At 43.5% G+C, this 288,358-nt stretch overlaps 1 protein-coding gene across 2 annotated transcripts; it reads left to right on the top strand.

Moving 5' to 3' along the window:
- The first annotated feature begins 156,728 nt into the window (after positions 1-156,728).
- Positions 156,729-277,037, top strand: LOC126354537 (leucine-rich repeat-containing protein 51-like). 2 transcript variants are annotated; one of them, XM_050004267.1, is made up of 5 exons: positions 156,729-156,808; positions 227,970-228,096; positions 243,455-243,558; positions 266,858-267,106; positions 275,916-277,037. In XM_050004267.1, the coding sequence occupies exons 4-5, from the start codon at positions 266,888-266,890 to the stop codon at positions 276,225-276,227; spliced, it is 531 nt and encodes a 176-aa protein (XP_049860224.1). In that variant the 5' UTR covers positions 156,729-156,808; positions 227,970-228,096; positions 243,455-243,558; positions 266,858-266,887; the 3' UTR covers positions 276,228-277,037. The 2 variants fall into 2 exon arrangements, with proteins under 2 accessions (XP_049860224.1, XP_049860225.1); XM_050004268.1 differs by lacking the exons at positions 156,729-156,808; positions 227,970-228,096; positions 243,455-243,558 and adding an exon at positions 243,712-243,763 and having other exon boundaries at positions 266,873-267,106.
- Positions 277,038-288,358: the final 11,321 nt, after the last annotated feature.

The raw sequence follows: 288,358 nt of genomic DNA, 5'->3' as shown, positions 1-288,358 counted from the left end.
ACGACATCTTCTTTCACCACCTACAAGGGTTCCATCATATTAAAGCTTAAATCAATGAAACCTGATGGATCAGTAAATTTTAGTAGCGACTACACTAGGTGAAAACTATTCCAACACATACCTGTTGAAACATCAGTCTTCATGAGAAATGCAATAGAAAGTTGCAGTCCTTGCAATGTCTTCACATTAACGATTAATACACTGTCTTTTCATAACCACTTGTTGTTGACAGGAAAAGAACTGTCTACCACTTTTTGAAATTTTTTTTATATTAAGTTACTCAGCATTACCTTGACAGAGACGATCATATAGACCTGTTTTCCGTTGCCAGAGTTGTTTTGTCACATAGTATAGAGTTTCTAATTGTTTGCACGATTCCGCGTTGTCATATTTATAGCATTATTTGTTTTCATCGGTATACATGCGACAGTATGCGCTACTGTTATGTTCCAAAACGCCCCGCATAAAAACGACTTTTTTCCAGGGCTCACACCTCGGGTTCCATTGGTGATAGAAATTTCGAGTCAAGTGTTTTAGCTAGCCCTTGCGCTAGGCCCCATTTGTATACAGAACAGAAGGATCGTCTTACTATAACTATCCTACAGTACAGGGTCCATTTTTAAAAAATGGTTCAAGTGGCTCTAAGCACTATGGGACTTAACATCTGAGGTCATCAGTCCGCTAGAACTTAGAACTACCTAAACCTAACTAACCTAAGGACAGCACACACAACCATGCACGAGGCACGATTCGAACCTGCGGCCGTGACAGCAGTGCGGTTCCGGACTGACACGATTAGAACCGCTCGGCCACAACGGCCGGCCGCAATTTTTAAAATAAACCACTTTTGCGATCTTAGGTAAATGGAGCAAATCGACTGGTTCTTTTTGATTTAGCTGTCGTCTACGGTTTGCGTTAAGGGACTTATGGAGACACCATTCAGTTCAGAAGCACTTCCAGAGAAAACCTTAAAAAACGTTTTCACCATATTTTCGCCGTCAGCAGCGGGCATCTAAATAAAACTAACAGCAAAAAATTGCTTAATGTTTAACGTTCATTCTCTAGGCCGTTATCTAGAAGTACCATACTCCCGTTTTCAAAAATCTTTATCCGTTATAGACAAAAAAAATGGCTCTGAGCACTATGGGACTTAACTTCGGAGGTCATCAGTCCCCTAGAACTTAGTACTACTTAAACCTAACTAACCTAAGGACATCACACACATCCATGCGCGAGGCAGGATTCGAACCTGCGACCGTAGCGGTCGCTTGGTTCGAGACTGTAGCGCCTAGAACCGCTCGGCCACTACGGCCGGCCTTTATAGACACCCCAAAGACATAGTTGTTGGGTGCCATAACCGAGAAGCAGATTCCAAGACGGCTATACATGGCAAATGGCTGAAAAAGAAATGGTTCAAATGGCTCTGAGCACTATGGGACTCAACTGCTGAGGTCATAAGTCCCCTAGAACTTAGAACTACTTAAACCTAACTAACCTAAGGACAACACACACATCCATGCCCGAGGCAGGATTCGATACTGCGACCGTAGCGGTCACGCGGTTCCAGACTGTAGCGCCAGAACCGCTCGGCCACCAGCGGCCGGCCAATGGCTGAAAGTTTTCACTATATTTCTAAGATCCCAGTATCGAACAACCTCAAAAATATTCTTGTTATTATGAAACGTCCTCTTTGAACAATTATACAAGACTGTGCTTAAGCTTCACAATATTTTTTTATTTTTAGCGCAACGCAATCTGACTTTCAAAAATCCCTACGAAAGAATGGCCCTGACTAACACTAACCTATACGTTTCACATATCACTTACCTCACAAAAATCTTGGTTACTGGAACTACTGCAATACAGCGAGCACCACTACTGCCAGCTAAATAAAAGATTCAAACTAGCGGAAGGCACTAACTACTGATAAGTATAGTTAGCAAATGAAAGATTTTGATACAGAACAAACAATGTATTTACCTTAATAGTCATAATATATATATCAGTTCATGACATCCAGTCTTACAAATTTCAAAACTCCACCATCTCTCTCCCCACGTCCACCACTCCGGCGGCTCACCTCCAACTGCGCAACGCTACGCGCTGTTCGCATCCAGCTGCCCAACGCTACAATGGCGAGTATTACAACAATGCCAACCAGCCACAGACTGCACACAGCACAGCCAGTGATTTTCATACGGAGCGCTACGTGGAGTTACCAATAAGAAAACCTAAACAGCCTACTTACATTATGTTTATCCGTTTCCGAGATACGGAAGTTCGAACTTACCCTACTTACACACGTAAATCACGCACGTAAAATCCTGCGGTAGGCGAAAACGTAGTTAGTGAAGTGACGTAGCATGGAGGAATAGTCTGTAACGTACCTCTGTTATCACCAGAATGGATCTTAGGACCCAGTATTGTAGTACTGACGCACGTCCCAAATTTGTATGCACGTAAAATTCGATCTGACGTGTAAAATTATTGGTGTTGCGTTACTTCAATGTTACATAAGCAAACTATCTACATTTTACTGACCCATTCTCACATGAGTGACATGCTATGATGTAGAAAGGAAAAGAAGGGAACCAGGAAAAAAAATGCTCCTACACTACCACTAAAAAGACCAATACGTTCCTGTTTACACAACCGACTGAAAACTGTGGTAGCAGTTGCCTGATTCAACCTTCCTCAGTACCTTAAAAACCTTTCCAAAAAAATTTAGCATGCAAACATATAAGCGCTTTTATGCCGAGGAGACAGTTGGAGGAGGAAAGATACTAAAATGTAATAAATACTGAAAGATAAAAGACAGTAGTTATGTAAACAAAAAGCGAAAGAGACAATGATAGTGTGAGAAAAAGAGAGGAACACAGTGGTTGAGGAACGTAGTCAACAGTGACAAAACAGTGCTACGAAAAGAGTGAAGGAGACGGTGGCCGTGACAGAAGAATAAAGAGAAAGTGGAAGTGAGTGACAGCAAATAATTATGGGATACCGAGTCTGTGAAAATGACAACAAGGAAGAGAGAGATAGTGACAGTAAGAAGATACCAGTAGTGGGAAGAAATGAATGATATAGTAGCTGCAAGAAAGAGCAAGAGGGAGACTGTCTCAGTGAGAAGAGACAGCAGTAGGAGGACAGAACAAAGAAGACTGTGGCTGTGAGACAGTAGACAGTGACACTGAGATATAAAGAGGCGATGACCGTGAGTTGGGTTGAATGAGTAAGTGAGAATGGGTAAAGTGTTACGTTTATCCTTCTCTATCACCACCTAAAGTTTGTAACATCATAACAGAATAGTTTTTCCCTATGTTGTGATTTCATCGTCCCTCATGTGAGCAGGGAGAGGGGAGGAGCGGAGGGGGGGGGGGGGGGGGAGCAGTCAGCGACACAACCAACCCGCTCTTTAGCCAATCTACATTATTTTCTAACGTAGACGCTAATCATTAAAATTACGTTAGAAGATGACGTTAGTGGAAGAAAGTAAGAACTAATGCTGTCTTCATGAGTAGTTTAAGAACAGTGATAAAACTGTGGACTGACAACACAATTACAAATACTTGAAGAACGCTAAACACCTGGAATACGATAGAAGAGAATGAAACTAAACTCCTCACGAACAGACCATGAAGGCCCAACGGTACCGACAAGCCACCGTGTCATCCTCAGCCCATATGCGTCACTAGATATAGATGTGGAGGCTCATGTGGTCAGCACACGGCTCTCCCGGCCGTATGTCAGTTCCCGAGACCGGAATCGCTACTTCTCAATCAAGTAGCTGCTCAGTTTTCCTCACTAGGGCTGAGTGCACCCCGATTGCCAACAGCACTCAGTAGACCGGATGGTCAATCATCCAGATCGACAGCGCCTAACTTCGGTGATCTGACGGGAACCGATGTTACCCCTGCGGCAAGGCCGTTGGCACGATATAAAAACGGATCACTATACGCTTTCACTAAGACTAAGGACTTTCCCTGGGTTGGTAGGTTGTTGATGAAAATAAAGGTGGTTTGTAGAGGGAGACAGGAGAGTGATGGTGATGAGAACTGAGGACAAATAAGAGATGGTGGTGGGACAGTGGTGGCTGTAGCGAACAGGCAGAGAGGGGTAGCTGCTATTGTGGCATGTAAATGTGAATGGAAAAGCGGATGGGGGAGACAGGGAAGAGGAAAAGGAGGAGGTGTACTATGGGGAGAGGCCGAGGAGCCCTTGGCGAGGTGAATAGGGTGGGGTGGACTCAGAGTTGGTAAGATAGGTACGTGGGGGTTGGAACACTTGCACCTAGTGACATTTGCACGGAGTGACATTCGCACGGGGCCTGGGACTGTTGCCAGGCTAACGGGCTTTTCACAGGTATAGGTACACTAGGAAGTCTACAGTCTAGTGTAGGTGATCTTGAGAGGTGGCTGGCGATCACATCACAGCACTGACGAACGGTGTATCGCTTCAAGGTAGCTCATTAACACGTTCCGTGACAAATTTATTTTTATGACTGTTGTGTTAATGAGAACTGAAAGTGAAAGTCAACATCTCTTTCAATATTTGATGATGCAAAGAACGGGGGCAGCTAAATAGGAGACATGGTATTTCTTACGACTGTTGCACCCGTATGATGACTGCCGTTTTAAGACGAAATTTAAACTGATAAATTTATATTTCGTTACCATTTTATTTGAGCGTTAAACGCAAAAACACGGATTATCAATGAATATTATACTTTTCACTAAAGGATGAATGTCTCGTACCACCGTGAAGACAAGCTGTTATGCTGAAGTCCACCAGTGAGCTTCTGTGGGTGGATTTGGTTCTCTTCATTGCGAGAAAAAAGGTGCAGGTACATGTAGATCTAAACATCCACATAATCGTAGTTGCTGACTGGTAATGTCGAGAATATTTACATTGGGGAAACAGAAGTCTGCGAGACTAATTTAGCTGTGAAACTAATCACGCTAACTTCACACTGTAGGTGTGTAAGTTCTAACTGTAGCCCAGTTTCCACAGAGACAGCATACCATGGAAATCAGTGAAACTGCATGACCTTTTGCAAGCTGAAAAGCAGTATGGTAACTTGGGCTAGTTGCAAATTCATTCGTTGAGCATTGCTCTTGAAAACAGAAACGTATTTTCATAGTGAAAATGTTGGAAAAGTTATTAAGACGTTTCTTTCTCTGCTCCCCTATGATGAATACTGTCTTCAGTTACATCGCTTAAAATCGTTTATTTTTTAAATTTATTTTATTTCATTCATTTCTTTCGTCATCGGCTTCTCGCTGTTCATCTCCAAAATGACAATAATCTTTTGCATATAATCTGCTGTAATGTTGTTGAAAACTGAGTTTTATAGTTGTGTTCAAAGTTTTGAAGCACATTAATAGACACCAATGCATACGATAAGCATATAGACTAGGCATCCTGCACCGATAGTGTGACGCTGATGTGTCTGACCGCTCTGAAGATCCTAATACGACTATCATGCTGCTTTTCATCTCTTTGAAAACAGCTACTCTCCGTTTTAAGGGGAAACTCCACCTAAAACCTCGATTTTCTTTTTAAACAATTATTGGCTAGCTCACATCATTAGAGTTTTTTCTCTTGGTCCCAAAACAAATAGGTTGTATTCGAATTACAACACACGTCTAAAAAGTTTTGAAACACGGATTGTGTAAGGCGCTACGTCACACCGAAAGATACCAAAGAAAATTTTTGATTTTTGTCACTATCAAACAGAACTATCTTTACTCCGAACTTAGCGTAAACTAAAACTGGTAAAAACAAGTTGCAAGATTTCCAGAAAAACTGAAGCGAAACCGCTGGCAGTCAGTCGCTGAAAAACATGTGCTTTTCCTGTTAACTCTGTAAATATAAATTTAGAGAATCCACTGAAGTCCTGTTCAGTCCAATCAACAAGCTCCAAGGAAACAGGCATTGGCTGCACCTTTTCAAGAAGTCTGAGAGGAGATTTTTATTCAGAAAATTCAAGAAAATGGCTGCCTTCATCTTGAAATTACAAGAAGAATCCTCATATAAGCAGGAAGGGGAAACGTTACGGTGCCGTTGAATTTTAATGGATATGTTTCTTGTAGTAACATTCATTTCTTGATAAAATGCTAAAACCATTTTACCATAAGTTTGTTTTTCTACGTTTAGTGCCAACATTTTTTATAACAATTTTAACCAGGCTGAATAAAATTTTTAAAAGAAGTAGTTTGATGTGTTTGCATACTTCTATGCATTAATATTATCGAAAATGTAATTTGTTTGATTTATCATCACATTTATGTACCTTTAACAAATGAGAATTTTAGGAAATTTTAGGATGAAATTTGAAATAAACACACGAAACAAATTATTAAAGTTTCTCATAAAATGAATACACAGAACTGTTGAACTATGTCTTGTGAATGTACCTACGAAGTCTGGTATGTGATAATTGTGGTGTGAGTATCAAAAGTTGTTTTCAAGAATACTATTAAAATAATATTAAAACTTCGAAACTCGGAAACCAATGAAGTTACGGTCAAAAAACTTCTTTACGTAATAGAAACGATTTTAAAATTTGGTTGCTATCGGCAAAGTAGAAGGAAAGTTAAATTTTTGGGAGGAATCTCCCCTTAAGCTTTACACCTTATATACTAAATGTTGGTATCTAAGGCTGCGCCGAACCTATTTATGGTCATTCCTCTGGGAGTAGTACATCGTTTGCACTTCTGCGCTACCAGTCGGTCTCAATTTACTGTGAGCGCTCTTATTCACCTAGCCGCATCTTCAACAGACCTGCTGCAGATTGCGACATGGGTTACTAGGAATTAGTTTTCAACATATGCTGGAAGGTTTCCAAACTGCTAATCATAAGAAAGTCTTATGATAATTTATTTTCTCTTCATCAGTTTCATACTGGTTTGCTCATCTTCTACCGGAGGGTGATAATACGGATTTAACTACATATCATCTGCCTGCGATTCCACCGCAGAGATTTTGTATTCGGTGTTCGCCCATACAAATTTTTAATCTAAGAACCTCTCAAGACGAATCCTGCGAGTATTCCCCAGAAAAGGGTTGGCCTTTGAGATAGTCTTGTTAATCTTCATTAGGCAATACTTCATAAATTTCAAGAGACATTTAGCCAACTTTGCAACTTTCCAGCCGACAGCACGAAGAGGTAGTCTCCTACAGTTTCCCCATTAAATTTATTTAGAATATTTACAAAACTGCCAATAATTACATTCAACTGATTTTCAACGTTTACAAATTTTTTAATGGATCTGACGTTTTCTTCATCATTATAACTTCTGCGCTAGGCCATAAAAGTCAAAAATAATTTTAAGTTTCCATCAGTTTGGAGTTTCATTAAAGCCTTGTCAGCCGTTTCGTCAGTCTTCATTGTTGGCTCTTTTTTGTTTCTCTTTTCCCATCAAAGTTTAAAATGAATCGGTCAAGCTGGCGGCCGCGGTACTCTGCATCTTCTCGAAGATTTGTCACTAAGAGTGAACAATGGAATGAACTTTTGACATTATTGTATTTGTGCTTCGGTTCCATCCATGTGAGACGTTATAAGTGTGATTGCGCCTTCCACTGCAATTTCACATCTGTCTTAGCATATGATCGTTGTCGAGCCACTGGTCCAAGAAATAGCCATAAAAGCCCTAAAGCTTTTGGTTTTCAAGCGTGCTGTCCTGCATATACAGCCAACCATCGTCCAGCATTTGCAGGGAAGATGTGTCACAGCAGCCACAAATATTGATTAAAAAAATAATTGCAACCAGTAAACTCTGTTCCAGAAAACAGTTAGCAGCTTGGGTGACGGCAAGTTTGAAGTCCATCAGCAGAGATGCAGGGTCCCATCTAAGCACGTTAGTTTTAATAGCTTTAAAAAATGTTCATGCATTTCTCGCTTTTTATTTGATAGCAAAGCGTAAACAACTGGAATGATATTTGTTTTCTCCCAAGAACTATTAAGCCATACGAGGAGTATAAACAATTGTACAAATTGCTTGCTCGATCTCCTGATCGTTTCGCCCAGAAGGAATGAGTCATAGTTCGATAAACACTATTTTCTCTTTTCGCTGGCAAACACCAGTATTCTGTCATTCGGTCGCTGTTATCATCCGCAAGTAAAAAATTAGTACCACCGCTAATCAGTAAATTGTTTTCTTGGAAGAATATCCGTCCAGAGTCGTTAGGATCTTGTGTAGTTTCCATATATTTTCATCTAACGCAATGTAACGATTGTTTCACACTTCTGTGTGTTGATAACGATGTTACTAAGTCGTGGCTTCGATTGGGGAGCTTTCCTACTTTATCAAAGTAAACTGACTTCTTTGTGCTGACAAAATGTATTCGCACTTCATTTGCTGCTTCATCTGGAATACAAATGTAGCTATCTTCCCCTAAAACTTATTTTCTGTGGATAGTCTTCCTCTACATTTATTCTTTCCAAAGTTTACCAATCTCATTAAATCATTTCTTGTTTGTTTGATATAGAGATGCTCGTCGTAAATCAGCAAAAGCTTCCCTTTTGTGGCCTCTTGAACTCAGTTATCTCAGCACTAAAACACGGAACACTACTTGCCAGTCAGAAATCAACTGCAGTACTGAACTCTGGGATAAAACCACGCGCAGTGTGAACTGTTGTGGGGACAGGGAACTTTGTGCAGGGCATGGGCCTTGGCCTTCTCCAGAATACGTCACAGGTAGCGGCGGACAGGCTGGTGTATCTTCCTTCCGGAACACCCTGTCCATAAGCTACAAAGTCCTGGGCTCCGCACAAGTGTCAACACGTTCTCTCTCTGTACAAGTATCACCCCGTGCAAGTGTCACAAACTCGGGTACATGTGCGCAGCGGAGCTCGTGGTAACGGGAGAGGGAGACGGTTGAAATTTCTTTGGGAGAGGGCGTGAAAGGTGGAGGGATGTGTAGTTTGAGTCGCGGCAGCACACTAGGGTTAGAAGGAGAGGAGACGCAGTACAATTATTGGAGTCGAGTTTGCAGACGGTCACGAATTTATTTCTTTTTTTTATTTTCTTTATTGAATTTCGATTCCCCCATCCCAGAGGGATGGGCAGGCAGCAGCGTAATATGCCTCTCTGCAGCCTACAGAAGAGTTAACAACATAATAAGTAGATAACAAACAATAAAACCAGGCGATAAAACGGTGACTGTTTAAAACTGTAACATGGCGAAATGTTGCGGAAGGAGGTAAAAATAGAAAAAGAAAGGGTTGGTGATGCTGATTAAAATACATGTTAATTAGACACACACAATTAAAAACATAGTGACAGTCTGGTGTCTGTTCGCAAGAGTTAAAAAACACACCTAACGACAGTATGGGGTCTGTTCGCAGCACTTAAAAAAGGGGACACCCAACACTGAAAACTTATTTAAACACTGGACTATAGAGTAGACACAAAGGCAGATGGGAAGGACCTAGACAGATAAGGGGGAAAAGGGGGAGAGGAGAGGGAAAGCAAACGGAGGGAGCCAATGGAGGGAGAGGACACATAAAAGGGGGGGGCAGGGTGGACACGAGAAGAAATGGGGAAGGGAGAGGAAGGGAAAGCAAAAGAACTCAGGGGAGAGAATGGAGTCAAAGAGAGAGGGTAGGCGAGGAAAAACAGTATGGAAGGGGGGGCAGAGTGAGCCCAGGTAAAGGACAGAGGGAGGGAGTGGGAGAGGAGAGGATCAGAGTTGATAGGAGGGATAAAGGGCATCATCCAGGAAGGGGAATTGATGGAAGTCACCTTGGGAAAGGAGGTGAAGAGTGTAGAGGTGGAGGGTAGGGGAGACACAACAGTGAAGGCGAGGCAGTGGGCAGGCGTTGGAGAGGAGAGAAGCAACCCCAGGGAATGGGGGGAATCAAGTTGGCAGGAGCTGTAGAGGAATCGGATATGTTCGAGGAAAAGCAGCAGCAGCTAGGGGAAAGGAATCAGGTCATAAAGGAACTGCGTGGGGGAAGGGGGGCGTATACAGAAAGCGATGCGGAGTGCGTGGCACTCGAGGATCTGGAAGGACTGATGGAATTTGGGGGGGGGGGGGGGGGGGGATATCCATGTGGGATGGGTTGCATCAAGGATTTGTAGGTGTGGAGGATGGTAGAGGGGTTACCCCCATGTCTGACTAGAGAGGAGTTTAAGGAGACAGAGGTGGTTGTGGGCTTTGGATTGGATAGAGAGGAGATGAGAGATCCAGTTGGGGTGATGGTCAATGGTGAGTCCAAGGTAGGTGAGGATGGGGGAGGGGCGGACAGGACGGGAGCAGGTGGTAAGGAAAAAATGAAGGAACCGGAAGGAGCGAGTGGTACGATCTACGATTATTGCCCGGGTCTTGGAAGGACTGATTTTAAGGAGCCACTGGTTACACCATGTGATCACAGAATCACCCTGCATAATCATATAAATTGGAGTTACGTGATCGCTTCTGTTTGTACATCCCGGTTGATCTCAGGAACTACTGAAGACTGTTGATCCGGTTTTCAGTCATAGATCTGTCGATCCATGAGGAAGCTTTGAGTATATAATTTATAAATATTTCGTTGGAATTGGCTGAACTATGACGAATAACACCCGCTGCCCCTGCGAAAACGATGCCCTAACGATCCAACGACGAATGGCAGAACATCTCTGCGCGGAGCGATTTAGCCACAGCCAAAAGATCGCATGCTGACGCTCCTCCTGCTTAGATGTACCGTCGACAGGCGGCAGATTTTAGGTGCGATGCATTCATGAGCTTTTTGCAGAACGAAACAGACATGCATACCATCTTCTTGGCTTCCTAAATATACATTTCGAAAACAGACGACTGTTACTGAATGTCAGTCTCTACTTCACTGAGATCGCTAGTTACAATTTTCGCAGTCATGATTCATTGGACGTTCTTCGAAGAATGGGGAGTGACTTACTTAACATCGAAATATCGTAAGTAACCCGTTGAGAACGGCTGCTAATTCAAAATATGTGGTTTTTAATTTTTTATGGACAAAGTGAAACGCTATCCAGAAAACTACTTCAGTGAGGAATGCAACTTTCATTCGTTTACATGCAGTGTTTTTCCAGGCGTGCAGCAAATGACTCTTCTTTGTGCTTTCTGCTTTCCTTCATTCAAACCGAGATGCTGACATGATTCTTTGTGTGGCAGGGCGAAAAAGTCTGCCACTTGTAAGAAAGATCTGCTGCAACGAGTCTCAACAATGAATCACTGCGTACTACAGTTTACAAGGGAAGTGCTGTCACGGGCTACACATCCAGACAAGGTGCGTTCTTTTCTTTCCTTCTCCATTTCCTTTTCTTTAATGCCGTCGGGCGTGACCATTCAGGCTGTCTCCGATACATGAAGTGGTACAAATTAAACACACTTATCACCACACAAACACACACATACGCCCATGATTCGCATAGAATATTTAGATTGATTCTAAACATATAAATTACAACATGACGCACCCCAACTAGAACAATGACAACTCAAAACTGCATTGCTTGAGAAAACTCGACTTCACGAATTAATTCTGTGAAACTTATAGTGAAATTGTAGAAGTTTCATTTAAATTTGAAGTAAGTATTGTTGACAGGAAATTCCATAATACGATTCGATCACATGCATTTTTCAGTGACAAGCTAAACATCGTCGTTTTTTATTTCTGACTCGTTTATTGCCATAGTGCGATATTACGTGCAAAGTGATTGAACCCCGGCCGTGTTTTCTTCTGTCTGTATGTGAAACCTAAACCCAAGAGCCGCTCTAGGGATTGTTAATACTGTTTCCAATTACATGTAACGCTGATTTACGAGGAAGGTTTGAGTATATACACTCCTGGAAATTGAAATAAGATCACCGTGAATTCATTGTCCCAGGAAGGGGAAACTTTATTGACACATTCCTGGGGTCAGATACATCACATGATCACACTCACAGAACCACAGGCACATAGACACAGGCAACAGAGCATGCACAATGTCGGCACTAGTACAGTGTATATCCACCTTTCGCAGCAATGCAGGCTGCTATTCTCCCATGGAGACGATCGTAGAGATGCTGGATGTAGTCCTGTGGAACGGCTTGCCATGCCATTTCCACCTGGCGCCTCAGTTGGACCAGCGTTCGTGCTGGACGTGCAGACCGCGTGAGACGACGCTTCATCCAGTCCCAAACATGCTCCATGGGGGACAGATCCGGAGATCTTGCTGGCCAGGGTAGTTGACTTACACCTTCTAGAACACGTTGGGTGGCACGGGATACATGCGGACGTGCATTGTCCTGTTGGAACAGCAAGTTCCCTTGCCGGTCTAGGAATGGTAGAACGATGGGTTCGATGACGGTTTGGATGTACCGTGCACTATTCAGTGTCCCCTCGACGATCACCAGAGGTGTACGGCCAGTGTAGGAGATCGCTCCCCACACCATGATGCCGGGTGTTGGCCCTGTGTGCCTCGGTCGTATGCAGTCCTGATTGTGGCGCTCACCTGCACGGCGCCAAACACGCATACGACCATCATTGGCACCAAGGCAGAAGCGACTCTCATCGCTGAAGACAACACGTCTCCATTCGTCCCTCCATTCACGCCTGTCGCGACACCACTGGAGGCGGGCTGCACGATGTTGGGGCGTGAGCGGAAGACGGCCTAACGGTGTGCGGGACCGTAGCCCAGCTTCATGGAGACAGTTGCGAATGGTCCTCGCCGATACCCCAGGAGCAACAGTGTCCCTAATTTGCTGGGAAGTGGCGGTGCGGTCCCCTACGGCACTGCGTAGGATCCTATGGTCTTGGCGTGCATCCGTGCGTCGCTGCGGTCCGGTCCCAGGTCGACGGGCACGTGCACCTTCCGCCGACCACTGGCGACAACATCGATGTACTGTGGAGACCTCACGCCCCACGTGTTGAGCAATTCGGCGGTACGCCCTCGCTTAAAGTCCGTCAACTGCACATACGGTTCACGTCCACGCTGTCGCTGCATGCTACCAGTGTTAAAGACTGCGATGGAGCTCCGTATGCCACGGCAAACTGGCTGACACTGACGGCGGCGGTGCACAAATGCTGCGCAGCTAGCGCCATTCGACGGCCAACACCGCGGTTCCTGGTGTGTCCGCTGTGCCGTGCGTGTGATCATTGCTTGTACAGCCCTCTCGCAGTGTCCGGAGCAAGTATGGTGGGTCTGACACACCGGTGTCAATGTGTTCTTTTTTCCATTTCCAGGAGTGTAATTTAATACTGATACACCAGACAACTCGTCCAGCCGTAGATACCCGGTGCTACCTGCGCGAAGTCGAGGCGTGTCTCTAGTTACATCATATTTACAATTATTGCACTAAAATCAGAGAACCTGCAACATATATGTACTAACAGATAAGAGCAGTGAAGGTATGCAAGGCGGTTAGATTTATATGGCTTTATTCAGTAGGGTGTACAAATACACACGGCTACATTAGCCTAATGAGAGGGGCTGTAGTCCACTGCTGTTGGCTGACGGCTTATTGATAATCTGCACTATAATACATTCCGTACACCTAGCTGTTAGTTCCCTACTGCAACAAATGTATCAGGCAGAAATTACTGGAATGTAAAATCGTTGAGAAAACTGGATTCAATTGTTAATGTAACTGGTTTTTTAAAGGGAATGAACGAAGGGTACCACAACGAACGAGAGCTTCTTACGAATCAGTCAACAGACTAGCGAAATTTTAAAAAATGCCATTGTGGTAAGAGTTAAGGTGCGGATTTCAACTGAAAATAGTTTCTCAATAAAATGAAGGGTACGTTGTGCTGATGATGCTATTGTTAGAACCTCAGATGCTCCGTTGGCTAACTTACTCTGAGATGACAGAAGTCATGGGATAGTGATAAGCACACATACAAATGGCGGCAGTATCGCTCACATAAGGTATGTAAGAGCAGTAGTACACCATGCTCCCCGTCAGTGTCTCTACACTCCAAATCAAATGGTTCAAATGGCTCTGAGCACTATGGGACTTAACACCTGAGGTCATCAGTCCCCTAGACTTAGAACTACTTAAACCTAACTAACCTAAGGACATCTCACACATCCATGCCCGAGGCAGGGTTCGAACCTGCGACCGTAGCGGTAACGCGGTTCCAGACTGAAGCGCCTACAACTGCTCGGCCACAGCGGCCGGCCTCTGCACTGCCTCCTGCCTTGTCTTCCCTCTTTATCTCCCGTGCCACCTGCCTCCTGCCTCTTGGTGCACCCCCTGATGCCCCTATTCTTTTCATCCCGCCCCCTCCCATGCTGCACCTCGCACTCTCCTCCTTTTCTATCCTCTCAGGCCTCTCCCTCAGCAGCTCCCTCCTGGCAGTTTTATTCTTCATCATATGTGCTTCATCTCTCCAAGTGGGTTTAAAGTGTCTTGTTCTGGATTGTTTTTAATACTGTCGCCAATTTTTAACCTGTGCATGTGACTTAGTGTCTTTTTTGTGGTCTACAAATCGCTAACTGTATTTTTTAACTTTATGTCGACTTTTTTAATTGTCCACCCATCAACGTCTCCATATCAGTGCGTTTTTACCTCCATTACGTCCCCTTACCCTGTTTTTATGTCCCTCTTTTTTATCGCCTTTATATGTATAATTTTCTTTTTGTATTAGCTGTCAGGTCACTCTGCTGAAGAGCGACGGATTGTGCCGCTGACAGCCCTCCCCTGCCCATATGGGGCAAGGGAATGAAATCACAATAAAGAAATAAAGCAGAGCTGTCATTTGTACTCAGGTAATCCATGTGGAAAGGTTTACGACGTGATTAGGGCCGCACATTGGGAATTAACAGACTTTGAACGCGAAGTGGTAGTTGGAGCTAGACGTATCGTTAGAGAACTCAATATTCTGCGATCCACAGCCTCAACAGTGAGCCGAGAATACTATATTTAAGGCACTACCTCTCCCCATGGACAATGCAGTGGCCAACGGAGTAACTTAACGCCCAAGAGCAGCGGCTTTGTGTAAGTAGTCGGTGCTAGCAGACAAGCAACACTGTGTGGAATAACCGCAGAAATTAATGCGGAACGTACGCCGAACATATCGGTTAGGATAGTGCCTCGAAATTTAGCGTTAATGAACTATAGGAGCAGACGACTGGCGTAAGTGCCTTTGCTAACACCACGACATCGCCTGTGGCGCCTCTCCTGGACTCGTGACCGTATCCGGTTCGACCCTAGACGACTGGAAACCCGGTACCTGTTCAGATGAGTCCCAACTCCAGTTGCTAAGCACTGACGGTAGGGTTCCAGTGTCGCTGAGACCCCACGAAGTCGTGCACCCAAGTTGTCAACTAGGTACTTTGCAAGCTCGTTGTGGCTCCATAATGGTGCTGGCTGTGTTTACATGGAATATACTGGGTCCTCTGGTTCAACTGGACCGATTTTCGACTGGAAATGGTTATGTTCACCTATGTGTGGACCATATGCAGCCATTCATGGACATCATGTCCCCAAACAATGACTAAACTTTTACGGATGACACAACTGCTCGCAACTGATTTGTAGAACATTCCGAACAATTCGAGCGAATGGTTTGGCCACCCAGATCGCCCGAAGTGAATGATATGGAACATTTATATTCCACAGTTTTCTGACCTTTCGTCAGAAACAACCTCCTTTTGCGTACTTCTACAAAGTAAATATTTTTCACTATGAAACGTTTCGCTTTTTGTTTAATAGTCGCCTTCAGAAGATGTGATGAACTGATGATCATATAGTTTCATTATCGTACAAGTCTTTATTTATAGTTTTAAAACATTCAGTGATTTGATTTTTATAATCATTGATACGGCACTCATTGTAATTTCTCTTTCACAAATACAGTAAATTTTCTGCTTTTATGTCACATGAACGCTTATCGAAAATCGTGCTTTAGAGAGGTTTGTTTACATTCACGTGGTATTTTTAATGACCTTATGACAATGGAATATTAGGAACGATCAGCTTGGCAATAGGGACAATTTAAATTGACGTCAAATTGTCGTTAGAGATGAATCTTATACAGGGCGATTCCATAATGTTACAGACTTTCAGGGATGATTGAGAAGGGTAAATGTAACAATTTGAGATAAGGGGCTCTAGTCCGGAAACGACCGTGTCGAAAATTATAAGCGAAAATCGTTCTGGTGACTCAGACAGAGGAATATACATACTGGTAATGTTGCAAAGATTGTAGGGTAGGTGACTTTCAGAGGTAGTAGAAGGAACTAAAACAAGAAAAATATGTCCATTTAACAAGAGCTCTAAAATGCCTACGCTAATAGCTATGAGCAATTGTTTATCTTCGCTACTGCAAAACACATCTCCTCTAATGACCAAGTGGCCATATCTCTTAAGGTGTACATTTTAGAGCTCATATTTACTAGACCTTTATTTCTTGCTCGGTCCATACTACCTGCTTCAATAATATGGAAATCAAAGAGCTTGCTGTAGTAGAGATGAAAACGTGCTCATACCTCTTAAATTAAGCGTCTTACAGCCAACGATTATTAGACATTTTTTTCTTGTTTCGGTCCATGTAACCACCTCTGAAAGTTGACTACCATATAGCCCCGGCAGCAACAGTAACGCTACACGTATTCCACTGCCAGAGGTATCAGAACGATTTTCGCTTTTAGCTTTCAACAGTGGTCCTTTCCGGACCAATGTCTCTCACCTCAAACTGATTCATTTTACCTTCTCTGACAGCATTGAAGGTTTGTAATATCATTACGAAATCATAGTGCAAGCCGCTCTTGAGGAAGTTACCTGTAATTACCCGGCAAAATATGAAATATATACGAAGTGAAACTCTCACATATTAGGCGTCATAGTCGGCATTTTCAGGAAGGGTGCGTTAGTGTCTACACTCAGCAATGACTCAACTTGTCTGAGGCAGACGTAATTCGCACAATATAAGCCAGGGCTGAACGCCGTACGGAACTTTTTAACACGCAGCTGGCAGCCGAGTTTGTAGTTCTGCTGTTTCTCCTACAGGTGCCACTAGCATCCAAGAAGTGATGCCGCTGAGTTGTCGGTAGCTACTGTAGATGGCGCATCGATCAAGCCATCCAGTACTTAAACCCGGGGGCGGCTAATAATAATTCTTCTACTATTGGTAGTACGATCTCCTCAGTATTGACATAAGCCATTGTTATTGTGTCTAATAATTTCAGCAATCGTATATTAAGCTTCCTTGATGGATACTTAAAGAACTAAGAATGTATATCAACGGAACCGTTCCGCACATATGTTTATAGCTACCATTTTCGTCAATTTACTTGTTTGATCAGCCTTTTGGATTCAGAGGTCAGTGAAGTTGCAAATTCACCCTTCTCGGTAACGTGATCTTTTTTGCCTGTAAAGAAACACGTATTACACGTAATTTTTGGAGACGTCCTTGTTCGTCTTCTTAATGTCGTCTGCTTGCTAAAGCTACTTTCCCTTTATAAGGAGCTATATGTCCATCTTGAGATATTTCAATAGTTAAAGGTATGTATCTCGTCTGTCTTTAATGATTTTTGCAATGTCTCCTTTCCATATTCAGTTTTTCAATCCCAATTCTTTCCTTTTAATATAACCTCTAGAGCCGTCTTAAAAACACAATTCTAACATTCCTCCATTCTTGATTCTTTTTTCCAAGTTCATGATCACGTAAAGCATCTTTTCCCGGTGGACAAGATTCCTTAGACTTCCATTGCGTCTTAACCGTTATTATTTATCAACGGGAAGAGATACTTGTCAATATATTATTTCTATATATGCTATTTTACGCTCTAACTTCAGCGATATTTTTGCGGAGGTGTGGTAAAGTAACACAACATAGCCATGTATATGTCTGAAATAAGTACTGAAAATTCTTGATTTGCTGAAACTGTATTCAGCCACCTCGCTTTTGAATGTATAATATGGACATCATTTGTTCCAATACTATTCTGCAGACGTATAATACCCAGCAATTCATTGATAATATTTTGGAGGTCTAAGAGCTAGATCTTAATACGATAGTGCGAATCGTACCTTAGTATTGCTGATCCGCCAGTAAACTACATAAAGATCGAAGATGTGATGTTTGACTTTTGCTCCGTTGGTAGCGATACGCGACAGAGACCCAAAGATAAACTCAATGCCGTGCATTATGTAATGGCTACTTTTAAAATTTCGATAAACGGACTTAAGTACATAGCGAAAATGGGCCTATGTGATTAAACCAGATCCAGTAATTTAGATACCTTCCGTCTTCAACTACATAACACATGAGCCGGCGGCCTCTTTCAGGTCTTTCTGCTCATTTTTTATCTTATTTGCATACTGAATTTGCATACGAAACTATCTTGCTTTATTTCCTTTACGATTAAGTTTTTACTTGTGACCTTTTCAGCGGTATTACGCGCAGTTTACATGTATGGTTACGGGTAGTTTGTAGCAATATGGGTTACCCTTCTCTCTGTACCTAACCGAACATTTCCCGTTAAATGCTTCTGGTCTTGACCAGCGGAACTCCTTCTCGTTCGGGTGAGAACAGAAGGAAATTTCACATGGTTTGGGGGAGCCGCCGGTCACTCAGAAGGCAGCTCCTACTCTAACAGACCTCACGGACAGTTGGGCGAGCCTTTCAGGAATTATCCTCCTGGCTCAGCCTCCGCAGACAAAGAACGGCGGAATGGAAGGCTGCTGTCCCCTAATTCAGAACAGGAAACCACTGGTGGAAGTGGTGAGAACTCTTTTACTAAACTGTGGGTGGAGTGCTCAGATGTCCACCTGCCGCTATCCTGCTGTGTGTGGTCTCCAGTCACGTTCCCTCAAACAAAGTAATCAGCCACTCGTGCGTCTGCAAATTTCCAAACTTTGTCCTTCCCGTGGGAGCTCTGTGCAAAGTCCAGCAAAGTTTCCAGAATTTCCGACAAACAAGTCTGTACATGGGAACTGGGCGACACTCGTTTCCCATTTTCTTAAGCACGTATCTCATTGGCTGATACGTCTTCAACTTCCGGATCCCTGATTGGAAGAGCACTTACGCTCTATCTGGATTGGTAAGAAAGTATTGTGTGGGGTGCATTTTCGAGGTCTGAAGGAAGGCTACCAAAAACTGAGAGAAGCATTCGTAGACGTATTCGAATTCGTATGGGAATTCTGATTCGAACTTCTTCCTGGTGAGGCTCTGCGCTCGTACGTGTTTTTCGTGTCTTCGGCCCTTCTTCGAAGTTTCGCTTTGAACTTAGGCGCATCTGCAGTGGGTCATGAGGGAGATGGTGAGATCCGGGATTCGCAATCTCAACACATCTGCTCAACCCAGCAACAGTTACCACAGGTCGCAGTTTTGCGCACCCCTTCTTGTCGACAACCACCTCAGTAGCACTCGCAGTAGGATTGCATTTGCAATGCACCGTCCCAACTTCCGGAATCGCATTGCATTGAGGGAACGGGACTTCATTCATAGTTTCTGCTTTTTAGTCTTCTTAACATGATCTATTCGCTTCACGCACTGCTGTGAAAGTTTTCCTGGAATGTAATTTTTGCTTCAAAGGGGAGTTTATTCTTGGCTACTCATGATTGTTTCGTTATCGAGTTAACTCATTGGAGCTCACCAGGCTAGTGATGTTTCTTTCTGATTCTTTTTTATTCACTGATGTGTTGTATGCTTTATTCGAATTCATAACTCTTTTGCGTAATTTTATAGTTTTACGATCGCGGTTGAAAGCGTAACTCGTGTCCTTTGTATGTCTAGGCACCATCTTAGCCGTAATGTCCAGCACATGCTGGTGGCGAATCTACAACCATTCATTTTCTTATCACATTTCTATTTTAATTACGCAAATTCATTCTCAAATTACTTTATAAGCTCGACGTTTATGTGTCACTAGCAAGTTTTACACACTGTTTCAATAAATATTATTTTACCAAATTAAATTCTATCATTCAGCAACCATTAAAGTAAATTATACACTTGAAATGCTCGAGCCCTCCAGCCATAAGCAATAGACGAGGCTCCCGACGAATTCCGGAACTTATCAAATAACGTTTTCCGATGTGCGCGGCAGTTGATTTTTAAAGTAACCTATTAGCTTCATGGGGTTAATCTATCGTTGTGTGCCATAGATTCGGCATCAGTCTAATCCGGATGCCCACGGAGCAACTGATAAGCAAGAGGTCGTGTGCACAACACAACCGACTTCTGGCACGTTTGCTCACACACGTTTTTGAGGAAATCTAGTCTATACCTGAGTACAGGGCTTTTAGGGTACGCAAAGTAAAGAAAGACAAGTATCTACAAAGCTGTTGAACATCTTTGTAGTGTGGTGTAGAAACATATGCGGGTGTTTGTTTTAACTTGAGACAACTATGTGACTCGAAAACAATGCATCATATGAAAAAAAAATTCTAGGTGAGAAGTTAATATTGGTAAAGGGAACATTTATCTGTGCAACAACTAGCCACCACCTGACGACCCCTCCTTCGTGGGAGGGATAACTGAAGAGCCAAAAAAAACCTGGTAACCTGCCTAACATCGTGTAGGGGCAGGGCCCCCGCATACCCGCAGAAGTGCCGTAACACGACGTGGCACGGACTCGACCAATGTCTGAAGTAGTGGCGAAGGGAAGTGACACCATGAATCCTGCGCGACTATCCATAAATCCGTAACAGTACGAGGGGGTGAAGATCTCTTCTGAACAGCACGTCGCAAGGCAACCCAGATATAATGTTCACGCCTGGGGAGTTTGGTGGGCACCGGAAGCGTCTAAGCTCAGATGAGTGTTTCTGGAGCTACTCTGTAGCAATTCAGGACGTGTGGGCTGTCGCATTGTCTTGCTGCAATTGCCGAAGTCCGTCGGAGTCCACAATGGACATGGATGCATGCATGTGATCAGACAGGATACTTGCGTACGGGTCGCCTGGCAGTGTCTTATCCAGACGTATAAGGGTCCCATATCACTCCAACTGCACACGCCCCACACTATTTCAGAGCTTCCACTAGCTTGAACAGTCCCCTGCTGACATGCAGGTTCCATGGATTCATGACGTTGTCTCCATACCCGTACACGTCCATCTGCTCGATACAGTTTGAAACGAGATTCGTCCAACCAGGCAACATGTTTTCAGCCATCAACAGTGCAATGTTGGTGCTGACAGGCCCAGGAAAGGCGTAAAGCTTTGTGTCGTGCAGTCATCAAGGGTGCCTTCGGCTCCGAAAGCCCATATCGATGATGTTGCGTTGAACAATTCGCACACTGACTCTTGTTGATGGCCCACCATTGAAATCTGCAGCAATTTGCGGAAGGGTTGCACTCCTGTCACATTGAACAATTCTCTTGAGTCGTCGTTGGTCCTGTTCTTGCAGGATCATTTTCCGGCCGCAGAGATGTCCCAGATCTGAAGTTTTACCGGATTCCTTATATTCAATGTACACTCGTGAAATGGACGTACAGGAAAATCTCCACATCATCGCTACCTCGGATGTGCTGTGTCCCATCAACACCACGTTCAGACTCACTTAAATCTTGATAAACTGCCTTTGTAGCAGCAGTAACCGATCTAACAACTGTGCCAACCACATGTTCTCTTATATAAGTGTTGTCCGCAGCTCGTGGTTGTGCGGTAGCGGTAGCGTTCTCGCTTCCCACGCCCGGGATCCCGCGTTAGATTCCCGGCGGGGTCAGGGATTTTCTCTGCTAGTAATGACTGGGTGTTGTGTGATGTCCTTAGGTTAATTAGGTTTAAGTAATTCTAAGTTGTAGAAGACTGATGGCCATAGATGTTAATTCCCATAGTGCTCAGAGCCATTTTATATAGGTGTTGCCGACTGCAGCGCCGTCTTCTGCCAATTTACGCACCTACCTTTGTATTTGAATACGCGTGCCTACATCAGTTTCAGTGTATTTTGAAATGGAAACCCACCATTTTTATTGGATGTTTCGATTCTACGCCAGAAAAATGAGTACGGTTCACTCCATTTGTGGTAGATTGGGCTGAAATCGACAAATATCACGTGTGCCTGCTTTTGAAATTAAAAACTAATGCATTTGAGGCTACATTTCATTTATTGTGTAAATGTAGACCTTTGTGTTCTAACGGTTGATATTTATGTTCACATATTGCTATAGTGCTGCAAATTTGATTGTAAAGTACATCATGATTAGCCGTTTGAACGTATGGTTGGAAACTGCGTTTATCGTGATCCAGGAACAACGACGTGGATGTAATAGTTTTCAGTTGCCAACGGGATGCTTGATTTCGGCGAGTCCCTTGCCTCTCGCTATTGGGGTCCCGCATTTCTGTGAGTATTCATGGCAGGTGCACCTCTACATCTACATCTACATCCATACTCCGCAAGCCACCTGACGGTGTGTGGCGGAGGGTACCCTGAGTACCTCTATCGGTTCTCGCTTCTATTCCAGTCTCGTATTGTACGTGGAAAGAAGGATTGTCGGTATGCTTCTGTGTGGGCTCTAATCTCTCTGATTTTATCCTCATGGTCTCTTCGCGAGATATACGTAGGAGGGAGCAATATACTGCTTGACTCTTCGGTGAAGGTATGTTCTCGAAATTTTAACAAAAGCCCGTACCGAGCTACTGAGCGTCTCTCCTGCAGAGTCTTCCACTGGAGTTTATCTATCATTTCCGTAACGCTTTCGCAATTACTAAATGATCCTGTAACGAAGCGCGCTGCTCTCCGTTGGATCTTCTCTATCTCTTCTATCAACCCTACCTGGTGCGGATCCCACACTGCTGAGCAGTATTCAAGAATTGGGCGAACAAGCGTACTGTAACCTACTTCCTTTGTTGTCGGATTGCATTTCCTTAGGATTCTTCCAATGAATCTCAGTCTGGCATCTGCTTTACCGACGATCAACTTTATATGATCATTCCATTTTAAATCACTCCTAATGCGTACTCCCAGATAATTTATGGAATTAACTGCTTCCAGTTGCTGACCTGCTATTTTATAGCTAAATGATAAGGGACCTATCTTTCTATGTATTCGCATCACATTGCACTTGTCTACATTGAGATTCAATTGCCATTCCGTGCACCATGCGTCAATTCGCTGCAGATCCTCCTGCATTTCAGTACAATTTTCCATTGTTGAAACCTCTCGATACACCACAGCATCATCTGCAAAAAGCCTCAGTGAACTTCGGATGTCATCCACCAGGTCATTCATGTATATTGTGAATAGCAACGGTCCTATGACACTCCCCTGCGGCACACCTGAAATCACTCTTACTTCGGAAGACTTCTCTCCATTGAGAATGACATACTGCGTTCTGTTATCTAGGAACTCCTCAATCCAATCACACAATTGATCTGATAGTCCGTATGCTCTTACTTTGTTCATTAAACGACTGTGGGGAACTGTGTCAAACGCCTTGCGGAAGTCAAGAAACACGGCATCTACCTGTGAACCCGTGTCTAAGGCCCTCTGAGTCTCGTGGACGAATAGCGCGAGCTGGGTTTCACACGACCGTCTTTTTCGAAACCCATGCTGATTCCTACAGAGTAGATTTCTAGTCTCCAGAAAATACATTATACTCGAACATAATACGTGTTCCAAAATTCTACAACTGATCGACGTTAGAGATATAGGTCTATAGTTCTGCACATCTGTTCGACGTCCCTTCTTGAAAACGGGGATGACCTGTGCCCTTATCCAATCCTTTGGAACGCTTCGCTCTTCTAGAGACCTACGGTACACCGCTGCAAGAAGGGGGGCAAGTTCCTTCGCGTACTCTGTGTAAAATCGAACTGGTATCCCATCAGGACCAGCGGCCTTTCCTCTTTTGAGCGATTTTAATTATTTCTCTATCCCTCTGTCGTCTACTTCGATATCTACCATTTTGTCAACTGTGTGACAATCTAGAGAAGGAAGCACAGTGCAGTCTTCCTCTGTGAAACAGCTTTGGAAGAAGACATTTAGTATTTCGGCCTTTAGTCTGTCATCCTCTGTTTCAGTACCATTTTGGTCACAGAGTGTCTGGACATTTTGTTTTGATCCACCTACCGCTTTGACATAGGACCAAAATTTCTTAGGATTTTCTGCCAAGTCAGTACATAGAACTTTACTTTCGAATTCATTGAAAGCCTCTCGCATAGCTCTCCTCACACAACATTTCGCTTCCACCTGTCACTATCACTTCATGGATATTTTACATTACTACGATAGTTGCGGTTTGTAATCCGCTAGTGTGAGAGTTACGGCGGTTGGATGGAAAGCAGTCACCCTGATGGCGGAGTTCGAGAGCGGCCACCGGACTCCAGCATTCCGATGGTTTGGTGACTCACCACACTCCAGCCCGTAGGGAACAAGAAACTACGTTATCACACAAGTAGTTTATTTTCCAGAAATGTTATTATCTTACATTTTATTCGTACTGACCAATCACATCTGCAACACTTAAGTAAAATTTGAACACCCATACCAACCGTTTGAATATAAAGGTTTACGTTTACATCGTAAATGAAATGTAGAATATACTGCATCAGGTCTTAATAGCAAGAAACAGGCACACATGATATTTATCGATTACATCGCCCTCTGTCACAAATGGGAAACAATGGTTTGAATTTACCGTGGTTTTTTTTAACCTATAATCGGAATATCCAACAAAACTTGGGGTTTTTCATTTGACAATTCAAAATTGGTTCCGCCGACGCAGGTGGAAAGATGGAGAGAGGGGGTGGGGGTGGGGTTTATGGTTAGCTTTTCACGTAAAACATTTTCTTCGTACGACGCGTCGTTTTCGAAATATTTAGTTGTCTAAAGTTAAAACAAACACCCCAGTACATTTAACGTAGTAACAGTACCAAATTCTGTAGCTTAAGAGGAAGATCGAACCTGTCCCTGGAGGTTACGTGTGTAATGATGCGACTACAGCACATTGCCTGGGCTACAAGTGTAAAGGGTGAGAGGGTGAATTGTACAAAACGATTGGCATTCATAAGAAACATAGAGGCAATAACTTCCTTTAGCATTGTTGAATACAGCTCTCACCCTCTCTTCTGCAAGACAAGCGGGCAGCAAATGTGATAGTAACTCGTCGATACCACAAAGTATTCGAGACTCTTCCCAACAGAATGCAATGGATAAGGAATATCGTCATTCCTTTGTGTATCCGCTCAACCTAGTGGTCAGTGAGGAGAGACTCTGCAAACTATTGGAGTGATTGCCACTGCCAGCCGTATGAAGATGTGATATTTGATAGGTGAGGCTGTTCTGCTAAATCTACACTATCCTCTGGTAATCACCGTGAAACGCGTGTTAGAGGGCACTTTTTATTGTACTGCGTATTCGCATCTCTTCCTGTTCCATTCACAGATGCATAATTGGAAGACTAATCTGTTTAGTTACTCTATTGCAAATAATAGCTGCAAAATTTGGTTTATGATAGCCAGGTGCGATCTATGTTCACAACGCTCTGACGGTAAATGTTTGGCCTATGAAAGCTGTCGTCACTGCTTATGAACGTAATAAGAAAAAAAAGAATTAAATGAGCGTATGGCACCGTTGGCCGGGAGGCCCGTATCCGGGGAAGTTCGGCCGCCAAGTGCAAGTCTTATTTCAGTCGACGCTACATTGGGCGACCAGCGCGCCAGTGATGAGGATGAAGACAACACAACACTCAGTCCCCGAGAGAAGAAAATCTCAAACCTTGCCGGGAATCGAACCTGGAGCTGCTTCCATATGAGGCTAGCACGTTACCACCCAGCTTTTTTAAAATCTCATTTTGTTCGTTTTAGTTCGTTGCATCTACTCGGGGCGGACGTCGCAAGACAGCCGTTTCAGTTCGTCGTTGATCCATTAACTCAGTTTTTTTTTTATTACAGAGGGTAGCTAACCCTCTGACCGAACAGGGTGAGCTACCGTGCCGACTATAAGCAGGCGGACTGTGTATGTAATAATTAATTTTGATAGCAAAGACAAGCCTTTTTGACGGATGTGGCTGCTTATTACGCTGTGATCTCAAGATTATGGCAACGATTCCAGCACACAGGAAACGTGTCCAGACGCTACAGTACGGGACGTACACAGTGTACAGCACCACAAGAAGACCGATATGTCACCATCGGTGCCCTGCTCGGGAGCTTACCGCAGCCACTGGAACAGTTGTCTGAAGACACACAGTCTACAGACGACTGGACACACATGTTTTATTCGCCTGCAAGGTGCGTTCCACTGACCCCTGGTCACAGGAGAGCCCGTGAAGCCTGATGTCAAGAACAGAGTACATGGTCACTGGAACAGTGGTCCCAGGTTATGTTCACGGACGAGTCCTGGTATAGTCTGAACAGTGATTCTGGCGTGAACCAGGAACCAGATACCAACTCCTTAATGTCCTTGAAAGGGACCTGTATGGAGGCCGTGGTTTGAGGGTGTGGGCTGGGATTATGATTGGTGCACGTACACCCCTGCATGTCTTTGACAGAGGAACTGTAACGGGTTAGGTGTATCGGGAAGTCATGTTGCACCAGTATGTCGGCCTTTTCAGGGGTGCAGTGGGTCCCACCTTCCTCCTGATGGATGATAACGCAGGGCCCCACCGAGCTGCCATCGTGGAGGAGTACCTTGAAACAGAAGATATCAGGCGAATGGAGTGGCCTGCCTGTTCTCCAGACCTAAACTCCATCGGTCGACATATCGCTGCACGTCTTCAAACCCCTACGACACTTCAGGAGCTCCGACAGGCACTGGTGCAAGAATGGGAGGCTATACCCAAGCAGCTGCTCGACCACCTGATCCAAAGTATGCCAACCCGTTGTGCGACCTGTGTACGTGTGCATTATGATCATATCCATACTGATGTCGGGGCACATGCGCAGGAAACAGTGGCGTTCTGAAGCACGTGTTTCGGGGGGGGGGGGGGGGGGGGGGGAACTTACAGACCACCAATACCGTGGACTTACAGATCTGTGACGCGTGTGTTGCCTACGTACCTATACTATTAGCGGCAGGTTTGTGTAGTGCCACGTTGTGTGGCATCACATTCTGCAATTATCCTTAATTTATGAGCATGAATGTAGTACACAATGCTGTAAACTGTATTCATATTCCACATTTAGAGTTTTCTTTTTAGTACAGTGAAGGGACCACATCGTAATCACGAACATAACATAACACAGCTCCTCTGTACTTCACTGTTCATACCACACATGATGAAGGGCTACGGTATCCAAGGATTCACTGAAACCAAACGCTTCCATCGGAATGCCACAGGGAACAGCGTGATTCATTACTCTAAATCACTCGTTTCCAGTCATCCATTGTCGACTGGCGTCGCTCTTTGCACCACCTCACGCGTCGCTTAGTTCAGACTACGGAAATATGTTGCTTATGAGGAACTGCTCGACCATTACACCCAATTCTTTCATTAACTTCCTACACACAGTCATTGGGCTAACACGCTGGAATGCTGGTACCACTTTGGAACTCACGTGAACGTCGAAACTCACTTGTAATTCCTTCCGCTACTTTCATGCGATTTTGTACAACCACCCCCCTCCCCGCAATGCCCGGTGGTCCTTGTCGATCGGTATATTAAGTCTGCCTGGCCTTGGTTATCTATAGTTATTCCTTCAAGTTTCCGCCTCAGAGCCACGTCGCTAACAGTCAAAGCGAGAAGCTTTAAAGGTTTTAAATGTCCCTGATGAATTTGTTACTCGGTTGACATCCAATGATCAGTCCACTTTCGAAGTAACTGAGCCGTCTGACAACACATTACTCCGCACTCATTCTACACTGGCGGGTCCGCCCCTCGTGAAATCTAGCGTCCAGGCACTTTTGATCAGATAGTGTACATCGCAAGCAGTTTAGTGGCAGATTTAATAATAAACTATTTGAAAAGCTGGTTTTACATAGTATTGACATTTCTTGCTGTATTTTAAAGTTAATTAAAGCGTACGTACAGTGATGAGTCTTGTAATATACTACAACATTACTACGCACCGCTCCCGTGGGGATCGCGAACACAAGATTAGACTGTTTACAGCATGCACAGTGGTGTATAAGCAGTCATGATTGCTGTGTACCATACGCGAATGAAACGGTTCGAAGTCCCCTCAGCCATGCACTTCGACATGGTTTGCAGAAAATGGATGTAAACGCAGAGAAAAGTTACAAAATCATCTTTCTTCTTCCTGTCGAAAAAATGTATCCATACTGGGTACCGCTGTATTACAGGATGTAAATTGTTTAATTCCCCTCTATGCTTTTTAAATGATAGATATTTAGCAGATATTATATATAGCGAAACTGGTATAGGCACGCGCATTCAAATACACTGGAATGTAAACTGGTGGAATACGGCGCTGCGGTCGGCAACGCCTATATAAGACAACAAGTGTCTAGCTCAGTTGTTAGATCGGTTACTGCTGCTAAAATGGCAGCTTATCGAGATTTAAGTGAGTTTGAACGTGGTGTTGTTAGTCGGTGCACGAGCGCATCTCCGAGTTAGCGATGAACTTGAGATTTTCCCGTACGACCATTTCACGAGTGTACCATGACTATCAGGAACCCGGTATAACATCAAATATCCGACATCGCTGCGGTCGGAAAAAGACCAAGCAAGAACGGGACCAACGACGACTGAAGAGAATCGTTCAACGTGACAGAAGTGCAACCCTTCCGCAAATTGCTGCAGATTTCAGTGCTGGGCAATCAAGTGTCACCATGCGAAACATTCAACGAATCATCATCGATATCGGCTTTCGGAGCCGAAGGCCCTCTCATGTACGCTTGATGACTGCATGGCACAAAGCTTTACACCTCGCCTGGGCCCGTCAGCGCCGATATTGGACTGTTGATGACTGGAAACATGTTGCTTGGTCGGACGAGTCTCGTTTCAAATTTTATCGAGCGGATGCACGTTTACAGGTAGCGGGATAAACTCATGAATCCATGGACTCTGCATGTCAGCAGCAGACTATTGAAGCTGGTGGAGGCTATGTTATGCTGTGGGGCGTGTGAAGTTGCAGTGATATGGGACCCCTGATATGTCTAGATACGACTCTGACAGATGACACGTACGTAAGCATCCTGCATGACCTCCTGCATCCATTCATGATCATTGTGGATTCCGACGGACTAGGACAATTCCAGCAGGACAATGCGAGACCCCACACGTCCAGAATTGCTACAGAGTTTTAACACACCAAATTCTCCATGCATGAACATTATGGAGCATATCTGGGATACCTTCCAATGTGCTGTTAAGAAGAGATCTACTCCCCTCGTATTCTTAGTGATTTATGGACGGCTCTGCAGCCTTCATGCTGTCGTTTCCCTGCAGCACTACTTCAGACATTAGTCGAGTCCTTGACACGTCGTGTTGCAGCACTTCTGCGTGCTCGCGAGGGGCCTACACGATATTAGGCAAATTTACCAGCTTCTTAGGCTCTTCAGTGTGTATTCTTACTTCCTCCAGTGAGAGACAAAATATGAAAGAAGAATAAAGTTTAACGTCCTGTCGAGAAGGAGAGGACGACCGGATGGGGAAGTAAATCAGCCATGGGCTTGCAAAAGAACGATCCCGGCATTTGCATAGAGTAATTTGAAGAAACCACGGAAAACTTTGATCTGGATGACTGGGAGGGGATATGTACCGCAGTCCATCCGCGTGCAGGTAGTGAGTGCTAACTACTACGTAAGCTCCTTACACAGCTCTTTACAGACACGAACAATACTTACTTCACCGGTAATGACCAGATGCTCCGATCTGAGAGCCGTAATTTCACATTCTTACGCAGTTGAGCAGTTTTGCCCTAAAAAATACACGGCCTAACAAAAACAGTGAAACACGCAGAAGACAAAAAAAGACATCAATGTGATTTCGGACACATATACACACACCATCAGCTGGTATGTAAATGCTTAGAGTCGCAATTCTCTGTTTCAGGTTGAACGGCCATCAGATTGCATTGGATTTGTTCGTTTTTAGTGTCATTACCAGACTTGGCAGGGTACATAAGGGGCGTGAACAGTATCAGAAGCTGAGTGATCACTGCGAAGGACACAGAGATGTCGCATACTCGCGAACTCAGCACCTGACACTATTTTAAAGTGACTTCGTTGTGGGTCTCCACTTGGCCGGTTAGTCGAATCGTTCAGTGTCCGGATTGTTGTGTTGCAGCATTTCTGCGTGATCGCCGGGGCCCTACATGATATTAGGCAGGTGTGCCAGTTTTTTTTTTTTTTGTGTCTCTTCAGAATGTTCAGTGTTAGACTGCATGAGAACGTGATGGCAAACATACTCGTCATCAACGCTCCTGTCGACCACGCCTGACCATCACATGGAGGGTCACTGTGTTGTTCATCAAGCGCGTCGTAACCCCTTCACATCTGCGGCTGTCGTCCGAGAAGAACAAGTAATGGACTCGCTGTAACATTCTGTGTCATCCCGCACCACTCATCTGCGACAAGCTGCCGCCAGCCTAAGTAATTACCATGCCATGTGTATGTTGTCGTTAATGCCACAACACAGACGGCTGCGTTAGCGGTGGTGCCTTGACCTGCTGATTAATGACATCGCATTGCGTTCGGCGATGAATTGCTGTTCTATATTACCTTGCATGACTCTCACCAATGAGTATGGAGACGACGTGGTGAAGGTCTGATTCTTCCAATGTTTTGGAGAGGCACAGCTGTGTTACTCTTGCAATAATGGTATGGTGAGCGATCGGGTAGGACTTCAGCTCGAGGATGGTAGTGACTGAGGGAACTCTGACGGCACAACAGTACGCCATGCACATCTTGCATCCTCCATGTGTTACCCTCTCATGCAACAGCATTGTCGTCCGATTTTTTAATAGAACAACACTCGTCCACGCGTGACACGTGTCCCTATGTGTTTGCTTGCTGCACTCGGTCAAGTCATCGGAGAATGATGCCCTCTCTCGAGTTATTTGTACCGGAGGGGCACTGGCCTGGACGCCACCCCTCCAAGGGCAGCTAATGGGACACTCGCGTGAGCGAGAGTGGGAGACAGTTGTGAATGGACACTCGGGAGGGCGGCTGTCGTAGGTGATGATGATGTTGATGATGTTGGTGTTTGGTTTGTGGGACGCTCAACTGCTCCTTATCAGCGCCTGTGATTGTGTTACACTAGGCACCAATTACAAATTGTAGTAACAGAAAGACAGGATAAGAGACAGAATGTTATATGTGTTTCAAAATGTTCTTTTTTACCCTTTAGCAAGGCTTGTATCCTTTTGGAAAGAAATTAATTTTTCTTTGGCGACCATTATTTTCGGACGCTACACTCGGCTGAGTCACTGGAGAGTGTTGCCCTCTCTTGAGTTATTTGTACCTGAGGCGCATTGGCCTGGACGCCATCCCTCCAAGGGCAGCTAATGGGCACTCGCCACGGCTATAGTCAGAGGCAGTTGTCAATGGGCACTCCGTTGGGCGGCTGTCGTAAGTGATGACGATGATTGGTTTGTGGGGCGCTTAACTGCGCTGTTACCAGCGCCTGTACAAATTCCCAACCTTTGCTCAGTCCAATGTCGCCACTTTCATGAATGATGATGAAATGATGAGGACAACACAGATACCCAGTCCTGTCCTAGGTCGGGGCCCATGCGCCTCGTATGCTAAAAGGCGAATATGTATATTTTCTTTGTGTGTGATTGTTGCCTATAGTAAGTTCTTCTCTGCATATCTTGTCATTCATTGCAATCCGAATGAACCATAATAATAATACAGTCTTTTAAATTCCTAGTCCTCCATTAAAATTGATGATTCAAATATGCGTCTGCAGACGCTAACACTATGAAATGTGTGGGTGATGTTGAGGTACACGACTTCGTCATTAAACCGTATGCTGATGGTATATCAAGAGGTTTTGTGCTCCATAATATCACGCTTCTGCATGCATCGCGTTGCCCTCACAGAAGACATAGAGAAAATATATCGACAAGTTCTGGTAGCGGATGAACATCGCACTTGCCAAAGAATATTGTGGGGTAGTGGAAGATCTGCACCACTGCAGGAATACCAATTAAAGACAGTCACGTATGGGCCTGTCGTTACCTCGCTTCGAACTCTGTGGGACTCTCTTGCTTTCACGACTAATGCAGCAAGTTTTTCGAGCTCTGGGTATAAACATCGAGCGAACTTGCCTCTGGACTGCTTCAGACATTTTGCTGGTATGGCTCGCGGCTCCACACACGTGGTGGAAGACGTTCGTGTTGAACCATGTTTCCGAAATACCACAGCTGCGGTACGGAGCCATGTACCTACATCGCAAAACTCAACTGATGTGACCTCGCGAGGAGTGTCTCCTGCAAACTTGGAAGAAAACAGCCTGTGGTGTGAAGGACCAGCCTGGCGCAAAGAAGACGTAACTTCATGGCCTGTATTAGACGCCTCTAGCAGTTATGCATCTCAGGAGTTGCCAGAAGAAAGAGCCAAAGTCCTCTGACACATCGGCAGAGTAATCCAAGACGATCTCATCTATCGATACTGTATCAAATTAACTAATAACTGCAAAACTACAAGGGAAACAAGAGTAACTGCTGACTTGTCTCGCAGTGAACTACAGGATCCTTTGCTACAGTACGTAAGAATAACACAAGAAACCATATATGCAACAGAAATCTACCAACTAGAGACTAACAAGCTAGTAGAAAAGAATAGCAAGGTCAAATCATCTTATCATCGACGACAAGAGATTACTACATGTTGGCGGCAGGCTACGAAGTGCTATTCTGTCGTATGAGAAGAGGCATCAATTGATACTGCCACCACATCATCATCTCACAAGACTAATAGTGAAAAGTGAACATCGTCGTCTTTCCTACGCTGGGTGTCAAGTATTGCTTACATTTCTCAGGAAGCAATATTGGGTACCTAACAGACGAAATACAGTTCGGCGTGTTCTGCATCAGTGCTTACTTGTCAGTGACTAAAGGCAAAGCCTGCACATCAGCTGATCAGAGTTTTACGACGCCCACTTGTAAAGCTGTGAGTCGGCCTGTGTGGCCGAGCGGTTTTAGGCGCTTCATTCTGGAACCGCGCGACCGCTAAGGTCGCAGGTTCGAATCCTGCTTCGGGCATGAATGTGTGTAATGTCCTTAGATTAGTTAGGTTTAAGTAGTGCTAAGTTGTAGCGGACTGATGACCTCCGATGTTAAGTCCCATAGTGCTCAGAGCCATTTGAACCATTTTTTGTAAAGCTGCAAGGCCTTTCTTCGACTGCGGGGCTGACTATATCGGACCGGTCTACGTGAAAACTCCCTCTCGTCGATCCAAATTAAAGGAAAAGTGTATGTTGTTCTGTTTGTGTGTCTGGCAACACGAGCTGGAGGTAGCTGGCAGGCAACATGACTACTGAAGGATTCCTGTCGGCCCCTAGAAGCTTCGTGTCACAATGGGGTGGATGCGAAAACGTGTACAGTGACAATGGCACAAACTTTGTCACAGGTAGTCAGGAACTCCGTGAATTACAAGGAGCTGTGAGCAGTCATTATCGGCAGACACAGGTGAAAAGCTTCAAGCATGAAGAAGGCATGGACTGGCACTTCATTTCTCCAGCGTCACCACACTTTGGCAGAATATGGGAAGCAAGAGTGAAGTCCTCAAGTACCATTTGCAGCAAACGATGGGAGCCTTATGTCCAACGTTTGAAGAGTTAACAGCTCTGACTTGTCAAATTGTGGCTTGCTTCAACTCTCGTCCTCTGACACCGCTATCCTGCGATCTTTTGACCTCAAGGCCTCATCCCAGGCCGTTTCCTGATTGGAACTGCTATCGCCTCAGCGAGATCAAGGTACAGCCAAACTGAGCTTGCTCACGGGGCGGGAACTACTGCAGCAAGGGTTCCATATCTTTTGGCGGCGTTGGTCATCTGACTACTTACATCGTTTACAGCAGCGGGCTAAGTGAACGGTCCTAAGTCAGAATGTGCAACCTGGTGCATTAGTCGTAGTAAGGGAAGATTACCTGCCAACCTTATGGTGAAAGCTGGCCATGATTGAATGAGTACACCCTGGGTGCGATGGAATATTGAGAGTGGCCATCATTCGTACACCGCAACGGGTTTTCAAGGGATCAATCTGTAAGCTATATCCTTACCGAGTGAAGTGATACAGAAATGAACAGTGTATTTGCGTTTTTTTTTTAACTCTCTTGAGTTATTTGTACCTGAGGCGCATTGGACTGGACGCCACCCCTCCAAGAGCGGCTAACGGGACACTTCGCCAGGGCGAGAGTGGGAGACAATTGTGAATGGACACTCGGTCGGACAGCTGTCGTATGTGGGAGCCCACACTTCTCGTATGCTAAAAGGCGAATATGTATATTTTCTTGTGTGTGATTGTTGTCAATAATGAGAGCTTCTCTACATATGGTGCCTCTCACTGGAATCCAAATGGACAGTCCTTTAAATTGCTGCTCGTCTGGTAAAATTGAAGATTCAAATTGCCGTCTGCGGACGCTAACACCATGAAATATCTGCATGATATTGAGGTACTCGCGTGGGCAGCAAGATCACAACAGCGCCCCTGTGCCAGTGTCCGGTATACCAAGGATCAGTTGCGCCAGTTGTGGGCCAGCGTACCTCAGGAAGGGACGCAACGGATTTATGGTATCATTAATAACACAACCGGTACGTGCATGCAGGTCATAGGGGGGTGCAAGGCGGATCTCATAAGTTCAATGGAAACAATATATTTGCATGGTTGTCGCACTGGAATTGCGACGGAAGTCGCTCCAGTGGTTTGTTTTCACTTACACTTGCGTCACTATTACGCTGGATAACACAGTGCTTTCTTATAGCTGTTAGTTCACAAACTTGATGATTGAGGCAGTGTGCTCTTCCAGTGTGACAGCAGAAAGCTCAGATTTCGACAACAGCACTACTACCGTCCGGCTGCCTAGAGGTCACGTTTTTATCGATGTTCCTTCATATGTCGAAAGTGCGATTGATGTCATTTACTCAGGTAACTGTATCTGATTTAGCCTTGCAGTTATTTATTTATATAGCACAATAATGAATCAGAAGGTGTGGCAGACACTTAACTTGCTATCAGGCCAAAGCTTCAACTTACGAACTGCAAGCCTGCATGGCCCAGAGACGCCCAAGAAGAGATCATACATCATGACAGCTCGACGCATCACGGCAGAACATCCAGCTTCAACAATCCTCCGGAAGCAGCGAGGAGCTGAGCCTCAGGACCAGGAAGGATTTTCTGAGACCCTGATACCCATCTCCAATCTCTGCACTTTGGAGGGGCATGCAGCACAGCCTCTGTAAATTCTGAGTTGTGCACGGGTTAACAAACCAGATAAATGAGGAAATCAATTTTTGCTTTGGAGCAGTGTGGTCTAATGCTATGCAGTGTTGCATAACACCATGTAATCCAGAATTACACATTGAGCTGACATAACTCATAGGACACCTCTTAATATTGCGTGGGATCTTCTTCGCCCAGCCAGCAACTCATTACGTCATGGACTCAGCAAGTGGTTGGAAGTCCTCTGCATAACTTCTGAGCCTCTGTAGCCGTCCACAATTGCAAAAGTGTTGCTGGTGCAGGATTTTGTGCATGAACTGATCTCTCGATTATCTCCCACAATGTTCAATGGGAGGCCAAATCATTCGTTCGAATTGTCCTATATGTTCTTCAACCCGATCGCGAACAGTTGTAGATGGTAACATGATACAATGTCACCCATAAAAATTCCGTCGTTGTTCAAGAACATGAAAGCCATGAATGGCTGTAAATGATCTCCAAGTAGCCGAATTTGACCATTTCCAGTCAATCATCGGTTCAGGTCGATCAGACCATTCATCCCATTCCTCTTAAACACAGCCCACGCCATTACGGAGTCACCACATGCTTGCACAGTGCGTTGTTGACAACCTGGGCCCTTGGCTGTGGGATGTGCGCCACACTCCAACCCTATCTTAGGAGCTTACTAACTGAAATCGGGACTCATCTGACCAGACCACGGTTTTCCGGACCTCTAGAGTCCAACCGATATGGTCACGAGGCCCGGGGAGGTGCTGCAGTTGATGTGCTGTTAGCAAACCACTCGAATAGGTAGTCTGCAGCCATAGCCCATTAATGCCGAATTTCGCCGCACTGCCCAATCGAATACGTTCGTCGTACAGACCACATTGATTTCTTTCACGCAGTATTGCATGTCTGTTAGCACCGACAACTCAACGCAAACACCGCCGCATTGTCATTAAGTATAGGCCGTTGGCCACAGCGTTGTCCATGGCATGAGGTAATGCCTGAAGTCTGGAATTCTCGGGACACGCTTGACACTGTGGGCCTCGGAATATTGAATTCTCTAACGATTTTCGAAATGGAAAGTCCCATGCGTCTAGCTCCAACTACCATTCCGCTTTCAGAGTCTGTTACTTCCTGCCGTGTGGCCATATTCACGTTTAAAACATTTTCACATGAATCACCTTAGCAAAAATTACAGCTTCGCCAATGCATTATCCTTTTATACATTGCGCTCGCAGAACTGAGACCATCGGTACACATGCATATCGCGGTCCCATGACTTTTGTCACCCAGGTTCAAATCCCGATCCGACACACATTTTCACTCGTCGCCGCTGATTTGGCAGAAATTCCCGAGGCAGCTGACATAAGAAATCCCGTTCCTTTCCTTTCCTTTCTACCCTCCCCCGCCCCCTCCTCCACATCACTGCACATAGTATGTATCACAGCTGCCAATTCCGTGTAACGTCTGTTCTTTCGGACATGGCGTTTGGTTTCACCTGAAATGCTATCTTCACCTGTCTTTCTTCTGTCATGTGGGCTACATGGTCTTATAGTGGAACCTTTTGCTCTTCAGCTTCTGTAATATTGTTGGTTGTTGCATAATGAGGTAAATTCCCTTATTCATCTTCTTTCTCCATTCTCCCTTACCTAAATTGGTCCTCATTTCTTCGTCATTACCCTTCTTTCAAATATTAATAGTTCTTCCTTTTCGAATTTTGTCATGCTGAAACTTTCTGAACCGTACCTGACAGCCGGGTATATCATTGTGTTATAGATTCTCTTCTTAGTATTCTCTGATATTGATTATGATCTGAGAGGCTCGTTGAGGGAATACAAGCATTCCATTCATTGTTTCCTTGATGTTCATTTCTATGCTGTTGTCGCTGGTAAACCAAGATCCCAGATATCTGAACCGGTTAATTCTCTTGAAACTCGTGCTATCTATCTTAAGGAATTCTTCCTGCTTTTGTCTTCTTGCTAATTGCGGGAATTCCGTTTTGTCTTGATTCTCCTTTAGCCCAACCTTCCGTGCGTAGTTGCCTATCTTCTGGTACATTTCTCTCAAGTCATGGATTGCTCCACTAAGTAGTACTATATCACCTGCATATACGAGACAATTGAAACTACCAGCGTTGTGTACTCCAGCCCACTCTTGTTGCCTGCATTCCCTTATTTAAAGAATGGTTCAAATGGCTCTGAGCACTATGGGACTCAACTGCTGTGGTCATTAGTCCCCTAGAGCTTAGAACTACTTAAACCTAACTAACCTAAGGACATCACACACATCCACGCCCGAGGCAGGATTCGAACCTGCGACCGTAGCAGTCGCACGGTTCCGGACTGCGCGATTCCCTTATTACTTTCTCTAAGATGACATTGAACAGAATGCATGAGAGAGCATCCACTGGTTTGAGACCTGTCTCAGTTTGTATAGGCCGGAGATCGGCAACAGGCGGACCGCGGTCTGTATACGGACCGCGGAAGGTCGAACCTCAGACCGCCAAATATTCTTAAATGCAGTCCGACGTCCAACTAAGTATCGCGGCGCCTCGTTCGCACTAGGCTAGTAATTTAGTCGAGTACTGAGTAATTTAGTAACTAAACGTGTCTGAAAAACAAAAATTTAGTCGAGTAGATTAGCAAATCATTTAGTCGAGTCGATCCATTTCGTTCTATTTTTCTCGGCAATTAGCGCCTCCCACCACGCGTCACAGCTCACTCGTTCATTTGTTAAACAAGTCCGAACCTGTCGTTTTAGTCAATGAGAGCACAGTGGGCGGTCGGCCTTTACTTCGTTTCGTCAATCGCATGCAGGCCGCAGAGCAATTATTCATTTGTTTTACAATTTGTCGTGTGAAAAACCTTTTCGTACATACATACCTACATTAATAATGGGTCCTAAATAACGAAAAGTGGACACTGAAAATAGGAAATATTTGACAGAATGAACTGTATTGTTTTACGCTGCCTGATAGGCCTCAAGCGGTTCCAGTTTGCTTAATATGTAATAAAACTGTCGCTGTTATTAAAAGTAGTAATTTAAAGCGGCACTATGAAACAACTCATCAGCAATTCCTCAAAAACTTTCCTCTTGGCAGTGAGACTCGTAAAGAAAAACTGCAGGTAATATAATTCTAATAGACAATGTATAAATGTGATATGTATAACTGCTTTGTAAACTTATCACCATAAAATTTAAATTTAAATTACAGGAATATCTTACTTCTTATGAAAAAAGCACGAAATTGCTGGTTCGCTGCGTGAGTGAGTAAGAAGAATCGGCAGATGCATCGTTCGTGTGTGCTGGACACTTAGTAAACACCAAAAACCATTTTCAGATTCTGAAATAATGAAAGAATGTATGTTGGAAGTAGCCTTGGCACTTTTTGAAGAAAAAAAAGGGTGTTGTCCCTGCAATTCAAAGTATTCCAATGCAAGAACTAATACAAGAAGAACGGAAATTTTAGCTACTGATATTAAAAGCACTCTGCTTGAACTTTTGGAAAAGGCACCATGCTACGCCATTGCACTTGACGAATCATGTGACACTGTTGATGATGAACAAATATATATTTTCGTGAGATTTTTCGACATTGAAAATAAGATATTCAGTGAAGAAGTGCTCGCAATGTTGCCTTTGAAAGGTAACACTCGAGGAGAAGAATTATTCAAAGCTATTGACGAATTTTTTAATCACTCCAACATTCGTTATGATAAAATAGTGTCGTTTTCAACAGACGGCGCCCCAGCGATGATTGGCAAAGGAAAAGGTGTAGTAAAGAAAATCAGGGATCAGAATCCAGGTCTAATATCGTATCACTGTATAATTCATCAGACTGCCCTTTGTGGAAAACTCAGTGTTACACTGAAAGAAGTAATGGACAGCGTGGGGCAGTTAATTCATTTTATGAGATCTCATTCTTCTCTTCCACACCGAAAGTTCAAGAAGTTTCTTTCAGAATTTGATGCAGCGCATTCTGACTTCTTGCAATACAACAATGTTCGTTGGCTAAGTAAAGGTCAAGTTGTTGAACGTTTGTGGCTAATAAAGGAAAAAGTAACCTCCTTCTAGCAAATCTTGGATACGCAGGGAGCAAAGAAGCACTTAGAGTTCATAATAAACGAGCGCAGTATGTTAGTTGTGGCTTTTCTGAAATATTTAAATGCGCTCAACATAGAATTATAAGGGAATGGGAAATTAATATGTGATCTGATACAAAGCGTGTCTGCTTTTCGTCGTTAGCTGGATATTTATGAAACAGATATTGCAAGGCATGAATTTATTCATTTCCCAACAATTCTTGAGTATAAAAAAGAGGACTCTGAAGAAGTCATTGCAGTGTTTGTAAGATTTCTGTCCGATCTAAGGGACGAATTTTCTACAAGATTTAAAGACTTTGCAGAAATTGGAAATCTGTCTCAATTCCTAAAATTTCCTTATGAAGTTGATGCATCGGCAGAATGGACTGATATGGCTGCTAAGTTGTTCAGTGGTTCAAAGTCTTCACTTCAAGTAGAGATAATCGACTTGCAAGAAGATATTTCCTTGCAAATGTATAAAACTGTATCCACCGAAGAATTTTGAGGTAAACATGTTTCAGAAAAATACGAAAATTGTAAGAATGTAGCTATCAATCTGGCCTCTATGTTTGGTTCGACTTATATATGCGAATCGTCGTTCACGAAAATGAATGTCTCCAAGAACACATTTTTTAATTATTTATTCCACAAAAACAGTAACAAAAATGGCTACAATGAAATGGCATAAATTAGGTGACAGATAATTGCATCCATAAATTACAGCATTCTAAGAATGAGGAATCATGTTAAGTCTTTAGCAGTAGCACAATTCAGCACCTTCACTGTCACCGTCAACCGGTCAAGGTTGACGGACGCCCACCTCGAAGACATACTTCGCATTTGCTTCACCTCTCGTACACCGAACTTTAAAAAACTGGCTCAAGACCGTCGATGTAATTTCTCACATTTAATATATTACAATATTAACTGAGAACTGCTTGTTTTACTTGGTTTACCCTTTTTTTGGAAACTAACTCGAAAACAAAATAAAAACAGTACCTTTTAATTATTAGTTTTTTCTGCACCTCCATAAAAATTTTTACACCGCATCCGGACCCCACTTAAAACTACTTGCCGACCGCTGGTGTAGGCTATACCCATGGATGCTGTCGTGTGCACGTTGAAAACAGACGAATAGCCTATAGATATCTTTACCATATCCCAAGCGTTTTTCAAACAATTGTCTGAAAATGCTATCTATTGTCCATCAAGTTAGTCGAAAGACAATTCGGTATTCGTGCACGTTATTCTCTATGAATAGTTGTAATTTCCTGATGATAATGATAGACTGCTTGTAAGTTACATTCAAGAAGGTGATGCCTCTGTAATTACTACATTCCTTTCTGTTTTGTTTCTTGTATAGCTGGCATATTAAGACCACTTTCTATTCTTCTGAAAATGTCTCATTCTTCCTTATACGAGCGCTCTAAGGCGTTGCAGTCAGGGACAATGCGGCTGGTCCCGGCGGAGGTTCGAGTCCTCCCTCGGGCAGGGGTGTGTGTGTTTGTTTTTAGGATAATTAAGTTAAGTAGTGTGTACTCTTAGGGACTGATGATCTTAGCAGTTAAGTCCCATAAGATTTCACACACATTTGAACATTTTTTTCTTCCTTATCAACCGTATCAGTTAATATATTTCTAAGTGCAAGCTCTCACCTCCCTATTTGACTAATTCACCTGTTATCCTGTCCTCCCATTGGACCTTGTTGTTTCCGAGTTTCAAGGTTCACATCTTCTTCAGCCACTTTCCAGTCTTCTTCGTCTTTCCTTACCTCTGTTGTGTGTGCAGATAGCATTTAATCCGGGTGTGGAAGATTCAAGAGTTCTGAAAAGCATTCTCTACATCTTTCTACATTTTTTTCTTTTTTTTTTTCATTTATCAAGCTACCGTTCTTAGCTCTAATGAAACAGGTTGGGCTGTAAAATTCACGTGTGCAATATTTGGTGCATTGGAAAAATTGCCTTGAATTCTTGTTGCGGCTCTCTGTCTCAACTTGTTCTAATAAACTGGTTAGATACATTGTCTTCCATGATCTCAGGATTCGCCTTGTCTCCTTTCTGTGTAAAGAGGTCTTTGTTGCGAAACACAAACCTGCCTCAGACACGGATGGATACAATGTTAAAACGAAAAGTGCGAAGGAAAAACAGCCTACGACTTGGAAATGTAAACTTCGGGCTTAATAGAACAGGAATCATCTAGACTATGATCTCAGAAATTAAGCTAAATAAACTGGACTTGATGGCAGTACAAGAGATAAGTAACTGGGTGAGGGTACTCGCACAGAAGATGGATATGTATTATTTTATGGAGAGTGTGTAGATAAGAGAATTCTGGCACTGGTTTTGCATTTCATGATAAGGTAGCAAATTGGGTCAAAGAATTCAACGACTTACTTCGAACACGAGAAAATACGTAAGCGAACGTGGTGCTCACCGGATGGAACAACTACCAACCAGACTTGGTGCACCAGCACTATAGCCATAGAGTCATGGATATCTGGTCGTATACAAAGGAGCCGGCTGTGCATTAGACCACTTCCTCGTTGTGTGCAAACTTAAACAGATGTTCACCCACTTGTATAGGCAGAAGAAAATGACACTGGTACCTGCTTTGAACGTCGGTAAACTGCGAAAAAGAGCAATTAAAGAACAACATGCTATAGAAAACCCAGAAGCAAGGGAGAACATAGAGAAAACGTGGTAAGAAATAAAGGCCACGCTACTAAGTATAGGGGAAGATACGTTGGGAAAAAGAAGAGAATGAAGAAGAGAGGATGGTTCAACGAAATGTGCCAGAAGGCTATAGAAAAGAGAAAGAAGAGACGAAGGAGGAGTGGCTGGCTGACACGGAGAATGAGTATTATTCACTACCATGATATTCTTTGTTAATGACGCACGGAGTTCAGACGTTGTTGCTGCATAAAATAAAAGACTTCGCGCAACTAAAAATTAGTCCGGCCACGGGCACAAACGTTAACCTCGTAACTTTCTGTTAGTCAGCAAATTAATTTCGTACGAGGATCCTGAGATTCTTGGCGCTCCTCAAAGACGAAATGCATCTTTTTATATTTGGCAGCATTTTGAGAATTAGAATGGTCAGCTTCATCTGTAACAAACTTAAGAAACAAAAGAAGATTATGGCGTAACTATCACAGATAGTTGGACTGAAAAGTGCACGCAGACCAGTACGTGTCCACACATAATCGTCCTCCTATGCAAATATTCGGACTAAAATTTCTGGGACAGCTTGTTTGTTTTCTCATCAGAAAACTCGAAAAACAACTCAATGGAATGAAGCAAAGTTTTCCTTCTAGCAATCTTGTAAGTCAAGCTGTACACAGACGCAGAAAATAAACGCGAGCATCTCACGAAATTTGAATCTTTTTCATGTCAGTCATTTACCTTTCTGCGGATGATGGAAGTGAGAGCGTGGTCGCTGTCATCTGCTGCACGTAATTAGGTTTCCAGTGAATGCTACAGCAATCTGCAGCCCTTGCAAAGTGAGTTCTCCATTTGTTAGTGTAATGGTGTTTGAGAAGCAGCTGTACAAATTTCGTGGAAGTTTAAATTGCTCGCTTACTAATACCATCTCAGAGTACGACGTGATTTTGCTGCAAAAGTGAGGAACATCAACAATAACGTCCCGTCTACGCGGCGGTCATCTAAAGATTGGGCTGGGATGGATGAAGGAAATCGGTCGTGACTTTATGTAGGGAACGAACCAATTAAACTTGTTCTTTATGTATTTGTTGAAGTTTATCGACATCACAGGCAAGCAGTTCAAAAGCAGTCAGCAAAACTGAGTGTTTCAGGTGTTCCAATAATACGAGTTGCTTCTTGTTTTCCCCACTTTAGAGGTGTAAAATGTTTCGCTTGGGCCGCTGAGAATACTTAGGAAACTTGCTTCTTTAAATTTTAAATTCCCCACTATTCTGTTGGAGTGTAATGGAAAGAATAGCATTTTCAGTATACTAACTTAGTTGAAGTACAGACACTGTGTAATACCCCCATATCGATTGAACAGAAAAGGAGACACACTTCTGTTTTACCTCTTGTTGCCTCTGGACGCCTTTTCCATTGCAGGTGGGGTAATCATTTTGTAATGCGTAAATATCGTAAAATATATTTAACTTAACTCAGTCAATTGTTCTACTAATTTAATGAACATTAATCTCCACTATATTAAATAATTGTCCAATTTTCTTATTATAGCTTTAGATTGTCTGTGGGACTGTCGCCGTACGCCGGTAACAAAGAGATGCCTTTGGTCAGCAGAAATTGTCAAAGCTGTTATGCAAATTGCACGGCCAAAATATCTAGGAACCTCGTCTTCTCGAATATTTAGTTCGGGGATTCCAAAGCCCGATGCCTTCAAATTATTCTGCCATTATTTCACTTTTAAATAACGGCATCCCTTTGTTAAACAGGCAATGGCACAACTGCTAATATTTTCTTAATAAGACTACAGTTCTTCCGGCTATCCCCAAGCACTTACACCTTTGCGTAAGTAAGATGCTTCTTTATAACTGATCCTCCCATATGCGCTAAATTTTATTGCAATCACTATTTCTGAAATCCAACACCCAGCCACTAAACCTTTCACGGGATCGTCGGGTAAAATTCACTGCCCTCCTTTCATGTCATCCTTCTTAGTCAAAGTACAGATATAAACAGACGAAATACGTGAGAGAGGAAGTTATAACAGATAACTGTGGCAATTCAGTTATGAGATATTTGTCTGTTTCGATGTACTTCCTTTTCACACTCATCTTCGGATAAGGCATGCAGAGTTAGATAGTCATGTCGTAGCGAGATGCTAATTAGTGGTGCTTCCTTGTTGCAGCAGTATGGGCGGTATTTGTGTAAATATCGACCTGGCAGCTTCTGTTTTCGTTGTCATACGAGTATATGCTAGTATTCTAGTAGTGTACATGATTTATACACCACAAGCTGGATTCTGGAGGATTTCCTGTGGCGGTGTGCAAGCTTTACTCACACATAAAGTATACATATTTCACGCATATTTGTACACATATTTCATCTGCTCCAATGACGAATTTCGCTCTGCAGCTTACTCTGAATCGTGAGGGAACTATCTGATTTTCCGCTATTTTATAAAGTCAGACTCCAGAGAAGACGCTAAATGTATCTGTGGTATTCAGCCCTGTGTTTGGCTCCGAAACACGCTGGCAAAATTACAAATTAGAGGCAGGTTCCTCTCCATAGTCTTAAAGTATTCCAGGTCAATTAAGTAGAGTAAAGAAATACCAACAGGTCGTTTTCGAACGTTTCCACATGTCACCCCTGCTTATCCCCACTCCCAGCTGTGGGGTAGCAGGGGTATCTTACTCCCACAGTATTTTTGTACGAACAATGGAGGATTAACTTTTTATTTTCAAGTGGAAATCCCCATTTTTATTGCCAGTACCGATTCTACGAAAAAATACCTAAGGTTTACCAAAAATAATTTCTTTCCCATTCTGGGTAGATGTGTGTGTTTTAAGTTGCGAAAACTAAATATCTCGAAAAATACGCATCGTATGGGAAAAATGTTCCAGATGAAAAGCTAATTCCTAATGAGGGCATCTTTCAGTGCTAAAAAAACTGGTCACCCTCTAACGTCCCATCCCACTTTTTATTTTCATATGGGTACCTCCTTTTTATTGCTAATTCTGATTCTGCGCCAAAAAATACAAAGGTTTTATTTTAACATTTCTTTTCCATTCGTGTTAAATGGCGCTGCAATAGGAGCGAGAGTTATGGCGGTTGAACGGAAGAACACACCGAAGTCAGTCATCCTGATGGTAAGATTCGAGGGGACTCACCAAAATCAAGTATCCTGATGGTGTGGGGACTCACCGAAGGAACGGAGCACCACGTTACGTTATAAACGAAGCTTATTTGCAAGACTTTTTAATGTCTAAACATATAAATTTTACTATACAGTAAAATTTGCAAAACTAAATTAAATTTTTAACAATAATATCAGTTGTTTAGAACAATAAAGGTTACACTCTTATCTAAAACGAGAAGCAGGTCCTTAATTGGAAAAACTGGGAAATCTGAGTTACGTTGATTACAGCGCCATATAACCAAGAATGGAAAAAGTGCCTTTGATAAACCAAAGGTATTTTTTGGGTAGAACTCGAATCTGCAATAAAAGTGGGAGTTTCCCTTTCAGTACAGGCGGCTGCCCCCCTTGAAGACGTTCCCTTTTAATCTACAACATTTTTTTCGATACATTTAGTTGTTCCAGGTTGAAAGAAACGCCCTATATATCGAAGCCATGCTTTTCTGTCACCCCCTTTCACCCCCGTCCTCAGGCATAGAAGTGCTAGGCGTGTCTTACTGTCGTAGTAATTTTTTCCCAAATAGCAAGTGACACCGTGTGCCAAGTTTGGTAGAAATTTTATTTGTAGATTCTTCCGTTACATTTTGGTAGAACAATTCCGTATGTAAGGCTGAATAACAAGTACACTGTTTCTCTTCTACTGATTTTTGTTTATTTCAATCTAGTTTTTGGTTTATTGGACCATCTACATGAAACGAAGGTAGCCCAATAACCCATAAACTAGTGCCAAATAAACAAAAATTAGTAGAACAAAAACTGTGTACTTGTTAGTCAAGCTTAAATTTGGTAGAAATTGCTTCAGGCTATACAGTATGCTGATATGTGACTGTCTTTGCGCTCCCTAACCCCCTCCCCCCTCTAGGAGTGGAAACTACGTATTCGATACCAATATCGAATATTTTTACACATCAGTGCTGTTGACCTTCACCCTCCAACTCTATGGGTGGTAGGGTTATATTATCCCTACAGTAGCTTTACGTAAATGATGATCACGTATATAAACTTTTCTAGACGTTCCTCAGTTGCGCTTGTATCTACCCCACTTTTCGTCCGTGTCCTATGCGAGGTACATGGATCTTACCCCCGTAGTGGTTCTTTACAGGTAATATGTTACATGACACCAATTTTGGTTGAGATCGATCCATCGGTTTAGGAGGACATAAGGGACGTACATACATATATACACAGAACGTTTTTATAAATAGATCTAAATAGTGCTTAATTATGTGGGCTGTTGCGTCTGTAGTTTCCTGCGAGCGGATCAGGATGGAAGCTAGACGCTAATACCGGTAATGATGTAGCTCGTCCAACTCGAAGCCCTGGTGCTGGAAAACAAGCTGGAAATTCTTTGCAAATAAGGAAACTCTGTGGGATAAGGGAAGTATACTTCTAATGAGATAACTGAGACGAAATACGAGGTAGGATAAAACCACTTTCGAACCCTAAGAGGCACCAACACATTGAATGTAAGTTGTGGAATCCTGCATGTACCCTGTGCAGATAAGTGCCACGAGAATCTCAGTCCCGTCCCGAGGGCAGAGTAACTCAGGTCCAGCGTCTGAGGCAACTGTCGAAAGAATCTCCTAGCAACACCAGCGGCCCTGCTTATATCGGCTCGTCTGATGCAATCACGCGCATCTCCCGTGTCCTGTCGTCCTTCCAGAACATTCTGTCGTAGCTGGTCACGGAGCTCCAGCGTCCCTTGCCACAAAAACGCAACCTATCCTGCTTTCCTACATGTTCATCTTATGGAATCTTATGCATTTCTACTCACATCCGTGACCCTTTATCAACAGGCCGACAGGCAATGAAAATGGAAGGTGTCAGGAGGATGTCAACACAAATACCACCTACACTGCTGCAAGAAGAGACTTTCAGCAACCTGTAACACGTTGTGAATATTAAGGTGAAACTTCTGCCTGCCTCATTTGAAGAGGATCTTGAAAAGGCAGGAAATCAATGGAAATGAATAAACTGCCAGAAAAAAATTAGTGCACGTCGACCGCCAACAGATAGCGTGCAGTGGCATAGCTACCGGAGTGCCGCATGTGTCTACCGTTTAATAAGGTATGCTCACGGCAAGAGGGCTCAATAAGGTGCAAACTTGTGAAGCAAGCAGGCACCCATGCCACGGAGGTGCACTAAGCTAGTTTGAAAGAGGTCAAATTGTGCTCTTCCGTGTGTCAGGGTGGTCCTTGCAGAGAATTGCCACACAAGTTGGACGTGTTGCGTCGGTTGTGCAACGATGCCGGTATTGCTGGTCAGGTGAACGGCAGCAAAATAATCCATGACGGACAGTGCAAAGATGACATAAAAAGGAGACTAGCACTGGGGAAAAAGGGCATCCCTCGCCAAGAGAAGTGTGCTAGTATCAAACATAGGCCTTAATTTAAGGCAGAAATTTCTGAGAATGTAGGTTTGGAGCACAGCACTGTATGGTAGTGAAACATGGCCTGTGGGAAAACCGGAAGGAAGAGAATTGAAATGAATTGAAGCTTCTGAGATGAGGTGTTAGATACAAATGTTGAAAAAGGTGGACTGAGGAGGTAAGGAATTGAGGACACTCTACGCAGAATCAGTGAGGAAAGGAATTTATAGAAAACAGTGGCAAGTAGGGATGTAGGCCATCTGTTAGACATCAGGGAATAACTTCCTTGGCACTAGGGGGAACTGTAGAGGAAGATGGAGTTTAAAATACATCCAGCAAGTAATTGAAGACATAGATCGCAAGTGCTACTCAGAGATGTAGAGGTTGGCACAGGAGAGGAATTTGTGGTGGGCCGCATCAAACCAGTCGGAAGACTGATGACTCAAAAGGGAATAACTAGTGCTAGTAGAAGATAACCCTGCCGTGCACCTTACTTAGTTTGCAAAGTATATGCCAACCAGCATGGATTCCAAAAACATTGTTTATGTGAAACCCAATTCTCTTTTTTCGTACATGACATATGGAGAACTTTGGATCAAGGCAGTATTTCTCGATTTCCAAGAAGCATTTGACTTAGTAGAACAGCTATATTTATTGTCAAAAATACTACGATATAAATTCTTCATTTGTGTGGCCATAGTGTTGCGAAGGTATTGTATAGAATTGGGAAGAAGAGAAATTTGTGACAGAACTTGAAGAAGAAGGGATCGGTTGGTAGGACATGTTCAGAGGCATCAAGGGATCACACATTTAGCATTGGAGGGCAGCGTGGAGGGTAAAATTCGTAGAGGGAGACCAAGAGATGAATACACCAAGCAGATTCAGAAGGATGTAGGTTGTAGCAGGTACTGGGAGATGAAGAAGCTTGCACAGGATAGAGTAGCATGGAGGGCTGCATCAAACCAGTCTCTGAACTGAAGACCGCAACAACAACAACAACAACAAGAACAACAACAACAGATGAGTTCCTGGACGTCAACAAAGCACAGATCTTCGTATTGTAAGAATGGCAGTGGCAGACCGTACAGCTACCACAGCACAGATAAGAGGGCTTGTGAGCCCAGACGTGTCAGCACGAACTGTTGTGAACCGATTATTAGCAGTGGGACTGTGGGGATGCACGCCTCTAGCCCGTCTTCCACTCACACCACAGCATCGACATGCACGGCTCGACTCGTGCCGTCAGAGGATCACTTGGAAGATGGGAGGGTTTGGCGTCGTCTTCAGCAACAAAAGTAGATTCTGCCTGCATGCAACTGATGGTCGTTTGTATGACGTAGGCCTGGTGAGTCCAGTCTGGCAGAGCGCATTTGCCCAAGACACACTGGCCCCATCACTGGCTTTATCGTCTTTGGTGTTATAAGCTACAATTCTCGTTCACCTTTAGTGTTTCTGGAGAGAACGGTAACCAGCGGTCAGTGCGTACAGAATGTTGTTCGCCCTGTTCTTTTGCCGTTCTTGCAACATGAAAGTGATTTGTTGTTCCAACAGGATAATGCAAGCCCACACAGTGCTCGTGAAGCTCAACATACTCTGCAAATCGTGCAGCAACTTCCCTGGCCGGCCCGAGTGCCGTGCAGCTCTAGGCGCTACAGACTGGAACCGAACGACTGCTACGGTTGCAGGTTCGAATCCTGCCTCGGGTATGGATGTGTGTTACCTTTAAGTAGTTCTAAGTTCTAGGCGACTGATGACCTCAGAAGTTAAGTCGCATAGTGCTCAGAGCCATTTGAATCAACTTCCCTGGCCAGCACGGTCTCTGGACTCGTCTCCAGTCGTGCATGTTTAGGATATGATGAGACGAGAAGCAACTCGTGCGACCCGTCAACCAACAACTCTTACACAACTACGTGAACAGTTGGCGTGGCATAACGTATTCCAGGACAGTATTCGCCATCTGTACAGTCGAGTTGAACCCAGAGTCAGCACCTGCGCACTGATGTGGATTTTTCAGCGTGGGTCGATACCTGGTACCTCAGAACAGCTTGTGCTATTGATCTGTAAACGTAATCACTTCATGCACTCCATATGCATTGTTGCAACAATAAATCTCGAGTGAACTGTAAATCTCTGAAAGGGTTTAATTTTTTTCTGCCAGTGTATTTCATTAGTCACTGCTTGCACTTATCTGTATTTATATTTCAGTTATCTGTAATCACAGTACTCTAAAACATACATGATGGATAAGCTTAATCTTACACTGTTATGGTTTCAATCAGTGCCTTGTTTGTCAAAGGTTGTTATTACTGATTTTGTTCAAACCGAGTCTAAAACATTCAAAATATCTATGAATCTCAGACAAGATGGTATTTCACCTTCATTGTTCCGCTCTGTACATTCGTTCATGATTTGGTGTAAGTAGGCTGTTTAGGTTTTTTTATTGGTAACGCCGCCGCCACGTAACGCTCTGTATGAAAATCACTGGCTGTGTCGTGTGCAGTCTGTGGCTGGTTTGCATTGTTGTCTGCCATTGTAGTGTTGGGCAGCAGCAGCTGGATGCTAACAGCGCGTAGCGTTGCGCAGTTGGAGGTGAGCCGCCAGCAGTGATGGATATGGGGAGAGAGATGGCGGAGTTTTGAAATTTGTAAGACTGGATGTCATGAACTGCTATATATATTATGACTATTAAGGTGGCGCTCGCTGTATTGCAGTAGCTTGAGTAACGAAGATTTTTGTAAGGTAAGTGATTTGTGAAACGTATAGGTTAATGTTAGTCAGGGCCATTCTCTTGTAGGGATTACTGAAAGTCAGATTGCGTTGCGCTAAAAAAAATATTGTGTGTCAGTTTAAGAGATGAACTATCCCCACTCCTTTTCAACTGCGTCTTGGAAAAAGTCATTGGAGAGGGGAGAAAGTTGTTAGGCCAAGAAGAAACAAATGAAGAGCGGTTCAGACTTGGTCCTAAGAACAAAGGTGTGTACATTGATTGCCTGGCCTAAGTAATTAATGCCAGGATGAGAAAGTTACCCCAAGCACTCCAACTGACAAAGAATACCTATAGCAAAAAGTCTACGAGTATAGGGGCCAAGTTCCGACATTATAATACAGTGGTAAGACCTGAGGGCGTATACGCGTCCGAAACTTTGACCATGAATGGACAAGGTCAAGCTGAGTGTCTGGAAAAGCGAGAGCGTAGGATATTAAGAAAATCCTAGGTAATAGTTGATGGATAATGGCGGCCGGCCAAGGTGGCCGACCGGTTCTAGGCGCTTCAGTCTGGAACCGTGCGACTGCTACGGCCACAGGTTCGAATCCTGCCTCAGGCATGGATGTGTGTGATGTCTTTAGGTTAGTCAGGTTTAAGTAGTTCTAAGTTCTAGGGGACTGATGACCTCAGAAGTTAAGTCCCATACTGCTCAGAGCCATTTGGTATCTCAGAAAGAGAAATTCCTGACAGGAACAAATTTAGAAGATTGGTGAACAACTATCAAGGTTTTAAAATGGCACCAACGTCCAAAAGACCGAGAGGACCATTTTCCGAAGAGCATAAACGGGCACTACTTGGTGAGCTCAGAAGATATTGGCAGGAAGTCAAAGATGGAACAAGAACAAGACATAGACAGCAAAATGAATTTGGTTGTTACCAAGCAGTCCATAGAGGCTCAACTCGATAGTAAAAAAAAAAGATTTTTTCACTGCAATTAGTGATAATTTTAACGAATATTTTAGGATGTTGATGTGTCTACAGTTTTTAATGCTTTATCCTCTCTCCTTGCTTATGAAGACTGATTAGAGAATTGTTTCAAATTGAGGAATCTTTTTACACCGTTGACATTCTTCAAATAGCTTTGCAATTTCTTGTTTTAATTTTTTGCTCTAGCTTTAATGACTGTCGACGAACAGTCGCTATTGTTTTCCACAGTGACGTCAAGGTTCCTTCACGTTGTTTAGCTGTTCAATCCTCGCACTACACATATTTCCACCCACCGTACTATCTTTTTCAATTGGCTGCGCTATGGGTTTTCTCCATATGCAAATTAATTCATCAGAGACCTTTCTGCTTCTTGAAATATCAGTACTGTTGGATGAAGCACTGAAAACTTATGTAGCAAAAATTCATTCTTAGTTATGCCAAATCTATTTATATTGTGCTTGAGAAGATTTTATGTTTCTCGATGCCACATTTAAAATTTTCCATTTTTCAAATGAAGCACGACGAACAGTGACCTTGGCTTTTGTTGAGAGTTTCACTGTTCTGTGACGTTCAGAATGGGCTTTGAGCAAGTCTGGTGAACAAAACCATACTACAGTTTTACTTTGTTTCTTATTTGTCTGCAAATTTAAATAGTTTAACAACATTCTGGCCACAACATTTGGCCTGCTATCGTACAGCATAGTCTACTGACGTGAACTAGTATTTCCAAGGTATAGCGCACATCTGTCACGTCAGACACTGCGGTAGCCGTATTGAATGCCTACAGTGGAGGGTCTCACAAGGTTCCGTAAGCAACAGTCGAATGTGCCTCTCTTCGAGTCTGCCAAGAAGTATGAAACAACTCACATGTTAAGGCTCTAAGGCCGGTATATTACACTATCAAATTTCTTTGTCCAATATCTTTGTCAAAGATATTTGATGATTTAATAGGGACTTTGTCAAATGTCGTCCAATATTTGATCAAATCTAGGGCCTCACTGTACATTTGATCAAAGAAATCGCTTGTCGTTCATTGCAACGTGACATGTTACCACATGGAGCGCTAGCATCGCTGCTGCGTTCTGTCGTCTGTAGTGTTTTTATAAACATTACGGTAAATACAATTTGTGTGTGCCGACAACTACAAAATTAATAGAGATGTATGAAGCTGATGAGGCGCTTTACAATGTGAGGCACCCTGAATGCAAAAATAGATTAAGAAGCTTGGAGACCTGACCTGACCTGACCTAACCTAAGCTAACCTAACATAACCCTCTCCTGTAGCAAGGAATCGGAGTGTTACAGTGAGCCTGTCTTCTGAAGATGTAGCAGTTCTTAAGTGAATATTGTGCTATGAGGATACACTTCACTGAGCACATACAGAAATGCATGCTCATTCCTTCTTAAGTAATTGATGTACGACTTGACGTCTTCCACTGTAAGCTCACATAACAAGTTTTGTTGAATGCTTTTATCGTGTTTATCATGTCGTCGTAAAACCCACGGCTTGAAGATTTACCCCAAAATATTATCCCATATGGCATTATGGAATGAAAGTAGGCAAAGTATGCAAGCTTTTTCATTTTTATGTTGCCTATGTCTGCTAACACTCGAATTGCAAATACAAATTTGTTAAGACGTTTCAGCAGTTCTGTGGTGTGCTCCTCCCAACTGAATTTATTATCAAGTTGTAATCCCAGGAATTTAAGACTGTCAACCTCGTATGTATGGATCCTTTTTTCCCCCACTTCTTTTCCGCATGTGCACACAATGCAATTGCGGTGCGTGCAACTGCTGCAGCTAATAACAAGTTGTTGTCAGCCATCTTGAACTTTGACGAAAAATTTGATGACAGTATAATACCCATTCTAGCGCTACGTCAAAGATCTTTGTCAAATATATTTGACGGAATATTTGACCACATCTTTGATCCAAGAAATTTAATAGTTAAATACCGGCCTAAGCGGAGAGAACCAGCTGGAAACAGTTAAGCAAATACGACAGACAATACTCGACTACTGTCAATAACGACTCTGCAGCTATAGGCTAAATAAAGTTAAGTTGATTTTTGCGAATGAAACCCACTAGATTACTTGACACATTTGTTTCAGCACTGCGTCTACTCACGTCAACATATTAAAACACAGGACTAAGCTCTCATGTTTGATGTGACAATGGCAGTAACCCCAACATTGTGATAAAGAAAAATATGTTGAGTGATGCAGAGGAGCCGCCCGCTATGGTCGGGAGGTTCTAGGCACTTCAGTCCCGAACCACGCGGCTGCTACGCTTGCAGTTTCGAATCCTGCCTTGGGCATGGATGTGTGTGATGTTGTAGGGAAGCAGCCTACTTACGCCGTATAAAATTCACATCAGTCTTTCCATTGTGTGCAGCCAGTCCGCTGTAACTAGCTCTGACGTCATAAATGTTGCGCAATACTTTAAAAATGAAGTAAATAACCTGAAACGTTTCTAACATGTCAGGAGTAATACTAAATCAATATGTGTTGAATATCAGTTCAATAACTTTAACCATTTTCGAAATTTGAATGTTTTCTGTAAAAATCATTGGCACAACAGAAAAGAACTAGAAACTTAAAAATTCATATTTAGATTCATTTTTCATAATAATTTAGTAGAAACAGTATTCTGGATCTCACAAATTAAAATTTTTAGTTGAAATTCATGATTTTCTGATTTTTGTCTGAGAAATTAAGGAAGCAAGATAGATTAAGTAGGCGAACAAATAAGGCTAAGATGCTTAAATTTAGGTAGAAGGGAGATCTGCTATAATCATACAGATGTGAGAAGAACTGAATAACTATAAAACTATAGCGATAGCGTATCTCCAAAAGGCAAGTTCAGAGCGCGTCTACTGCGTATAGTGTAGTTAAATTAATTCTCTCCCCCAAAATATTTGACTTGGCCACGTCAAACTTTTATTATGATTACTTACCTGTGTACTGATTGCACATTTAAATTGAGAGCTTCATCGGCCATCAGCAAAGGAAGCAATGATTTATTCGATAACTTAAAGTGGTGTATTACTAGCCCAGCGGCTAGTCGGGAGAGCGGATTTGATCAGGCGTTCCTTTAGCCATCCGCACCGCGGCTTTATATGCAAGAACTCTGCGTGAGAAAGGAAGGCCCCAGTTCTCTCCAGACGCTGATTAGCGCACCACCTGTGCCGGGAGTCGCGTCGCGTCGGTATCATTGCTATAAAACAGCATCGGATGCCGTAATAAGTTACTAGGGATACGCATAACCATGAAATCGTTTTCGAGTGAAGTGTTAATTCTGGGATGACTTTAATGATCTATCTTCAGTTTGCGTATGTCGTATTTTCACGTGCCGCCGTGGGACAGACATTCTACCATTATTTAGCGTGGCGTTTGATGAACATTATCATCAAATTATGGCGAGCATTCACTTAAACATTTAATTTGAACAATTATAGTTGCATCAGTGCGTTAGACTTTGAACTGCTCTGGTAGTTGGATTGTGTGGGGTTCTTTTTGGTGACTTTCAGAATATAGTGAACATTTTAGAGAAAATGGTTTTTGATTATGAATCCCAGACAATGTCCTAATTCCTCAGAGCTATAAGCTGTAGCTATAAATGTATTTCTCAGATGAAGTGGGCACTAGGAATTCTAATTACTGGCTTCACGTTTTGCTAATCACTTTCTGGTTGCCAATATTGTAGTTAGAGACCCAGTGCTGAGCATGGCAAACAGCATAAATAATAGGAAAACATTAATAAACACAAATATTCCACCAGCCGCCCCACATATGTTGCTAATCGGCCGGGAAAAACAAAACATTTATAACAATTAATTCCACCCGTCGCCCCACAATGTCCTTAGGTTCGTTAGGTTTAAGTAGTTCTAAGTTCTAGGGGAGTGATGTCCTCAGATGTTAAGTCCCATAGTATTCAAAGCCATTTGAACCATGTTTTTTATGCAGAGGGTTTTATTGCCAAAAACCCACGATGTTCGCTGTCCCGTTTACAGAATTTATTTCGTTTACTAGCACATCTTAAATCCTGCTGTTTTCTGTGTAAATACAGCTAAAAGCTCCAAGCTAAGGCTTTACAGTGCAGTCTGGACATCTCACACAATTTTAATACGCATGATGCAACCATTTAGTCATCCCTTGAAATGGAGGACAGATCTCTATTTACATCTAGTGCTGCCCTCTGTTCCAGAGACGTAACTAGGGACAAACTTGCCTCTTTCTGGGGATCCCGAGGATAATGGGCCACTGGTGCCCGAAATAAAGAAATGGATAAAACAAGAGGAAAAATTAAAATAAAAAATAGTAAAATCAGTCAGTCAAGTGAATTATTTCTCTACGTCAAAATAATCGAACTTGATTTTGAAAATCCTTCATAAATAAAGACATGCAAATCATTTACCTCCTTTACCCAGGTCTAATATCATCTCCATTAGAACTCTAACATCCACAGGTTGTCCCAGGATGAATGGTCAGTATTCAGAGATATGACAGGAACGATGATTCGAAGCAAAAAAGTAAACATGGGCTCTAAAGTGCGTATCTCACAAGCTATGAACACTTGTTCAGCAGAAGAGCTGTGTTGCACAGCAGCTCTTAAGGTATGCATTTTAGAGCCCATGTTTCCTAGACTTTTTTGCTTCGAATGATAGTTCCTGTCATTTTCCTGCATATTGACTGTTCCTCCTAGAACATATTGTAGAAAGAAAGGGACGAGATACGACGTACAGCGAGAGAGTTGTTCGCAACACACTTAGCATGAATGAAAACTGTAATATACTCTGTACCATAGACACAGGCTGCCAGTTTGAAAAGAGTTGTCCTAAAAAACGAATCCGCAAGAATAGATTAAATGATGCAACATTCTTGGCTAAAAATACAAGCCGAATGTCATACATAATTAATAATCGTGAAGTGGGTTGGCGATTAATGGGTTAAATCACATTACAAATTGAATTGCAAAATTCTATGCAAAATCACATAATCAAATTGTTTGTACTCTCAAAGAAGCAAGGCAAATTACTGTTTATGGTTCCATCGACGACGACGTCATTAGGGACGGATCATAATCTCGAAATAGGGAAGAATCGATTAAGAGAAACCACGAGAGGCATAAATCTTGGTGGTCGCAAGAAGACTAGGGCAGCTGTTTCACCGACTATGAATCCAACGTGTTACCACCGCGTATATCTTCAAGAGAAAATACGTAATTCGAGAGAAAACAAAATAACTATCTGGAACATGATACAAAGTGGGGCAAGATAGAGAAGATAGGGAAATGAGAGGATTTTTAAGGTTAATTACAAACTGAGCAAACAGTCTCAAAATTTTGGACACTTGCTATAGTTATTTTATGCAAGCGGCAAATAAGTGTAGTCTGAAAGCTTTCTTAGTGGACAGTACCCAATAAAAACATTACAATACAAGTATATTTCAACTCCTGTTATTTAACATACGCAGTTTTGTTAAACACAGAAGATAATTTTCGATAACACAACTTCCCAACATAATAATGTTCGCAGCCATATTCTTGCTGTCATAGCAGACTTCAGTCTGAAGACTGGTTTGATGCAGCTCTCCATCCTCGTCCATCCCGTGTGGGTTTCTTCATCTCTCTATAAATACTGCGGTTCACATCCATCTGAACATGCTTATTATATTCGAGCCTTCGTCTCCCACTACAATTTCTAACCCCACAGTTCCCTCTCTTACCAAACTGCACTCCTCAATCCCTCATGATTTGTCCTGATAACCGAATACTTTTTTCAGTCAGTTTATACCACAAATTTCTCTTTTCCCCAGTTCTCTTCAGTACCTGCTCGTTAGTTATTCATTCTACCAATCGAACATTTAGCGTTCTTCCATAGCACCACATTTCTCAAGCTTCTGATTTCACCTTGTCTGGACTGTTTATCGTCCACATTTCACTTCCTTAAAATTCTACACTCAAAACAAATACCATCAGAACAAGTTTTTAATACTATTTATATTTAATGCCAACAAATTATCCTTTTTAAGAAATGCTTTTCTTTATAGTGCCAGCCGACATTTTATACTGAGGTGACATAAGTCATGGGATACCATCTAATCTTTGACACACACCTCCCTAAAATAGTGTCGGACCTCCTATTACCCAGCGTAGTGCAGCAGTTCAACATGGCATGGATTCAAAAAGCCGTTGGAAGTCCCCTGCAGAAATAGTGAGCCATGCTAGCTCTATAGCAGACCATAACTGCGAGAGTGTTGTCGATTTTGCGCACGGTATGACTTTTCAGTAATTTCCGAAAAATGTTCGATGGGATACATGTCAGACGATCCGGGTAACCAAAACATACGCTAGAGTGGTCCAGAATGATCTCAAAAACAATCGCGAGCAATTGTGGCCCGGTGACACGGCGCAATAATCACCCGTAAAAATTCCATTGTTGTTAGACTGCTAACGGTCTCCCAGTAGCCGATCATAACCATTTCCTGTCAGTGATCGATACGATTGGACCATAGGACCCAGTCAGTTCCATGTAAATACATCCCACAGCATTATGGAGCCACTACCAGCTTGCACAGTGACTTGTTGACAAATTGTCTCCATAGCTTCGTGGAGCCTGCTCCACATTCGAACCCTACCATCAGCTCTTAAAAACTGACATCGGGATTCATCTGATCAGGCCACGGTTTTCCAGTCGTCTAGCGTCCAATCGATACGGTGACGAGCCCATGAGAGGCGCTGCAGGTGATGTCATGCTATTAGCAAAGGCCAGTATTACACTATCAAATTTCTTTTTCCCATATCTTTGTCAAATATCTTTGTCAAAGAAATTTGATGGCGTAATAGGGAACTTTGTCAAATATTTGATCAAATCTAGGGCCTCGCTGTAGATTTGATGAAAGAAGTCACTTGTCTTGTGTTCACTGCAATATGACATGTTACCACGTGGTGCGCTAGCATGAGTGCAGCGTTCTGTCATCTGTAGTGTTTTTATACACATTGCTGGTAAATTCAATTGGTATGTACTGACAACTACAAAATTAATAGAGATGTATGAAGCTGATGAGGAGCTTTACAACGTGAGGCACCCTGAAAACAAAAATAGATTGGAGACGTGACCTAACCTAACCTAACCTAATCTAACTCTCTCCTGCAGCAAGGAATCGGAGTGTTACAGTGAGCCTGTCTTTTGCAAATATAGCAGTTTTTAAGTGAGTATTGTGATTTGTGATATGAGGATACACTTCACTGAGCATGTACTGAAATGTATGCTCATCCATTCTTAAGTAATTGATGTACGACTTGATGTCCTCCACTATAAGCTCACGTAACATGTTTTGTAGAATGCTATTATCGTGTCATCGGCTTCACCCAGGTACGTTTCCGTTTTTTTTCCCCCACTTCTCTTCCGCATGTGCACACAGTGCAATTGTGGTACATGCAACTGCTGCGGTTAATAACAAGTTGTTGTTGTCAGCCATCTTGAACTTTGACGAAAAATATGATGACAGTGTAATACCCCTTTTTAGAACCACGTCAAAGACCGTTGTCAAATATATTTGACGAATATTTCGTCACATCTTTGATCAAATCTTTGTCAAATAAATCTGATAGTGTCATACCGGCCAAAGACACTCTTATCAGTCGTCCGCAGCGATTGCCTAGTAATGCCAAAGTTCGCCGCAATGCCCAACTGGATATGTTCGTCGTAAATTCCACCTTGATTTCTGCGGTTCTTACCGGCCAAAGACGCTCTTGTCGGTCGCCCGCTGCGATTGCCTAGTAATGCCAAACTTCGCCGCAATGTCCAACTGGATATGTTCGTCGTACATTCCACCTTGATTTCTGCGGTTCTTTTCTTTTCTTTTTTTTTCTTTTTTAAACACAGTGTTGCTTGTCTGTTAGCACTGACAACCCTACGCAAACGCCGCTGCTTTCGGTCGTTGTTTGTGGAGAGAGATAATGCCTGGAATTCGGTATTCCCGGGACCCAGCTGACAAAGTGGATCGTGGAATACTGAATTCCCTAAGGATTTACGATTTGGAATGTCCCAAGCGTCTAGCTTAGGGTGACCAAACGTCCCGGAAAACCGGGACTGTCCCGGTTTTCATCTCTGTGTTCTGGTGTCCCGAAAATTTGTTTCGGGACGCTCAAAAGCCCCGGAATTCAGTTTTTAAATACACTCCTGGAAATGGAAAAAAGAACACATTGACACCGGTGTGTCAGACCCACCATACTTGCTCCGGACACTGCGAGAGGGCTGTACAAGCAATGATCACACGCACGCCACAGCGGACACACCAGGAACCGCGGTGTTGGCCGTCGAATGGCACTAGCTGTGCAGCTTTTGTGCACCGCCGCCGTCAGTGTCAGCCAGTTTGCCGTGGCATACGGAGCTCCATCGCAGTCTTTAACACTGGTAGCATGCTGCGACAGCGTGGACGTGAACCGTATGTGCAGTTGACGGACTTTGAGCGAGGGCGTATAGTGGGCATGCGGGAGGCTGGGTGGACGTACCGCCGAATTGCTCAACACGTGGGGCTTGAGGTCTCCACAGTACATCGATGTTGTCGCCAGTGGTCGGCGTAAGGTGCACGTGCCCGTCGACCTGGGACCGGACCGCAGCGACGCACGGATACACGCCAAGACCGTAGGATCCTACGCAGTGCCGTAGGGGACCGCACCGCCACTTCCCAGCAAATTAGGGACACTGTTGCTCCTGGGGTATCGGCGAGGACCATTCGCAACCGTCTCCATGAAGCTGGGCTACGGTCCCGCACACCGTTAAGCCGTCTTCCGCTCACGCCCCAACATCGTGCAGCCCGCCTCCAGTGGTGTCGCGACAGGCGTGAACGGAGGGACGAATGGAGACGTATCGTCTTCAGCGATGAGAGTCGCTTCTGCCTTGGTGCCAATGATGGTCGTATGCGTGTTTGGCGCCGTGCAGGTGAGCGCCACAATCAGGACTGCATACGACTGAGGCACACAGGGCCAACACCCGGCATCATGGTGTGGGGAGCGATCTCCTACACTGGCCGTACACCTGTGGTTATCGTCGAGGGGACACTGAATAGTGCATGGTACATCCAAACCGTCATCGAACCCATCGCTCTACCATTCCTAGACCGGCAAGGGAACTTGCTGTTCCAACAGGACAATGCACGTCCGCATGTATCGCGTGCCACCCAACGTGCTCTAGAAGGTGTAAGTCAACTACCCTAGCCAGCAAGATCTCCGGATCTGCCCCCATTGAGCATGTTTGGGACTGGATGAAGCGTCGTCTCACGCGGTCTGCACGTCCAGCACGAACGCTGGTCCAACTGAGGCGCCAGGTGGAAATGGCATGGCAAGCCGTTCCACAGGACTACATCCAGCATCTCTACGATCGTCTCCATGGGAGAATAGCAGCCTGCATTGCTGCGAAAGGTGGATATACACTGTACTAGTGCCTACATTGTGCATGCTCTGTTGCCTGTGTCTATGTGCCTGTGGTTCTGTCAGTGTGATCATGTGATGTATCTGACCCCAGGAATGTATCAATAAAGTTTCCCCTTCCTGGGACAATGAATTCACGGTGTTCTTATTTCAATTTCCAGGAGTGTACATTTATTGAAACTTTCTCAAATTTTTGGGAAATCCACACAAGAAATTAATATATTTCAGCTCACTTGTCTAAAACCTCCAATGTCCCATACTAGTAATCACAGTATCAGTATTGATACACTCAAGCAATAATTTACTTTGAGTAGTACTTTGGCCAACAAGTAGTAAGTTGTATTATTGTAACAGAGCTATGCAACCGTCCGATTGTCACGCCACTTACTCACACACTCATTGTCAGAACAGTGTTGTAGTTGATGTTTTGTCAGTCAAACTGCAATAGTTTTTTCTCATATTAGTGGTATTATATCAGTGACTGTTATTCCAAGGAATAGAATTTCATTAAGAAAGGTCGTTTTGGTTACGAAGCAGAGCGTTCTGTATGTAACTGTTTTATTAGTATAAGTCATGGTGGACGTTCCGACATAGTTGATCACATCAGGTCAAAGAAACACATTAACAGATACAGTGCACCAAGCTGCAGTAAAACTCTACAAAATTATTTTGTGAAACATCAGTCAAGTGAAAAGACGAAAGTTCAAGCAGCTAGCCCACCACACGGTAAAATATCACCAAACTTATAGATCTAGTGATTGTACTAATAAGCTTAACAGCATTATGTTTGATGATTCTTCCATTGCAAAAAAGTTTCGTTCAGCAAGTACTAAAGTGTCAGTCTTAGTGAAGGAAGTTATTGCTCCCCAGAGTGTAAAGGAAAGCCTTGAATACATCAAAGTTTTTCTTTCTACGGGGTATCCACTGATGCCATCAATCATAAGGCCACTAAAATATTTCCGTTTGTTGTTCAGTTTTTCGATATTAATCAGGGAATTCAGACCAAACTTTTGAAGGTGAGTTCCCGACTTAATGAGACGTCTGACAAAATTTCAAGATTTTGTTTGAATACTATCGAAATGTTTGATCTTGAGAAAAATAAATGTGTGGCATTTTGTGGAGACAACGCCAACACAAACTTTGGTGGTTTAAAAAGACAAGGCAAATGCAACGTATTTATCAAATTAAAGGCAACATTGCATGAAAACATTGAAGGCATAGGGTGCCCTTCAAATGTTTTACACAATAGCGTGCAGACATCTGCTGACAGTCTAAGCTGTGATGTTGAAACTATCGTCATGAAGTTATACTCACACTTTTTCGTATATGCTGTTAGAACAGAGAGGCTTAAGGAGTTCTGTGATTATGTGGGAACTGAATATATGAATGTAATGTGTCACTCGAAAACTCGCTGGTTATCACTGTTTCCAGCAGTTGAAAGAGTAATCCGCCTGTTTGAACCGTTAAAAGATTTTTCCTAAATGAAGACAAAGCCCTCAAAATATTGGTTCAGTTTTTCAGTAGCCCTTTAAGTGAAGCCTACTTATGGTTCATTCACTGTTAATTTAGCACTTTGCAGCATGGGATAAAGGAAATTGAGGGAAGCACGAAGTGTAATAGAGGTAAATGATGTTTTGCAAAATATTCTGGAAATTGTTACTAAGAAGAGAGAACAGCAGTTCATTTCTTTTAATGTCAAATCCGTCCTTAAAAAAGCAGAAGTATCAGAAGCAGCGGAAAGGATTTTTAGAGAAGAAGTTAACAAGTTTTATGAAACTTGTGTAGAATATCTCAGCAAGTGGAGCGCCTCATATTTACCCTCATCGCCGGTGTTTGATTGGATATTACTGAAGAGAGTGCCAAAATGGAAAAATGTTGAAGAGACTGTTTCTTATTTGAAGAGTAAATAGATTGAAATCGATGATTCCATTCTCTTTGATCAGCTCGGCATACTGACAAATTTTGTTGAAGAAAATCTTCACAAGTGCAATGATGAAAAAAAAGTACAATTGGAATGTCATGTGAAGTGGGTGAGTTTTTTTAAAAGCTGTGACTGTCTTCAGCATTACTCTGGGTTGGTAATAACTGCAAGGTATTTATTTGCAATCCCAGCCCATAATTCCAATGTGGAAAGAATATTTTCGTTCATGTATATCCAGTGGACTGATGAAAGAAACAGAATGGAGGTGGACTCTCTTGAGGACAGTCCTGCAGATCCTGTAAATTAAAAAATGGATTGTGCCGAGTTTTTTCACTGTGTCTCAAAGAACAAAGACATGATCAAGAAGGCTGGAGGCAGTGAGAAATACCCTTTTCTCCAAGAACAGTCAATTCCATCTACAAGTGCTCAGTAATATTAAAGCTCATGTTAATATTAATTGATTAAAAGTTGAATGGCTGTAAAATTTTGTAAAATCGTAATACATCTCTTTATTACTGTACACGTTTATTAAATGTCATTAACTATACAGATAATCTAGATTATATCAATCTTTTGTATCCTATTATTAGTTATAATAATCGGGATAACAAAATGTATAAAAAAACCTTAATATTTAAAATTAAGAAACCTGGGTACATGTGGAATGAGGTGTCCGTTGGCACCTGGGTGAATGTGTCCCGGTTTTCACCGAAACTAATTTGGTCGCCCTAGTCTAGCTCCAACCACCATTCCGCGTTCAAAATCTTTTAATTCCCGACGTGCGGCCACAATCACGTCGGAAACCTGTTCGCGTGAATTACCTGAGTACAAATGACGGCTCGCCAATGCACTGCCCTTTTATACCCTGTGTACGCGATACTACCGCCATCTGTATATGTCTATCCCATAACATTTGTCACTTCGTTGTATATCCTGTCTTCATCTGCCATCGTCAGTTATTTTACTACCCATTATAGGAAAACTCATCTGCTACTTTAAGTGACTCATTTCCAATCTAATTCCATGAACATCGCTTGATTTAATTTCACTACATTTCAGTACTCTTGTTTTACTTTTGTTCATATTGCTTTATCACCTCTTTTTAAGACACTATCCACTATATTCAACATTCCTTCCAAGTCCTTTGCTGTCTCTGATAGAATTACATTGTCATTCGCAAATTTCAAAGTTTTTTTTTATTTCCTCTCTTTGAACTTAAATTCCTTTCCAAATTTCTTCTTGTTTTCCTCAACTGCTTGCTCAGGTTACAGATCGAGGAACATCGGGGAACGGCTACAATCCTATCCCACTTGGTCCACGGCTACTGCTTCCCTTTCACGTCCTTCAACTCTTCTATCTGCAATGTGGTTTCTTTCAAGTTGCTAGTTAACATTTCTCTCATTGTATTTTATCCTTGCCTCATTCACAATTTCAAAAGTGTAGTGCAGCCAACAGTGTCAAACGTTTTCTCTATATCTACGAACACTGTTTACGTATGTTTGCTGTTCTTTAACCTGTCTACTACTACGCGACGTAGAGTCATTATTGCCTCAAGTTGCTCCTACATTCTCCAGAATCCAAACTGATCTTCCAGGATATCAGATTTAAATAATTCGTAACAGTATTTAACAACCCAGACTTACAGTATTACACTGAGAATTTTGTGGTATTCACATATGTCAGGGCCTGCCTTTTTGGAATTTGAATGTCACATCTTCTTGAAGTCTGAGGGTACTTCGCCTATCTCATGTATCTCACACATCAGATGACTCTCCCAACAATCTCAATATTCTGAAGGAATGTTTTATTCTCCAGGGTCCTCATTTCGAGTTAGATCTTTCAGTGTTCTGTCAAATTCTTCCCTAATATCTTTTCTCCCTCTCTGTTTCATTTACTTCCTTTTTCCCTTCTATAATACTGCCTTGAAGTACATTGTCCTTGTTTAGACCTTCTATACGTTCCTTCCACGTTTCTGTTTTCCTTTCTTGGCTTAACAGTGGCTTGCCTTCTGCCCTCTTGACATTCGTATAGCTGCTGCTCTTTGTGCAGAGTATCACTTGCTCGCCGAAGTTGCAAACGAGAGAAAGCAATATACCAGCAGCTCGGATTGCAGCGTTCTCTACCGATTCAACATTAGGGAGGCGAGAAGTATACGTAGGCCCACTGTACTATAATTGAGGATATGAACTGCACTGGCACGAAGATGATAAGGCTGAACCACCTTATTTAATTATAGAAACAATTTCAAAATACATCTTAGGCCATTTGGGTTACACCTAATACTTAAATGGCAATTTAGTTTTTTTGACAAAAATACTGCTTAATACAAGAAATCCGTCAAGGCCGCATAAGAAACTCATACAAAAATGCATCATTTCTTATGATAACTGCATGGAAAAGGTGAGTTTCAAGACGTTGTGATGATATGCTGAACTTGTCGAACAGCATTTACACGAGGGAATGGCACTTGGCATTGTAATTTCGTAGCAGAATGTATTATCCGTGGTTCAAAAAATGGCTCTCAGCACTATGGGACTTAACATCTATGGTCATCGGTCCCATAGAACTTAGAACTACTTAAACCTAAGTAACCTAAGGACATCACACAACACCCAGTCATCACGAGGCAGAGAAAATCCCTGACCCCGTATTATCCGTGGTATTCCGATTTTGCTGTAACCATAAAAATTATAAAATTTCTGTCAATCTGGCACAAACTGCCTCTGTCAGACTATGATAGACAGTAGTGTGGATGACTAGTTTTAAAAATCAAACTACCCTGAATACAATTGGTGTGTCAAGATCTTCTTATTCGTTAAACAATTATGCCTGTGAGAATTTGTTACGCATTCGCACAAAGGGTCAATTGATTGGACGCCGGTGTTTTTGAATGTCGAGAATTGACAGAAATCGGATTGAAGGTGACAGCTTACCTTGTGACTGCCATCGTTGCCCTGTGCTCTTACTGCAATTCACGGTTTTCTTAAGACTGTGCTGAATGGGGACGGAAACATTCATGTAGCTCGCCATTTGACTCGTCTCGAACTGTTGCTAAGTAACGGCGTGGCCAACTGCTGGGATCTCTGTATTGTTGGGAACTGCGTTACGTGGCGACATGTTGTTTATTCTAAGACTGGTGTGGCCAATGTTTCGATTCGACGGGCCGTGGCCTGTCACGAGTGGCACAGCGCTCAGCTTAGCTACGTATCGTATTTTGCATATCGTAAGATGCACTTTTTTCGTCGAAAAATTCAGGTGCGTCTTATACTCTAAATTAATACAAAAATGTTCAGTATTTGATTTAAAATTCCCGTCAGTCTTAAAAATGGCCATATATTCGCTGCCACGGGAAACCTCTCTCTGTCTGGCAACACTGTATTCATCTAGCAGTGCATCGCTGCGACAAACATGAGTTTTCGGGATTCACAAACTTGCTAACGCTGTCACCCTCCCGTCCCACCACAACACAGAACACTGTCTAGCCTATGATGCGTCATTACAGTCTACGGTGCCAGCGAACTTGAACTGAAAGTGATTTGTGTTATCAGTCACAGTACAGTAACTTTGTTAGTAGCTTATCTCGTAATGGTAAAAAAATAAAAGGTTTTCATATGGTGCGGTGTGTAAATTGAAAGTAATAGCTTATGCAGAAGAACATGGAAACAGAGCAGCTGAGCGACATTTCGGCCTTCCACTAACATAAAAAAAAACGCTTCGCAATTGGCGCGCTAGTAAAGAAAGACTGTAAAGAATGAAGAAGACTAAATGTGCAGAGGACTGAATGCAAAATGGCCAAAACTAGGAGATTACATATTGAAAAGGATTCAAGGACACTGTCAAAATGGCACTGGAATTAACATAAGAAATGATTAAAATACACGCTTGTAAGCTAACGGTACAGTCGAACTTAAGAGACTTTAAGGGTGGAATTGCTTGGTGTACAGGTTTATGAAGCATCACAGACTTAGTACGCGAACCAAAATCAAATTATGTAAGAAAGTGCCACAAGAGTACGAAGAGAAAATATTATCTTTCCATCACTTTATTATCCAACACCGAATGACAACCAGGATGGAACTAAGCCAAATAGCGAATATGGACGAAACTCCTCTGACATTTGATGTACCGAGTAATAGAAATGTTGCCATGAAAGGTGTTGAACTATAAAAACAAGAAAAAAGCACTATACTGTTGTCCTTTCATGTTGTTCTGGCGGCAGTAGTCCTAATCCGATGATCATTTTCAAGCTCAAAACAGTGCCAAAACCTTCTGAAATACCGCCAGGGGTTTTTCACGTACTGACAAGGTTTGGATGGACGAGGTTGGTATGAAATTATAGATTAACAGAGTGTGGGAGAGAAGAAAAAGTGCTTTATTGTAGACGAGTTCTTTTCTTGTGCTAGATCAGTTTATGAGCCATTTGAAAAATTCTGGGAAAGAAGAGACAGGGAAATATAGAGCTTACTGTTTTCCGGGAGGACGTACTTCACGACTGCAACCTCTTGATGTGTCGATAAATAAATCATTTAAAGTGTATATGAGAGAGGAATAGAACAAACCGACGATGGATGAAATTCACCGTGAATTTATGCCAAAGGAGCTTTAAAACGACCTATAATCAAACAAGTGTGCCAGTGAATAAAACAGTCGTGGTCTACAGTGAGAGAAAACACTATTCTTAACTCTTTCAAGTAGTGCGGCATAAGTGACGCTGTGGATGGCAGTGAAGACCATATCGTATATAAAAGTGACTGACAAGGATGACGACGAAGGGGAACAAGAAGAAGAAAATTCAGACGACGATTTTCGGGGATTTTAAAGGTCAGTTCGGTTTTATAAACTAAGACTTTAAAAGTGTGGCTTTGCAATCTAATACCAGAAATGGTGAAAACGTTATTTTTTATTTTAAAAAATGTTTAAAACTTAAGGCTCGTTTTATACTCCGTAGCGTCTTGTAGTTAATAAAATATGGTATCCCAGCCCCAACCCCTACCCCAACACCATGCAAAGCTGTCTGTACGGTAGGAGGGGGGAAAGGGGGGGAAACAGAGAACGCAACGCATTTCACAGCAAATTTTCAGTACTATTCAATTATTTTTGGCGCGCTGAAGACATAATTTTTATATGGTACAAACTGTCGGCATACGGACAGACGCACACAGTTTCAAAGATTTTCGCAGTTGAGTAGCCACATATACGTGACTTATTTACACTCCTGGAAATGGAAAAAAGAACACATTGATACCGGTGTGTGAGACCCACCATACTTGCTCCGGACACTGCGAGAGGGCTGTACAAGCAATGATCACACGCACGCCACAGCGGACACACCAGGAACCGCGGTGTTGGCCGTCGAATGGCGCTAGCTGCGCAGCATTTGTGCACCGCCGCCGTCAGTGTCAGCCAGTTTGCCGTGGCATACGGAGCTCCATCGCAGTCTTTAACACTGGTAGCATGCCGCGACAGCGTGGACGTGAACCGTATGTGCAGTTGACGGACTTTGAGCGAGGGCGTATAGTGGGTATGCGGGAGGCCGGGTAGACGTACCGCCCAATTGCTCAACACGTGGGGCGTGAGGTCTCCACTGTACATCGATGTTGTCGCCAGTGGTCGGCGAAAGGTGCACGTGCCCGTCGACCTGGGACCGGACCGCAGCGACGCACGGATGCACGCCAAGACCGTAGGATCCTACGCAGTGCCGTAGGGAACCGCACCGCCACTTCCCAGCAAATTAGGGACACTGTAGCTCCTGGGGTATCGCCGAGGACCATTCGCAACCGTCTCCATGAAGCTGGGCTACGGTCCCGCACACCGTTATGCCGGCTTCCGCTCACGCCACAACATCGTGCAGCCCGCCTCCAGTGGTGTCGCGACAGGCGTGAATGGAGGGACGAATGGAGACGTGTCGTCTTCAGCGATGAGAGTCGCTTCTGCCTTGGTGCCAATGATGGTCGTATGCGTGTTTGGCGCCGTGCAGGTGAGCGCCACAATCAGGACTGCATACGACCGAGGCACACAGGGCCAACACCCGGCATCATGGTGTGGGGAGCGATCTCCTACACTGGCCGTACACCTCTGGTGATCGTCGAGGGGACACTGAATAGTGCACGGTACATCCAAACCGTCATCGAACCCATCGCTCTACCATTCCTAGACCGGCAAGGGAACTTGCTGTTCCAACAGGACAATGCACGTCCGCATGTATCCCGTGCCACCCAACGTGCTCTAGAATGTGTAAGTCAACTACCCTGGCCAGCAAGATCTCCGGATCTGTCCCCCATTGAGCATGTTTGGGACTGGATGAAGCGTCGTCTCACGCGGTCTGGACGTCCAGCACGAACGCTGGTCCAACTGAGGCGCCAGGTGGAAATGGCATGGCAAGCCGTTCCACAGGACTACATCCAGCATCTCTACGATCGTCTCCATGGGAGAATAGCAGCCTGCATTGCTGCGAAGGTGGATATACACTGTACTAGTGCCGACATTGTGCATGCTCTGTTGCCTGTGTCTATGTGCCTGTGGTTCTGTCAGTGTGATCATGTGATGTATCTGACCCCAGGAATGTATCAATAAAGTTTCCCCTTCCTGGGACAATGAATTCATGGTGTTCTTATTTAAATTTGCAGGAGCGTACATTTAGTGAAACTTTCTCAAATTTTTGGGAAATCCACACAAGAAATTAATATATTTCAGCTCACTTGTCTAGAACCTCCAATGTCCCATACTAGTAATCACAGTATCAGTATTGATACACTCAAGCAATAATTTACTTTGAGTAGTACTTTGGCCAACAAGTAGTAAGTTGTATTATTGTAACAGAGCTATGCAACCGTCCGATTGTCGTCCGATTCACGTGCTGTATGCCTGCAAATTTCGCACAACTTGATTCCTGATGTAGTGAACAGTTAATCGCATCTGTCGATCGTTGTAATTCTTTGTTCTTTCATTGTCAACTAAATCGTTAAATTCCTTGTGCATGGTAATGTAATACTGTTTCTTAGCAAATTTGCAGTACCCGCGCTTAGTATATACTGCGAATGCTCATCTCTCTCTTCTGTCAGTCCTATTCATTGTTAAAGGCTTATGACGGCAGATCGCTAGACTGCCTCTTTTTGTGGAAACATCCACAGGGCCCGTGAACGTCCTTCGTCCCACAAACGAACAGCGAAGGGCAAACAGTGCTGACACCACGATTCTGGCGAAATGAGGGGAGCTGTGCCGACCGAAAAATGCCAGACCGCGCTACTAAACGTAATGTCACGCTGCACCCGGCACTTCCTGGAAGGAACGACTGGAGTCTCGGTCCGCCCCTGAGCGCACACTAGGCCCGCGTCTAGTTTGGCCGCCCTGGCTGGCTCTGCTCAAAGAAGATTCGAGGAAAGTAATTACTGCACAATTACGGAAACCGTCCCGGGATAACAGCAGGAGCGTAAGTAGGATGGAACGATCTGGGCAATGACACTGACGGTAAGGTACTAAGGTACCTCCAGAGAGAGAGAAAACCGTAGAATAAAAACAATAAACACTCAAAGAGGGAGGTCAAGTTGTAAAAATTTATAAAAATCGAACAGTCAAGACAGGTTTTAGCTATGTTAAAATAATCAATTATTGTTTTCGAAATAATTCTAAGAATCATTTATTCCCTCTACCCAGATCAAAGATCAATTTCGAACATCAACTAACTTAAGGTACCAGGTGTAGAAGTACGAACCCGGGATTTGGTTGCAATAATTACACGTCTGTTGTTAGAAACTGATAAACAACATTTTATTCAAAATTATCTCCATTGCTATTTATACATTTGTAGCTCAGCCACGCCAAAAGAAAAACAGTTCTTCTTTTGAATCGAACCAGTCAGCGAGCCATTTACGTACATTTTCATACGAATTGAAGCGTTGTTCAGCGAGAGCGTGTCCCAGTAATGCAAATAGACGATAATCGGACGGACCCAGGTCTGGAGAATAAGCACGCATGCCCTAGTATTTCCCAATTGAACGACTCGATCGTTTCCCTGGCCCGTTTTGCTGTGTGTCCTGGGGCGTTATCATGGATCAATATGACTGTGTTGCCTTTTCCCCTATTCCGGTCGCTTTTCACGTAATGCTCGATTGAAATGGATCATTATCTGTTGGTAGCAATCAGCGTTAACGGTTTGACCAGGTTTTAGCACCTCATAATAGATGACACCCTTCTGCTCCCACCAAACACAGAGCATTGTCTTCTTTCCAAACCGATTTGGTCTTGCAGTGGATGTCGATGGTTTGTCTGGATTCACCCATAATTTACGACGCTTAGGATTCTCAAAATATATACATTTTTCATCGCCTGTCACTATTCGATGGAGAAACGACTTTCTTTTGTATCTGGCGAGCAGCATTTCACAAGTGGTCTTTCGCATTGCTTGCTGTCTTTCATTCAGTTCATGTGGAAACCATTTTGCCACTTTTTGGACCTTTCCCATAGCTTTCAACCTAAGAGAAACGGCTTTCTGAGTCAAATTCAGTTGTTCCGCGAGTTCCTGTTGAGTCTGAGTGTCGTCTTCATCCAATAAGGCCTGCAATTCGTTGTCTTCGAACTTTTTCAGTGGTTCCCCACGCTCGTCGTTTCTCATATCAAAATCACCACATTCGATTTTTTTTAACTACTCGAAACACTGTGTTTTCCCAAGAACATGTTCTCCGAAAGCTTCGACAAGTATTTGATGCGATCCTGCAGCAGTTTTCTTCAAATTATAACAGAAAACCAATGCTGTCCGCAATCGCAGTTCGTAGGCACAAATTTGACATATTTATGGGTTTCAAACAAATACCGATGTATGGAACTTGGGTTGCTGTGCGTTGATATTCGTCGTCAGCCGTTACAGGAAGCAGATGGCGCTGCAGTGGAGGTTTCACGGGCCCTACACTGACGCCTAGCACTATCTATAGGGAAAGTTCGGTTTTTGTACTTCTACACCTGGTATAGAACGAAAGCGGTAAGAAATGAGAAAGTGTTCAGTTCAGCCTATACCGAAGCACTCGCCACGAATGGTGCAAAGAATGGTTTGTAAAAAGGAAGAAAGTCGCAATTTGAAACTAATCCTTAAAAATGCTGTAGAGACAAACTAATAAAAAGCAGCCCTGTATTACGAAGCACTAAGAGAACAGCCGGCCGTGGTTGGCCGAGCGGTTCTAGGCGCTACAGTCTGCAACCGCAAGACCGCTACGGTCGCAGGTTCGAATCCTGCCTCGTTCATGGATGTGTGTGATGTCCTTAGGTTAGTTAGGTTTAAGTAGTTCTACGTTCTAGGGGACTAATGACCTTAGACGTTAAGTCCCATAGCGCTCAGAGCCATTTGAACCATTTGAACTAAGAGAACATCTAGCAATTTCGGGTCTCATTCTTGCTACAGTAGTGAGAAACGATAAGTGAGCGATATTTTGTTGGGTTAGTAATGGAGATGGATGGGTACAGGCATGCAGGAGGAGAGGTCCTCCCTTTAGTGGTTCAAAAAATGGATCAAATGGCTCTGAGCACTATGCGACTTAACTTCTGAGGTCATCAGTCGCTTGAACTTAGAACTAATTAAACCTAACTAACCTAAGGACATCACACACACCCATGCTCGAGGCAGGATTCGAACCTGCGACCGTAGCGGTCGCTCGGTTGCAGACTGTAGCGCCTAGAACCGCACGGCCACTTCGGCCGGCCCTTTAGTGGTTGCCTGGGCCGTTGTGACGGCGGTTACGCCCGTACTCTCTTCATAATATACGAGTACACTACATTCCATTAAAATAATACGTACCGAAATGCATACGACACAGGCTTCACCAAAGGTCGGGTGCTAATGCCAAAGCAAAAGGTTATGGGTGAGGGGGCTATGATTTGTACAGAGCAGAGTGATTAAGACTTCACCCTGCGTGTGTCAACAGAAGAGGAAACGCCACGTAAGCTACAGTGGGCTTCATAGACCGCAGGTTCTTGTTCCTCACCTCCAGCTACTCTTCTTTCTAATGACACTTGGCCTTCTGACTCAATAGCGAGTTCACAGCTTGCAGGGGAATGGCGCACTATTCAACTCCGTCATCCCAGCAGGTCTCCTTGGCTGCTAAGTCAGCTTGCTCGTTTCCCTTTACTCCCACGTGCCCAGGTACCAAGTACAATACCTTGCTGTTACAGTATAAAAAGAGTATTTTGTATATTTTGAAAAAATCTTTCTGCTGGCTGCTTTTGTTGGAGGGCTTGTAGAGCACTAAGGGACTCGGATCAGATGGGAGACATGGTCCCTTGATCTCGTCTTATCTCCTCCGCCGCCTTCAAAATCGCTTTCCAATTATGCGAGATAGGCACTAAACACAATTGCTAGAAAAAATCTGAAGTCATTATAAGGAAAAACTGTTGTGCAACGAAGATATTCTTTCTGTTTTGACCTATCTATGTACAAAATCTTAAAATTGTGGTGCCCATCTGCAATGCTATTTGACATATATCTAAATATCACATTCTGAATGCTTTTCTTTTTAAAAAAATATCAGTCAGACTTAAACACCTCTGAGCCTCTGAAGAAGGCAAGGTAGGTGATTTACACAACTCTTGGCGTATAACATTAGTATTCACAAAGCCCGTTTGTTTGGATTCTAAATGGCTTCGTTGCTCGCAGACGACTAGCTAAAAGTCGCCCCAGGGCTGGGTGAGTAATGATATGACATGCGGGTGCCTGGGTCACGGAATACATTTTGTACGCATGTCGCGCCATGAGTAGTAGCTGACTAGTCGGAAGTGGTGGCTCGCCAGTTTGTGTGCAGAGACTTGGAATGGGTCTCGTTCTAAACTCACGTGTGGCCAACCAAGTCCTCTCATGGTGGACTGAATCTAGTTCCTTAAAGCATGATGGTCCAGCAGACCAGCACACCGTACAACCATAACCAAACCGATGGAGCAGAAATGGTCGGTCTGCTCGCCATATCTTGTGTGCAACACATTCTAAAATGTTGAGGCATTCGGCAGACTGAATTTTAAGTCCCTTTAAGTATGATAACCACGTAAGCTTCCGATCGAAATAAAGATGTTGATAAGTCACCGACTCTGAAAGATTAAAAGGACACCAAGAGAACTTAAAAACAAGACACACACACATTTTTCTTGTGAAAACTTAAAACCAGATTGTTGTGCGTATTCTTCCGGTTACTTAATCGTCATGTGTAGCTGGCCTGTATTTGCTGCAGGACAGGTTGATGAAAAAAAGAAATCTGAAAAGCCGAACACAAATAAAGAGCACTTCACAGGACTCCTTACTGTGGACGTAATGCTGTCTATAGCTTTTAAAAATAGGTCACAATTAAAACACTACCTTGAGGGAGATCGCTTTCTTCTATGAAAATATTCGATAAAACATCATTATTTGGGCATCTAAAACAACTTGGGAAGAGGAAGGACCGTATAAAAACAGAAGGACGTCCCAGATAGCCCCATGCATGTAGTTTTACGATGATATTATGCCTCAAAGTAGTATTATAGGCCACCTCAAGGTCGAAAAAACACCAGTTAAGTGCTGGTTATGTAGGAAAGCTTGCTGCATACTTCTGTCCAACATGTTCAGTTTATTGACGGTAGAGTGATCCTTCCTGAAGCCACACTGAAGCTGGTAGCTATGTAGATTTTCAAATCTAGACAAAGTGTTTGGCACACTGTTGGTGAAGGCAACAATACGATAAGTAGCTGAGTATTTGCAGTGCTTCCCAACTTTAAGAAATGGACTCAAAATAGGTTCCTCCCATTCGCCAGGAGCGCACAAAAAAATGGCTCTGAGCACTATGGGACTTAACATCTGAGGTCATCAGTTCCCTAGAACTTAGAACTACTTAAACCTTACTAACGTAAGGACATCACACACATCCATGCCCGAGGCAGGATTCGAACCTGCAACCGTAGCGGTCGCGCTGTTGCAGACTCAAGCGCCTAGAACCCCTCGGCCAAACCTGCCGCCCAGGAGCGCACAAGCATAGATCGATGGCAGGGAACTATCGTCTGCCAGTGGAGAATTGCGTGCCTTTTCCGTGTTCAGATGACAGATATTTTCTGACAGAAAGAGGTTCTCAACAGCTCTACCGTGGGAACACTGTGGTGAAGCCCCATAGGACAAGGTGTTACTTAAAGTATCCACAAAGGAGAAACAGTCGTAGCCGTTGCTAAAAGGTAACAGTTTCTTTAGTCATCGTTCTTCTGACTGCGCTAATATCTTCATCTCAGAATAGTACTTACACACAATGAAATTGTGGTAGGTGTTCCGTGTACTTCTTCCCTTTCAACGTTGCCCTTTGCAGTGAACCCCCAGTACCATAGATGCCTTAATACATTTCCTATCATATTCTCTTTTCTTATTGTAAGTGTTTTATGCAGCTATATCTTTTTTTGTAAAAACTTCACATAGACTTTCTTCTCATTTTTTTATCATTCAATTTACACTGGCTGACAATTAAAAGTGAAGCACCCAGAAGACGTGGTCGGATGTCAATGTAACTTCGTACACGTACATACCATCGGCTAGTATGTGAATGGTTAGAGTTGCAATTCTCTGTGACATATAGAACGGCTATCAGAGCGGATTAATGTTATATTGTTTAGTGTAGTTAGCACTGGCGGCAGAAGACTTCCAGCTTAAGTCACCTTCATTCTGCCAACGACCGTGTCGAAGAGGGCGGCGGAGCGAACAGAGGTTCCGGGCACTCTTGCCCTTCGGCAGGGAAATTACCCCTAAAGGCGGAAGAATCAGCAATGACCAAAGGCATGAGGATGCAGAACGCAATGTAAACCACTGCATTAAATACACGTAATGTGTATCCACCGGACATGTGGCCTGTTATTGAAAAACTCTTATGATGATCTCCTCATCGGTAAAATATTCCGGACTATACGATTTAAGTTCTCGGAGACTACAGATACTTCAGTAAGGAATAGCTCAGTAGGCAGTGCAGTTGAAGAGGAACGGATATCTCTACAAAGGGCAATCACAGAAACTGGAAAGAAAAACATAGGTACAAAGAAGGTAAGTGCGAATAAACCGTGAATAACAGAAGAAATATCATCGACGAAAGAACGAAGTGCAAAACTGTTCAGGGACATTCAGGAATACAGAAATACAATCCACTTAGGAATGAAATAAACAGAATGTGCAGGGAAACTAAATCGAAATGGCTACATCAAAAATGTGAAGAAATCGAAAAAGATATAAGTGTCTGAGGACTGACTCAGCATATAGAAAATTCCAAACAACCTTCGGTGGAGTGAAAAGCAGGAGTGGAAACATTAGGAGTGCCATTAAAATTCGACTGATAAATGCAGTGGAGAGAGAGGATACGTGGAAGGCCTCTACGAGGGCGAACACTCGTTTGATGACGCGATAGAAGCAGAAACAGGATTCGATAAAGAAGAAATAGGGGATCCAGTATTAGCATCAGAATTCAAAGGAACTTTGGAAGATTTAAGATTGAAAAGGGCAGTAGGGATAGATAACGATCCATCAGAATTTTTGAAGTTGTTGGGGGAGGGGTAACAAGACAACTATTCGCGTTGGTGTGTAGAGTGTATGACTCTGGTGATATACCATCGACATTTGGAAAAACATACTCCACACAATTCCGAAGATTGCAAAAGTCAATAAGTGCAAGTGCTGACAATAATAATATACGGAAAAATTGAAAAGAAAACTGAAGATGTATTAGATAACGAGCAGAGTCGCTTTAGGAAAGGGGAAGGCACCAGAGAGGCAATTCTGACTTTGGTGTTGATAATAGAAGCAAGACTGATGAAAAATCAAGACACGTTCATGGGCTCTGTCGACCTGTAAAAAGCGTTTGACAATGTTCAAATGGTTAAAACGGCTCTGAGCGCTATGGGACTTAACTTCTGAGGTCATCAGTTCCCTATAACTTAGAACTACTTAAACCAAACTAACCTAACGACAGCCCGCATCTCGTGGTCGTGCGGTAGCGTTCTCGCTTCCCACGCCCGGGTTCCCGGGTTCGATTCCCGGCGGGGTCAGGGATTTTCTCTGCCTCGTGATGGCTGGGTGTTGTGTGATGTCCTTAGGTTAGTTAGGTTTAAGTAGTTCTAAGTTCTAGGGGACTGATGACCATAGATATTAAGTCCCATAGTGCTCAGAGCCATTTCAACCATTAACCTAAGGGCATCACACACATCCATGCCTGAGGCAGGATTCGAACCTGCGACCGTAGCGGTTGCGCGGTTCCACAATGTAGCGCCTAGAACCGCTCGGTCACTCCGGCCGGCGTTTCACAATGTCAAATAGTGCAAGATGTTTGAAATTTTGAGAAAAATGGGGGTAAGCTACACGAAAAGACGGATAATATACAATATGTACAACAACCTTGAGGGAACAATAGGAGTGGAAGATCAAGAACTAAGTGCTCGGATTAAAAAGAGTGTAAGACAGGAATGTAGTCTTTCGCTCTTACTGTTCAGTCTGTACATCGAAGACGGAATGACGAAAATAAAGAAAGGTTCAATAGTGGAATTAAAATTAAAGGTGGAAGGATATCAATGATAAGATTCGCTGATGACATTGCTGTCCGCTGTGAAAGTGGAGAAGAACTGCAGGTTTTGCTGAATGGAATGGACAGCCTAATGAATACAGAATATGAACTAAAGTAAGTCGAAGAAAGTCGAAAGTCATGAGGAATAGCAGAAATGAGAACAACAAGAAACTTAACATCAGGATTGGTGATCTCGAAGTAGGTGAAGTTAACGAATTCTGCTACCTATGTAGCAAAATAACTCATGACGATCGGAGCTGGAAGGGCATAAAAAGTAGACTAGCACTGACAAAACGGCATTCATGGGTAAGAGAAGTTTGCTAGTATCAAATAGAGGCTTTAATTTGAGGACGAAATTTCTGAGAATGTACGTCTGGAGCACAGCATTGTATGATGATGAAACATGGACTGCGGGAAAACTGGAAAAGAAGATATTCGAAGTATTTGTTTATTCGGCTGGTTGATCTGGGGGATGGGACCAAACAGTGAGGTCAACAGTGAGGTCATCGGTCCCATCGGATTAGGGAAGGATGGAGAAGGAAGTTGTATGTCCCCTTTCAAAGGAACCATCCCGACATTTACCTGAAGCGATGAAGCATTTGAGATGTGGTGATGGAGGAAAAAAAAGCACTCCGTCTTCAGGCCAGAATTGGCCCATCGGGACCACCCGACAGCCGTGTCATCCTCAGTTGAGGATGCGAACAGGAGGGGCGTGTGGTCAGCAGACCGCTCTCCCAGTCGGTATGATTGTTTTCTTTGACCGGAGCCGCTACTATTCGGTCGAGTAGCTCCTCAATTGGCATCACGAGGCTGAGTGCACCCCGAAAAAAATGGCAACAGCGCATGGTGGCTGGATGGTCACCCATCAAAGTGCCGGCCATCCCCGACAGCGCTTAACTTCGGTGATCTCACGGGAACCGGTGTTCCCACTGCGGCAAGGCCGTGGTGCTGGAGAAGAGTGTTGAAAATTAGGTGAACTGATAACATAAGAAATAAGGTTCTCCAGAGAACAGGCGAGGAAAGGAATGTATGGAGAACTCTGACAAGAAGAAGGGACAGGATGGGACGACATCTGTTGAGATATCACTTCCATTGTACTAGAGGGAGCTGTACAGGATAAGAACTGTAGAGAGAAAGATGTATTGGAATATATGCAGTAAATAATTGAGAAGGTAGACTGCAAGTGCTGTTCTGAGGTGAAGAGGTTGGCACAAGAGAGGAAGTCATGGCGGTACTCAACAAACCAGTCAGAAGACCGATTACCCAAAAAAAAAAGGCAGGTCTAGAAGAATATGTAATGTGCATGAACAGCATCACACGTTGAGTAATCAGTGTGAAGGACACGAAGATTCCACGTACTTCAATGACATATCTGAAAAAGTTGGCCTCATTGTCCGTCTCCATTTGACCAGCTCTTCATATCGCGCAATATCCAGAGTTTTGGGGCCATTCGGGTGTGACAGTCGCCTGATGCTGAAACATATAGGAACGTGAAGGCAGACATACTCGTCTTCAATGTTCCGGTCTGATTATCACATGAGAGGATTACCGTACTCTGCAATAAGCACATCGTAACCCCTGCACATCAGCGCCTCCCGACTGAGAACAGGTAATGGGCAACCAGCAGCTTTGTGTGCCATCCAGCTCCATTGATCAAGTACCAGCAGCAGCCGGTCTAGGAAACCGGTGCTCCATGCGGTGGCTACCGTCAATGCCACAACAAAAACGGTCGTGTTTGGAGCTGTGCCCCGTCGGGCAAGCAAGAGCTGTTGATAAACTGCATCACACTGTGTTCAATGATGAATCGCGATTCTGCAGGCCCTGTATTACCATCGTCGGCGAATATGGTGGCGACTAGGGAGAGGTCCCACTCTTCCAATAGAGAGGCACAGCGATGTTACATCTAGTGTCATAGCGTGAGGAGCCAGGACTTAGGGTCGCGGCTGGGAGCGGCACTGTGGTACGTCATGGCCATACTGCGTCCGCTCGTGTTACCTCTCATGCTATAGTTCGTGGTGCTATTTTCCGACAGTAAAATGCTGTTCCACACATGGAATGTTTCTCTATGAACTGTCTTCGCGATCTTGAGGTACAACCGTGGCCAGCAAGATCTCCAGATCTGTCTCACATGTGTCGGACCAACTCTGACGTCACCTCCATCTCAGTATCCAGAATATCAAGCATCAGCAACAACAGTTCTGGATCAGATTGCCCCTTGACAAATATCTTATGACACCCTTCCGAACGCATCCAGGCCAGATGGGATGCAACGCCGTACTGATAAGTTGGCTCATAATGTCAAGTTCTTTGTAAAATTTAACACGATTTTGTAATCGCTGAAACAACATCACTTACCCTCTCAACCAATAAAGTTTCATTTCGATTCCTTGTCCCGTTCTGCGTGCTTCATGATTTTTTTTCGTGCAGTGTATTTTTCAGCATCCTTCTGTGGCACCACATCTCAAATGCTTCGAATGTCTTTTTATTCCATTTTCCCACAACCAAGGATCAAATTCCGTGAAATGCTATGCTCCAGACATACATTGATAAAAGTTTCTTTCTCATTTACACGTATACGTGCTTGACAGGCTGTTCCGTTGCTGCTAGTTTTCATAAACAAAAAGACAGTGTTACCAGCCACTAAACGTTAACGTTTTTGTCTACAACGCATTTGGGAGGTTTCGTTCCATCAACTGGCCTCAGTTCTGATGTTTAGTCCAGGAGACTGTCCGTGGGAAACAAATGATCTGTAGCCCTGTGCATCTACGTAGTTCACTTTTTCCCACATCGCTGCATTTGACCTCGAGACATTCACTGTCTACAAACGTTTCCAAAAAATTTCAGATCAACACCAATACTGCCACAAGATGATGGAGCATAGTCTCCGAAATGCATCATAAATTTAACAAAATTAATATTTATTGACAGGGTACATTCTCCAGAATGAGATTTTCATTCTGCAGCGGAGTGTGCGCTGATATGAAACGTCCTGACAGATTAAAACTGTGTACCGGACCGAGACTAGAACTGGAGACCTTTGTCTTTCGCTGGCAAGTGCTCTACGAACCTTTTTTTTTTCGATATAGTTCGTTGCGTTTGGTCTGGGCAGACGTCACAAGACGTCCGTTCAAGTTGATCGTTGATTCCTTGACTCAGTTACAGAGAGCACGCAGTCCTCTGACCGAACACGCTGAGCTACCGCGCCGGCACCAACTGAGCTAACCAAGCTTCTGTGAAGTTTGGAAGGTAGGAGACGAAGTACTGCTAGAACTGAAGATGTGAGGAGGGACAGTGAGTCGTGCTTGGGTAGCTCAGTTGGTGCCGGCGCGATAGCTCAGCGTGTTCGGTCAGAGGAATGCGTGCTCTCTGTAATTAAAAAGAAACTGAGTCAAGGAATCAACGATCAGCTTGAACGGAAGTCTTGTGACGTCTGCCCAGACCAAACGCAATGAACTATATCGAACAAAAAAAAAAAAAAAAAAAAAAAAAAATGGTAGAGCACTTGTCCGCGAAAGGCAAAGGTCCCGAGTTCGAGAGTTTTAATCTGTCAGAAAGGTTTTATTTATATTTTCTTCCTCAATATAAACTAGGTGAATCCTCCTAGCAAGTAAGTCTCTCTTTTATACGTGATAGTCCGCTTCTTATGTCCTGCTTGGTTCATCCAACATGCTTTATTTTGCTTCCAAAGTAGCACAATTCCCTTACGGTCTCTATTACGTCGACTCCAGTTCTGATATGAAGTTTATCGTTAACTTCGTTGCTGTTACTTTCGACCTTTTTTGTATGCTTTCGGTCCGTAATCCGTGCTGAATAGACTGTCCTTTCCATTCAACATGTGCTACAACTCTTCCTCATTAATACAAAGAATAATAATGTTATCAGCAAACCGTATCACAGATATCCTTTCATCTTTAAATTTAATCCCATTTCTGAATCCTTCTTTCATTGTTTCTTTGAAATGTTGGTAGAGAGCACAGGAGAAGGACTGCATTCCAACCTTAAAACCTTTTTTATCCGATAACACCTCTCACGGTCTTCCATTCTCCTCCTTTACGAGCATTAGCGTGCTGACAGAAATTTTTAGCAGGTATGCGGTGACAGGAGTGGTTAGATGTGTACGCCCCATGTGCCCGGTCTTCCGCAACACGGCAGATGGCGACGTTTGCGCAGCTGCTGCCGCGGTAGCTGGCGCAGTTGACTCAGGTGCTGCTGCGGCGCTGAGCGGCGCTGGGCTGCTGGCACGGCGACGCCGCCGCCGGCAGTTCCGACGCCGCCTCCTGCCCGCCGTGTTGGTGCCGCCCCCGGCGTCCGCCGCCCCTCGGGCCGGGCCGGCAAGCTGTGCCCCGCTCACACCCAGTTTGTTCGCTCGGCTCGAGCTGCGGCGACCGCACTCCTCCGCACGTCTTGGATGGACTGCACCAACGTGACAACGAGTTCTGACATGGTCCACTGAGCCTCATCAGTGTACGAGAGCGTGTGGGTAAATTTTACTTTTTTGGTCTGAATTTAATTGTTATTGGGACTGTCAGCTACTAGGTAAGTGCTTCATGTAAAGGCAACTTAACTGCCACCATCCCATTTCTCGGTATGTCAATTCGTTGTTTTTGTTGTCGTGATATTTAGTCAGAAGATGTGTTTTACGCCGCTCTAAACGCTAGTCTATTTTATACAAGCCTCTTCTTCATACTGCTGCAAACTACATCCATTTCAAACTGCTAACTGTATGTATTCTTTGGTCTCCCTCCACAGTTTTTGTCCCACCCTCCTCCATCCTTCCTTCAGTACCAACTGATCCCTTCTTTTATTCAGATTGCTGGCCGCTGTGGCCAAGCGGTTCTAGTCGCTTCAGTATGGAACCGCGCTGCTGCTACGGTCGCAGATTCGAATCTTGCCTCGAGCATGGATTTGTGTGATGTCCTTACATTAGTTAGGTTTAAGTAGTTCTAAGTCTAGGGGACTGATGACCTCATATGTTAAGTCCCATAGTGCTTAGAGTCATTTTATTCAGAGTGCGCCACAAAAATCTTTTCTCGTTACTTCAGATGGGTAGCTTTTCATTACGTATCATCTAAACATCTACTTAACAACATTCTTCTACAGCACCGCATTTCTAAACCTTCTGTGTTCTTTTTTTCTTAACCGTTTATCGCCCACGTTTCATTCGCACAGTGCTACACCCCAGACAAATACCTTCAGAGAACGTTTCTTAACATTTAAATTTCTTAGGTTGGTGCATAAGTTCGTAGTGTTTCTGTTTTTGCATGTTGGTATTCCAGTTGCTATGGTTTTACTTATCGATGGCCAGTTTGTGTTTGTAGTTTACTGTTGTTGATGGTGGTGGTAAGTTCCTGCGGGACCATACTGCTGAGGTCATCGGTCCCTAGTCTTACACACTAGTAATCTAGCTTAAACTTCTAAGTACTGTAAGGTTCTATGTACTGACTTGGCAGAAAATCCTAAGAAACATTGGGCTTATGTCAAAGCGGTAAGTGGATCAAAACAAAATGTCCAGACACTCTGTGACCAAAATGGTACTGAAACAGACTATGACAGACTGAAGGCCGAAACACTAAATGTCTTTTTTCCAAAGCTGTTTCACAGATGAAGACTGCACTGCAGTTCCTTCCCCAGATTATCGCACAGATGACAAAATGGTAGATATCAAAATAGACAACAGAGGGATAGAGAAATAATTAAAATCGCTCAAAAGAGAAAAGGCCGCTGGACCTGATGGGATACCAGTTCGATTTTACACAAAGTATTCGAAGGATCTTGCCCCCCTTCTTGCAGCGGTGTACCGTACGTCTGTAGAAGAGCGTAGCGTTCCAAAGCGTTGGAAAAGGGCACAGGTCATCTCCGTTTTCAAGAAGGGACGTCGAACAGATTTGCAGAACTATAGACCTATATCTCTAAAGTCGATCAGTTGTAGAATTTTGGAACACGTATTACGTTCGAGTATAATGACTTTTCTGGAGACTAGAAATTTACTCTGTAGGAATCAGCATGGGTTTCGAAAAAGACGATCGTGTGAAACCCAGCTCGCGCTAATCGTCCACGAGACTCAGAGGGCCCTAGACACGGTTTCCCAGGTAGATGCCTGTTTCTTGACTTCCGCAAGGCGTTCGATACAGTTCCCCACAGTCGTTTGATGAACATAGTAAGAGCATATGGACTATTAGACCAATTGTGTGACTGGATTAAAAAGATCCTAGATAACAAAACGCAGCATGTCATTCTCAATGGAGAGAAGTCTTCCAAAGTAAGAGTGATTTCAGGTGTGCCGCAGGGGAGTGTCGTAGGACCGTTTCTATTCACAATATACATAAATGGTCTTGTGGATGACATCGGAAGTTCACTGAGGCTTTTTGCGGATGATGCTGTGGTATATCTAGAGGTTGTAACAATGGAAAATTGTATTGAAATGCAGGAGGATCTGCAGCGAATTGACGCATGGTGCAGGGAATGGCAATCGAATCTCAATGTTGACAAATGTAATGTGCTGCGAATACATAGAATGAAAGATCCCTTATCATTTAGCTACAATATAGCAGGTCAGCAACTGGAAGCAGTTAATTCCGTAAATTATCTGGGAGTAGGCATTAGGAGTCATTTGAAATGGAATGATCACAAAGTTGATCGTCGGTAAAGCAGATGCCAGACAGACTCATTGGAAGAATCCTAAGGAAATGCAATCCGAAAACAAAGGAAGTAGGTTACAGTACACTTTTTCGCCCACTGCTTGAATATTGCTCACCAGTGTGGGATCCGTACCAGATAGGGTTGATAGAAGAGATAGAGGAGATCCAACGGAGAGCAGCGCGCTTCGTTACAGGATCATTTAGTAATCGCGAAAGCGTTACGGAGATGATAGATAAACTGCAGTGGAAGACTCTGCAGGAGAAACGCTCAGAAGCTCAGTAGCTCGGTAGTTTCTAGATCATACCTTCACCGAGGAGTCAAGCAGTATATTGCTCCCTCCTACGTATATGTCGCGAAGAGACCATGGGGATAAAAACAGAGAGATTGGAGCCCACACAGAGGCATACCGACAATCTTTCTTTCTACGAACAATACGAGACTGGAATAGAAGGGAGAACCGATAGAGGTACTCAAGGTACCGTCCGACCACACACCGTCAGGTGACTTGCGGAGTATGGATGTAGATGTAGAACTAACTTACGCTAAGGACAACACACGCACCCATGCGCGAGGGAGGACTCGAACCTCCGGAGAGGGGGTGAGGGGAGGGAGCTGCGCGAACCGTGACAAGGCGCCTTTCACCGCGCGGCTTGCTGTTGCTATTTAAATTTTCGTATCGTCATTTTGTCATTTGGGGATTTGAGTGCAGCTCTGCTCTCAGACATATTTTTCTTTTCCAGTTCATTTGTGGTGTGACAGCTGCGGAGGAAGTCAGAAACATTTACGCCGTGTATGGTGGTAATGTCACTGGAGAGAGCACGGCAAGAAAATGGTTTTCTCTTTTTAAGGAGGATCTTCTTGACGTTAGTGACTGTCCACATTCAGGAATCCCTTCGCGAATTGATGAATTGATGAAGATCGTTTAAACGCATTAATCCACGATGATCCTTTTTAGCGAACTCTAGTATTGGCAAATGTGATGAACTGTGATCATTCCACCACTGTGCGACTTTTGCATGTAGTGGGGAAGGTTCAAAAATCGGGTGTATGGGTACTGAATTCTCTAAGACGAATGCCCATACGTGCATCTCTCCTTGCTTCTCATCAATGGAACAACACTTACCGTTCCTATCCTGTATCGTTATTGGTGACGAGAAATTGTATCTTCATGCTGACGTAGGGCAAAGGAAGGAATAAGTGACCCCGAACAAAGCAGAACACCCGTACAAAAACCTGCAGTCATCCACAGAAGGTAATGTTATGCATCTGGTGGAACAGCCACGGTGTGGCGTGCTACGAATCGCTTCGCGGAGTGTAACCATCACTGTTGACATATACTGTCAACAACTGAGACGTCTTGCAGACGTAGTTCTAGAATAATGACAGGGAGACTGCTTGAAGTCCGCCAGCATTCTGCTAGACAGACAAAAAATACTGTACTGCAAGTGAATTGGGAAGTCATTTCGCCCCCCCTCCCCCTTATTCAACTGACGTTGCGCTCTCAGATTTTCACTTTCCGCTCCCTATCGAACAGCCTTCAAGGAACGTCCTTTCCGATGAAAATGCGCCCGAACATGGCTCGACGAGTTCTTCGCCTCAAAAGCATGAGATTTCTAGAGTCGTGGAATCGAAAAGGTACTCACCATTGAATTAGTGTTGTAAATACTGAAGAGCAATATATTATTGACGACTGAAGTCTTTGTTTTTCAGAAATGCTTTTCTTGGTATTTCCCGACTCTGTGTTATATTCTCGCTACTTTGGTCATGGTCAGCTATTTTGCTGCCCAAATAGCAGAACTCATCTACTAATTTTACTGTCTCTTTTCCTAATCCAATCTATTCCAAAAGTTTCCCTAATTTTTGTTGATGTTCTCCTTACAACTTCTTTTCAAGTCACTATCCATTTAGTTCAACTGCTCTTCCAAGTCCTTGGCCGTCTCTGACAGAATCACAATGTCATCAACAAACCTCGAAATTTTAATTTGCCGTGCGGTTCTAGGCGCTACAGTCTGGAACCGAGCGACCGCTAAGGTCGCAGGTTCGAATCCTGCCTCGGGAATGTATGTGTATGATGTCCTTAGGTTAGTTAGGTTTAATTAGTTCTAAGTTCTAGGCGACTGATGACCTCAGAAGTTAAGTCGCATAGTGCTCAGAGCCATTTGAACCATTTTTGAACCAGTTTTAATTTATTCCCAATGAACTTTAATTCTCTTTCCAAATTTCTCGTTAATTTCCTTTGTCTCTTTCTCAACGAAGAAACTGGATATCTGTTAACAGATATGACATAAAATTGGTCTAATAACTTGGTCTAAGGCATAGAAGCCGAAATCTAGATAGTGCAGAAGATGAATGTTATACTAATACACAGTCGGAAGGCTGTTTACTCTTTTAAAAACTGTTGCGTGACTGTGGCTCAAAACCATCGAAAATTTTTTGCTATAAATGTACTGTTGCCTTTCTTCAATCTAAAATATGTTATAGAGTCAGTATAGCCTCAAGTGTTATTAAACTTATTTAGAACCTAAAGTGATATTTCCAGAGGTCGGCTTCCATAAGCTTTTCTATTCTTCTGTAAATAATTCGTGTCAGTATTGTCCAACCATGCCATTAAACTGATAGTTTGGTAATACTGACCTCTGTCGGCACCTGCTTGGTTTGAACAGGTACGATTCCGGTTTTCTTGACGCCTATGGCTATTTCTCCTCCGTCGTTTATTTCGTGAACTAGGTAGAATGGGTTACAATGATTCATTCTTACAAGGGTCTCAGCAATTCTGAAGGAATGTCGTCTACTCCCTCTGCCTTGTTTCGACTTAGCTCTTTCAGTGCTCTGTCAAATTCTTCTCGCAGCATCCTATCTCCTATCTTGTTCTACTTCCGTTTCTACAACACTGTCTTCAAGTTCGTTTTGTTTGTCTAGCCCTTCTATATACGTCATCTACCTTTCGGTCTTCCCCTCTTTGGTTAGTATTGCCTTGTCGTCACATAGGTACTTATGTCTTCTCAAACCATACCTGTAATTTTCGTGTTAGTGGCGTCTATCTTTCCACATTCATGCATGCTTTTACAGCTTTGTATTTCTCCTCTAACCTGTTTTTCCATTCTGACGTTTCGGTCAGTATCATCTATATGTGTCTGTATTCCCATTTACCTGCTTCATTTACTGCCTTTCTGTACTTCCTCGTTCAGTCACTGAACTTTAGTCTCCTGTGTTATCGAAGTATCTCTAAGGGACCTTATCTTTTTATCTATATGACCCTCGACTGCCTTTACAGTTTGATCTCTCTAACTTACCGATTCGTCTTCCATTTATTCCTTTCCCTCACTTTCAAAAAAAATTTTTACTCGTAACAGCCTCTTATCCTTTCGTTTTATCCAGATACCATCTCTTGAATTTCCTACCTTTCTACAACAATTTTAGTTTTAATATGCAGTTCTTAGTTAATACACACACCAAAAAATGTTTTGCATCACCCCGGTTCCCAGAACTCCTAAAGATAAACGTTGACTGTGTGTATTGTATCACAGACACAGTTCCTTTGAATATTCAGAGACGTCACTAAACCCACCCATAGACGTAAACAACAATGCATGAACAGCGTCTATTAGACGAAGGGGTCCGACAGCCGATCAATTACAGTCATTCCATCAAGAAGAAGGTAAAAATCTCGTATTGTCTGTAGTTCAACCATGCCTAGAAGGTCAATACCGCGATTCGATGGCGTCCGCATTGTTTCTTTCTGCCAGGAGGGGCTCTCAACAAGCGAAGTGTCCAGGCGTCTCGGAATGAATCAAAGCGATGTTGTTCGGATGTGGAAGAGATACAGAGATCGGAACTGTCGATGACATGCCTCGCTCAGGCCGTCCAAGGGCTACAATTGCAGTGGATGACCGCTACCTACGGATTATGGCTCGGAGGAACCCTGACAGCAACGGCACCATGTTGAATAACGCTTTTCGTGCAGCCACAGGACGTCGTGTTACGACTCAAACAGTGCACAATAGGCTGCATGATGCGCAACTTCACTCCCGACGTCCACGGAGAGATCCATGTTTGCAACTACGACACCATGCCGAATGGACCGCTCAGGATTGGAGTCACGTTCTCTTCACCTATGAGTGTCGCATATGACTTCAACCAGACAATGGTCGGAGACGTGTTTGGAGGCAACCCGGTCAGGCTGATCAGGCTGAACGCCTTAGACACACTGTCCAGAGAGGGCAGCGTGGTGGAGGTTCCCTGCTGTTTTGGGGGGGGGGGGGGGGCATTATGTGGGGCCGATGTACACCGCTGGTGGTCATGGAAGGCGCCGTAACGGCTGTACGATACGTGAATGCCATCCTCCAACCGATAGTGCAACCACATCGGCAGCATATTGACGAGGCATTCGTCTTCATGGACGTCAATTTGCGCCCCCATTGTGCACATCTTATGAATGACTCCCTTCAGAATAAAGACATCGCTCGTGGCCAGCATGTTCTCCAGACATGAACTCTATCGAACATGCCTGGGATAGATTTAAAAGGGCTGTTTATGGGCGACGTGACCCACGAACCACTCTGAGGGATCTACGCCGAATCGCCGTCGAGGAGTGGGACAATATGGACCAACAGTGCCTTGATGAACTTGTGGATCGTATGCCACGACGAAAACAGACATGCATCAATGCAAAAGGACATGCTGCTGGGTATTAGAGGTACCGATGTGTACAGAAATCTGGACCACCACCTCTGAAGGTCTAGTTGTATGGTGGCACAACATGCAATGTGTGGTTTTCATAAGCAATAAAAAGGGCGGAAATGATGTATATGTTGATCTTTATTCCAATTTTCTGTACAGGTACTGGTACTCTCGGAAGCAAGGTGATGGAAAACTTTTTTTTTATGTGTGTAAATTACGCTCTCGTTTCACATCTTCGCCTGCGAAAGTGTTGCAGTTTAAAAACTGGTTTCAAAATTTCTTTTTCACCATTATATAATCTATCTGAAACCTTCCGGTGTCTTCAGGTCTCTTCCACCCACACAATCTTCTTTCATGGTTCTTAAACGAAGTGTTAGCAATAATTTTCGTATAATACCTGTAGAAGAGCTTCACAATATTCTTTGCCTCTGCCTCTCTTTCCAAACGCAGGTTTCTCTAACTTACATCACCCAAACTATGTCTCATTCAAAAAAGAAGTTCAAATGGTTGTGAATTCTTAAGGGACCAAACTGCTGAGGTCATCGGTCCCTAAGACTACACGCTACTTAACCTAACTTAAACTAACTTAACGCTAAGGACACACACACACCCATGCCCGAGGCAGGACTCGAACCTCCGACGGGGACAGCCGCCCGGACCGTGGCAAGACGCCTGAAGACCGCGCGGCTATCTCTCATTCTAACTTAGTTTTATCACATTAGAGATTACGGAGTTTTCTGCTGCAATAAATACAGCGTCGCTATTGATATCTAGCATATCGTTTCAGAATATTCCGTTCTGAGTTTAATGTTTCACTGGTTTTTGTTTTATAAGTCAAACTTTCAGTTCCAAGTACATTGAATTACATCATTTCCGTGGTGTTACCCTGAACGCTTCTGCAGTTAACAAATACGAAGGACCGCCAGTAAGTAATATACGCTTTTTTTCCTGCCAGTTTCTGTTGAAAAAATGTGGAATTTTTTACGGGACATCTGGAATATTCTCGCTTCAGCCCCTATAGTTTCATGAAGTTATGGTAGATGGCGGCGCTATACGTAGTCTTCAAAATGGCGTCTGTATTGGAGGCGAGTTCCAGGCAGGGAGGTGTCATTGACTTTCTTTTGGCGGGAAACCAGAGCATCACAGGTATCCATAGGCGTGTGCAGAATGTGCACGGAGATTTAGCACAGAACAAATGCATGGTGAGTGGCTGAGTGAAACGTCTGTCATCGTCGTAACAAGGTCGCGTGAACCTGTTCCATCTCCCACGTGCCGTCCGGTCGCATACAGTGGTGCTGCAGTGGTGGAAAGTGCGGACACTCATTCGAGGTGATCGACAGATCACAATCAGACACCCCGCCGCTCAACTGGACGACTCTGTTGGTAGTGCTGACACACTCGTCTACCAGTTGCGGTACTCAAAGGTGTGTATCCTCTGGGTTCCTCGCTGCCTAATAGAAGGCCATACAGGCCATCTATATGGATTTGCTTGTGCGTTATAGGCTGATCGTGACAATTTTTTGTCGAACATAAAACATGGGTCCATCACTTCGAAACTTAAACATAACGGCAGTCAATCGAGTGGCACCGCATCACCTCTCTTCTGAAGAAAAATTTCAAAGCTGCGCCGTTAGCCGGTAGTCATGGAACAGTCTTCTGGGACCCTGAAGGGGTTATTCTTTTTTATATTCTCCCTCATGGTGCAATGATCAACTCGGAACAGTATTGTGCCACCATGAGGAAATTGAAGAAACGACTTCAGTGTGTTCGTCGAATGCAAACGGACTTCTCTCTCTACATGACAATGCAAGGCCTCACACAAGTCTGCGCACCCGAGAGGAGCTCACAAAACTTCATTGGGATGACCTTCCTCATCCACCCTACAGGCCGCGTCTCGCACTTTTCTGACTTTCATGTGTGTGGCTCAATGGTTCAATGAAGGAAGCACTTCGCGGGAAGCAGTATGTGGATGAAGTGGAGTTATTCATGCAGCAAGACGTCCTTTGAAAGGAGATTATGTTGAAAAATAGGATTTTGTAGCCAAAAGCCGGCCGCTGTGGCCGAGCGATTCTATGCGCTTCAATCCAGAAACACGCTGCTGCTACGGTCGCAGGTTCGAATCCTGCCTCGGGCATAGATGTGTGTGATGTCAGGTTAGTTAGGTTTACGTAGTTCTAAGTCTAGGGGACTGATGACCTCAGATGTTAAGTCCCATAGTGCTTAGAGCCATTGAACCATTTTTTGTTGCCAAAAGAGTGGAAATAATATGGGATCCCGAATAAAAGCAACATGCTTTTAGAAAAAAGCTCCTCACATTTAGTTTCAATGTTGTTTTTCTGAACTGTAATGACGTTTATTCTTCTTTATAGCAACTACAGGTGTCCCTTATATGTCTGCATGCTGTATTACGTCTGTCTGCTTGTTATGGGAGGAAATATGTAATCTAAAATACCCCAGTGTGCACGCCACACACATTCTGTCAAACGAGTACCTGCCTCTGGAGTATACCGCATGCCTGAGCAATAATAATGGGCTGTGTGGTTCTTCGTCGAATTGTACTGATCAGAAAATCTCTAACCGAGATTGTTGCAGAATTGATGGAGCTCCTGGTTTAAGCCGACAACTCAGTCCACACCAGAGGGCTACAGTCGCACCTGGGGAAGAGGCTACAAATCACCATCTCTGCTTTCATCCTACGAGCGATGCTAGCGGCCTTCGCCACTTCAGTTATTCGCCGAAAGGAACGACGATGCGACATGCATCACTGATGCCGAAATAGGTCACCGGTTGCAGCCGGCTCCACCAAGTACATTGAATGGATGCTAGCAGAACCTCAAGCAAGAATACAGGTTCCACACTTGGTTTCCTTCTCGGCGTAGTTGTTATTTCCTTGAATGGCTCCATCATCCACCTGTCATTGGTGCTCCCTCAACAATTAAAATCTGCAGCTGCTCCACCAAGCGAGGTGATTCCTATTGCCTCAGTCATAACCTCAGCAACAGGCAACACTTTATAGTGCACGGAGGTAGCCATAGGGTCAGCACGTACGTACGCCCTGCGTCTGTCTACACATACGCGCCTCCACCGCTATCACTCATTCACTCCCGGATGATGGAACTAGCCAAATAAAGCACTTCAGAAGGCGCAACTGCGTCAGGTTTAGCGCGCAACGTCGGTGACACGAGAGGTGCAGCAAGCCAGAAACCCCATTGGCGCCGAAGCCCGTATGGTTGATTGCTGGGCTTTCTGGGCGTGGTATTGAATGAATTGAACCTATTAACTGACCTCCAAAATCATAAAACCTCGCTCCACTTGAATTTTATTTCAGGGAACACGTAAAGACTCGTACGCATCAAACCCCATAAACAGTGAGGAACTCGTACGCGTCTAATTATTGCGCTGTTGGAGAGCTGGAGATCAATAACGTGGAACGTTTGTTAACTCCAGTTGTCTGTAACTCAGCGTCAAAATAATTGCTCATAAATTTAGTATTTATTATATTTCAGACATACTAACTAAGACGATTATGGAAGTTAAAATGTAATGTAAAGTCATACGGTGTAGTTTATAACAATCAGGACACCCTTTTCTTCCGGGTGGACCCACTGAGGTTCAGAGCCACGACATGTTAATTTACTTAAAATAATCGTTTAGACTCGATCTAACTCTTATACAAAATATGTTAAATTTCACTTGTAATAATGAATGAAAGAAGGTGACACATCACGTACCTTTTGAAACTGGCTATAGAAATGTCGTAACGGACATCTGAACAGCACAATTTACGTCTCAAATAAAACTCTTATAGTTGCAAGCTGCTGTGAGGAGCATCAATCGTTTCTTGCCCTTTGCGTCCTAGACCTTAACAATTCACTGAAAGAATTTTTTGAATTTTTTCATTCATTGCTCTGTAATCACTAATAATTGTGTTTATTTCTATAACATTATTGATCAATTTCGTTATCGAGCCGATGGTCCTGTTACAATACATTGGCTCTGAGCACTATGCGACTTAACTTCTGAGGTCATCAGTCGTCTAGAACTTAGAACTAATTAAACATAACTAACCTAAAGACATCACACACATCCATGCCCGAGGCAGGATTCGAACCTGAAACCGTAGCGGTCGCTCGGCTCCAGACTGTAGCGCCCAGAACCGCACGCCATTCCGGCCGGCTACAATACATTGATGACATAATCAGTACGATTATGCTATCACGTTATTATACGCTTTTATGGACCCGTCTTTGGTAGAGTCACAGTCCTTGGTACAGACAGGAAGACATTTTCTTGCTCCATTTTGAATATACCTGTTTCTAGATTAAGTATCTAACTCGTTGATAAACGTAAAGTGCTATGTGATCGAATTGTTTTCACATATAAAGTACACATGGTTTTCCATCACCCGGAGAAACGCTGGCAAAAGCCTCTTCCTTTATTTGCGTTACCTGGTTTTGCTATCTTCTTCAGTTCATGACGGCGCAAGGTTCCTCATTAAGCGTAACGGAATAACTTCCCTAGTTAAAGTCCATTGCTTCCAAGAAACAAAAGTGAAAGTATGAAGGATGTTTGAATGGCAGCGCGATAAGGCACGAGCTTGCAAGAGCTAGATACTCATTTTACACGCATGGCATCAGTTCCTCTCTAGATTACTTTTTTAATTTCTGTATATTTCTGAAGTATTGTAACTCTTCCATTATTCACTTAATTTCCTTTCAATATCATCACGCAGAATTTTATTGTGATGTTTTAAAACATCGTCAAGCAGTGCTAGCTTTTGTTCGCAACGGATAATTATTGCGTATTATGTGTGTACACGAGTGTGTGTGTGTGTGTGTGTGTGTGTGTGTGTGTGTGTGTGTGTGTGTGTGTGTGTGTGTTTGTGTGTGCTAGAGGGTAACTTTATATTTTGCTGTGGATTAAATATAGTTTGCGGAAAAAAGGTCAGTTATTTATTAGTCATAGTGGCAGTTCTACTGATAATAGTACTGGTAGTAGCATATCAGTGTACTTCTTTGTAATTCGTTTCCAGAGACGCAAAACAGTTACTTCAGTGAATTTGTCTCATACACATCTGCAATTCCGGCTCCAAGAAATGCCATTGACCCATTATTTTTAAACGCTCCAGCCCGATGTAGTGTTAGAATATTTTATTCAACATATTTTCGTAAGCCTACGCAAATGGAGCATCTGCAGCCAAACAACCTTGCTTTGAAGTGGTTGCTTTTCACAGTAAAATTCTTGCAGCTGCCAGAATTCCGTTATACACCAAGTGTTTATACCAAAAATAAATACAGCACACTCTAACTGCATAGATATGGTTTGATATTCGAAGATGCAGGTACAGAAATTGTTCTATTTGGTTAACATTCATATGTGATGGCAAGGTTCTAAAAAGCGGCCTCTTTTGCTTGTCAATTTCTTCTATTTCGTACCAAACTGGGGACAATAATAATCCTGTGTGGTTTAACAGCTTGGTGCAAGCGTTTTAATTGGAAGCCATTTAGGCTATATGCGTGTCTCTAACATAAACCGAAATCACAACCGCGAAAAGGCGACCCACCGTTTAATGTGGAATCCGGACCATTTGTCGTTCCTGTCGAATCTTCACATCATTGAGAGGTGAAGACTAGCTTAAAACGAAGATTGACATATTCCGTGATCCGACCAGGATTCGAAGCCGCATCCTTTCAGTTTCGAAACAAGCGCTTTAGCACTAGCCCGGAATCAAGAAGATTCAAAATGGTTCAAATGGCTCTAAGCACTATGGGACTCAACATCTGGGGTCATCAGTCTCCTAGACTTAGAACTACGTAAACCAAGCTAACCTAAGGACATCATACACATCCATGCCAGAGGCAGGATTCGAACCTGCGACCGTGGCAAATCAAGAAGGTAATGAACCCTAGTTCGTGTAATATTTATCTAACAAATCAGTGTCCTGAGGGAAAGTTTGCTATGTATATAATAACATTCTTCAGAAACTTTATTAATATCTGTGGATAGTTAGAGCCTAATCAGCATCATGACATGCTGCAGTCTCATACAAGTTTGTATGTTAAAGTATACTTCAATGCTAACATTGTAAAGTATTTATGTTCCCAAATCTGGAAGTAGATCTTGATATCAATATTTTGGTGCTTATTTTAGAGTGTACATTATCGATAATTTTCTCCCATTTTATTTGCCTATTAACCACAAAACCGAATTTATTTATGGCTTCATTAGAACTCAGAGCCTATGGCTTCAGTACAACTCAGAGCCTAAGTTTAAGAAAGAAATCATTCGCCTCTCCTTGTTTGCATGGACTTCTATATACACTCCTGGAAATTGAAATAAGAACACCATGAATTCATTGTCCCAGGAAGGTTAAACTTTATTGACACATTCCTGGGGTCAGATACATCACATGATCACACTGACAGAACCACAGACACATAGACACAGGCAACAGAGCATGCACAATGTCGGCACTAGTACAGTGTATATCCACCTTTCGCAGCAATGCAGGCTGCTATTCTCCCATGGACACAATCGTAGAGATGCTGGATGTAGTCCTGTGGAACGGCTTGCCATGCCATTTCCACCTGGCGCCTCAGTTGGACCAGCGTTCGTGCTGGACGTGCAGACCGCGTTAGACGACGCTTCATCCAGTCCCAAACATGCTCAATGGGGGACAGATCCGGAGATCTTGATGGACAGGGTAGTTGACTTACACTTTCTAGAGCACGTTGGGTGGCACGGGATACATGCGGACGTGCATTGTCCTGTTGGAACAGCAAGTTCCCTTGCCGGTCTAGGAATGGTAGAACGATGGGTTCGATGACGGTTTGGATGTACCGTGCACTATTCAGTGTCCCCTCGACGATCACCAGAGGTGTACGGCCAGTGTAGGAGATCGCTCCCCACACCATGATGCCGGGTGTTGGCCCTGTGTGCCTCGGTCGTATGCAGTCCTGATTGTGGCGCTCACCTGCACGGCGCCAAACACGCATACGACCATAATTGGCACCAAGGCACAAGCGACTCTCATCGCTGAAGACGACACATCTCCATTCGTCCCTCCATTCACGCCTGTCGCGACACCACTGGAGGCGGGCTGCACGATGTTGGGGCGTGAGCGGAATACGGCCTAACGGTGTGCGGGACCGTAGCCCAGCTTCATGGAGACGGTTGCGAATGGTCCTCGCCGATACCCCAGGAGCAACAGTGTCCCTAATTTGCTGGGAAGTGGCGGTGCGGTCCCTTACGGCACTGCGTAGGATCCTACGGTCGTGGCGTGCATCCGTGCGTCGCTGCGGTCCGGTCCCAGGTCGACGGGCACGTGCACCTTCCGCCGACCACTGGCGACAACATCGATGTACTGTGGAGACCTCACGCCCCACGTGTTGAGCAATTCGGCGGTACGTCCACCCGGCCTCCCACATACCCACTATACGCCCTCGCTCAAAGTCCGTCAACTGCACATACGGTTCACGTCCACGCTGTCGCGGCATGCTACCAATGTTAAAAGACTGCGATGGAGCTCCGTATGCCACGGCAAACTGGCTGACACTGACGGCGGCGGTGCACAAATGCTGCGCAGCTAGCGCCATTCGACGGCCAACACCGCGGTTCCTGGTGTGTCCGCTGTGGCGTGCGTGTGATCATTGCTTGTACAGCCCTCTCGCAGTGTCCGGAGCAAGTATGGTGCGTCTGACACACCGGTGTCAATGTGTTCTTTTTTCCATTTCCAGGAGTGTACGTTCTTTCATTTGCGTTTTCAGTTAAATTATTGGTACAGATGCATTTATTAGCACCTGCCAAAGGGAGGAAAATACTTCGACGCATTCCCGTTGCGAGATGAGCCATTCAGCTTCGGAATTATGTCCTCTTTGTTCGCTTTCTGTACACAGAGGCGAGGCAGTTTGGATTCCTGACAGAAGTTACCGGGCCGCGGACGAGACGAGTGGCAGCGGAGAGTCGCTGGTCCGTGAGTATGGCGTACTGCTGCCGTGCGCACTTGTATGGCGATTTTGAATGAGACATGGTCCAGTTCTGAGTTAGCAATCGCTGTAACGATTAGCCTCTATCGTGAGGAGCAGTGCGGGATTCGTTAAGTGGTAGTTTTTCTACATATTTACGTAGATTCAAATGCAACTGGACTTGTTCTTTAAGCTGCCACGATACACTTCATGTATCGTGTGCCAAATTAACTTCCGTGATTTTTTTCGGTGCGAGTAAACAGTCGGCTTCGATTTCCCTGTGAAGCCTTCTTTGTGAGTGTGAATGTTTGTATATGGGAAATTCAGTGTCTACGCTGCATTTCTTAACCAAACCGATCCTTGCTGAATAACGATGACCGGTATGTTATTACAGTCGATTTGTAAGGAATCATACTTTTAGGTCTTTATTTGTCTTCCATGTTTAAAGCAATTTCGGAGTACGCTCCAATTTTGTGAACAAAAGTTTTAATACTTGTTCTGTACATAAAACTGCCTTTTCCTGCTGCTAGTAGGGTTTTGGAGCATGTACTGTATTCAAACATTATGAATCACCTCGAAGGGAACGAGCTATTGATACGTAATCAGCATGGTTTCAGAAAACATCGTTCTTGTGAAACGCAGCTAGCTCTTTATTCGCACGAAGTAATGGCCGCTATCGACAGAGGATCTCAGGTTGATTCCGTATTTCTGGATTCCCGGAAAGCTTTTGACACCGTTCCTCACAAGCGACTTCTAATCAAGCTGCGGGCCTATGGGGTATAGTCTCAGTTGTGCGACTGGATTCGTGATTTTCTGTCAGGAAGCTCGCAGTTCGTAGTAATAGACGGCAAATCATCGAGTAAAACTAAACTGATATCCGGTGTTCCCCAGGGAAGCGTCCTGGGACCTTTGCTGTTCCCGTTCTATATAAATGACCTGGGTGACAATCTGAGCAGTTCTCTTAGGTTGTTCGCAGATGATGCTGTAATTTACCGCCTAGTAAGGTCATCCGAAGACCAGTATCAGTTGCAAAGCGATTTAGAAAAGATTGCTGTATGGTGTGTCAGGTGGCAGTTGACGCTAAATAACGAAAAGTGTGAGATGATCCACATGAGTTCCAAAAGAAATCCGTTGGAATTCGATTACTCGATAAATAGTACAATTCTCAAGGCTGTCAATCCAACTATGTACCTGGGTGTTAAAATTACGAACAACTTCACATAGATAATATTGTGGGGAAGGCGAGCCAAAGGTTGCGTTTCATAGGCAGGACACTTAGAAGATGCAACAAGTCCACTAAAGAGACAGCTTGCACTACACTCGTTCGTCCTCTGGTAGAATATTGCTGCGCGGTGTGGGATCCTTACCAGGTGGGATTGACGGAGGACATCGAAAGGGTGCAAAAAAGGGCAGCTCGTTTTGTGTTATCACGTAATAGGGGAGAGAGTGTGGCAGATATGATACGCGAGTTGGGATGGAAGTCATTAAAGCAAAGACGTTTTTCGTCGCGGCGAGATCTATTTGCGAAATTTCAGTCACCAAATTTCTCTTCCGAATGCGAAAATGTTTTGTTGAGCCCAACCTACATAGGTAGAAATGATCATCAAAATAAAATAAGAGAAATCAGAGCTCGAACAGAAAGGTTTAGGTGTTCGTTTTTCTCGCGCGTTGTTCAGGAGTGGAATGGTAGAGAGATAGTATGATTGTGGTTCGATGAACCCTCTGCCAAGCGCTTAAATGTGAATTGCAGAGTAGTCATGTAGATGTAGATGTAGATGTAGATGTAGATTTATCCCACACGAGTTTCGCTTTCTCCTGTTCTAAGGCATCATCAGTGGGATCTATAACGATACAGTTTTGTTAGTTTTATATTATTAAACAGTTCACTTCGCGATTTTTTTTTGTGAAAAAGGTAATTACTTACGATTTGCTGATCTGAGTTTCCTCACATCTTTGTGTTTATATGGCAGTGATAAAAGTGATTGTGCGACCTCCATACCAGATGTGAGGAACTGCAGATCAGCAAATCGTAAGTAATTACCTTTTTCACAAAAAAATCGCGAAGTGAACTGTTTAATAACCCAAAACTAGCAAAACTGTATCGTTATAGATCCCACTGATGTCATAAAACAGGAGAAGGCGAAACGCGTATGGGATAAATAAAGTAACTAGCAGCAGGAAAAGGCAGTTTTAATTACAAAACAAGTATTTATATGCTTGTTGCGGAGGATGGACACACAAACAAAAAAGTTTTAATGTTTTTCACGCAGGTGCTTAGTTTTGTTAACTCCGCCACAACGTGCATACCACACGCTTTCCCTCCTCCTGTGATCTCTAATCTCAAGTAACCTGTGAGAGAGAATTACTAGTAAATATCTGGTAAACTGTAATCCCTTGTCGGACGATCTGAATTTCGGTAGTCAGAATTGCTTACCGCGTTTTTCTTTATACTAGAAACAAAGGCTAAAATTTCATTTAATATTAACGGAACTTCAGACGATTTGGCACTCAGAGGCAGCTAAACAATGGAATGGTAAACACTGTAATTGTTCAGTAGAAAGCTCGCGACTACGAAAGGTCCCTGTTATAGCACGAAAGTCGACACACCACAGAGGATACAAGGTGTAACTGTTAAAAAGTGCAGATATATCTGCTGGTGACTGAAGATGGTGTGCTGAATAATATTACTTCAGTTATGACATCATTTGCAGACTAGTAATCATAGCTTTTAGCTTGGTTAGTACTTCCAAGTATGAGTGGCAAGCGTAAGCCATTAATGCTTATTTTCCACCGGGGCAGCAGTTCAGCTGTTGAAGTGTGGACGCGTGGATGCAAAACGGTTAGTCTGTACTGACGGGTGGAGTTTACTTACTGGTGCAGCTACAAATAGGCAGAAATCATCGTTTCGTGGAGGTTCTGAAGTGATTGTGGGAAGACTATTCCATACAGAGACGAAACAACCACCTCACTGATGTGTGTACATATTACAGTACCACATACGAAATATCTGCACTTCCACCCATTACACCCCATACAAAACTAGTGGGTCTGTCTTTTACGACTACCTGCGAACTAGACATATAGGTATTTATATGTCTGTTTACATTGTAAGTAGGCTGTTTAGGTTTTTATGTTGGTAACGCCACGTAGCGCTCTGAATGAAAAGCACTGACTGTACTGTGTGCAGTCTGTGGCTGGTTTGCATTGTTGGGATACTTGCTATTGTAGTGTTGGGCAGTTGGATGTGAACAGCGCGTAGCGTTGTGCAGTTGGAGGTGAGCCGCCAGCAGTGGTGGATGTGGGGAGAGAGATGGCAGAATTTTGAGAGCGGACGATCTGGACGTGTGTCCGCCAGAAAAAGGAAATTTGTAAGACTGGATGTCATGAACTGATATATATATATATACTGACGTGTGGAGTTCACTTACTGGTGCAGTTACAAAAAGGCAGAAATCATCGTTTCGTGGAGGTTCTGAAGTGATCGTTCTCTACCAAAATCTTTCATTTGCTAACTATGCCTATCAGTAGTTAGTGCCTTCAGTAGTTAGGATCTTTTATTTAGCTGGAAGTATTGGCGCTCGCTGTATTGCAGTTGTTCGAGTAACGAAGATTTTTGTGAAGTAAATGATTCATGAAAGGTATAGATTATTGTTAGTCAGTGTCATTCTTTTGTGGGGGTTATTGAAAGTCAGACTGCGTTGCGCTAAAAATATTGCGTGTCAGTTTAGTGATGATCAGAATAAATAAAGAGAAAACTGTCTGAGTACGTTGATTTTTGCTCAGTTGTTTGAAAATCAAATAACGTAAGACGTTTACCAGCACAATAATACATAATATTCCAAAGAGGATGTTCTAATATGAATTATGCTATTTTTATTGCTCTTAAATTGTTTGTTATACCATAACAAGTCCAAAATTCTTCTATGAGAAGATACGACGAATTTTCTTCAGTGACCTTCCAAGTAACAGGCTTGTGCTTCGTCTCTAATGATTTCGTCATCGATGGGACATTAAAAATTAATTATCATTTATTTTTTAAAAAAGAAAGAGGAAAGTCAGTTTTATTTGTTTACTTCTTGAATGTGGTTATGTAAATACAAAAAGGAAACTTATAACAGTTAGTGCTACATTATCATTTTAATCGCTGATTAACGTGGTAATACCTACAGCTAGTAATGTGTTAGTATGTTGTCCTATTTCCGTCATAAGCTACACTATCGAGTTACCCTACTAGAAGCACTCTAAGCTTCATTAATTATGAAGGTAGCTCACCAGTCGCCAAGATAAGTTTGCCAGTAATAGCAGGCCTCTCCTCCAGGCAGAAGACTGAAGATATAATCTGTGGTTCTTTCACCTGAAAATTGTCCACTCACTTAAACGTCTAAAATTCGAACGAAAGCTTCCCTATCGAGCGGTATGCGAGGGCCAATCGCGAGATCCTTCGGTACGAAAAGCCGCACAGGTAACGCTCCGATGCCCGATAGTCGCGCTGGCGGCAGCTCTGAAATTTCAACTGCTGCAAAGTTAAACCAAGGAGATTCACCTGAATTCACCCACTCGCATGCGTTTTTAATAACACCAACATTTACTCAATCCAGCGATCATCCATGTTTACGACAGGTGGTTGCAAGTACATGGTGTGCTGAATATTAAATGTAAAAAGAGACTAAAACATAGTTTCGGTTCCCAGCGTAATTCTCCTCCCTGGCATTAACATATGAGAAAACGCAGGCAGAGGAAAATGCCCTGCCTTCTCGACCATGCCACGTAATTGTAAACTCTAACACACGTGAAAAGTTTATTGCGACTTTTCAGTCGGCCATAGCCTTATAGTAGTAACCGTTCTGCCATTTGCCTGAAGTAATTTAGGGAAAATACAGAAAACCTATATCAGAATGGCCGGATGAATACTGGAACTTCCACCATCCCGAGCACAAGTCCAACCTTTTTAAAACAGTGTTACCTCATTCAGTTTACCCCTATTTAGCAAAGAAGTTATTTAACAATGGAAAAGACTAGAGCTACGCTGTTCATTTATTTCTCACTCCCGGTCACTGACACACTACGGACAATATTCACACATTGTTTCATAATATGATACTATGCACACGTTCGTCTGCTATCAGAACCCTAGCGATGATGTTTAGTTTCCATTTTATCTGCCGAAACTTCTCGTTTGCTAGCATGAAAAACTGAATCAGTATCTTTCCATAATGTTAGATGCTACTAAGGAAAGAAGAAGAATTCTAATCTGGTTTGCTACCTGGAGGTTAGGCCGAAGCTGGTGAATCTGATTTGATGATAAGTGAAATATTCTTACGCTGGTTACACAAATCCATCGACTTTTCTAATGCAAAGATAGAAAATTCGGTTCTGTTGCTCCTTGATGGGCATGGCTCTATATTCGAAAACCTTGGAGGCGATCAAACTAGCTGGGAGGAACGGTGTTGTTTTACTGTGCTTGCCGCCACATTGTCCCCGTAAACTTCAGCCCCTGGATGTGGCATTTGTAAAACCTTTGAGCTTGTATTATGAAGACGAAATGTGTAGGTGGTTATGATCGAATCCAAGGAATATTATCACTTGTGGCAAATATCATCCCTGTTTGGGCAAATTTTGTGTATGCTGCGAACATGAGAACTGCAATGAAAGGATTCAAGAACACTAGTATTTGGCCAACGTATTTCAATGTCTTCTCAGATGACGACTTTCTACCAGCTGCTAAGACTGATATTCTAATTGAGGCAGCGTAATTGCCACTGAAAATTCTTCAGTCAATTTCTCAGCAAATCTACTCAGCAATGCTCCTATTGATTCCTCAAACCCATCTCCTGAACTCGTACAAACTAACTGCAGTGCTTGATTATCAACTACTCAGCTAGAACCTAGACCTCAGTTTGATGCCTCATACACCAAATGCACCCATGAGTAACTTTAATGGGTCAAGTTGTCCTGCCTTTTGCGCGGAAAATGTTACACCAATACCCAGAGTCACACCAGGACAGAAACGAGAGTCAAGAAAGACAGGTAAAATCGTTGTTTTCATATTGTGTCCCTACAAGAGTGAGATACAAGAAGCGATCAAAAAGTACCTGGAAGATAACAAGAATAGAGTAAAGATCAGGTTGCTAGCTCAAGAAGAGAAGAAGAAAGTGTCGTCGGTTAAAGAGGAGAAATACAAGACAAAAGGAAGTTGACTCTACAGGAAATGAAGCATGGAAAAACGATGAAGATGCGGCATGTATATATTGCAAGGAATTATACACTGAAGCGCCAAAGAAACCACTATAGACATGGGTATTCAAACACTCAGATATGTAAATATGCAGAATACGGTTGCCGCGCAGAGTGGCTGCGCGGTTGGCAGCACCATGTCACGGATTGTGTGGACCCTCCCGCCGGAGGTTCGAGTACTCTCTCGGGCATGGGTGTGTAGGTTGTTCTTAACATAAGGTAGTTTAAGTAGTGTGTAAGTCTAGGGAACAGATGACCTCAGAAGTTTGGTCCCTGAGGAATTAACACACATTACACACACAGAATAAGGCGCTGCGGTCGGCAACGTCTGTATAAGACAACAAGTGTCTGGCGCAGTTGCTAGATAGGTTAGTTCTACTACAATGGCATGTTACGAAGATTTAAGTGAGTTTGAAAGTGGTTTTATAGTCGGCACGCTAGCGATGGGACATAGCATCTCCGAGATAGCGATGTAGTGGGGATTTTCCCCTGCGACCATTTCACGAGTGTAATGTGAATACCAGGAATCCGGTAAAATATGAAATGTGCGACATCACTGTGGCCGGAAAAAGATCCTGAAAGGACGGGACCAACGACGACTGAAGAGAATCGTTCAACGTGACAAAGTGAAACCATTCCGCAGATTGCTGCAGATTTCAATGCTGGGTCATCAACAAGTGTCAGCGTGCAGACCATTCAACGAAACACCATCGATATGGGCTTTCGGAGCCGAAGGCCGACTCGTGTACTCTTGATGACTGCACGACACAAAGCTTTATGCCTGTGCTGGGCCAGTCAACACCGACGTTGGTCTGTTGATGACTGAAAACATGTTGCCTGGTCGGAGAGGCTTTTTCAAAATGTCTCAAGTGGATGGACTTGTACGGTTATGGAGACAGCCTCCTGAATCCACGGACCCTGCATGTCAGCAAGGGATTGCTTAAGCTCTGTAATGGTGTGGGACGTGTGCATTTGGAATGATATGGGACCCCTCTGGGCAACTCTGACAGCTGACACGTACATACGCATTCTGTCTGATCGCCTGCATCCATTCACGTTCATTGGGCAATTTCAGCAGGACAATGTGACATCCCACATGTCCAGAATTGCTAGAGAGGGCTCCAGGAACACTCTTCTGAGTTTAAACATCTCCGCTAGCTATCAAACTACCCAGACATGAACATTATTCAGCATATCTGGGATACTTTGCAACGTGCTATTCAGAATATATGTCCCCCCCCCCCCCCCCCGTTGCACTCTTACGAATTTATGGACAGCCCTGCAGGATTCATGGTGTCAGTTCCCTACCACACTACTTCAAACATTAGTCGAGCGATGCCACTTCGTGCTGCGGAACTTCTGTGTGCTCACGGGGGCCCTACACGATGTTAGGTAGGTGTAACAGTTTCTTTGGCTCCTCAGCGTATTCCACTTCAACTGAGGGTTGGATTGCATGTAATAAGCGCAAGCAGTGGCCTTATAACTCGTGTGCAGGCATACATAGTGACGACAACGAAGCCCAGCTTATTTGTAAGATATGTCTTCGAAAAAATTAAAAAGAAAAAATAAACGGGGTCAATTTTCTTTGTGTACAAGGCGAAATGGACGTAAAGGCAGTTCATGTACATCTACATGGATACTCCGCAAATCACACTTAAATGCGTGACAGAAGGTTCATCAAACCACCTTCAGAATAATTTTCTATTATTCCACTCTCGAACAACGCGCGGGAATGTCGAGCACCTACATCAATCGGTGCGAGCTCTGATTTCCCTTATTTTATTATGATGATCGATTCTCCCTATGAATCTCGACGTCAACGAAATACATTCCTGGAAATGGAAAAAAGAACACATTGACACCGGTGTGTCAGACCCACCATACTTGCTCCGGACACTGCGAGAGGGCTGTACAAGCAATGATCACACGCACGGCACAGCGGACACACCAGGAACCGCGGTGTTGGCCGTCGAATGGCGCTAGCTGCGCAGCATTTGTGCACCGCCGCCGTCAGTGTCAGCCAGTTTGCCGTGGCATACGGAGCTCCATCGTAGTCTTTAACACTGGTAGCATGCCGCGACAGCGTGGACGTGAACCGTATGTGCAGTTGACGGACTTTGAGCGGGGGCATATAGTGGGCATGCGGGAGGCCGGGTGGACGTACCACCGAATTGCTCAACACGTGGGGCGTGAGGTCTCCACAGTACATCGATGTTGTCGCCAGTGGTCGGCGGAAGGTCCACGTGCCCGTCGACCTGGGACCGGACCGCAGCGACGCACGGATGCACGCCAAGACCGTAGGATCCTACGCAGTGCCGTAGGGAACCGCACCGCCACTTCCCAGCAAATTAGGGACACTTTAGCTCCTGGGGTATCGCCGAGGACCATTCGCAACCGTCTCCATGAAGCTGGGCTACGGTCCCGCACACCGTTATGCCGGCTTCCGCTCACGCCACAACATCGTGCAGCCCGCCTCCAGTGGTGTCGCGACAGGCGTGAATGGAGGGACGAATGGAGACGTGTCGTCTTCAGCGATGAGAGTCGCTTCTGCCTTGGTGCCAATGATGGTCGTATGCGTGTTTGGCGCCGTACAGGTGAGCGCCACAATCAGGACTGCATACGACCGAGGCACACAGGGCCAACACCTGGCATCATGGTGTGGGGAGCGATCTCCTACACTGGCCATACACCTCTGGTGATCGTCGAGGGGACACTGAATAGTGCACGGTACATCCAAACTGTCATCGAACCCATCGTTCTACCATTCCTAGACCGTCAAGGGAACTACCCTGGCCAGTAAGATCTCCGGATCTGTCCCCCATTGAACATGTTTGGGACTGGATGAAGCGTCGTCTCACGCGGTCTGCACGTCCAGCACGAACGCTGGTCCAACTGAGGCGCCAGGTGGAAATGGCATGGCAAGCCGTTCCACAGGACTACATCCAGCATCTCTACGATCGTCTCCATGGGAGAATAGCAGCCTGCATTGCTGCGAAAGGTGGATATACACTGTACTAGTGCCGACATTGTGCATGCTCTGTTGCCTGTGTCTATGTGCCTGTGGTTCTGTCAGTGTGATCATGTGATGTATCTGACCCCAGGAATGTGTCAATAAAGTTTCCCCTTCCTGGGACAATGAATTCACGGTGTTCTTATTTCAATTTCCAGGAGTGTATTTTTCGCATTCGGAGGAGAAAATTAATGATTTAAATTTGTTTGAGAAGATCCCGCCGCAACGAGAAACGCCTTTACTGAAATGTATTCACAATTGTGAGTGCGGACTACCGTCAGCTGTATAATGGAATGACGACAATGAAAATTTATTCCGAACCCACGGCCAGACCTAAACTTCTATACGTCGTCAACCATATGTCTCCAACCTGTACTCTTACATCCATTATGTATATTCCCGTACCGGGGAGACCTTTTGTTGAAAGTCGCTTGCCCATTGTCGGCGGACAACTACGATGTTGCAATGCTTGAATTATTCAGATTTACGATGCAAGGTTCCTTCGGAAACGCATGCGTGTCCGGAGGAATCTTCGTTTTAATGATGTCCTCCACAAATCCTGTATCATGTCCGTGACACTATTTCTCGATTATACATGTGCTCCTCTTCTTCGAACTTTCTCGATGTACTCCCTTAATCCTATCTGGTAAGGGTCCCACACAGCGCAGCAGTACTCCAAAAGAGCACAGACAAGCGTAGTGTAGGCATTCTCTTTAGTAGAGCTGTCGCATCTTCTAAGTACTCTTCCAAAAAATAGCAGTCTTGGTTCGCCTACCCCACAACACTTTTTATGTGTTCTTTCCAATTTGAGTTGTTCGTAATTTTAATTCCTAGGTGTGTAGTTGAATTCACAGCCTTCAGATTTGACTGACTTATCGTGTAACCGAAGTTTAACGGATTCCTTTTTGCGCTCATCTGGATGACCTCACACTTTTCATCATTTAGGGTGTATTGCCAATTTCAGCACCACATAAATACCTTTTCTAAATCATTTTTCAATTTGTTTTGATTTTCTGATAACTTTACTGTAAATTTTTTGAAGATGTTGTGTAGATTTCAATACGTTTTAGACAATAAGGCCACGGCTTTAATAAATATAGAAGCAAATAATTAAATTGAATGTCTCCTGTACCGTTAACAGAAACACAATGTAATCAGTTAAAACATCCCTGAAAACTAATCAATATCTCACTGTCCTGTTGGACGTACAGTTGCTGGCCCTTATAGATTGCTTGAGGCAATTATTAGTATTCGTCGCTCGTTACGATAATAGCGTAGCCGTGGACAGCCACTTTGTTGTCTATGATGCCTTAAGGTGCAATGTTCGTCATACGCTTGTAACGCTGTGAGTCAAGCACTAACGAATGATGCGCAGCTTTGGAAATGAATGGTACCATAATCATGATATTAATTACAATTCTCCGTTAGTATTCTTAAATTCATGACGCCTTAGTATTAGCAGTCTTGTATCTTTTATCCGCAAGTTTGTGGTGTACCCCTTTGGTAATGTCGGATCAATATGGCTATTTTATCTTACAACGTTCTCTGAGATGCTTCGATGCACTTGTGGATTACCTATTGCTAAAGATGAAAAATTTAGTACACGTGAAATGGATCATCTCTGTGTTTAATTCTAAAGCCACCGATATATTTTAATGAATGCTATTGTAGTAAAAGTCACTAACAATAAGGCATTCATTTGATTGTAGAAAAATAGTACAGTGAAGCTCTGGCATTTTTGTTTTTCGAACACAAAGAATTGCCAAATTATCATTAGGTATGACCGCCAGGGTACTTCCAATAAAGATTAAAATTGCAGGATTGATTTAAATGCTAGTTTCCTTGTGAGTAGTCATTAAGAAGCAGCTTGCTCATCAAATGATGTAACCGATTTTCATTTTCTTCATAAAAGAGTAAACACAAATCTTCACGCAGTGTAAACACATAATGCTGTGATATTTGATATGTATTATTGTTCAAAACTCTCTATCATTTTCAACTCTCCCCACAGTTTACATCAGAAAGTATTTTCTTAGTTAGTAATTTGTATGTGTCATACTATTGTCGGCTAGAGACAAATAAGGAAACGTTGTATCGACGGCAAAGTGTTGATGTTCAGTTTGGAAATGATACTAAGTTTGAAATTGATGCATTGTTATCTCTCTGATCAATGTTTGCTAAAGCACTCCGGATACTGCATATGTACCCCTATTCATAAAAACTCATCCAGTAAAGACATGACGGTCTGTGACGTATTTTCAATGCAATCCGCAGTGCACGCAAAGAGGAGCTACTAAATATGAACGGTCGCTGAACAACGCTTTTGCAAGATGCTTAAAACACAGTTAAAGCGTCCAACCCTTTTTCAATTATCATAAAATTGAGTATCTAGCTTTGCTTTGAGACGAGACGTGATTAATTATGTTGGACTGCAGACTCTCTCCTCCAGACTAAAAGAACTCTACTTATCCTTCCAAAGCCCGAAAACCAACTACAATAAATTTAAAATAGAGACAGTCTACACTAGGTGTATGCCGAAAGTAGTTATTCCTACTGTATTTACCGTCTGTTGCCTCCTGATTTTTATAATATTTTCTATCCTCTTCGTGCCTCAAGGGTAGTTTACTATTTCTTAAGTTTAAAAGACCACGAATGGAGTACGCATATTGCACGGGATACACAGGGGGTTCAAAGCATGGTAGGAAGTGTGAACAATTAGCAGCACAGAGAAATACGGCGTAGGTGGAGAATCCGGCAGTATCTGACCTGTCGTGTTAATAGTTCACACAAAAACCTGGAGAGGCGCAATGAAAGTTGTATATCATTGACTGCCACGGTGAAGAGATCACTGTGCCTCATATAACCACATATTGCTTAAGTATGGAATCTGAATTTAGCTGCTGCAGGATTTCTGCAACCCTTGCATAATATATCACTACTATGGGGTCGCAGTTATGGCACTGCTGGAGTTGGGCCACCATAGCACCCAGCATTCTGCTCAGCCATGGACTGCAAAAAGTATTACACTGAGAAGAAAATGCCTGATAGGAAGCATGCAGTACGAATATCTATAGAGTGAGCATCCACATGTGCAAATATGAGGGCACACGGCTTCGATGTTAGGTTTACCCGTAAGCACTACCCAGATTTTGAGTTTTACTATATCAAAAGAACAGATTTTGCAGCTGTGTTTCATGTTCATGCCATAAATTTCCATTCATTGCTTTTTTCTAACTTTATCTGGAACGAATTCGACTTATAGCTTTAGAGAGATAAATGACAGAAAATTCTGCTTGTTCGCGTGAAGTGAGATAGTTCAGAAATCACTTGCTTGTTATAGGAAACTAGCTTGGCATCCGCTACTTCGCTCAAATAGACTGTGTGGTCTACACAGATTTCTTTGTTTTCCTTTAATCGAATTTTCATGTTGTTCACAGACTGCAACAACTTCTAAACTTTTCATGCTAATTATGGCCATAAAACCATGGTCTTTTTGGAATATACTTCTGACCAAAACGCGATTCTGCTAACTGGAAATAAGGTTTTTGTTAATCATCGCTTTTGCGCTCTTGTAGTGATGTTTCCATTCAAAATTTATTTCCCTGACACGTATTTATTTATATCTAACCGAGAAATGAAATACCACTTTTCACAGATTTAGCTTTAAATTTTTTTTAACATAATGAAATATTTTCTTAAAAATATTCATCCCATTTTTCACCTCCTTAGGGGCTGAATTTCCAAAAGCACTGAAACATATTTTTTTTAAATTTCTAATCAAGAAGTGAAATACCAGTTTTCACCCACGCAGTTTTAAGAGTGTTAACAGTTCTTTAATAATGATTTGTTTTCAAAGAAACCTTCACCCACTATAGTGGTTCAATTTCCAAAAATTTTGAAACACGTATTGTTTATTTCTGGCTGAGAAATCAAATACCAATTTTCGTAGTTCTAGCTTCGAAACTGCTTTAATAGCGACATATTTTCAAAAAGCCCTTTTTAAATGACGTCGACAATATAAGAGCAATGCCCTCTCCAAATTTTAAGTTTCTGTCCTCCTTAGCGGCTTTGGTTGGGCGATGATGAGTCTGTCAGTGCGGACATTACCTTATATATATAAGGGAAAGACTAGCCACCACTGTTTATAAAAGTTTTGTGCTGCGTTTAGTAGTATTGTAAAGTTTCAGATTTTATCACTTAACACTACGGCGGAATTTCTGAATAGCTTTGCTGTATGCCAAAGTGAAAACATCGAATTTGAGGTATGAAATGCTCAAGATTACCGATTTATAATTTTCCATTCTTTTTACAGAGTTTTTTAATTTCATTAACCTCTTTATAATGGGCAAGCACACAAAAGCTCATGGTGTGCGAAAAAGATTCCTGCAACTTCACAAGTCTATATCTTGTACATGAATGAAGACTGAAGCCTGGGGATCAATATTAACTTACATGTAGGACTAAAACGTTTTCATTTTCAAATTTACCATCCGATTTCACAAGGGTATAGTTGACATGTACAGTCGTGGACAAAACGAGCGAGACCCCTCGCCTTTTCGTTATGCTGACCCGCACAGCTTTAAAGTATGCTACACAGCATAACAGGCAAGGCAACGAAGTGCTACCAACATACTATGCTCAGGCGTGAAACTGAAAAACTATCCGAACTTTGTCAGACTGTTAGCAATCATGTGTAGGACTATATTTATGCTGATTGGTGTGTTAAACACAACACATAAATGTAAGATATAAATGAAAGAAGAAACGCTAATTAGTATGAACTGTACTAATAAAAATGGATTTCAGCTTATCGAGATAACATAACTGTTTAGTAAGACAAAGTACCCCAGATGGTTATGAATTAGCGAAATATTATGCGCATTCGGCCGCAAAACGGTCTGTGTCAACGTTCAGACCAGTCATACTGGATTACCGTCGCTGACCCACCATGAAAGTGTGCAAATTTAGCAATGCGTGAAGATTCATAACCAAATTCTCTTAAAAATCGTTCAGTGCCACACTTAAGTGAATTCATTTATTGACAGAAGCGGAAAAAGTATGAAATTCTACAAGATTTTCGTATTTACATCCACAGGGCGCCGATACATAATAAAGGTAGCAGGTCAACGTATTGGGGGCGCGAGAATCCCTTACAATTGCCTCCATCAAGATTAGAACCGAAAACTAACAAGATCGCCCTTGCAACAGCAAACATCTTTCACTACGCTAGCAAACAACCCAAGCAAACAGCCCTCTATTACTACCCCACACATGAATAAGCCGGCAAATTCGCAATGAAAATGGCAAAATGATCTGCAGTTTCTGTTGCATAGAGCTTTCTGGACGCAAAACCATGAATTTTCTACCTTTATATCACCGCTTATGTGACAATCATTCGGAATGTTTATCGAAATAACAAAATACTGTTATTAGCGAATAAATTTAGTAAGATAATTCTGCACCACCCCAGGAAATAAACGGCTACATAGCTGCCAAACGTATTCTACAATGTTTCGAATTCTCCATTAGACTCGCCACAGCCCGAAAACGTTCTTTAGCCGAAGTGTTTCTTAAGGCAGCCAGCAATGGGAACGCTCGCACTTCTAAAACGCGGTGGCATTAATACTGGGATCTGAATTACCACGTGTATGGGCAAATGGATTTTATTTGCATTCCTGTAAAAGTGATTTGGATCGAAAGCGTTACTACGATTAATATACTGAAGTATCGACTGCAACTAGAACATTTCGAATAAAGAGCAGGGGGAATTATTTATACGGCCCTGATCTTCACTAAGTGTTGTAGATACTTTCGTTGTTAGGATTTCGCCACCTAAATCAGTAAAAATGAAACCCTACTTGTCTCACTTTCTTGACCGTCTATCTGTCTACCCAACTCTTAAAATTGGTTGATTACATAAGCTGACGTCAGGATCAATCAACTATACTTGCGGGATGTATCTGGAACATCTTACGTGATTAGAAAATTAGTAGACAGGAATCCAATTAAATACTTAGCTTTTATTCGGCATCAGCAGTGAACGTCGATGTTGACTTTGTACAGTAATATTTACAAGTGCAGTTATGGACTGAGCTGCGAATACTTATTTACAATTCTGATTGCTTCACACATACAGATCAATTGGCATTGCATAAACTGTATGTTGCGCCTGGCTAGGTCGTAGCTACTAACTTAGCTGAAGGCTGTGCTAACTAGCGTCTCTGAAAATAAGATCTCTGAAGATATAACGAGTGAACCATTCCTATTAAAGTCGGCTGTAGAACAGGGCAGTGCGCTAGCTTGTCTCGTAAGTCCAGCCGAGTGGCAGCGCTCGGTCTGCTAGCGTCGACAGTGGCGACTCGAGGGTCCGATGTGTACTGACGGACCGCGGACGATTTGAAGCCTACAACTCAGCCAGTGTGGTGCCTTGCGCTGACACCACACTCTCCGTTCATTACTAAGATTACAGATCGCAGTGGGAAAGTGTTGACTAAGAATTGTGTGGAAACTATCTTCACACCGACCAGAAAGACAAAAGAATGTTTAAGATCGGTAAAAGATGTACATCATTGGCTGTACGGGGTGTATATATAATTCCTTGTAGCTGTGGAATGGTTTACATGAGTACCACGAAAAGAAGTTTTAACACCCGTCTCGTTGACCTGGGACATACGGATAAATCGGTCATAGAGGAACGTGTTTACCAAGAGGGTAAACATGAAATAAAATCCAATGAGACGAACATCAATACGAAAACATTGCATTATCATACGCGCAGGTATAGAGAGGCTATTGACCGTTACAAACACCGTAATAATTTTAACAGAAAATGTGAAGGTGATAAATTAGACAAAATTTGGATGTCAACGTTCAACCATATGAATGACGATCGATTACTTTCAATCGAGAATGCAGAGATAATCTCGCAATCGGCATCGTGTGATGGACTGTGGTGCCCTCTACACCAGGGCTCCCCAACCTTTCGAGCTGGCGGATACCTTTTTCAGTCGAAAATTCACTGCGGACCCCTAGTCAGTCAAGAGCACAGGAACTTTAAATTTCAGAGCGAAACCCAAGGGAACTGAAAGCTTCTTAATGCAAGTGCCATGTCCCCAATGACCTTCACACACCCCCTCCACCCGAAGTATCAATAGTCTTTGGTTTAGAGATGAATGAAAACAACTTGAAATTAACGATCCAATTTGAATTTCCACTGTATCCAGACACTTAGTAGTGGATTTACTCCCTTTGTTCAAGACACTATAGCCTCATTAAAATTACTTGGTAACTGACATTTCACACGTTGGAGCTTCCTCCTCCAAGAGCAATCAACGTCACGTCAGAACTGTTCGCTGTTACAAGCTGCCTCTTGTGGTCTGTTCGCTTCCACTGTTTGGCTACTGTTGTGTAAGGAGCATGCATATTTCGTAACAGTCGCGCGCGCGCGCGCGTGTGTGAGTGTGAGTGTGTGTGTGTGTGTGTGTGTGTGTGTGTGTGTGTGTGTGTGCGTGTGGGTAGGTGTGTGGGTGGTTTTCCGTGAAATCCGAAGAAAAATATTCAAATGTATGTAAAGTATATGGGAATAACTGCGGAAGTCATCAGTCGCTAGTCTTACACACTATTAAATTCCGCTAAGGACAACACACACACACACACACACACACACACACACACACACACACACACACACACATGCTCAAGGGAGGACTCGAACCTCCGGCGGGAGCGGCCGCGCACTCCACGACGACATGGCGCCCTAGACTGAGCGGCCATTCCGCGCGGCTGTGAAGAAAAGAGGCAGACCCATTATTCGGGATACAAACACATCACGAAAGAAAAGAGGCCAAGGAATTGCCTTTAAAGGACTATTGTGACATCTGTTGTGCAATGTGTGGGAATACATTCATTCAGTTTACATGCTTTTTCAAAACCGGATTTCGTAAGCCGATGTCCCAGTTCCGCTTTTGGTTGGTCAGGTAAACACTTCAAAATCGATTCTGGAAATCTGCTTTTATACAGCCGTTATTGCTCCGACTGTAGGACCCGTCATAGCTTTTGCACACATCTATGCAGTTAGACCATGAAACTTCGTTAGTCCTTAAAAATCATCCAATTGACGGAATATTTCAGCACCTGTTGTGTTGGCAGGCAGTGGTCTGCACAATAAGAGGTCCTCCTCAAAACATCCATAATATCCATAATGGACAAAAGCCAATAAAATCACTAATCCTTCAACATCAGTGGATTCATCTATCTGCAGAGAAAATGAATTGTGTTGGATGCGAGAAACAAGATTGTCTTTCACATCATTTGACATGTCAGCAATGCGTCTCTTGACAGTATTGTTTGATAATGGCACCGAAGATACAAGCTTTACTGAATTTTCCTCTAGCATGTAAGGAGCAATGTCATTAACACATGGCTTTATGAGGTTTTCTGCAATGGTATGAGCTTTGCCTGTTTTTGCCACTCGATAACTAACCAAGAAAGAAGCTTTTAATCAATTTTCATTAATTGTTTTTTCATGAGTTTTCATGTAATGCTGAGCAGCAGCTAGTTCAGCACTCTTCCTTTTGAAGAAATCGATGTCTTTAGCCTGGAAATCCGGGCGAGTACCTTCAAAATGACGGCGCAATTTAACTGGAACCATTGAACTGTTCGGAAGGACTCGCGCACAAATTACACACTGAGCTTTACTTTCAGGAAACATTCCTCACACACAAATAAAGAAAAGCTGTTCTGTGGACATGTGTCCGGAAACGCTTAATTTCCATGTTAGAGCTCATTTTAGTTTCGTCAGTATGTACTGTACTTCCTCGATTCACCGCCAGTTGGCCCAATTGAAGGAAGGTAATGTTGACTTCGGTGCTTGTGTTGACATGCGACTCATTGCTCTACAGTACTAGCATCAAGCACATCAGTACGTAGCATCAACAGGTTAGTGTTCATCACGAATGTGGTTTTGCAGTCAGTGCAATGTTTACAAATGCGGAGTTGTCAAATGCCCATTTGATGTATGGATTAGCTCGGGGCAATAGCCGTGGCGCTGTACGTTTGTATCGAGACAGATTTCCAGAAGGAAGGTGTCCCGACAGGAAGACGTTCGAAGCAATTTACCGGCGTCTTAGGGAGCACGGAACATTCCAGCCTGTGACTCGCGACTGGGGAAGACCTAGAACGACGAGGACACCTGCAATGGACGAGGCAATTCTTCGTGCAGTTGACGATAACTCTAATGTTAGCGTCAGAGAAGTTGCTGCTGTACAAGGTAACGCTGACCACGTCACTGTATGGAGAGTGTTACGGGAGAACCAGTTGTTTCAGTACGATGTACAGCGTGTGCAGGCACTATCAGCAGCTGATTGGCCTCCACGGGTACACTTCTGCGAATGGTTCATCCAACAATGTGTCAATCCTCACTTCAGTGCAAATGTTCTCTTTACGGATGAGTCTTCATCCCAACGTGATCAAATTGTAAATTTTCACAATCAACATGTGTGGGCTGACGAGAATGAGCACGCAATTGTGCAATCACGTCTTCAACACAGATTTTCTGTGAATGTTTGGGCAGGCATTGTTAGTGATGTCTTGATTGGGCCCCATGTTCATCCACCTACGCTCAATGGAACACGTTATCATGATTTCAAACGGGATAGTCTACCTGTGCTGCTAGAACATGTGCCTTTACAAGTACGACACAACATGTGGCTCATGCACGATGGAGCTTCTGAACATGTCAGTCGAAGTGTTCTTACGCTTCTCAACAACAGATTCGGTGACGGATGTATTGGTAGAGGCGGACCAATTCCATGGCCTCCACGCTCTCCTGACCTCAACCCTCTTGACTTTCATTTATGGGGGCAATTGAAGGCTCTTGTCTACGCAACCCCGGTACCAAACGTAGAGACTCTTCGTGCTCGTATTGTGGACGGCGCATCAGGGATTCCATGCGACGGAGGGTGGATGCCTGTATCCTCGCTAACGGAGGACATTTTGAACAGTTCCTGTAACAAAGTGTTTGAAGTCATGCTGGTACGTTCTGTTGCTGTGTGTTTCCATTCCATGATTAATGTGATTTGAAGAGAAGTAATAAAATGAGCTCTAATGTGGAAAGTAAGCGTTTCCGGACACATTTCCACATAACATATTTTCTTTCTTTGTGTGTGAGGAATCTTTCCTGAAAGTTTGGCCGTACCTTTTTTTTTAACACATTGTATAGCTTTCGTTGTACTTAACGCTTCTTGGTTATTCCACTTCCACAGGATATTGAAACCAATGGAGTACTTGCAGCGTTTTCACATAATAAATCCGGCTGTGGAGCGTCTTGTGACTGTTCTTCCTTTGGTCGTCCTCCCTCCTCATTCATTTCAACTGGAAACTTCCCTTGTTGTGAAGGCGATGGAAAAACTGCACCCTTCTTCAATGATTCTGACTTCAGCCACCAATCCATGTTAGAAGTAATAAACTGGTCAAAAATCGACTTATGAGATAGATAGTGCACTGACAAATTTTATTTTATGACTTACAATTTTATTTTACGTTCCTTATTTTTGGAAATCGTCCTTCCTTCGTAAAGAAGCTCCAGTATTAACCGTACCCATCTGAACTGCAGTAAAATAAACATAATGACTATATACACTGACTCAATATTTTTCGACACATAAAACACCTTTTACGAGTGTGATAACTATAATTAAACTTTTTTGGCATTACATAGGAAAAGTTCATCTTCACTCGATAATCCCGGCTTCATGTTCGTACCTTATGGTTACTCCATAGATATTATGGCTCTGTGTACGAAACCATAGATTAGAAATAATATAGACCACACGTGACGTCATTACACTGAAACCAACATCTAAGTCATATAATTTGGGGCGTGAAGCCGTATTTCTGTTACTAAGTAGTGGGTGTGGTGGCGTTGACAGTTACAGTTTTTCTCCTTTATAGCTGAAACTAAGCAGTGATTTTAACAATAAAACAATTTGCCTTATTGTTACTACGTATGTAGTAGTGCAGTTAACCTCAGTTTCTAATATTAATGTGATGGATATCGTTTTCACGTGTAGCCAGGTGAAACATACTGACAGTTCTGTATACAAGCAACAGAACTACAGTTCTTCAGTGAGTACTTATTTTTGTTGCACTGTGAGTCTTTTAGTACATCGCTTCCACAGGAACTGAAGACTAAAAATCAGTTTGGCAGGCGGCATTACTTTCCTGACGATTCCTCAACAAAACGTGTGAAATGTTTTATTGTGTTTTATAATAAATGCAATCCATTTATACCCACAATGACCGGATTGAAATGGTTTTATGACCACAATTAAAGTCTGTATTCATCTTTAGTTATGTATTACGCTGTCAGAAGCAGATTTTCACCACGAAGGACTTTCGTACTGGCATATAAACTCAGTCAAGCCCTGGTGGCAGTCCTTTTCATTGCTGTGATAAGTCGAAGAGGAGCAGAAAATCAGTCCGCCGCCCGGGGTGGCCGAGAGGTTCTAGGCGCTACAGTCTGGAACCGCGCGACCGATACGGTCGCAGGTTTGCAAACAACAAATAGAAACAGTAGATCACATCACAAGGGGATGACAATACTAGCAAATACAGAATACCCCAGAAGACATGACAATGTAGCAAAAATAATACATCAACAACTTGGCATACAACATAAACTAATAAAGCAACAAGTTCCCACATACAAGTATGCACCACAAAATGTACTGGAGAATGATGAACACAAATTATACTGGAGCAGAACCATTATAACAGATAAAACAACACCACGTAACAAACCTTGCATCATACCAATAAAAAGAAGAAATTAACACAACTAAATATCCATACCCAATACAACAAATATAGCCGGCCGATGTGGCCGTGCGGTTCTAGGCGCTTCAGTCTGGAACCCCGTGACCGCTACGGTCGCAGTTTCGAATCCTGCCTCGGGCATGGATGTGTGTGATGTCCTTAGGTTAGTTAAGTTTAAGTAGTTCTAAGTTCTAGGGGACTGATGACCACAGCAGCTAAGTGCTCAGAGCCATTTGAACCATTTGAACCAATCGTCTTTTGAGAAAGCCCTTTGATTGTGGCACCATACACAATCATTAACCTAGCTCAAGGGAGGTAGGGTGCCCTTCCCTATTCCTCCACTAGAGTAATTCCTGTCTGGCGCGTCCACGTCGCGGGGGTGGGCATCCTACAGTTCAGTAGGCCGGAGTGCTAGGATGGCTGAGTTCAGGCAGGGACCCAATCCCGTGGGGTATAACACGGAATCCATGCCCAGGGTTACGGGTGAAGACCTTAATGGCAGCGATGGCGGAAAAGGAAGACTTCGGAACGGCGTAGCTGGCAGATGAGGCAACCCTCCTTTCTGGGGATTAAATGAGAAGGGAACCACTGCCTTGTGGTGGAGGATGAACTCCAAAGGCTAAGGGAGACAACCTCAACAGAAAATCCTTCCTTGCGTTAGGCCTAGCAAGCCAGTAGAAAAGTCTTCATATATTGCTTTCAAAACACAGACGAGCCTCGGAACGAACCACTCAGGATTTGACACCACTGCTTCTTCAAGTACTGGTGCAAATGATGGGAGACCTGATGATATTCATCAGTACAAGAAGATGAAACCAACTGGACTAAAAAATAAACTAAATATTGGCACCCTTGATATATTAACCCTTAATGGAAAAATGGAAGAGATGACAGATGTACTAACAGAGAGGAAGTTAGATATATTGGGATTAAGCGAAACAAAGTGGAAGGGAAAAGGTGAGAAGAATTTGAGAGGAGGAGGAAAACTGTACTGGAGTGGGAATAACAGGTCTGGAAGAAATGGTGTGGCAGTGGTGGTGAATAAGAATGTACAAAGCTGTATTGAAAATGTGAAATATATATAAGACAGGATCATAATCTTAAACCTGATATTCCAAAAAGAAACACTAAAAGTAATCCAGATTTATGCAACTCAAGTGGGATGTAGCGAAGAAGAGAAGATGGACTTTGAAAATATGTTAGAAAACCATATAGAGAGTGCTAATATAGTGATGGGAGATTTTAATGCACAGGTAGGCAAAGACAGAAAGGGATTTGAGCAAGTATTGGGATGTTTTTGATATGGAGGCAGAAATGAAGAAGGGGAAAGACTCCTGGATTTGTGCCAGAGGAATGGAATGAAAATAGCAAACAGCTGGTTTATGAAGAGAGAAAGTCATGTTATCACCAGACACAGTTGGGGTGGAAGAACCAAGAGTGTAATTGATTACATTCTAGTAGATAGGGAATGGGGAGAGAAAGTAACAAATGTGAAGGTAATTCCAAGTGTGAGTGCAGATGGAGACCATAGATTACTGGTGGGACAATGGAAAATGAATCAGTGTGTGAAAAATAGAAAACAGAAGAAAGTGATGAGGATACGGGATTAGAAATTGAAGGAGAGTGAATGTGCTGAGAAGTACAGAGAATTAATAACACAAAAATTTCCAAAAGAAGTTTTCTGCGATGTAGGAAAAGAATGGAGTTTATTCAAAGACACTTTAGTCGAAGCAGCACAAAACGTATGTGGCAGAACATCTGGAAAAGAAAAAATAACACAGACAAGTTGGTGGAATGATACCACAATCCAAGCAGTTAGAAGAAAAAATGGAGCATGGAGAAAATGGTGGAAAACTAAAAATGACGAAGACCATAAAAGATATATAGAGGAAAAGAAGAAGTGCAAAGAAATAGTGGAAACAGCAAAGAAAAAGGCATGGGAAGAGTTTACAAAAAAACTTGAAGAAGATGTGAAGAGCAATAAGAAAATTTTCTATAAAATGATGAAAAATAAAAGGAAGGCTTCTGAAGTACCAGTAAAGATAGAAACAGAGGACGGTACCATTATTGAAGATCCAGGAAATATAAAAGATCTCTGGAAAGGACATTTTAAGAAGCTGTTAAACGCTGAGGAGCAGGTACACGAGGAAACAACAAATAATGGAGAAATTAAGAGAAGTTGGGAAGCAGAATTAGGAAAAATTACACGGGAAGAAATGGAAAAAGCTGTGAAGATGAATGGGGGGAAAGCCCCAGGACCTGATGAAGTATCAGTGGACATGATAAGAGCAGCAGGTCCAGTGGGAATGCAGTGGCTGTATAGAGTACTATCAAGCGTGTGGAGAAATAGTAAAATACCTGACGACTGGAGAATAGGAGACATTGTTCCCATCTTCAAGAAAGGCAATAAAAGACTTTGTAAAAACTACAGAGGAATAACCCTCATGAGTCACACAGACAAGATTTTTGAAAGAATTTTACTAAATCGAATAAGTGAAAACTTAGAAAAGGTGCTGAGTGAAGAACAGCATGGGTTTAGGAAAGGAAGGAGCACGATCGACCTGATATTTTCTATCCGTCAACTGATGGAAAAAAGTTGGGAGTATAACAAAAGGGTGATAATGGTTTTTATAGACATAGAAAAGGCATATGACTCAGTTGACAGAGAAAGACTCTGGGAAGAACTGAAGAAGATAGATATAGAAGATGGATACATTAATGTTATAAAGACAATGTACAGAGGCCAGAATTGTAAAATTAGAACACCATTGGGGAACTCAGAATACTTCGAAATAAGACGATGACTTAAGCAAGGAAGTATTCTATCTCCTGCGCTTTTCAATGTTGTGATGGAGGGAATGAATAGGGCAGTTAAAGATATAGTAAAAGAAAAAGACAAAAAGATGATTTTTGCAGATTATATGGTAATATAGGGTGATAAAATGGTAGATGTACAGTTACAGCTTGATGCGTGGAAGGAAATAATGAAAAGGTATGGATTAAAAATAAATAAAGATAAGAGTGAAGTAATGGTATTAGGAATAGAGAAAGGTATCAATGGAAATATTACCTTGAATGGAGAACCCCTTAAAGTGGTAGAAAGTTTCACTTATTTAAGGAGTGAAATATCTAGGGATGGAAGAATAACTAACTAAATTAATAGGAGGTTACAGAAGGGAGGCAATTTCTACCAAACAATAAAACATATGATTTGGAATAATGAGGTTTCAGAAAGAGCAAAACTCCTTATATATAATAATTATTACATCCCTATTGTCACCTATGGTGGAGAAACAGGGACAATGACAGAAAGGGACTGGAGCAGACTGCAAGCAGGGGAAATGAAATTTCTCAGAGCAGTTAAGGGAAAAACAAGAATGGACAGAGTAAGGAATGTAGAGATTAGAAAGGACCTCAAACAAGAAAGTATGAGAGAAGAAATTGAAAGAAAGAGATTAAGATGGTATGGGCATGTTAAGAGGATGCATGGGCAGAGACTCCCCAAAATTATGGAAGAACTAAAGATGGATGGGAAACGACCTAGAGGGCGCCCAAGAACACGGTGGAAAATGGGAGTGAGAATATCTGTTGAAAGGAGAGGTGTGACCTGGCAGCAAGTGGAGGAAGAAAAGTGGTGGGAGGACCGAGCCAAATGGTGAGGACTCGTCAGCACCCAGACCTGGCAGTAGCTGGAGTGGGATTTGGGTATAGATAGATAGATAGATTATTTGAGAAAATCAGGCCAGCAGTCTGAAGCTGCCTCCAAGAGATTTTTTGTATGCATCTATTAGTGCTGATTGTTCTGCCATTGTAATAAATAACGACTAAGATGACACCTCTTCCAGTTTCCTACATTTTGAATTTGGCTAGGAAACTGAAAACTAAGTGGTAATGCCACTTTTGGCAAATTTAATCATGTTCTGAAGCGTCTAGCATCGGTATCTCGAACAGAAATAACAGAGGTGTCTTGTCTATTACATCGAATGATCATGTTTATTGGTTCAAATGGAACTGAGCACTATGGGACTTAACATATGAGGTCATCAGTCCCCTAGAACTTAGAACTACTGAAACCTAACTAACCTAAGGGCATCACACACATGCATGCCCGTGGCAGGATTCTAACCTGCGACCGTAGCGGTCGCGCGGTTCCAGACTGAAGCGCCTAGAACCGCTCGGCCACACTTGCCGGCGATCATGTTTATTTGTGCAAAATGGAACAGAAAGTATTAGACAAATGACCATTTTTAATGTGACGAACCTTTTAAAGAAATTAGTTCTCAACTTTGCAGGAAATAAGGAATGACGTTTTCCTTTAGCTGAATAAGCGTGTTTCAAATAGCCCTCACCTTGATAATCACATTCATCAACAGAAAAAAGCTGTACTCATTGAGTATTGTAAAATAAGGTGACATAATGAAGTGAGACCCACAGAGAGAATCTACACCATGCTCTGATTAGAAGTTTCCATTCAAAAATAGTTTTGTTTGATAATCAATAATTTTTTGATTGTTTTGTAAATAGCATTACATATACACTCCTGGAAATGGAAAAAAGAACACATTGACACCGGTGTGTCAGACCCACCATACTTGCTCCGGACACTGCAAGAGGGCTGTACAAGCAATGATCACACGCACGGCACAGCGGACACACCAGGAATCGCGGTGTTGGCCGTCGAATGGCGCTAGCTGCGCAGCATTTGTGCACCGCCGCCGTCAGTGTCAGCCAGTTTGCCGTGGCATACGGAGCTCCATCGCAGTCTTTAACACTGGTAGCATGCCGCGACAGCGTGGACATGAACCGTATGTGCAGCTGACGGACTTTGAGCGAGGGCATAGCGAGGGCATATAGTGGGCATGCGGGAGGCCGGGTGGACGTACCGCCGAATTGCTCAACACGTGGGGCGTGAGGTCTCCACAGTACATCGATGTTGTCGCCAGTGGTCGGCGGATGGTGCACGTGCCCGTCGACCTGGGACCGGACCGCAGCGACGCACGGATGCACGCCAAGACCGTAGGATCCTACGCAGTGCCGTAGGGGACCGCACCGCCACTTCCCAGCAAATTAGGGACACTGTTGCTCCTGGGGTATCGGCGAGGACCATTCGCAACCGTCTCCATGAAGCTGGGCTACGGTCCCGCACACCGTTACGCCGTCTTCCGCTCACGCCCCAACATCGTGCAGCCCGCCTCCAGTGGTGTAGCGACAGGCGTGAATGGAGGGACGAATGGAGACGTGTCGTCTTCAGCGATGAGAGTCGCTTCTGCCTTGGTGCCAATGATGGTCGTATGCGTGTTTGGCGCCGTGCAGGTGAGCGCCACAATCAGGACTGCATATGACCGAGGCACACAGGGCCAACACCCGGCATCATGGTGAGGGGAGCGATCTCCTGCACTGGCCGTACACCTCTGGTGATCGTCGAGGGGACACTGAATAGTGCACGGTACATCCAAACCGTCATCGAACCCATCGTTCTACCATTCCTAGACCGGCAAGGGAACTTGCTGTTCCAACAGGACAATGCACGTCCGCATGTATCCCGTGCCACCCAACGTGCTCTAGAAGGTGTAAGTCAACTATCCTGGCCAGCAAGATCTCCGGATCTGTCCCCCATTGAGCATGTTTGGGACTGGATGAAGCGTCGTCTCATGCGGTCTGCACGTCCAGCACGAACGCTGGTCCAACTGAGGCGCCAGGTGGAAATGGCATGGCAAGCCGTTCCACAGGACTACATCCAGCATCTCTACGATCGTCTCCATGGGAAAATAGCAGCCTGCATTGCTGCGAAAGGTGGTTGTTGCCTGTGTCTATGTGCCTGTGGTTCTGTCAGTGTGATCATGTGATGTATCTGACCCCAGGAATGTGTCAATCAAGTTTCCCCTTCCTGGGACAATGAATTTACGGTGTTCTTATTTCAATTTCCAGGAGTGTATTTGTGATGGCATCTGCTACTGCAGAAATCATGTCACCTACAGCTGAGCTGCAGTTTTTGTGTTTGTTTGTATGAAATAAATTAGTGAATTTGAATGGCATTCTGTAATTTCTCTGTATTTTTTAAAATCTGTTGCTGACAAGTGAGAGACTAATGCCTTATATTTGTTTCAGTGTGTAAATGAGAATATTACTTTCCAAATTTTTGTGCCTTAAAACTGTGATATTGTCTTAATTTGTAAGATTATTGATTTATTTTTCCTTCTTCCCCCTCATACAGTGTTTCCACTGTAGCAAAAATAGGATTAAATAAAGCTGATTCTAAATGGCCTGTGTTAAACGATACAGTAAAAATTCTGTTTTTCTATCACACTAATACCCATAAATTAAGTACTTCTACCACCAGAAACAGAGCTTTCATTTCTTTGTTGTGTTCATTGATATCCTGAGGAACTTGTTGAACTTTTGGGCGCCAGGCCAGGAAGAGTAAAGTTTGCTCACCAGAATCCTTTTGTCGCTGACAACTTACTAGAAAAGTTAGCAATCTTTACTCTCTAACACACACCACATAGCTTACTGCCGATCCTAAACAGGTTAATGCATTTCTATGAAACTGATGATGATCCTGTTAAACGGGTGCTGTTTATCTAATAAAGAATTATTTTCTGAAGCAGGTTACTTAAAATAAGTCAAGTGTTTTCACTTAAAACTTCCGGGCTGAAAGGCCGTGGTCGAAGTATAAAACTCTCTCCTGACGTTTCGTCTCCAACTGCGGGAGACATCCTCGGAGGTAAAGCTGCGAACTGCGAAGAGAACTCGAGGAAGCGCTGATCGTATAGGCAGTACAGAGGGCGCCACTATCGATTACGTGGCGTCGGCTATGAGATTGTCTGTGGTAATGCCAACATTCTCGATTGAAAGTAATCGATCGTCACGCTTGCGGTGCAACGCTGACATCCAAATTTTATCCAGTTTAACACCTTCGTCTTTCCTGTTAAAATTATTACGATGTTTATCAATCTCGATAGCCTCTCTATAGAAGCGTGCATAATAATGCGAGGTTTTTTATATGACGCTCGTCTTACTGAATTTTATTACATGATCACCATCGGTTCGACGATTTAAAGGAATGCTCAAGAAGAAAGCAAAACAACTGTGTAGCCTCACCTTCGACGGTTCCGAAATTTCCGATGGTGAAGAGGATGTTTCGCTCGGCTCAGGCTCATCGTATTTACAACTGTTTGGAGTCTGCAATAATACGTGAGAGGATTCATCAGATGCGGCGAGCACTGGCGGTAACCAGCAGTGAGCCTTTTCATCTCCACTTGGTTCTTCGTAATACTATGCAGTGTGGTGATTGGAATAAGATTGACGGTCTAACATTCAAAACAAAGGAAGTTAGTGCAAAAATATCAGCAAATAGACAGAAGAAGAAGTTCAATAACTTACAGAACAACACTTCAGGAGGTTCAGTTGAGGACAATTCTCGAACTGTTATTAACCTGTCTGATAAAGATTTGTCAAAAGTTGAAATTTCTGTACTAGCGAAAGGAGGCAATTTTGCTGTGACGCCCCAAAACGTACCCACAGAGGATATTGTAGCAAATATCGACTGGTGAAAGCGTCTTCATTTGGCTCCGAAGATAAGAAGCCACTTTGTAAAACAGAAGCGTACCCACCTAGACTTTATGGCTTACCCAAAGTTCATAAATCTGGGATTCCGTTGAGGCCAATTGTCAGCGTTATAGGCGGACCAACACACGAGTTAGCTAGACATCTTGCCTCAATGCTGCAACCTTATGTTGGAAGGACGGACAGTCATATTAAAAATTCAGCTCATTTCATTGACAAGTTAAAGGAAACGAGCGTGGGCCCGGATGATATCCTCGTCAGTTTTGATGTTGTGTCGTTATTTACCATGATTCCGGTAAACGAAGCTATCTTATGCATAGCGGATATTTTTCCTACCGATATTGTGGCATTATTCCGACACTGCCTCACCACAACCTACTTTCAATACAATAATAACTTTTATGAACAGATTGACGGGGTGGCTATGGGCAGTTCTCTCAATCCTGCTCTGGCTAACTTATTTATGCAGACTTTTGAACAACGGGCGTTGCAGTCTGCCAGTGAGAGGTCAGATGGTATCGCTATGTCGATGACACATTCGTAGTATGGACACACAGAGCAGAGGAGTTGGATGCCTGCCAGACACATTTAAACAGCATTGATCCAAAAATCCAATTCACTATGGAGACGGAAAGGAATGGGCAATTGAAATTCCTGGATGTGTGTGTGTGATTAAACGACGGGACGGAACGTTGGGCCATAAGGTGTATAGAAAACCTACACATATTGATCGTTATATGCATAAAGATTCAAACCAGCACACTAGACAAAAAAGAGGAGTAATGAAAACCTTGGTAGACAGGGCGTACAAACTTTGTGAACTTGTTTATTCAAAAGATGAGATTGAACATCTACGGTCAACTTTCGTGAAGAATGGCTATTCTAGCAAGGGTATTGATCCAGCACTTCGCTCTAGGCAGAGAATCTGGATTAACGACGAACAACAGTCGCCCAAGGGCAAAGTTTTTCTTCCGTTCATTAGTAAGGTCACAGATCGCATTGGGAAAGTTTTAGCCAAGTATGCGGTGGAAACTATTTTCAGACCCACCAGGAAATAAAAGAATTTTTAAGGTCGGCAAAAGATGCAAGACACCCTTTGGCTACACCGGGGGTATATAAAATTCCTTGTAGTTGTGGGCAGGTTTACATCGGTACCACAAAGAGAAGTGTGAACACCTGTCTTGTTGAACTTAAGAGGAATTGCCGCCTGGGTCACACAAATATATCGGCCGTAGCGGAACATGTTTACCAAGAAGGTGATCATGAAATAAAATTCAGCGACACGAGCGTCATATCAAAAACCTCGCATTATTATGCACACTTGTATAGAGAGGCTATCGAGATTGGTAAGCATCGTAATAATTTTAACAGGAAAGACGAAGGTGTTAAACTGGATAAAATTTGGATGTCAGCGTTGCACCGCAAGCGTGACAATCGATTACTTTCAATCGAGAATGTTGGCATTACCAGAGACAACCTCATAGCCGACGCCATGTGAACAACAGTGGCGCCCTCTGTACTGCCTACATAATCGGCGCTTCCTCGACCTCTCTTCGCAGTTCACCGCTTAGCCTCCGAGGATGTCTCCCGCAGTCGGAGACGAAACGTCAGGAGAGAGTTTTATACTTCGACCACGACCTATCAGCCCGGAAGGTTTAAGTGAAGATAATACCGGTCGTGAAAGCTTTCATTGTATAATCAAGTGGTTTTTCACCAGTATTGAACAGCAGGGCTACTGTGTGAGGCAGATAACCATAAACTATGCAGAATCCTTTTAAGACCCTTGGAACTCTTGAGACACTCCCCAATGCATGTATTCCTTAGTGAACTGTAACGCATACAATCACAGGATAAGAGATACAAAGTAATCTTCATCTACACTTTAGCTTTTTGGCCTGTGTTCAGGGTGGCGCTATGTATGGGGAATCCTCACCAATTTAAAAGAAAAAAAACTTAATTAGCCAATGTGTCTAGAAATTCTCTGAAGATATAGATAAAAGGATTAATAAATACTGTCGGTTACATGGCAGGTAAGAGTGCTCTTTGTAAAGCTATATGTCAAACAGTAATTTACAGCAACTAATCTGTTTCATAAAAACAGGGGTAGTGAAGTAAATATCAAGCTACCAGTAGGAGATAACCAGCAAATGTGGAGGCAGCATCCTATTTCAAACTAGCAACTTTCTTTTTACTTTTTTTAGTTAAATTTAGCTAATGTAGGCATGAATAATACTAATCCATAAAATGGTAGATAGATTAATGTGAATACCGGTAGAGATTAATCTCTACAATTTGGTTGCCTTTTGTTAATGTAAATCTTGACTTATTCTACATCCACGAAGGTTCTTCTCCTTCGTGGAATTTATCCTCAGATTGGATTTTGTGCTTTGTATTAGAAACAGAAGTAACGACCTCCATATGTACTCAGAATGGTATTGTTTTACAGCCTACATATTAGGCAAACCGATGAAAATGTCAGTTGTAAAGGTGCACTATTTCACATTCCTGGAAGAGATCTTTTCGTGAGTTGAAAGTAAGGATGTATGTTGGTCCTTAGAAGTTGAACTTCAAGAAAGACTATAGATTTTAAGATGACAGAATGTTAACATCAAACTAACTACAGATATTTTGTCTGTAATCAACGTTTTCTAATATATTACGATCTATACTCTTCTGGTATCTGACTCTGTTACGCAAAAGTCATAAAATATAGATGTTTACTTTGCGTAAAAAACAGACATTATGGATGTAAAACGATTTCATTTTTTTAAAAAGCGTAACAGAACATTTCACACGTCTTGTTGAGAAATCGTCACTTTGTCTTTTACTACTGTGAAAGCAGTGAACTAAAAAACTTCCATTTCAACAAAAACAGGTATTCATTAAAGTTCTGTAATTCTACTGCTTCTAAACAGTGCCGTCAGTACGTTTCACTTGACCACACGTAAAAACGAAAAGATCGCATTTATATTAGGAATTTCGGATAAATTACGTTAACTGTACTACGATATGTTTAATAGCAACAAGGCAAGTTGTTTTATTGTTAAACTCAATGCCTGATTTCAGTTGTAAAAAAGAAAAAATGTAACTGTTAACTCCACTTCACATATCTCGTGATGATGGAAACTCGGCTTCCTGCCCTGAGTCATGTGACTTAGATATTGGTTTCAGAACTCAACACGGCAGAGATATGGGCGTGCGCAGTCAATGATATTTATGGTCCATGTACGAAAGAAAAGATGTCTTCCCCTACAAATACTACTCAATGTAGGTTCAAAGAGTCTCACTTTTTTGTGAAGTATGCAACGTAACTTTCTCATTAGCACGTAACGAAAGGAGCGATTCGACTGCTTAGGACGTCAAGTTACAGCACTTATTCGCCTCTGTGAATGCATAGGTGTATTTATTACCAAGGTAATTGAAACATAGCAACCATTCCCATATACTTGGTTAAAAGTAGATCTTCCATCAGACAATTATTCACATCTGATTGAATTTGGTAAATATTATTATTATTATTATTTCTTCTTTCTCTTCTCAGACGTTATGTCTGGTCAAAAATGGAAAGTGACGCGGACCTTGATCAAGCGTGACTTCCTTTTAACTGTTCGGTATATAATATATTGCATTTAGGAACTTTCGGGTAACTGAACATGTATCAATAATTACAGATTTCTGTAGTTGCATTTATACGTTTGGATGTAGCTGTATGGCGTTGATGTACTGGTGGATATTGTGGGGTATGGCTCCTGTAGTTGATAGTATAATTGGTATAATGTTAACTTTATCCTGATGCCACATGTCTTTGACTTCCTCAGCCAGTTGGAAGTATTTTTCAATTTTTTCTCCTGTTTTCTTCTGTATATTTGTTGTATTGGGTTTGGATATTTCGATTAGTTGTGTTAATTTCTTCTTTTTATTCTTGAGTATGATGTCAGGTTTGTAATGTGGTGTTGTTTTATCTGTTATAATGGTTCTTTTCCAGTATAATTTGTGTTCATCATTCTGCAGTGCATTTTGTGGTGCATACTTGTATGTGGGAACTTGTTGCTTTATTAGTTTAAGTTGTTTGGCAAGTTTTTGATGTATTATTTTTGCTACATTGTCATGTCTTCTGGGGTATTCTGTATTTGCTAGTATTGTACATCCGCTTGTGATGTGATCTACTGTTTCTATTTGTTGTTTGCAAAGTCTGCATTTATCTGTTGTGGTATTGGGATCTATAATAATATGCTTGCTGTAATGCTGGTGTTTGTTTGATCCTGTATTGCAATCATGAATCCTTCCGTCTCACTGTATATATTGCCTTTTCTTAGCCATGTGTTGGATGCGTCTTGATCGATGTGTGGCTGTGTTAGATGATAAGGGTGCTTGCCATGTAGTGTTTTCTTTTTCCAATTTACTTTCTTCGTATCTGTTGATGTTAATTTATCCAAAGGGTTGTAGAAGTGGCTATGAAATTGCAGTGGTGTGGCCGATGTATTTATATGAGTGATTGTTTTGTGTATTTTGCTATTATTATTATTATTATTATTATTATTATCATCTAACTATAACCTTTTCACAGTGAAAAATACACAAATAAATCTAACTCATAAGCCTAACTCAAATATTCTGATAGAAATCACTCCATCAGCATGTTCACGAATGTTGTTGTTACATCAGAGAATAATTTAAAGTATGCTTAAAACAATAATTTACTCTTGGATACTAATTAATAACGTTATAAGGTACCCTGCAGAAGACTTAGCAGAAACATACTTGGAATAATACCATTCAGCAGAAAACCATTCTTACCAAAATGTGAGTCACGAAACAATGCATTACCAATTAGATGAAGTCAAAGAATTTTTTATATAATGAAGGAACTCAGCAATCGTACTTAATGTAATAATAAAAAAAAAATAGCGATCTTGATCACAAATTTATTTTACGTCTGATGTTGGTAATCAGTTTCGGTCGTTACATCTTCAGATCAAGGCTCCAGATGACGAAGAGAGCCAGTATGAGGAGTCGCCGCTGGCGGGAGATGGTGTGGTACCTTGGTACACTTTTCAGACTTCCACGTGTAGTGTACTATAAGTTTAATATATCTTCTTATTCATTTTTAAATGATTGCATACTCTTTTATGTGTTACGCTCTATTTCTAAAATTACAAAAACACTCTGGAAAAGTAAGGTTCTTTACAAATGTGAAAAAAATATTCCAAGGTACAACATTGTCATGTTGACAGCAACTCAGCCATCAATATATTACATATGTGAAATAAATTAAAATATACACAGTCATAAATGATGGTAAAAGTTTAGTGGCCTTGCATATAATCGGTAAATTTATTATAATCTGGTGAACAATTTTTCAGAGTCAACCTTACACAGTTTGAAGGATAAGAATCAGTCAGTTTATTTCTCCACTTATATTTCACTGCTTTCAGCCGATGAAAATGCTGACTCACATAGATAAATTTATCCAAAAAACAATAAAACATGCAATGCGACTTTAGAATGTTAGGCTAGGTTTGTACATTCACTACTTTCCAAAAGTTATCTTGATTGTATTCTAAGAGAAAGTCATTCTGAAATCGAATTATTTCTTGAGCTTCAGTCTCATAACAAGAAAAAAAACCACTCATGTTACTTCAAATAGTTCCACATCCAGTTTTTGAAACGGTTGAGCTGTGAAAGATAGAACAGATTGCATTGCCTTGAAATCCGAAAATCTGACCACTCGAGTTTAAAGTGATATGTTTTCGTTGTTTATCCGTACTCATTTTCCACAAACACGTAACCACATCATAAAGGAGGAAACACAGTTACTTGGCAGCAGCGTTAATGGCGGTGGAATGCAGATGGGGACGAAAGAGGAGGAAGCAGTGTTATTAGATGTACTGCCTACAAACACCGTGAAAATCGCTCATTGTCAAAAAGCTGGTATTTTACACAAACGGCTCATTTAAACAGGTTTCGGACAAAAGTTTTGGAAGATCGACACACAGAGCCATGGCGCTCGGAAGGTCGATTGCAATCGACAGGTTGAGTACCCCTGCTGTATTTAATAGTCTACCTGTTAACCTACTTTATTACTCTCCTACACGTCGACAATCAGTAAGTAAAATCAAATTAAGAAGCAGTATTATCAAAAATCATTTACGAGTTAAACACATTTCGAAATAGAAGTTACATTTTCATTTTCAAGACAGGTAAAATTGTTAAGACTTTGAAGAAAGAGTTAATTTGTATCACAAGTCCCATGCTAAATGACTTTCTGTTTCAGGGTACAACATGACGCACGAATTGTGGTTTAATTGTCCACATTTTATATAAATACTTCTTGCTCTCTATAAAATTCTTTATCTGAAGTATTAACAATATATTCCAAATAGCTTTAATATATTATACAGACCTTAAATGTGTAGAATACACAGAAATTACAAATGCTGTAAAAATCCCAATTTTGTGTCTAAAAACGAAATAAACTATAGAAAATGGCGGAAACTGCTTAATTTGGTCTCAAGAACGTATTCCTTCACGAGAGCCTAAAATCAGTCACTAGACTGAAGTATCACCAAAAAACGTAGTCTGTCCCCAGGTACATTATCCTCCAGGTACAACACTTTAACCTACCTGATGTAATGGCCGAAACCGATTACCGAAATTAGATATAAAATAAAATTGCAATCTCGGTTGCTAGTTTTGTTATTAGCAGTGGTCAGCCCTGTCCAGAGACCGACTAACAACGGACCGATGAGAGCGCCAGATTGTCCCAGTGCGTTCCATTGTTCTTGTTACTTACTTATGAAAGTAGCTTAAGCTACATTTCCATGTTTCAGGCAGAATATCGCGTCTTGTTTTAAGATCGGGGACATATGTTCTGTTAGGATTCAAAACTAAACGCAAAGTATTAAAAATTCTGGCTTTGCATTCGTTATAGTTCTCACTCGCATTTTAAGTCTTTCAAACTTGTTCATTGTTCACGGGGAATTTCGAAGCCGTCGTGTGCTGGTGAGAATTTCCGCTGTGCAGAAAATTTCCTGCCAACAAGATAACAGTCTCAAAATGTCGCTGCAATCTCAATCTGAATTTGTGTTCCCTCCATGGTCATGTATGGAAATTCACCCGAGAGGGAGCAAGATTTTAAAGACTGTCTATTTTTGACACCTGCTTCGGTGAGTCTGAGCGTGTATTATGCCCCCGTAAGTAAATTCGGCAGGACGTTCACAAACCATATTGCACCTTATACCATTGGTAGGTATCCACTCAACGTATTTCTAAAGATAAATTACTTTGACACGTAAATGGTAAGACATTTCGTTATTGTATGCTTATTCCATCATTTTATATTATTAATATGAATGCCACATTTTTTATTCAGCTATGTGAAATTTCTTTTTCGTCTGATTAAATCCAAGGTATCCAACAAGTTACTCAATAAATAATTTTTATTCCTATAGCAATAAGGGTTAGTGTTTGCAGTGTAAATAAAAATCTGTAACAGGAAAATATCAGAATGACTGAAAAAATCATGTTGGATGTCAACAAAAGTAAACAGCAAGAACTGCCATACTGTTTGTCCTGGCAAGAGAAGGGTTACTGTGTTTGCCGATAACACACACCATTCCTCTGCTCTCGGCGTGGTTACTGATCTACAAGCAGTAGTCACTGCTGTTCATGTTGTAGTGTCGCGGAATAGTCAAGAGTTGGAAACGTGGAATATTGTCAAAGTTTCGTTGCCTATGCCGAGAGCCAGAGGCAGTAGGTTGGCCAAGAAGTAAGAGGATTGCTCATGTGTCGGAATGTGTCTCACGCAGGGGAAATGGCCTGGTTACACACAACAGGCGAGAGAGAATTGCTTAGCACGCAGGTTTGTGTTAGACGGAGACTTTCGTAGAGTGCAAGACAGAGGTATAGCGTCAGCTGTACTGCATTTCACAACTTCGCGTAAGTCTGCCGCAACAACACGTAACTCTGTCGTAAGAACACCTAAGGGGCGAGTACGACAGATGAATCAGCAGTATAAGTGGAACGAAGGCGGTCATTACAAACGAGCATGACGTCAGGACGTTGCTCGTGCTTCCTTTAAATACGCCAGCTTTGATAGCAACAAGGCACTCGCACTCGCAGCTAGACTTGCAGTTAGATGTGTACTGGGACGTTGCGTAGCGCTCAGCTCGGTGATCGACATGTTAATCTTTATGAAGGAGATGTTGCAGTAAGGGTGGCCCATCCAGCAGCAGACGTGAGGGGACAGTACCAGCTCTGGTCCTCTCTGCTGCCGCTGTCAATCATCGACCCAGGATTAGCAGACATCGCGGCAGATTCGCTCGCCACCAATGCTGACCACATCAGTGAGCCGTCGTCGAGATCGTGCGGGGCCTGTGCATCCGCCGTCACAAACGGGTGAGCCGACGACGCTGGGGGACTGCAACCCGTTCCGCCCGTCCACCGCGGACGAGCCACCAGGAGGAGCAGGGAAGAAGACGGGGTGGGATAGAGTACACGCCGCACTACGAGAACGTTTCTGGTGCCGACAGCGCCGGGGACTCCAACCCGGAGCCTCACGCGCAGCGGCTTGCTGTCCGGCGCGAGCCGGCCGGCCAGCCGGGCGCCGCCAGCCACGCGCCTGCCTGCCTTAAGGGCATTCCTCTGCTACGTCACAGCACGCGCCGCTGCGCTAGCAAGACTGTGCGGCCCGGATCTGGTGTCATCGCTACGAGTCAGCGAGAACTCGGGGAAGATCGTTGATATCACCAAGCCACACTGTACTCGGCAGGAATAAAGGTGTTATGAATTAATAATGTTTCTTTTGCGTGTCTGACGCTTCTACAGCCATTTCCTAGCATCCTGACAATTGGAGAGGTCATCGCTCGGCCATCCAGTCCACCGTAGGCGACCGGGACCACCGGGGTGCCTACAATGTGGTTTATAAGATCACTATCTGTTCCCTGTATTTACCTCCACGGTATGCGATAGATACTGAGGCTCTCACCGGTGTTATTGCACAGCTGCCCCTCCTGGTTCTCCTGCTGACTGATTTCAATGGCTGTAATGTATTATGGGGCTCGAACTATACTTGCCGCAGTTGTCGAGTCTTGGAGAAAGCCATGATATCTCAGGAGCTGAGCATCCTCAACACAGGCAGTCCTACTCATTTCTCGACTGCTACTGCATCGACCTCAGCCATAGACCTTTCTTTCTGCTTTCCAGACTTTGCAAACAGTGGAAAGCAACTGATGGCTTTCATTCCAGTGACCACTTCCCACTTTTGATACATCTACTGTATGGAGGATTGCTTGAACTGCACAGAAATGGATGGTCAACAGGGCTAACTGAATGCTGTTCATCCAACTGGCTGTGTCTGAACATCGCGACAGCGTCCAGGAATGGATGGACCACACCATATCAGTGATTAATCATGATGCTGACTTATCCATCCCAAAGGCTTCAGATTATTTTAGGAGGCAACCTGTACCTTGGTGGACTGATGAGTGTCGTTCAGCAAACCAAAACTGGAGTGCGGAACTTCGACGGTTTAAATGCTGCCCAACAGCAGACAACCACAGAGCCTTTCGAATCGCGATGAGCAAGACTTGTCGCGTTGTGGAGGACAGCAAAAAAATAGTCATTGGAAACGTACCACTTGTTCAACGAAAGTATGGAAAGGGTTTCCAGTAAACAAAGTCATCTACCGAAAGCAGCAGTACTGAAACAGGGGTGTCTCCAACAACGCCCAGAACATCGCTCAGATGATGGCAGAGCATTTCGCAGCGACTACTGCCAGTGCTAGGCAGAATCCGGCCTTTCACCACTACCCTGCGATTGCAGAGAGCAGCAAGTTGGACTTCAGATCCCACAATACTGAATCTTTCTCCATTTAGGAGCTATAATCGGCACTGTCTGAGGCTCGTGATTCTGCACCTGGTCACAGTCAAATCCGGTACTGTATGCTTTGACATTTGCCCGTGGCGTCAAAGGAAATCCTCCTCGAACATATTAATTTGATATGGCAGGCAGACCAGTTTCCAAACTCATAGAGAGAGAACTGATCCCTCTCCCAGTAATTGCCAGAGTGTTGCTTGAATGAGCTGTGTTGGAAAGAGCCTGGAGCGAATGGTTAACCGTCACCTGGTCATGTTGTTAAAGACCAGACAATTCCTTAGCCGCTCTCAGTGTGGATTCCGGAAATATCGGTCAACGGTCAGCAACCTGGCCCTGCTAGAGGCGCCTATTCAGCAAGCATCCTACGTAAATATCATTGCCTTGGTATATTTTATAACATCGGTAAGACGTACGACACTACTTGGAGACGCAGTATTCTGGTGTAACTCCATAAATGGGCTTTCGTGGCTTCCTCCCCATCTTCCCCGTGTAAGCGGCTTGGTCACATGCTGTCTGATCCTTTCGAACAGGAGAATGGTGTTCCTCAGGGCAGCGCTTTAAGTGTTATCCCCTTTGCCACAGCTATGAACATTATCACGTCCACCGTAAGGAGTCCCATTCAATTCTCCTTATTTGCGGACGAATTTACAGTTTTCTGTTCCTTCTCCAGTGTTGTAGAAACAACTCAACCGCTCCAGTTTACATCGAAGAGACTGGAGAAGTGGGCTGCAAAGACTGGGTTTACGTTTCCTGCGTAGAAGTTTGTGTGTGTTTATTTTACTCGTTCTTGTCGTATTTTTAATTTACATGGATTGAGTATGTAGAAAACCATTCCCGCTTTTCTAGAATCTGTGGGGTTTTTGGGTCTCGTTTTTTTTCTCCAGTTGTTGTGCTTACCGCACCTCAAGGACCTGAAGGCAAGGGCACAGAGGCACTGAACATTTTGAAGTGTCTTATCCGCAGGTGTTGGGTAGCGGACTGGACGCATCTGCCCCAGTTTTATAGGGCTTTCGTTCCATCGCGGCTGGACATGGGTGCACAGTGTACAGGTCGCCGAGGCCTTTGTTCCTAAAAGTCATTGACGCTGTACACCACGAGGGCATCCGGCTGTCCATGGGTGCCTATACCCATTCTCTGTGCTGAGGCTGGCGAACTGCCACTCATCATCTGGCGACAGCTTCTCGTGCGTCAGGCGTGTCAGTTCTTCGCTACTCCTACTCCTACTTTCCCAGCATACCCTACCGTTACTCTTACGCCTCTTTACGAATCGTCTACGGACAACGAAGCAATTTGGTATCAGTGCGAAATGTGTGCTAGAGGCCCTTACTGTGAAACATGGAGAGGCGCAAAACCAGGGTTTTAACTGACGGGTTTTAGCTGACTACCACTCTGGTTACTGCAGAGGGCCGGAGTAACTTTAGATTCTGTGCAGTACAGTAGAGGTTGCACTCCCGCTTCTATTTTTAATGTGATGTCTCAAAAGGCACTGAGCACTATGGGACTTAACTGCTGTGGTCATCAGTCCCCTAGAACGTAGAAGTACTGAAACCTAACTAAGCTAAGGACATCACACACATCCATGCCCGAGACAGGACTCGAACCTGCGACCATAGCGGTAGCGCGGTTCCGGACGGAAGCGCCTAGAACCACTCGGTCACTCCGGCCGGCTTTTAATATGACATTTTCCGACATTTTAAATGGGCACCAAAACTATCGGACGGGTCTAAACAGGAGTATTCCGTTGGCTTCTCAGTTGTTTACCCAGATTGCGTCGTCAAGATGACGGATGCCTTCAGATTTCACTGTATTCGATGCCGAATTATTCATGATCTTGAGGGTGTTGGAGCAGGTGAGAAGCGCCATGCCTGCTAAATTCCTCGTCTGTTCCGACTCCCTGGTTGTCCTTCAGTCTCTGAAATGCTTGTATCCAGCTACAAAGTAGTCGACGATGTGCAGGACGCCCTCCTCAGGCCATGACGGCTGGAGAAGGAGTCGTCTTCCTACTGGGTGCCATGGTACACGAGTATTGCGGGGAATGAAATGGCAGGTGTAGCAGTCAAGGAGGCGCGTGTTGATCCTCGGTTAGTTCGGTGTGCCATCCCCCTGCATGGTCTCGTCTTGCTGTTGACATACAGCGTCATGCGTCGGTGGGAAGATGATTGGCTGGATGTGACAAGCGAAAATCTCCGTCTAGTGAAGCCTAAAACGCAGCAGTGGTGTACCTCCTTCCAGCCATGCGGACGGGACGAGGTTCTCCGTACACGTCTTCACATAGGTGACAAACCTATGACGCACGGATTCTTGCTCTGGTGAGAGGACCTTCCAATGGGTTGTGCTTGTGACCAACAGATCGCTGTGCGTCACATGTGTTTTATTTTCTGACCAGAGGCAGGCAACAAATTTGCCGAGAGATCTACCCTGTATTTTAGGTAACTTTGGCACGAATGTGATGAGAGTTTTAAGGTTTTGTGGTATGGCCAACTGGTTACCTAAAATTTTAGGGAGATGTTCGTACTGTGTTAACAGGGTGACTGGCGCACCTTTGTTTTCTTGTGAGTGGTCAGCCGGTCATATGTCCCTGTGCCTTTCTTTTATCTCTTTTATGATTTTAAATCTGTTTTAATCACAGGTATAGTGCCTTTCACTCTTTCTCAGTTGTCTTCAGGCATCTGAGATTGCTTATTTGGCTCAACGCGAGTGAGGTGGATGCGTGTGAACGAGCTTCGGTTTATGCATTTCCTGCTCACAGTGTTCAACAGTTTTCGAGACATTATCCACATTCGTTTGTTTTAGTGAGGGTAAGGGCGCTGTTAAACTCGACTTTGAGCGCCCATATGCTGCAGACACACATACTTGATTCTCCTCAAAGTGGACATAAAGGAAACAAACATTAAAAAGCACTTATCCAAATGTGATACCATCTACAACTCTTTCTAGGTACACATTTGGCCATGTTAATGAATTTATTGAATTTTTTTAAAATTTCTTCTGCTCTATTTCAATGTTGACTGCCATAATTAATGCTGAACAAAATGCGTTTCTAAAGCTACATTTTTGGTTTGGTTGAGTAAAGAGCAATCCAGGAGAAGTTTCGGCTATGTAAACGTCGTAAACCTCCCAAAACCACCCTGAAAATGGCAAGTATGAACGACTGTTTAATTCTGAGCCAAGGTGGCTCTCGTCTCCCCAGTTTAACACATTGTCGAGCAGCCATTCCAATTGGACAGCAGAATTGGTAATTCTCTATGGCTGCACGTTGCCACATGCTAACTCGATGTAGTTTGAGTGGGTTCGAATATCTGGAGAGGACATCTTTTAGAACTTGAAATTTTATACTTTCTTCTCTTCTCGACAGCTGCAGCTGGACCTATGGGGTACAGATGTACACATTTTCAGTACAGAATGGCTGCGTTCTTAAGTCTGTTATAGAGCTCTTTATTGTAAAACTGAGTAGTCAACAAGCCGTCACGGGTGTTTCTTTGTCTACAGACAAGTAGGAAACTGCGGTCCGATTACCTTTTGCAGCGAAAGGAGGGGAACAGAGGACGGATCCTGGTAGATATAGTGCACCCAAATGTATGATGAGGAAGGAATTGGCTTCGGTATGCGCGCGCCATGGTGCTGGAACTGTCCTGTTCTGCAACTCGCTAAGGTCACAGAGCATAGAAGTAAATAGAGTGGCCTTTGGAACACGTGAGATGTCCTCCCACTGAATATCCACAACCGCAGAGGTGCTGGTCACTCCACGCAACTCGAATCGTATGATCACAGGGAGCGAAATTTCAAGTCACTGGGTTTGCCTAAAAAAATGACCTGTGTAGATGAGGCAAAGTTACATCCGTCCCTGTAGCTAGTTTATCAGTAAAACTTTCACTTTTCGCATAAAAAAATTAAAACCACTGTTTTGGGATTCGTATGTGCCCTTTGCTGTGCAGTCTTTCTCATTCGATTTCGAGGAAACTGTTCGGTAAAAAATGTTGTTTTTCCGCATCTTGTAGCCATACATAACAGTTTTTTTCTTTCCATTATTGTCCATAGTTATTGCGATACTTCAAAGTACGAATCCGAGCAAATTTTGAAGAGCTTTCAGCGAAAAATATAGTCACTGGCCAATTTACATTTGGTACGTTTTATACACCCCCCCCCCCTCCCCGCCACGAACCATGCACCTTGCCGTTGGTGGGAAGGCTTGCGTTCCTCAGCATTACAGATGGCCGTACCGTAGGTGCAACCACAACGGAGGGGTATCTGTTGAGAGGCCAGGCAAACGTGTGGTTCCTGAAGAGGGGCAGCAGCCTTTTCAGTAGTTGCAGGGGCAACAGTCTGATCTGGCCTTGCAACATTAACCAAAACGGCCTTGCTGTGCTGGTACTGCGAACGGCTGAAAGCAAGGGGACTCTACAGCCGTAATTTTTCCCGAGGGCATGCAGCTTTACTGTATGGTTAAATGATGATGGCGTCCTCTTGGGTAAAATATTCCGGAGGTAAAATAGTCTCCCATTCGGATCTCCGGGCGGGGACTACTCAGGAGGACGTCGTTATCAGGAGAAAGAAAACTGGCGTTCTACGGATCGGAGCGTGGAATGTCAGGTCACTTAATCGGGCAGGTAGGTTAGAAAATTTAAAAAGGGAAATGGATAGGTTAAAGATAGATATAGTGGGAATTAGTGAAGTTCGGGGGCAGGAGGAACAAAAGTTTTGGTCAGGTGAACAGGGAGCTATAAATACAAAATCAAATAGGGGTAATGCTGGAGTAGGTTTAATAATGAATAAGAAAATAGGAGTACGGGTAAGCTCCTACAAACAGCATAGTCAACGCATTAATGTCGTCAAGATAGACACGAAGCCCACGCCTACTACAGTAGTACAAGTTTATATGCCAACTAGCTCTGCAGATGATGAAGAAATTGGTGAAATGTATGATGAGATAAAAGAAATTGTTCAGGTAGTGAAGGGAGACGAAAATTTAATAGTCATGGGTGACTGGAATTCTACAGTAGGAAACGGGAGAGAAGGCAACATAGTAGGTGAATATGGATTGGGGGTAAGAAGTGAAAGAGGAAGCCGCCTTGTAGAATTTTGCACAGAGCATAACTTAATCATAGCTAACACCTGGTTCAAGAATCATAAAAGAAGGTCGTATACATGGAAGAATTCTGGAGATACTAGAAAGTATCAGATAGATTTTATAACGGCAAGACAGAGATTTAGGAATCAGGTTTCAAATTGTATGACATTTCCAGGGGCAGATGTGGAGTCTGACCACAATCTATTGGTTACGAACTGTAGATTAAAACTGAAAAAACTGCAAAAAGGTGGGAATTTAAGGAGATGGGACCTGGATAATCTGATTAACCAGAGGTTGAAGAGAGTTTCAGGGAGAGCGTAATGGAGCAATTGACAGGGAGCGGGGAAAGAAATACGGTAGAAGAAGAATGGGTAGCTCTGAGGGATGAAGTAGTGAAGACAGCAGAGGATCAAGTAGGTAAAAAGACGAGGGCTGGTAGAAATCCTTAATTGATGAAAGGAGAAAATATAAAAATGCAATAAATGAAGCTGGCAAAAAGGTATACAAACGTCTCAAAATTGAGATCGACAGGAAGTGCAAAATGGCTAAGCAGGGATGTCTAGAGGACAAATGTAAGGATGTAGAGGCTTATCTTACTAGGGGTAAGACAGATACTGCCTACAGGAATATTAAAGAGACCTTTGGAGAAAAGAGAGCCACTTGTATGAATATCAAGAGCTCAGATGGAAACCCAGTTCTAAGCAAAGAAGGGAAAGCAGAAAGGTGGAAGGAGTATATAGAGGGTCTATACAAGAGCGATGTACTTGAGGTCAATATTATGGAAATGGAGGAGGATGTAAAGGAAGATGAAATGGGAGATACGATACTGCGAGAAGAGTTTGACAGAGCACTGAAAGACCGAAGCCGAAACAAGGCCCCGGGAGTAGACAACATTCCATTAGAACTGACGGCCTTGGGAGAGCCAGTCCTGACAAAACTCCACCATCTGGTGAGCAAGATGTACGAGACAGGCGAAATACCCTCAGACTTCAAGAAGAATATAATAATTCCAATCCCAAAGAAAGCAGTGGTTGATAGATGTGAAAATTACCTAACTATCAGTTTAATAAGCCACAGCAGCAAAATACTAACGCGAATTATTTACGGACGAATGGAAAAACTAGCAGAAGCCGACCTCGGGGGAAATCAGTTTGGATTCCGTAGAAATGTTGGAACACGTGAGGCAATACTGACTCAACGACTTATCTTAGAAGAAAGATTAAGGAAAGGCAAACCTACGTTTCTAGCATTTGCAAATTTAGAGAAAGCTTTTGACAATGTTGACTGGAATACTCTCTTTCAAATTCTAAAGGTGGCAGGGGTAAAATACAGGGAGCGAAAGGCTATTTACAATTTGTACAGAAACCAGATGGCAGTTGTAGAAGTCGAGGGGCACGAAAGGGAAGCAGTGGTTGGGAAGGGAGTGAGACAGGGTTGTAGCCTATCCCCGATGTTATTCAATCTTTATATTGAGGGAGCAGTAAGGGAAAGAAAAGAAAAATTCGGAGTAGGTATTAAAATCGATGGAGAAGAAAAAAAAAACTTTGAGGTTCGCCGATGACGTTGTAATTCTGTCAGAGACAGCAAAGGACTTGGAAGAGCAGTTGAACGGAATGGACAGTGTCTTGAAAGGAGGATAAGATGAACATCAACAAAAGGAAAACTAGGATAATGGAAGGTAGTCGGGTGATGCTGAGGGAATTAGATTAGGAAATGTGACACTTAAAGTAGTAAAGGGGTTTTGCTATCTGGGGAGCAAAATAACTGTTGATGGTCGAAGTAGGGAGGATATAAAATGTGGACTGGCAATGGCAAGGAAAGCGTTTCTGAAGAAGAGAAATTTGTTAACTTATAGTAAGATTTAAGTGTCAGGAAGTCGTTTCTGAAAGTATTTGTATGGAGTGTACCCACGTGTGGAAGTGAAACGTAGACCATCAATAGTTTGGACAAGAAGAGAATAGAAGCTTTCGAAATGTGGTGAAACAGAAGAATTCTGAAGTTTAACTAATGAGGAGGTATTGAATAGAATTGGAGAGAAGAGAAATCTGTGGCACAACTTGCCAAGAAGAAGAGACCAGTTGGTAGGACATGTTCTGAGGCATCAAGGGATCACACATTTAGCATTGGAGGGCAGCGTGGAGGGTAAAAATCGTAGAGGGAGACCAAGAGATGAATACACTAAGCAGATTCAGCAGGATGTAGGTTGTAGTAAGTACTGGGAGATGAAGAAACTTCCACAGGATAGAGTAGCACGGAGAGCTGCATCAAACCAGTCTCAGGACTGAAGACCACAACAACAACAACAAGAACAACAACACATGTTATACCATACATCATTGTGTACAAAATATACCTAATAAATCATACCTGTTTTTAACCGTGGAGGGTTCATACTCGAGAAAATAGTGAGATATATTGGAGATTTCTGCGGCGACGTTGGTAGTTGTGTGGCGGATGTGTAGCTTATTGCCGCTTGCTATGGAGCTGCCTATGTTTCTTTTCTTCGTAAGCTGCCGATACAAACCAAACTGGAAATGAAAGAAAAAGCCAATGAAATTAAAACCACCTGGAGTCTTCAGCTAATGACTATGACTGTATGTTTGTAGGGTTCCGTGCCTCAGTTCGTAAAAATAGAACAGATATAGGACCACTTTGTTGTCCATCTATATGTGTCTGTCTGTCCGACTGTTAGGAACCATTTTTCTCATGAATGGGTAGACGTATGAAGCTGAAATTCACCTCACACGCTAAAGTCTATTGTCCTTTGGGGTAATAGAATGATATAAGCTTCTACTCCAATGTAATTGGAAGATATGGCCATTTATGTGACATATTTTGATATTTTGCCAGTATCGATATCTATAAGAGGCAAAAATCGTCAAAATCCTCGATTCCCGGGATGAATGAACTATCTGTATACAGATCCCTCAGTGCACGAGTCCTATCCACACTTCTCCGGATTTTTTCGGTCTATGTTCCCTGGTTTTAGGAAAAAATGTTACCTATATTATTTGTTTCACATCGTTATCTACATTTATGAATATATTCGCTCATTTATGTAATTAGCTTGAGAACTAACTAATCCAAAACAAACCCGATAGGAAGGCGAGATGAGAAACTGAGTAAACAATTAGACACAAGAAAACAGCAACGAGACTGGTGCTGTGCTAGATGCCATGGGTACCTAAGGGTGTCGGGGGTTGGAGAATAGGCCCTCCAGCCCTTCGCCATAGGAAACGCTCCTCGACTGAATTTTATGCTCTGTGACTAAGCGCTGTACGAGGAAGCGGCGGAGGAAAGAATGAGCGAAACAGCATAAATTCCCGTTAAGAGCATCACAACTAAACAAATCGAAATTATATAGCAAATGCTAAAGCCACATTAGGGCCCACTTTGCTCACCAGCGCTAAACAAGCCGATTATCAGAACCATAGTAATCGATGTTAGAAATGCGTGAGAATTTCCATCATTAGGGATGAGTGCTCCCTCTCCCCTCCCCTCTCCCCCTTCCTCTGCGGATGCCTGTGGTTCCGTCACATCATTTTGTTGCGACACGATTATAACGAAGGACACGTACTTTAGCAGTGAATTCCGTTTCCCAGAGCGCATCATTCAGCGGCATAGTTACTGAATAACTCGGGCAGATGTCTGGAGTGCCGTTGTGTATTATAGATGGCTATGAATTTCAGATATTCCCTACTGGCACAGCTATAATAGTGATAGACGTCTAAATGATGTCCCTACGCAAACAGCTTCTTGGAGATGAATTCCAGTACGATACTAGTTGTGCATTTGCAACAAGAAATGTCCAAGAATGTTTTGACTGGTATGTAATGTTTCTTCGTTGGAATATCTACTCAAATTATGTTAAAAATCGAGCAGTCGAGCATACATGGAAGTTGTTTAAATCGACGACTTGCCCGTTAAGTTCGTCTTTTAACCAACACAGCTAAATTGTGAAGTCGAACAAACCTATCTACACTCCTGGAAATTGAAATAAGAACACCGTGAATTCATTGTCCCAGGAAGGGGAAACTTTATTGACACATTCCTGGGGTCAGATACATCACATGATCACACTGACAGAACCACAGGCACATAGACACAGACAACAGAGCATGCACAATGTCGGCACTAGTACAGTGTATATCCACCTTTCGCAGCAATGCAGGCTGCTATTCTCCCATGGAGACGATCGTAGAGATGCTGGATGTAGTCCTGAGGAACGGCTTGCCATGCCATTTCCACCTGGCGCCTCAGTTGGACCAGCGTTCGTGCTGGACGCGCAGACCGCGTGAGACGACGCTTCATCCAGTCCCAAACATGCTCAATGGGGGACAGATCCGGAGATCTTGCTGGCCAGGGTAGTTGACTTACACCTTCTAGAGCACGTTGGGTGGCACGGGATACATGCGGACGTGCATCGTCCTGTTGGAACAGCAAGTTCCCTTGCCGGTCTAGGAATGGTAGAACGATGGGTTCGATGACGGTTTGGATGTACCGTGCACTATTCAGTGTCCCCTCGACGATCACCAGAGGTGTACGGCCAGTGTAGGAGATCGCTCCCCACACCATGATGCTGGGTGTTGGCCCTGTGTGCCTCGGTCGTATGCAGTCCTGATTGTGGCGCTCACCTGCACGGCGCCAAACACGCATACGACCATCATTGGCACCAAGGCAGAAGCGACTCTCATCGCTGAAGACGACACGTCTCCATTCGTCCCTCCATTCACGTCTGTCACGACACCACTGGAGGCGGGCTGAACGATGTTGGGGCGTGAGCGGAAGACGGCCTAACGGTGGGCGGGACCGTAGCCCAGCTTCATGGAGACGGTTGCCAATGGTCCTCGCCGATACCCCAGGAGCAACAGTGTCCCTAATTTGCTGATAAGTGGCGGTGCGGTCCCCTACGGCACTGCGTAGGATCCTACGGTCTTGGCGTGCATCCGTGCGTCGCTGCGGTCCAGTCCCAGGTCGACGGGCACGTGCACCTTCCGCCGACCACTGGCGACAACATCGATGTACTGTGGAGACCTCACGCCCCACGTGTTGAGCAATTCGGCGGTACGTCCACCCGGCCTCCCGCATGCCCACTATACGCCCTCGCTCAAAGTCCGTCAACTGCACATACGGTTCACGTCCACGCTGTCGCGGCATGCTACCAGTGTTAAAGACTGCGATGGAGCTCCATATGCCACGGCAAACTGGCTGACACTGACGGCGGTGGTGCACAAATGCTGCGCAGCTAGCGCCATTCGACGGCCAACACCGCGGTTCCTGGTGTGTCCGCTGTACCGTGCGTGTGATCATTGCTTGTACAGCCATCTCGCAGTGTCCGGAGCAAGTATGGTGGGTCTGACACACCGGTGTCATTGTGTTCTTTTTTCCATTTCCAGGAGTGTAGAATGCCATTCTTCATGGAAGCGAGATTGAATGACGATATTTAAAGGGTCTTTTCCAAATACATCGGGTATGATCTCTTCATATTATTTGTTTGCTCTGTGGGCTCAAACGTTTCCTTACGCTCCTGTAGACGATATGTATGCAAGGTTTCCTCCATTACTGGTGTTTACTTTATTGAATTGCAATTTTTATATTGAGCAGTTTTCCGCAAGTGTGCTTACACTACTGGCGATTAAAATTGCTACACCAAAAAGAAACGCGGATGATAAACGGGTATTCATTGGACAAATATATTATACTAGAACTGACATGTGATTACATTTTCACGCAATTTCGGTGCATAGATCGTGAGAAATCAGTACCCAGAACAACCACTTCTGGCTGTAATAACGGCCTTGATACGCCTGGACTTTGAGTCAAACATAGTTTGGATCGGGTGTACAGGTACAGCTGCCCATGCAGCTTCGACACGATACCACAGTTCATCAAGAGTAGTGACTGGCGTATTGTGACGAGCCAATTGCTCGTCCACCATTGACCGGACGTTTTCGATTGGTGAGAGATCTGGAGAATGTGCTGGCCAGGGCACCAATCAAACATTTTCTGTATCCAGAAAGGCCTGTAAAGGATATGCAACATGTGGTCATGCATTATCCTGCTGAATGTAGGGTTTCGCAGGGATCGAATGAGGGTAGAGCCATGGCTCGTAACACATCTGAAATGTAGCGTTCACTGTTCAAAGTGCTATCAATGCGAATAAGAGGTGACGGAGACGTGTAACCAATGGCACCCTATACCATCACACCGGGTAATACGCCAGTATCGCGATGACGAATACACGCTTTCAATGTGCGATCACCGCGATGTCGCTAAACACGTATGCGACCATGATGATGCTGTAAACAGAACCTGGATTCATCCGAAAAAATGACGTTTTGCCATTCGTGCACCCAGGTTCGTCGTTGAGTACACTATCGCAGGCACTCCTGTCTGTGATGGAGCGTCAAGGATAACCGCAGCCATGGTCTCCGAGCTGATAGTCCATGCTGCTCCAAACGTCGTCGAACTGTTCGTGCAGATGGTTGTTGTCTTGCAAACGTCCCCATCAGTTGACTTAGGGATCGAGACGTGGCTGCACGATCCGTTACAGCCATGCGGATAGGATGCCTCTCATCTCGACTGCTAGTGGTACGAGGCCGTTGGGATCCGGCACGGTTTTCCGTATTACCCTCCTGAACCCACCGATTCCATATTCTGCTAACAGTCATTCGATCTCGGCGAACGCGAGCAGCAATGTCGCGATACGATAAACCGCAATCGCGATAGGCTACAATCCGACCTTTATCAAAGTCTGTAACGTGATGGTACGCATTTCTCCTCCTTACACGAGACATCACAACAACGTTTCACCAGGCAACGCCGGTTAAGTGCTATTTGTGTATGAGAAATCGGTTGGAAACTTTCCTCATGTCAGCACGTTGTAGGTGTCGCCACCAGCGCCAGTCTTGTTTGAATGCTCTGAAAAGTTAAACATTTGCATATTGACTCACAATATTTAATAAAATTTTTGGCATTTTCTTGAGCCTCAGACTCTTACAGTACTGTAGGGTTACGATATTCACTTCTTATTATTAGAAAGTCTACTACTTGAAAATGTAGGTCATGATTGTGTCTTGAAGTTGAGTGGCCGATTCACTTGAGAACCGTTAAAGAATGTAGTAGTCGGAAGTAAGTTCACCGCGAGACTGTTGTGTACACAGTTAAAGTGTGTACGTGTTTTGCCTGCGACCGCTCCCCCCGCATTAGCTGCGGTCGATGTCTGCCCGCCCCGCCGTGTTTTATTCAGCAAATTCAGTCGCAAGCAGGGCGCCTATCGACCTGATCAGCTGACGCCACACTGCAAACTCACGCGTGATGACTGTCGCTCAGCTGATCGCACTGGGTCATGCTCCGAGGATTCGACGGCGCTTCTTTTCTTAGCGCCCAAGACAAGAATAGTTAATAAATGTATGACAATGTGTACGTTGTACGAGCGTCATACGGAAAGTCGTAAGCAATCCTCTGTCACAACCGTAATTTCATCGATGTAATAATACCGATTGCGTTAGCGTAGTCTAAAGACTTTGTGTGTATTGTACAACGAAATGTTAACTTCTCTCACGTTAGGAAATTGTTGGCATCAGCCTTTCTATTCGACAGCGACAGTCAATTGAATTCTTTGTTCAAGAGGCCAAGTCTGCCGATGAAATTCTGCTAACATTTCAGTGGACATATAGAGATGCTTGTACGTGCGCCAACGATGTTATGAGTTGAGTGAAACCCTTCCAATATGGGAACAGAACCACCTACGTGACCATCTGTATCTATGTCTACATAGATATTCCCCAAGCAACGTTACGGTGCACAGCGTAGGATAACTTGTACCACCACTAGTCATTTTTTTCCAGTTCCACTCACAAATAGAGCGAGAGACAAACAACTGTCTACAGTTGTGGTTCAAAATGGCTCTGAGCACTATGGGACTTCACTTCTGAGGTCATTAGTCCGCTAGAACTTAGAACTATTTAAACCTAACTAACCTAAGGACATCACACACATCCATGCCCGAGGCAGGATTCGAACCTGCGACCGTAGCGGTCACGCAGTTTCACACTGTAGCGCCTAGAACAGCTCGGCCACTCCGGCGGGCTACAGTTGTGGAACTCAGTATAAAAGTAACGTTCCTACGAAAGTAATAGTACAATGTCTGTAGGACACTGTATCGAATTCATTATAAAAGTAGTATATACCGATAAGACATAAACAATCATGACGGAATTACATAGTTTCTTCCATACCAGGAGTAAAAAAATAAGGCGTTTGCCTTTCCTGTGTGGAATTGGTATGAAGGCGCTCACTGTGCTGTTGTGTTTTTGTATTGTCGGTAATTTGTCCAATCTCTATTCTTCCTAATTACCTTCAGAACTTTTTTCTTTTTTTTTTTTTATTTGCAGTTCTTATAGTGAAATTGTCGGCCGCTCTTTCAGCTCAAATGCGGCTTCAAATTACCTTCCATTGCTATAAATACGACTTGAAAGTATTCCCAAAGTTTTTTCACGGGGTTCATATCCAAGCTAAGTGCAGGCCACTTTCTTGCTGTAGCAGAAACATGCACAGATGCATTATCTAGTTGAAACGTTAGACTTTGTTCCTTAAGTACTCATACATTTTAATCATTTCTGCCTCTAGCATCTCAGTGTACATGTTATAGTTTAGTGTTCAGTCAAGCAAAGCGTGATTTACCTTTAGCGCAGAAAGCTCCCCAAATCGTAACATATCCACCACCACAATTTCTACTTATTCTTACCAGCTGCTCTGTTCTCAGAGCAGGCCAATAATACTGAAATCCATCCGGTCCATTAAATTTCTTCTCGTCCCTACAGAACACTTCATCCAATTCTGAAGTCCATGGCATTCAGCGAATTCCAATCGAGCCTGTTTATGTTTGGATGTTAAGCAGGTTTCTGCAGGCGTTTCTTGAGTTCACGATATTTGTCGTTCGACAGTATTTGTCGTACAGGTCTGGCAGTTACAGACAATGGTAAAACAAACAAAAAATGTCCCTTACTTTGCGCAAAAGGAACCATTTCGATTCCTCAAATAATTTTCTACTTAGCCCATATTTTACGTTCTGTCCATGTCTTGAACAGTTCAATTTATTGGCTGTTTGATGATAAGAGTGTCCCATTTCCATGTACGCATCGGTTTTCGCTTTTTTGTTTTATGATAACTGTTTCCCACGTGGCACTGCCACAATCGTGGTTTATGTACACAAGATGAACCGTCAGTAATGGTGTCTGTTTCCTATCTGCAGTAGAGTCACATATGCACACACTAACACCAGGAAGAGCCCACTGCCTTTATACTGAGTTCCAGTCTCTTCCACCCGAATGATTGAAGTCTTGTTACAGACTGTACTACTTACACCAAATGCGATGCCACTTGACTGCATTTCTTAGTATACTGGATCTCGTGCTTGCGTATACACTGTGCAATTATTCCAGCCGAGAATGTTAATTTTCCTACAAATATCCATGCCCTTATACTGATTTTTCTATTGCATGAGACTCCGTATGAGCCCCAATTTCTCTTGTCTTATCTTTTCGGACCTTACAGGAAATGTACGTTGGCGTCAGAGGAAACATTGTGCAACCAGCTGAATTGCCAATGCTGTAAATTTTCCCAATAGAGTTTCGTGAATAGAACGTCGTCTTCTCACCAGGGATTCCCATTTCATTTCACGGAACGTCTCCGCAATACTCGCGTTGTTAACAAATTTGTCAGCCTGCCTACGAACTGCTTCGATCTCTTCCTTTAATCCGGACTGGTGGGCATCCAAAACACTTGAGCAGTACTCAAGAACGGATCGCACTTGTGTTCTACACGTGGTCTCCTTTACAGATGAACCAGACTTCTTTAAAATCTCCTAATAAATCTAAGTCGACGGTTCACCTTCCTCACTACTGTTATTAAGTGCTCATTGCATCTCATATCGCTTTGCAACGCTATGCCCAGACATTTAATCCCCTTGACCGTGTCGGGTATTTCACTACTAATGTTGCATTCTAACATTACAGAGCTGTTTACCCTAATCATCTGCATTAACTTAACATTTTTCTACATTTAGAGCAAGCTCCCATTCGTAACACCAACTAAAAATTTTGCCTAAGTATTCTCCTATAATCACTCAACTGCGACAAGTTCCCCTGCAGCACATCATCATCAATTAACAGCCGCAGATTGCTGCTCATCTTGCCCAGCCATGATGAGACTCACAGTGGTCGTTCTCGAACAGCCTACAGGGTACGCAGCGACATAATGTGAGTCCTTCAAAGTCAGACGCGTCACTGTGAATGAAATCGCAATAAAACTTGGATGAGGATGCAGTGCAGTGCTTGGGTTATCTTAACGTTTGTATCCCTTGGTATCCGATTATTGACCGAATATCAACAAGGTTCAGAGAAGAAGCGTAGGTCAAAACCACATTCAGAGATTCTAAATGGAGGAGACGACTTTTTTATGATTATGGTAACACGACCGAATGATGTGGCGCATGGCGCAGTGGTTAGACACTGGACTCGCATTCGGGAGGACGACAGTTCAATCCCGCGTCCGGCCATCCGGATTTAGGTTTTCCGTGATTTCCCTAAATCGCTCCAGGCAAATGCCGGGATGGTTCCTTTAAAAGGGCACGGCCGTCTTCCTTCCCCGTCCTTCCCTAATCCGATGAGACCGATGACCTCGCTGTCTGGTCTCCTTCCCCAAACCAACCAACAACCAACTATGGTAACACGCAATAAAAGCTGGTTCCATCGTTATGAACCTGAAACAAAACGCTGTCAAAAAAAGAAAGCAAGGACAGCGAGATCTGATGGTAAAATTGAGGGCCGCTTCTGCTGGGATGCGCAGGGTTGTACAGTGTTTGATTTTGTTAAGCCCAAACGAATCAAAAATGCTGTCCATTAAATCCACATGTTTCTGAAGTTGCGTCGTGCAGTGCACGATAAATGCTATGGGGAGGTTGTTGCGATTGACAATTCGCAAGTTTTCACAAACCAACTTTTATTTAGGTAAGTTAACTAGTTTAATAACTGAACAACAAACGAAAAGGTAACAATAACGGTGCCAATAAAGGTCTTCTAATTGAGTCAAACAAAAGTTCACTTCTAATTTTCCACTAAGGTTCGTGGTAACACACACACTATTAAGAGTTCAATTCAGAGACGAAGATGTAATCTTCGGCTGTCGAAGTACACGAGGTCGGCATATGGAGAGAACTGAACTTCAGCGCTGGTTCTAGTGATGTTGGACGCTGAGGGCCGCAGCGAAGTCGACGTTCTCCAGCCAATCAGGTTTTGGCGTAGTGATATTTCCTCCAGGCCGTCGCACGAGCTCCCCCCCCCCCCCCCCCCCTTGCAGGAAGTAGTGCTCGGAATGTCTGATTCCATTATCTTGCATATAAATAGTCGGTGTTTACCATGGAGCTTTTGATACGCCTTGGACATAGGCAACCTCGTCCTCTGTGGTGTAATATGGGTTGCCAGCCCTCAGGGGGTACCTTGGCTCTGGCATAACAGAGGTCATGCTGTAGCACGATAATGCAGACCCCACACTATTCGTGCCACTGGAGAAGAAATGACAGAAGAATCTATAGATTAAGGCTATATGTATAGCAATGTTCACGGCAATGTATTGCTAGAGTGGAACGGTGTGACTCTTGTATTAGAATATAAAACTCATTTCAAATTGCTATTGAATTGTATCTTTCATATAGTAGCCACTATTTAAACTGTAGTTCATCTGCTCCCTAATTCTTTCCCTATATAATTCTATCACACTATACAGAATAATAGTTGCTGCTTATTATAACATATTTGACACAAAAAGCAAATTACTAGCACTCAATTTGACATTTCTTGGCTAGCGTCGTGATCAAAGAATCGTATCAGTAGAATACATTTTATGTTTCAAGTTTGGGTTTCTTCAAGTCTAGTGCCTTTGTAGATGCCATTCACTTGCTACCTAATGATGACCTAATACACCCGAAGCTAATCACTAATAAACAAATATTACTGAAACAATAAACAAAGTTGTTTGCTTTTCCCTGAATAAATGAGGTAACTTGCCATTTAAATTAACTAATTACAATAAAATCTGCTTACAACAACTTATGAACACCATTTTAAAAAGTTAAATAATGAAAGAATAAGTGTGAAAACGTGTTACATAGCAATCTTGAGTTACATGTAAACCTTTTCTTTATATTAAAACTATGTGATTGTTATTTGTTCCAGTTGTAAAACGTATTTGCACAGGTCCCATATCCTCCTCTTAGTCTAGCAGTTCAGTAATCAACAAATATTACTGAAACAATAAACAAAAGTGTCAGCTTTTTCCTGAATATATGGGGTGACCTGCTATTTTAAATAAACTATCGGCAATTACAATAAAATGTGCTTACAACAACTTATGAACATTTTGGCAAATCAGATAATAAATGGATAAGTGTGAAAACGTGTAGTGTAGACTGGTACGAGGTTATATAACAGTCTTGAGTCACATGTAAAACTTGTTTGTTTCAAAATTCTGTAATTGTTATTTGTTCCAATCGTAAAAATTATTTGCACAGGTCACATGTCCTGCTCTTGGTCTATTTGTCATTTTCCACACTTTACGTGGCCTGTGGAATCTAATAGGTTTCCCATGGAAAGCGAGACACAAGTATGCTTCTGAGGGTTTTTCAGTGGTCTGTTATCGTCACTATACACCATCTGTTGAAAGTATACGAAAATCTATGTAATACAAAATTGACCACCAGATATACCGAGAGGTGGACATCCGTGTGTAAAAGGAAACGGGACCATCGTGTTGTCGAAAGTAGGTACTAATAGCAGAATGGGTCGGCCAGGAGAGCGTAGCGGATTCGAACGTGGACGTGTCATTCGACGTCACACGAGTAACAGATTCGTCAGGGACATTTCATCCCATCTAACGCCATCCAGTTCGACTTCTGGTGATGTGAGTGTGAAGTAGAAGCATGAAAGAACAGTCACAGTCAAACCAAGGCCTTTGAGCATTGAAGAGGGTGGATGTAAAAGGTCGCATGAAATCAATGGAAGGCATCATTCGTCAGTTCAAAAGTGCTACCAGCTTTCCCACTAGCACAGTGACTGTGCTTGATGTAATTTGAAGAAACAATCTCACATAAGCCAAGAAAAGGCAGACTTCACGTACTGATGGACTGCGACCGTCGAGCTTTGCAGACGGTTGATGTACACCCCATGGCAATCCGGTGGAAGGATTTGGATTTGGCGAATGCCTCGAGAGCGTTAGCTGCCATCATGTGAAGTGCGAACAGTGAAGTAAGGAGGAAGACGTACGAGCATTATGGTTTGTGGTTGTTTTTCGTGGTTAGGGTTGTTGCGCTGAAGGAAACGCTAAATGAGGAAGGATATGAACACGTTTTATGGCGTTCTGTACTGTGCGCAACAGAGGAACAATTCGGAGACCTTGCATAACAGGGCACCCTTTCTTAAAGCAGGACCTGTGAAAAATGGTTTGCAGAGAATAAAATTCCTGGAATGGATAGGCTTGCCCAGGCCCCGAATTGAACCCGATGGAACACCTTTGATTTGAGCTAGAACGTCGACTTCGCTGCGGTCCTCAGCGTCTGACGTCACTACCTCCTCTGGCTTCGGCTCTTGCTGGAGAATGGGCTACCAGTCCTGTACACTCAGCCGGACAGTTTCAATGAGTTAGCATAAGCATACTTGAAAAAAAAATCATCGCCAGAAGACATCCCGCTAATACCGCCTGTAGCCTTGATAACGGCTACATTTCGGCAAGAGAGTCCACAAGTTTCTTCAGGAACATCATACCCAGCAGAAAGCACTGACTGACAGTTACATCCCCCAGAAGAACCAAATAGCGGTATGCCTCGAGAGTGTTTCCTGTCATCCTGTGGAGCACGAACTGTGAAGTAAGGAGGAGGCTGTACTCGTACTGCAGTTTGGGGGTGTGTTTCTGTGGGTTAAGGTCGGGTTTTTGGGGGTCAAATCCAAGTGCCATGGCGTTCTCAGGTGTTTGTCAAACCAGAAATGTACGAGTGCAGCCTAACGAACACGGCAGCTTTCATTTTGGTAGACGGGTGCGTCTACACCACGCTCATCAAGAAGATGCATAAGAAAGATCGACAGTCGGTCACCGAGAATGTCAAAATATACATCCACTTTCAACATCATGGAAATCTGTTTAAGTGGGCCCAAGTAACGGAACGAAAAACACTCTCAAACCATCACAGATCCACGTCTGGTCTGAACTACATCCTCTACACAATATGCACGACTCACTGGGCCGTCGTTGCACTCGTCGCCTTGCATCACTTGAAAAGAAACAAAATCTTAAGTCGTTGTCACACCACACGCCTGCAGTCGACTACCGTCCAATTTCTGCTTTGCTTGCTTTATTGAATAAGAGCAGCTTTAAGCGCCGCTGCAAGCAAAGACCTTTTGCAGGTGGACGACTCGGAATGTCCATCAGATGCAGTGGCTTACGTCAGTAGTAGTTGGCCACTTGACCACATGTCAGTTTTGTAGCGTCTGCAGAGCCTCCAAGCGCGCACTCTGCTCTTTTGTCCAGTGAGTTTACCTGTACCTACGTCGATTTCGTTCCGTTGGTCACTTGGGAGCCGTATAGACAGTATAGATCTGGTAGCAGACACTAATGTGATCCTTCACCGCTGGTGTAAACCACTGCACGCAGTGCACATTTTGAGGAAGGTACCGATCAAAAGACCACTGCTTATAGCAGTACAAAGAAGCCGCACGTCTTCGATGGGGATGAGTTGTGCTAAGAAGTTCTGAATCCAGTCACAGGTTTGATTCTATGCCCAGGAAAGTCATGTTGTTGACTGAACGAGTGCGGAATTGTATCGAGTGCTCGCATTAGAGCCATTCCGTTCTAGGTGTTCTAATTTTCAGCGTCGTTCGTGTCTATCTGCAACCCAAGTAAGCACTATTGCTGTCTGATCATAACATTTAATGTATATGCAGTATACAGTGGTGTAGCGAGGGGTTCTGTCATGCTTCAGCGTCAAGGGGCGCCAAATGGTCTGCAGGACAGATTTTCCGGAAAATATTATTACAGTAAATTCTATGTATCATACACTGAAGAGCCAAAGAAACTGGTACATCTGCGTAATATCGTTTAGGACCCCCGCGAGCACGCAGAAGTGCCGCAGCATGACGTGGCATGGAATCGACTAATGTTGAAGTAGTGTTAGAGGGAATTGACACCTTGAATCCTGCATGGCTCTCCATAAATCCGTAAGAGTATGAGGGGCTGGAGATCTCCTCTGAACAGCACGTTGCAAGGCATCCCAGATGTGCTCAATAAAGTTCGGGTCTGGGGAGTTTGGTGGCCAGCGGAAGTGTTTAAACTCAGAAGAGTGTTCTGCACCCACTCTGTAGCAATTCTGGACGTGTGGGGTGTCGCATCGTCCTGCTCGAATTGCCCAAATCCGTCGGAATGCACAATGGACATGAATAGATGCAGGTGATCAGACAGGATGCTTACGTACGAGTCGCCTGTCAGAGCCGTATTAGGGGTCCCATATCACTCCAACTGCACACGCTCCACACCATTACATTGTCTCCACCAGCTTGAACAGAACCCTGCTGACGTAGAGGGTCCACGGATTCATGAGGTTGTCTCCATACACGTACACGTCCATCCGCTCGATGCAATTTGAAACGAAACCGTCCGACCACGCAAAATGTTTTCAGTCATTAACAGTCCAATGTCAGTGTTGACTGGCCCAGGAGAGGCGTAAAGCTTTGTGTCGTACAGTCATCAGTGGCACATGAGTGGGCCTTCAGCTCCAAAAACCTATATCGATGATGTTTCGTTGAATGGTTCGCGTGCTGACAGTTGTTGATGGCCCAACATTGAAATCTGCAGCAATTTGCGGAAGGGTTGCATTGCTGTCACGTTGAACGATTTCCGGCCGGAGCGATGTCAGAGATTTGATGTTTTACCGGATTCCTGATATTCACATTACACTCATGAAATCATCGTACGGGAAAATCCCCACTTCATCGCTACCTAGGAGATTCTGTGTCCCATCGCTAGACTATAACACCACGTTCAAACTCATTTAAATCTGTATGAGCTGCCATTGTAGCAGCAGTAACCGATATAACAACTGCGCCAAACAGTTGTTGTCGTATATAGGCGTCAACCGCAGCGCCGTATTCTGCCTATTCCATAATTCTGTGTTTGAATACACATGCCTACACCAGTTTCTTTGGCGCTTCAGAGTATTACTATATTTGTTCCTGGAGAAGGCAGGCGGAGCGCCAATGAAGTGTAGTGTCGTACCCGTCGCACCAAAATAGGCGGAGGGAGCGCCAGTAAAGTGTTGTGACCGGACATCAGTTTGGGGCGAGGCGCCAGTAAAGTGTCGTACCCAAGGCGCCACTCGTGTTCGCTACGGTATTGGCAATATTCTAACCTGAACGACCAATAAGTTTTGTACCTCTTCCGTGGTTTAGTTTTCACAAAATATAATATACGTAGAAATGTAAGAATGCCGTACTACTTTGTTCTCGGTAACGAGGTTTACCTTAACGCTTCTAAGACAAAGCTCGTATCGGTCGCCCTGTCCAGTTGAAGCTGTTCAGCTGCGCACCGGGTGACACACTGCTGTGAGGCGCCAGTCTCCGACCGCTCCTCCCCAACGTGAGTCGAGGCGCGCACGCGACCATCGACCACACGCCGGGTCGATATTCCCGCGAGGGTAGCTCGCCGCCGCGTGGCCAACCGCCGGCTTCAGTGTGGGACGCACCAGCCAGCGGACGGGCGCCGATGTTCCGCTTTCTGGACGGCGTGCTCGCCAAGTTCGCGGAGCGTGAGCTACAGCTGCACGTACGCCTCGAAGCCCTGTGAGTACCGCCAGACAACTCTGCCGACTCCGGTCACACACAGCAATCGAACAATAAGTGAACCCACCGCTTCCGTTTTGCTTTCAGTATGTATTGTGTGTGTAGTATGCAGTGCTTTTACAATGCGTCCGAACATCAAAATTATTCAGCTATGGCAAGTAATACGACGTAAATAGTAAGAAACGTACTGAGGCACAGGGCTATATCTGCTGCACAGACGAACTGAACTAGAGGCTTGGGGAAGGGGGTTTTAAGCGCCAGAACACAGAAAATCAACAAACTGGGGTTTCCTTCCCTTTACGTCACTGGCAGTTTTTCCACCTGCATCATTATTGCGGCCAACATAGGCTCTAGCCCTGACGTAGAACTCTCGTAAACGACCAATACCGGTCAACAATGCTGTAATGGTGTTATAATAACCGGCCGCTGTGGTCGAGCGGTTCTAGGCGCTTCAGTCAGGAACCGCGCGACTGCTACGGTCGCAGGTTCGAATCCTGCCTCGGGCATGGATGTGTGTGATGTCCTTCGGTTAGTTAGGTTTACGTGGTTCTAAGCTCTAGTGGACTGATGGCGTGAGATGTCCTATAGTCCCATAGTGCTGAAAGCCATTTTTGAACTGTTATCATACCTGTATGTATTCCTTTTTGTGATTGAAGATAAGCAGTTATTCTATGTCGTTTGTTAAATCGATAGTAGTTTTCTATATAGTAGCACATAAAAGCAACAAATTTGCGTTTTTTGTTCCCTTTATGTTGCTAGTAATGTTACCATCATACCAGAATAACATGTAAGCATCATTATTGTGGTTAACATAAGCCATAGCACCATCTACGGCTCTATTCAACAATGACACATGCCGTTTAACAATGTTAGACTACCGTCTGGTGCTCCTGTACATATCACGTTTTGTGCTTAAAGATTCACAATTTTTTAACGTCGTTTATTAACTCGATGATAGTTTCCTGTATACTACCACAAAAAAATTAACAAATTTAGTGTCCTTTCTCTTTACATTACCAGTAATTTTCTCACCTGAGCGGAGTAATATAAAACCATTATTATTGTGTCCAACGAAAGCTCTAACCACCACGTACGGCCCCGTGCAACAATGACACACGCAGATCAACAATGCTGTAATACCGTCTCGTGATCTTGTTTATATTACTTTTTGTAATGAAAAATACAGAATTATTTTACCTCGTTTATTAAATAGGTGGTAGTTTTCTCCACACTACCACAGAAAATCAACAAATGTGCTTTTTTTTCCTTTTACTTGCTAGCAATTTTGCCACCTGGCCAAGGTAACATAAAAGCATAATTACTTTGGCCAACGTAAACTGTAGCCACCAAGCCCTTATCGACAGTAATATATGCCTGTCAACGATGCTATAATACCGCTGTTTCTTTTTGTCGGTAAAGGTACACAATTATTGTACCTCGTTCATTAAATCTATGGTAGTTTTCTGTAAACTACGTAAATGTAGTAGTGTCATAACATCTCAGATTTCTCAGTGCGACTTCTGTGCAGCCCCAGAGCGACCTCTTATTATAGTATTTTGCATCTATTGTCAACCGCTGACACTTCAGGTTTTTAGCTTTTTCGTAATGTTCTGCCAAGAGTCAAACAAACCTATAACCATTCGTGCTGTTGTTATTTTAATACATTCAGTATCCCCTGTTAGTCCTGTTTGAAGGGCACTACACACTTGAGCAATATGCTAAGATGAGACCCACAAAAGCGGAGCACAAAAATATGGAAACAAAAAACCCAACGCATTCATCTTCTTAGCGTTTATCCCGCTCTAGTTGAGTCCGCTTGTTGACATATCTGCCTCCATTTCGACCTGTCAAGGACATCTTCATAAGTGACGTTGATGAATTCCATATCCTTCTTGATATGGTCCATTCATCGTGTCTCGGGTCTGCTATGAGATCGTCGGCCATTTATGTCCAGGTGCATAACTGTTCTTGCCACTGAGTCTGCTTTACTGTGCATGATGCGTCCATACCATCTTAATCTACTTTCCCATTGTTTTTCTGAGATGGGTGCAACTCCAGATCGCCGTCCAACGTCGACGTTTTCTGCATGGTCAAATCGGGTAAGCACAAGGGACCATCGGAGCATAAGCATTTCCATCATATGGAGAGCATGCTCATGCTTCATTGTCGCTGGCCAACACTCCAACCCATATAGTGCGACTGGGCGTACTACATTTCTATAAACCTTTGACGCATGGCATAAAGGCATACGGTGATCACACAGGACGCCAGTCACCTGGCATCATTTCATTCAGACTGCGTTAACACTGGCACGGACATGGGACATCACTGCACATGAGTGAGCCAAGGTATTTGAATTGCTCCACTTTCTTCAGCTCTTCTCCACCGACTTTGATGGTCCCATTGGTTTGAATGCCACACTCCATGTACTCTGCCTTCTTGATAGCTAGTCAGAGGCCAGATTTACCAAGTCGTTGATTCCATTCCTGCATCTGTTCCTGGAGTCTTCGTGGTGTTCACTTGGCAGTGAAACATCGTCAGCATATATGAGTTACCAAAGGTGGGGTGACTATAGGTCGTAAGTCACAGTGTCCGTACAGAAGATAAACAGCAGATGTGACAGTGCTGAACCTTGATGTATTCCGAAACTGATAGCAAAAGGGAGTGATGTTCCCACTTCACATCGGACACTGCTGGAGACATTTCGATTCAGCAGTTGGACACATCAGACATAGATTTCAGGGACATTGTGAGATCGTAATGCATGCTATATAAGCTGATGTGGGACACAGCCAAGGGCCTTTACCAAGGAATGACATATGAATATCCTCGTTCTTCTCAAGGTGTTTCTCCATAATTTACCGAGCGGCATGAATGTCACCTGTGGTGCCATTTGATAAACCTGTATTGATCTGGGCCGATAGAAACAACTGTGTGGAGCCTGGTGTCTATAACCCACCCAAAGATCTTGATGGCGTGACAAAGCAGTCGAACTGGTCGATACTTCAAGTATTCTGTAGTAACACATTTTCCCTTTCAAACTGGCAGTGTGACACTAGTTGTCCAAACTGCTGGGACTGTATCCTTATCAATGATTCTGTTGAAGGGGTAGTAAGAATTTTGGCACCTTTGTGGCCAAGGATCTTCCATACTGCAGCTGGGATGTCATCAGGGCCAGTGGCCTTCCCATTCTTCATCTTCTTGACCGCTTCATTTATCTCCTGGATGGTAATTGATAGTACAGGTCCAGCAACTGGATTTGCACTCAGTACTGGAGGATGGTCGAATTCCTCATTGCTGATTCTGGAGAAGTAATGAGTCCATCTGCTGAGATTGTTGAGAGCATCTCAAAGGAGTCAATAGTCTTCGTCCTGTATGTGTCTGACATGACCAAAGTCGAGGATGGCTCTGTGGCGTACTTTGGCGAGGCGATAAATTTTATTTACTCCTCCAGGGGTGTCTAGTTCATCATATACATGGTCGTGGTAAGAAGATTTGGCTGCTGCAACTGCTCTCTTGGCAGCCAATTTTTGCATCTTGTAGCGTTGCAGATCTTCATTAGTGCAGGATTGGAACCTTTCCTCGCAGCTGTTTGCACGTATTCATTCGACAGCCAGACTTCTTTACTAATTGTTTGTTTGTCTAATTTCGTTCTGCCAAGAACGTTATTCGCTGCATATCCGTACCAGATAGGGTTGATAGAAGAGATAGAGAAGATCCAACAGAGAGCAGCGCGCTTCGTTACAGGGTCATTTAGTAATCGCGAAAGCGTTACGGAGATGACTGATAAACTCCAGTGGAAGACTCTGCAGGAGAGACGCTCAGTAGCTCGGTACGGGCTTTTGTTAAAGTTTCGAGAACATGCCTTCACCGAAGAGTCAAGCAGTATATTGCTCTCTCCTACGTATATCTCGCGAAGAGACCATGAGGATAAAATCAGAGAGTTTAGAGCCCACACAGAATCATACCGACAATCCTTCTTTCCACGAACAATACGAGACTGGAATAGAAGGGAGAACTGATAGAGGTACTCAGGGTACCCTCCGCCACACACCATCAGGTGGCTTGAGGAGTATGGATGTAGATGAAGATGTAGATAGTGGGCTTGGCTGGTAATGCTGTCCCATATGCCTGATACTGACTGGTCTGTGTGTATGTCGAAGGCCTTAAGAGCACTGGTGAGCAGTGTTTTGCATACTGACATACACCACCATTTAATTCTCTGCACTCCAGTAGTTTGGGGGAGATTTCTGTCGTAGATATTCAAGTGCATGACAGGAGGCTGATGTTGGAGGTGGGGGGGGGGGGGGGACGCAATTGGCTCAAATGGCTCTGAGCACTATGGGACTTAACATCTGTGGCCATCAGTCCCCTAGAGCTTAGAACTACTTAAACCTAACTAACCTAAGGACATCACACACATCCATGCCCGAGGCAGGATTCGAACCTGCGACCGTAGCAGTCGCGCGGTTCCGGACTGAGCGCCTGTACCGCTAGACCACCGCGGCCGGCGGGGACGCAATTGTTCTGAGGGAATGACTTTTATGTCAGTTTTTAGCTTCAGGTTGCGTCTTCTTGTAAGAAGATAGTCAATTTGAGTCTTATGCCCGAGTGTACTGTAGGTTATCAGATGGGTATGCTTCTTCTTGAAGGATGTGTTGGTCAGTGCAAGCTCAGGTGCTTAGGAAAAATCCAGAATCCATATCCCATCCTCATTGACAGTGCCATATCAATTTCCACTATGACGTTGGTCATACCCGTTTCTTACTGATCCCCACAGCCACTGAGGTCGACCACTATTGTCAGATATTCTTCGGAGTCAATAGCGCGTAGACGGGTGTCTAATGCTGTTCAAAATGCATCCTTCTCCTCATCAGAGCATCCAGTTTGGGTCGCGTAGCAGGACACAGTTCGAAGTGTAGATGTGCCAAATTCTATTTTTACACTCATGAGCCGATCAGAGATTCGGTATACATTTGTGACACTGTCCTAATGCTTATCGTTTGTCACAAAGTCTGTGCCATTACAAGTGCAAAATATTATCTTGTCTAACATGGTGCAAGAAAACCGTTGGCATTCGAGAAAGCTTACAGTCGTCTCTGAATTCTGTATGGTTTTCAAAGGCATTTTGTACCATTCTTCCTGCAAACAGTGGCAACATTGGGCAATGATGATGGATATGGAGAGCGATCACGCATTTTTCTCTTTAAAATAGGCCACAAAAGCTCAACATAATTCTGGTCTCGTGCCCATGGGAGATGCGGCAGTTCATCTCTGTGCTCACATAACCAGTCCTGCACGATGCAAGCTGAGTGAGCAGGGCCCCTGTGATCTTGGAACATAGCATTGCCATTGGCGATTAGATGTTCCACAATGGGATTGACCTGATCAGCCAAATTGATCTCATAATCCTTCGCAGTAATTCGACCTTCCCTAATGGGGTCCATGGGATACCACGGTATTGCTGCGCAAATCACCATGAAACTCTCCCCCCCCCCCCCCCTCCAAATCTGCATCATAGCCTCGAGTTGGCGTACCGCAGGCGGAAACTCCGCCAGAAGTTGGAAACAGTGTGGAGCAAGACTCATCTGACCAAATTACTTTCTTCTGTATTTCTGTAGCCCATGTAAGTGTCTTATAAGTAGTCTCCTTTATAAACACTCTACATTTTCCCAGCATCCTGCTGATGAGGCAAAGTATGTCACCTGCTTTATTGTATTTCATAAAAATATACACATATATTGGTATTATTCCTGTTAAGGACAAATCACTGATGTGTGGTTTTAGAATTCCAGTTCATCAGACAATGCCAGACTTATACACTACGACTGACACTTGCAACGTATTGAGGGCATTGCACAACAACCTCTCATGGGCAGATACAGCAGGGCCACCTGCAGGCTTGGCTAGCATCTGCACGTATTTCTCATGGTGTTTACATATTTTTGTCCATCCACTGTAAGTGTTTTATAAATAGTCTCCTTTATAAACACTCTGCATTTTCCCAGCATCCTGCTGATGAGGCAAAGTATGTCACCTGCTTTATTGTATTTCATAAAAATATACACATATATTGGTATTATTCCAATTACACTACTAGCCATTAAAATTGCTACACCAAGAAGAAATACAGATGATAAACGGGCATTCATTGGACAAATATATTATACTAGAACTGTCATGTATTTACATTTTCACGCAATTTGGGTACATAGATCCTGAGAAATCAGTACCCAGAACAACCACCTCGGCCGTAATAATGGCTTTGATACGCCTGGGCATTGAGTCCGACAGTGCTGGGATGGCGTGTACAGGTACAGCTGCCCATGCAGCTTCAACACCATACCACAATTCATCAAGAGTAGAGACTGGCGTATGGTGACGAGCCAGTTGCTCGGCCACCATTGACCAGACGTTATCAGTTGGTGAGAGATCTGGAGAATGTGCTGGCCAGGGCAGCAGGCGAACATTTCTGTATCCAGGAAGGCCAGTACAGGACCTACAACATGCGGACGTCCATTATCCTGCTCATACTGTTAACAGCACGAAGCAGACGTGTAATTAGAGGAAGGAGCGGCTGTGCTACGTCTACACCTTACACTGTGCCAAACTTTTCGATGCACTGTGTTTCTGAAGAGACAAGAGACGTTACGTGAGTTTATATTATTTTTAAGTTGCTGTTATTGTTGTTGTGGTCTTTAGTCCGAAGACTGGTTTAATGCAGCTCTTCATGCTGCTTTATCCTATTCAAGCTTCTTCATCTCTGGGATCGAATGAAGGATAGAGCCACGGGTCGTAACACATCTGAAATGTAACGCCCACTGTTCAAAGTGCCGTCAATGCGAATAAGAGGTGACCGAGACGTGTAACCAATGGCACCCCATACCATCACGCCGGGTGATGCGCCAGTATGGCGATGACGAATACACGCTTCCAATGAGCGTTCACCGCGATGTCGCCAAACACGGATGCGGCCATCATGATGCTGTAAACAGAACCTGGATTCATCTGAATAAATAACGTTTTGCCATTCGTGCACCCAGGTTCGTCGTTGAGTACAGCATTGTAGGCGCTCCTGTCTGTGCTGCACCGTCAAGGGTAACCGCAGCCATGGTCTCCGAGCTGATAGTCCATGCTGCTACAAACGTCGTCGAACTGTTCCTGCAGATGGTTGTTGTCTTGCAAACGTCCCTATCTGTTGCCCCAGGAGTCGAGACGTGGCTGCACTATCAGGTTACAGCCATACGGATAAGATGCCTGTCATCTCGACTGCTAGGGATACGAGGCCGTTGGGATCCAGCACGGCGTTCCGCATTACCCTCCTGAACCCACCGATTCCATATTCTGCTAACAGTCATTGGATCTAGACCAACGCGAACAGCAATGTCGCGATACGATAAACCACAATCGCGATAGGCTACAATTTGACCTTTATCAAAGTCGGAAACGTGATGGTACGCATTTATCCTCCTTACACGAGGCATCACAACAACGTTTCACCAGGCAACGCCGGTCAACTGCTGTTTGTGTATGAGAAATCGGTTGGAAACTTTCCTCATGTCAGCCCGTTGTAGGTGTTGCCACCGGCGCCAACCTTGTGTGAATGCTCTGAGAAGCTAATCATTTACATATCACAGCATCTTCTTCCTGTCGGTTAAATTTCGCGTCTGTAGCACATCATTTTCGTGGTGTAGTAATTTCAATGGCCAGTAGTGTATGACTCATTGATGTCGTATTTAATGGGTACTACTTTTCCAGATTTTGTGAATTGCACAGCCTTTCATTTCAGTACATTTAAAGCGAGTTACCACACTTTGCACCACTCTAAAATCAAGATCTGCCTGGATATTTGTGGAATTTGCAGACAGGGTTTGAATGTAGATAACTGTATGGCCTGCAAAAATTCCTATTTTACTGTTAATATAGTGTATCGGGTTGCTCATACACATCTCATTATTCGACGATACGCAACAGTTTCTGCAACGATTTACGAGTTTTTATATCCAAAGAGTAGCTTTACTGGCTGAAACGGGCGATCAAAAACAAATAAAGTTGTGTGTTATTCAGACATTCACAACATTAAAAGCAACAGTCCTAACACACTTTCTTGCGGCCCATTTAATGTTAATTCCACATCATTCACAGCGACCGCCTGCCAAGAAAACCTCTATCTAATCACCTTTTTTATGTGGGTCAGAATGGTCGAAGTGTTATTGACCCATAGAATGTTAAGATGACATAGCAGCGTGGTTCACTAGGCAGTAGGGACGAGTAAAGAGTTCCCAGCCATAGCTGAATCATAAATACAGTGGTAACAACATATTTATTCAGCAGAGTTCTTACAGCGAGTGTAAACAGTACCATAATTGTGTGCGATGACCCTGGGAGTCTACACTTGCCCATTGAAGAACATGGCAGTGTGAAGCGGCAACAAAGATGGGAAGGAAGAAGGAAACCCCACCATGAGATCCTGATAGTCGACCATGAGACCCTGATAGTCGACCGACCGCCGTGTCATCCTCAATCATTCATTATCAGATCCGATATACAAGGCCTTGAGATCAGCGCAGTGCACTCCCAGCCGTTGTCGATGTTCCGAGCTTGGAGCCACCACCTACTCTCAATCAGGTAACTCCTCACTTGGCGTCATGGGACTGAGTGCACCCTGGTCTAGTCCTGTCACCAAGGAAAAATCCCTGGCAAATAAGCCAGACCCGCCACCTGAGGGTCTGTCACAGTCACCACTCAGCTGTGGAGATGGATGGCAACAAGACAGCACAGTAAAGAAGCGGTGTTAACGACCCAGCGAGTTCGCGGTCACCTTAAGAATGCAAATGTCAGATGTGCAGCGACAACAGACTCATGTTCAGACTGGCCACACCGTTAGGCACAAATACAGTGTCCAGCCAGCAGCGTGCAGTGGGTCTGGTGCAGGAGGCACCCAAGCATGCACTACAAGCCAGGGGCCCCTTGGAGGCGCCCAGGGGATGGTTGATGTCAGCCTGTGGCAGGTCCCAACTGGAAGACGCCAGTTCAGGCTCTGGCAGCATCAGCACTTGCTATAGCCCACAGACCACCAGGTAGTTGAGGCAGTGGCTGGTTGTAGACGAGAGTTGATGACCCACTCTGGATCGGCAACTCATATGGAGGCGTTCTGTCGACAACAGATAGTGTTAGTTCTAGGTGGTTAGTGTTTATACTTTCTTAGGAAGGGTGCCGCTCCCAGTCACATTTGGGGCCCAGGCAGCAATTGTCAGGGCCTGGCGTGTGGCAACCATGCTCACCACAGTGCCGGAGTGGAAGCATTCACCATGTTGGTTCTGCACTTTTGTGACTCTGTCTTCGGAATCCGGAAGGCAACCTACTGGCTCACCTGGCTGTAGAGTGTGGAGCCAGCTGGGGAAGATCGTCGCACAACAGACACCTCATATACTTGTTTTATAGATGTTGGTATGGTATCGAGTCTAATATTTTTCGGAAGAAACCCTGCAAGCGTCTGACTGCACTGATCCATAGCTTTCAGAATGCCCTGTGAGAAACTGTGAATTATGTTTCCCACTATCGATGCTTTTAGAACCGTTGGTGGTTGGTATGTATAAGGCACTTAACTATGTTTGAGCTCAGTATGTACTGCAAGCTTCTGCTACAAATAGAAGTCAATGAGATTTGACAGTACTTTCGTGAATCACTTCTGCTACCCTTCCTGTGGGCAGATGTGGTATCTTCCAATCTTGGGCACAGTTTTTCATTAAAAGGATGTATCGAAGGATATTATCCTTAAAATGTCAGCTTACACAGCCCTGGAGCCTCGTTTAATTTTGTTTTCAGTGCCACTGACACTAATGTCTACATCACTTTTACCTGCAGTGCGAGAACGAAACTGGAGCAGCAAAGCATTTCAACACACTGTAATGAATAGGCGAAATCTGAAAAGGGTGGCAGCGCCAAAGTACAGGAAAAAGGATAGGGTTTTTCTTTCCATTTACGCTATTAGCAATTTTAGTACGTAACTGGAACGGTGTGAAAGTATTACATTGGCGACCACTCAAGCATTAAAATGGCTCTGAGCACTATGGGACTTTACATCTGAGGTCATCAGTTCGCTAGAACTTAGAACTACTTAAACCTAACTAACCTAATGACATGACACACATCCACACCGGAGGCAAGATTCGAACCTGCGACCGTAGCGGTCGCGCGGTTTCCGGCTGAAGCGCCTAGAACCTCTCGGCCACAACGGCGGGCCTCAAGCATTACTTGCAGCCCTGCTTGACAATGACTTCTACCGGTCAACAGTGCTGTTATATTTTGTTGATACTCCTGTACGTAGGAATTTTGGTGGTGAAAGATAGGCAGTTACTTTAGCTTTAGCAATTAACTGAAAATATCGTAAGTACATAATGGACATTTTCTGTCGCCTTTGTTACTGTAGTAGTGTAATTAGATTCCCAGACTTCTCTATGTGACTTTAATGGATGGTCAGGATTCCCTCTTAACCTGTTTGCAAATATTTTCGGTTTGTTTTGTAGATAGAACAGAAACACTTTCTAGTTTAATAGGGCGCCAAATCACAATTAAATAGTGCAAAAGCATTGCTGCAATTGTGCTGAGGTTTACTCACAGATTAAATAGTAAACTAAAACTCATGATGCAATCCACTCCATGTTTAACCCCCTCCAATGTTATTAAATACTTTTTAAAAGTACGTAAAACTGAGAAAATTTTTCATTCAGTTTGGAGAGTATGAAGAGTAATCAACAAGGAGTCATGTATGTTTCGTCTGATGTGCATTTACATAATTCATGTAGGTATATTTGACTGTGTGAAGAATATGAGACTCTGAAGATCTGCAAAGAAATTTAAATCCTAATTTCATGCTGGTTGTAAATTTTTAGGAGTGGCTGAAGGTGTGCCATAGTGACGAGATGAGTGAACCGAGTGGAGAGCACCAAAATTTAGCGTTTCATTATGAAAAAAACAATTGGTCGAAATGGAAGGCTGTGACCAGGATTTGATGCCACAGCACTAAGAAAACGGTAGTTTTATCTCGCATGGGACAGGAAGATAGATAACACTGTATTAGAAACAATAATTGGTCTTTCTTCAAAAAATATTAGAGTTAATATAATCTTGCAGCTTGAAAGAGTCCCCAGAACTTTATGAAGAAATGAAGATTAGGGTTTAACGTCCCGTCGCATACAGAGTCATTAGAGAAGATGCACAAAGTCGTATTGGTGAATGATATCGGCCGTGTCCTTTCGAAGAAACTATCCTGGCATTCGTCTATGATTCATGGAGGTAGAATGTAAGTCCATTTTTTATCATTTTATGTCTCAGTCGTTTAGTTGAAGTTCAGTCTGTTACAGTGCATAAATGGGTTAGGGAAGTAAGAGGTACGTTACAAAAATATTGCCTCTTTTAATTTATATGAAGAGGGGGAAAAGGAAGCAATTCCAGTGCCTTCCCCATGGGATAGAAGAAATCGACATGTCTGTGAATGTTACACAGCAGCATTCTAAGGCTGGAAGTTTTCTGATTTCGAGCTGGTTGACTTGAACTTAGCTGAACAGGTCGCTGTTTCATTCATGTCCATCCTAATTTTAAACCATATATTCAGTGACAATGCGTTTCTTGTTGTCAGAAGAATATGTTTCTCAGTGCAGTATTATTTTTAATTAGCCGCCGTGACTTTCAGAACATTATGCTTTTAATTCTTTTTTCTTTCGAGAGGATGGACAACGACAGTTTATTTTTCATAGACGAAAATGTTAACACACCACATCTACAAATTGTACTAAAATACATAAGTCACATAAAAGGTTAAAAGATGCCAACAACAGACTCAGGGCGCAGACACATGAGCAAGGTAAGCCACGTAGCTGCAAATTGAGGTGTTTCGATAACATTAGAGCCCCAGAGGACTCAAATATAATTAAAGATTTTAATATTTTAACTGTTTGGGAAAAACAGATCATGTGATTGAGTGCGTTAATTTCAGTTTGTGAATTTGCCAGAAAAAAGTTGAGGAAGAGATATGAGGAGGCGAATTTTTGAGAAAAACGTTATAACTGATTAGCAAGAGATTTCACGGAAGGCATTACAAGTAGTTTCTAAATGTGTAGAAACATTTCTGTCCATACATGGGATATCAAAATGGAGCTTAGAAAACATATATAATATTTGAGACACAGGACTTGTTTGAAGTAAGCATGCAAATCGGTCGAATCCTGCCCCCATGGCTTAGAGCGTTAATGCGCCACTTCCGGGATTCAGCGAGGCGAGCCTGCCACGGATCGAATCCGCGTTGGGGTCAACGACGAAAGGTGCAGAGCCAGCCAACGTGGATGTAATTTTTATGTGGTTCCCACATCCACCTATATAAATGCCGAACTGGGTCCCACATCCCGCCTCAGGTACACGTTACGTAAACATTTAGAAAAACGTTCTAATACTTCAGAACGAGATTTACTCTAGACACAGACAAATGGGGTACACAGATTCTGTCCTGGGAGGGGGGAGTTGTAGGATCAAACGGGCCACCAACTGACGGTAACATTATTACAACCTGTACCGACCCCGTAGAGAAACGGGAAGAGGAAAAGAAGAAGAAGATGCAGATAGGTCTAATAAGCATTCAGATGACACAAAAGCGAATGGCATCGCCCATATCTGGTCGTGTAAAGAGAGAGAGAAAGCCACTATAGTTGAACAAAACATAAAAGATCTTCTCACTAAAAGGACTACCCACCTCCTTGGCCGAGGTCGCTAACGCACGCCTGTGCAGTATATTTCGACCCGGAGATAAGCTGATTCGAATGCAGGTTGTGGATGAAATTTTCCGTGGCACTGCTTGGCCGACAAGGGCAGGCGAGTTGATTGCCTCAAGTTCCTGATCACCCGTCTTTGCGTCAGAATCCAGGGGTAAATTCCAAACCTCTCCTTTTTTTTGCCATCAGTCTACTGACTGGTTTGATGCGGCCCGCCACGAATTCCTTTCCTGTGCTAACCTCTTCATCTCAGAGTAGCACTTGCAACCTACGTCCTCAATTATTTGCTCGACGTATTCCAATCTCTGTCTTCCCCTACAGTTTTTGCCCTCTACAGCTCCCTCTAGTACCATGGAAGTCATTCCCTCATGTCTTAGTAGATGTTCTGTCATCTTGTCCCTTCTCCTTATCAGTGTTTTCCACATATTCCTTTCCTCTCCGATTCTGCGTAGAAACTCCTCATTCCTTATCTTATCAGTCCACCTAATTTTCAACATTGGTCTATAGCACCACATCTCAAATGCTTCTATTCTCTTCTTTTCCGGTTTTCCCACAGTCCATGTTTCACTACCATACAATGCTGTACTCCAGACGTACATCCTCAGAAATTTCTTCCTCAAATTAAGGCCGGTATTTGATATTAGTAGACTTCTCTTGGCCAGAAATGCCTTTTCTGCTATAGCGAGTCTGCTTTTGATGTCCTCCTTGCCGCGTCCGTCATTGGTTATTTTACTGCCTAGGTAGCAGAATTCCTTAACTTCACTGACTTCGTGACCATCAATCCTGATGTTAAGTTTCTCGCTTTTCTCATTTCTACTACTTCTCATTACCTTCGTCTTTCTCCGACTTACTCTCAAACCATAATGTGTACTCACTAGACTGTTCATTCCGTTCAGCATATCATTTAATTCTTCTTCACTTTCACTCAGGATAGCAATGTCATCAGCGAATCGTATCATTGATATCCTTTCACCTTGTATTTTAATTCCACTCCTGAACCTTTCTTTTATTTCCATCATTGCTTCCTCGATGTACAGATTGAAGAGTAGGGGCGAAAGGCTACAGCCTTGTCTTACACCCTTCTTAATACGAGCACTTCGTTCTTGATCGTCCACTCTTATTATTCCCTCTTGGTTGTTGTACATATTGTATATGAACCGTCTCTCCCTATAGCTTACCCCTACTTTTTTCAGAATCTCGAACAGCTTGCACCAATTTATATTGTCGAACGCTTGTTCCAGGTCGAAAAACCCTATGAACGTGTCTTGATTTTTCTTGAGCGTTGCTTCCATTATATTAGCCGTAACGTCACAATTGCCTCTCTCGTCCCTTTACTTTTACTAAAGCCAAACTGATCGTCACCTAGCGAATTCTCAATTTTCTTTTCCATTCTTCTGTATATTGTTCTTGTAAGCAGCTTCGATGCATGAGCTCTTAAGCTGATTGTGCGATAATTCTCACACTTGTCAGCTCTTGCCGTCTTCGGAATTGTGTAGATGATGAGTTTCCGAAAGTCAGATGGTATGTCGCCAGACTCATATATTCTACACACCAACGTGAATAGTCGCTTCGTTGCCACTTCCCCCAATGATTTTAGAAATTCTGAAGGAATGTTATCTATCCCTTCTGGCTTATTTGACGGTAAGTCCTCTAAAGCTCTTTTAAATTCCGATTCTAATACTGGATCCCCTATCTCTTCTAAATCGACTCCTGTTTCTTCTTCTATCACATCAGACAAATCTTCACCCTAATAGAGGCTTTCGATGTATTCTTTCTATCTATCTGCTCTCTCCTCTGCATGTAACAGTGGAATCCCCGTTGCACTCTTAATGCTACAACCGTTGCTTTTAATGTCACCAAAGGTTGTTTTGACTTTCCTGTATGCTGAGTCTGTCCTCACAAATGATGGCATGTGGAACTATTGATGGTTATTTGTATTTTCTAGTACCAGTCCATATTTTTTTGTTTTATGTTTGATTTAACATATCGCAATGCGTTTCAAGCATGTCTTGCTCATCATAGGCGTTTATACATGCAGGAAGTAAAATGTCCTAATATAAACAAATAAAAGGGACTGGTAACAGAAAACACAAATAATTATTCCACACACTAACAATTCTTAAATTAGCGAGCATGGCCATACTTATTTTGATGGTGATCTGTCCGTCGGATGGGGAGGTTAAGCTCGTCGGCCCTCTTTGTGCTACACTATACATGCATCCATTACACTCACGTACACTCTACAACTACACATACTCCACTACTCTCAAATATGCGTAAGAAGAGGGACCAATGTATGCGAATGAAGAACACACTTTTCCACAGACGGCTCAACCCACACCGTGGGGTATTCCAGCCAACAATGTCAAGCGACATTTGAATTTTTACGAGAATAACTCAAAGTGAAGAAATATATAATGTATAAGGAAAGTTATCTTAGTAGCAGTGCTTATCTCATGGGTCTGCAGATAAATTTTCTGTGAGAACTTCAATATCGCTTTTGGTTAACCTCGAAATGATACTTATCCTCTGACAGTTTTAATGCTATTGTGAAGACCCTAGGTACCAAGTAAGACGAGTTGAACGAATCAGGACAAATGGCATTTTCAGCAAATTAGAAAACGAAATTAAAACTGAGATACTTGTAAGAAAACAGTTTTTCTACGACAGAAAAAGAAAAGACAGGAAAAGAAGTAGGAGGTACATGCAGACAGAGAAAATTTTTATGGATCTCTAACAAAATCTTCTTTGCCCAAATATCACCACAAATATAGAGTATTACAAAATAGTGTTAGCTCTCTTTGTACTGTATTTCAGCACTCATAGACTCTCTGACAACATATCTTGTTTCTATGTATATTCTGAATATGAGGCCAATAACGACGCGTATTGGACGATTTTGTAGTTAATGAACTGAGTGAACAAGTTGATCATCTCCACGTATTTTGTGACCCTGAAAATGGTTACAAACGACACCTGCATGATACAGAGCGCATAAAGAAACGCATTACAGCTGTAGTGGTTACTTAAAAGCCACTCATATATCGAGTGTGGTCATAATATGAGATTAGTGAATGCCACAGTTACAACTATACAAAGACTGGGAGGACAATTTGAGAATGCTTGTTCCAAACACCAACTTTTTAGTAGCAATTGATGCAAATGAGGATAATATAATAAGGTACTGAACATCATTCTAGAGTGCAATGTATGATCATTTAAAACCCGACCTGTGAGACAGCTTCGGGTTGACATAGTCACAACTTGCCATGAATCACAAGTCATGTAATGCACCGTGAACAACATCCCTGATGACAACAAAACAATTGAGATCTCGGAAAGAAAAAGACAAAAACTTCCAAGAAGTATAATTTTTACATCCTCAACTTGAAGCGAAGGTATGAATCATATCCAGAAAATATATGCTTCCAATTTCTACAGCTACCACTGCTATTTTATTAGGACTTCCAGAAAGCATTGTTTTTTTTTCAGATTTGCTACCAATATCGCGAGGAAAGCTTGCATACTTACGGTAAGTATATTGCTCTCCCAAACTCCAAGACATTGATCTTGATTCATTGTAGTCTCGTTCTCCTTATTGCGGGAATTTCGTAATGCGCGAACATTGGGGCATGTAGCAGTATGGCATTTGGAGTTTTGGGTCGGTCTGGGAGTGTGCATGGATGCCGCAGCTGTTATGCGAGAAGTGAGAAATCCGGGTTCGAATCTTGGTCCAGCACAAATTTTCAGCTGCCACAAATACGTAGTATAGCTACACCTAATGCAGCTTATGTCAAAGAATTCTCGTTCAGTGAATAATATCGCAATAGTCTGAAAGCATCTTTGAGTTCCTTATGTCTGATCGCAAAAGCTCTTCCCATCTGTCCAACACACTTTGCATCACAGAATGCACATTGTATTTTATACATTCACGATCTTCCGAACTTTTTTACCTTTTTACCGACATCACGATTCAAGAGTAGATGATTATTTTGAAACCGTGAGTTAGAAATGTTCACACTCTTTGGTGATTTTCGTAATATGGCATAGTCACCACTTTCATTTCTTCTTTCATTACTTTCTTCTTTCCATTCCTCTTACTTTCGTTCAGCAGTTTCTTAACAAAATCTGCTTTGTAACCATTGCTGATCTCTATCTCCATAATGATATTTGATTCTTTATCTTTCTTGAGCACAGACACATTGATTTCCCTATGTGCTAACAAGAAATAAAGCATCAGTTGTTGCCAATATCCTGTAAACAGTAAATGCGTACTTATTGCCTTGCCTTTTTAATGCACTAATCGAGGGACTATAAATTACTGATAGTTTCATTCTCCATAGTGAATTAGATTCTTTTGTGGTCTTCATTAGACTTTTTCGCTATTCTTTCTGAACAAACAAAAGCGTGTCATCTACTTAACGTTTGTAATAAACAATTTTCCTCCCCAGTGATTGTCGCCATACTGTTGGCAAGGAGGTTTGTGCACTCCGCTATGACCCAGAGAGGTATGTAGGTGTGATCTTAAGCTCCTGACAGGATCATCAAAGCCAGACAGGTCTCTTGGGCGGGAGGGGGCGGGGGAGGGGTGGGGGATCTCAGAGGCATAGGGAAGCCAAATCTCACAGACAACTTCAATGAAAATCAGAGGAAACCCTACAAAACCTGGAGAGATGCATCCATAGCTGCACTGAAAGCAATCATCTAAGGGACGCAATTCCCCCCCACCCCCCACAAAAAAACAGGTGTGCTCGGATATTTACCGGTGGCAGGGGATTATAACATTACCCATAATCACCAGAAAAAAAGCAAATTGGGCAGATAAATTTAAGACCACCTTGGCATACAAGAGGAACAAACGACTTGGAATAGACCGTGTATTCAAACTGTGTACTTGGAATGTCTGTAGTCTAAAAGATGAAGAAGCAGAACTGGAAAATGAGCTAAAAATATTCACACTGCCATCATAGCAGAAACCAAAAAGAAATCAACAGATTCCACAATAATAAACAGGTATGACATGATCTACAGAGGAGTCTGTCAAAAGGAAGCAGCCTGTGCTGGAATCGCTGTTTTGTGGAAGAAGAGTTTAACAAACAAAATACACTCTTAGACCTTTCTCAGTGAATGAGTAATTATGGTTACAATAAAGATAAGAAGAGGTTGTCTGTCGGTAATTAGAGTATATACCCCACAAGATGGGCAGGATGATGACTCCAAAGACGTCTATGATATATTGCGAAGCACCTTACATAAGATACACAGAAATAATTCTCTGATAGCAACAGGAGATTTAAATGCAAGGGTAACACACTTGTGGCAGATTTTATTGGTTCTCAATAGAGAAAATGTAATTAATAATAATGAATATAGACGAGCTAAGCAAAACAAACACATTATTCAGGCATAAACAGATCCATAAATATACCTGGTCAGCTAGAATACATAACTGCAAATAAGAAAACTTGGCGTTTAGTACAAGACACAAGGGTCTTCAGAGGTCCAGATGTCTCTTCAGATCATTTCTTTTCATTCTAAAAACTAAAACTATTTAAAAGATGGTAGATACCTTCCAAATACAAACAAACAAAATAATTCTCATACAATATTTAAAGTACGTTTACTGCTAGAAGAGAGTATCCAGTTACTGTAGCAGAAAAGACTCGAGGGACACATACATTTAAATGTAAAAGTGGATAACACGACCCAGACAGGAATAATATAAAGGAATCACTAATTAAAGTAGCAACAGAAGTACTTGGTAAAAGAAAGAAATATTTTTTTTCAAAAGGGGCTTGTGATACTGAGGTAATGAGATACCTAGTCAAATCGAAGATAAGAAACATTCCTGCTTAAAAATGTTTAATTCCTCAGACGATCACGATGTGAGACTAGATTATCAATGGAAATCAGGTTTTGTCAAAAGGGAAGTCAGGAAAGTTAAAAAACTTAGTTGGAAAAATATATTACACATTCTGAACTAGATATAAGATGAAGACAAGACTAAGCGTAGCAAATAAGAATCATTTAACCAAGAAAGATAAATCTACAAATAAAGGCAATATCTGAATCTAAATGGTTACAATACCATAAGACACTGTAGATGGACATGAAAGATACAGGTAGTTCTGTCTGAACTTGATTGGAACGTAGCCTTAATAACGTTGGAGGAACTACTGGATGCAATACGTCTAGCAAGACGTGACAAAATCAGTGTACAACTGGTAAAGTATGCACCAAATTTTGCTAAACTAAGAATACGCGATTTTATGAATATGTGTTGCCAAAGTGGTTATATACAAGAAGAATGGAATGTAGTCCAATTTATAAGAAAGGAAACAGACATAAATGTCAGAACTTCTGAATTCATGTTATAAATTTCATGCTAGAGTTTTAAGAAAACGACTATCACCAATCGCTGAAACTGTATTATCTGATGCTTAACATGGTTTTCGAAAACACAAATCAAGCTCAGACTGTATCTTCTCCATGAGATAACTAATAGAGAAACACCATGAATTTAATTTACCAACTTCTTTTGACTTCATTGAGAACGAAATGGTGTTTGATAGAGTAAATCGAAATAAACTGTTTCAAATTTTAAGAAATAGAGGGATCTCATCTCATCTTAGAAGAGATGTTCCGGGGTTTATTTTCTAGTAACGAAATATAAATAAAGATAGAAAGCAGCAAATACAGTACGTCTGAAATAAACCAAAGAGGTAGGCAAAGGCGTCCCCTCACACACACTCTTTTTAATATATATATCGATGATGTAACTAAAATTGGTTCCAGACAATAAAACTGTTTAAAATTAACAATGTAGGTGTTAGTACACTAATTGGTGCATGGTTTGCTGGTTTTACGGAAATGTAATTTTTACAATCAGAGCAGGACGCTACATATTTGTTCCAGTATGCAAATTGAACTGCCCATTTAATTATAATATCTGATTTTGTGTAATTGATTTCGAATTTTCTGGTTGCCCAGATAAGGATAACTTGTTGCATTTTCTCCAAGCAGCCATCCATATAATTTGGATCTCCCCACAGTGTTAGTGGAAGTGAATTCAAGCCAAACTTTTACAAAACTTTTGTGGTGTCAGTCCAATAATTATGGCGAATAGAAATCTGTTATACTCAGTCTCGATGTAAATTACAAGAACTTTTCAATTGCCATTCAACTTCTCCATGGTTAAGCACCCATATAAACAGCATAAACTTTCAAACTTATGACTGAAATGAAAGAGTTACAACATGTAATCAGCTGTAAGACTTCTACGAATTAAACGGTCTCTTCCCTTCAAATTTTATTTTATTTAAATAATTTCTTTCTTGTCATTCAGTGTAAACGAATGGGGAGATTCAGTGACTGGTTTCTCCTTAATTTAGTTAATCAGAGCCATATTATTACAATTTGAATAGTTGCTCTCAAAGACAAGGTTTTTTATGGATTTGGTGAACCACTCTAGTTACCTTGTTGGCTGAGTAATTTCTACAATTCACTATTGGTGTGATAGAATGGTAAACTTTATTTATTTTCAGGTGGATGTTTAATGGACAGTTGGGAAGCACATTTGTGATCAGATGCATGGGACAGAAAAATGCTCTCAGATTAAGTAGCTATGAAAAACCAGTGGTAGTGAACCACATTTATAAACAGGGCCATCCCCTCAAAAGAAAAAGAAAATGACTTAGAAATCCCGCACATAGAAAAGAAAGAATGAAAACTTGATGTCAAAGAAGACTTGGAGAGTACCGTTCATGAAAAGAAAGAAATATGACAACATTCATAACATACAAGTGGAAGACAGTGGAACGAGGTTTCTTACTGTCGTTTTAGAGTTATTTTAAAGTAGATGAACAATTACGAATTTACAATACTTCTCTGACGAAATAGCCACAGCCTGACAATTGTAGAGGATAGAATACAAGAAACATTTCTGAAATGAAGAAAATTATGTGACCAGTAAAATAGCAGTATGGTCGAGCCGATAGCTTCAGTTACACAGTAATGCCGCAGACATGTCAGCTCACAATGCACGACAGTCTTGGAGCCTGCATCTGACCAGGACGACGAGGCACAGTGTGGCATGGAACGACTACGGACAGAATTCGACGATTCTAGTGTAAGACGAGGACTAATGATCCAGTATGTTCTTATTCTGTTTTATTTTATGAATGTGCCAAAGGTGTTGATAGATTTTTCAGTGTTTTAACCTCTTTTTTTAACTACCTGATGTGAGAGCATTGCCTCTCGAAACGCGTTGTTGAGTTGTGTGTAGAACATGAAACACCTGAATGCTATTAAGTATTACCTGTTTCCACAGGTAATTTGGTATTATCCATTTTGCCCCTAAGCAGATCACATCACACTAATTTTCCTTTATTGAAAAAGTGCTTGTATAACAGCTAAAAGCCGTAAAATTTCCCCCATAAGTGTATACTACCAAAAATAAACGAAGGTTTCAGGAACAAAGTATTGTTGAATTAATCACTGCGGGTTCACTTTTGAAACTACTCCCCTGCAAAATTTCCATCTCCGTTTTCTTCATATCAAAATATTTAACCTTTTACTGATATTTTTTCGACCTTATATATTTTTAAAATTATTGGCTTAAGAACTAAATGTTCGTACCGATGACAGTCCAACGTACGCCTATGTCGGTCGAGGAGGGTAAAACAAACCCGCACGGGTAGCCACGCATTTTAACGCAACCGCTTCCCGTACACGGAGATATGCTGGCCCCGAATCGAAGCCGCCTGGTTGATTAACGTCGAGAAGTCGGTTTGCTGGCCAACCTAGATATACACTCCTGGAAATGGAAAAAAGAACACATTGACACCGGTGTGTCAGACCCACCATACTTGCTCCGGACACTGCGAGATGGCTGTACAAGCAATGATCACACGCACGGTACAGCGGACACACCAGGAACCGCGGTGTTGGCCGTCGAATGGCGCTAGCTGCGCAGCATTTGTGCACCGCCGCCGTCAGTGTCAGCCAGTTTGCCGTGGCATACGGAGCTCCATCGCAGTCTTTAACACTGGTAGCATGCCGCGACAGCGTGGATGTGAACCGTATGTGCAGTTGACGGACTTTGAGCGAGGGCGTATAGTGGGCATGCGGGAGGCCGGGTAGACGTACCGACGAATTGCTCAACACGTGGGGCGTGAGGTCTCCACAGTACATCGATGTTGTCGCCAGTGGTCGGCGGAAGGTGCACGTGCCCGTCGACTTGGGACCGGACCCCAGCGACGCACGGATGCACGCCAAGACCGTAGGATCCTACGCAGTGCCGTAGGAGACCGCACCGCCACTTCCCAGCAAATTGGGGACACTGTTGCTCCTGGGGTATCGGCGAGGACCATTCGCAACCGTCTCCATGAAGCTGGGCTACGGTCCCCCACACCGTTAGGCCGTCTTCCGCTCACGCCCCAACATCGTGCAGCCCGCCTCCAGTGGTATCGCGACAGGCGTGAATGGAGGGACGAATGGAGACGTGTCGTCTTCAGCGATGAGAGTCGCTTCTGCCTTGGTGCCAATGATGGTCGTATGCGTGTTTGGTGCCGTGCATGTGAGCTCCACAATCAGGACTGCATACGACTGAGGCACACAGGGCCAACACCCGGCATCATGGTGTGGGGAGCGATCTCCTACACTGGCCGTACACCTATGGTGATCGTCGAGGGGACATCGAACCCATCGTTCTACCATTCCTAGACCGGCAAGGGAACTTGCTGTTCCAACAGGACCATGCACGTCCGCATGCATCCCGTGCCACCCAACGTGCTCTAGAAGGTGTAAGTCAACTACCCTGGCCAGCAAGATCTCCGGATCTGTCCCCCATTGAGCATGTTTGGGACTGGATGAAGCGTCGTCTCACGCGGTCTGCACGTGCAGCTCGAATGCTGGTCCAACTGAGGCGCCAGGTGGAAATGGCATGGCAAGCCGTTCCACAGGACTACATCCAGCATCTCTACGATCGTCTCCATGGGAGAATAGCAGCCTGCATTGCTGCGAAAGGTGGATATACACTGTACTAGTGCCGACATTGTGCTTGCTCTGTTGCCTGTGTCTATGTGCCTGTGGTTCTGTCAGTGTGATCATGTGATGTATCTGACCCCAGGAATGTGTCAATAAAGTTTCCCCTTCCTGGGACAATTTCCAGGAGTGTAGTTTTTAGGTGGTTTCCTATACCTCAAAGGGTGAATACTGAGCTGGTTCCCTTGTCCTGTCTCAGATATATGCTGCTCAAACATTTTGCACACTTCCTCACACTTTTACACAAAATTCACTCTATGCAGTAAATTTACTCTCTACACAGACGGACTGGGTACACTGCTTCTGTCCTGAGGGATGAATCGGAGACTGGTGACTTTCGCTTTTTGGTCTCCTTAAGCACTTATCAACTTCAGTTATCAACTTCAGCATCAACATCTCTTTCCCATTATCCATGAGGTTACTGATATCTCTGCCCCACCTTTTGCTCCTAGTTTTCAGTGTGTAGATCACATATCGCAAACTGAACTTTTTATAACAATCACAGCACAATACTTCAAACAAATACTTCACAAAAAACGGAACACTGCTCCCAGCCACGACAGCATTACCTACTGTCGCGATATAGAACGCCTCCACTCCTTTCTAGAAATCATTGCCAGCACCTTGAATCATCGAAAATTTCCTGTATCCTATTCTTTCTTAAACCCAATAAACACCCGTGTGACACCTCCTCGCACTAAGCCATCAGCCTTTCTTCAACGTTCAGCCAAGTCTCCGACAACTACCTGTCCCAGTGCATCCACAAACATCTAAACCTGTACCCGTCTCTCCCTGTCTGTCAGCGCAGCTCCAGTAGTAACTCTCCCTCCGTCGTACACCTACCGTACGTTACCTACTTCCTATCGTACCAACTCAGTAAAGGTAAATAAGCAATTTTTGTAGGTCTTGACCTTAAAAAATCACCTTAAAAATCACCACGGATAGTACTCCATTCTCCTTTTTTAATTAGATACAGTTGCACTTCCAATGAACCAAATGCATCTTCCTGCGAGTTATCTATCCAACAGATAATCTAATGGGACGAAAAATAGCACCAGTTCACGTCTCCTACATATCGCTGCAATTTAACTCCAGTATTTGTCCTTTCTCCACTATTTTGTATGACGCACACGTCATATATCTGTAAACCCCGTCCCCCTGTCTACCTCCTACAGTATGCCGATGAGACTGCTTTCCTAGTCCTAAACCTCATTTTCCACAAATCCCAACGAAACTTTCAACCAATTTACCTCCTTGTGCAACAAGTGACTACAAAAAATCTACTCGTTCAAGACGCAGAAAATAACCACCTTCACCTCCGTTCTCAAGACTTCTACTTCACCATTTACGACCATCCTTTCCAATTAACTAACAAAAATTCCCTAGACTAACGTTCGGTCAAAAAACACCAAAACTCCATCTAATAACTAGACAACAACCAAAAGTCCGCAATAGATAAGGCGTAAAGCAAAGGGTGGAACTGGAAACCCCATGGCAAACATTTCCAATGAAGATTGCTGTAGTCCCAGCTCAGTTTTCTCGAACCTGTTACAGAATAACGCAGGATTCAATCCCCCTGTTTGAGCTGATCTCAACCAAGAAGCAAATACCACGGTGATATAGAAATAGAGCTATGTTTTCTAACGTCCTTCATTGACTCAGAGAATTTAGCGGGTACAAATTTTATCACCGAAAAGTGATGTACAGATCGTCAGCTGCGACGAAGAGGGAACATGGAATGTGCCGTGGGTCAGCATTTGCTCTAGCTATACAAGTCGTCACGCTATCCCGTAATCAGTCTTACTTTTGCCGTCAGTAAAAGAATCTCTCTTCGCTCACTTTTGTGTCCTATTTCTCAGGTTGTGTTTATTGCGTATCACTAGCCAGAAGCTTTGCACATACACTATCTGACAAAAAATATCCGGTCGCCCCTAAGTGGTGTGGAATTGACGGTTAGATGTCACGAGAGCGGACCCGCCAGTGTAGAAACAAGTGGGGAGTGCTGTGTTGCCAGTAGAGAAGCGGTATCAGCAGAATGGGCCAGTCACTTCGTTGACTACTCTGGATGTCACCTGAGTAACAAATCCACCAAAGACATTTTAACACTTCTAAAACGGGCTAAGTCTTTGGTGACATGGTCGTAAAGTGGGGATGAGAAGGAATGGCCACAGCTAAAACGAGACCAGGTAGATCTCATGTACTGGTGGACAGGGACCTTCGACCACTGCGGTTGTTGTAAAAAATAGCATGAAATCAGAGGATGCAATCACTCTTGAGTTCCAACGCGCTACCACCCGTCCAGCTAGCACAAACTCTGTGCATAGAGAGTCAGAAATAATAGGATCCAATGGTCGAGCAGCTCCTTTCAACAAACACATTTGCGTAGTCGGTGAGGTGGTGTTAGGACCAACGCCATTGGACAATGGGTGACAGGAAACGAGTCATCTGGAGTGCTGTATCACGCTATATCTTGTGGCAATCCATTGCGGGGGTTTGGGTTTGACGAACGTCTGCATAATGTTGCCTGCCATCACGTGTACTGTCAACAATAAAGTGCGGAGGAGCCCTTTCTGAGACTGTGCTGACGTGCCTCAGACCATCAGCCACATCGTTACCACTTCGAAGGTTCAGTGTTGCAGTGGACGAAATCCATCAGGCCAGTGAGGAAACTGTGGAGTGGTTAAGGACACTGGACATCCATCCGTAATAATACTGATGTTACTCACAGATCGAGCTCTAAACCTGTATATGTTTGTAAATATGTAAATAAGTGTACATTGTAGTTTGTAACAACACACTGTATCATCAAGACATACGAAATTTAAAAAAAAATTAAAAAACGCTGTCGTAAAGCAGCATCTGGGCGGCAGTGGTTTGCGTGCAGTAATATTCTTGAAATGGGCTTGCTTGCCCGTTGTCCCAACCTGGACCGAATGGAATATCTCTGGGATGACTTAGAACGTCGATTTCGTTCTGGACCCCACTTTCCAACATCTCTACCATTTCTGATTTCGGCTCCCCAGCAAGAATGGGCTGTCATGTCTACACATACATTCAGACACATCAATGAAAGCATATCCTCAGCAAGGCATGAGAACCAGCAGTAATTAAAAAGACGCTCAGCAAAGAAAACGAACCGGCGACCAGGGCGGACAAGGCAATTAAACCGACGCCGACGCCAGCGTCTCAGCGACCGCCGACGCGCTGCCGCGGGCGCGGACACCGGAGAGAACGCTTCGCAGGGGTAGGGGATTTAAGACCACCGCCTTCCCTGAGGAGCCCCCCCCCCCTCCCCCCAAGGAACCACAGGAGTGACAATTTTGTCTAAACTGCACCATCTCCAGCCAAGGACAGGCTCGTCTTTTCAGCGTGAGCGTCAGCTCAGGAGCTCAGTTCGTCAGCGCACCTGACGATGGCGACATGTCTGATCGCCGAAATGTTGTGCCCTTTGGACGCTATGGACTGTCAGTACACCGAGACTCGAACTCGGGACTTTTGCCTTTCCCTGGCAAGTGCTCTACCAACCGAGCTACCCAAGCACGACTCACGACCCGTACTCACGACTTCAATTCTGCCAGTAACTCGTCTCCTACCCTCCAAACTTCACAGAAGCTCTTCACAGGAGAGCTTCTGATAAGTTTGGGAGGTAGGAGACGAGGTACTGGCATAATTGAAGCTGTGAGGATGGATCGTGAGTCGTGCTTGGGTAGCTCGGTTGGTAGAGCACTTACCCGCGAAAGGCAAAGGTCCCGAGTTCGAGTCTCGGTCCAGCACACAGTTTTAATCTGTCAGGAAGTTTCATATCAGCCACACTCCGCTGCAAAGTGGAAATTGTCGTTCTGGTGTCCTATTGTGTTTATTAACGCACAACAGTCTGCACCACACGAGCCGCGTTCAATAAGTAAAGCAACACACTTTTTTTCTCGGCCAATTTCGATTGAAAAAATGCTGAATTCTTTTATGGGACATCGTGGAATATTCCGATTCAGCCCCTATTGTTTCAAAAGTTCCAATAGGTGGCTTCGCCATACGTAGCCTTAAAAATGGCGTCTGTAACGGAGGTACGCTCCAAGCAGGAAGCTGTCATTGAGTTTCTTTTGGTACATAACCAGAACATTCATAGGCGCTTGCAGACTGTCTCTGGAGACCTGGCAACGAAAGTCACAGGGCGAGGCGTCTGTCATCATCCCAACAAGGTCGCGCAAACCTGTCCGATCTCCCTCGCTAGCCGTCGTGGCCGAGCGTTTGTAGGCGCTTCAGTCCCGAACCGCGCTGCTGCTACAGTCGCAGGTTCGAATCCTGCCTCGGGCATGGATGTGTGTGATGTCCTTAGGTTAAGTTAGGTTTAACTAGTTCTAAGTCTAGGGGACTGATGACCTCAGATGTTAAGTCCCATATTGCTCAGAGCCATTTGAACCATTCTTTTTTTATCTCCCGCCTGTCGGCCGGACGCAAACAGCTCTGACCCCTGCAATATTGGAACGTACGAATACCCTCATTCGAGGCTGCAGACACGTTAAAGCCAAACACATCGCCGCTCACCTGGACGTCTCCGTTGGTAGTGCTAACACTCGTTCACCAGTCGCTGTACCTTAACCCTGTGGTGCATGGATTTCACTGCAGTGGACAACTTTTAATGACCAATTCTCAGGCGTTTTCAGTCAGTCATGAGGCTGCAAATGCACGCAGGACACAACACCAGTAGAGAGTGACCACTGGAGTGAACTGTGTGCATTTTCAGTCCCAGGACTGCCAAAGAAGCGACCACTAACAGCTGTCCACTGTAGTGGGCGCTATGCGCCAAAGGGTTAAGATGTGTACCCGCTGTATGCCTCGCCGCCCAACAGAAGATCTTAAAGAGCAACAAATTATCATCTGTTTGGTCTAGTGAGGGATGCACTCTCCTGGAAGCAGTACGTGGCTGATGGGGAGGTTATTGATGCAGTAAGACGCTGCCTCTGACGTCGATCTGTAGAGTGCTACCATGCGGGCATATGGGCCCTCCCAATAAGGTGGGCTAAGGCCGTCGCATTGAACTATGATTATGGTGAAAAATAGTGTGTTGTATCCAAAAAAGTAGGGAATAATTGGTGTACTGGAATCCTGAATAAAGCCAACTTGCTTTCAGAAAAAAAAGTGTTGGATTACTTGCGAGGTGCCGGGGCTAGCAGTGTACTTAACACTAAATTCTTCTCGAATCTTCGTATGGAAATGATGCTCTAAGCCCCCCCTTCCTCCTACTTTTTCTGTTGCACATGGATTAAGAAGAAACGCGAACTGACTGTAATCGACTGTGCAAGTGGAGTAGAAAAGAGTTTGGCACCTGCAACAATTTAATTTGATAGACATTAATTAAATACAGGAAACCTTCAGTAACGTAGTGAGAAATGAAAGGGTTGCTCTACCGATTAACAGAATGAAAGTTCTGTCCAAAATAACAAATTGATTTATTATAACGAAACCTAAAATCATAACCAAAACACATGAAACATTTACAATACATCAAATTCGATCAAATTGGATACTCAAATAAATGCTGTGAAGATGAAGTTGTCTGTAAACTAGATTGGGACATTTATGACGAAGTGGTATGTGGAGCCAATCCCTTGCAACTCAAATCTTAAGAGAAACACCCAGCCAACCCAACATTAATTGCGGCTGCAGTAGTGAGAACTCAGACAATGAACATCCAAGACAGAACCACGTAAGAAAAGACGGGAACAGGCGCGCTCTGCTGACTCTGATTGTCACAGAACAAATTCCCTAATCTGCCGATGCTGCGGACATACATTACCAAGCTGTCTTCTTAACTGCAAGAACACGATCTGACGTACCGGAAGCAATGGATGGTTGCTTCGACGTCCCCTCGTGGTGATGATAATGTCCCGAGTGTAGCCCGAAACAAATTATCCTGGTCTGGTTGTTCCAGACTAAAGACTTTTTATCAACACAAATGCGCCTCTGAAGAAGACGAAGAAGGCTCGTCACACAATCACTGACGGTACAGTGATTGATTCTAACAAGCAAAGTCACACAGTAACTCTGATACAGTAAACTTTAGCCAAAACTGCTCAAGACGGACAACATAGGGCGCTTGTACGCAGAACGCTCAATTGCCAACTGTACTCGGAAAGCTACGTTGAAGTCGAAACTTCAGCAACTTCGTCAAACAGTTACAATCAAATAAAAGTATATTAGACAGCCAACAGAAGGCAGGCTGTCCAGAGCAGCGAGAACTCAGTCTTGTAACCTACTCCGACCGAAAGGCGAGAACCGACTCTCGCAAGAGCACCCGTACAAACCGAACACAGAACATTCCCGCCCCCACGACAGTGGCCGTGGTTAAACGTTCCAATCAGCAACTCGAAAACCGGCGGAAAATTCCACTCTATTGCTGAAGCACTACCATTCCACCAATGGAGATTCTTGGCGCCAATTTCTGCGCCGATTTTGTTACGTCACGGATCTATGCCCTGAGCAAGCCAATCACAGTGACGATTTTGCAGAAAACTCGGGAATTTGCCCGCCAAGACTGCCTGGGAACACAAGTCATTCCCACGCCTCGCTGGTAGCCTGCCAGGAAGTGTTTTCACTAAGTTTCTGCGAAGTAACGGAATCTCTAGCCCAGCCGCTCCTTCTGGATCCTTTCGGCGTGTTGCCCCCGCTCTCATTACAATGTTGGCGTCTGGAAAGCATCCACTCGACTCCCTCACACCTGTCAACTCAACCCTTTCACGCTCAGCAGAACTTGCCTGTCAGTGGACCACCTGGGTGACGAGAGACGCTGCGTGGGAAGTCCGCGTGTGATGGAATAGCAACTTTTCACCGCATGCAATTAGAAATAAAATCGAATTACTCAGACTAAGATAGAAATATGAGAGGGGGCTAGAAATATGAGAGAGGGCTCCTGCCACCTCTCATACTAATTAAATGCCCCTCACACTATATTTTACTGCAGGGTACGATAACAGATTCTTTATTTTAACAATATGACACCTTATTTAGCAGATCTGTACCATCGTCAGTGGTGTCTAGACCAACACGATGGGTGATACACAAAGTGTAGTACTGTCAAAACAAATGCCACTCCTACACTCCCAGTATTCTATTAATAATCCCTAAATCCAGTAGAGTGTCTTGTTTACTTGCCGACTGAGGTTGATATGACTGATTGCTATACATAGATAAGATAGATAAGAAACACAGTGGACACAACTGACTGCTCCAGCTCCAGCTCTGTGGATGAGGAACATAGTGGATGAACAGCGCATTGATAATTAACAAGAGCTACACATCTTGTAAGTGCTAAAAGCTCAGACTGCCATAGAAAAAAATGTGACATAAGAAATAATGACATTTCAAAGAGTTACTGGCATGGAAAAATATTACTGAAAGTCGTTAAAAGGGGTGCAGTAAATTCGGAAGAAAAAGTACGGTGAAGAAAAGAGGTAATCATGGAAAACAGAGACGATACCGGAATTCATAAAGAAACGACCAAACTGCAAAAATATTCTGAACAGTAACAATATAGATCAATCAGACAGTAAATTACACTCCTGGAAATTGAAATAAGAACACCGTGAATTCATTGTCCCAGGAAGGGGAAACTTTATTGACACATTCGTGGGGTCAGATACATCACATGATCACACTGAGAGAACCACAGGCACATAGACACAGGCAACAGAGCATACACAATGTCGGCACTAGTACAGTGTATATCCACCTTTCGCAGCAATGCAGGCTGCTATTCTCCCATGGAGACGATCGTAGAGATGCTGGATGTAGTCCTGTGGAACGGCTTGCCATGCCATTTCCACCTGGCGCCTCAGTTGGACCAGCGTTCGTGCTGGACGTGCAGACCGCGTGAGACGACGCTTCATCCAGTCCCAAACATGCTCAATGGGGGACAGATCCGGAGATCTTGCTGGCCAGGGTAGTTGACTTACACCTTCTAGAGCACGTTGGGTGGCACGGGATACATGCGGACGTGCATTGTCCTGTTGGAACAGCAAGTTCCTTGAGGGTCTAGGAATGGTAGAACGATGGGTTCGATGACGGTTTGGATGTACCGTGCACTATTCAGTGTCCCCTCGACGATCACCAGAGGTGTACAGCCAGTGTAGGAGTTCGCTCCCCACACCATGATGCCGGGTGTTGGCCCTGTGTGCCTCAGTCGTATGCAGTCCTGATTGTGGCGCTCACCTGCACGGCGCCAAACACGCATACGACCATCATTGGCACCAAGGCAGAAGCGACTCTCATCGCTGAAGACGACACGTCTCCATTCGTCCCTCCATTCACGCCTGTCGCGACACCACTGGAGGCGGGCTGCACGATGTTGGGGCGTGAGCGGAAGACGGCTTAACAGTGTGCGGGACCGTAGCCCAGCTTCATGGAGACGGTTGCGAATGGTCCTCGCTGATACCCCAGGAGCAACAGTGTCCCTAATTTGCTGGGAAGTGGCGGTGCAGTCCCCTACGGCACTGCGTAGGATCCTACGGTCTTGGTCTGCATCCGTGCGTCGCTGCGGTCCGGTCCCAGATCGACGGGCACGTGCACCTTCCGCCGATCACTGGCGACAACATCGATGTACTGTGGAGACCTCACGCCCCACGTGTTGAGCAATTCGGCGGTACGTCCACCCGGCCTCCCGCATGCCCACTATACGCCCTCGCTCAAAGTCCGTCAAGTGCACATACGGTTCACGTCCACGCTGTCACGGCATGCTACCATTGTTAAAGACTGCGATGGAGGTTCGTATGCCACGGCAAACTGGCTGACACTGACGGCGGCGGTGCACAAATGCTGCGCAGCTAGCGCCATTCGACGGCCAAGACCGCGGTTCCTGGTGTGTCCGCTATGCCGTGCGTGTGATCATTGCTTGTACAGCCCTCTCGCAGTGTCCGGAGCAAGTATGGTGGGTCTGACACACCGGTGTCACTGTGTTCTTTTTTCCATTTCCAGGAGTGTATTTGAAAATGTAGAAAAACTAAAGAAGCGTTGATGGAGTAATCGTCATCAGGAGATAGATACAAAATTCAAACAGACTAAAGTAGATTTTCCAAATTTGCTAAAAAACGTTAGGGAGTAAAAATACGGAGTATAACTATTTGAAATCGAAAAGGTTGCCGCTTATTGGATATAACAAAGTGATAACATGCAAAAAAACTTAGAGTAACTTTATAGTTGCTCGAAAGAAATTAGGTGTTCAAGTGTTTGGAAATGACGACACAAAGCAAGAAGGTGACAACGGAGATTCACGACATATTCTGATTTTCAAAAGGTAATACACGAACTCACAAGGAACAAACGCGCACGAATTGATAAAGTGCCAACGAAGCTACTATGCGAATCAGGCCAAAGGTAAGAGCAAGAACTATGCAAGCTTGTGAATCAAATTTATTTAACTGAAAAGTTCCATCAGATTTTGAAAAGAATGTAACTATTTCACTTGTAAAAAAACAAGATCAGGTGGATATGAAAATTCCCACTCATACAGTCTAGTATCAAAATATGGCAAAAATTGTTGGAAGAGTACCAGTTCATCTTTAGGAGAACCAGAAGCACCGGATAAACAATTTCAACACTGTAATTAATAACAGAGTTTAAAATTTAGAACGAACAAGGTAACATACAGTGCATTCAAAGATTTGGTTAATTTTGATAAATGAGAAGTGTAAGAGATGAAGAAGGAAGACACCGGAAAAAAACAGATATTACTATCCAAAAATATATACAGTAAAATCAGAAAATAAACTCATGAGAAGCTGTGTTTGTAGCAAAATTCTGTACGGATGTGAAACATGGTCAGTGAAGAACACGTAAGTGAAACAATCAGAAGTCTTCTGTTTCAACAAGTATTTATTGCTTCCTCGCCACCGTGCACAGCACAATCACACGCGGACTCTAGCTGTGATTCGGAGCAGAGTCCATACGCAGCATTCACGGTTTGTCCGTAAGCAGACTACGTAAGGGAATCGTAGGCAGAATCCGTTGTGACACGGCACAGTCACTCGTTAGTCCTGAGGTCAATCCTTCAGCAAAGAGCAGATCAGAACTGTGTCCACAACGATGAATGAATCTAAAACAGACTGAGCACTGCGAAAGTCAAACACAAAGCGCCTGTAGCTGCTGCTGACTAACAAACTGGAAATGCTGGAGTTCCATGTGTGGCCGGAGGCTATGTATGTCGCACTGTTGCTCCAGTCGCAGCTAGAACTGTGTAACATCAGGCGTAACGGGTGTGGTGGACGTTAGCTGTTAGTCATCGGTGTGGCCATTTCGTGCTGCGCGAGTTGAGTAATAACGCTCTACGAGAATTTTTCCATTGGTGGCCTTCATCGAACTGTCGCGCTGAGTTCTTGAAATGCTCACGAGGAGCAACATACAAGCCACTTCGTGAATCACTTCAGTAGAACATCAAGAAAGGCACACTACTGGCCAGTACAATTGCTACACCATGAAGATGACGTGCTACAGACGCGAAATTTAACCGACAGGAAGAAGATGCTGTGATATGTAAATGATTAGCTTTTCAGAGCATTCACACAAGGTTGGCGCCGGTGGCGACACCTACAACGTGCTGACATGAGGAAAGTTTCCAACCAATTTCTCATACACAAACAGCAGTTGACCGGCGTTGTCTGGTGAAACGTTGTTGTGATGCCTCGTGTAAGGAGGAGAAATGCGAACCATCACGTTTCCGACTTTGATAAAGGTCGGATTGTAGCCTATCGCGATTGCGGTTTATCGTATCGCGACATTGATGCTCGCGTTGGTCGAGATCCAATGACTGTTAGCAGAATAAGGATGGTGTAGTCAACGACGAACCTGGGTGCACGAATGGCAAAACGTTATTTATTCGGATGATTCCAGGTTCTGTTTGAAGCATAATGATGGTCGCATCCTTGTTTGGCCACATCGCGGTGAACGCACATTGGAAGAGTGTATTCGTGATCGCCATTCTGGCGTATCACCCGGCGTGATGTTATAGGGTGCCATTGGTTACACGTCTCGGTCACCTGTTGTTAGCTTTGACGGCACTTTGAACAGTGGATGTTAGATTTCAGATGTGTTACGACCCGTGGGTCTACCCTACATTCGATCCCTGCGAAAACCTACATTTCAGCAGGAGAATGCAGGACGGCATGTTGCAGGTCTTGTACGGGCCTTTCTGGATACAGAAAATGTTCGACTGCTGCCCTGCCCAGCACTTTCTCCAGATTTCTCACCAATTGAAAACGTCTGGTCAATGGTGGCAGAGCAACTGTCTCGTCACTATACGCCAGCCACTACTCTTGATGAGCTGTGGTATCGTGTTGAAGCTGCATGGGCAGCTGTATCTCTACACGCCATTCAAGCTCTGTTTGACTCAATGGCCAGGCGTATCAAGGCCGTTATTACGGCCAGAGGTGTTTGTTTTGGGTACTGATTTCTCAGGATCTATGCACCCAAACTGCTTGAAAATGTAATCAAAAATGGTTCAAATGGCTCTGAGCACTATGGGACTTAACATCTTAGGTCATCAGTCCCCTAGAACTTAGAACTACTTAAACCTAACTAACCTAAGGACATCACACAACACGCAGCCATCACGAGGCAGAGAATATCCCTGACCCAGCCGGGAATCGAACCCGGGAACTCGGGCGTGGGAAGCGAGATCGTTACCGCCAGATCACGAGATGCGGGCAAAATGTAATCACATGTCAATTCTAGTATAATATATTAGTCCAATGAATACCCGTTTATCATCTGCATTTCTTCTTGGTTTAGCAATTTTAATGGCCAGTAGTGTATTTTGTGGTTTCAACATATGAACTTTGTCCTCCAGATAGCCCCAATAGAAAATAATGAAGCGGAATGAGGCCAGCAAACGGGAAGTCAGTGTTTCTTGAGAGTATGTGACGGCGGGAAACGGTCTTCAGAAGTCCAACTGAAGCCCTTTCCGTGTGTGCTGTGGCCCCATCTCGTTAAAGTCACACTTCAGGCATATTCTCCACTGTAGAATGCACAATAATCGTAATAATGTTTCGATATCGATCACCAATCGCCGTCACTGCATTGGCTTTATCATTGTTGACGAAGTATGACCCAGTGATCGTTTCTGACGTGATGCCATACTACACAGGGCACATAAGAGAATGCAGTTCGTGCTCATGCAGAGCGTGTGAGTTTTCGCTGCGACCGACAATTGTGTATGTTAACAAAGCCATTGAGTGCAAAATGCGCTTCGTCACTCATCAACAACGTGCCAATGAAATCATTGTTTTATGCGGCCAGCTCCTGTATTGAAACTGCACAGGCGAGTTTTTGACGATAATCTGTGTGTGTCAACTGGTGCACCAGTCGGATATTGTAGCAAATCGAGTTTCAGAATTCGTCCTTGTCTAACTTAGTTGGCTAGTTGTATTCTCGTTGAAGTTTCTACATCTTCATCAACACTGTCTCGCACTTTCTGAATGTTATCCTCTGTAGGAGCCGAGTTTGGTCTCCTACGTCGTGGAACGGTGTCCACTGAACCCCGTTGTCTGAAGCGTTGAATAAAGCGACAGATCGTGGATTTCGATGTTCTGGTTCGGACATTGAAATGGTGGGGTTATGTTCGTTTTGCGAGAAGAAGTAACGTTTAGTTTCCAAAGTAAACTCAACAAGTTTGGTTCGTTCAACGATGCTGAATGTTCCATGCTCAGTATCTCTTCGTTCCTGTGACTGAGTCTGAAACAAAAGAAAGGAGAAAAGAATAAATAAAAATATTACTAGGCGGAAAAATTCTCCTATCGGAGCACAAAAAATGCGAATGCGTTCCTGTTTAGTTAAAAACTCTGACTGAAAAGTGGGGTAGTAGCTGCCTCATTCTACCTTCCTCAACACTTATAAATTTTCCCAAAATTTTTGGCATGCGAACATATTCGCGCATTTGTAGCATGCAACTCATCTCAGAGTCCTACAAGCACCTATAACTGTAACTCACTCACACCCATTAGTCCATAGCTGTAAGTCGCTCATATCCGTCCACTCCCAGATGCCCTCTCTCACTCACTCATTCAGCGCAACTCATTGTAGTTATCTCTCTTTGTCTCTCTGTCAGAGTCTCTTGCGTCACAGCTGGCGTCTCCTTCGTTCTGTCCTGCTACTACAGTCTTCTTCCACTGTCACTAGCTCTCTCTTGCTACGTCTACACCTACATCAACATCTACATCCATACTCCGCAAGCCATCTGACGGTGTGTGGCGGAGGGTACCTTGAGTACCTCTATCGGTTCTCCCTTCTATTCCAGTCTCGTATTGTTCGTGGAAAGAAGGATTGTCGGTATGATTCTGTGTGGGCTCTAATCTCTCTGATTTTATCCTCATGGTCTCTTCGCGAGATATACGTAGGAGAGAGCAATATACTGCTTGACTCTTCGGTGAAGGCATGTTCCCGAAACTTCAACAAAAGCCCATACCGAGCTACTGAGCGTCTCTCCTGCAGAGTCTTCCACTGGAGTTTATCTATAATCTCCGTAACGCTTTCGCGATTACTAAATGATCCTGGAACGAAGCGCGCTGCTCTCCGTTGGATCTTCTCTGTCTCTTCTATCAACCCTATCTGGTACGGATCCCACACTGCTGAGCAGTATTCAAGCAGTGGGCGAACACGCGTACTGTAACCTACTTCCTTTGTTTTCGGATTGCATTTCCTTAGGATTCTTCCAATGAATCTCAGTCTGGCATCTGCTTTACCATCGATCATCTTTATATGATCATTTCATTTTAAATCACTCCTAAGGCGTACTCCCAGATAATTTATGGAATTAACTGCTTCCAGTTGCTGACCTGCTATTTTGTAGCTAAATGATAAAGGATCTATCTTTCTATGTATTCGCTGCACATTACACTTGTCTACATTGAGATTCAATTGCCATTCCTTGCACCATGCGTCAATTCGCTGCAGATCCTCCTGCATTTCAGTAAAATTTCCATTGTTACAACCCCTCGATATACCACAGCATTATCCGCAAAAAGCCTCAGTGAACTTCCGATGTCATCCACAAGGTCATTTATGTATCTTGTGAATAGCAACGGTCCTATGACACTCGCCTGCGGCACATCTGAAATCACTCTTGCTTCGGAAGACTTCTCTCCATTGAGAATGACATGTTGCGTTTGTTATCTAGGAACTCTTCAATCCAATCACACAATTGGTCTGATAGTCCATATGCTCTTACTGTGGTCATTAAACGACTGTGGGGAACTGTATCGAACGCATTGAGGAAGTCAAGAAACACGGCATCTACCTGTGAACCCGTGTCTGCCACTGTCTCATTCCTTTCTTCCTACTGCTACTGCCTCTTCTCACTGTCATTATTTCTATCTTCCTCGTTGTCGTTGTCACAAACACTGTCATTCATTATCATTGGATCCCAGTCACTTCCACTTTCTCATTATTCATCCCCCCCAGGTTCAAAATGGCTCTTAGCACAATGGGACTTAACATCTGAGGTCATCAGCCCCCTAGAACTTAGAACTACTTAAACCTAACTAACCTAAGAACATCACGCACATCCATGCCCGAGGCAGGATTCGAACCTGCGACGGTAGCGGTCGCGCGGTTCCAGACTGAAGCGCCTAGAATCGCTCGGCCACACCGGTCAGAATTTCCCCATGGCACTGTCTCATTCACTCTTTTCGTAGCACTGTTCTGTCACTGTCAACCATTTTCCAGTGTTACTAAGTCCCTCTCTTTTTCTCACACTGCCATTGTCACCTTCGCTCTTTCTATAATGTAGCCACTGCCCGCTATCTTCCAGTATTGATTACTTCTCCGTCTCTTTGCTACCGCCACTGTGTTGTTCTCTCTCAGCATAAAAAAGCGGGAATATGTTCACATGCCAAAATTTTTGGGAAAATTTTTAAAGGTTCTGAGGAACGTAGAATGAGGCAGCTGGTACCCCACTTTTCAGTCAGGCCCTATTTTAAAAAAACGGAAATATATTCGCGTTTTTTGTGCTCTGATAGGTGTTCCCTACTCTTCCTTGCTGCAGCAGGGCATGTAGCTCAAGAAAAGAGGTGTATTGGTCAGTAAATTTTAGAAAGTATACTTACGTGAAGTTGAAATAACTCAGAACTATTTTTAAACATCAGACCGGATATTATGTGCACAAAAAAATTTGCATGTGCTTCAGTATTACAACATGGGGTCCCCAGATGATAGCAGAGACACTTCACAACATTTTTCGCCGTGTTACGTCACATTATATATTACGTTTTCGCCTCACACCGGATTTTACGTGTACAAATAGGGTAAATCTGAACCTTCGTATCTCGGAAACGGATAAAGAGCTCAAGAAAATTCTGAAATCTGTTCGAGATAGGAATCTTAGGAATGTTGTTGTCGTTGTTGTTTTGGTATTCAGTCCTGAGACTGGTTTGATGCAGCTCTCCATGCTACTCTATCCTGTGCAAGTTTCTTCATCTCCCAGTACCTACTGCAACCTACATTCTGCTGAATCTGCTTAGTGTGTTCATCTCTTGGTCTTCCTCTACGATTTTTACCCTTCACGCTGCCCTCCAGTGCTAAATTTGTGATCCCTGATGCCTCAGAACATGTCCAACCAACCGGTCCCTTCTTCATGTCAAGTTGTGCCACAAACTCCTCTTCTCCCCTATTCTATTCAATATCTCCTCATTAGCTATGTGATCTACCCATCAATCTTCAGCATTCTTCTGTAGCACCACATTTCGAAAGCTTCTATTCTCTTACTGTCCAAGCTATTTATTGTCCATGTTTCACTTCCATACATGGCTACACTCCATAAAAATACTTTCAGAAACGACTTCCTGACACTTAAATCTATACTCGATGTTAACAAATTTCTCTTCTTCAGAAACGCTTTCCTTGCCATTGCCAGTCTATCTTCTCTACTTCGACCATCATCAGTTATTTTGCTCCCCAAATAGCAAAACTCATCTACTAATTTAAGTGTCTCATTTCCTAATCTAGTTCCCTCAGCAACACCCGACATAATTCGACTATATTCCATTATCTTCGTTTTGCTTTTATTGATGTTCATCTTATATCCTCCTTTCAAGACGCTGTCCATTTCTTTCAACTGCTCTTCCAAGTCCTTTGCTGTCTCTGACAGAATTACAACGTCATCGGCGAACCTCAAAGTTTTTATTTCTTCTCCATGGTTTTTAATACCTACTCCGAATTTTTCTTTTGTTTCCTTTACTGCTTGCTCAATATACAGATTGAACAACATTGGGAACAGGCTACAACCCTGTCTCACTCCCTTCCCAACCACTGCTTCCCCTTCATGCCCCTCGACTCTTATAACTGCCATCTGGTTTCTGTACAAATTGTAAACAGCCTTTCGCTCCCTGTATTTTACCCCTGCCACCTTTAGAATTTGAAAGAGAGTATTTCAGTTAGCATTGTCAAAAGCTTTCTCTAAGTCTACAAATGCTATAAACGTAGGTTTGCCTTTCCTTAATCTTTCTTCTAAGATAAGTTGTAGGATCAGTATTGCCTCATGTGTTCCAACATTTCTACGGAATCCAAACTGATCTTCCCCAAGGTCGGCTTCTATCATTTTTTCCAATCGTCTGTAAAGAATTTGAGTTAGTATTTTGCAGCTGTGACTTATTAAACTGATAGTTCGGTAATTTTCACATCTGTAAACACCTGCTTTCTTTGGGATTGGAATTATTATATTCTTCTTGAAGTCTGAGGGTATTTCGCCTGTCTCATACATCTTGCTCACCAGATGGTAGATTTTTGTCAGGACTAGCTCTCCCAAGGCCGTCAATAGTTCCAATGGAATGTTGTCTACTCCCGGGGCCTATTTCGACTCAGGTCTTTCAGTGCTCTGTCAAACTCTTCACGCAGTATCGTATCTCCTATTTCATCTTCATCTACATCCTCTTCCATTTCCATAATATTGTCCTCAAGTACATCGCCCCTGTCTAGACCCTCTATATACTCCTCCCACCTTTCTGCTTTCCCCTCTTTGCTTAGAACTGGGTTTTCATCTGAGCTCTTGATATTCATACAAGTGGTTCTCTTTTCTCCAAAGGTCTCTTTAATTTTCCTGTAGGCTGTATCTATCTTACCACTAGTGAGATAAGCCTCTACATCCTTACATTTGTCCTCTAGACATCCCTGCTTAGCCATTTTGCACTTCCTGTCGATCTCATTTTTGAGACGTTTGTACTCCTTTCTGCCTGCTTCTCTTACTGAATTTTTGTATTTTCTCCTTTCATCAAGGATTTCTACTAGCCCTCATCTTTTTACCTACTTGATCCTCTGCTGCCTTCACTACTTCATCCCTCAGAGATACCCATTCTTCTTCTACTGTACTTCTTTCCCCCATTCCTGTCAATCGTTCCCTAATGCTCTCCCTGAAGCTCTCTACAACCTCTGGTTTATTCAGTTTATCCAGGTCCCGTATCCTTAATTTCCCACATTTTTGCAGTTTCTTCAGTTGTAAACTACAGGTCATAACCAATAGATTGTGGTCAGAGTCCACATCTGCCCCTGGAAATGTCTTACAATTTAAAACCTGGTTCCTAAATCTGTGTCTTACCATTATATAATCTATGTGAAAGCTTCTAGTATCTCCAGGATTCTTCCATATATACAGCCTTCTTTTATGATTCTTGAACCAAGTGTTAGCTATGATTAAGTTATGCTCTGTGCAAAATTCTACCACACGTCTTCCTCTTTCATTTCTTACCCCCCATCCATATTCATCTACTATTGTTCCTTCTCTCCCTTTTCCAACTCTCGAATTCCAGTCACCCATGACATAAATTTTCGTCTCCCTTCACTACCTGAATAATTTCTTTTATCTCATCATACATTTCATCAATTTCTTCATCATCTGCAGAGCTAGTTGGCATATAAACTTGTACCACTGTAGAAGGCGTGGTCTTCGTTTCTATCTTGGCCACAATAATGCGTTCACTATGCTGTTTGTAGTAGCTTACCCGCGCTCCTATTTTTTTATTCATTATTAAACCTACTCCTGCATTACCCCTATTTGATTTTGTATTTATAACCCTGTATTCACCTGACCAGAAGTTTGTTCCTCCTGCCACCGAACTTCACTAATTCCCACTATATCTAACTTTAACCTATCCATTTCCCTTTTTAAATTTTCTAACCTACCTGCCCGATTAAGGGATCTGACATTCCACTCTCCGATACGTAGAACGCCAGTTTTCTTTCTCCTGAGAACAACGTCATCTTGAGTAGTCCCCGCCCGGAGACCCAAATGGGGGACTATCTTACATCCGGAATATTTTACTCAAGAGGACGCCATCATCATTTAACCATACAGTAAAGCTGCATGCCCTCGGGAAAAATTACGGCTGTAGTTTCCCCTTGCTTTCAGCCGTTCGCAGTACCAGAACAGCAAGGCTGTTTTGGTTAGTGTTACAAGGCCAGAGCAGTCAATCATCCAGACTGTTGCCCCTGCAACTACTGAAAAGGCTGCTGCTCCTCTTCAGGAACCACACGTTTGTCTGGCCTCTCAACAGATACCCCTCCGTTGTGGTTGCACCTACGGTATGGCCATCTGTATCGCTGAGGCACGCAACCCTCCCCACCAGCGGCAACGTCCATGGTTCATGGGAGGATCTTATGATTATATGGTAAAAATTTCAGGTATTTGTTGTGCATAGCTGTCTTGGAATCTTCGACTGGGGTTTGCTTCGCTGTTGACGGCGGAAATATAGTAACCGAGGAACTGCCAATAAATTAATGGTTCCTTCACAAGTCCTATCAAGCCCACCTAGACCACATCAAATATAAAAAGAACCAATCGATTTGCTCCATTTGTCTAAGCAGGAGAAAGTATGTAATATTGGCCCAGTACTGTAGGATAGGGTCACTAAGACGATCCTTTTTGCTGGTCCCTAGCCCAAGGGCTATCGAAAACACGTGACCTCATCTTTTTTTATCACGAATTGACCCAGAGGTACGAGCACTGCAAAATCCCGTTGTTATGCGCGACGTTTTGTATCATTACGTACGCTTGCTATCGCATGCATGCCGATTCACATTTATAGCCCGTCGTGATTTCGGATCACCCTGTAGTGAAAATAAGGCTTCTCATGCTTACACACTGTAAACGTAGTGTAGGCGCTAGTCTACTGTAAGAGCGAACTATTGTTCACTGAGCAGTCGCGGCAGCTGGGAGCAGAGCACACCCGCCGGCAGCTTGTGTTATGCGGGTGTATTTCAAGCAGGAGCGCGGGGTGACTGACCGCGTCTGGGGCTGGCGTCTTATCTCGCCCCTCCCACAGCCAAACCACGTGCTGGCGGCTTTTCTGGGTCAGCGGAGACTCGAGAATTCTGCACGCGACGCTTCCGCCAGTTGTACTACGGACACGCAGCTCAACATGATACCGGCTTTTGTTTCTTTCTTCATGTAGCGGGCTTCAAGGAGTCTTTAGATAAATGCTTGGCTGTTCCCGTATCTCCGTCTCAGAAAAAACGGTAGACAAACAGTCAAAATACGATAACACATTGACGATGTCCATAATTAAAGTTCTGGTTTCGAAACAGATTATTGGTGCAAGGGAAACTTCATGGAACACAAAAAAGTTAACGAAAATTTGACCAATAGATGGCACTGTAAGAGTGCGAATATGCGTTCCAACAGACGTGCGGCACTCGACTGTTCCTCAGTCCGCGTACGAGACAGCCAACATGGCTGTCTCCATGAAGGGTCGCGTGCTGCTGGTAAACCTATTTTACAAAAACGGTGACAGTGCGCCAGAATCTCTTTCAGAAGTTCCGGACCTCAAGGGTGTGAGTGTGTGTGTGTGTGTGTGTGTGTGTGTGTGTGTATTGGGACTTAGGGGCGCTCAACGTCGAGGTCATCAGCGCCCTGTCACTCATTAAAGGGAACGAATGTGGACAGACCTAATAAAACTGAAACACAGACGCAAAGAAAGCAGGAAAAGAAGGAAAATGCGACATAAGAAAGTAGAACGTAAAGAAAGGGAAAACGTAGCAACAAGAATGCCATAGTAAATTGTCATTGGCTGGCCACTTACATGAAATATGGGCGAGGTTGTCACACAGTGAACAAATTACGATCCTCTCCCTAAAATCTTTGTAAAAATATTTGCCATGGCACAGAACTGTAAAACTTTAACCACATTCATCCGAGTGTTGCGTAAAAGAGCCAGCCGCGGCCCACTGGTCAGAAAATAAAACGCAATCCAATAAACCCACCCTGGGCGCCACAAGCACCACAGTTTGGAGGGTCCTCCCGCCGGAGCAGGAAGCCATGCGTCATAGGGCTGTGGCCTATCCGAAGCCGAGTGAGGAGAACCTCGTCCCGTCGACGGGGCTGAAAGGAAGTACACCACACACGCGTTGTGAGCTTGACTATACGAAGATTATTGTCAGTCACTTCCAGTCACTCATCCTCCCACCGACGCATGACTCGTGAGCTCAACAGCGAAGTGAGTGCGTGCAGGGGTATAGCACACTGAGATACTTGTGGATCGAGACACGCCTCCTTGGCTGCGAGATCTGCCCTTTCATTCCCAGCAATGCCGACATGCCCTGGAACCCAGCAGAAAGCCACCACCTTCCCCAATCGCTGTAGGTGGAGGAGGGCATCCTGGATGGTCTGGACTATTTTATCTGCTGGATACAAACGTTGCAAAGAGTGAAGGGCACATAGTGAATCGGAACAGACAAGAAATTTAGGACAGGAATAATGTCTTATCTGCTCCAGTGTCCGCAAGATCACAGACAATTTTGCATCAAAGACAGTAAAAGTCTGAGGCAGTCGGACCTTGAGGACACGATCCGGAAAAACAACAGAGCAACCAACGGAATCCCATCCGTAAAAACAGCTACATAGTCGTGGTGCTCAGATAAAATGGCAGAAAATGCTGCATTAAAAGCGGTGGCAGGAGTGCAATCTCCCTTGTACTGCAATAAATCTAAAATCACTCTGGGCCTCTTCAGTAACCAGGGTGGCAGGCGGTTAAAACCCAAGATTTGGGGTTGTACAGACTCCACACCGAGGGAGCCTAGCACACGTTGCACACGGATCCCAAATGGCAACGTAGCCCAGGGACGGTGGGAAAAAAGGCGGTCCAGAGGTGGATGAGCAACAAGATGGTGGGCAGGCGAGATGGGAGCTGCAAGAAACTTACAAGCCTGGCGCACCAGCAGGAGCTGCCGCCTGATGGTAAGTGGCGGTTCCCCAGCCTCAGCACAGAGGCTGGGTTTGGGACTGGTCCGATAAGCACCCGTGGCCAGTCGAATCCCAGCACGGTCGACAGAGTCAAGGATCTGCAAATAAGAAGGCCTCAATGACCCATACACTGTGCACCCATAGTCCAGCCGTGAACGTACAAAAGCTCGATAAAACTGGAGAAGACGCACCCTGTCCGATCCCCAAGACCTGTAGCTGAGGCACTTGTGGATTTTCAGTGCCTTCAGGGTTCTGGCTTCCAAGTCGCGTAGGTATGGCAGCAATGACAACCTGGAGTCAAAAATTAGGCCCATAAACCGCACTGTGTCTCTAAAATGTGGGACAGTATCCCCCATATGAAAGGCAGGCAAAGTAAAATGACGACGAGAACGATTAAAATGAACACAAACACACTTATCGGCAGAAAACCGAAAACCAGTCTTTGCAGCCCACTCCTCTAACGGCCGCACTGTTAGGTGCAACTGACGGCTCACGGTTGCAACACTGGAGGAGGAACAGAAAACAGCAAAGTCGTCTACAAATAAGGAGCACTGTACTGGGCTCCTCACTGTAGACGTTATACGGTTGATGGCTATGGTAAAGAGGGTAACGCTTAAGACACTGCCCTGGGGGACACCGTTCTCTTGCTCAAAGCGATCAGACAGTGTGTTACCAACTCGGGTCCGAAAAAACCACTGAGACAGGAAAGACCGAATGAAAATGTGGAGGCGGCCACGAAAGCCCCATTGATGCAGTTGTGCAAGAATACAGTGTCTCCAAGTAGTATCATATGCCTTACTGATATCAAAGAAGATACCGATACAGTGATGCTGACGGAGGAAAGCCTGCTGAATAGCCGCCTCTAAGAGGGTCAGGTTGTCGACCGTGGACCGAAATTTTCGGAATCCACACTGAGAGCGGCTAAGGAGCTGTCTGGTTCCTAACAGTCAGACCAGACGACAGTTAACCATCTGTTCCAGGATCTTTCCGTCACAGCTCGTCAAGGCGATACTCCGATAACTACTGGGACATGTGTGGGCCTTTCCTGGTTTGAGGAGAGGGATGAGAATTGCCTCCCTCCACGAGGTGGGAAACACTCCTGTCTGCCATATGAGATTAAAAACATTCAAGGAGGATTTCCTTTCACGGCACTGCCAGATGACGAAGCATGGAGTACCGGATGCGGTCGTGACCTGGTGCAGTATCAAAAGTCTCGGTAAGTGCTGATTCAAGTTCCCACATGGAGAAAGGGGAGTTGTAGGATTCAGAACTGTTCGACCGAAAGTTCAAGTTTGCCCTCTCGACAGTCGCACGGAAGCGACGAAACGCTGGATCCTGATTTGCAGTGACAGTACTTTGTGCAAAATGCTCTGCCAGCGTTTGAGCAATGGCTCTGGGTGTCGTTTGGAGGCATCCCTGGTTCAGGACTGCAGCTATTGGTAAACGGCTGCGTTTACCGGAAATCCTCCGGATGGCTTCCCATTCTTTTGTGGAACAATTGGAACAGTTGATGGAGTCCAGGAACTCCTGCCATGACCTTTTTTTTGCTCTTCTTAATGACACAGTGTGCCCTGGTTCTCGCGATTCGAAAGGCGATAAGATTGACCGCTGTTGGCATTTAAATCGCCCAAGAGCTGCACGCCTGTCCCGGATTGCTGAATGGCACTCTTCTGTCCACCAAGGAAAAAGGCGCCGCTTAAGAGGGCCAGAAGACTTTGGTATGGACAGGTCAGCAGCATGATGGATCACAAGTGTGATGTGATCCACCCATTCGTGTACGCTGTTGCGTCGTTCAGAGACAACCAACCGACTGAACAGTGGCCAGTTAGCCCTGCCAATCAGCCATGATGGCGGCCTCTGCTCCAGCAATACACCATCCAGGAGATGAATGCGGATGGGGAAGTGATCGCTGGAATGAAGGTCGTCAATGACCTTCCAGCGAACAGAGCCAGGGAGGGTTGGAGAGCAGAAAGATAGGTCAATGGCTGAGAATGATCCAGTAGCACCGGAGAAATGAGTCGGAGTACCAGTGAACAACACTTGAGATGTCAGGGGGCTCTCCAAAACTCGACCTCGAGCGCAAAGAGAAGTGGAGCCCCACAGGACATGATGGGCATTGAAGTCGCCCAGGAGGATAAATGGGCGGGGGAGTTGTTCGATAAGATCTGTGAGAGCCTCAAAGTTCACGGCATCGAGAGGAGGTAAATAAAGGGAGAAAACGGTAAGCCTCCGACGTGAATGAATTTCAACTGCAACTGCTTACAGGCCAGTATCCAGGGGGAGAGCAGAGGAGTGGTGCTCATTATTGACAAACACAGCGGCTCCGCCTTTGGCCCTTTCCCCAGTCAGGTCATCTTTGCGATATAACGTATAGCCCCTTAGTACAGGAGCATCAGATGGTTTTTAATGCGTTTCCTGTAAACACAAGCACAGGGGGCGTTGCCATGCTACGAGGTTCAGTTCCTCCACATGTGCCCAGAATCCATTCATGTTCCACTGCATAACGGGAGCCATATATCAGGATGGGAGTACCTTCATCCTTACTTTCTGTCGGGGAGGAGAGCCCACTACAGGTGGAGGCTCAGTTTTGGGGCGAGATGATTGCCCCAGTCTGACATCAACCTCCATCGCCTCTGAAGAGCAGTCGAGAGAGACGTCAGAGAGAATGACATCAACATCAGCAGACTGTGTAACTTCAGTCTCCTTCAGTGGGCGAGTCTTTGGCTTTGGCTTAGATTTTTTGGCCTGAGGTGGCATTGGAGTCAAAACCTCATAAGCAGTAGAGGGTGTAGCAGCGCTGGGCAGTGCACAAGACTGGGCCCGGGAAGGGGCAGGAAGGTCCATGATGTCAGCTACCACGGCCCAGTCAGAAGGCTGGGGGGGGGGGGGGCAGCAGCAGGCTTCACAGGAGCGGCACCAGCACACGTACATTGACAAACGCAGGTGCTATTGCTGACAGTAGCAACCTCCGTTTGTGTAGCGGCATCAGTTTTCAAGACCGGCTGTTTCAGAACGGAAGAAAAGGAGGCAGCAAAGGTGGGCGGCTGCATGGACTTGTATGTTTTCTTTGCCTCACCATACGGGATGCGTTTTGTGGTTTTAAGTTCCTGGATCTTCCGTTCCTCAAGGAAAACTCTGTGTTTCTTACTCCACACAGGGTGATCCCCAGAGCAGTTGACACACTTGGGAGGAGAGGAGCAACCGACTCCCTCATGGGCGGCTTTACCACAGTTCCCACAACTGGCTTCCCCTCCACAGCCGAGAGTAGTGTGTCCTGAGTGATGGCATTAAAAACCCCGCATGGGGTTGGGGTAATAAGGCCATACACTGAGACCTAGGAAACCTGCCTTTACATGCTCTGGCAATTTGGTGCTGTTAAACGTAAGGATAAATGAGTCATACTTCATGAGAGCACCATCCACCCGTTTCATAGCGTGTTGCACGTCGACAATTCCTTCCCGGGACCATTCAGCCTTCAGTTCGTTTTGGGGAATGCCAACGAGATCTCTGCAAGTCACAACACCCTTTCTGTTGTTCAAGGTGTTGTGAAATTCAGTCTCTATCGCAAACACCCCAAGAAATTTTGCCTTCTGAAGGTTCTGGACTTGCTGGAAGCTAGATGTTTCAGCCAATAAGGTTCCATTTCGCAAGCACTTGACAGATTTTAAGGTGCCAACAATGCCTTCTAAGCCTTTCTGTATATAAAATGGCGAAACTTTATCGAAACTCCCCTCCTTTCTTTTTGTTATGAGAAACACATTGTGCGAAGCAGTTTGCATTCTGTTACTAGTAACTGAATCAGGAGGACTGGCTACACGAGCTCTCTTGTTGGATTGGGTGTTAGAACCCACCAGCGGTCCACCCTTTCCGCTGGGAGGAGAAGAATAAAAGTTCGAGTCTTCCATCTCTGTCCCACGAGCAGCTAGGGAACTAGAAGTCCACCTAGACAGAGCCTCACGTGCCTAGGTAAGCCTTATACAAATGAGAAGCGGCTGGTTTCCCAGAGGTTGCCCGCTAACGACTGTTCCACCTCAATAGCCATACATCTCATCAGCGCGCAGCACACCTTGATATTGAGGGTTGTTTATAGAGGTTTATTCCATCCTCGCGTTCCGGGCGGTCAAGCCAAGATCCCCATTCCCTGAGACACACAACATACCACCGCCGCGCACCACGGTGGTCGCTGAAGTATGCCCAGAGCTTACGGTGACAGGGGACTGGCGGTGCTTACCAGTCCCCAGCTCAGGAACCCCGGGGTCGCCAAGCTTGTACCCAGCAAATGAATGCTGAGCCCCTGGGGACTTCCGGATCTCAAGGGATGAGAAAAGGTGTTGGTCCGAAGTCTAGTAGGGATCTGGAGAAAATGATAACAAAATTCATAAAAACACGTTCTTTTCAGGAGCATTGTGGCAGACAGAGGAAAGCAGTTGATCCGACGTCTGTTGAAGATGTGGCGACAGCATTGCAGGAGACCGGCTGTGGGATTACCCGAACAATGTTGTGTTCAGTGCTCCAATTACGAACGTAGCTGAACTGAAGGCATGCATTGCGCAACAAATTCTGAACCGCTGAGACACTCCGATCTACAGTGGAAGATGCTGTTTGTAGATTTCGAATTCTGGCACGAAACAGTGAACAGCATACTGAACATGTCTTGCTCCAGGCTCATGACAGTTTTAAACCGATGCCATTTTGCTTTTCGTGCAGTTTTTGGGTGCAGGACAATTCAAAACCGACGCCAGTGTGCTTTTTTATGCTGTTTTTGGCCTCCAAACAATTAAAACCCGATTTTTCCACCCAATGTGGTACGACCTTGGTGTGGTGGTTGGGCTTACCTAACTAACAGTGCCACAACTGTTAACTGTCGAACTATTGTAGTCGTGCACATTGAACAGTACGCCATCTATTGGTAAAATTTTCCTTAATATATTTTTTCATGATGTTTTCCACTGCGTCAATAACATGCTGTTCAGATGTGACGACACTCTGAACAGTCGTGCCCCCTGCGATGTCAGCGGCTGGAATAGATCCACAGCCATTCCTTCCTGTCGTAAGAGGCGACTAATAAGAACCTTTTTATTTGGTCACATTTTTACCTTGGTGTTTTGATTATTCTTTGGACTTCTAAAGGTTTTCGCTCTTTTAGCTTTTTCAATGTTTTTCCCTCACCTCTTGTGGGTTTTTTAAATTTTGTGTTTGATCTGCACTTTCCAACTTTTACAGAAGCGCAGGCCGTTTGGGGAGGGTCGCCTCACTGTGGTGCATTAACTCTCCAGTGTGCACTGTTACCTTTTACGCCTACCATTCAAGTGGATTTATCTTTCCATCCGAGATCCAGCGCGGTAGCCAGTCCGTTGTAGTGGGGATGTCATGTACCCCCTCAGTGGCAGCCTCTTGACAACTCAGGGATCGCACTGCCGATGCCTGAGCTGTAATCTCCCTGTGTCAGCCAAGGAGTAAGTACCTATCCATTTCGAGGTAGCAGGACTCTTGGCAACGGCTGCTGTGCCAGGGGGCCTTTGTTTGGCTGGGTGGCACCCATGGGGAGAGCCTTCAATCGGAGTGAACGTCATCGGGGAGCATGATCTGCAACGAAACAGATCAAACTTAACGGTGGCTGTGCCAACACGGTCGCCTCAACGGTCAGGAACAATGATTTGTGCAGAGGCTTGCAATCCTACGGCATTTCCGTCATTGACCACTCCTCAAGACGAAAGCCAGATAAGCAGAAACTGAAGTATATTTTGCCGAGTTCTTAGTTTGTTCCCCAACTGATGGCGAATCTGTCGCTAAAAGAAAGTGACTGTTTTTCGTTGAAAATATTGAAGATCGGTTTGGGGAGGTTGCTGCAATAGAGAAGATGAGAAGTAGATCTTTGCTGATCAAAACATCACATGCCAACCACTCATGGACACTTCAGGCCTTTGTCACGGTCACCTTTTATCCTAATAACAGGCTCAATAGAATTGGGACCTAATGCTACAAAATGATGAAGAGCAGTGTACTAATCTGACGCAGTGTGGAGTCAATTTTGTTCACTGCGTCCAGAAGGGCCCCAAGAATAATAGAATGGACTCTGGACCTTTTATCTTGGCCTAGTTTTGCCTGAGAAGGTTAACGACATGGCTCATAGATGTGATGTCAGGCCCTGTTTTCCTTCTGTGATGAGATATTTTAGGTGCCAAAGGTTCAGATGCATGTGATCTCACTGTTTCAATGACGTTATCTGTAGAGCTTGTGGACAGGCATCCAGTTAGGGCATCCCTTGTGATCAACTTCAGCAGTGTGTCTGGAAGCGCGCACTCCTCGTTCACTGCAATGCTCGGTGTTCAAGAGGGAGAAGGAAATTTAAGATTATAAAACGCTGGATTGCCTGTCCTATCAAGATCCAAAGAAAAAAATTGAAAGATTTCATCTGACTGATTCGGACAAGCAGCGCTCTGCCAGAGTGTCGAGACACGGCCCCTGGACCTGAGAAAATCCACAACCAAAAATTACCTCACTCGATGACAAGGCATCACGTGACACCTCCTTGCCCTCGCCGTATTCTAGTGCCTGCCCTACGGTTGGGGGAGGGAATGTCAGGTCCTCCCCTCTGAAGACAAGGAGCAGCAGCCACAGGCTGTGGGCCAAAGAAAAGTACGGTCGTCTTCGCCCCTGGAAGATAAAATATGGAAATCTCCGTGGAAATCAAAATCTCTCAAGGATAAGAAGGATAAGCAGAAAGATAAACTACTTTCTGAGGCTTTAGATGTTCCCCATTACTGCCGCAGTCTATGCACACTGACGATCAGGCGAACTCCGACCTGGTAGCGAAGTAAACACACCCATCTTTTCCATTCGCCGCTTTCTCAGACCTGACACCAACGCTCCTTCAATGGAACTGCAAAGACTGCTATCGCCTTCTGACCGAACTCCTTGCTCTGAGAAACTACAAACAGTACTGTACCACTCTCGATAATGTCGAGAGAGCGTCAGTTGGGGTCTGTACCCTCATATGCTCCGAAACTTCCAGTGACCAGGTGCCCCTTACCACTGCACTAGAGGAAGTGTCCGTTAGTGTCTACCTGTCAGTTTGGAAGACAAATTGTAATGTTTATCTGCCCCCAGACGGACCTTTCCAATATCATGAGCTCGTAGAGTTAGTGGAACAGCTACCTCCTTCTTTCTCTTATTGGGGACTTAAATGCCCATAATCCTCTGTGGAGCGGCGACACCATGTCTCGCAGAGGCCATGTACTAGAACACCTCCATTCGGAATTGGACGCCTGCCTGCTCAACACTGGAGCTGCAACACGTTTCACTGAGGCCCATGGAACATACTGAACACCTGATCTCACAGTTTGCAGCCCGAGTTCCTTACCCCTGATTCAGCGGCGTGTCCTTGGCGATCTTTGTGACAGCGACCATTTTCCTGTCGTACTCTCCCTCTCCACTCAAAGACATTTGGAATTCTCCACGTTGGTCGCTTTGGAAACCTGACTGGAAGGCTGTCTCCCATGCAGCCACTTTTGCAGCCAGTCGAGCGACAGATATCGACAAAGTGGTACAGGATACTATTGACAGTATTAGTAGTCATGCTGCAGCAGCAACGATACCCTACCCCTGCGCGAAAGCGAGGTTTCTAAAAAAAGAAATGGAAGCAGGAGTATTGGGAACAGTATGTCTCAACTATGCGATACCACAGTCCATCGTCTAAAGTATGAACTAAACTCTGCCGCATTTGTGGCGATCCACCACCCACAGCGGTTCCTGGCATCGTCGTCAATGGTAACATCTGCACTGACTTCGGGGTACTTTCCGAAAATTTTGCTTCACACTTTGCTGAAGCGTCCACTTGTAGTAATTACAGTCCTCAAATCCTGACCTGGAAACGCCTTCTTGAGCACCACCTGCTATCCTCCCATGCACACGGCCCCCTATCACCCATGTTCCTTTTAGTCTGGTAGAGTCTCTGGAAGAGTATCCAGACACGGCCCTTGGACCTGAGAAAATCCACAACCATATGATCAAACATCTTCGTGCCGACAGTATGCAACATATCCTTGGGCTTTTTAATCGCATTTGGCGGGAAGGAGAATTTTCTTCCAGAAAGGAGGTATTATTATTCCTGTCCAGGAACTGTGAAAAGACCCACTTGTTTTAACTAACTACCGGCCAATCTTTCTGACAAATTGGCTGTGTAAGCTATGTGAACGAATGATTAACCGCCGTCTTTGTTGGTGCCTTGACGCTGGAGGGCATATATCACAATTCGAAAGTGGCTTTCGGGCTTTCCTGTCCACCACAGATCATCTGGTTCGTCTGGATACTGCAATGTGCAGTACTTTTGCGCCTCGTCAAATTACCTATCTTCCCATCTTTTTTTGGGTCCAGGTAGGTTCGACTCTAAGCAATCAATATGTACTAGAAACTGGAGTCCCTCAGGAACTGGTTCTGAGCGTAACGCTGTTCGCTACCGCCATAAATGGTATCGTAAATGCAGTGGGCCTCACAGTCTCTCCATCACTTATACGTAAATTAGCTTTATCCGTATTTTGCCTCTGCATCACTGTGCTCTGCTGAGCGCCAAGTTCAGGATTCTAGGTCAATGGAAATTGCCCTATAGGTTTCGATGATTGCATTTTTGCCGGCTCCAGATTGTGCAACCGCACCCACAAATTTATCTTGGTGACCAGCTACTTTAAGTCGCTGAAACTTTTCAGTTCGTAGGTATTTTTTTTGACAACAAGCTGGCTTGGTTCAAATGATTCAAGTGGCTCTGAGCACTATGAGGCTTAACCGCTGTGGTCATCAGTCCCCTAGAACTTAGAACTTCTTAAACCTAATTAACCTAAGGACAACACAAACGTCCATGCTCCAGGGAGGATTCGAACCTGCGACCGTAGCGGTCGCGCGGTTCCAGACTGTAGCGACCAGAACCGCTCGGCCACTTCGGCCGGCTAGCTAGCTTGGCTACTGCATGTCCACCAGCTCAAGGCAACTTGCATGAAGAAGCTGAATGCTCTCCGTTTTCTCAGTAACTCCTCTTGGGCCCGGTGCGCATAGTTTTTCTTAGATTTTACAAAGGGCTGATTGTATCGCGCTTGGATGATGGTTCCGTTACCAATCGGTCGGCACCACCGTCCATATTGCTCTTGATGGGCCCTGTTCAGCACACTGGAATGCCTTCCGTGTGAGCTCCGTTGACAGCCTCCTGGTGGAAGCTTGTGTCCCACTGCTGAGGTTTAGACGACAGCAGCTTCTGGGAAATTATGCAGTCAGTCTGTCACCCAGGTCACTCTATTCCCAACCAGCACTTCGGATCGTTTGCGCATCGCCCAAAAATGGGTAGACCAGCTGGGATCCGATTCGATACTCTACTGAAGGACCTCCAAATCCTCCTTTAGTCTGTGTTCCTAGAGCTGCCTGTCGACACCGCCCCCCTTGGTATGTACCCTGTTCTGGGATACAGGTGGACCTCTTTTGTCTCACCACCTGCGACATGGTCGCGTATACAAACAGTGATCCAATACTGTCAAATGTTTTTTATTCCAGTCTTTGATCACAATATGAATTCCTTAGAAGATGACCAGTTTCAGTCCGTAATGACCATTCCTGGTGTAAAGAAGATCTGAGGATGGTCATTACGGACTGAAACTGGTCATCGTCTAAAGAATTCATATTGTGATCAAAGACTGGAATAAAAAAGATTTGACCTCTTTTGTGTCTCCAAGAAGGATGCTCATCCTACCCTTCTCCGACACCTGTTTCGTTCGATCCTCCACAATTATTCTAATTCGGTATGCATCTACACGGACGGATCGAAAGTCAGCAACAGGGTCAGTTACGCTTTTGCACATGCAAGGGGATATGAGAAGCACTATCTGCCGAGTGCATGTACTCTATATACTGCAAAGTTGGTTGCCATATCTCAGGCTTTGCAGTACGTCAAATCCCTGGCCACGACGATCTTTCTGATCTGTAGCGATTCCATGAGTTGCTTAAAATGGATATCCCTCTGCTACCCCAAAAGTCGTTTGGTCGTTAACATACAAGCCCAACTGCTTGACCTCGGTAGCTCTGGAAAGACAACGACCTTCATCTGGACACCGAGCCACATAGGCACTCCAGGAAATGAACTCGTCGATCAACTAGCTAAAGACGCAGCTACAGGAGACAACCTTGACATCGGAACACCGACCACCGACTTACGATTACAATTTCAACGCAATAATTTGAGACTCTGGGATTTGGAATGGCAGGCTACTGCGACCCAAAAAAAGTTGAGAACGATTAAAGGGTCCACTAAAGTGTGGCATACATCTTTCCAGACCTCTAGAAAAGAAGCCATTGTTTTTTTCCACTACGGATCAGCCACACGATACTCACCCACGAGTTCCTTCTGCGTCGGAAGGGTCGATATGCAGCGCGCTCTCAGCTTGTCCACCTCACTACCTCAGATTCCTGCGGATGATGAGACAGCCACTACCAGAGTGTTGCATTTTCCGAGCGAGAGCCTGTTCATACTAAACTATAATACTACTCCTCTTTCAGTGTTATAACAGAGCGGTTATAGGCGCTTCAGTCTGGAACCGCGCGACCGATACGGTCGCAGGTTCGAGTCCTGCCTCGGGCATGGATGTGTGTCATGACCTTAGGTTAGTTAGGTTTAAGTAGTTCTAAGTTCTAGGGGACTGGTGACCTCAGATGTTAAGTCCCATAGTGCTCAGAGCCATTTGAACCAATCTTTCAGTGTTAGGGCTGTTTGTGGAGGGGGGGGGGGGGGAGGGAGGCAGCCTTCCACTGTGTCGGGTACTCCCCATGCGACGGCAGGTTACTTTCTCCCCCCCCCCCTCCCACTCCCTGTTGTGCTTTTAGACTCTCTTATCGAAGATGTTGCCTGGAGTATTTTAAGTAGGCTGTTTAGGTTTTTTTATTGGTAACGCCACATGGCGCTCTGTATGAAAAATCACTGGCTGTGCTTACACAGCAACATCTTACAACACGACGCACAGTTTAGCGCTACAGCACGCGTATTTGAGTGACTAATTTTGTACTTAAAACATTTACTTTGAACTACAACGATACAAAGGTTTTCTGTGATACATTTCATTCCATTGCTGTAATCTGTAACACCTGAGGATATAATTACATTAATCCTCAGAGGGGTACACACTTACTTTGTGTACCATGTGTATGGCAAGCACAAGGAGCCCTGGCTAATATGGTATTTGCTTATACAACTTTACACATCGGTACCATATTTCTCTAACACAGAATTACACAGCTATCTGATCATTTAACTGAGAGAGACAAATATTTATTTTACTACATCAGTGACAGATGTTTATGTAATTACACAGTTGGATAACTTCACACTTATGAAACTGTATTTTGTCTGTACTTTGTGAACTGTTCATATTTTTCGGAACCATTGCGCTACTATGAGAACTTTGAATGATGTATTTGGTATCAGATCATGGTATTTAAAGTACGTTTGAGGTAGATGACACTACTGATTTGACCAGAGAATATTTTTTATGGTTTCAAATTATTGCAGAAAGCTATGACGTTTTTGAGATTTGACTGAGGTGTTATGATGTTATTATTACGGCGGCGATGTGTATTATGCTGCTGAGGTATGTTTATGATCAATAAGCTGATGCTATATGAGGTATTTGATTATGCTACATATTTATTATAATGAAATATTGAAGAAGTGTCTACGAATATGTATATGTGTAATAAGGTAAGAACAATGAGTAGTGGTTAGGGACTCTGGTTTGTGAAAAAGGTTGTTGGAAACCAAGAATCGTACTTTAAGAGTTATGAAATGTATGTAAATGCGTGAATGTATTACTATGCCGACGAAAAATTTTTGGACACTGTTATATTTATAGGATTTTATTTTCTACACATTTGTAACGCAAATTCTCAACCTGTGAAAATATTTTTATATGAGACGGTCACTGTAGTGGAAACTGCTGTCGTAAATATTTCAGTAAGAAAGGTAAGTGACCACCTGCACGTAATGCGTCGTGGGCACCCAGCTGCGCGACAGGCGCCTGGAAAAAAGCATTAGTGTGTGCCTTTCAGAGGCACAGGTGGAGAAAACAAAGAGGCCATTATCCTCGCTATTGACATTCCTTTGTAGAAAGCATCTCAAATACGACACGCTCAAACTTGAAAACATATGATTATACTGTGGAGATCTTAATTTATGATATTTACTAAAATGCTTAATGAAACGTGAGAAACATTACACGGCTATGTCTTGCTAGTTGAGAGAAATGCCATAGGGCTTGCTTTATATATTTATTTACTCATTTTGTTTAATATCTAGTTTCTAGCTGCATTGCACCATTGGTTAAAATACAATTTAATAGATGTACTAGTATAGGTATTTTATGCCTACAGATCCAGTAAATAATAACTTTACAATGTACTTAAAAAAACGAAGGAGCACAAAAAGACATTTCCCTTCACAGGCATTGCATACAGAATTTTCTTTTCAAGTACATTGTAATATTTTTTTTACAACAAGTTTTGTGGTGCACGAGTTTAATTATATAGACATTAAGATGTGAATATACATTTCCCTTATCAGCGTTGTTGTCTTTAGTGTACTATTTTTTTTGCTTGTGGGTTTGTCGTGTTTAGGTATAAGTTATTACATTTATTGCTGCTTGCTTTCTTACTTGCATTTTTTTGTCATTGCTGTTCGTATTAATTGTTTTATGCTGCTGCATTGCCTCGTCCCTTAGTTTAGCATCTGAGCTCAGTAGGTTTAAGTTAGCTTAAGAGGAGGTAGACTATATAAGAAACTAACTATGATGAATTGGAAGAAAAGCATTGAGAAGCTATAAGAAAATGGTTTCGCCAAAAAAGTAGTGTACAGTGGAGAAAAACTATTTTTGAAAGAGGATGTGAACAGAATACAGAAAGCATGCTTGGATAGGAATTTTTTTGGCTGAAGCAAATGTTGAAATAAGAGGGACGATCTATGGAATGAAGTTTTGGGTTGGACTGCAGTACCAAATGTTACACTGAAAACAAACCCTGTCCCTTCCTTCTGTGTTATCCCACTATGTGTTTGTGTACCCTTGTGTATTTGTTTTCTTCCTGTCTCTATGTACTGTTTCATAGAATTTTTTCTCTTCTAATACTAAGCTGCATTCACTATGATGAGGAATACTGTTATCCTCAAATATAATTTGCATTAATAACATGTTATTTACTTTGTAAAGATGTTTACACATTATTTATTCTGTTTTGTTCTAATGCTCATGTGTGAAGTTGATGTTTCAAAAGTTATTCTGATCTTTTTTGTATCTACTTATGTCATAATTCCTGTAACACTGATGTATTTGTTATTTCCATTCTTTTGTAAAGCCTGTATTACTGCAAATGTTATCTGTACTATTATGTTCTTTAATGATATATTTTTTTACCTTTGTTATTGTATTCTCATGTTATAAAATTGTAATTGACACCAGATCATCAAATTAAGTAACTTGTAAATTACATTTCACTGCACACATTTCTGTTGGTCATAGTATATGGACAATAAGTGAGAAGTAGGGACTGATAGTGTTTGCACATGTGTTAATAATTCGGCAAGGGACTGGATAACAGCATTGCTGGTTCTAAGGACATCTCAAACAAATTCTTTGTGAGTGGACAAACCGTGGTTTATGGACTTGCTATATTGTCCACAAGACTTTTCGATGGTCATTGTGCACCTGCACAGTCGCAACAGTTGGCTGCTAACCATCTCTACAAGGACTATAGTGGGTCTACACCTTTGATGACTCACCAATACCATTATTTCTACAAGGACTGCAGTGGGTCTGCACCTCTGGTGGCCCACCAATACCATAATCTCTACCAGGACTACAGTGGGTCTGCTCTGTGATGACCTACCTACCAATAGTCTTCAACTTCGACTGACTCTGCTGTGGGTTTCCTTTGTTGTGGGCCATTACCTGTCTGCATGTCAAGAGTCAGCACTGTCTTTCCGTTGGAAGGACAACACTACTTCTTCAAGACTGCATCGAAATCCACTACTTCCGTGTGCATTTTCTGTTACTACTCAGACTTTGAGAAAAACACTGCAATTTTACTGTGATGAACGATCAGGACTGTCTTTATGGACTGTGGGAAAATTTTAGCTTTTGACCAACATTGTATCAATAAGTGTGTGCATTTGATATCTTTGTTATTGCAATTATGAAAAATTTTATCAAATCATTATTGGCCAGTGCCCAAAACAATTTGTAAAATTTTTTGTGGGGAGCATGGGGGCTATGTAAGTAGACTGTTTAGGTTTTTTTATTGGTAACGACACATAGCGCTCTGTATGAAAAATCACTGGCTGTGCTGTGTGCAGTCAGTGGCTGGTTGGCATTGTTGTAATACTCGCCATTGTAGTGTTGGGCGGCTGGATGTTAGCAGCGCGTAGCATTGCGCAGTTGGAGGTGAGCCGCCAGCAGTGGTGGACGTGGGGAAAGAGATGGTGGAGTTTTGAAATTTGTAAGACTGGATGTCATGAACTGATATATATATTATGACTATTAAGGTAAATACATTGTTTGTTCTCTATTAAAATCTTTCATTTGCTAACTGTGCCTATCAGTAGTTAGTGACTTCCGTAGTTTGAATCTTTTATTTAGCTGGCAGTAGTGGTGCTCGCTGTATTGCAGTAGCGAGTAACCAATATTTTTGTGAGGTAAGTGATATGTGAAACGTATAGGTTAATGTTAGTCTTGGGCCATTCTTTTGTAGGGATTATTGAAAGTCAGATTGCGTTGCGCTAAAAATATTGTGTGTCAGTTTAAGCACTGTTTTGTATAATTGTTATAAGGGGACGTTTCAGTATCTCTATTTTCCTTTACCTATCGTGTTAAACTACTGTCACCCCTTTTTTAAACTATTTGACTTGCTTATACAGTTGGTGTCGCCAAGCCACACTTTTTTCGTTTTATACCTTTTTGCGTGTTTCTCTCGTGAAATGGAGGGACTGATGACCAGGTAATTTAGTCCCTTTAAACAAACAATAATAATAATGTGAGCAGTGGTTATCTATCTACAGCGTTTTGGAATTGGAAGTTCAATTATGGATCCTCTGCACATTATTCAGACAGATCGCGCACTTTCCTTCCTTAGGTTAACTGATGACTGTGGCGACAGAAAGGGCATCGAGCTTCAAACTTAAACAAAAAAAAATTTTTCATATAATGAAATCTGGCGATGAATGACGGTATGGACACTAGGAGAATGAAAGAAGGGGGCAGGGAGGGCAAGAGGGAGGTGGGGAACGGAGAGGAATCGCGAGAGAGAGAGAGAGCGAGAAGAAGCGAGAGAAATGGGGCTGGGCGGTATGGTAAGAAAGAGAGAGGGAGAAGGGCGAATGGAAAGAGCAAGAAGTAACGGAAGAAAATAACTCGAGGAAGCATGGCTCAGTTGATAGGAAAGTTAAAATATGCTGGTACATCCACTTGTGCCATCTATGCACACAAGACAACTGCGTGTATGAGGTCTGGTGCTGTGAGAGGGACAAAAAGAGGTACGGCCAGTTTATACTTTTTTTTCCATTTTAACAACCAAAAGTTATAATTCCCAATCATTACTGATTTCAGTCTTACGTGGACAATCTTCCGCATTGATGTCGAACGCTGTATATGACGAACAAAACGTGCGTTACATGCGTTATTTGTCATATGGCGACTATGACGGGCATATTGTGAATATGGCCAGTGTATAGCCGAAACCGACAGTGAATGTTATCATATTCTGTGATGGTGTACAAAACAAAAAAAATCATGCGATTACGACTCAAGCACCCAGGGTTGTATACAAACTTAATTATGTATACAGATAGTTCATCCATCCCGAAGATAGAGAACGACGATTTTAGCCTGTTATCGATATCGAAAGAGATAAGACATACGTCTAACTATTCTAACGGCAGAAATTGACAATTGACGTAAGAGACGGGGTAGGAGTGGGGCAGAAAGGGGGAACATGATGGAAACATAATTAATGAAGAGAGGTGGATAGAAAGTACGGTGACTGATTCAGAAGCGAAAAGAGAAAGAAGCAAAACCGTAAGAAGATGCGTTTGCTGCACTGTGTAATAGAGATACATTTGTTTTGTGTTACATTTTATGACACGTGAAGAGATCGATAAAAAGAACTGCATCGGTTTTTTCATACACCGAAGGGCGTTGTATTGTGTGCAGAATTCGGGTTCCCTAGAGGACAGCAGCGACAGAGAACGAGTTTTCGAAAAGTGTTTGTTTTGTGGATGGGTGCAATTACGATAATAGATAAACGAGACCTTGTATTATGATTACGATTATATGATACGTACTTGATCTGTGCTGTGAGGATTTGGGGAAAAATAGATAAATAAGACCTTGTGTTGTGATTGTGATTATATGATACGTACCTGATCTGTGCAGTGACGATCTGGGGTGCTGTAATGACATAGGTCGGCTTAAGAGATGAGAAATTTGTTAATTTTTGAGATGGATTGCAGCTGTGCTGACAGTACCTTTTTTCAGCACTCACTGTTGCTGTAATGACATAGGTCGGCTTAAGAGATGAGAAATTTGTTAATTTGAGATGGATTGCAGCTGTGCTGACAGTACCTTTTTTCAGCACTCACTGAGAGATGAGAAATTTGTTAATTTGAGATGGATTGCAGCTGTGCTGACAGTACCTTTTTTCAGCACTCACTGTTGCAGCGAACTCCACCGTATGTTTCCTTGAGAATTAACGTATTAGCGGCAGCAATAGAAAGTGACTGCGAGAACAAACTCCGTGTAGGTGATGCTACTCTTTGCTGATAAAGCATCCTTGACAATGGATTAATAATACTTCTTACTTTGGCTTGAGACTGGAATAGAATGACGTGTTGTCGGAGCGGATCTAATTGTATTGATGCACGACGGCCATTACGGGATTAGTTAGAGAATGAAGTTTGTTAAACGCTAAGGCATAATATCTTGTGAATAGAAATACGGACGTGGCTGTTTTGTTAGAGAGAACAACCGTATAAAGAAACATTTACTCAAAGGCGAAGAATTTCATCATTTTAACCTCTCTGGAAATTTGTGCTTCAAGTTTACTTATACTCACAATTAGACATTCGACTCTGCGGCTTTATAAGTGTTAGCTCGAGCCTGCACGCGGTACGGTTCCATCGCAATAAGCCATCTTTGCCCTTGAACTGTAATTTATTAATATTTTCTCCCACAAAAACTGAGAATACTACGTTCATATATCCAAGAGTATGCTACGATTGTAGACGGCCAGGTATGTCTAACTTGAGAAAAAAATAATCTTTTTACGATAACAGCGTGCAACAGAAACGGTGAGGAGTGCGAGGTAAAAGCTTCGTATCGCTAACCATTAGATCATTACGGCGACTCTACCGACCTACATCATACAACTAAATTTATTATACATGGGCGTAGAGCTAGACAGTCCTGAAAGCTTGGATCCATTTAAAGGCGCTCTTAATTAAGGGGAAAAACTTCTTTGTGAAGCACATTAACAATTAACTTAACATTCAAGTAACATTCATTCTTCCAGCTTTAACATTTCAAGCTTAAAATTCATCGAAGTTAATCGCAATTTAAATTTCTCTCCCTCTATTTTTTTTTCGCCGCATAAAAGTGCCAGTACAAGGTGGAATCTATAAATTTTCGGAACCGATGCTGCTATCTAGAAATTAGGAGTAGTAGATCTTTGCACCCGTAGGTGGCTAGAGCTGCACATCTGATGAGCCACTGTGCAGAGTGGCATTCAGCTCGGAGGACTTGTTGCGTGTCCACAGTGGTTTCCGTAATACTGTGTGTTTGGTGTGTGGCGATTTTAAGATGTATCCGCGAACAGAAGAGCGTATGTGCATCAAAAACTGTGCGAATCTAAGGAAAAGTGCTATGGAGACCCTTGAAATGATTTAATGAGTGTTTGGGGGACAGAGCATGAGCCGTACGCATGAGTTTGAGTGGAATGCTCGATTCAGAGCCGGCAGTACAGACGTCGAAGATGATGCTCACACTGGAAGGCCCGTTAGTCGGACAACGCCAGACATTGTTGCCAAACTTCAACAGTTGGATCGTGCGGATCGACGTCGAACCACTCAAGACCTTGCAGATGAAGTGGATATTGGTTATGGGACATGTCAACGAATGTTGACTGATGAATTGGGCATGCATCGTGTCGCCGCAAAATTTTTGCCAAGGATCTAGACTGCCGATCGGAAGGCACAGCATGTTAAAGTGTGCACGGACCTTCGTTAGACCACATCTGATGATTCAACCCTCTAGTCAAGGGTTATCACCATCTATGAGTGCTGGATTTACGGTTGTGACCCAGAGACAAAATAACAATCGTCCCAGTGGAAGAGCCCGGGCTCTCCAAGACCCAAAAAAGCGAGAGAGCAAAGTGAAGAACATGATCATTGTTTTCTTTGATACCAAGGGAGCTGTGCACGTAGAATTTGTCCCACCCAACCAAACAGTGAATTTCGCATACTACTGTGACGTTTTGCGATGTCTCCGTGAAAACGTGTGGCAACAACAGCCCAAACTTTGGCGTCAAGGGATCTGGCTGCCGCATCACGACAACGCGCCCTGTCACATGTCCTTGCTCACCAGGAACTTTTTGGCAAAAAACAACATGGCGGTTGTAACCCAACCACCGTACTCACCAGATCTGGCATCTTGCGACTTCGGACTATTCCCAAAACTGAAACTCACGTTGAAAGGGCGTCGGTTCGACACTCTAGAGAGGATTCAAGAAGCATCGCTGGTGGTAAAAAATGAAATGAGTGTATGGCATTCTTAGTCGGGAGGCCCATTTTGGGGAAGTTTGGTCGCCGAGTGCAAGTCTCATTTCAGTCAACGCCACATTGGGTGACTTGCGTGCCGGTAAGGAGGATGAAATGATGATGAGGACAACACAACACCTAGTCCACGAGCAGAGAAAATCCCCAACCCGGCCGCAAATCGAACCCAGGCCTGCTGCTTGGGAGGCAAGCACGTAACCACCCAGCTAAGCAGGCGGACTTTGCTGGTGGTGATAAACACGCTCAAAGAACAGGACTTCCAGAAAACGTTTGACCAGTGGCAGAAGCACTGGGACCGGTGTGTACGTGCAGATGGGAAATACTTCGAGGGTGATGGTGACCATCAGTACAAAGATAAGGTTTCCAACACATAGCAGCACCAGTCCCGAACATTTTGGATAGCACCTCTTATACTAAGGAGCCAGCCATTCTAAATAGGTCTAACACGGTCAAATACATAGACGATGCGATGTAATGCACAACATTCATGGTCAGTTCTAAGCGTGTAGAGTTTTAACTAGTCTTCCTACGTTGGATTACGTCGCGATAATGGAGGTTCGGTAGAACGAGCCATTGAACAGATATATGTAATCACATCCTGTGTAAACACAGTTCCAAATTTGTGATTGGAAAAGAAGCAAGCGGAAGTGGTCCTGCACCTGGCGACAATATGTTCTACCTAACCGAGTTGCTCCTCCATGTACTGGTAGAGTAAAAAGAATGTGAGGCCGCTTATGTGTACACTGACATTGCCGTTGACAATTGCTTCAGAAAACGCTCAACAATCGCATGCTACAGCCTTCAGCTACGCTGCACTTATAATACGTACTCGTAGGTTCTTGTCTCATCAGTATCTACTTCGTTTGATGCCACATAGCCTAATCTGACGATGGCTTGGGCCGAAACCGTAATCTTGTGAACTCATTATCAATCATCAGACACCCGTGCCCATATCTGAGTTGGTTCATTTTTAGGTAGATACCCGCACATACACATATTTCCATGCTGAAATGTAAATGGGCTATTCAGTGGACTTTGTACCTCTGATCCTCGTAAAAGTCTCTATACTGGGCAAGAGAAAAATACGTTTCATGACACAGAGCTCACCTCTTGTATGAATGCCGTCTTCTCAACGCAATTTAGGGTATGGGATGGCAAAGTGTTCTTCAGAGCTCATTTCAGACACTATCTTTAACAGTAAACAAATCAGCCTATGAAACCGTCAAGTAGTTTTCACAACCTGAATACGTAGGGTATGGATACCTTCAACAGGGAACCATTCAGCATATGGCATGGCCAGGCAGTTCTCCTGACCTAAATACATGTTTGAAATTGCTTCAGAAGATGCCTCATTTTAGTAGTTGTTCATAGAATTTTGGGGATTGTTTTGGAATCAGATAACTCTATAGAGCGACAACCACAACTATGTGAAGAATTACTAAGAACTGTACCGCCTGATCAGTCACTGAGTGACTTGAAACTGGTAATGGGAATATAAAAATTCTATCGTTAAGAAAAGCGACTGGTAGCAGTCACTTCTGAAAACATTTTTCATCGTAGTTTCAGTGTTGTACATCCATAATGGATGAAGTTTTATTCCCTATGCAGCTTATGGGAATCTTCATTTAACAGCAACATATGTTACTCATCGTGCTGCCACTAGAAATAACACAGCTCCGTACTGACGTTATTCATACAAAACTCATGCGTGCATTTCGTTCGTTTCAGACACGTTGTACATTTGAACATAATTGCTTTCTCTGAAGCTACATTTCTATATTTTTTTCATTTTGGCTAAATTAAATCAGATGCAGTATTGTATCGTATTTTAATGGTGTTTTCTGACAACCGGTGTAGTTTGTCCTTTCTTCCTCTTACAAGCTGGAACACAAATGCCCTAGATTCCAGTCAGCGATCTCGCAATAGGTTGTTGCAGCTACATATTTGGTAGGATGTCCGTCCCCCGGTAGCTGAGTGGTCAGCCGGCAGGGTAGCTCAGCGTGCTCGCTCAGAGGGTTAGCTACCCTCTGTAATAAAAAAAAAAGAAAACTAAGTAAACGGATCAAGAAATAACCTGGACTGGTGTCATCGGACGTCCGCCACGAACAAATCCAACTAACGATATAGAACAAAATGAGATCTTGCCGGCACGGTAGCTCAGCGTGTTCGGTCAGAAAATTTATCTACCCTCTGAAAATAAAAAAAAACTGAGTGAACGGATCAATGAACAACCTGAACGGGTGTCATCGGACGTCGGCCACGAACAAATTCAACGAACAATATAGAACAAAATGAGGTCGGCACGGTACCCCAGCGTGTTCGGTCAGAGAACCGATTGGCATCTGTAATAAAAAAAACTGAGTGGAAGAATCAACAAACGAACTTGAACGGATGTCATGTGACGTCCGCAACGACCAAACACAACGATCAACAACGAACAAAATGGAAAAAAAAGGTGGTCAGCGAGACAGAATGTCAATCCTAATTGCCCAGGTTCGATTCCCGGCTGGGTTGGAACTTTTCTCCGCTCAGGATCTGGGTGTTGTGTTGTCCTAATCATCATCATTTCATCCCCATCGACGCGCAAGTCTCCGAAGTGGCGTCAAATCGAAATACTTGCACCCGGCGAACGGTCTACCCGACGGGAGGCCCTAGTCACACGGCATTTACATTTATTTTTATTTGGTAGGATGCTCTTTAGAGTAGTTCGTGTCGCTTTGTAACTGAATGCACACCAACAGTTTTTTGCAGTTGAATCACGTTATTGTACATGGAAACAGTTATTACCAAAAAGACCCACTCGATCAGTGCCGTACATTAAATGCAAATAATTAAAGGAATGACGATAACAATACAATAAAAGGATAAACCTGTAAAACCAGTCTCTCTTTACAAATTTCAGTGTCATTTCATCAATGTCGGTGTTATTTCCTGACATCTTATTTTTCATTTTAGTAGTTTTGTTTTGATAACTCGTTTATCAGTGTTCTATTAGTAACAAATGTTCATATACAAAATTTTGTATGACAGTTATTAACATTACACTGAGAAAAAGAAAAAAAAACATAGGAAGAAAATAATTCATTTCATGCCAGATAACTGCTCAACACTACTGATAATTCTCCGAATTTTGAGAAGAAGTTCTCTTTTTGATATACTGCCACGATGATACGTCAGTGTTTCGCCGTGTTAGGAAACCAGACTCTCGCAGCCTATCTTCAAACGTGCAAGGCAAATTGTGTTCAGTTCCAAAAGGGACAGTGTGAATAAATGACTTTTTCTGCATTTAAGAATTTGAAAAGATCAACATTTTCTTAAGTCAAAAGAGGTGTTTTTCGACTTAATTATGAAGAGATAAATTAGTGTGAGTGAGAGCAACTCAAGTCGCAAGGACGACATCATGTGATCATTAACTTTAAGAACAAAACTATTCTCTCAAAAATTACTGCACGTGCTCGATGATGACATTTCGTTTTATTCCGTTGACCATGAGTGAATGCTGCTGTTTAAAATACCATAAAGAATATCTGACATTGACATTAATTCCTGGTGTGGTTCCGTCTAGTGTGATTAGAACTTAATTCTTTCTTATCGGTCCAACTTAGCAATCGAAGTTAAATTGCAGCCGACTTCCACACAAGCCAAATAATTTCATTCTGTTAAAGAAATATTTTGATAAGGAAAAGTGAGCTGTGAGAAGTCAGTTTTCAGGAGTAACTGTTGAGTCATGCAAATATTGTATTTAGTTTTAATGCGTTTACCGAGAAAAATTATTGACCATCCAAACATCACATAACAATTAAATTCAGCGAATGTTGCTATAAAAACTCTCCGTCCGAACAGGCCATGAAGGCCCAACGGTACCGACTGGCCGCCGTGTCATCCTCAGCCCACAGGCGTCACTGGATGTGGCTGTGGAGGGGCATGTGGTCAGCACACCACTCTCCCGGGCGTATGTCAGTTTACGAAACCGGAGGCGCTACTTCTCAGTCAAGTAGCTCCTCAGTTTGCCTCACAAGGGCTGAGTGCACCAGAGTTGCCAACAGCGCTAGGCAGACCAGATTGTCACCCATCCAAGTGCTAGCCCAGCCCGACACCGCTTAAGTTCGGTGATCTGATGGGAACCGGTGTTACCAGCATGCCTGTTGGCGACGTAGGTATAAACCGTGATAGGTTCTGTCACGCCCAAAGAACCGGAAAATCGTATTAGTCAGTAACTGCCCTCCTATTCAATTTCAAAATGCGTTTATTCGACAACATACAGAATGTCAGAAATTTCATGGTTTTTAGTAAAACCCGCAGTTTTCGAGAAATTCGCCGCGTTATTGTTTAAATGACATTGTCATCTCTCCGTTAATGAGACTTGATCTGCAGGACACTTAAAGCGCAAGTTCGCAATGACGATACTATCAGCAATATTGGGAGGTACTGCGTTTGTACAAATTGCGAGCGTTTTCCTGATGAACATTCCCCATCTGCTGGCAACCATGTTGATAAATGGCCTAAACACTGCGCCGGTTAGTGACGGTTCTGGCACTTCCCCAGTATGTTCAACTGGCGAAAATTCTGTTAATAATACGAGCGAAAAGTAGCCTCCACGTCTCGTACAACGAGTGCTACGGTCACGTGAGCTGTTGGACTTTGGGCATGCTGCGTGGGATTGGCTTGAAGTGGGGCACCAGAAAATCTTTGACATACACCTCATAATATCGTGTCGGACCTTCTTCTGCCCGGCGCAGTTAAGCAACTCTATGTGGCATGAACTCAACAAGTAGTTGGAATTCTCCTGCAGAAATACTGAGCCATGCCACCTCTATAGCCGTCCATAATGGCGAATGTGTTGCTCACGAAGGATTTTGTACACGAACTGATGTCTCGATTATGTGCTATAAATGTTCGATGGGATTCATGTTGGGCGATCTGGGGACCAAATCAATCGCTACGATTGTCCAGAATGTTCTTCAAACCATTCGAGAATAACTGTGGCCCGGTGTCACGGCGCTTTGTCTTCCGTACAAATTCCATAGTTGTTTGGGAACACGAAGTCCTTGAATGGCTGTACATGGTCTCCAAGTAGCGGAGCATAACCATTTCCAGTCTACGATCGGTTCAGTTGGACCAGAGGACTCACTCCATTCCATGTAAACACAACCACAGCATTATGGAGCTGACGTCTTGAACAGTGCCTTGTGGACGACTTGAGCTCATGGCTTCGTTGAGTCTACACTACACTCAGAATCTACCATCAGTTCTTACCAACTGAAATCGCGAGTCATTTGACCAGGCCATGGTTTTCCAGTCGTCTAGGTTCCAACCGATATGGTCAAAAGCCATGGAGAGGCACTGCAGGCAATGTTGCGCTCTTAGCAAAGGCACGCGTTTAGCACACTGACAACTCTAAGCAAACGGTGCTGCTCTCGGTCGTTAAGTAAAGGCCATTGGCCCCTGCATTGTCCGTGGTTAGAGGTAAGGCCTGAAATTTGATATTCTTGGCACACCCTTGGCGAAGTGGATCTCGGAATACTGAATTTCCTAACGATTTCAGAAATGGAACGTCTCATGCGTCTACCTCCAATTACCATTCCGCATTCTGAGTTTGTTAATTCCCGTCGTGTGGTCAAGACCACGCTGGAAGCCTTTTCACACGGCTCACCTGAACACAAATGACAGCTACGCCAATGCACTGCCCTTTTATACCTTGTGTACGTGATAGTACCGCCATCTGTATACGGACATATAGCTAACTTTTTAACTCAGTGTAGTGCTGTCCCGTTTCTTTGTAGGTGGGGAACACAGGAGGTGATTCATTGGCGTTCTTAGGTATCTGACGTCGGAATCTGAGTATCACGTATCCACTGTGTCGTTCATCCTTGACTTTTCAGCAGTGTGCTGCATGTTGTCACTTGTGAAGAGAACGTCGCAATTGGATACAGGAATGACAACGACTCATGTTCTCTGAAGATTCTCATGAAAGAACATTTCAGCACGAGGCTATGCAGTAGAACCCAGCTTTTTTAGTTAGTTGCTCTTCTGATTTCTTAGATGGCTTGAGGACACGAATAGGAACTGCTTATGTGTCTGTAAGGGTGCTGCATTTAAAGCAACCTTTCCCTTTTGTTACGTGCGTAAGTGACAGCAATTTTCTGTATGTCTGTAAGGGTCCTACATTTAAATCAGCCTTTTCTTTTTACTTAGTACGTAAGTATTACTAATGGAACTGAAGAGTGTTTCTTAGCTCTTCTCTGAAAACTGATTTTTAAACTTGAGAAAGTAAAGGGTCATGAGGTGGTCGACATCGTCATTCTGGCATGTGATATTGTTTTTGATCGACTCTTTCCCGTAAGGGCAACGGCCTTGCAGCAGTGGATACACCGGTTCCCTTGATATCACCGAAGTTAAGCGCTGTCGGGCGTGGTCGGCACTTCGATGGGTGACCATCCAGACCGCTGTGCGCTGTTGCCATTTTTCGGGGTGCACTCAGCCTCGTCATGCCAATTGAGGAGCTACTCGACCGAATAGTAGCGGCTTCGGTCAAGAATACCATCTTACTACCGACAGAGCCGTGTGCTGACCCCACGCCCCTCCTTTCCGCATCCTCCAGCGAGGATGACACGGCGGTCGGATGGTCTCGGTAGGCCACGAGTGGCCTGAAGACGGAGTGCTTTCCCGTAAGCCTGTCAGACTTGTGTCTGTCCTTGGACGTTAAATATTCTAGGCAGTCCAACAGTGGACTGAACTAATTAGGCTTACGGTAATACGAAGGCTTACAGACAAATCTATTGTACTCTAGAGCAACTAAATTGCTTTTTTATTTTTTACAGAGTTATTGCAACGACAATGCTTCACTTATATATTGGCTTTGTATAATACATAATTAAACTTTCGATTCTTCAGCCACTGCAGACGGAAAACTATTTAGCGTGTGGGTATCGAACTTTATAAGACTGATGTTTAGACTGTGAGCTGCAGGATTTGCTTTGTTAGTAGTGTCAGTGTAATGACTTACTGTTAGGCGCCCCTACTGGTATGGTGACGCATCAGTGTGCACCTGGAGTTGCAGGCAGTCAACATGGATCTGGACAAGATGAACAGGGCTTTACTCGTAAAGCTGTTTTCCCAGTACAACGGCAATAATGCTCTTCGCGAGTATCGACGCATTTAAGGATTAAAGGAATACTGGTGGGGGGGGGGGGGTCCTCTTTCCGCACCGTGGTTGAAGAACATATTTCGGAAATTCGAATTAACTGGCGATTTGGGAATTGCTTCTGGGAAAGACCTACGGCCGAATGCGTCACCTGTTGTCGAAGAAGTTTCTGTTGCCATGGCTGAAAATGCTGGACACCGTGCGCGATCTTCAAGCAGTGCACGAGCTGTGTCACGACAGCCATGGTACATAGTTAGAAAAATCCTGCAAACAATTGTGGAAAGGTATCTCTATTAGGGTTTCAGGCTGTCGCGGATGCAGATGGTCCTTACATTGAGCAACGTTTGTAACCTGGAACGTAAACATGGTACGCAATTACCAAATGTTACGCTCTCGTGTAGACATTGAAATTTGTGTTTGTTTCAATGGTTTGTTCATTATTTCTCTATCGCATGTCCTTACAAATGTTCCAACAAAGTTTCATTGTGCTTGGATCACTCGTTTTTTCTGAGGGCCCTCTCAAGTAGCGAAAGTTCAATTATTAACTACTGTGTCCTTCCTGGTGCTAATAGTGCGTGCTTTGCATTTGAGACATTTAATTAACGGTAGTACTGTAGCACTCAAACCTTATGCAGATTAATGGAGACTTTAAAAGAAACTTTGATTAGTAAGGAAAGGAGCTAAACTGGTGAAAAGCTTATTATCACTTGCCTGAGCGAAAATATTGTGGGTGCAAACTCAAATCTGTCCACGGTGTGAGTCTAAATATGTTAAAATCGAATCATTCAGGACTGTTGATAGTAATCCAGGTCCTTCTGGCACATCAACCAACTTTGGTGTCATTTCTGCGACGCATTAATCCATTGCGTGTTCGTTTCATTTAAAGCTACAAATTGGGTGCTCAGGAAGAAGGGGGCGGGGCTCGTTTCAGCAGGCAACGTGCTACGAGGCGCCCCAAGCTTCCGCTTCCTGCATCCTCCTTCAGGGGTGAAGTAAAAGTGTGCGATCAGTAGAGGTATTTTCACGTAATAGGAGGAGTCCCTGCAAACTACATAATAGTATAACCTTTGGGGGATCTTCCAGAAAACAGAGAGATGCGGTTCGTTTGTGGTTTCCATAAAAATTAAATACTCTAGAGAGGTTTTCTTATTTCGCAGGCAGAGCCAGAGGGATAATCTCGCTAAACAGAGGATTTCAACAGCAGATACAGTAGAAGTTGCTGATTCAGAAAGCTTGCATGAAAGAAGACTGAGAGCTACGCAGAGGAATAAAACGTTACTAAAGGTAAGTCTGTGTTACACATTAATGCAACAGACTGAATCTACAAAATACACTGAAGAGCCGAAGAAAGTGATTCACCTGCTTCATATAGTGTAGGATACTGCGAGCACGCAATAGTGCCGCAACACGACTTTGCACGGAGTCGACTAATGTCTGAAGTAGTGCTGGACGGAGTTCCCACCATGAATCCTACAGCGCTGTCCATAAATTTTGAAGAGCACGAGGGGGTGGAGATCTGAACAGAATGTTGCAAGGCATCCCAGATATTCCCAGATATGCTCAATGATTTTCATGTATGGAGAGTTTGCTGGCCAGCGAAAGTGTTTAAACTCAGAAGAGTGTTCCTGGAGCTACACTGTAGCAATTCTGGACGTGTGGGGTGCCGCATTGTCCTGATGGAATTGCCTAAGTCCGTCGGAATGCACAATGGAAGCAGGTAATCAGACAAGATGCTTACGGACGTGTCACATGTCAGAGTCGTATCTAGACGTATCAGGGTCCCACATGACCCCACACCATAACAGACCCTCCACCAGCTTGAAAAGTCCCTTGCTGTCGTGCAGCGTCCACGGATTTATGAGATTTTCTCCATTGTGCTCGTCCATCCGCTCGATACAATTTCAAACGAGTCTCTTCCGACCAGGCAACATGTTTCCAGTCATCAACAGTCCAGTGTCGGTGCTGACGGGCCCAGGCGGGGCGTTAAACTTTGTGTCGGGCAGTCACCAAGGGTGTACGAGTGGGCCTTCAGCTCCGAAAGCCCATATCGGTGATGTTTCGTTGAATGGTTCGCACCCTGACACTCGATGGCCCAGCACTGAAATCTGCAGCAGTTTGTTGAAGCGATGCACTTTTCTTACGTTGATCGATTCTCTTCAGTCGTCGTTGGTCCTATTCTTGCAGAACCTTTCCCGGCCGCAGCAATGTCAGAGATTTGATGTTTTACCGGTTTCCTGATATTCACGGTACATTCGCGAAATGGTCGCACGGGAAAATCCCCACTTCATCGCTACCTCGGAGAGGCTGTGTCCTATCGCTCGTGCGCCGACTATAGCTCCACGTGCAAACTCACTTAAATCTTGATAACCTGCCATTGCAGCACCAGTAACCGATCTAACAACTGCGGCAGACCCCTGTTGTCTTACATAAGCGTTGCCGACCGCCGCGCCATACTCCGCCTGTTTGCATATTTCTGTACTTGCATAGTCATGTCTATATCAGTTTCTTTGGCGCTTCAATGTAGCTGGCGTTGTCACTTAACAGTGAGGTGGATTAGTATGTCAGTAATATCTCACTGTAAAGCAGTAGTCAGATATCCGCATTCTCTAATCAGAGCCTACTTTCTGCCATTAAAATTAAGTTAGAACGAGTATAAGTCTCGAATTGTTTTCCGAACAATTTCTCAAGTTCTTCTGCTTATTACTTCTAATTCATATGCATCTTAAGAATGCCCAAAGGCTCTTTCCGGCTGAGCAAGAATAGGGTACTTGAGTCCCAGTGCGAGGCGAGCTTTCAGGTTTGATTCCATTTCGTTAGTGCCTCTTCCGTTGCATTCAACGGTATCACTCTAGATACCACCACTTAAAGTCAGGGCCGGCCAAGACGTGGCAAACTTCACGCGTGTCCGGTATGCATGCCATCTGTGGGCATGCTTTGCTAGTTCCTTCCGGGAAGTACTTTGCACAGTGCGATATCTCATTTAGCATTGCGATGTGGCATTTTTCAGTAGGCACACCTATCCTTGTAGATCGTTCAGGGCCACAATGAATTCAAATCTTGCGTTTTCTTTAAGGTAGGCGAGCTTAGGGAACTCGTCTGTGTTTGTCAGAATGTGTTCCTTCTACAAAGATATTTTTTTTAATGCAACTCCATCGAATCAGAAAGAAGTTGTTTCTCACCTTAAAATGCGAGGTCTGTAGTTCATTTCAGATGTTCTAATTTTCGTTGCTCCATTCCTTCATAAATTCAACAATAGTGAGTTTTAATTCAAGAAATTGTTCCAGACTTGCTCCTCGACCTAAGCAACGCACCTTTGAATAATGTATAAAGTCTCCATACTTTTCGCTCAGTGCCACAGAGAACTCTTGCGCCACAAATTTTGCTATGCACGCCACCAGACTCTTCACGTATTGCATGCCTGCAAATTTAGCACCAAGTGTTTCTTGATGCTGAGAACAATAAATCCCATCTGTCGATCATTGTAATTTTTTTCTCTTTCATTGTCAATTTACTAGGGGACCTTACGGTCTCAGAAATACTCTTCGGGATTAGACTTCGTAGTCTAGCAGTATACTTCAATGCTGTCGGCCCACAAAAGTTGTATGGCGCATTAGCCAGAAGAGTCCCAGAAAAATGGCTCCAAATTTTCAGGTGAAGCGCTCTGGCAACACATCGAAATGGCTGCAGCTGTAGCGGACTCGCTTGCCATGCTGGCGATCCAGTTTCGATCCTACCTCTAGATAACTTTTTATTTGTGTTTTAATTTTGATAAAAATTATAGTACCTTTAAAGCAAAGTTAGCGACCTAAAATATTATCAATTAAATCACAAAGTATGTTGTGTCCGCTACTGTGGGAGGCAGCACCGACACAAACAAGGAAGGAGAGAAGTTGCGATGACCGGTGGCAGAAATCCAAAATGATCTGTACATAACACTTTCAAATTAACAGAAAACTTTATTTCTAAAAAGAAAAGGAACATAACTTCACTTCTCTTCATAAGGTGGCTTCGTGTGCTTCCTGTGCCTCCTACAAGCAATTGCTTTACCCAAGTTACTACTCGCAGAATGCAGGCTAAGTATCGACCTCCTATTACTCAGTACTGATGTTCTCGAAGTCTGCGACCGAACTGGGCCCGACCAGCTACAGACGGGTGGTTAGCGCAGCGTTGACAGGGGGCGCTGTATCTGTCTTCCTGGACGTGTGACGCTGGCCGCTCTTACCACTGGTGCGCGGGTCAGCGCCTTCTTGGTGCCGTTTCGCAGCTCTGCGCTGGTCTGTGTGCAATCAATCTTTAGGACTGCACAGAGAACTATATTGTGTTCATGAAATGACTTACTATTCTCTTTAATATGTTAATGCAACTTTGACAAGCTGCGGAGAGATTAAGAATATTCTTTGTAAATTTGAGTAACCGGTTTCTGCGTGCAAGAACAGAGTATAGCTGTTGCCCTGTTGCACATACAAGTAGGGAGGTGGTCAGGAAGTGTCGATATCCTCGCGGAACTATCGACCGTCCATACCTGCTGTCGATAATATTTTACGAATTTATTTATTTAATTGTTGTTTTAACTTTGAAACAATCAAAAAAGGAAATGACAAGTTACCTGAAGGTAGGATCGAATTTGGATCGCCTGTGTGGCAAGCGAGTCTGCTACAGGCGCAGCCATTTCGCTATGGTGCCATACGTATAAATAGACCGGTATATATATATATATATATATATATATATATATATATATATATATATATATATATATTGGTCATCAGTCTACTGACTGGTTTGATGCGGCCCGCCACGAATTCCTTTCCTGTGCTAACCTCTTCATCTCAGAGTAGCACTTGCAACCTACGTCCTCAATTATTTGCTCGACGTATTCCAATCTCTGTCTTCCTCTACAGTTTTTACCCTCTACAGCTCCCTCTAGTACCATGGAAGTCATTCCCTCATGTCTTAGCAGATGTCCTATCATCCTGTCCCTTCTCCTTATCAGTATTTTCCACATATTCCTTTCCTCTCCGATTCTGCGTAGAGCCTCCTCATTCCTTATCTTATCAGTCCACCTAATTTTCTACATTCGTCTATAGCACCACATTTCAAATGCTTCGATTCTCTTCTGTTCCGGTTTTCCCACAGTCCATGTTTCACTACCATACAATGCTGTACTCCAGACGTACATCCTCAGAAATTTCTTCCTCAAATTAAGGCCGGTATTTGATATTAGTAGACTTCTCTTGGCCAGAAATGCCTTTTCTGCTATAGCGAGTCTACTTTTGATGTCCTCCTTGCTCCGTCCGTCATTGGTTATTTATTCCTTAACATCATTGACTTCGTGACCCTCAATCCTCTCGCTGTTCTCATTTCTACTACTTCTCATTACGTTCGATTTTCTCCGATCTACTCTCAAACCATACTGTGTACTCATTAGACTGTTCATTCCGTTCAGCAGATCATTTAATTGTGACTTTTCATGCTTCCCCGACGGATCTGCTGCAAATACTCTTCTCGGGTTTGCCGCCGGATTGTATTGTGTAACTCGCACAGTATTTCGTCGATGCATCTGCTCGACATCATCAGGTGGTGGTAGCTGCTGTTATCACTGCTGCAAGGTGCTACTGATGATAATCGCACGGCGGCGACGGAATTTATCATGCCGGGAGCAGGCAATACGCGTGCGCGGGAAGACGCTCGTAGTTGGAGGAAAGCGGCGCTCCTGGTGCCCCCTGCTGGGAGCCGCAGAAAGGCCATCCGCGCGTGCGCTGTGGGCAATGACTGTGCTGCCGGACGCTCCTGTGGTTAAAGTCCGAACTAAACCTCAGTTGCGCGTTTCGTCACGTGACGGATCGGAAGTTCTTGTTTCCCTTTTTTTTATTTAATGGCAGCCAGTGCTGGATTCCAGGCGGCGCTTAGTTGAAAACCTGCATCATTGTTGATAAGATTGTCTGCTGTACGGATATGTATGGCCTCCTTGACAACACATTACCAGAAAGATGACGCTGGGGATAAAATTTCCGTCTGTTCGTACAGCATACGATGTCCCGTGTCCAGACAATGCTCCGCTACCACTGATTTATCAGGTTGCCCCAGGCGTGTGTGACGATGGTGTTCGACGCAACGTTCTTGCACGGTTCGGCATGTCTGTCCAATGTAAGATTTTCCACATTGGCATGGGAATTGTACACAAAATTGCTATCACTGCATCTGAAGATCTCTTCGAAACTCTCAACGTTATCCTGAGATTGGATTGACAGCGCTACCTGGGCGCTAGCTGACTGGTCAAAACAACAGGCCAAGGTCCGCCAAATGTCGAAGTATTCTCATCTCGAGGCCCAACAGCAAGAAGGGAATGCGCCACGTCGCGCACCGTGTTTAATCTCACGGACAGAACTCTGGATGACGCAGCTGTTGCGGTGCTCGAGAAAGGTTTGAACTATGCACCAACACCACGGACAGCTCCAATCCGAGATGTCATAGCTGGCATAGAACAGGCAATTTTGAAGCTTCCCAGTGACGTTGCAGAAGAGATTAGGAGGGACACCTGCCGAATTTTAACACGTGCCCCACCGAGCAAGTTCAACATCATCTCAGCAGAAAGGAAGGCTCTGCGAGACTTGAGAGCGGACAAAGAACTCGTCATTTTACCTGCCGACAAGGGGAACGCCACCGTCCTTCTCTCACGAGTTGAATACAACAGCAAGATGGAGGCGCTTCTCGACGATCCTGCCTATCGCAAGCTAAGAGAGGATCCCACTCGCAAAATCCAGAGAAAAACATTAGATCTTCTCAAGAAGAGTTCCATTCCTTCTAAAGTGACCAAAAGTCTACGCCAACAGGCTACAGTCCCCCCAAGACTCTACGGCCTACCCAAGATACACAAGGATGGAACACCACTTCGGCCAATTGTGAGCAACATTGGAGATCCCACTTATTTTCTGGCCAAACATCTTGCTACACAGTTGGATCCTCTCATAGGCAAGTGTGATCACCACATCCGGAATTCAGAGGACTTCATAGGACGCCTGAAGACACTTAAGCTACAAGCGTCGGATATTTTAGTTAGTTTTGACGTTATATCTTTGTTTACGAAAGTACCTCTGCAGGATTTGTTAGAGCTTATCAGCAACCAGTTTGAGAGAGACATGTTGGCATTATTTAAACATGTGCTTACCTCAACTTATTTCTTATTCAATGACCAGTATTTTGAACAAGTGGACGGTGTTGCCATGGGAAGTCCTCTGTCTCCCATGGTGGCCAACTATTTTATGGAAGACTTTAAGGAAAAAGCACTGCAGTCGGCAGTGCTTTTGTTTCTGGCGGTATGTAGACGATACCTTTGTGGTGTGGCCCCACAGAATGGAGACATTACCTGTGTTTCTCCGGCATCTGAACTCGCTCCATCCCAACATTCAGTTCACCATGGAAGTGGAAAAGGATGGCATCTTACCATTCCTCGATGTCTTAGTCAGGAGAAAAGCGGATGGTACACTGGGACACAGCGTCTACCGCAAATCAACTCATACGGAGCTATATTTGCAGGCGACAAGTTGCCATCACCCTGCGCAACGCGCTAGTGTCCTACGCTCTTTGGTGCATAGAGCACATGTAGTCTCAGATGCCGACAGTCTACCTGGTGAGCTACAACACCTGAGAACGGTATTCCAACAGAATGGCTATTCCAATAGGCAGGCACGCCATGCATTCCGTTCCAAGCAAATTCGAAGCAGCGATGTAAATGAAGATGAGGAGGCACCCACTGCAACAGCGTTCTTGCCCTATTTTGGCGGCATGTCTTCGAGAATAGAAAGAATCCTCAAAAAGCACGATATCAAGTGTGTATTTCGGCCACCAGCAAAATTGAGGAATTTATTGTGCTCAGTCAAAGACGATCTTGGCCTTAGGAAACGTGGCGTGTATAAAATCCCATGCCAATGTGGAAAATCTTACATTGAACAGACATGCCGAACCGTGCAAGACCGTTGCGTCGAACACCATCGTCACACACGCCTGGGGCAACCTGATAAATCAGCGGTAGCGGAGCATTGCCTGGACACGGGACATCGTATGCTGTACGAACAGACGGAAATTTTATCCCCAGCGTCATCTTTCTGGGAATGTGTTGTCAAGGAGGCCATACATATCCGTACAGCGGGCAATCTTATCAACAATGATGCAGGTTTTCAACTAAGCGCCGCCTGGAATCCAGCACTGGCTGCCATTAAATAAAAAAAAGGGAAACAAGAACTTCCGATCCGTCACGTGACGAAACGCGCAACTGAGGTTTAGTTCGGACTTTAACCACAGGAGCGTCCGGCAGCACAGTCATTGCCCACAGCGCACGCGCGGATGGCCTTTCTGCGGCTCCCAGCAGGGGGCACCAGGAGCGCCACTTTCCTCCAACTACGAGCGTCTTCCCGCGCACACGTATTGCCTGCTCCCGGCATGATAAATTCCGTCGCCGCCGTGCGATTATCATCAGTAGCACCTTGCAGCAGTGATAACAGCAGCTACCACCACCTGATGATGTCGAGCAGATGCATCGACGAAATACTGTGCGAGTTACACAATACAATCCGGCGGCAAACCCGAGAAGAGTATTTGCAGATCATTTAATTCTTCTTCACTTTCAATCAGGATAGCAATGTCATCAGCGAATCGTTTCATTGATATCCTTTCACCTTGTATTTCAATTCCACTCCTGAACCTTTCTTTTCTTTCCATTATTGCTTCCTCGATGTACAGATTGAAGAGCAGGGGCGAAAGGCTACAGCCTTGTCTTACACCCTTCTTAATACGAGCACTTCGTTCTTGAATGTCCACTCTTATTATTCCCTCTCGGTTGTTGTACATATTGTATATGACCCGTCTCTCCCTATAGCTTACCCCTACATTTTTCAGAATCTTGAACAGCTTGCACCATTTTATATTGTCGAACGCTTTTTCCAGGTCGACAAATCCTATGAACGTGTCTTGATTTTCTTTAGCCTTGCTAAAGCTTCGCCTAAAACCTTAGAGCACTTGCGCGCTGCCAGGGTTAGCAGTGTATTTAACACTAAATTCTTCTGGACCCTTCATATGGAATTGATGTCTAAGCTCCCCCTTTTCTAACTCCGACTTATGCTGTTGCACATGGATTAAGAAGAAACGCGAACTCATTGTAATCGACCCTGCAAGTAAAGTAGAGAAGAGTTTGACACCTGCAATAATTTAATTTGATAGAAATTAATTTGATAAAGGAAAGTTTCATTAACATAGTGAGAGATGAAAGGGTTGCTCTACCAATCTACAGAATGGAAGTTCTGTTCAAAGAAACAATTTGATTTATTATGACTAAACTAAAAAAAAACACATGAAACATTAAACAATACTTCAAACTGGATACTCAAATAAATGCTGTGAAGGTGAAGTTGTCCATAAACTAGCTTGTGACATTTATGATCAAGTGGTATGTGGAGCCAATTCATTCCAACTCAAATCTTAAGAGAAACACCCAGCCAACCCAACATTAATTGCTGCTACAGTAGTGAGAATTCAGATAATGAACACCCATGACAGAACCACGATAGAAAAGACGGTAATAGGCGCGCACTGCTGAGCTCTGATTATCACATACCAAAATTCCCTAATGTGCCGGTGCTGCGGACATACATTACCAAGCTGTCTTCTTAACTGCAAGAACACGATCTGGCGTACCGGAGGCGATGGCTGGTTGCTTTGACGTCCCGTCGTGTTGATAATGTTGCGAGCATAGCCCCAAACAAGTTGTCTTGGTCTTGTTGTTCCAGACTAAAGGCTTCCTAGGAATTCAAATGCGCCTCTGAGGGAGACGAAGAAGGCTCGCTACACAATCACTGACGGTACAGTGATTGATTTTAACAAGCGAAGTCACACAGTAACTCCGATACTGTCAACTTCAGCCAAAACTGCTCAAGACGGACAACATAGGCCGCTTGTTCACAGAACGCTCAATTGTCAACTGTATTCGGAAAGTTACGTTGAAGTCGAAACTTCAGCAACTACGTCAAACGGGTATTATTAAACGAGAGTATATTAGACAGCCAACGGAAGGCAGGCTGTCCAGAGCATCGAGAGCTCAATGTTTGTGCCCTACTCCGACCGAAAAGCGAGACTCGACTCTACCAACAGCACCCGTACAAGCCAAACACAGAACATTCCCGCCCCCACGACACTGGCCGTGGTTAAACGTGCGAATCAGCAACTCGAAAACCGGCGGAAAATTCCACTCTATTGCCGAAGCACTACTATTCCACCAATGGAGATACTTGCCGCCAATTTCTGCACCGATTTTGCTACGTCACGGAGCTATCCCCTGAGCAAGCCAATCACAGTTATGATTTTGCAGAAAATGCAGAAATTTGCCGGCCAAAACTGCCTGGGAATGCAAGTCATTACCACGCCTCGCGCGTAACACGTCAGAAAGTGTTTTCACTAAGTTTCTGCGAAGTAACGGAATCTCTAACCCCAGCTGCTCCTTCAGGCCCCTGTGGGCGTGTCGCCCCCGCATTTATGACAATGTCGGCGTCTAGACAGTATCCACTCAACTCCCTCACACCCGTTGGCATAATCCTTTCATCCCCAGCACAACATTTCTGTCTTTCCGCACCATACAGGCGACAAGAGACACAGCGTGGGAAAAAATAGCAACTCTTCACCGCATGCAATTAGAAAGGAAAATATTCATATCTTCTGGGTTCTCAATACAAGCCTTGCAATGACCATATTCGCCTATACGTCCCCAAATCGAATTACTCAGAGTAAGATATAAATATGAGAGGGGGCAAGTCACTGTGTGCATCGTAAAGGCATGCCACCTCTCACCCTTTTTCTTGGAATCTTATGGCTATTGCGCTTTACAACTTTTGTGCGTGAGGTATACTCCTACCTTGCGAAGTCTCATCCTGAACTCAGTTTCCGCGACCGTAAGGTCGCCTTGTAAATCATCAACTCTTTCTGCATTGTGTTGTAATATAGTTTCATAGTAAATTTTCAATACCATGTCACTTGCACAACTGTGTAAAATGTACTGAGAGCTCTCATTCCTCTCTTCTGTCTTTCCCATTTATTTTTAAAGGCTTGCGACGATAGATTGCTTCTTTTTGGGCAGACTGCCACTGGATATGTGAACGTCCTTCATACCACGAACAAACAGCGAAGGGTACACGGCGCTGAAACCACGATTCTCCCGAATCAGCCTTGACTGATACCGACACTTTCCGTATCCCCGATAAATGTCTTCCCTTACGCCTAAAAGCAGTGAAAAATGTCGTTCGCCGGTCATCACAACGCAACGTCTCACGAGCTACGCGGTGTGGACGTCACAGCTCCGACGTGGTCACAATAATGAGGCTCGTCCGAGTATTTTTAACGCCCTGTCTTACACCACTACGATTGTCCTTGTACTGCTGTGGTGGTCTATGAGTCTGCTGTGTGATACCTCATCTGCTCTGGAGACGGATGTTGCAGCTCTTGCTTTTCTTACCGAATATTCGCTCAAAGAAATCCGATATTTTTAAAGGTGTTCTCCTTATTTTCGGAGTGAACAGACGGTATAATTTCAGTGTATTCGGTAGTACCTTGCTAACGCAATCTGTGCAGTTACGTCAAATTCGGAAGTATAACTGCTCTGTATGAGATTTAAAACTTTCCTGGCGTACAGATTGTTCCATAAAATTTCGGGTGAACTGCCGGATGGGTGCGACTTGCTGCTACGATATTTCGGCGCAGAGTTTTCTGGCAATCTTCGGGTGAATACTGACAAGAAAGACACTGAGGCCGCCATCGCTGAACACTGTATTTCCACTGTTCACTCAATTAAATACGCCCAAGCGAAAATTGGGAGCCCAGACGTCAAACTTTTGGAGCTCCATCATCAATGAATCAGTGGAAATACGACTGTCTGAGTCCCTTATTAATCGAGACCCAGTTAAATTCTACATGTAATCCTGTTATAGAAAAGCTTCGTGTTCTGCTAACCGGCGTCTTTTACCATGCGAAGATAATAGATATGACATCGATGAAGCCAGCTTTCACCACGGAAGGCCTCGATGAGCGCAAAAACTTGCAGACAAACAGAGCATGCGTAACGCTAACTGGACATACCACGCATGTATCGGCGGGGTCTTAAATACCAAAGCTCAGTGCCTTTCCTGCCAGTATTCACCTGAAGATGGCCAGAAGACCGTAGGCAGAAATATCATGACAGCAACTTGCAGACATCCGGCAGTGTGCCCGAAATTTTATACAACTAATTGCTCTATAACTTGCAAAATACCAGTTTATTCATCTCATGTGAATCAGATTATTTTCTTGCATCGGTAAGCCACAGATTCACGGCCCGTGTTTGACAAAATACTTACACATTTCATTTATGAGGGCCTGATGAAAAAAATGCCTCCGAATTTTTTATCTGGAAGCTCTTAAAGCTTTTTATATAAAACAAGCGTTATTAACGTTCTAAATGTTTATTCTTCATGTCTACATATTTATTTCTCAACCTAGTCACCCTGACGACGAACACATTTCTCCAAATTTGAGAGCAGTATGTTATTACAATCACTGTAGAATGTCTGAGTTTGTTGACGGAGCCACAAACTCACCTCCGCCTGCACCAGTTCATCACTATCAAAGTGAAGTTCTAGAAGGTTTGTATACAGTTGAAAATCGTGTGGGGCCAAGTCGGGGCTGTATGGAGGATGGTCGATGATAGTGACCCACCAAAAAAAGTCGTCTGGTTGTTGCAGATGTCGCAGCGTTAGTGTGTGGTCTAGCACTGTAATGCTGAAAGGTGCTCCATGGGTGGACGAACTATTCGAATTCACTACTCGATTACAGCACGCTGTTCCTCATACGCCGACGTAATTACATTACACACCGCGATGTTACACGCGACGATTGGGAGCTCTCTAGAGGCAAAGGACTGAAAATATATAGACATGGAGGATAAATATGTAAAATGTTAATTATGTTTTTTTTAAGAGAACTTGTACGTTAATAACTGTCAAAAAATCAATTTTTTAATTTTTGTCTTTAAAAAATTCTCTGTAATTTTCTGAACGAGAAAAAGTTTACTTCCAGGAAAATGAACTACAGAAAGTACCAAAATGAGAGGAATTTAAAAATGGCTGCACAAACCCCGACGTCCCCATGGTACATAGTCAGCTCTGTAAAAAATAAAGTTTTGCTCTCATTTGTTTCGCTTTTATGACTCTTAGACCCTTAAGTTGGCTAACCTGGCAAAGCTTTACATTTGCTTATCTTCTCTTTATACAGAGAGTTTAGTCATTGTTTGTTGTTGTGTTGGCGCGAATATTTCATTGTGTGAGTGAGTTTCATATTCCACTTGAAAGCAACGGGAAGAATTAAGAACTTCGGTGTTAAACAATGTAAATTTTATGGAAATCGGTTCACCAAATGGATTCGCTCTGCTAATACTGAAATACAACGTAATACAACACTTGAATCAGCTTCAAGAACTCAAAATGCTTCGAAGCTATTTGGTGAATGAGCTTGACAGTATTACTGCTGATAATATAGAGACGCCAACTACCGATTCAGGTTGTATTATTGTTGAACTCTCTGCTCTATCTGAACTAATTAATAAACCTTTACAGTGTAAGGGATACGGCAATAGTAATGTGGTGGTAGCTGAGGAGATACGTACTAGAAGAGATTGCGCATCAAAATTAAAATTAAGAATTGTTTGTAATTTTTGTGATTTAAGCGAATGTGGTTATACTTGTGGCGTAACTAAACAGAGAGTGTATAACACAAATATTAAACTTGCTTAAGCTATGAGATGTATAGGCGAAGAGTACAGAAGTGCACAAATATTTTCTATCCTCTTACGGACTTATCTCTCCCTAAAAGGTTTGACAGGTACAACAAAATTATTCTACAGAGTTAATAATAAGTAGCAAATGATAGCATCAAAAATGCTGTTCAGGAAAGTGTAGACATGAATGACAGCAATACAGCCCTTGATGCATCCTGGCAACGACGAGGTCCTAGTTTCCTAAATGGTGTAAGGACAGCTACCTCCTTGGACAATGGTAAAGTCATTGATGTGTATGTATTACCAAATACTGTCGTGGTGTACTAGTGGAACTGAAAATCATAATTTTTGTGGTTATAGTGGAGGGATGGAAACTGAAGGTGCTGTGAAGATATTTCACAGGTCAGTGGAGAAATGTGTTGTGATGTATACATCTTACCTAGGAGATGGAGACTCAAAAGGATACCAAAAAGTTTGTGAATCCAAACCTTATACTGACACAAAAATTTAAAAAATGGAATGTGCTGGACATACCCAGAAAAGGTCAGACACAAGACTGAGGAACTTGAAGAGGAATTTGAAGGGAAAGAAATTAGCTTATGTTAAGTGCAGTAATGGACGTGGTTGGCTTACAGACGAAGAAATAGACAAGTTGCAGTATTATTATGGACAAGCCATCAGACAAAATAAAATTGACCTTGAGGGAATGAAAAAGTCAGTATGGGCTAGCTTCTTTCATACATCCTTCACAGATGACAACCCATGTCATGCACTCTGCCCACCTGGAAGTGATTCATGGTGTGGCTATCGGAGGACTGTTACTCAAGATGAAACCTACGACCATAAACATTCTTTGCCATTTGCTATAATGAAGTTATAAAGCCTACATATAGGTATCTTCGTGTCACAAGTTTATTAGAGAAATGCTTACATGGTAGGACTGAAAATCCAAATGAAAGTACCAACAGTTTTATATGGGAATGGATACCAAAAACTGTTGTAGTAGGACTAAGTACCTTGAAAATAGGTGTGCTAGATGCTGTTCTATGTTTCATGTCGGTGCAGTGTCAGGGCTTATTGTTATAGAACTGATGGGAGTACCTGGTGGACTCAATATGCATAAAGCTCTAATAGACATTGACCGAAGGCGACTCTTAAAAGCAGAAAAATCAGTATTGCAAGCCACCAAAAAAGCGATAATAAGAAGAAGAAATTTTAAAAAGAGAAGGGAAGAGGAACAACACGGGAAAAAAGATGAATATGGACCTAGGATGCATTAGTGTCATACAAGTTTAATAGAAAAAGCAAGTTTTAACTTTAACTTGAATTTCCGGAAAGTTAAATTATTTAATGTTCTAGTACAGTTTGTCCAAAATCTATTAAACATAGAGAGCTGAAATTTTGTATGCTGTCTTAAAACATGCTTAACTAAAAAGGAGAGTGCTCTTGTGACTTAACTTTGAAAATAAAATGCTTTTTTTTAAAGAAAAATCCTGAATTTATTACCAAATTTTTGATAATCATGCTTAAAGTTTTTTTCAACTTCAATTTACGACAGCACCATCTTTTCAATAGTATGCTTTAAAGATAACAGTATAAAGAATTTACAGGAAAAACATAAGCCTTCTACTTTGTTTGTACTTTGAGTAACGCGTACCTATTATGTACATAAATAATTAGTATGGTTTACTTCACTTTCAATAAAAATACAATTAAAAAAGTGTGAGAGCTAAAGCTGTGTTTCATACATAAAAATGTTTCCAAAAGGTGTTTTAAAAAGATGGTAAGCGTTATATGGGCTTACAAATCTTATTTTTTGAGTTACACTGTTTAGAAAAACGACATTTTTTCAATGTTTCCCCTGATATTCACGGAGCAAAGTTTTCACATAAAAAATTCGGAGGCATTACTTTTCAGCAAGCCCTCTTATTTAAATTCCAGTGCTGCTTTTGTTACACTGTCCCACGCATATCCTACCAGAAAGAGTGTAATCTCGTCAGGAGTGTCACCAATCATAGTGGCAACACAAAAACCTACGGATTCCATACTGATATCGCTCGTTTTCGATTATTTTAACATTTTAACCCAAGTGTATATTTTACCGTGTAGTATTCCTTAACTATACCCAGATAAGTTGAAACTGCGCCAGACATTGCAGTGTCGAGACTATATGTTACCACTTTCTCGGCCACACTTCCATAAATAGGTGTTGCCCCTCGTAACCCGGACCTATATTAGAACACATTCACACACACATGCGTGCACACATCTATTTATGTGCATAGACTTTTGTTTTTTCTTAATGTTGAAGCAAAGAAACAGTTTTTGATCGTGGTAGTTTTCTCTGTCGGCCCAAAATTAATAACATACGGCATTTTTCATTTTTAACGCAATCATAACCGATTTCGCACTAAAATGGTTGTCTTTAGATGCTATAATAGAGAAAACGAAAGGTTATTTAAGGCCTCAAACAATTACAAACCTTTTCAATAGGCCGACTTGTGAGCTAGGTAAAGTACTATTAGCATACATATGGTTCACATCTATGAACGGCATTTGGTGAACACAGGTTTATGCATTTACCAAATATCGCCCATAGGCATGAACGATATTTATGTATTTGTACTTGTTTTATGTCTTAATGTTAGCTTTTGTTTTCTTTATTCTAGGATCAGAAGGTAGCCTTTCTAGGCCGAAATCGGTTGTGAGTGTGTCAAAAGAAAAAACAACAGTATAATAAGTCAATCATAGTCTCCTCAAGTGGAATGTCGTTTTTCTCCAAAAGAAGCGCCTCACGAGAATGAATTCCTGTCCCGGCCTCGACTGCAGCTGTGCCGTGCTGTGTTTCCGCAGGAGCTGGAGGTGTCCGCGGCGAAGCTGAGGTCCCGCACCTGCTACTGCCCCACCGACTCACAGCTGGCAGCCCTGCTCAAGCGCTACTGCGACCAAGTGTCCAGGTGAGGCGCGTCCCTGCCGATTTTTTTTCCTCTTTATTGCAAGAAATTGTGAATTAAATGAGAACTTTACTGAACATCAATTTTAATTTTAGTTTGCAAGTATTTGAAGTGCCGTTCGTCCTGCACCGGATGCGTCGGTTGCCTGGGATTTAACAACAGCCGGCCGGTGTGTCAGTCTGGAACCGCGCGACCGCTACGGTCGCAGGTTCGAATCCTGCCTCGGGCATGGATGTGTGTGATGTCCTTAGGTTAGTTAGGTTTAAGTAGTTCTAAGTTCTAGGGCAGGCTCATCCAAGAATTGTGCCCGGAAGGCGCGCCCGCGCCCCGCGGACACAAGACAGTGTAGCTGAGCGCCTCGTCCGCGACCTTGTGTCGCGAGTGTCGCCATAGGAGCGAAAGAGAGAGAGAGACAGAGAGAGAAAGAGAGAGAGAGAGAGACAGAGAGAGAAAGAGAGAGAGAGACCGCACAGCACCGCTCTGCACTGGACTGTCCCGTGGTCAGATCTAACGTAAACTAAATATTCTATTTTAGAATTAATTTTATGTAAGGGATATAGAGTCTCATTCTTACTGTTAGTAGTTACAATAAGTATTTTTTGTTATAATTCGTGCTACAATTTTTTGTATCCCTTTTCAGAGGTTAGAAATCGGATCCTTAGTTTGCTGTTTTGTACGTAATAATTTTAACTGACAACGTTTGAAAACTTATTAAAATAGAGTTAAGGTTATAAAGCTCTTCAATTCTTACAGTCAACATTGTTAAAGAAGACAATTAATATTTTACACGTTTTTCTTTTTCGAGGAAACGATTTTGTCTAGGCCTGGTACAATATTCCGTGAGACTGCTAACCCCAAAGAATTGGTCAAATTTTTATCGCCAAGGAATGAACGGTTCTTAGTTTTAGCAAGCTTCAAAAGAGAGAAAAAGCGCTCACAAATATATGTGGAACCAAACATTGAGAGAAGTTTGGCCGCGTGCTAGTGCAAAAGAGGATATTTCTCTCGTGGAAGACAGCTGTAAAAGTCATCCAAAGTTTTACACATAAGAAAGCGGTCCTTCAGGTGGATATGGCACTGTAGGTCAATCAGCTAGCTCTAGGTGAAGCACTTGTGAGACGTCCTCTGCCCGAAGGGAAAACGGGCGGTCCGCACGGCCAGCTAAACGGCACGGCTCGGCCACTGCAGCAACATACGAATTCGCCCGGGGCGCTGTCCGCGGGCGATCGCGGGCGCTAGCGCCCCAGGGGGCACAGTCTGGACGAGCCTGATCTAGGGGACTGATGACCACAGATGTTAAGTCCCATAGAGCTCAGAGCCATTTGAACCATTTGATTTAACAGTGAGACTCCCACGAAGATCTCGAAGTAAACTAATCAAAATGCGATCACACTATTTTACTACTTAATGGAATGCATTTCGCTACGACTGTTAAAAATTTTGTTTTCCATAACGGGGCAGTTTCGGTGGAAATATCAGTATCAGGTGGGAATTTCAGTCACATATAAAAATAAAAAATATACATATATGTGGGGAACATGAAATAGCAAACATATATAAAAGAGAGAACAAGTATGAAAAATAATGTTACATCCGAATCTAATATCGTATGAATAAACACGTGTCTATTACACAACTGTTCATGCATGTGTCAGTTTGTAAAATGAGTGATACGTGTTCCACATGGAGAACTACACTCCTGGAAATTGAAATAAGAACACCGTGAATTCATTGTCCCAGGAAGGGGAAACTTTATTGACACATTCCTGGGGTCAGATACATCACATGATCACACTGACAGAACCACAGGCACATAGACACAGGCAACAGAGCATGCACAATGTCGGCACTAGTACAGTGTATATCCACCTTTCGCAGCAATGCAGGCTGCTATTCTCCCATGAAGACGATCGTAGAGATGCTGGATGTAGTCCTGTGGAACGGCTTGCCATGCCATTTCCACCTGGCGCCTCAGTTGGACCAGCGTTCGTGCTGGACGTGCACACCGCGTGAGACGACGCTTCATCCAGTCCCAAACATGCTCAGTGGGGGACAGATCCGGAGATCTTGCTGGCCAGGGTAGTTGACTTACACCTTCTAGAGCACGTTGGGTGACACGGGATACATGCGGACGTGCATTGTCCTGTTGGAACAGCAAGTTCTCCTGCCGGTCTAGGAATGGTAGAACGATGGGTTCGATGACGGTTTGGATGTACCGTGCACTATTCAGTGTCCCCTCGACGATCACCAGAGGTGTACGGCCATTGTAGGAGATCGCTCCCCACACCATGATGCCGGGTGTTGGCCCTGTGTGCTTCGGTCGTATGCAGTCCTGGTTGTGGCGCTCACCTGCACGGCGCCAAACACGCATACGACCATCATTGGCACCAAGGCAGAAGCGACTCTCATCGCTGAAGACAACACGTCTCCATTCGTCCCTCCATTCACGCCTGTCGCGACACCACTGGAGGCGGGCTGCACGATGTCGGGGCGTGAGCGGAAGACGGCCTAACGGTGTGCGGGACGGTAGCCCAGCTTCATGGAGACGGTTGCGAATGGTCCTCGCCGAAACCCCAGGAGCAACAGTGTTCCTAATTTGCTGGGAAGTGGCGGTGCGTCCCCTACGGCACTGCGTAGGATCCTACGGTCTTGGCGTGCATCCGTGCGTCGCTGCGGTCCGGTCCCAGGTCGACGGGCACGTGCACCTTCCGCCGACCACTGGCGACAACATCGATGTACTGTGGAGACCTCACGCCCCACGTGTTGAGCAATTCGGCGGTACGTCCACCCGGCTTCCCGCATGCCCACTATACGCCCTCGCTCAAAGTCCGTCAACTGCACATACGGTTCACGTCCACGCTGTCGCGGCATGCTACCAGTGTTAAAGACTGCGATGGAGCTCCGTATGCCACGGCAAACTGGCTGACACTGACGGCGGCGGTGCACAAATGCTGCGCAGCTAGCGCCATTCGACGGCCAACACCGCGGTTCCTGGTGTGTCCGCTGTTCCGTGCGTGTGATCATTGCTTGTACAGCCCGCTCGCAGTGTCCGGAGCAAGTATGGTGGGTCTGACACACCGGTGTCAATGTGTTCATTTTTCCATTTCCAGGACTGTATATAAGCAGAGAGAAAGTCTGACGGAAGCCAAGATCAGAGGAACAGCTCAGACAGAAAATTGACAGCAGGCACTGGTCACACAGGGTAAACGACAGCAAACGCCGACTTACACATGTCTCGTACACAGCTAACTTGCGAATAACGACTCACAGAGGAAAGGAGAGCGTTGACAAAGATAATCTCAGAGGTTATACGTGATCTAAGTAAAAAGGGTAGAGAGACAAACGTGAGATATTATGTAAGGTGGCGATCAAAAGTTTCCGTTTCAGGCCGTTGCCGAAGCGTATATGAAACATAGTGCAACTCCGCTCCAGTGCAGGTATATAAGCACCGTCAGTAGGCAATGGATTATTGTGGCATTCGTGCTTTTCCGACGTGCGCGTAATAAAGGTGGAAACGCGAAATAAGGCGACGTTGTTACCAAATGCAGGACAAACACCAGTAGACATCCATCGAAGAATGAAGAACGCGTATGAGGCAGCATGTCCGTCGAAAACCACTGTTGTGCAATGGAGCGGGAAGTGCCGTACTGGTCGCGATTGGACACAAGACCCCGGTCGATCTGGGAAGCCACCCACATCCGTTACGCCATTTCTAGTAGGAGACACTTAGGAGCCTGTCCTATAGTCTTCATCTCTCCCCATGCGATTATTGCGCGTTCGACCCCTTAAAAAAGGCCTTGATATGTCCATACCAGGATGTGCAGCATTTATCAAATGATTATCTTCAACCTGATGCATCTGTGGGATGATTGCTTCAATGCTCATGGTGATTTTGCCTGATTTGGCACACCGATTCTGGAGTGTACAGCTTACTAACGGAAACTTTTTTTTATCGCCCGTCTTATAAATAAACTATGAACAGAATGCCAGCTGTAATGGTATGGGCCAAGACAGCAGGACGGTGTCATATTCAGGGCACGAGCTTCAGCCAGCCGATACAGCATTTAGCCATACGGACAACTTCTTCAAAAAATGGCTCTGACCACTATGAGACGTAACATCTGAGGTCATCAGTCCCCCAGAATTTAGAACTACTTAAACCTGCCCGAGGTAGGATTCGAACCTGCGACCGTAGCGGTCGCGCGGTACCAGAATGAAGCGCCTTGAACCGCTCGTCCACAGCGGCCGGCACAAATTCTTCAACAGCGACTCAGTTATCCAGGCAAAGAGCAGCGTTACTAAGTTTTCACTGTACTGAAGTAGGCGGTAGTGTACGCCTTCCGCATTAACAAGCACCATTTCTGGGCCCTCACTGCTTGGCAAAGCAAGGCTGCGGAGGTCGGTAACGCTCTCCTGGTGCAGTTCTCATCAGCGCAGCGGTGATATGAATCAATGACGGCTGCCGGACAACTTTCGCCATCTGTCCGCTTGCGCCCTGCTGCCGTTACCAGTTGGCAGCTTGTCAGAGGTCCTGCCCCCGCTTTATGGTCCGAAATACGAACTGCTTCCTAGCCGCAAGCCTGGCACCGTTCCAGGGTTTGACCGTGGGTACCGACTAAGTTTGTACTGGTTGAGGAAACTACAGACATAATAGAAAAAACTTTCGTGGGCGTGGAAAAACTGCTTTAACTTTAATGCTTTAATGGTAAGTCTTACATACAAGTAAATATTTTAACATGAATTGTACGTCAGCAGGGCAGATGGTGGAGGTCTTTTTGAATGTATATGAAACGAAAAATGTTAAGTATAGCGATAAACTACATATGGAACAAAGATATGTTGACGACATACTTCAGAGTGTTTCAAGGATCCGAGGGTGAAGTAAATGGAATGGTGAGTGATCTTAACAAGATTCATAAGAATATTGTATTTACAGTAGATCATAAACAACATTGATGCTTAAATTATCTTGCTTTGATGATAAAGAACAAGAATAGCAGACTACAGATAGGAATATACAGAAAAATCACGTTCACAGGTGCAGTAACTGATAAGACATCACGGAATGTCCATAAACATAAAATATAATTCTTTAAAAATGCAGTGCATTGGAATAACATTATCCTACTAAGCCCTAAGAACAAGGATGAAAAAATGAAAACACTTAGAAAATTAGTAGTAGAAAATGTTTACGACGCCGGTTTAATAGATAGGATTGATGTGGTTGTGGGACACAGACACCGACAAAACGAGATAAATCCGCAAACGTACACAGTCATATCATTTTGGTGAGTCATCTGCTATAAACTGGCGAAGTTCTCCAACAAGAGAGAATTTAAAATTGCGTTGCTGGCGCAAGGGCAGACGCATAAGATTAGCGCAAGTAAGAAATGAATGGTGAAAGTGACAGTTTATGTAATTAAATGTCAAGGTTGTGAGATTTGGTGTGCGGATCAGACAGGAAGGAACTTTAAAACAAATTTCAAAGAGCATAATAATAAAGAGAACGGTTCAATGGCGGTACCGAAGCACCTTCAGAATGAGTAGCATTTCTTAGGAAGCTTTACTGACAGCATGAACATGTATTTAGAAAGAAAAGGTTGGGTGCTGTAAAATTTAGAGGAAATAGACGTATTTTTCGCTTTAAGAGAGGGATGTGTGAATGACTTAAATGTAAAGACTGAAGAATTCAAGGCGCATTTCTGAACCCACTTCAGCGAAGTTCTCGTGAAAATAAATCACCAGCTCATCTTCTTAATTTTAGTAATGTGAATGTTTCCTGTGGGTTATTCTAAAAGGATGCAAACATTAAAACCTACGTGCAAGATTATTTTTAGAATTTAAGAGGTTCAGAAAAAGAAAGAGCTAAGTCCAATTTTTCATTTTTTTAGTTTTCGCCAGTATGTAAAAGTATGGAACTGACTCAATATTTCCTACTATAATAAGTGGGAAAAAAACTAGCTCAGTCATTCTGGAAATAAGCTTCGAAAAGAAGCTGTGCAGGGAAATAAACAGCTCATAACATATTGAACAGGGAAACAAAAGGCTTAGTCCATCTATCTCTAGATTTTCAGATTGCTTATTTACATCGTATCATTTCTGTACTTCCAGTACAGCTTAGAACGCCTAGGAAAGATGAATGTGAAGCAAGATTTAACAATCCAACTTACAAGTGCAGAGTTCGAGGGCATATATGGGACGTAGTGAAAGAAGTTGTAGTTAGTCATAAGGCATTTATTGCGATTCACGGCATTTCAAAAAGTAAAATTCAATATTTAGTAACTCGTCTTCAAACGCCGGGATGCTCTTCTTGGTAAGGGAGGCAAACAAGGGTACAGGACCTGGAAATAAAGTGATGAAACAATTAATGCCATTACGCAGAACATATGACTCCTTTCTGGGTAGACATAGTTATTAAGGTTAAAAGATACAAGTACAGAAGACACTGTGAAGAACTAGATACAAGTACAATGTTCAATTTATTCACAGAGAATTGCCCAAAAATTAAGGCGTTTGCGAAACCTCCAAAGATAAATTTCATTGTTGTTGTTGTTGTCTTCAGTCCTGAGACTGGTTTGATGCAGCTCTCCATGCTACTCTATCCTGTGCAAGCTTCTTCATCGCCCTGTACCTACTGCAACCTACATCCTTCTGAATCTGCTTAGTGTACTCATCTCTCGGTCTCCCTCTACGATTTTTACCCTCTACGCTGCCCTCCAATGCTAAATTTGTGATCCCTTGATGCCTCAAAACATGTCCTACCAACCGATCCCTTCTTCTAGTCAAGTTGTGCCACAAACTTCTCTTCTCCCCAATCCTATTCAATACCTCCTCATTAGTTACGTGATCTACCCACCTTATCTTCAGTATTTTTCTGTAGCACCACATTTCGAAAGCTTCTATTCTCTTCTTGTCCAAACTCGTTATCGTCCACGTTTCACTTCCATACATGGCTACACTCCAAACAAATACTTTCAGAAACGACATCCTGATACATAAATCTATACTCGATGTTAACAAATTTCTCTTCTTCAGAAACGCTTTCCTTGCCATTGCCAGTCTACATTTTATATCCTCTCTACTTCGACCATCATCAGTTATTTTGCTCCCCAAATAGCAAAATTCCTTTACTACTTTAAGTGTCTCATTTCGTAATCTAATTCCCTCAGCATCACCCGATATAATTTGACTACATTCCATTATCCTCGTTTTGCTTTTGTTGATGTTCATCTTATATCCTCCTTTCATGACACTGTCCATTCCGTTCAGCTGCTCTTCCAAGTCCTTTGCCGTCTCTGACAGAATTACAATGTCATCGGCGAACCTCAAAGTTTTTACTTCTTTTCCATGAATTTTAATACCTACTCCAAATTTTTCTTTTGTTTCCTTTACTCCTTGCGCAATATACAGATTGAATATCATCGGGGAGAGGCTACAACCCTGCTTCACTCCTTTCCCAACCACTGCTTCCTTTTCATCCCCCTCGACTCTTATGACTACCATCTGGTTTCTGTACAAATTGTAAATAGCCTTTCGCTCCCTGTATTTTACCCCTGCCACCTTTAGAATTTGAAAGAGAGTATTCCAGTCAACATTGTCAAAAGCTTTCTCTAAGTCTACAAATGCTAGAAACGTAGGTTTGCCTTTTCTTAATCTTTCTTCTAAGATAAGTCGTAAGGTCAGTATTGCCTCATGTGTTCCAATATTTCTACGGAATCCAAACTGATCTTCCCCGAGGTCGGCTTCTACCAGTTTTTCCATTCGTCTGTAAAGAATTCGCGTTAGTATTTTGCAGCTGTGACTTATTAAACTGATAGTTCGGTAATTTTCACATCTGTCAGCACCTGCTTTCTTTGGGATTGGAATTATTATATTCTTCTTGAAGTCTGAGGGTATTTCGCCTGTCTCATACACCTTGCTCACCAGCTGGTAGAGTTTTGTCATGGCTGTCTCTCCCAAGGCCGTCAGTAGTTCTAATGGAATGTTGTCTACTCCGGGGGCCTTGTTTCGACTCAGGTCTTTCAGTGCTCTGTCAAACTCTTCTCGCAGTATCGTATCTCCCATTTCGTCTTCATCTACATCCTCATCCATTTCCATAATATTGTCCTCAAGTACATCGCCCTTGTATAAACCTTCTATATACTCCTTCCACCTTTCTGCCTTCCCTTCTTTGCTTAGAAATGGGTTGCCATCTGAGCTCTTGATATTCATACATGTTGTTCTCTTCTCTCCAAAGGTCTCTTTAATTTTCCTGTAGGCAGTATCTATCTTACCCCTAGTGAGATAAGCTTCTACTTCCTTACATTTGTCCTCTACCCATCCCTGCTTAGCCATATTGCACTTCCTGTCGATCTCATTTTTGAGACGTTTGTATTCCTTTTTGCCTGCTTCATTTACTGCATTTTTATATTTTCTCCTTTCATCAATTAAATTCAATATTTCTTCTGTTACCCAAGGATTTCTAGCAGCCCTCGTCTTTTTACCTACTTTATCCTCTGCTCCCTTCACTACTTCATCCCTCAGAGCTACCCATTCTTCTTCTACTGTATTTCTTTCCCCTATTCCTGTCAATTGTTCCCTTATGCTCTCCCTGAAACTCTGTACAACCTCTGGTTCTTTCAGTTTATCCAGGTCCCATCTCCTTAATTCCCCACATTTTTGCAGTTTCTTCAGTTTTAATCTACAGGTCATAACCAATAGATTGTGGTCAGAGTCCACATCTGCCCCTGGAAATGTCTTACAACTTAAAACCTGCTTCCTAAATCTCTGTCTTACCATTATATAATCTATCTGATACCTTTTAGTATCTCCAGGGTTCTTCCATGTATACAACCTTCTTTCATGGTTCTTAAACCAAGTGTTAGCTGTGATTAAGTTGTGCTCTGTGCAACATTCTACTAGGCGGCTTCCTCTTTCATTTCTTTGCTCCAATCCATATTCACCTACTATGTTTCCTTCTCTCCCTTTTCCTACACTCGAATTCCAGTCACCCATTACTATTAAATTTTCGTCTCCCTTCACTATCTGAATAATTTCTTTTATTTCATCGTACATTTCATCAATTTCTTCGTCATGTTCAGAGCTAGTTGGCATATAAACTTGCACTACTGTTGTAGGTGTGGGCTTCGTATCTATCTTGGCGACATTAATGCGTTCACTATGCTGTTTGTAGTAGCTTAACCGCATTCCTATTTTCCTATTCATTATTAAACCTACTCCTGCATTACCCCTATTTGATTTTGTGTTTATAACCCTGTAGTCACCTGACCAGAAGTGTTGTTCCTCCTGCCACCGAACTTCACTAATTCCCACTATATCTAACTTTAACCTATCCATTTCCCTTTTTAAATTTTCTAACCTACCTGCCCGATTAAGGGATCTGACATTCCACGCTCCGATCCGTATAACGCCTGTTTTCTTTCTCCTGATAACGACATCCTCTTGAGTAGTCCCCGCCCGGAGATCCGAATGGGGGACTATTTTACCTCCGGAATATTTTACCCAAGAGGACGCCATCATCATTTAATCATACAGTAAAGCTGCATGTCCTCGGGAAAAATTATGCCTGTAGTTTCCCCTTGCTTCAGCCGTTCGCAGTACCAGCACAGCAAGACCGTTTTGGTTAATGTTGCAAGGCCAGATCAGTCAATCATCCAGACTGTTGCCCCTGCAACTACTGAAAAGGCTGCTGCCCCTCTTCAGGAACCACACGTTTGTCTGGCCTCTCAACAGATACCCCTCCGTTGTGGTTGCACCTACGGTACGGCCATCTGTATCGCTGAGGCACGCAAGCCTCCCCACCAACGGCAAGGTCCATGGTTCATTGGGGGGGGGGGGGGGGGAGGGGGGGATAAATTTCATACGAAATATTGAAGTTCATAAATTTCATACGAACTTCAATATTTCTTTTGGGTATCCTGATGCTGACACATGTAGTACCTGTGAAGAACATACAGTCGATGTGAAATGCCTGGAATGGAAAAACATAAGTGCTTTAAACTAGCAGAAATAAGAGAGACTGAGATTCAGTTGAAAAGTTCGAAAACTTCGGACGAGTTTTACAGATTGTGAGACATCACGTTTTACGAGAAGAAGAAGAAGAAAGCTCAGAAGGGAAATCGAAAAAGCAAGAATCTGCTTCAACCTAACATTACAGCTAACACTGTATTTATAAACGGCAGTTATCTATGTAAGCTTGCAACATCTACTGTTTATCAAATGCAGAGAGTACATTTTTCCTTTGTCCTGAATATGTTGCCAAACCAGGTAGCGATCATGTGTGTTCAATAATTCATACATCTTATTGGAATTACCTTGACATGGCCATGAAAAGTCTTGATATGTTTTGTGATTCACGTTCCTACCAAAATATGGACGTCAATCTTACTCGATTTGTTGCATTCTTCTGTAGCACCACATTTCAAAAGCTTCTATTCTCTTCTTGTCCAAAATGTTTATCGTCCATGTTTCACTTCCGTACATGGCTACACTCCATACAAATACTTTCAGAAATGACTTCCTGACACTTAAATCTATACTCAATGTTAACGACTTTCTCTTCTTCAGGAACGCTTTCCTTGCCATTGCCAGTCTACATTTTATATCCTCTCTACTTCGACCATCATTAGTTATTTTGCTCCCCAAATAGCATAAATCATTTATTACTTTAAGTGTCTCATTTTCTAATCTAATTCCCACAGCATTACCCGACTTAATTTTACTACCTTCCCTTATCCTCGTTTTGCTTTTGTTGATGTTCATCTTATATCCTCCTTTCGAGACAGCGTGCATTCCAATCAACTGCTGTTCCAGGTCCTTTGCTGTCTCTGATATAATTGCAATGTCATCGGCGAACCTCAAAGTTTTTATTTCTTCTCCATGGATTTTAATTCCTATTCCAAATTTTTCTTTTGCTTCCTTTACTGCTTGCTCAATATACAGATTGAATAACATCGGGGATAGGCTACTACCCTGTCTCACTCCCTTCCCAACCACTGCTTCCCTTTCATGCCCCTCGACTCTTATAACTGCCATCTGGTTTCTGTACGAATTGTAAATAGCCTTTCGCTCCCTGTATTTTATCCCTGCCACCTTCAGAATTTGAAAGAGAGTATTCCAGTCAACATTGTCAAAAGCTTTCTCTAAGTCTACAAACGCTAGAAACGTAGGTTTTCCTTTCCTTAATCTATCTTCTAAGATAAGTCGTAGGGTCACGTATGAGCCCTAATTTCTCGTGTCTTATCTATGTGATCCTTAGGCGCAATGTGTGTTGGCGGCAGCAGAATTGTTCTGCAGTCAGCTTCAAATGCCGCTGCTCAAAATTTTCTCATCATTGTTTCTCGAAAATAACGTCGCCTTCCCTCCAAGGATTCCCATTTGAGTTCCCAAAGCATCGCCATAACACTTGCACGTTGTTCGAACCTACCGTAACAGATATATCGCCAGTCTCTGAATTGCTTCGCTGTCTTCCTTCAATCTAACCTGGTATTGTGATCTACCTTTTGCACTTCATGCTTTTATATCTTCCTTTTCTTCGAAGGCAAAGAGAAAATGTGAAGCGCCTGCGCCTACCACCGTGTATTTTTTATTTTGAAATGTTAAAAAAGTAAGATGTTTTTCCTGTTATTCGGCAAGAGAAGGACTCGCTCTCTGTTAATGGACGAAGGTAGACGCACGTTATTTTAGAGCGTAATCGGCGGTAGCTATTTTGGTTATGAGAAAAAGCAAAAATTCTGTATTCTTTATGTGTGTAGAAGGAAGGATATAGTATTATTTCATCAGTGAAAAACTGAGTCATTATTCCAATAGTACAGCAATAAACATAAACACAAGAAGCCAACCTGTGTATTTCGGGGTTATTACGAAGATCCGACTACAAAAGTAACGATGGACACGGTCAAGATTTTGTAGGTGGATACGGAAGTAGTATTATTAATTGGTAAGCATAAATCTACAACAGGAAAAGAACTATTTCGTTTAGGTGGAACTAATATGGAAAGATTCTTTACCAATTTACAGACACAGCTCAGCTTATTGTGTTTGTCTGACTAGCCAGAAAATTAATCCCATTAGTTCTAGATATTTAAAAGCTTTGTTTATTATTTTTTATATTATATTATACAGTGGCGACGGTGGCAGGACAAATTTTGTGAGACTGGCTGCAGAAAGAAACAGTTGAGCTGGGACTGTCAAGAGAGAAGGTGGACCCCTGCTATGAATTCCAAACAGTCGAGCAGTACTCAAGAATAGGTCGCACCAGTGTCCTATATGCGGTCTCCTTTACAGCTGAACCAATCATTCCTAAAATTCTCCCAATAAACCGAAGTCGGCCATTCGCTCTTCCTACCACAGTTCTGATATGCCCGTTCCACCTCGTATCCCTTTGTAGTATTATGCCGAGATATTTAACTTGACTCTGTCAAGCAGGACACTAGTAATACTATATCCGAACATTACACATTTGATCTTCGTACCCATCCGCATTAACTTCCGTTTTTCCACATTTAGCACTAGCTGCCATTCATCACACCAACTGGAAGTTTTGTCTAAGTCGTCTTGTATCTCCCCACAACCACTCAACTTCACCTTACTATACACCACGGCATCACCAACAAACAACTGCAGATTACTGCCCACTCTGTCCACCAAACTATTTATGTATACAGAGAACAACAGCGGTCCTATCACACTTCCCAGGGACACTCCTGACAATAACCTTTCTCTGATGAACACTCGCTGTCGAAGAAAAGAAACTGGGTTCTATTATTTAAGAAGTCGCCGAGCCATGACATATCCGTCAATTTATTCCACATGCTCGTACTTCTTTAACAGCCTGTAATGGCGCACAGTGTCAAATGTTTTCTGGAAATCTAGAAATGTGGAATCTTCCTGTTGTCCTTCATCCATAGTTCTCAGTATATTACGTGAGAAAAGAGCGAGTGAGTTTCGCACGAGAGGTGCTTCCTAAACCGTTCTGATTCCTCCACATAAGTTTCTCAGTCTCAAGAAAAATTAATCAAAAAAAATGTTCAAATGTGTCTGAATTCCTAAGGTACCAAACTGCTGCTAGACTGACACACAACTTAGACTAACTTATGCTAAGAACAACATACACACACCCATGCCCGAGGGAGGATTCGAACCTCCGGCGGGAGGGGCCGCGCAAGCCGTGACGTGGAGCCTCAAACCATGTGGCCACTCTGCGCGGCGAAAGTTTAATACATTCGAACTGAGAATACGTTCAAAAATTCTGCAGCAAACAGAAGTTAGCGAAATTGGTCCGTAATTTTGCGGGTCCTCTGTTTTACCTTTCTTATATACTGAAGTCACCTGCACTTTTCCTCGACTGCTTGGTATTTTGCGCTGAGCGAGAGATTCACGATAAATGCAAGCTAGGTAAGGAGCCAATGCCGTAGAGTATTCTTTGGAAATCGAATTCGGATTCCATCCGGACCTGATGATTTATTTGCTTTCATATCCTTCAGTTGTTTCTCTACGCCAGCTATGCGTATTACAATGTCGTCCATAGGGGGGTCTGTCCGATGGTCAGATGATGGTATGTTCGTACGGTTCTCCTGTGTGAATGACTTCTTGAAAGTGAAATTTAGAACTTCAACTTTCGTTTTGCTGTCTATAATTGCAACTCACGACTGATCAACAAGTGACTGAATGGAAGCCTTAGACCCGCTTAACGATATTACGTACTACCAGAATTTTCTCGAGTTATCTGTCAGATATTTTGCTAAGGTGTGACGGTGGTACCCGCTGTATGCTTTGCGCATAGATCTTTTCACAGAAGCACGAATCTCTATTAGCCTTCGCCTGTCGTCATTTATGCGTTCCCTTTTGAACCGAGAATGCAACATCCTCTGCTTCCTCAGCAACCGCTGAATTTCCTTATTAAACCACGGTGGGTCTTTTTCATCCATTATTTACTTGTTAGACACATAGACCACGATTTATAATCTGCTTAAACTTTGTCCATAATTCCTCTACTTCCATCTTACTGGAACTAAGTGATGCCAATTCACTGTCTAAGTGAGATCATATCACCAATAAAAGGACTTCTTATTTGGAATGTAATAAAAACATGGGGCCTATAAACCGGAAATCACAAACAGAAATCTCTAAAGGTTCGATAGAGATATTAATATCACTCGGTCAAACGTTGTTGGAGTTACATCCGAACCTCTTCACCAATGGACAGCTTTTCTGAAGCCCATGTACAACCAGAGGTGTCCTTTTTCTACGCATCGAGTCAGAGAACTCGTCACAGACAGAACTCACCCAAATTTTAAATTGTTTATTACAAAAAATTATTTACCACAGAGCTCACCTTTTTGTACTGTAGTAATAGTCTATGGTGAATAACAACACATGACTACTAGGAAGAAAGTATGTCAGCTTTGCAGTAGTGAAACACAGCTGCAGCAGAACAAGACTGCATGTGTACATGTGCATGTGTGCGTATGTATGTGTGCACGCGCCCACCCGCGTGTGATAAAGAAGAGAGAAAAGGATAGGAATGCTTATACAGAAGCATTATATAGCTAATAGTGCTAAAGCGTGACACATGAACTCAAATAATTATTGTGTCAAGTCTTACATTACAATTTCTTTTATTTTAAATTTTTAGCACAAAGACTGCTGAATTCCACTTGTGATAAAGAGTGCTTATTCATGTCTGTTTAATTATCCCAAGTAATTACTTTCGTAAGAAGTGCTGTTGCAGGCAGCCTTTTATACACTGTTTGTAGACTCTGTTTGAGAGTTAAAAATAATGTGGGAAGATTTTAAAATAATGACTCTGACCATCAGAATATTTATAACTCCATACAGAAAAGCTGTACGCTAGGGCAAGGAATGTTACTTTCACAAAACTACATTTTTGCTTTATAAATTTTCGCTGGAAAAGCAAAGAATTTGACCAATTTGGTAACAATTAGGGAAGAAGACAACCTTACATACCAGAAGAAATCTAGAGCTGCACTTACTACTTAATTTTCAATTACAGAAAAATATATTTATATATAATTTATTTACTGTTTCAGAGCTGTCATTTTTAAAATGTTGCACTTCTTTGAAGCTACATGTAAAATTCTAATAATTAGGTAGGAATCAATGTATATATTTATTAGTGCCATTATTTTGTGATAAACAACAATTTTTGTGAAGCTCTTTGTTGAAAGTAACTGTGATGATGTAACGTTTGATTAATATTAATTTTGGCAGCAAGAACTTAAGCTTCATGGCCTTCATCCCAATTATTATTTGTGAAAACACTAGAACCTGAAAAATAACACTTTATCTGTATAATGATATTAAATTCTCCTCAAACTGCTCACTATAGTGTGTTCAGTTTCTGGTACAGTGACTGAGCTTATGATATTTTGCAATATTAACAAATCTGAAAATGCACAATACAGTTTTAAAAAGATTTTAAGTATGCAGTTACTTGTTACTGCAGAAAATGTGATTTTTTCCTATTTATCAACAAGAGTGATAAACATTTTATCTTGTTTTATACCAAATGTAACTTTGTACATATTATCAGTAAATGTATATTTTATTTATATTTGAATTGTATGTGTAAATCTATATGTATTAATAAATTAAGACATTATGCTGTTAAAAAAAATACAATCTTTTAAGCAAATCACAGTTTGGTTTTCGAAGTGGCAAAAATACGGAGTCAGCCATAGTAGAATTCACAAAAGTTGTACTTAATGCTCTTGATAAAGGTGAGTGTGTCACAGGCATATTTTTGGATCTTTCTAAGGCTTTTGATACAGTCGACCACAAGATTCTATTAAATAAATTAGAAGCATTAGGAATAAGAGGGGTAGCTAATGACTGGTTTCGATCATACCTAACAGATAGGGTACAAAGAGTAGAGATAACACATACTTCAAATAGATCTAAACATTTAGTAAAATACTTATCAGAACCAAAACATATTAATATAGGGGTTCCACAAGGTAGCATATTAGGACCAATACTATTCCTGATATTCCTGATATCAGGTGTTCCCCAGGGAAGCGTCCTGGGACCTCTACTGTTCCTGATCTATATAAATGACCTGGGTGACAATCTGAGCAGTTCTCTTAGGTTGTTCGCAGATGATGCTGTAATTTACCGTCTAGTAAGGTCATCCGAAGACCAGTATCAGCTGCAAAGCGATTTAGAAAAGATTGCTGTATGGTGTGTCAGGTGGCAGTTGACGCTAAATAACGAAAAGTGTGAGATGATCCACATGAGTTCCAAAAGAAATCCGTTGGAATTCGATTACTCGATAAATAGTACAATTCTCAAGGCTGTCAATTCAACTAAGTACCTGGGTGTTAAAATTACAAACAACTTCAGTTGGAAGGACCACATAGATAATATTGTCGGGAAGGCGAGCCAAAGGTTGCGTTTCATTGGCAGGACACTTAGAAGATGCAACAAGTCCACTAAAGAGACAGCTTACACTACACTCGTTCGTCCTCTGTTAGAATATTGCTGCACGGTGTGGGATCCTTACCAGGTAGGATTGACGGAGGACATCGAGAGGGTGCAAAGAAGGGCAGCTCGTTTTGTATTATCGCGTTATAGGGGAGAGAGTGTGGCAGATATGATACACGAGTTGGGATGGAAGTCATTACAGCATAGACGTTTTTCGTCGCGGCGAGACCTTTTTACGAAATTTCAGTCACCAACTTTCTCTTCCAAATGCGAAAATATTTTGTTGAGCCCAACCTACATAGGTAGGAATGATCATCAAAATAAAATAAGAGAAATCAGAGCTCGAACAGAAAGGTTTAGGTGTTCGTTTTTCCCGCTCGCTGTTCGGGAGTGGAATAGTAGAGAGATAGTATGATTGTGGTTCGATGAACCCTCTGCCAAGCACTTAAATGTGAATTGCAGAGTAGTCATGTAGATGTAGATGTAGATGCATGTAGATGATATACATCAATGACTTTCCCAGTAGTGTTACTCATGGTGAGAAAATTCTCTTCGCTGATGACAGCAATATTATAGTCACTGAGAGAACAAGAGAACTCCGTACCGAGAAAGCAAATGAAACTCTCAAGGAAGTTTACGATTGGTCAATAAGCAACAAATTGACATTAAACACAAAGAAAACTAATGCCATGAACTTCAGTTTGAAGAGGAAAAATGACCATGTTAAATTAAATGTAGATGGCACCTCTATAGACTGTGTAACAAATGCAAAATTTCTAGGAATGAATATTGACTCTCAGCTGAAGTGGTGCGAACACACAAAGGTACTTGCAAACAGAATGTCATCAGCATGTTATGCCCTTAGAATTCTATCATCTGTGTGTAACATGCAGTGTCTTTTAGTTACATATTATTCATATGTACACTCAATTCTTAGCTATGGCATTCTTTTTTGGGGAACAAATCCACAAAATATGAACACAATTTTCAAACTCCAGAAAAGAGCCATAAGAATAATAACCAGAAATAGTAGTCGAGCTCATTGTAAAGATCTCTTCAAAACACTGGGAATTTTAACTGCTCCATGTGAACACATTTACCAGTCAGTTGTACACATCAAAAGTAACATTGGCAATTACTGCACAAACAGCTCTGTCCATGACCATGCAACAAGAGATAGACTCAACTTACATTTACCAAGAAAAAATAAACATAAAACTCAAAACAGCATTTTCTACCAAGGAATAAAACTGTACAATAAATTACCAAAAGAGATTAAAGAAATTTCAAAAATACACTTATTTAAGAAGGCAGCTAAAAAGTACCTGTTATGCAATACATTTTATACATTGAAGGATTACTTAGATAAAGCAGAGTAGGGGTTTGATAAAAAAATGTTATACAGACAAATAATAATAATAATGATGATTATAAAACATCCAATATTCCACATAACACCTTCACTTTATTATTTTTCTTCTTTTTTCCTTTCTAGAGACACTCTCCCCTCAAGCTATGCATAGGACAATACTAACACCTCTTCCTCTTTCTGAGCTCAACATCTCACTCATTATGAAGGGATGTTGACTCAGTTTTTCAGGATAGCAAATGGGAACTTGCAGTACAGAAAATGGCCCAAGGATCACCTGTGTGTGTGTGAGTGTGTGTGTGTGTGTGTGTGTGTGTGTGTGTTTGTGTGTGTGTGTGTGTGTGTGTGTATGTAGTGAGTGAAGTGTTATGAAACAATGTGTGTATAGTGTGTGCAGTGACTGATAGTGAAATATGAGTGAATAGTGTGGCATTACATTATTTAATGAGTTATTTGTAAATAAATTATTGTATACCAGGAGTAAAATCTAATGATTGTCTCTAACTAGAAGTCTGTAAATATATGTGTATACGAATTAGCTTATTGTAAATTGATCTAAGCTTGTAAATACTTTGACATGTCCTATATCCTTCTAAAAAGAGATCTACAGATGAATAAAACTACTACTACTACTAAGGCTTGTCAAGTTCGGGACGACTTCTAATGGAACATGGGACACTGTTGCTTTGACATCGGTTCAACCATCTCAAGAATCCAGTGAAGTAGAGTTGATTTGCCTGAGTTTTCTTTTACCGGTGAAAGTGTATGATAATCTCCGAACCTTATTTGACGTTACTATGTTACAGTTTCAAATTCTAAATTGTTCTACTTTATATTTTCTGATCTGCTGCCCATCTGTCGAGAGAAATAGCAGGATCTGCATATTTTAAAAAGTTATTTTGCTTCAGAAGCACAAGAATATTATGACAGTCTTCCTGTTGCTTGAAGTTCTCAGAACAGGCAATCCAGTACTACTATTTAAACATATTGTTATTCTTATTTCAAGTAATAAAGGAATATGCAATGTTTATGCTACTTTGAATTCATGAACTCAGCTGCTCTTTCGTTAAATAAGTAGCTCTTATTCAACTTCTTAACACATGGCGTCAAAAGTTTGAGTAAATATGGAAAAATAAACTTACATATTTACAAAATATTAATTAATGTATGTAATTTTGCAAAATAAATAGAAATGTTACATAATTGTAAGATCAAGAAAAGATATAAACAGGAGTATTAATGTTGTGTAAAATTTGTGGAACTAGATTTGGCTCATTCTTTTCCTTGATTCTTCATTTGCTGTCACCTGACACAATCGTTCAAATATATTACTGATGGCAGCACCTTCGTTGTTGGCTATGATGTGTGCATTACAAAACGGAACAATCTTTGAGTTTACTTTAGCTAATAAACTGAGATTTGTGAGATCGTTATGCATCGCCATGAGAGGTACAAGCAAGAGTCTTATATGCTTGACAGTGCAAGTTTAGTTATTGATTCTGACTGTGTCTAATTTAAGGCATGTGATACTACAGGGAAATGAAGACAGATTTATATTACATGTGTGTTGGTATGTATAGTAATGTGAAATAATAACGTGTGTTTCCTTGTTTTAAGCACTGAAGAACCAAAGCAAATTGGTGTACCTGCCTAAAGTCGTGCAGGGCCCCGCGAGCATGCAGAAGTGACGTAAGACGATGTGGCATGGAATCGGCTAATGTCTGAAGTATTGCTACAGGGAGTTCACACCATGAATTCTGCAGCGCTGTCCATGAATTCGTAAGAGCACGAGGGGCTGCAGATCTCTTCTGAACAGCATGTTGCAAGGCATCCCAGACATGCTCAATAATTTTCATGTCTGAGGAGCGTTTAAACTCAGAAGAGTGTTCCTGGAACCACTGTGTAGCAATTCTGGACGTGTGTGATGTCGCATTGTCCTACAGGAATTGCCCAAGTCCGTCCGAATGCAGAATGGTCATGAATGGAAGCAGGTGATCAGACAGAATGCTTAGTACGTGTCACCTATCAGAGTGGTATCTAGATGAATCAGGGGTCCCATATCACTCCCACTGCACATGCCCCACGCCATTACAGAGCTTCCACCAGCTTGAACAGTTTTGTGTCGTGTAATCATCAAGGATACACGAGTGGATCTTCGGCTCCAAAATCCCATATCGATGATGTTTCGTTGAATGGTTTGCACGCTGGCACTTGTTGATGGTCCTGCATAGAAATCTGTAGCAATTTGCGGAAGGGTTGTGCTTCTGTCACACTGAACGATTGTCTTTATTCGTTGTTGGTCTCGTTCTTGCAGGATCTTTTGCCGGCCTCAACATGTCGGAGATTTGATGTTTTACTGGATTCCTGATATTCACTGTATACTCGTGAAACGGTCATACGGAAAAATCCCCACTTCATATCTACTGTAACTGGGTAACCTCTTGTGATGCTAGTCAGTTGTAAGGATGAACATTGCTGCAAAGGGCATTTGATTGTAAAGCATTATGTCAGGGTGAAAAACACTAAATAAATTACTTTTTCTCTCTTAACAACATGTGAGCAGGGTGGGTTCTTCCTTGGTTGGGTATGAGGTAGAATGAAACAGCATTTTTACATAAGATAACTTTTATTGAAAGATTGGTACAATGGTTTCCTTACGGGATTGTTCTGGCTGGGAGAGCGGCAGCTGTGTCGTTTGCGAAGCCTTTTGCTGTGTGAGCGGCGGCGTCTGATTACGCCTGGCGGTGTATATCTTGTGTCGCTGTTTCACCCAGTTGACTGGAGACACGCATCGTGAGGTGGCCCGTTTAATTATTGAGAACGAGATCGTGAATCGGATGGTGATACCTTGGATGTGGCGTCCCAGTGTTTCTCTTCTCTATGAGGCCGCGTATGTCAGTGTTGTGCGTCAGCCAGCCGAACGGCGCGGCAGGGGAAGGCCAGTGTCCCGGACTCGAACAACGGACTCCAGCTTGCCAGTTTTCGGCTGTCAGATCTTCATCACCAGCTCACAGGTGACTTCTGATGTGAGGCCATCTCCTTCCCGTCCTCACGAGTCACCCGGGTACATAAAAATCAGTCTTCAATTACCTTCTAACGTCTGTCTTCTGGCAGCGATGCTGCTGCTTGCTATTCCATTACAGCGGCGGACTTGGTGCTTCTGTGTACGATGTAGTCTCTTCCTGTATGACGGTCTTCAGCACCGACTGAACTGTACTGGAACTGAAATCGAACCGAAACTGAACTGAAAATTACTGTCGGGCCCACTGCGTCTCACGTATTTATTTACTTCCGTTCACTGGAGGTGAACGACTTCAGAGTCATTGCCTCTTCTGTCACGTTGAAAAGCTTCTCGAAGAATCTTCTTAACGTCTGTCATTGGCTCTTGGAATGCAGGCGAGGGACATTGATCACATGTGACAATTGAGAAACACGTGAGCCGGTCGGGCGATGCCCTGACGGCTGAATCGACAGCTTCCGCTTATATGGGGAGGGCGATGGCTTCTCTGGAACGTACTGACTGTTGCCACTGCTGCTCTGCCCGCTGTTTGCCAGTGTGTAACTCTTCTAAGCCAAACTAAGTTTTTCATTTATTTTCTAATTTCTACTTCACTTCACATTGATTTCACTAATTTATGTACCTATCTTAAGTACCACTCAACACTACATCGGAGATGCTTTGTCCCATCACTCGTGCGCCGATTGTAACAACACGTTCAAACTCACTTAAATCTTGATAACCTGTCATTATAGCAGCAGTAACCGATCTAACAACTACGCCAGTCACTTGTGTCTACATAGGCATTGTCGACCGCAGCGCCGTATTCTGCCTTATTCCATATACACTCCTGGAAATGGAAAAAAGAACACATTGACACCGGTGTATCAGACCCACCATACTTGCTCCGGACACTGCGAGAGGGCTGTACAAGCAATGATCACACGCACGGCACAGCGGACACACCAGGAACCGCGGTGTTGGCCGTCAAATGGCGCTAGCTGCGCAGCGTTTGTGCACCGCCGCCGTCAGTGTCAGCCAGTTTGCCGTGGCATACGGAGCTCCATCGCAGTCTTTAACACTGGTAGCATGCCGCAACAGCGTGGACGTGAACCGTATGTGCAGTTGACGGACTTTGAGCGAGGGCGTATAGTGGGCATGCGGGAGGCCGGGTGGACGTACCGCCTAATTGCTCAACACGTGGGGCGTGAGGTCTTCACAGTACATCGATGTTGATGCCAGTGGTCGGCGGAAGGTGCACGTGCCCGTCGACCTGGGACCGAACCGCAGCAACGCACGGATGCACGCCAAGACCGTAGGATCCTACGCAGTGCCGTAGGGGACCGCACCGCCACTTCCCAGCAAATTAGGGACACTGTTGCTCCTGGGGTATCGGCGAGGACCATTCGCAACCGTCTCCATGAAGCTGGGCTACGGTCCCGCGCACCGTTAGGCCGTCTTCCGCTCACGCCCCAACATCGTGCAGTCCGCCTCCAGTGGTGTCGCGACAGGCGTGAATGGAGGGACGAATGGAGACGTGTCGTCTTCAGCGATGACAGTCGCTTCTGCCTTGGTGCCAATGATGGTCGTATGCGTGTTTGGTGTCGTGCAGATGAGCGCCACAATCAGGACTGCATACGACCGAAGCACACAGGGCCAACACCCGGCATCATGGTGTGGGGAGCTATCTCCTACACTGGCCGTACACCTCTGGTGATCGTCGAGGGGACACTGAATAGTGCATGGTACATCCAAACCGTCATCGAACCCATCGTTCTACCATTCCTAGACCGGCAAGGGAACTTGCTGTTCCAACAGGACAATGCACGTCCGCATGTATCCTGTGCCACCCAACGTGCTCTAGAAGGTCTTAGTCAACTACCCTGGCCAGCAAGATCCCCGGATCTGTCCCCCATTGAGCATGTTTGGGACTGGATGAAGCGTCGTCTCACGCCGTCTGCACGTCCAGCACGAACGCTGGTCCAACTGAGGCGCCAGGTGGAAATGGCATGGCAAGTCGTTCCACAGGACTACATCCAGCATCTCTACGATCGTCTCCATGGGAGAATAGCAGCCTGCATTGCTGCGAAAGATGAATATACACTGTACTAGTGCCGACATTGTGCATGCTCTGTTGCCTGTGTCTATGTGCCTGTGGTTCTGTCAATGTGATCATGTGATGTATCTGACCCCAAGAATGTGTCAATAAAGTTTCCCCTTCCTGGGACAATGAATTCACGGTGTTCTTATTTCAATTTCCAGGAGTGTATATGTATTTGAATACGCATGCATATACCAGTTCCTTAGGCTCTTCAGTGTAATATAGGTAGCTTGTAATCAGTATTTAGAGCTTTAAAACAACACGACTGTACAGCACTTGTTGCTAGCCAGAGCAAACGCAATAATGACATAAACATGGCGTCCGGACTCTGAGCTCTCATTCAGGGACGACATCATCGACATCCAGTCTGATTAAAATTGCTCTTCAGCAGCTCGCTGTGCTGCAGGTAGCGGACGCCGGTATGCAGCATCAGCAACAGCAGCAGGTGTGCTGGCTCGGCCCGCCGCTGGACTACTCGTTCCGCGGTCTGCGCACTGTGGAGGAGCTGTCGGCCAGGGGACCACGGCGCGGCCGGCGCGGCTACCGCAGGGCGCCCACGGGTCACTACCGCTGCCAGGCGCTGCGCCTCAACAACAACGCCATAGCCTCCGTGCAGGGGCTCTTCTCCGTCGCCCGCCTGGTAAGCTCACTCTCTTCTCCAGCCCTTCTATTAAAGGCATTCAAGAAGTGAGGCAACACATTTTATTTTCTCTGCTAATTTCAGTAGAGAAAATGTGGAATTTGTTGTGGGACATTGTGGAATATTCCCATATTCCCACTCCCCCCCCCCCATAGTTCCATGAAGTTCGGACAGGTGGCAGCGCTACACTTAGTCTTCAAAATGGCAGTTGTAGCAGAGGTGAGTTCCAAGCAGAGAGTTGTCATCGAGTTTCTCTAAGAGGAAAAGCTGAGCACCGCAGATATTAATAGGCGCTTGCAGAATGTCTACAGAGACCTGGCAGTGAACAGAAGCACGGCGAGTCGTTGGGCGAGGTGTCTCTCATCATCCCAACAAGGTCGCGCAAACCTGCCCGATCTCCCTCGTGCAAGATTGCCGCACATAGCTGTGACTCCTGAAATATTGAAACGTGAGGACACTCTCATTAGGGTGATCGACAGATCACAATCAAACACCTCGCTGCACACCTGAACGTCCCTGCTGGTAGGGCTGACGCACTCGTCCACCAGTTGAGATACTCAACGGTGTCTGCCCACCTGATTCCTCACTGCTTAAAATAAGACTTCCATCTGTTTGGCCCAGTGAAGGATGCACTCCAAGGGGTGCAGAACGTTGATGATATGGAGATTATTGTTGCACCAAGACGTTGGCTGTGACATCGACTAGTAAAGTCTTATCATACAGATACACAGGCCCTCCAAACAAGGTGGCGCAAGGCCGTCGCACTGCACAGAGATTATGTTGAAGAAAAGGGCTTTGTAACAAGACAGTGGGGAATAATAGGGTCTATTACATTCCTGAATAAAATCAACCTGCTTTCAGAAAAAAATGTGTTGCACTACTTATTGAACGCCTCTCTTACGTTAGTGGGAAGAATATCTCCATAATACACACGATGATTTTGCTAAATCTACATCTACATACACACCCCGCAAGCCACCCTGTGGTGCACAGCACTGGGTACCATGTATCATTACTAGTCATTTCCTGTCCTGTTCCACTCCCAAATGGCGTGAGGGATACACGACTGTATTATGCCTCTATGTGACCTCTAATTTCTCTTCACTTCCTGGTCCTTACACGAAATGTACGTTGCCGGTAATAGAAAGAATCGTTAAGCTGTCAGTTGTAAATGGCTCGCTCTCCAAGCTTTCTCAAGAATGTTTCACGAAAAGAACTTCGTCGTCCTCCCAGGGATTACCATTTGAGTTTACGAAGCATCTCCGTAATACTCGCGTGTCAATCGAACCCACCGGTGACAAATCTAGCAGCGAGCCTCTGAATTGCTTCAGTATCTTCCTTTGATACGACCTGCTGCAGATCACAAACATTCGAGCAGTATCAAAGAACACAACTGCTCAATAGGCGATCTCCTTCGTAGATAAGCTTGACTTTTCTCAAATTCTCCCAGGAATTCGAAGTTGGCCATTTTCCTTACTTACTACCGCCCTTATGTGCTCATTCCATTTCTTATCGCCCTGCAACATTACGCCTAGATATTTAATCTATATGACTCTGCCAAGAACCACAACAGTAATACTGCACTCGAACATTACAGCATTCTTTTGCCTACCCATCTTCATTACCTTAAGTCTTTCCACATTTAGAGCAAGCTGTCATTCATCACATTAAATACAAAGTCAAAGATATACTGTATCCTCCTATAGTAACTCAACTTCGACACCTTCCCGTTCACTACAGCATCATCAAAAAATTTCTGTATACAGAAAATAACAATGGTCCTATCACACTTCCCTGATGCATCTCTTCTCTGATGAACACTCGCAGCAAGCCGATGTTCAGGATATTGGTCTGTAACTTTGTGAATTCGTTCCTTTATCCTTCTAGCATATAGGATTCACCTGCGCTTATTTCCCAGTCGGTTGGGACTTTGTGCTGGACAAGAGATTCTGTATAAATCCAAGCTAAATACTAAGGGTACTCTCTGCAAAATTGAATCGCGATCCCGTACGGCCATGGCGACTTATTTGTTTTCAACTCATTCAGTCACTTCTCAACACCAAGGATGCCCGTTTATATGTCCTCCGTAAAACAGTCTGTATGACGGTCAAACTATGGTATGTCTGTACGATCCTCCTGCGTGAATCCAGCCTCTCATCATTTTCCGAATTTTGTTATTGGGTCTTTTCCATCCCTAATGTTCTTATTATTTCTCCAGAGCGCGATTTACACGAGGAAAAGATCAGCGTTTAACAACGAGGTCACCAGAGAGGGAGCACAAAGTAGGCTTAGGGAAGAATGTAGAAGGAAAATGGCAGTTCCCTATCGAAGAACCATCCCGCCATTTGCCTTAAGCCAATTCACGGAAAACCTAAATCAGGATGGCCGGACGCGGGTTTGAATCGTCCTCCTCCCGAACGCCAGTCCATTGTGCCAACCACTCTGCTGCCCCGATCGATCGTGATTTACAATCAGTTTAAAGTTCACAACACAGTTCCTCTACGTCCATTAATGTGGAGCAAAGTGATGTCCATTCACTGTCTGAGTAGGATACGAACAATTGCTTATCTGCTCTTTCTGGTATAAATACTCTTGCGGACAAATTGCATAAAACTGTTCTTGGGAGGGAAAGGACGCAGAAAGGTCATGTGGACATACGGCCAGAAAAACGTTCCAGCAGGGATACACGCACTTGAAGGCGGAGATCAGAAGTCTTTGACAGTGTAGGTGTCCATGACCGAAAGCACCCATAAGAAAATACCAGGTAAGTACAAAAGCTCTGTCTTTACCAGTGTTTTAGCTCCACACTCAAGAGGGCTGTGAGCTGGAGCATCGTCACGTAGTAGCCACATTGCCTTTCGTACCACCAAAGTCACGTGTTCCAGCAGGGAAGGCAGGGCCGCGAGCAGTAAGTGAAGATACAACTCGTCTCTGGGAGTTGTTGAAGGACGACTGGTTCCACAGAGTGGCCCACATTCTGAGGCTGAAACCGTGCTGGTGGTGCGCTGTAACCACACATACCATGGGGATTCTCTGCAGCCGAAGACTCGCGCCTATCATGACTAACTGACAAATTTTAGTCTTATTATTTTTCACTTCTTCTAATCAAGTAAATACACTCCTGAAAATGGAAAAAAGAACACATTGACACCGGTGTGTCAGACCCATCATACTTGCTCCGGACACTGCGAGAGGGCTGTACAAGCAATGATCACACGCACGGCACAGCGGACACACCAGGAACCGCGGTCTTGGCCGTCGAATGGCGCTAGCTGCGCAGCATTTGTGCACCGCCGCCGTCAGTGTCAGCCAGTTTGCCGTGGCATACGGAGCTCCATCGCAGTCTTTAACACTGGTAGCATGCCGCGACAGCGTGGACGTGAACCGTATGTGCAGTTGACGGACTTTGAGCGAGGGCGTATAGTGGGCATGCGGGAAGCCGGCTGGACGTACCGCCGAATTGCTCAACACGTGGGGCGTGAGGTCTCCACAGTACATCGATGTTGTCGCCAGTGGTCGGCGGAAGGTGCACGTGCCCGTCGACCTGGGACCGGACGGCAGCGACGCACGGATGCACGCCAAGACCGTAGGATCCTACGCAGTGCCGTAGGGGACCGCACCGCCACTTCCCAGCAAATTAGGGACACTGTTGCTCCTGGGGTATCGGCGAGGACCATTCACAACCGTCTCCATGAAGCTGGACTACGGTCCCGCACACCGTTAGGCCGTCTTCCGCTCACGCCCCAACATCGTGCAGCCCACCTCCAGTGGTGTCGCGACAGGCGTGAACGGAGGGGCGAATGGAGACGTGTCGTCTTCAGCGATGAGAGTCGCTTCTGCCTTGGTGCCAATGATGGTCGTATGCGTGTTTGGCGCCGTGCAGGTGAGCGCCACAATCAGGACTGCATACGACCGAGGCACACAGGGCCAACACCCGGCATCATGGTGTGGGGAGCGATCTCCTACACTGGCCGTACACCTCTGGTGATCGTCGAGGGGACACTGAATAGTGCATGGTACATCCAAACCGTCATCGAACCCATCATTCTACCATTCCTAGACCGGCAAGGGAACTTGCTGTTCCAACAGGACACTGCACGTCCGCATGTATCCCGTGCCACCCAACGTGCTCTAGAAGGTGTAAGTCAACTACCCTGGCCAGCAAGATCTCCGGATCTGTCCCCCATTGAGCGTGTTTGGGACTGGATGAAGCGTCGTCTCACGCGGTGTGCACGTCCAGCACGAACGCTGGTCCAACTGAGGCGCCAGGTGGAAATGGCATGGCAAGCCGTTCCACAGGACTACATCCAGCATCTCTACGATCGTCTCCATGGGAAAATAGCATCCTGCATTGCTGCAAAAGGTGGATATACACTGTACTAGTGCCGACATTGTGCATGCTCTGTTGCCTGTGTCTATGTGCCTGTGGTTCTGTCAGTGTGATCATGTGATGTATCTAACCCCTGGAATGTGTCAATAAAGTTTCCCCTTCCTGGGACAATGTATTCACGGTGTTCTTATTTCAATTTCCAGGAGTGTATATTACGTCGTCTTAAGGTGTATTAAGATGCCATAGTGCCTTTAGGTTGAGTTGTGTTCGGTGTCAATACGTTTCTTATGGTTACTTGATTACTAACAAATTACTTGTGAAATTACGAAAATTTGGGCTTTCGCACCAGTATAGTAGATTGTATTGCAACTCTGAGTAGTTGATTGACAGCTACCCAGTGATACCTTGAAGCTTGAAATCTGAAAAGTACCCTTTGTGTTATTAATTTTCTTGCGAAAATCTTTTGCGCAGTGTTGCCGTACAGAGAACTTGTTTAAACAAAAGTTGTTTCTTCATTTATTACAAACACGTGTACTTGCAAATTATGAAGCATATAGGTAACCTACACTGAAGTTGGTGATGATGATGACGTTTTGTTTGTGGTGCGCTCAACTGCGCGGTCATCAGCGGCCGTACAGAGTCCAAATTTTTACGCAGTCCAATCTAGCCACTTTAACGAATGATGATGATGATGATGGTGAAATGATGAAGACAACAACACAAACACCCAGTTCCCGGGCAGATTACAGTGAAGTGACAAAAGTCGTGGGATAGCGATATGCCCCTTTACAGACGGCGGAAGTATCGTGTACGCAAGTCATAAAAGGGCAGTACATTGGCGGAGCTGTCAATTGTGCTCAGGTGGATGATATGAAAAGGTTTCCCAAGATTATGGACGCACGACTAGAATTAAAAGACTTTGAAAGCCGAATGGTAGTTAGAGCCGGAAGCATGGGACATTCCATTTCGGTAATCGTTAGGGAATTCAATGTTCCGAGATCCACAGTGTCAAGAGCATGCCGAAAATACCAAATTTCAGGCATTACCTCTCACCATGGACAACGCAGTGGCCGACAGCCTTCACTTAACGACCCAGAACAGCGGCGTTTGCGTAGTGTGGTCAGTGATAACAGACTAGCAGCACTCAGTAAAATAACCGTTTGCGTAGGGTTGTCAGCGCTAACAGACTAACGGCACTCCGTAAAATAACCGTATAACTCAATATGGGACGTACGACGAACGTTCCGTCAGAACGGTGCGGTGAAATTTTGGCGTTAATGGGCTGTGGCAGCAAACAAAGACACGAGTGCCTTTGCTAACGGAACGACATTGCTTACAGCGGCTCTCCTGGGCTCGTGACCATGTCGGTTGGACCCTGAACGACTGGAAAATCGTGTCCTAGTCAGATGTCCCGATTTCAGTTGGTAAGAGCTGGTGGTAGGTTTCGAGTGTGGCGCAGACCCGAACGAGCCATGGACACAAATTTTCAAGAGGTCGCTGTACAAACTGGTGATGGCTCCATAATGGCATGAGCTGTGTTTACATGAAGTGGACTGGGTCTTCTCGTGCAACTCAAGCGATCGTTGACTGGAAATGGTTATTTTCAGCTAGTTGGAGACCATTTGCAGCCGTTCATGGACTTCATGTTATAGATAGCAATGCGCCACGACACCGGACCACAGTTGTTCACGATTGGTTTGAAGAACATTCCGGACAATTCGAGCGAATGATTTATCCACATAGATCGCCCGGCATGAATCCCATCGAACATATATGGGACATAATCTAGAAGTCAGTTCGTGAAAAACATCCTACAGCGGCAATACTTTCGCAATTATGGACAGACATAGAGTCAGCATAGCTCAATATTTCTGTAGAGGACTTTTTGAGTCCACGCCGCATCGAGTTGCTACACAACGTCGGTGAAAAGAAGGTCCGACATGGTATTACGAGGTATTCCATGACTTTTGTCACCTCAGTGTATGTTTATCACGTTCCTCTGTCACATTATTTGTCGAATTCTGCCAGTGTTCTGGACAGAAGTCATTATGCATCTTCAGTTAGTAGTGACGATCGGATTGTCTGCTGTGCCTCTCCTGTCGTGTTGCTGAGTACCCGTTTTCAACAGACGCACCTGCCTGCAGTCCCAGTACTGTCTGAATGCATCCTCGAATATGCTGATATTCGCCACCGTTAGCGGGTATGTAGACGAGCGAGACCACTGGTAGATCGCGCCAGTGATCCACCAACTCAAATCTCATGCACAGAATTAGTGCATCATGTTCCACCCATCGAGCAACTTCAATGAACTCGCACTCTTGAGAAACTGGATTTAAATCCCTATCATGCCATTACAACGCTTCCAAACTCTTCTTAAATGATTATTTAATTACATCTAACTCTACATGGATACTGGGCAAGCCACCGTATGGTGCGTGGCGGAGGGTACCGTGTACCACTACTAGTTATTTCCTTTCCAGTTCCAATCGCAAGTAGAGTGAGGGAAGAACAACAGTCGATATACCCCCGTATCAGTCCTAGAAGACTTCGTGGTCCTTATGCGCAATGTATGTTGGCGGGAGTAGAATCGTTTGGCAGCCATCTTCAAATGGCAATGCAAAATGCCAAAGTCGGCGTCTGATGAAAGGAGATGAGGCCAAAAATGTGGCGTACAGACACTGCACACCAAACCCCGACCTTCTAATCGTGGAATTACGTTTTGTGGAAGTTATACAGAGTCTCCGCTGCCCAGATCTTGTGATTCTGGGAGTTGACATAACCACTTAGGTGCAATGAGGTTTCGTCAGACATAAAGAACAGATCCATGTCCAAGCCATTCGTAGTTAACTTAGTGAACAGCCACTCCCAAAACTGGAGGCGGTAAGGAGCATCTGCTGGTCTTAATGCATGAAGAACAGATACTTGGTAGGGATACATGTACAGGTCCAAGTGGAATATTCATCCACGTGATTGATGTGATATGCTAGTATCTTGCGACAGGTGGCAGGTTGATCTCATAGGACTTCAAGCATTTTGTGGTAAACTGCAGCCACATTTTCTGGTGTGTGGAATTTTTTCTGATTTGTTCAAAGCAGATCCTGTCGGACGCAGTTTTCGGACCAAGTGATGCATGGAACTCTTTGCTGACACTTTGACACCATACAGTTTCTCAGCAAACAACTGACCACACCATTTCCATGACATTTTTGTCACATAATTTCCCACAACGAACACTTGCTCGCTGTGACTGCTCCACTCACACTGGCACAGCCCACACTATGCTCTGAAATGGTGTGGATCATGTGCTGGGCGTTTGCATAGTGTGCACATCATGGGGTGTTGTTATATGCATACACCCATGTCCAATTGCACCACTTTTATTTGCCCCAAACTGTATAAGGGATAGGACTGGACCCAAAATTGAACCCTGTAGAACTCCCTTTGTGATTTTTTTTCCCAGTCACTAAAATTTTCTATCTTTCAGCCATTGAATTCCAGAATGAAATATTCAGTCTGCAGCAGAGTGAGTGTTGATTCCTGGCAGATTAAAGCTGTGTGCCAGACAGAGACCTGAACTCCGGAACTTCGCCTTCCATGGCAAGTGTCTATCAGCTGAACTACCCATGCACAACTCAGGATCCATCCCCACAGACTTACTTCCGTCAACACTTCTTGTACCTTCCAAACTTCACAAAAGCTCTCCTGTGAACCTTGCAGAACTAGCACTCCTGGAAGAAAGGATACTGCAGAGACATGATTAGCCACATCATGGGGTATCTTTTCCAGAAAGAAATTTTCACTCTGCAATAGTGTGTGCTGATATGAAACTTCATGGCAGATAAAATCTGTGTTTCGTTTCAGAACACACTCCACTGCAGAGAGAAAATTTCATTCTGAAAACATCCCCCAGGCTGTCGGTAAGCTCTGTCTCCATAATACCCTTTCTTCCAGGAGTGCTAGTTCTGCAAGATTTGCAGGAGAGCTTCTGTGAAGTTTGGGCAGTAGGAGACGAGGTACTGGCGAAAGTAAAGCTGTGAGGATAGGTCGTGAGTCATGCTTGTGTAGCTCAGTTGATGGAGCACTTGCCTGCAAAAGGCAAAGGTCCTGACTTCGAGTCTCGATCCGGCACACAGTTTTAATCTGCCAGGAAGTTTCACTATCTGAATTATTCAGCAAAACTCTTCGAATTCTCTTTGTTAAGTTTGATTCAAATCAGCTGTGTGTAAGTCCATCAGTTCCATAACACTTGAGCATTTCCAAGGGAGTATCATGATCTACACAGTCAAAAATTACTTTCATGCAGGTTCACAATCCTTCAAGAGCTATTTTCGCTAACGACCAGTAGTCAGAACAGTCAGAGATGCATCAGGATGACCTTTCGATTCTCGTCCCACCAGGCAATATTGTTTCATTGCCACCAGTTTTAATAAAACAGTGCTGTTAAAAATTTCCAACTTTAACACGGGTTCTCGTTGTCAGGTGCTGGAGAAACCAGGACAGCTCACTTGGCTGGACCTGTCGTTCAACCAGCTTTCGAGCCTGCCTGATGACCTGTGCCACTTCTTGGGTCTGAAGATCCTGTACCTGCACGGCAACCGGCTGTCCGAGCTGTCGCAGGCGCTGCGCGTGCTGTCGCGTCTGCCGCAGCTGTATAGCCTCACTCTGCACGGCAACCCCGTGCAGCAGAGGCCCGACTACCGCGCTGCCGTGCTCGCCGGCCTGCCAGCGCTGCGCTGCCTCGACTTCACCAACGTCACCGCGTCCGAGAGGGCCGCCACCAGCCCGCGGTGACTCATTTTACCATTCCAGCTGGAAAGCCTACCCAGCAGTGGCCCACAACGGTGCAGCTGGGAGCGTGTGTGTTTGTCGATTTATGGTAATCGACAGTGAGATTATTGGTGCCCTACCAGATAGGGTACCTAAACTTCAAAGCCTCGACTTCTCCAATGTTATTGTATCCGGGAGGTTGTCGCCAGCCCGCACGAACTCCTGTTCCTGTCGCAGTCGGCAACCCCATCCAGGAGCGACCCAAGTATCAAACTGGCTGCTCTGCCTTGTCTTGAGTTCACCAAAATCTGTGCCCCTGAAATGGCCATCATCAGCTCCTCTCCCGACTACTGGCAAGATGAGGAGCTTCCACTTCGCCTGAATGCCACAAAGAGAGACAGTCGTCCGCTGACTGATGTTCTCTCAGTGCTGAAATAGCTTTCACTGACGTTACTAGTACTTCAGCAGCCCCCTTTCTCTGTTTTTACTGATTTTCATCTCAGTCCTTTATGGACAGTGCTGCGTGTACTTCACCATCAGTGCTCCAAAGAACTGGCATGTGCTGACTCTGTATCTGCTCGCTGCGTAATTTCTTTGCAACACTGTGATCTAGAAAAGCGGAGACAGAGCAGTTTGCACTGCACAACAAAACCTCATTAGTGCCTCTGTAATATACAGACTTATTAATGTTTAAAAAATCCAGATGTTACGTAGATGATACTCACACACGTAATTTAATATAATTACTTTTGAATACATTATGGGAGTGGCAGTGATCAATGAGTTACAAATATTTACTATTGAAAACAGTCTTGATCACGTTTTATTTGTTAAGTCGACCGGTTTCGACCACTACTGTGGTCATCTTCAGACAATTGAATAGGAACATCTTATTGCTGGAGAATCATTACTGGTTCTAGTAATTCTTCAGCAGTAAGAGGTTCCTACTCAGTGGTCTGAAGATGACCACAGTAGTGGTCGAAATCGGTCGACTTAATAAATAAATCGTGATCAAGACTGTTATTAATAGTAAATAATTTAATATAAGACACATGAGGACGCAGATCTAGATAAATACCCCAAAAGTGGGTGACAAATTTTAAATAGGTGACGTCAACAGATGACGTACCTCGCCGTACGTATAGTGACTAGGCTTGTCGACCCACCCTCGCCAGTAGGGGGCAGTACTTCCCATCGCTCCGTTAGCCTACTCTGTTTTCGAACATATTTTGTAAAAATGTGATCTGCTATAAACGTAGAAGTTAGAAAATTAATGTCCTCTCAGTAACCACGCAAAAGCTGTTCTAATTTTCAGATTGTATTTATTAAAGAATATGTAGGTCATTTACTTCTATCGATGTAATTCGGAAACTTATAGTTGTTTACCATGGCATGTTTTTGTTGCAGTGTACTTTGCAGTTAACCATCGGAGACGGCGAGACCGGTAAATAAAATAACAAATCTTACCCAATGCAGAAAAACAGTGCCTGCCAGGTGCAAGACTCGAACCCTGACCCCCGTGCCAAAGTCGCGCAAGTAGTTCTAGAGTACTTGACGTGGATTGGGTTGATTAGATGCAACACACCAATAGACTCCATCACTGCACGTGCTGCGATGTACGTCATACCGTGACGTCACATGTTCAGCATTATTCACCCACTTTTGTGGTGTTCCCTAGATTTGTGTCCCCGTGTTTCTTATATTAAATAACTTGTCTCAGCTTTATCTACGTCGCTTCGGGGTTTTTTAAATAGTAATTAGAATCACCCTGTATTATGATAGCGAGCAAGATGATTTGAGGGGTACGACAATGGACTCATATTTTGGAGGAATCATAGGTAAATCTTGCACAGGTTTAGGTGCTTTGCAGAGCTCTTGAACGGAAATGGTTGTAGACTTACTAGCTCATCCTTATGTACCGATATCAGTTGTGTACTAGAACTAATCGAGTGGACTCTGTGACAATGCCTGCTCAGTTACCAATGTGAAACTGCAGGATTTGTTTGCTTGAAAGTCCATCCCATGTATTGTCTAGCGATAGGGGTTCATTTTGACATCACCTACCACTCTCTAGGAAATACTTCGTACTTTAACTTGGATATTCATTCACAAATGCTGGTGAAACCAGGACAGCTCACTTGGCTGGACCTATCGGTCAAACAGCTTTCAAGTCTGCGTGACGGTCTGTGCTAGTTTTCACAGGTGAAGATGCTGTACTTACACGGCTAGTTGTCTTACAGAGTCTGCATCCTTCAGCCACTGGTGCATCCATAACCTGAAAGTCCATTCTACTCTGACAGGTGTAACAAAAATCAAAAAGCGTGGTCTGATGTGAGGCTGTTACTATCCACTTCGTTGCAAAATCACAAATTTAGAGTTAGCTGAAATCTCTAGCACTGCTCTTTTACGACCGGAACAGACAGTCATTACATCATGTTGAACGTCCAGGAAGAAACTTTTGTTTCATCCTGGACTCTGACATCACATTGTTGTACACTCACGAATCTGTATGTCATAAGCAATGTATGAAACCCTGTGACTACAGTTTTTTTGTCGGCTTCTTCTGGCTATTTTTGATCACGTAACATATCAGCAAAGTTAGATAGTATATTGCGGTACTAGATGTGAATGCGAGTGAAAAATGGAAATAATTGTTTCGATATGTTTTCTATATTTCTCCTTGTAATAAATATAGGTTAAAGCGAAAGTCTTTTCACACTAATCAGATTTCTAGGAATATAATTTATCTTTTATGCAGGATCTCATTTCTTCTTTGTGTTTTAAATTTTTTCCTTCTTCACTAACGCGTCATTGAACTCTGTCTATAATATTTCAACATCCATTCACACATCTCCACTCTTAACTTTGTAAGTTTGAAGTGCCTTTTGCGATACTCTTTATTTTACCTTGACACCCTCCAGTGTTCCTAAAGCGTCGTCATTATAATTTACTGAAAGGACTTCTAGTCAGTTCCACACAGGGGTAATGAACTCTAGAGTACCATGTGTCCATCTGCTTCAAACTCTTCCTTACCATAAGCGTTTCTTGAAACAGTAATATATGTACTGTTTATCCATATACATCTTCTTACTTTTATCATCATCACCATTGTCTCACCATCATCATCATCATTATCCATTTCCACAACAGGATCATGTTCTCCTTTAGACCACTCCAAATTCAAGTATTACCATTTTCAACTCTACACATCCATTCCAACCAGCTTACTACATACAAGTCTTGGTCTCACTGCATAGTTTTTACTCTCCATATTTCTCTATGTTAGCAATTTACCTGTCTCTCATTTTAATCAAGTTCTGCCATAAAGCTCTTTCTCCAGAATTCAATTCAGAACCTCTTCATTTGCTGTTCAGCCTACCCCTCTAATTGTCAGCATTCTTCTACAATGGTATGTTTCAAAGGCTTCTGTTCTCTCCATATCTTACTGATTACTGCCGATCTTTCATTTCAATATAAGGCTACATTCCAGATAAATGCCTTCAGAAAATAAAACTTTTCTTGCTATTGCAATTCTACATTTTATACCGTCTTCACTGCTGCCATCATCAGTTACTTCTCTGCTCTAATGGAAAAGCTCATCTTCTACAGTACTTTATGCATTTCATTTCCCAATCTCATTTCCTCACAATAAACGAACTTATCTGAATACACTCCATTATATTTCTGCTACTTTTTTGTTTTTAATTTATAACTTCTCTGAAAGACATGATTCATTTCGTTCCACTAAGTTTTCAAGTCCTTTGTTGTCTATGAAAAAGCTAAAATATCATTGCCAAACCTTGAAGTTTTTATTTCTTCTCCCTAGACTTTAATTTCATTCCCTTTAATTTATATTTATGGTTTCTTTATTCTCTAGAGTTTAAATCTATTTGTTAATTTTATTCGAAGCACTTCCTCTTTTACATTCTATTTTACGAATCTGTGGGTTATCAGCTAAGCAATTATCACACCACTGAGGTGCTACAAGTTCAAAACCTGGTGACCTTCATAGTTAACAGATCACTCTCTATGAGATCATGTGAAATGGAAAAGCAGAGTCGTGCAATAGATAACTGACTGTATGTATTAAACAGAGGTGGCTAAATTGAACGTGTCACAACTCACACAGGAATATTGATAAAAGTTTCCATCAAGTTACTTAATGAAACTACAGATCACTATAACAATCTGATTTATTGCAGGATGCATGTATATGATTCTAATCAATAAACAAGTAATGCAAATAATTGGATAAGGGTATAAGGATGCGAAGACTTGTACAAAAGACATTTGCACACTTGGGTCAGTCTGAGATTGAATGATACAAAAACGAAGTCCACGAATATTGATGATGTGTGTTGAATAAGTTGCTATATTAAAGAAAAAACCTAGGAAAGTACAAACAATCAGCCGTTCTCTCGCCTATGTGCATACTGAGTGCAGCTAGCAGGCTATGAATTACTTGAAAACAAATAACTCTATGGTCGGCTCATTGCGACACACGCAAATGCAACTCATGACTCTGCTGATATTCAGGGGCAGAGTATGGCTGCAGTAGCAGCTGATAATTCCGGTTACGCTCCAGTATCTGTGATCAGCTCTAAAGTGAAGACATCTCTGTTCTCTCCCTGACATCCGGTGATGAAGAAATATCTTTTTCATGCCCTAGAATGAAGTGTCTTTCACTTTTCCTCCGCAACATTTAGTTGGTAGTGCCAACATTGCAATCTCATAGCCAGTCACATTATAAATTCCGAGTTCTGACCAATGAAAAGTTTATGACAATTTGCAACAATTTCTCTTCTTCTAACGAAACGTCCATGGTTAACCAAGACAAATCAATTCTTTTTTAGAGAGGGGAAAAAGTAGGCTCCCACAGTCTGTGTGTTTTCATATACCCTCCAATGATAATGGCTGTAGGTATGCACTCACAAGTTCTCATCCCAATAACCAAAATAATTAGTATGAGCTAATTTGGGCTTCCATAAAAATTGAAACATATACACCTGTGACCACCTTTCACCCAGAATAGCCATCTCCCATGCAGAATGTACCGTGTTTTTCTCCTGATGCCACAGATTTGATTTTTTCCAAAAACACTCCTTCTTGGTCTGCCACTCCCTCGGCAACCGCCTCGGGTTTTTCAACTGTCGGAAAAACAGTGCTCTGTCCTCAGCCCCTACCTCCCTAACTCCTGGCTTTCAACAGGAACATTTTTACTGTCTGACACATTCCACTTTGGTGCTCTTATCCGTTCTCATAGCCGGCTAGCTGTCTCATGTTGAGAAACGTAATGAGGACCTGTCCAAACGCAGAGTTAAATAAAAGATTACTTACATCTTCAGTCATTGGTGTTAGATTTAACTGCATTCATACTTCCATGCAGAAATAAAAATTTAAATGGATTATCATCATTTGAAAATGATTTATTAAGAAGGTTATGGACCAGTTTTGGAAAAAGTGTCCCACGACAAACCAGTAATTAAAATTGTGTTTAATGAGCTAGTCTCTGTCTCAGAGTTCTAGCTTTATTCTGCATCTTGCCAGCCTGTGATCACTAGAGATACTGAACTATTGTGAGGCTGATATATAAAGTACCAAATATTTTCTGTTGGATAAAAGACAATGAATCTCATTTTTAATTCTCTTTGATCATTTATTATATGTGTCACTACTGAACTTAGTAATCAGAGCTAAATATTTGTTGGGCCATCATCTGCAAAGCCATCATCTGCAAAGCCATCATCTGCAAATCCTCAGTACTGAAGGATAATGCTTTGTGCATGTGGTGTGTACACATCTTACTCATCATTATTAGTTGTTGTTGTTATAGTCTTCAGTCCAGAGACTGGTTTGATGCAGTTCTCCATGCTACTCTATCTTGTGCAAGCTTCTTCATCTCCCAGTACCTACTGCAACCTACATCATTCTGAATCTGTTTAGTGTATTCATCTCTTGGTCTCCCTCTGCGATTTTTACCCTCCACACTGCCCTTCAATACTAAATTGGTGATCCCTTGATGCCTCAGAATATGCCCTATCAACCGATCCCTTCTTCTAGTCAAGTTGTGCCACAAATTCCTCTTCTCTCCAATTCTATTCAGTACCTCCCTATTAGTTATGTGATCTACCCATCTAATCTTCAGCATTCTTCTGTAGCACCACATTTCGAAAGCTTCTATTCTCTTCTTGTCTAAAATATTTATCATCCAAGTTTCACTTCCATACATGGCTACACTCCATACAAATACTTTCAGAAACGACTTCCTGACACTTAAATCTATACTCGATGTTAACAAATTTCTCAATGTCATCGGCGAACCTCAAACTTTTTATTTCTTCTCCATGGATTTTAATTCCTACTCCAAATTTTTCTTTTGTTTCCTTTACTGCTTGCTCAGTATACAGATAGAATAACATTGGGGAGAGACTACAACCCTGTCTCACTCCCTTCCCAACCACTGCTTCTTTTCATGTCCCTCGACTCTTATAACTGTCATCTGGTTTCTGTACAAATTGCAAATGCCTTTCGTTCCCTATATTTTACCCCTGCCATCGTCAGAATTTGAAAGACAGTATTCCAGTCAATATCATAATTAGTAACAAAGAACAAATAATGGTTATGACTCAGAGTATTTACTCATACTGCAATCGAGCAGGGTTAACACATATAAGAGTGTGAAGGATAAGATCAAGTCACAAAATTCTCAGTTTATCTAAACTATTAGTTTATCAACATTATCAAAATGTGTATTATTACTTATTTTCATATGGCGGACTAGGAATATTTTACAAAGAATACACTCCATGATAATGTTCTACATAACAGACTGACTAGAACTAAAATAAAAACTGTTTATCAGGACAAAATTATCTAAAATTATTTTACATAAATAGTTAGCATATTCACAAATAGCTAATATTATGTACCATGAACAAAAAAAATGTTCATAGATCATAAATTCGAGAAATGTAACATTCAGTATGAATAGAACATGTTTGTAAATTTTCTTTCTAAGATGAATTTCAGTGTGTTCTGTGACGAAATGCATAGAATGTAATTAAGGTGGCAATTGCAAAAAAATTATCTACGAAAATAAGTTATAGTGCTAGATATCATTTGAGTATGTGGAGATACACAAACATCCAGTACAACAGAACCAATACGTAACCGTGTGTTGTTTTATTTTTAACATATGTGCGAGGATAGTCGCCAGCCGTCACACGAAATAATTTCGCTTTATTGTTTGTACATTTATTCGCGCCTCAAAGAGCGCTTTAAAGTAGTCACACATGCTGCAGGCGGGAATGCTAAGGCCTGAGGCTGAACAAAGGCAAGCTGTTTGCTCCTTCCCCCACAAAAACCAAATACAGCACCTCCCAACAGTCAACAAAGGCGTCTGGTCACATGTCGACCCACCAAAAATAGCAGGAGAGGAGAGCTGGGGAAACCGGCACTCGAAAGAAAAAGAAATAGTAAAATCGATCAGTCAAGTGGAGTCTTTCCCTTCATTAAAATAGCCAAAGCTATTGATGGAAATAATTCCAACATAAGGATATGCGAACCATTTAGTCAACTTTAGCTAGCAGACGGTGCTGCGTTCTGTGTGTCTATGTAATCGTCAATTAGAGCAGACGTAACAAGCAAACTTGAAGATCACAGACATGTTGTAAGTAACTGTATCTGAAATGGTTTAAATTTATTGATATGTTCCATGAAGATTCTCTTTGGACAGAACATTGAAAGAATAGGTTGATAGCGACTAGAAACAATTGAATAACTATCCGAAATCACGCACAGTCTTTTAGACTTCCATCGAAGTAGCTACTCTCATCAGCCACTGCTCTGACAGCCTTTTCAGAGTGAGCGATTAATACTTGCGTCAGTTCAGGGGCTGCACTACAGTGTAAAATGTCATGTACAAATAATACTCTTATAAATTACTTATCACCGAAAAGAGACACAACATTAGTGACGACTAAGAGTATAGTGTCATCTGATCGCCAAAGTTAGCAGCGAGAAAAAGCCAACATATTAGCACCTCAAATTTCATAGACATCGACCGATACAGTTCTAGGAAGGGAACAGTTTCATTCTATTTATAAGACGTCTTTGATTTGAAAGACAAGTTAGTTTTGTGACAAAAATACAGTTTAATTTTTGCAATTTGTCAATAATCTTTAGAAATTCTTATAAAAATGTATTCCTCATTATTTTTGCATGGAGAACTTGTGATTAAAAGACGGCACAGTGACGCACTCAACTTGTAGAACAACACCTGTCCGAGCGAATAAAGACAGCAGTTGACAAGGAAACTCTGTCAGAGAATGTAGAACTTGTAGTATTCCAATTTTACAGTAATCGCAAGATTATTAAAATTCTTGTTTTTGCAATACAAAGTGACTCAGAGAAAACCTTATAAGCTGTCTGGATGACTGGGTTGCAAACTCAGATTGCCCTGAAAATAACTGGCTTCAACGCTCTCCATGTTCATTCAATTCAGATGCCTGTGAGAATTTATGTTACGCATCCGCAGAAAAGTGCAATCAATTTGACGCATGTGTTTTGAGTGCCAATAACTGACAAAAATCATTTAGTTGTTCACGGCTTACATTCTAACTGCTATCGCTGTACCGTATTCTTATTGCATGTCAAGATTTTCTTAAAAAATTTCTGACTGGGGCGAATACATTTATGTTGCTGATCAGTCGCCTCGTCTCGAAATGACGCTAAACAACAGCGTGAGCCACTACAGACACCCCTGTGTTGTTTGAAACTGTGTCACGTTGCGAAATGTTGTTTACTTTAAGAGGATCTAGAGAAAATAATAACAGGATATTTACGTCAACTATCTACCTAGGACTGGCTCCATAACATTTTTTCCACACAAGCGACATGTCATTTGGCAGCCTCCGCCCACACCTCTCTCCACTTTTTCATATTCCCACACAAGCGTCTTATCATTTGGCGCCTCTCTGTCTCGATTTTTTCGCACAAGCTATGAGGTGTTTGTAATTAAAATGCAGCTACTCACAGAGATCCACCCTGGGCTGGTCCTCTTCGAAACTTGGTAGATATTCCAGTGAGTGAAGGTCGAACCTATTTACGCTGGAAGAATATTAGTTCCAGTTTTAGACACCAGGTGCAAACCTGGCGCCTTGAATGCAAGAAAGATGTATAGAAATGTTCCCATATGTAATGGATTAGCAGCACGTAATGGGCAGAACAGGTCAAACAAGTGAGAAAGTCATAATGTTGATATTATTATTAACCACTGCTTACACAATTTGTTCAGTACAAGCACCAGACATGTCAACGAAATACCACATCACTAGGAGGGCAAGGCCGGCATAAAGACAGTTTGTCAGCGTGGGTAGCCTACATTCAGGAGCAAACCTATTGTTCTCTTTTGTTTAACAAGTGCTTAAACTATTGTTCTGTTAAGATGATTATGATCCCATGGGGATAATCCATCCCTTTAAGTCACAGGTTCTTAACCTATTGTTCAGTTAAGTGGTTTTCCATGTCACCTCCCCCACCCCATTTCACCCCCTCCCCCTCCTCCTCCTCCTCTCCTCCCCCCTACCCATCTTGGAACTCCCCTCATTGGTGCGAGCACACTTTTGATACAATTGGATTGACTAATTAATTAAATCTATCAATTAATTAACATTTCCCCCTCTGGGAAACCCCCCAGCCCTCCTCCTCCCCTCCCCCACTTGAAAATTTGTGGGAAAAGATTCAGCTGATCGAGCGTTTGGAAGGAAAAGAATTTCCATATATGGAATATTCTTTAAACAATTAAGACAATATAGTTGATTTATTTATTTAAAGATTTTGGTGAGAAATCGACTGCAGTGTAAGCAATATTGTTTAAACAGTTTACACAATGTGTGGAACTTTGTTTATTTAAACAATTTATGGGATACAAGATTGTGTATGGAAAACAGATTATTTATTATTGCAAAAAATTTGGCAGTTGGTGGGAAATCGATTTCAGTATGTGGAATATTTAAACAATACAGCACTTTTTTCATTCAAATCACGTAAGGAAACACATAATTACACTGTTAAAAAATCTTTTGACTGCGAAGCATGCACCATTCACTGGCCTGCACTCAGTGCCAGCTCACACCACCTACATGGGCTCCCCAAAGTCGGGGTGCACAGGGGGCCCTAGGAAGCGGCATGTCCGTCAGTGGCCATGCAGCTGTCTGGCCGAGCAACTTACATACCGCATGTAACGCTAATCCCTGAACCAAAGCACCCAAGAAATTCCTGTCAAAATACATGCACTCTCTCTTTCTACTCTTCTAGCATCCCACAGCTGTGCCTGCATATGCCATCATTCACAGTCAGACCACACTGCAAACAGAGCAGCATTTACCCGGTCAATCATAGTGGTGTACCAATGCACATGAAAACTCCTTCCAAGGCAAATGACTGACAGAATGGATTCCACCATGGGGTCTAAGCTGTCATCTGTGCTGGAAAGGAAGGATCTCAGAACAGGAAATTCAATTATATAGCATAGGGTATAGTGTTTGTTTATAAAATTCAATTCACAAGGGCTCGATCTCACTTTTATTTAGTGGGAAAAGCTCACATCCAGCAACTATATGTACTAATTATGTAATTACCCTGCTGCAGATTGGAGGTGTCGTCTTATTGGAAAATTTTCAGTTGTGCACTCACATCAACACGCAGGGATTGAGTGAGCTAGTGCACAATGCCACCACCAGAGGATGTCTCATGGCCCCGCCCCCTATCCCTCGCCCTCTGCCTCCCCACCAATCCCAGAAAAACTTGGTAGGCAGAAAGATTTACTATGTACTGGAGAGGAATGGTGTCACGACATAAAATTCAAATCAAAGTCAATAATATATTGATACATATTCTGTATTTAATCAATTTGTAGGAAACAGGGTTCCCCCACTTGGGTAGACATAATGATTGCACCCACCACCCTTGCTCCCCATGACATAATAACTGTAATCACTAGAAAATGGAATGAACTGCAGTATAGTAGCCACCATTTGGGGTCTCCTGCATGTGTGTCTGTCGCCAGAGCGCCGCCACAATGGTCAAAACAGCCCAACGTCCTAACTACATATCATGTTACTAAATACCATTAACCAAAGACCAGATATCAGCCTCCTTTCATCTCGCAACCCACATACAAACCATCAAGTGGCGGCATTCTGTTGATCAGCAAATTCCAGACTCACTTCCTGTCTCTGTCTCTCTCAAGATGCCACTCCTGGCTTGTCTGTGTGAACCAACGTCTCCAAACAGGAAGATGGAGGTTTTCATCTCTCCTCAGGATACTCTACTCCTATTGGCTAATGCTGGAGACAAAGGGGAAGCCGACGCAATTTCGATATCAAAAATAGAGTGAAGCAAACCATTAGCACTGCTCTATCATATTAATTGTTTCACAATTTACAGGAGTCAACTAGATAACTTGAAACACTCACTTCCACCTTACACTGACCCTTCTTGATAATAAAACATATTTTCAACATTTGTGTATCAAACACAAACATTATGCAAATCAAGTAATGAAATTTGCATCACAAATAATTCGTAGTGCTAAATATATCCGTGATTCTTTTACACACTGATGTTTGAGAGCATAAACACCCTTCTCCACCACAACGTTTCCACTCAAAATACCCAGTGAAAAAAAATCCTAACAATCACCAAGCACACTGTCTGCCAACTGCAGGGTAGCCCCATCTGCGCCAGCTGGGAGAGAGACCCACATGTATGCCGATCATGCCTGCCCATACTGTATGCATCTGTGCACATAATACAACTATCTGAAACAATAAACTGATTAATCGAGAACTTGACGTCTTGAGAAAAAGTACTACAGACTTCCTAAATTTGTTGTCTCTGCTACATTCGGAAGCAGGGAGGAAGTTCTACTGCATGATAGAATAGAGGCAACAGCAAATACCACTGCAAGACAAAGTTCACTGCAATGTACTGAGAAGCGCTAAACACGACATACTTAAATCACAACCCAGTCCTTAGCAGTAGTTGCTGTGAGTAGACGTCGGAGATCACTGAAACACTCGCACATCCCATGCACTCACCTCCCAGGCGTCCAAACACAGTACACTTGTACACTGTGAGCACCGATGTTCAGG

Source organism: Schistocerca gregaria, chromosome 3, assembly GCF_023897955.1.
Source record: "Schistocerca gregaria isolate iqSchGreg1 chromosome 3, iqSchGreg1.2, whole genome shotgun sequence".
Taxonomy (NCBI): domain Eukaryota; kingdom Metazoa; phylum Arthropoda; class Insecta; order Orthoptera; family Acrididae; genus Schistocerca; species Schistocerca gregaria.
Note: the sequence above shows the minus strand (reverse complement) of the source record. Positions and strands in the feature narration are given on the sequence as shown.

What these genes read in the sequence shown, in the direction of transcription:
- LOC126354537 (XM_050004267.1), top strand. Translation starts at nt 266,888, where the DNA reads ATGCAGCATCAGCAACAGCAGCAGGTGTGCTGGCTCGGCCCGCCGCTG. An exon ending in TCTTCTCCGTCGCCCGCCTG is followed by an intron (nt 267,107 to 275,915) that starts GTAAGCTCACTC and finishes TCTCGTTGTCAG; the next exon opens with GTGCTGGAGAAACCAGGACA.